General features: G+C 39.2%; 3 protein-coding genes across 8 annotated transcripts; 2 read left to right on the plus strand and 1 right to left on the minus strand.

The window, feature by feature from the left end:
• Positions 1-66,220: 66,220 nt before the first annotated feature.
• Positions 66,221-187,733, plus strand: LOC128744755 (bicaudal D-related protein homolog). 4 transcript variants are annotated; one of them, XM_053841972.1, is made up of 5 exons: positions 66,221-66,529; positions 113,907-114,361; positions 174,458-175,220; positions 175,281-175,591; positions 186,188-187,733. In XM_053841972.1, exons 2-5 carry the CDS (start codon positions 114,131-114,133, stop codon positions 186,629-186,631), a joined length of 1,749 nt encoding a protein of 582 aa, XP_053697947.1. In that variant the 5' UTR covers positions 66,221-66,529; positions 113,907-114,130; the 3' UTR covers positions 186,632-187,733. The 4 variants fall into 4 exon arrangements, with proteins under 4 accessions (XP_053697947.1, XP_053697949.1, XP_053697946.1 ...); XM_053841974.1 differs by having other exon boundaries at positions 114,145-114,361; XM_053841971.1 differs by having other exon boundaries at positions 66,221-66,523.
• A 27,429-nt stretch (positions 187,734-215,162) lies between these two features.
• Positions 215,163-216,554, plus strand: LOC128743061 (ubiquitin fusion degradation protein 1 homolog). 2 transcript variants are annotated; one of them, XM_053839578.1, is made up of 4 exons: positions 215,163-215,402; positions 215,477-215,603; positions 215,668-215,822; positions 215,884-216,554. In XM_053839578.1, the coding sequence occupies exons 1-4, from the start codon at positions 215,400-215,402 to the stop codon at positions 216,508-216,510; spliced, it is 912 nt and encodes a 303-aa protein (XP_053695553.1). In that variant the 5' UTR covers positions 215,163-215,399; the 3' UTR covers positions 216,511-216,554. The 2 variants fall into 2 exon arrangements, with proteins under 2 accessions (XP_053695553.1, XP_053695554.1); XM_053839579.1 differs by having other exon boundaries at positions 215,483-215,603.
• Positions 216,555-230,438: 13,884 nt separating this feature from the next.
• LOC128742169 (actin-related protein 2/3 complex subunit 4) lies at positions 230,439-231,449 on the minus strand. 2 transcript variants are annotated; one of them, XM_053838418.1, is made up of 3 exons: positions 231,358-231,449; positions 230,721-231,290; positions 230,439-230,655 (listed from the first exon to the last, which is right to left on the minus strand). In XM_053838418.1, exon 2 carries the CDS (start codon positions 231,276-231,278, stop codon positions 230,772-230,774), a length of 507 nt encoding a protein of 168 aa, XP_053694393.1. In that variant the 5' UTR covers positions 231,279-231,290; positions 231,358-231,449; the 3' UTR covers positions 230,439-230,655; positions 230,721-230,771. The 2 variants fall into 2 exon arrangements, with proteins under 2 accessions (XP_053694393.1, XP_053694395.1); XM_053838420.1 differs by having other exon boundaries at positions 230,439-230,662.
• Between the last annotated feature and the right edge of the window lie 45,449 nt (positions 231,450-276,898).

A 276,898-nucleotide genomic window follows, 5' to 3' on the forward strand; every position in this document is an offset into this window, starting at 1 on the left:
TTGTTTTGAATTGAGAAGTGCCATATTTGCTTCAGACCTTAAGGATTCAGGTTGGCAATCCACTCCATCATCCAGCCTTCCACATTTATGATATCAATAATAATACTGTTAATAATATGATATTAAGATGAAATGTGGTATATATAGGTAATAATAGAACAATCTCACCAGCAGTCCTTCGTATGGAAAAGAGTAGCGTCCTTTGAGGTTCCATAAGTGCTTCTGATAGTTAATTTAATTTTTCATTCTGGTATCCATGTGCAGTAATAAGACTCGTTTTGGCCAAAGTTTTTACTATATAGTAGGAGATGCTTAATAAGCTAAAACGAAAAAAATAATTAAAATAACTTTTTAGGCTTACCTATTAGCTAGGCCGTATGGCTCCGTCGTCTGCCCAAAACCGCGGTTTTGAGACCAGGCAGCCGGGAACCGCCCAGCATCGCACCTCTTAGCTTGGCTACTCAATAGGGCATTGCCAGGTATGGCCACGTGGATGCGCTAGGTAGGGGCTTGGGATGGCTATATTGGACGCTCCTCATTTGCCTTTTTCATTTCATACCCAGAATTGAAAGAAGGTAAAAATAAAAGGTAAAAGGTAAAAATACGGTGACATGAAAACGGAGAAATAAAAATAGAAAAAGAGGATGATCGAAGAAGAAAAAGAAAAGAAATGGATAATAAAATGAACACGAAAAAAAGGCATAAAAAGGACGAAAAAACAACGTAACAGAGATGGAGGAATAGCAGGACAAAATAAGACGTGAACGGATCAGATGAAAACGAAAAACAACTGGTCAAAAGTGAAAAACAACGGAACCGAAGAAAAGAATAAATGGCAAGCGGGAAAAAGGAAAAAAGGAGGGAAAATGAATCAACAAAAGGAATATGGACAGGAAACAAGAGAAAACAGGAAAAGTAGGTCAAACGAGATACAAAAGGATAATGGTGGAACGAAAAACGGGAAAAGGAAAAAAAGAAACGGGGACAAGAGGAACCGAAAAGAGGAAAGTGGAGAAAAAAATAAAAACGGATAGACTAATCTCAAGTTTTTAGTCTTGACCTTGAAATGCGGTCATACATATATATTAATATTTTTTGAAACGATGGTTCTACAATTGATGAAGGGACGGTAGGGAAAGAAATGAAAACTTTTTTGGTGAAGGTGGGGAAGAGCGGAAAGGAAGGGGGGGGGGGGGTATTGGTAGCTATGCTTGACAAGTACAAGCAGTATTGGACAAAAGGTAGGAGTCAAAATGACTACTTGTCAAGCATAGCTACCAATACCCCCCCCCCCCCCCCTTCCTTTCCGCTCTTCCCCACCTTCACCAAAAAAGTTTTCATTTCTTTCCCTACCGTCCCTTCATCAATTGTAGAACCATCGTTTCAAAAAATATTAAAAACGGATGGCAAATGCGATAAAACGAAAACAGACCGAAGACGAAAAAGAGGACAAGCGGACAACGAACGGAACAGACGAAAACGAAAAAATAGAAACAGGGAGAAAAACGGGACGGAAAAGGAGTTCAACAGCGAATGAAAGAAACCGAAAAAATAGGATAATGAGGGAGGAAAGGAGAGAGAGGAGGAAAAACGAGACAAATAGAGAGAAGACGGACAGAATGAGAGAAGAGGTCAGAAAACGATAGGGAAAAAGAATGGGAAAACGGAACACAAGAGAAACCAAAAGAAGAAAAGGAGAATAGCGAAAGCAAAAAATAGTTCTCATGGGAACAAGAGGTCAAAAAACGGGAGATAAAAGAGGAAAATCGAAGGAACTGGCTAAGACGAAAAACGAGAAAGAAGGGAGATGAAAAAGGTAAAGAAATACGTTAATTGGAAATGGAAAAAGGAAAAGGGGAATAGAAAAGACTGGGACCGGGAAAATTCCAAAAAAACTGAGTGGAAAGAAGAAGAAAGAGATTAAAAACGGGCTGGTACCGAATGACCGAAACACAAATGACCGAATTCCAACAACAGTCACAGACGGCCGAATCGCGAAAGGCTGAACTTTCCCGGAATACCTAAATAACTATCTAAAAAAAACATGAAATGGCAAACAGTAAACAAATATCTTTAATCAAACAAAAAATAAAATAAGCAACACAACTATTTACTACATAACAAAAAATCTTACTTCGAGAACACCCTTTGTTTAGCACTTTATAAAAGTGCAACTGAGTCAACAAAATTATTACTCATTTTCTGAGACCTTACACATTTTGAATAAATTTTTTCATCTGTTTCTCTCCATGAATTTGAAACATGCCCCTGAAAAACCCCTCCATTGCCTTTTGTTCCACTCGCAGTTCTGCGATGATCTGCGTCATTGATAGGTGAAGGAAAAAAGCATCTCGTAAAATTTTTATTTTGGTAGTTATAGAGCATAGATGATTCGATAGTTATTTCTTCTTCTAAGCGCAAATGATTTACGTTTATTATAGGGTGCGAGACCTATTGATCGAGATGTCAGTAGCAAATGTTGCCTAGATGATTCAGAGCAAGACGGCCGCAGGCCACGAATGTGCGCCGGTGACAAAAAAAGCCGTTGGAAGCGCCGATCACTGCGGGTGGGCAGCCCCCCTGCTTTAACCACTACTATTTAGGGCCTACTGAAGGCCGTGATTGTTTTTGGCCAAACATGACGTTCGGCCATTCGTGTTTCAGCCTTTTATGATTCGGCCATTCGTGATTCGGTCATTTGCGTTTCGGCCATTTGTAGGTAATCTTTAAAAACAACGAAAAATGGGTCAGCGGGAAACGAAGAAAACCGGAACAATAAAACAGAAAACAAGGAAAGGAAATAAAAACGTGAGAAATAGAGAAAAAACGGAAGGAAAAAGACGAAGAGTAATAGCAAAAAGCCAGAAAACGACACAGAAATGAAGAAATGACAAAAAATGAATAAAACGAGACTGTAAACGAGAAAAAAAAGCAGAAAAGAAGTAAAACGTGTGGGAGAGTAAGACGAAATATGTTAATTTTAATTTCAAGTAAATTGTCGTACCTAATTTTACCGAATTTTAAGTCTAATTCAACTACAAATTTAGCTTCAATTTTAAATCAAATTAATACTCTGATTTCAAATAATTTGAGTTCAAATTTCAAGTCTAATTTGGAATGTAATTCCAAGTCTTATCTCAAGTTCCAGTTAAAACTACTCTAAATTTTCAAGTTCAATTTCTAATTTCCAGGTCAGTTCTAAGTCCAGTTTCTAGTTCAATTAAAATTCTTTAAACTTTTTAAAAAAGGCGATAAACGAAGTGTCAGTAACTATAGGGGCATCACATCACTGTGTGCAGGCTCCAAGCTAATGGAAATTATCGTGAGTGAAGTAATTCTTTTCTTCTGTAAGAATTATATTTCTCCGGCCCGGCATGGTTTCGTACCAAGACGATCAGTTGATACAAATTTGCTAGATTTTACTACGTTTTGTATTAAGACGATTGGCTCAGGTTGCCAAGTCGATGACATTTACACAGATCTTAAGGCAGCATTCGATCGGATTGATCATGATATTACTCTGAACAAGTTTGCTAAACTTGGGTTTTCTCAACGCTTTTGTCGTTGGTTGAAGTCATACTTGAAAAACAGAAAGCTACAAGTCAAAATCGGATCATCGCTGTCTGTTATTTTCGTTAATGAGACTGGAGTTCCCCAAGGTAGCAACCTTGGCCCGTTGTTATTTAAATAATTAATGTCTCGTAATTTCATTCCATCGTAAACAGTAACAGAGCCGTGAAGTTTTCGAATTTGACTATCGTATTAATGATCAGATACCTGAACGTGTGCAGTGCATCAAAGATCTTGGAGTTTTGATTGACACAAGGTTAACTTTTCGGAACTATCTCTCAGCAATCATCGATAAATCAAATAGACAACTGGGATTCATGTTCAAAATCGCCAAAGAGTTCGACGACCCACACTGTCTTCGCTCATTATACTGTGCACATGTCCGATCTCAACTGGAAAATTCGGCAGTAGTTTGTATGTTTGGTATGCCCTTAGGCATTTACGGTGGAATAACCCACGGAATCTTTCGCCATATGAAGCTCGCTGTCAGTTGCTGGGATTGACAAGAGAAGACTTAATAAAAATAAATAAAAAATAAATAAACTCTGATTTTAAACCAAATTGTACTTGAAAAACTGCTGACTTCTGGGTTACAGAAATTATTTTTTCTATATTAAATTTTTTAAGAGAAGTTGCAGTCTGAAGAGAAGTCTGGGCACACCAGTGTGAATCAACAACGTTTCTGCTCGAAAAACGTTACAACCGGAAAGAATTTGGGCGCTGTATATTTAATCGGCGTGAACTATGGTGATATTGCAGCAGGTGCTAGTAAATAGGTGAGTAGTACCTATACGGAGCGGTGGTGGATGCGTCTATAAAGCGTAAAATAGAAAGTGTTTGATGTTACAAACTGGAGCCACGTACCTACATATAAACGATTCCGACTACGCAATCGGATTAGGTGTAACTGTGGCAGAAAATCCCCTTTCACTTGTTTTTATAATATGAATGTGAAATTGGTAGAACATAAAATATAATGCGTTTCTAGTTTACACAATCACAAAAATGCATAAAACGCATTCCGGAATTGTTTTCATTCAACAGTCAATTGGATAATGTCAAATAGGAATACAAGTTCAGCGATTTGTGACTCAAACTGACCACTATTCACTGTTCAAAGTCAATTAGGAATCTGAAAACGATAAACTGTGAATGCTTCTATCAGAAGAACAAGAGCCAATTCTATTAGTAAAACAGTCAATGAATGAAAATTTTTATGGGACTATATTTTTTGTATTCAGCACAAAACTGGCACTGAGTTTAGAGTTATAACTCTACAAGTTGAACAGTAGACTATTTAGCGTAGCATTCATAAAAACGGTTCAAAACAAAAAACTTGTACTAAACCTGAGCAGTATGTTTCATGCAGATAGAAGTTATGAGAATAATGCAGCACATTAATAAACTAACTAAAAAAGTAGGGCGAATCTGTTGGTCATTTACACATACACATCAAGGTGCGTTTCTAAATTCCTATTCGTCAATAAATATGGAAGAAACTTTTACTGGGTTTTCTGCGATATGCCATTGGAAACTATACATTTACTTTAAAATGTACTTATCCTTTGTCAATCAGCTTGGTCACTATTTCACAGGAAGGCAGCAGCACCAACCCGTACACGGGCATGAAATCAAACTCGAAATGGAATTTAAAATAAGTATTGAAATTGGATGTATAGGTAACTAGCTAACCCGACAAACTTCGTATTACCACAAATTTAACTGCGTTGTACATAAGTCGTGAATCTCGGATGACCTTTGTCACAATCTTGAGTTTTGAGCAAGTTTCTGGGGAGTTCATGGGTGCTTTAATATATAAATTTTCCTCACAGTAAAGTAGAAAACAACTCCCCCCATTGCTTAGCCTGATAAAATAAAGCGGATAGCATTTAAATATTCGCCATCATTGCAAACCATTTCGCCGAATACCATTTTGTGGAACACAATTCTCGGTTGACCATAACGCGGAATACAGAGTTTCGCAGAATACCGTTTCGCGAAAAACCTTACCCCCCCCCCCCCCCCGCAGTGCCCGGCGCTTCCGACGGCAGGTCGCCGGTAACACTCGCGGCCTGTGGCCGTCTCGCGCTGAATTATCTAATGTTACTATTGATAGTTTTTGGTGGTCTTGTTATTGATTAATGTTTTATGAAAGAGTCTAAAATTTCTTGAGTTCGATTAGTTTTTGAGTTACGCAAAAATTTCTGTTTTATTTGTATGATTGTCCTTATCCCCCTGTCACAGGGGTGAGGGGTCTCAAACCATCATTAAAAAAATCCTGCCTCCAAAACCCCCCACATGCCAAATTTGGTTCGATTTGGTTGTATTTCATTGGTATAGGAACCCCCCCTCCTGAAGCGGGGAGAGGTTTCAATTCACCATAGAAAAAATTCTTGTCTCCAAAAACACCCACATGTACAATTTTGTTCCATTTGCTTGATTAGTTGTCAAGTTATGCAGAAATTTATGTTTTATTTGTATAGGAGCCCCCCTCTTAGTGGGGAGAGGGGTCTCTAACCATCATAAGAACCTTCCCTGGCTCCGAAAACCCCTATATGCAAATTTTCACGCCGATCGGTTTAGTAGTTTTCGATTCTAAAAGGAACATAGGGACAGACAGACAGACAGACAGACAGACAGACAGACAGACAGACAGACAGACAGACAGACAGACAGACAGACAGACAGACAGACAGACAGACAGACAGACAGACAGACAGACAGACAGACAGACAGACAGACAGACAGACAGACAGACAGACAGACAGACAGACAGACAGACAGACAGACAGACAGACAGACAGACAGACAGACAGACAGACAGACAGACAGACAGACAGACAGACAGACAGACAGACAGACAGACAGACAGACAGACAGACAGACAGACAGACAGACAGACAGACAGACAGACAGACAGACAGACAGACAGACAGACAGACAGACAGACAGACAGACAGACAGACAGACAGACAGACAGACAGACAGACAGACAGACAGACAGACAGACAGACAGACAGACAGACAGACAGACAGACAGACAGACAGACAGACAGACAGACAGACAGACAGACAGACAGACAGACAGACAGACAGACAGACAGACAGACAGACAGACAGACAGACAGACAGACAGACAGACAGACAGACAGACAGACAGACAGACAGACAGACAGACAGACAGACAGACAGACAGACAGACAGACAGACAGACAGACAGACAGACAGACAGACAGACAGACAGACAGACAGACAGACAGACAGACAGACAGACAGACAGACAGACAGACAGACAGACAGACAGACAGACAGACAGACAGACAGACAGACAGACAGACAGACAGACAGACAGACAGACAGACAGACAGACAGACAGACAGACAGACAGACAGACAGACAGACAGACAGACAGACAGACAGACAGACAGACAGACAGACAGACAGACAGACAGACAGACAGACAGACAGACAGACAGACAGACAGACAGACAGACAGACAGACAGACAGACAGACAGACAGACAGACAGACAGACAGACAGACAGACAGACAGACAGACAGACAGACAGACAGACAGACAGACAGACAGACAGACAGACAGACAGACAGACAGACAGACAGACAGACAGACAGACAGACAGACAGACAGACAGACAGACAGACAGACAGACAGACAGACAGACAGACAGACAGACAGACAGACAGACAGACAGACAGACAGACAGACAGACAGACAGACAGACAGACAGACAGACAGACAGACAGACAGACAGACAGACAGACAGACAGACAGACAGACAGACAGACAGACAGACAGACAGACAGACAGACAGACAGACAGACAGACAGACAGACAGACAGACAGACAGACAGACAGACAGACAGACAGACAGACAGACAGACAGACAGACAGACAGACAGACAGACAGACAGACAGACAGACAGACAGACAGACAGACAGACAGACAGACAGACAGACAGACAGACAGACAGACAGACAGACAGACAGACAGACAGACAGACAGACAGACAGACAGACAGACAGACAGACAGACAGACAGACAGACAGACAGACAGACAGACAGACAGACAGACAGACAGACAGACAGACAGACAGACAGACAGACAGACAGACAGACAGACAGACAGACAGACAGACAGACAGACAGACAGACAGACAGACAGACAGACAGACAGACAGACAGACAGACAGACAGACAGACAGACAGACAGACAGACAGACAGACAGACAGACAGACAGACAGACAGACAGACAGACAGACAGACAGACAGACAGACAGACAGACAGACAGACAGACAGACAGACAGACAGACAGACAGACAGACAGACAGACAGACAGACAGACAGACAGACAGACAGACAGACAGACAGACAGACAGACAGACAGACAGACAGACAGACAGACAGACAGACAGACAGACAGACAGACAGACAGACAGACAGACAGACAGACAGACAGACAGACAGACAGACAGACAGACAGACAGACAGACAGACAGACAGACAGACAGACAGACAGACAGACAGACAGACAGACAGACAGACAGACAGACAGACAGACAGACAGACAGACAGACAGACAGACAGACAGACAGACAGACAGACAGACAGACAGACAGACAGACAGACAGACAGACAGACAGACAGACAGACAGACAGACAGACAGACAGACAGACAGACAGACAGACAGACAGACAGACAGACAGACAGACAGACAGACAGACAGACAGACAGACAGACAGACAGACAGACAGACAGACAGACAGACAGACAGACAGATAGAAATCTTTTTTTATAGGTATAGATTTGGATTTAAAATGCACTTGAAATTGCGTTTCGAATTGGACTTAAAACTAGACTTAAAATAAATTAAATATTTTCACGAAGTTAAATTACTTAACGCAAAGATAGTGGCCGATTAAACTAAAAACTGCGGACTTCTGAGTTACAGAAATTATTTTGTTTTACATAATTTTTTTCACAGAGAAGATGGGACACGTGTTCTATTGCTTGTTGTGGGTCTTCAATCCAATTTGATTGTGCCATACTCCTCTACTACAAGTAGGTCTACGGTCTTACAACCACTGCGAATGGCGTTTCGTTCAAAATAAATTATCAAATAATAACCCAAATTCAGAACTTAGTTATTCAATTTCAAATCACGAATCCACGAAACTATTCAGTTCACTGTTCAGAATCGATTCTTGAGAAATCATTGACCGTCCGCAGCAGTGTGTACCGTGTGTATAACCTTGCCGATTGTAAACACGTATCGGTAATTTCTCAAGTCGATGTGTACGATTTCGTAATTGTTTGGATATATATTTAACATGACAGCAGTACAATACCGGCGGCACTTGAACGAGCGTATAATCGATATCGCTTATCGACTTATGTTTGTTTACTGTGCGGGATTACCCCCCCGGCTCAGCGAATAGCGTATCGTGTGTATTACGCTAAATAACGTACGCTAAGCTGTGGCTTAAGCCGCGTATTTTTGCACGTGCAAGGCCCTCCACTTGCTTATGCTTTCTCTGCCGTCAATCAAAACCAGCAAACTTATTTACACCAAATTGTTGCTAATTGTTAGCACTGTTGCTTGAACGCTTTTCAGATTTCGGTAATAATAAGCATAAGGCTAATTGCAGCAACGTAAAATAATACTCAATGCTGATGGATGCAGGTGCAACTGCTAAGCCGGTGAAAGGAAGCGACTATTTTTTTTTCTCTCTAAACTTCGAGAAATGTTTCAAGAGTTGCTGCTGTTGCTACCTTGGGCGGACAAGCACAAATTCTATACACGAATCACTGCAACTACATCGCGCCCTGCCACCGCCAGTCGGTGGCCGGAGTCTTTCAGCAGCCTTCATTTTAACCGACTCTTTACGCATAAGGCCCGAAGGTAAGGAGGAAAGAAAATAATTAAGTTTTAAAGCCACTAATTTAAAACTTATTATACATATGTGTGTAAGCCCCAAACAGACTCTGTTGACTCAATCTTGCGGCGTGTGGCGCTAAACAGCAACCTTCCAGATGGTTGTTCGCGCATTCAAGTTGCTTTAGCCGTGGGCTTAATGTGTTATTTTATTGTTTCTGGCTTTACCGCTGTGCACACAGTTGCATTTTATGTAAAGAAAAAATACACGCAATAACTGTGTTTCGAATAGAATCCATAACCGTTGTCGGTTTGAAAAAAATGTTGGCTGCATTTTCTAGAAATCAATACAAGCGAAATTTGAATAGTTTATTGATGTAAATCAGCAACATTTAAATCGAATTCCATTTTCAACCTGTTTTCATTTGAGTATGTACGAAATGCCGCAGCAGAATGGGCGAAACTAGATGAACAAAACTATTGCAGCAAGTGCTCTAGCTAGGTAGCATTGTAATAATAAAAAAGTTAACCTCCACAGTCCATTAACTTAATGTTTTAGCTTTTTTTAAGCCTAACAGTGCGTACAAAGAGTCGATAATTGATTTGAATCGTATTTTTGGAACCCGGTCAAACACCTTTCACGTGTAGCATTGTGCCTATAGACTGTTCTATAATGGTCCGCTAATGTAAGCGGTTGGACAAAAGTCTACTTTCAAGTTAATGGATCCGAAACAGCATCCATCGAAAATCATTTCCGAAGGCTGATTTGTGCTTCACTATATTTGATTCCACACTATTTTCCCGCAGTATGTTTTAAGACGTTACAAAACTTTTATAAAACCGCTAATAAAGCTATGAGCTTCGACAGAACTTTCCGATGACCGCCATAAAACTACGTTCCGACCAAGGAGCCCACTCTTCGGAAGGCTTTTATAGCCTCTATAAGCAGCAGTTTATAAGCTCAAGTAGTCTTATCACGCTTTACTGAAAAGTAAAATTTTTACTGTTAGATCATCCTGATTGATTTGGTTTGATTTGGCAACCATAATAAAATATCCCATAGAATAAATAACAAATTTTCAGCAGTCTTCCTAGTTGTGCAGCATATGCGCATTAAATTTTATGGTATGATAAGCGGATAAAATCAACGCGCCATCGGCATTTTGCATTTTTTGAAAACTAGTTTCAACAAAATAAGTAGAATTCAATTAAGCTGCTTTTAGTAAACCAATATCAATTCTGAATATATTTTGTTCCTATAGGTTGGCTTTTATAATTGATCGTATTACAAATGACAATAGACAGAAAGCCAGAAAAAGTGCAATTTCAAGCCTAGTTTTATTTCCATTGCCAAGTCTAACTTTAACTTTGATTTTAAGTCCAGCTTTAAGTCTAGTTTCAAGTCCATTTTAAAACCAATTCATTTCTATTCCAAGTCCAAATTAAAGTGAAATGATGGTGGGAAGAAAAGTCGGAAAATTATGTCCTGTCGTTCGCTAATTGCACGAATAAGGCGATGCGATTAGCGAATTTCGTTTTTTAATTGCACGATGGTTGCCAATATTTATTGTAAAACGTGATGCGTTATCACTGTATAGAACTCTTCACATGCATTCACACGTACGCTAAATTTTGGGAAAAACATTTAAATTTTTACAAACGAACTAAAAGCTTAATAAAAATATGTTCAATTAGTCAAAGTTTAGCCAAATTTGCATGAATTTGTTTGTAATGTATCTACGTAATGCAGAGATAGAGAGTTTGCATTCGGCAACGCTGCATTTTTGTTTATAGCAACCGCCTGGGAAACCACGTGTAGTTTGACAGATAACTGCTTTTTAGTTGCACGATCGTGCAGTTAGCGGACGTGCAATTAAAAGACGGTGTGATTAGAGGACGTGCAATTAGCGCACGAGTGCTGTATCGATTTAGACGATCGAACGTATGGGATGGTTGCGCACATTTACGAAAATATTTTTCTTTCAGGACATAACATTGATTTAGGTTCATGACCAGTAAAATGTGACAAATGGCATCGAGCGGTATAATTGCACTATTATTGCAGAAATCGGGAACAATTCGTTTTTCATCTAAAGTGTACGGTTTAAACAACGGTTTTTGCGATTATGTGCATCAAATATGTTGCTCTGCACTGCAGGCACTGGAGTTTATCCTCTCTAGGTTTATCCATATAAAAGTTCTTATTATTTACTTATTCTCAGAATGTTTTGGAATGCGGCTTATCTTTATGATTGATGAACACTTTGACACTAGAATGTTTACCCGAAAATCAATCTGTAATGTGTTTGAAGGTATTTTTTTTCGAAAACAACCAATAATATTGCATTCACGCGCACGCAAGGCTTGCTGCGATTCTGCTCTGGTCATACAGTGACGGCTGCGATTCTTAATGACTGTCCGGTTGTTCCAATTCAATACGGCTTTTGTCGTTGCACAGATGCAGAATTTCATTGGCGAATTACTTCTTTGTATTACCAATATGATTGCAACATCAAGGAAGATTACAGCAGCAGCAACTGGTACTAACTGAAAAATAAAAACGCGAAAGAGTTTCAGAAACGGATTTTATTGTCAATCAATAAAACACGCCTATGTTCAACATCTATACAAGTTAGTTAACTTTCATTGATGTGATTTCAAAACCCTTAATGGCGTTCCGATTTCATAACGTTAGAGCACAATCTGAATAATATGTATCTTTTCTCCATTTTCGTTTTCATGTCATACTATGTTGCAAAATGCATTAAATCTGGCTGATCCGGTTTTCAGGTTGTTCATATTACGAGAAAAAATTTTTTTGACTCAGCAAAAGAGATATTTGCGGTAAGGTTTATATAAACTTGTCCATTTTAATCTCTAATTCTAACAGCAGAACTACAAAATTGCCAGAACTTTTATTCTCGGTAGTATAGCAGTCGATATCATCAATCATACAAACTTTCTCTGCTATGCAAAATCTTTTAAAATTTATTTACAATAGCTGGAGGAAATAGTGGAAGAAAGTAATGAAATTAAAGGTACGTCTTTTAAATAGGGAAGAGATGGAAAGGGAAATAGCGGAAACTTTCATAATGAAAATAACCAAGCGATGGTTTCATTTTCATACGCATCTGACAACTATCACAAGTGAAGCATCCATCTGTAATCGTTTAACTTTAATTGTACATTTTAATAGTCAATTATGGAACTCCGGTTGCATAATTACTCCAATGTCACTGACGTGCCCAGGTTGGGAAAATTTTTTTATTACCAACTAAGAAAGAAGCAAAATCTAATCAAATTTTAAATCAAATTTTTGATTGAAATTAAAGTTAAACCGACATTTCTGCTTCATTTGAGTGTTTGTTAGTTTTGCTGAAAAGAGTAAATTAATTACGATGTGTACGATGTGTTGCTGCAAACAATTAATTGTTTCATCTAGATAATGCCAATGCACAACTAATTTTATAAATGTTTCTTGTAGCATTTTGCTCAGTTTTCCAATGATTGTCTTGAAATAAAAAACGGGTAGGGGCTCATGCCGAAAAGGGCGATCAAATGATTTGATAAAATGCAATATGGCGACCAACTCCAAAGCAAAGCCATGGGTTTATACCGTCTTTAGACATTACCCTTCTTTATCGACAGACTTCGCAGCCGGCTGTTAGAATACAGGAAAATTACGGGGCTAGTGCAACAATCCTACTGACTCTAACTAGCAAGCACCGCCTAGCCGAGATTCGAACATAAGACGACTGGCTTGTTAGACCAGCGTCGTACCTCGAAGCTAACTGGGCGACCAACTCCAAGATGGCCCAAATTTTTACTTCATTTGAAAGCCATGTTCTTCTTCTTTACAGAACCGTGCCATTTGTTAGTTGTTTCATTGCAAATTTAGGGAATATCACATCATATAGATCTCAAGGTTTGCTAAAAATTCAACTTATTTTGAAACTTGCGGGCCCCTTGTTGTTTGCCAAGGTGTTGGTGTCCACTGTTTTGTGATATTAAAAATGCAATTCTTATTTTTTAACCATTTTCAACCAATTCTAGTGCAAAAGTTCCAATATTTGAAGACCTCGTGTCAGTAGTGGCTCCGTTTCAGCGAGAATTACTCATTGCAATTTCAAGTCTGATTTCAACTGTGATGTTACATCATAAACGGTTGAGATAAAAACGAAAAACTGGAAAGAAAAGGAGTTAAAAAGTGAAAAACGACGGAAACCGAGACTGGATATGAGAAAAAATGAAAAAAGGACAGAAAAAAAGCAGGCAGAGAATGGGAAAAATGGGAAAAATCAGAAAAAAACACCGAAGAAAAAGGTAAAAGGCTAAACAAAAGGAATATGGCACAGAAAATAAGAGAAACCGAAAGTGATAAGTGAGAAAAGAAACCGAGCGCAACGACGAAAACGGGAAAATGAGGTCCAACGGGATATAAAAGGAGAAAAGTGGAACAAAAAACGGCATAATGAGATTGGAAAAAAAGAAACAGAAGAAAGAGGTCCAAAGAAAATGGTAGAATTGAAGAGAAAAAGACGAAAATACGGAAGAAAAAAAGGGAAAACGAGACAAAAACGATGAGGCTAGACTGAAAAAGAATGGAAGATGAAAATTGATAGAAAAGAAGGAAAAACTATAAAGAAAGAAAGGTGAAACTAAAACTCAAAGAAATGGAAGAAAAAGAATGAAAACGGAAAAAAGAAAATACGGGAGTAGGAGGAACAGAAAAGAGGAAAATGGAAAGAAAAAAATGAAACCAGACTGCAAATGCTATAATACAGAAAAGAAAAACAGAATGTGACCCAAAAGAAGGAAAAGCAGAACATAGTTAGAGGTAGAACGAAACAGTCGAAAACGAAAAAAATGGAAATAGAAACGGAAAAACCAAAAGAACTAAAAGAACTAAACTAATTTCAATGACCTCAAACAGAACAAAAACGAGGAGACAGGAGAGAAAAAGAAAAAAACGGAAGACAAAAGAAGAAAAATAAGAGAAAAGCAGGAAAAACAAAAAATGAAGAAAATGAAGAAAAACTAGAAAGGAAAAGATCAAAAACGGTCAAAAAATTTGTTCGGACCGTAATAGGAAAGGAAGAAAATAAAAGAGGCGAATCTAGAAGCAAAACCATGGAGAAATAAAAACGGACAAAAAAGGATAAACGGGATAAAAGGAATAAAAAGGAAGTAAATGGGAACGGATAAGGAAAGAGCAGGACAAAATGAGACATAAAAGAATCAGATGAAAACGAAAAACAGCATAGGAAAGCGAAAAACGATCAAAACCGTCACCAAAGAAAAAGAAAACAAATGGAAAACGGGACAAAAAATGGCACAAAACCAAGGGAAGAATAGGGGAAAAGTGGGAAAACCAGAAAAAACAGTACAGGAAAGGAAAAGAATCAGAGAAAGTGGAAATATTGCAAAAGTAGATAGAAGGAGAGAGAAAAAGAGGGACAAGAGAAGCGAAAATAGAGAACAAACCGCGCAAAAACTGGTCAAACGGGATATAAAAAGGGCAAAGATAGAACAAAAAAGGGAGGAGAAAACTTGACAACAAAGAGGAGGCTAAATAGAAAAAGAATGGAAGATTTAAAACCACTCTAAAAAAAAAAGAATGGAAGATAAAAATTGACAGAAAGTAGGAAAAACTGTAGAGAAGTGAGGTGAAACTGAACTTAAACTGAAGTGAGATAAAACTGGACTCAAAGAAGGAGAAGAGCGGAACAAAAAGGCAGAAAAAGGTCATAGAAAAGAAAGAAAAGGAAAGAATAACTACGAAAACAGGAGAAAAAATGTAAACGGACGTCAAAAAATAGAAAGAAAGAGAGAGAGAAAACGGGTATAAAAAGGAAAAAGGATTGTTGAAAGAAAGGAAGGAAGTTGAAAGGATGGAAAATTACTGGAGACGGGAAGCCGGAGACAAAAAGGAAAAACGTCACAGAAATGGTTGGTAAAAGGAGAAAGCCAAGAATACAAGAATACAACAAAACGGGATATAAAAGGAGTTAAAAAGCGAACTGGGTACTGGGTTGGGAGAAAAAAGGGAAAACGCAGGAGGAAAATGGGAGAAAACTAGGCTCGAACAGACAAATAGGAAAAATAACACACACACACACACATACACACACACGTACAGAGAGAGAGAGAGAGAGAGAGAGAGAGAGAGAGAGAGAGGAATAGATAGATAGATAGATAGATAGATAGATAGATAGATAGATAGATAGATAGATAGATAGATAGATAGATAGATAGATAGATAGATAGATAGATAGATAGATAGATAGATAGATAGATAGATAGATAGATAGATAGATAGATAGATAGATAGATAGATAGATAGATAGATAGATAGATAGATAGATAGATAGATAGATAGATAGATAGATAGATAGATAGATAGATAGATAGATAGATAGATAGATAGATAGATAGATAGATAGATAGATAGATAGATAGATAGATAGATAGATAGATAGATAGATAGATAGATAGATAGATAGATAGATAGATAGATAGATAGATAGATAGATAGATAGATAGATAGATAGATAGATAGATAGATAGATAGATAGATAGATAGATAGATAGATAGATAGATAGATAGATAGATAGATAGATAGATAGATAGATAGATAGATAGATAGATAGATAGATAGATAGATAGATAGATAGATAGATAGATAGATAGATAGATAGATAGATAGATAGATAGATAGATAGATAGATAGATAGATAGATAGATAGATAGATAGATAGATAGATAGATAGATAGATAGATAGATAGATAGATAGATAGATAGATAGATAGATAGATAGATAGATAGATAGATAGATAGATAGATAGATAGATAGATAGATAGATAGATAGATAGATAGATAGATAGATAGATAGATAGATAGATAGATAGATAGATAGATAGATAGATAGATAGATAGATAGATAGATAGATAGATAGATAACGAGACGACACAGAAAAAGGTGGGCGGTAACAAAAACGAGTGAAAACGATACAAGAATGGGAAAACGAAACAGAAAACAAGAGAGGAAAAAAAGGAGGAAAAGGAAAAAGAAGAATAGCGAAATAAAAGCTATTCCCCGTTTCGAAAACAGTGAAAACAGGTCAAACGGGAAAAAGAGGTAAACAATGGGAGATAAAACAGATAAATCGGAATAGAATAAAAGTGGACGAAAAAGAAAAACGAGGAACGTAAACGAAGAAAACAGGAACAGTCGAAGACGAAAAACGAGAAGGAAAGGAGATGAAAAAAGTTAAAAAAATACGATACTTGGGAAAAAGGCAAGAGAAAAGACTGGAAACGGCAAAGAAAATTACAAAAAATGAGTGGAAAAACAGGATTGAATATAAGGAAAATGGAACAGAAAAAAGGAATAATGTGTGAAAGGGAAAAAGAAGAAAAGAGATAGTAAAACGCAAGAAAATCGTACAGAAACGTAGAAAGAACGTAATAAAAATGCAAAAAAAATCGAGACGAGGCCGGGTCTAATCTCAAGTTCCAGTTAAAACTACTCTAAATTTATGTCAAATTTGAAATCCAATTGTAAGTTTAATTTGCAGTCCAATTCAACTCTAATTTCTAAGGCAGTTTCAAGTCGAGTTTCTAACCGCTCCTAATTCTGCGCAGCTCCTAATTCTGCGCATTTTTCTTTATATAAGTATTTTTTAATATTGTGCATAACTATGATCATTGCGTTATTTTTTTATAAATGTCTGTTGAATATTACGCCATTATTCACAAACGGGCCTTAATATTTGAGAGCGAAATAATTTAACGTGACACTGAAAGTATTTTATATGACAGAAAACATCGTCGTTAGCACCAATGCTAAGATTGTCCTTCTAGAAAATTAACAAATTTATGATCTAAATTCTTTGCAATGATCAAATTACCCAGCATAATTAGAAAGAATAATTAGTTTTAGTCATGTTTTAGACAAAAAGAGAGATTGTATGCATTGCTTTCCTTAGAAAAATGCGATGCAATAATGCGCAACTTTAGGCACAGATTTTTTTATTCATGTTCCAAATTCTGCGCAGTAATGTATCCTACGAAGAAATTGCAAAAGAATACGCAACCTCACCCAAATGGCTGAGGTAGAGAGGCATGAAAATTCAAGTAGGATCTTTAACGTGCATTGATTGGCATCCTGTGCTGAGTCTCGGGGTCCGAACCTACGAGCGCCAATTCATGAAACAATGTCTTCTATGTTTTTTTAGTCCAACCTCATGGGGAAGTAGTTTCTACATGAAAACACAATTTTTAGTATTAGTTTACAGTGTAATGTTCAGTATGCAGAAAACCCGAATCAATTCGCCCTTCACATTATCGAGAATTAAATATTTAAAATGAGGCAATCAAAATGATAACAATATTCCTTTGCCACCCGGACAGCACAAGAAGGCCGGATCATGGATTTAATTATGGTAATGGCTAATGTCGGATGTGCTTTGGTGTGCTTTCAGCCTATAAAGACATAAACAGTAAGGCAGGAGTATTTATTTTCACTTTTTGGATGCGCAGAATTAGAAGCAAACATGCGCAGAATTAGGAACATGGGCAAGAAAGTGCGCAGAATTAGGCACCGTGGATGAGTTTACAAAACGAAAAATATACTCAATTGTTGGTCGACTTATAATTCCCATATTTTTTACCAGATATTATAGACTGTAGCACTACACATTGAGGCTATCCACGTTGTTAATTTAAATCTAGAATACTTAGAACAATTTTTTGTTTTTTCAGGGCAAAACATTCCTCTGAAAGGTCGGGTGCCCTACCATTTGCTTATATCTGGGTACGCTAGCGTCCGTGCGTTGTCATCACTGCTCCGAGGTTCAACTTTGAACTTCAAGCTTTATCAGTTGAGTTTCGGCTTCTGACGCTACGAGTAGACATTTTACTTTACGATTTTGGCTTTCAGCATTTGTCTATTAAAATTTGACTCTAAGCTTTTGACTTAGAATTTTCGATTTTTGATTTATAATTTTCTACTTTCTACTTTTTGACTACTTTTTAACTTTCTACTGAGTAAAACTTTGACTAGACTTTTGACTCTCTTTTGACATTTGATTGTTGATTGTTTACTTTTAATTTTTTTTTATAGTTTTGGATCTTAGTTTTCAACTTTTGACTTTCGTCTTTCGACTTTCGTCTTTTTGACTTTCGACTTTCGATGTTACTTTTACTTTTTGGCAGTTTACAGAAGTAGTAGTAAAATCAGAAGATTTTGCCTTCACACTTTTAATTTGTGACTTCTAAATTTTGACTCTGACTGTCGATTTATTAACTCATATCCTACAAATTATTTTTTTGCCCCCGATTTTTCAAGCCATTTCCAAGGGGAGGTGACAAAAATTTTAAAAATAATTTGCAATGGCCTTATTGACTTTTGACTCGTTTTCGATGTTTGTTTGTTTATAATTTTTGTCTTTTGAACATTGACAATTAATTTTTGTCTTTTGAATTTTGCTGTTTAATTTTCGTCATTCGATTTTTAATTTCGGTTTTTGATTTGACGTAAGTTTTTTTATTCTTCCTTCTGAATTTTAACTTTCCATTTCGGGTGTTTGATTTTAGAGTTACAACATTTTATTCATATCTTTATATTTTTGACTTTTGGTTTTGATTTTCGATTTTTAACGTTTTACTTTTATCTTTCAACTAAAATTGAAATTTTGAATTTTCGACTTGAGACTTTATAGTCCAGTTTTAGCATCGATTTTAAGTTCAGCAATAATTTTAATTTTATTTCAATTTTAAGATCTATATCAAGTCCAACTACATATCCCATTAGAGGTACATTTTATACCTAATTCAATAAGTTTAATTCGTAGTTAAATTTTAAATCTAATTTAATGTCCAATTCCAAATAAAATTTCAAATCCCGATTCTGATCTAATGTCAAGTCCAAGTTTATGTCCAATTTCAAATCAACTGATGAGCCCAGACTGGCCCAGGTATTCCAAAATCACTACAATATTTAATGCAAAAACTCTTCTGAGTTACATCAGACGTTCGAAGTTTTTTAAACCCCAATCCGTCGGTAAATTTGCGATGGGTAATTTAATTGCGTAAAAATAGAACCGACAGTCTACAATATCTTGATTTTTCCAGGCCGAAACATTCTTCTGAACGGTCGGGTCCCCCACCTTTGGTTTATGCCTGAGCATAAACTAGTGTTAAATCTACTTTTCAAAAAGGCAATGAGGCAGCATAAACGAGGACTTTAATTTCCACATCTACCTGATAGGGAAGAAAATACTCGATACTCGAAAACCAAATGCAAACAATTTTCACAGTAAAAATTCGCAACACTTATTACAGCATAACATTCTTCTTTAATATTGCATTAAAATCTTTTTTCTTTACAGAATATCGTAACACGTCAAATTTAAATTTTTGTTTGGTTGTCAACCATCCGTCGTTCATCCTAGCCGCTATCAAATCGTATCCTTTCGGCCCGCGATAGCAGCAGAAACCGGTCTGTCATGAACCGTGCCACCGGTTCACTGACGGGCACCAACCGTGGTCCTGGTGCAGAACGTACCGTCAGCTGAATTCCGCATGCAGCCAGAGCCTTGACGGGTTCCGGGTCAGTTGGCTCTTTATCTACAATGACCCGTTCGAGGAAGGGACAATTCTCGTTGAACAACGTTAGCCAATACGGTATGTAGGCCTTCGAGCTGCGGAAGATTAAGGAAATCTGCTTCAGTGTGGCTAGCCACGTTGGATCGTGCACAAGTTCCGTATAGAGAATCCTTTTCGGGGACCGTTCGCCGAAATCCAGTACCAGCGATTGGATGCGGTTCGGTTCCGTAACGGTTACCAACTGCAGGGCGACGTACGATGTCGTAAATTTTTCCAGCTGCGGCGCGTGGAGCTCCAAATGAAAATTGAACGGCTCGCGTCTTATTACCACGAATGCGTGGCTGGTGATTAGCAATGATAGTCGTTTCAGTTTGGGCAAACTGAGCGTACCTCGTTCGCGCGGCGCAATGAATCCTTCGTCCGGCAGAATGTATGCTTGTTCAATTGTCAGCTCTTCGAGCTTTGGGAAGTTTAAAACTTTATTCAAATGTGCGCTGAGGGCGTATCTAATCAAACGTAGCTTGGACAAATTCTTGCAGTATCTTTGTGCCGAATAGAGCACTCTGTCGTGGCCGTACCATATAGTAAGTGACGTAATTTGCTGGAAATATTTAAATGCGGCAGACCAGAGGGTGCAATCAAAGGCGTAAAAACTGATATTTATACTCAAACTTTGTACGTGAGGAAGGCAATAACCGATGAAGAAACTAGAAAACCCGAACCGTTCTATCTGTACCGACTGAAAGTGAAATCGTTCATCCAGTTGACGTACTGCAACTCGTAAGACCTCTGTGTCCAGTTCGTCAGTGCTTTCCGGAAAACTTATGCAGGTGTAAGTCCGCTGGCTGTTGCTGATGATTGCTTCGTCCATCATCCGCAGTTGCTGCCTGTCGTCGTACTGGTACACTTTTAGGGACAAACCGCGCAGAAGTTCCGGCGAATTGGAAAAGTCCGCTGCCCAGTTCTTGCACACCAACGAACCGTTCAGCCGATCCCGAACGTTCAGATGTTGGAAAACGTTCTCGAAGATGTGCTGCGGCATGTTGTCGAACGGTCCGCTCCGGTATTCTGACTGCATCTCAAATAATATCACTTGCCACTGCAATGACTGAAATCTTTACCACTGAAAGCCACTGAAAGGACACCCGACCGGGCTAGCTTCTATAACATTCTCAAATGCTTTCAATAGGCAAACAGTTGTCGCTTTACCTAGTTTGTTCTTGAATAGGCAGCTTATTGTACTAATGACAACAATGACGTACACATACACATTAGATTCTGATTCGATTTCGCCCAATCGATGTAATGAATATTATTTTTAGAGCAAGTTAATAGGGTGCGTATACCAGTAACGGACCCTCTACCTATGATGGATCCTCGGGTACCGTAATCCGGAGGCAAATTGATCAACGTAAAGTAATCAGTTGTGAATTATTTCTTGTAACAATATCATTTCATAAGACAGGTTTAAAAACAAAAATTCAAGATAAACATTGTCATGTAGAATATTGGATATATTTCTGAATTTTGTTAGCATGCCAGATAAGAAACATGTCTTACTAATTAGCGTTTAAAATAATTTTATTGCTATATCATGCTGTACATAGCTAATGACATTCATCTATGCACTATTTGTCAACATTTTCAAACAAAATAATAAATTATTTATAGTGTTTAAAGAATTAAAATTTCACTGTTTAATCATTGGACAATAAGGCAACGATTATTGTCCTAAGCTTGCACGAGAGCTGCTGACACTCGATGAAAAAATCGCATTGCTTCTCATTATGCGTGCGGAAATATTTAACATTTGACTTGTGGCACTGTTTACAAATGACACATTCCGCGGGCCGGTATACCAATCAAACATTTTATAAAAATTGCTTTTAGCATAGTTGAATATTTTTTCATGATTGGGCAATGTTTGAACCTTTAAAAACTGCCTTAAAAAGTTATATAGAACGTGCATCGAAAATAAATGAAATTTACAAGAAATAAATGATTGTTCGTGATATTTTTAAAAATGTTGCTACAGTGCGCTAAAACATTTAATAATATCACTTGTTTTCGACCAACATACAAAGAAATATATGCTGAATCCATTCCAAAAATAGTTTGGATGTAATTTTGCAGTTATTTTGTATTTCAAGTGGATTAATAGGGCCATTTTTTGCGTTGTAACGTCACGAAAAAGGTGTACTTTTTCGCTTTCGCAGAAAAGTACAAATTCGAACAATCTAATAATCCGCATTCTCTTTGTACTCAAAATTACCTTTAAAACGGTGCCTAAAGAATGAAGATAAGTTAAATAGAACCTAAATTACAACTGATTGAAGCTCGCGTTGTAACATCACGGCGGACAGCCGGACGTATTTAAAACAAGTGAGACATAAGTAATAGCATCGAAACCTTAAGATATAGCATAATAGTTGCTTTAGAAAAGTTTCTTCATTTAAAAAGCACTTTCTAGTGATGAAAAAACATTTGGACATTAGGGTGTCCCTAAGCAGATACAAAAATTATTTTCTCTATTTCAAGTCAGAAATGATTGCTGTCTACAGAAAACTTGTAGAGAAACTAATTTCAAGAAATTTCGTTGAATGTTGAAGGTTTCTATTTCTTACATGAAAAAAGTTATAGAGCCAAACTCTAAGGGACACCCTTAAAACTAGGTTTTTTTGATCTATCTCTTTAATAATACTTCGTACGCCTTTTAGATGTTCTAAGAAATTGGTAATCGAATCAAATTGCACATTTTCGTCGAAAATAGTAGAGATCTATCTTTTTCCCTTTAGGAGCTATCCCTTGTTTCTTTTATTTCTACATGTTCACCTACGGTTGCCTTCATAATAACTTTTTTTTAGATTTTCGACAGAGTTCTACTCTAAGTTGTACATGGTGGAATACAGCACAAATTGACTCACAAAAAACAAGTGAGTTTAGCTGCTCATAGCTGCTCTCCCCCGAGATACATCCCCTTGAAGAGTACATGTAAAAATAAAAAAAAACAGTGTTAGCTTCTAAAGGGAAAAAGATAGAGGTCTACTATTTTCGACAAAAATGGGTAATTTAATTAGGTCACCAATTTCTTAGAACATTTGCAAGGCATACGAAGCGTTATTAAAGCGCTATAAAAAAACTATTTTTGAGGGTGTCCCTAAGAGTTTTTTTCTATAACTTTTTTCATGTAAGAAATAGAAACCTTCAGTATTCAACAAAGTTTCTTAAAATTAGTTTTACTACAAATTTTCTGTAGACAGCAATCATTTCTGACTTAAAATAAAGAAAATATGTTTTGTATCTGCTTGAGGACACCCTAATGTCCGAATATTTTTTCACCACTAGAAAGTGCATTTTAAATGAAGAAACTTTACAGAAGCAACTATTATGCTATGTCTTAAGGTTTCGATGATATTACTTATGTCTCACTTTCTTAGAATTACTCCCACTGCACTATGGTCCAGAAAGCGATTTTAGACGGATAAAAATGATTGCGCCTAAGCGAGATATTCTAGCTTAACGAAGTCTTCGGCAATTTTTTGAATGAAAACATGATGCATCTTTTGAAGGTGTCGTCCAATGTTCAGATAATACTGTAACAGCAATTCAAGTAATAATTTTTCAAATAAGTTTGTTTTCGATTTTTTATTTTCAAAACATTAAAGATGAATTAATTTCACATAACTTTTCTGAACATGTCAAATTTCTAACTCTTACGTATTTTCAGCAGTGGACCTTTGTTTACGGACGACCCGTCAAATCATATTTCCTCTTATAACTCATTTATCTCACCAGGTAGCTCAATATGATGTTTTACAAAATTTATTATACGTTAGAGAGGAATATTTTTGCAGAAGACTTTTGTGCTTTATCTTTATGAGTTAATAAGATATAGCCGATTTCAGGTTAAAAACAGGCTAATTTTACTTAATCATAACTCGGAAAGTAGCAAACGAATCTTGATGAAACTTTGGAGATTTAATATACACATATTCATAAGGTTTTTAGCAAAAAATGGTGAGGGTGTTATTTTTTAAAAAAAAGATAAAATTCTTTGAATTTTATGATTGATTATAGCTAAAATTGTCGTTTTCTCCATAGATTCACATTCAAGTAATCAAGTATGCGAGCACGGAATACTATACTCAACAAATATACTGGCAATGACCGTGGTTGATACTAAAATAGTGAATACATTGAAAATGTTACATTCGCAATCTTGTTTTTCATGCGAAAAAGCTAAAAGAATGTTTAATAATAAACTTGAATTAAACGATGTTTACGATCGCTTCAGATACTAACACAGACCTTTACTGTTATACGCGTATATTCGCAATATGAAGATGTTTTTGAAAATATTTTATAGACTAAAACTAACTGCGATGTGAAAAACGAGGAAGATGAAGCAGGACTGCGGAAAACTTATGATTTGCGCGTAATCGAACTACGTAGGAAGGAAACTTAACTAATTGTTATACTTTTTCGGTAATTTCAACATTGAAATTCAAGTAGAATTCCAATATGATTTTTAATTTTAAACTATAGAATTAACAATGGAAATTCATCGGGATTTTTTTTTCTTTATCTTCAATCTTCGTATTCCATTCCAAAAAAACTTCAGTCAACTTTAACATTTATCAAATATTACTAGACACGACGTTGATTTGTTTGAGCGAATGCACGTGATGCGAATAATTATTAGCAAACATATAATCAACCCTTCAACGGGTAGACTTCTGTAGATAGTTTTTGCTTTGAGAGTCTCAGAGCCACATATGAAATTTATTCTAACTGGATAGCATAATATCTGTGTTGAGAATAGATTGACATTTTGGTATCATTCTGACTATGCGTTCAAGAGTTCTTAACTTTTAAAATCAAAAATTCAGGAAAATTGTGACGAAAATAGTTCCACGAATTTTGTCAATTTTTACTTTTGAAAACATAGGACGTCTAGAACAAAATGTTCGACCTCAAAAATATTCGGTGATGAACTACTCACTGAGTTTTGTAATATTTGAAAAAAAAAAAAAACATGGATTGGAAATGAAAAACCAAATAAAATTTTTATAATATTTCTTACCTGTTATGTATAGCTTTATGGCTGGTATCCTTTGCCTCCAACAGTGCAAATGGTATTTAGATTTCTTAATTATGTAATTCATCAGCGTATATATCATAGCTTTTCTCACAATTAATACTAAACGTACCAAATGAATATTCATGAATATTTTTCGTTAACTGATGGAAAAGACCGCGATAGTCGTCAGATAAGCGTTTGTATTTGTTTCGATAAGAAATAAATAATAGAGCAACAAGCTTTGTATTATGTTTTAAAGATATTTTCTAAAAAAAATAGTTAAGCGAAATTGTGTTATAACGCTGTGAAACTGAGCCAGAAACTGTGCCTGGACAGTTAGGGATGGATAAAACTACAACTTTAGCTACAGTAAATCATAAAATTCAAAGAATTTTATCTTTTTTTAAAAAAATAACACCCTCACCTTTTTTTGCTAAAAACTTTGTGCATATGTGTATATTGAATCGCCAAAGTTTCATCAAGATCCGTTTGCAACTTTACGAGTTATGCTTTAGTAAAATTAGCCTGTTTTTAATCTGAAATCGGCTATATCTTATTACCTCATGAAGATAAAGCTAAATAGTATTCTGGAAAAATATCACTCTCTAACGTATAATAAATTTTGTAGAACATCATATTAAGTTACCTGTTGAGATAAATGAGTTATAAGAGGAAATATGATTTGACGGGTCGTCCATAAACAAAGGTCCACTGCTGAAAATACATACGAGTTAGAAATTTGATATGTTCAGAAAAGTTATGTGAAATTAATTCATCTTTAATGTTTTGAAAATAAAAAATCGAAAACAAACTTATTTAAAAAATTATTACTTGAATTATTGTTACGGTATAATCTAAACATTGGACGACCCCTTCAAAAGATGCATCATATTTTTATTCAAAAAGTTGCCGAAGACTTCATTGAGCTAAATTACCCCGTTTAGGCGCAATCATTTTTGTCCGTCTAAAATCGCTTTCTGGGTCATAGTGCACTGCGCGACGTAATTTGTGAACAACCCCAAAATTACGTAGTCAAAATAGTGAAAGACACATTAACAACACGTCTTTGGATTATCTGTTATATACAGAAGGCAGCAACAGTGATAATTGACGAATATTAATTGAACAGATTTTTCGTGACGTTACAACGGAGCTACGACCCTCTCTGTGTAAAGCAGAGTGTTGTAACGTCACGAAAAGTAAAAGCTCGTTAAAAATTAACTTCACTGATTATCGGAATTCTGTACATGGCAGGTTGTTCAGTATTCATCTCTTATCAAATCATAGAAGAAAGTTTTTAGATAAAATTTGAAAGAGAGCAGAATTTTCATGTTTTTGAACAGAAGAACCAACAGACGAATTTCTGGCGCATTGTAACGTCACGTTACATATTTGCTTTCCAAAACAATCTAGGTAAAGCAAATGCTATTAATTTGTTCACTTTTAATAGGAAATTTTTTGCTCTTTCCAAATATATAATAATATTTGGGGGTCTCTCAACGATTTTTCCGGCTGAAGCACAAATACTGTGCAAAGAAGAGTCAAAATGTTGTAACGTCACGGCGGAATGTGTCAAATGGTTTTCATTTCATTTCATTTGTACGAAAATTTATGTAATGGTATTAATTTTCTATTTTATTTTAATTAAAAAATCAGAGGAGTTGTGCACAAGACACGACCGCATAGGTGACGTAGGACTACGTAAGTCTCTTTAACGCGATAGTAGGATGTATCCTATATGGATGTATGTAATAATACGATTCTTTATGTATACAAGCTACATACGTAACGTTTATCAAAGTAGTAACATTGTATACGTTCAATCCTCAACCGATTTTGGGGTTATATCCATGAATTGATTGAATCTATTTTATTTAAACGAATCGAAGTCACACTAAACCAAACAGTAAATAAGTTTTCATGATCTGTTTCTACGTTGAATAGTCTCATTTCCGTCATTTGTTGGTCATACGCAACGGCGAAAAATTCAACTTTTCCCTCGTTGCCTATGTTATTATGGTATTAACTGGGCAAGAAAATATAATAAACTCTTCAATCTTTGTGTGGCCCTTAAAAGGACCGATTGTTTGATAATCATAGCTCCAGCTTGCAATAAACTGGCACTAACGCACCTAACGTAATTCTCTGTTCGGTAAATTGGAATACCGATAACCGCAAACCAGGCGCGGCTTGTTGCAACGGACCAGCTAAAAAGCCTCAGCAGCTATGCGTTCGACGAAGCCGTTCGTGTATGGTCCTGAATCACGTTAAAATATCACTCCAAGTGACCAGCTGCAAGTTACTTGAGATGATTCTGGTCGTTTTGTTGTCGCGTGCAGCATATTTCCTGCCAATTCCAGAACTTCAGCAGCCAGATATTTCATCACGGCAGCGAAACGAGTGCTCCAGCTCCAACACGCTCAGTATAGTTTTTTTTCGTCAGCAACCGATGGACACGACCGACCGGGAACTGCAGACGTGCACGAGTCGAGCGTGACTTTCGTTTGTCCCTGATGCTTCTTCCTTTGTCGCGTCCAGACAATAACATGCCAATAAGATGTTGGCAGTAGCTCAGCTAGTGTTTGAATAATGTTGTTCGCTTTTTTTTTTTTTACTTTAAATTTATTGTATTCAGTTGTTTAACATTACTGTTTGATTTACATTTTAAGTGATGTAGCGTGTAGCTTTTCATCTTTTGATTTCACTTTCATATATTGGTAAATGCTTACAGAAAAGTATCTAGGAATTTTTGAACAAGTAGTGCACATAGTTTTCAACCTAAACCTAACTTAAATACTAACTAAATAACTGACTAACTAAATAACTAATAAGATTAACGAAACAGATTTTGTATAAGTTCATTATCAGAATTTTGGCAGCTTGTTTTGAATTTTTCTTCGATTGCAGAAAAATTTTCATTTAATGTTTTGAAATTTGCTAATCTGTGTACTTTTGCTGTACTTGTGTCAGGCGGTAAGTCCAGTATCATTTTTAGCAATCTATTTTGCGTGACTTGAAGCTTTTTGCGGTGTGACATCGCACATTTTTTCCAGACAGGTGCCGCGTATGCAATACATGGATATATAATACATTTATATATAGTAAGTTTGTTTTTAAGTTGTAACTTTGAGCGTCGCTTAATGAGTGGGTATAACCGTTTGGTTAGGATGCTGCATTTGTTTTTAATTTTATCTGTGTGTTTTTTGTATAGCAATTTCCTGTCGATCGTGAGACCCAGATAGAGTACGTCTTCGGACCACTCAATGTCGCAGTTATTGGATTTTATTTTGCAATCAGCTGGTGGGTTCAGGCGGGGCGATTTACTATATGGAAAAAGGATCGCTTGTGTTTTAGAGGGGTTAATCTTAATTTTCCAAGAAAGAAAATATTGTTGCAGAGTGTCCAAGCATGCCTGGAGTTTTCGAGTGATACCTCTTGTGTTTCTGCCTTTGCAGAGGATCGCAGTATCATCTGCATAGAAAGACATAACACAGTCTGGTAATTGAGGAACATCCGATGTGTAGATGTTGTACAGAACCGGACCCAGTAAAGAGCCCTGAGGTACTCCAGCAGGGACAGCAAAGCTGTCCGACATACAGGAATGCAAGTGAACGTTAAATGTTCTATTTTTAAGGTAATCTTGGATAATTTTAATGAGATAAATCGGGAAAAGATACATGTATAGCTTATGTATTAATCCAGCGTGCCAGACATTGTCGAATGCCTTTTCGACATCCAACAATGCCATGGCCGTGGACTTTGCAACAGATTTGTTTCGTGCTATAGTGTTTGTCACACGAAGCAGCTGGTGTGTTGTGGAGTGTCCCTGCCTGAACCCAAATTGCTGGAGTGGTATAATATTGTTTGATTGTAAGTGGTTCAATAAACGAGTTAATATGAGACGTTCAAAAATTTTGCTTAAGGCGGATAACAGACTTATGGGTCTATAGCTCGTGGCACTATCTGGGGGTTTCCCTGGTTTGTGAATCGGGATGACTTTCGCTACTTTCCATTTGCTAGGGAAGTAATGCAGTTCTAGACATTTGTTAAAGATTGTAGATAATATTGTGTACATATTGTCACTAAGTTTCTTTAGAACTAGATTGAACAGCCCGTCAAGGCCAGGGGCTTTCATATTCTTTGTACGTCTTATTGCAGACTTAACCTCTTCTGGTTTAATCTTTCTATTTTCAGGTACGTAACAGTGAGTATTATTTAGAGCTATAGTTGTATCGTTTACCATCTGTTCAAAGGGACTGATTAAGCTATGGAAATGGGAAATGGTCCGAACTTAACTCACCAATTGTAGAGGGTACAATGTTGTTGATGTTGGTAAGGAACACGTCCAATGTAGACGTGATCCCTGCTGGTGACAGGAAGGTTGGTTCATCAGGGGCTTCCACCGTGTAGTATCCAATTTCAGCATCATCGAAGAGGAGATGTCCATTCTTATTGCTACGATGATTCCTCCAAGCTGCATGTCTAGCATTCAGATCGCATCCGATTAAGAACTTCGAGTGTCGTCTAGTCAATTTGGCCAAATCATTTTTAAACTTTTGAGCTCTACCGTTTCCGTCATAGCATTGATTAGGGCAGTAGGCAGCTATCTCGAGCAGATTTCCTGTATGAGCCTCAATTTCCACACCGAGGGCCTCCACAACGGTTGTGTCGAAGTGAGGTTGTGCTTTACACTTTATTGATGACTTGACTGCGATAGCGACACCGCCCCCATTGGACTCAGTCCGGTCCAATCTTGTAATCAGGAATCCTGGCAAGTTGAAATTCACGTCGGGTTTCAGATGCGTTTCTGTGAGTATTAATATATCAGCGTTATGGCGTTCCAAAAAGTTGATCAGTTCAATTTTCTTCCGCAAGACACCACGGGCGTTCCAAAGTATAACTTTTAGAGAGTTACCGTCCATAGTTAATAACAAATTCACTAGCCACGCGGAGCTGTTCTTCGGCTGTTTGGCAGCGTAAGAGTTTTTCAATTAGATCACCGATCATGTAGAATAGTTGCGCAATTGACAACAGTGGGGCTGATCCGTCCTGGGGGAGACGTTGCTGAACTGCGTTTTGGTGACCATTTGACACTGATGCAGCATAATTTGGGCGATGATTATTCCATGTCTGAGACGGTTGTTGCTGCTGATCTTCATTTCGTGAAGGTAGCGCAGGGAAGTTTAGCTGGTTTAGGATTGGGTGACCCTTTGGTCTGCGTCCTGGTTGATTACTAGACGAACCAATTTTTCGTATATGCTTGAATTCTTCGCGTTTCGGGCAGCGTCTATCCGTGGACATGTGAGCGCCATCACAGTGGGCGCATTTGGGAGTGGTTTCCTTCTTCTGGCAACTTTCCGATATGTGTGGTTCCATACAGTGAATACACTTAGGGTTGAGTCTGCAATTTCTGGTACAGTAGGATTTCGAATTTGGCAGCAAATGCGTGTCGCCTATGTTGCCAAAATCGAAACCGTGCCAAAATCGAGACCCTTTTTCGACATGAAAAAATTTCATGTAAATGCTTTAGATGTTGACTAAATATCATTAATCAACGATTGCAACCATTTTATGTTTAAAAAGTCCGACAAGAGCTATCCGTCCGGTGCAAATAAGTTATTGACACCCTGCGGTAAGACGTAGTCCTACGGCAATAAAAAAATTATTGTTCGAAACCACATAACTTTTTTTCATGAATATACTCTGGGCATCATTTTTTCGTCATTTAACGGGAAATTAGCAGTCATTAACTTTTTGTCGGAGAGCCCAATTTCGGAAGCAGTTTTTGGGCTCAAAAGCGGGGTTCTGTTTATAAAAATGTAAATATTGCATTCTTCTTGCCAATCTGAACACATCGAATATATTTTCATGAACAGAATTTTGGTTTCAAACAAAAAAACTGCTTTTGAAATTGGCAGAATCGATGATGACTAATTTCAGCTTAAAGCATGTATGTGGAAATTGATTGATATTTAAGCATATTTTTGGAAGTGAAATATCTTGTGTTGCCAAAAACGAATACTTTTGTTGCCAAAATCGAGGCATGCCAAAATCGAGCCATGCCAAAATCGAACCATGCCAAATTCGAAATCCAACTGTACCATGTCCAAAGTTCAGGCATCTCATGCATTGTGTGACATTTCGGTTGCCTCCCCTGTAGGGTTCCCATTTTATTATTACTCTATTTATGGTGCGAATGGCCCTTAGTGCGCCCAGTGATACTGTTCCTTTCGGAAAATGGATCAAGTAAAGGCAATCGCGGTAGGCCTTGGTTGGATCATGCCGCCCCATGGGAAAAATTGCCAATGGTTGAAGTATTGTATTTTTGGACCAGTTCAGTTTTTAGATCCTCTATTATCATGACCGGCAAGCCCCGAATCACGACTTTGAACGGTTTCTCATTGGCCATGTCATGGGTGAAGTACTGTGCTCTGGTTCTATCCAGGTACGTTCTGGCCTTGTTGTATTCGTCCTTGAGGTTGGTAGTGATCTTTACTCCAATTCGAGTTAATTGGAATTCGGCATGAACCCCAATAGCGTCCATAGTTTTGATCAGTTTGTCTAGAGGTACTGACTTGACTACCAGCGGAGGTAGCTTTTGCTGCTTCGGCGGGATGGCAGTGGATGACTGGGTTGGCATCGCTGAGCTGGGCGCGCGATGGGTTGTGGCTGAGTGAACGGAGGTTCGATGGCTACTAGGATTAAACGTTGAGCTTGACTGGATAGATGAGCGATCGTCCTGACAATCTTCACCTTGACCTGAGTAATCAGCATTAGAGATGGCATCCAGGTTTGGTGGTGCTGAGGTACTGCCACGCTTCCCTTTCTTCTCTAGTGGGCTTTGCATTGACTTGTTGAGAGAGGAATTGCTTCTCCTCTTTTTTCTCTTACCACCCCTAGTGGTGAGTGGCAACTTAACTACTTTAACTTTGATTTACGAACAGTTAGCTTTACAAGAGACGTGTTAGCTACGCGAGAGTTCGCACGCGAATGATGAATATAATGCTGTTCGCCGGCTTACCTCGTGTTATGTACCAGAGCAAGCGACCAAAATCGGTCCCGCCTATTTTTCATGGTCCTTCATTCTATCGTCTACGTTAAATAAAATGGAGCATTTCTATTTCAGTCTAAACAAAAGAGCAAAGTTACCAGTGAGCCGTTTGCCTTTTGCTGCCAAAGAAAAATTACATTACGTATTATTACTCTAGCATTGGTGATGAATAAATTTGTGTTGCAAAAGAAAACCGAGTGAAAAGCCCTAAGTTCCAAGTTGCCTAGGTTTCATCAATTATCGAAAACCGTTCTTTGAAGAACGGACAAATTGTTATATGAAGATGCAAAAGATGTTACTAAAACTATTTCATTTTATTAAACCCATGGTTTTATGCATTTTGACGCTTGACCGAACCGAAGCTTTCCGAGACGGCCAACTCAACCAGCAGCAATAAGCGAACAGAAGCGCGAGAGGTGATCGGTTAAAATTATTTGATAAGAAGCGAACAATTAGAATCAATCGAGTTAGATAGAAATAAAATCAATGCGCGAAAATTCCTCAAATCTTCATGAACATTATGTTTCGTCCTTAAAAGAACATTTTGTCGACGTGATATGTTGGAAATTTAAGTCTTCTTTTCCATCTTCTTGGGCAGCAACAAAACAGCTTGGATGTTCGAAAAGACACTTCTCTGAGCAGTGGTGACACCGGATAGCAATTTGTTCAACTCTTCGTTGTTGTGGATGGCCAGCTGCAAGTGATGATAATTCTGGTCGTTTCGTTGTCGCGAGTAGCATATTTCCTGCCAATTCCAGAACTTCGCCAGCCAGATATTCCATCACGGCAGCGAAACGAGTGCTCCAGCTAAAACGGGTCTAGGATCGTGAAATGCACTCGTACGGAAAATAAACAGCGAATTTAAGAAACGTGGTTTATTGTACGAGAATAACTTTCAGAGTAAACAAAGTGATACAATGTAATGTATGCAAAGGTATATGAGATCGTAACTACATATATAGGTAGCATTCGCAAATGCTGGAACATCAAGTAGCGAGGGGTTGTCTACCCTAACACCAGCTCCATCCAACACACGCTCAGCATACTTTTCTTTCCTCAGCAGCCGATGAATACGACCGACCGGGTACTGCAGACGTGCACGACTGCGTGGCGCTCGTGTTGCCGTTGGTGGTACATCTCAATAAGGAATTTTCAAGCCAATTAGCAATCAACGAGAAAGGGTAGGATTACATTTAATTCTCTTGTAACTTTGTTATAGTAGAATTAAATGGAACTTTCCATCAACTTTTTCGTTGATTCCTGAATTGTACCAAGACTTATAGTCTCGATAATAATTGGAAATTATTCCAATGACGCGCATTGAAAATCAATAGTTTTCTATATTTTCAATATTTTCCAAATCGATTTTCCGATCGATTTGTGTAAATATCTTAGAAATCTATTGAAAATTAACTGAATTAGAAGTCGAAGCGTGAAAACGCGTTTCTACTTTGATGCCGTTACTTCCAACAACCAATCGCGAAGCGAGAATTCTGGTAAAACATAGGTTCATTATTTTCAATTTTTCAATAGTTCAGCATCGAGAATCCATACTTTTCTTCATTTGGGTCAATTCTTAGAAGATTTTCCGATCGATTGGTGCAAAAATATTGAAAATTGATCGGAAAAACGTCAAAACTGCCGTTTATTAATTAACCTCGGATATTCATACTCATCATACCCAAACCCTTAATTCTAGTATAGTGGTAACCCGATTTTGTCACGCTTTTGTTTTGTCCAAATGAATTGCTTTTCTGCTCAGATATCATATGTTATTGCTTTCATGATGCATAGTGTGCAGTAGCGTGGGAGTAATTGGACTCTTGAGAGAAAAAGGAGGGATGGTCTGTATATTTTGGTACCAGTACTACGGGAGGAAGTGTGTTGGATAATGCATAATAAAAATACTCCAGGTTAATCAACTTTTTGAGCACAGTTCTTTCCACAGTGTTTTTACACATTTGATATGTTTGACAATAACGTCAACATTGGATGACGCGATTTAGGGGTCGCACATTTGAGTTTTACGAAAAAATGGCGTAGCATTTGTCTTCTATTATTTCAATTTAATTTTTTGTCAGATGAAGAACACTCTATTTCAACCAAAATAACTTTTAACTGAAATCCCCATTCCTTCTCACCAACTTCTTCATAACGAAACGGTTAGGCTATGTGAGATTTCTTCTTGTAAACCCCCCCAAGAAACTTTTCCGGCTACGCCCGTGGGTAACACTATTTCAAAGAACAATCCAGCTTTCCACGAGCGATAATAGCGGCTGATGGAAATTTGTGTGCTTTCTTAGCTCTCATTTTGTAAAATATTCTTTGCATAGGGTCAATGTGACAATATTTCAGCAAAGAATAGCCTTAAAACTGCGCTACCGTATAACTAAATTCCTCTTTGGCTGGTCTGCGAAAACTAAACAATTCACATTTTTCCACCAAACTTGCAAACAACCATAGTTGCTTCCATAGTAACCGCAGAAATGCTTATGCATTGAATGTCAAAACCGAACTGTGCCCTTCAGAAAGTTGTACCCGTCAGTCGCCATTAACGCTCGTGGATAGCTGGATAGATTCAGTTTGCCTGAAAATATCACATTAAATATTTGAGCTTTGCGCATTAATGCAATAGCATTGGGCTGGGCTGATTTTGCTGATCTAGCTCTGGTCTGATTTGGGTCCATGCTCGAAGTCCATTTTCCATGAAATTGTACTCAAGTCGCTTTTTACGGGAAAGATACGTTGCGCATGAAAAAATTACGTTATTTCGAAAATTCGCGTTATTTCTCAAATTCGCGTAAATTTCGAAATTCGCATAAAAACCACGTGAATTTCGAAATTTGCTTAAAAACCCGCGTAAATTCTGAATTTGCGTTACACAAAACTGCAGAAATTCTGAAATTTGAGCAAAAAATCGTGTGATTTATGAAATTAGTGTATAAGTAATCCCGTAAAAAGCGACTTCAGTGTATTCCAGTTGCGCAAATTGGTTATTTAAAAACACACAAAAGCCTCTATTAAGCTACATTACAGCTTCAAAGCAGCTATTAGCAATCCCGAAGCTTGACTTAGATGCTTAAGAGCTGAAAAAAGGTTTTTATTTCTAATACTAAACCATAGTTCAGCCACAGGTTGAATAAATTAAACTAAAAAACGTTTGATCAGCCTGGAATTATTGCTTGGGTAGCTGCTTTCAAAGCTGCAATGGAGCTTAATAGAGGCTTTTGCGTGTTTTTAAATAATCAATTTGCGCAGTGCAGTCAATTCTATTTTTAGAACGAGAAATAGTTTTGCAATGCTTTTTCAGTCGCTTAATCAACGTCTTATCAACCTTTATGCAGCCAAAAAATATATTTTAAAATTTAAAAAAGAATAGAACGCGTCATATTTATTTTGTTATGGCGTCATATGCTATGTTTTAAATTTTGAATAACTTGAATTCGTATATGCAAGCTAATTAAAATTGCATGTCGTCATCTTTCGGGAATTGAACCGTCATCTTCTGATGCATAAGCACTCATCGTATGATCCGCCCCATCTGCATCTGCAGAACAGAACTGACATATATTTTTGCTGCCAGTCTAATCGCGAAACTCTATGATCTGACAGCATGTGTGCTGTAAACCGAATGAAAGCTTGGTATTAGCACAGAGAACAGACATCCAAGCTAGAACAAATTTTTCGTAATTTTCTGTGTAAAAATTCAAATGAAAAACCGTTAAAATTACAACAGTTATCCAACGCCGCCTAGCCTACGAATTGCCAAACTAAATTGACTGTCAATCACCGTCAAGTATTTCCATCAATTGACGATGAGAGATAACACTTGAAATAACTATCGATATTACGGGGCTATTTATCGATGATTTGACGGATACTATTTCGAACAAAACTAGTCAAACATCAACAGTAATAATAATGATAATTAGCATAACAACACGATAACATCAAAAGAAGACCGAATTTTGCCACGTGTGTGTCACAAATCGCAAATCATTTCTAACAATGAAGTTTGACGATACTATCGATACCACACTAGTTTCGATAGTATCAATAAACCTTTGTACCATTCCCTTCGTTCGGTTTGTTTACTGATGAGCTTTTGTTGTTTTTTTGGTTTTTGCATAAGTAAAAAAGGGAAAGAAATATATTGGATTTCAGTTTTGACAGATGCTTGCGGGTGGCGCTGCCATCAAATGAATCGCCAAACTAACAAATGCGAGGGGTAACTTCGGGTAACTTTAACGTGAACGAGGGGTTATTTCGAAATGGCCGTTACAAAAATCTACACAGGTTGGGTATGCCAGCCTGGATGTCTGTTCTCTGTGGTATTAGTTTGTAAAGCCACTTTAACACCCTTAAGCAGCTTTAAAGTAGTTTGAGAGCTATGAGCCTAATGAAAGCGTCTACTGGTTTATAAAGCCACTTTAACACCTTTAAGCAACCATTGAGCATTGATTTTTAAACCTGAAAAAATAAACACTGATTTTTTTTTTGAAAATGAGTAAAACATGTACAAAATGATCGACTTGCAAAAATTTGAATTTCTCAACCTACAGAATAGTCAAGCCATTTTAACATAACAATTTTTTGATGTCATCAAAATACATATATATGTAAGCAGTCACCCTTATTCTGCGAGTCACGTGACTCAATACGACAATTGTCACTCACCGTGACTCGCCATGGCGCGTTGAGTCACCTAGGTGACCGTGTCACCTATAAGAAATCCCTGTCATCTAAGTGACAAACCGTGTCACCTAGGTGACAATTGTCACCTGATTCGCGGCGACTCCAAAATAGTCACGTCACTCGTCTCGCAGAATAAGGGTGAGTGTTGGATGTTGAAGTAAGATTTGAGGTGCTATTAACATATATTTAAAACCAATCGAAATTTCTCAACCTGCAGTTAGTCTCAACAAATGCTGCATAAAGCATTATGTACATGAAGAATTGTATTATTACATGCGTGGATACATGCTACAATCACTACAAAGAGACTTATGTAGTCCTGCGCCACCTATGCGGTCGTGTCTTATACACAACCCCTCTGATTTTTTTAAAGGATATAGCGCCTTATTTCGCTCTCTGAAAATAGATTAGTCTACCAAAAATATTAGTTTAAATCATATGACACTTGAAAATAAAGTCGTGTGACCACGTGGAGGTGCTAAATAGGGGCTTGGGGTGGCTAGAGCTATGTTGGGCGCACTTTTTCCTAGTTCTGGCTTTCCCATTTCATACCCCTGGTTGCAGACCAATACGGCTTCATGAAAAAACGCTCGACCACTACAAATTTGTTAAACTATGTGTTAACTCTTGTCGATAAGATGAAAAAACGACAACAAATCGACGCTTTATATGTTGACTTGGCTAAAGCTTTCGACAAGGTACCACACATTCAAGCGAGTGATAAGTTCAAACGAATAGGACTTCCGGACTGGCTGACTCAATGGATTCAGTCTTATCTCATGGGACCCAGCGGGTCAGTGAAAGTTGGCGGAACTTATTCTATTCCGCTCCCTATTCTGTTCTGTTCTGTCTGTGTGTGTGACCTCACACAGTATAAATAAGGCGCTTTGAGCTTTCTCCAAGCGAAATTTCAATTAATTTTGTCGAACGGGTTAAAAGTTAGGGCAATTTGAATTTAAATTTGAATTTGAATGTGTGAATTTTACCGTGGACACCCTTTATTGGCTAGCCAAACAATTTGCTAAACTTTTCGTTAGATAGTTGATAAAGGCAGAGCCGTAGCGTGACATTGTGGCGCCCTTGGTGAAAATCTGATTTAGCATTCCATCGTCTCTTAAATCAGTGTTCCTTCCACGTTTATTATTTTCGATTAAATTGTAAACCATAAACCAGATTCTGAACCTGGACTTAATTCTGAACCACATTTTTTAACAGATTATGTTCCAAATTTTTGACCAGTTTCGGACCGGCTTTTGGACCACATTCTGGACCAAAACCAGATTTTGAACCTAAATCAAATTCTGGACCTGGACCGCATTTTTTATCAGATTTCGGACCAGATTTTGGATCAAATTTTGAACCACATTTTTGGTCCGATAAAACCAAATTTTTAATTAGATTTTGGACCCAGATTCTGGACTTGGCGTGGACCACATTGCACCAGATTCTGAACCAGATTTTTGGACATTTTGGACTACATTTTTAATCAGTTTTTAAAGGAGCAACCAAGTTTTGGATCAAATTTTGAACCATGAACCCGATCTTTGACCTGGGCCAGATTTTGGAGGGGACGGCAGAAGAGAGTAAACAAAGGTGTTGATAGTGTCGAAATAGAATGGGACAAGGCGTGAAGTGAAAAGAGCAGAAAATTTGCTAAGGGACGGTCATTAAAGTAATGTTTAAGAAGTTGTGTGAAAAAAGTGATCTTAGAGCGACATCGGCCGTTTGATGCTTGAATTTGGTCATGTGTACGTACTGAATTTGTTATTTGAAAAGCTTTCAATTTGTTTAAATGATAGGTAAAATATCAAACAGCGAAAATAATTTTTGGCTGGCAAATGAGTGAACATGTGCAAATATATCACCTCTGTTTTCTAACTCCTATCTCTACCTCCACGAGGTGCCGGCTGGGGTACGGTAGCCAAAGTTGCGCACCTGGTGGTACGCAACTTTGGTTGTCGTATGCAGACAGAGAAGGTGGAACACTCGCCGTGTGGTTTCCGGCTACCTAATCATGCAGTTCGGCGCAGGATTTTCGAAGGGCGCGGCTGCGGGGTGTGAGCACACCGGGAGAGAGTTATTTTCTCAGCTGGCTTAGCACAGAGAGAGAGAGACTCTTAATCGGTCTGTTTTACACAATCTGCACTTACGCCCTTTGGCGGTTGGTGCCGAATTGTACGTTTGGGCAAAAATTGAGCCACGGGACCTGATCCTGCCGGGAGTCGGCAAATCAGGTGCCCCTAAGTCAAGGTCTATCTCCGTGCCGATGACTGAATGGCTGGAGGGGTGAAAACATGCCAGTCGCGAACGGAGTGTTTTGGGCATCTTGCCCCTACTGTGCCATGCGGGGCTCTGGTACGGTCGATCTTTGTTGTCCCTTGCGTTTCGTGGGAACAGCATAGTAGTCCTGCCCAATTTCCCTTATGGGTTTTACGCCAAGTGCGTTTTGGCCAACATAATTGGCTTCGCTTACAATTTGCTGTCTGATCTGTGTTGGAGATTGTTTGTGCATATACTCCGCTAGTCAAATAGTTAGAGTCGCACAAATAAATCTTCAACACAAACGGGCAGCAAATTTGTATTTATGCGAAAAACTTTTTAATGGCTCTGTCACCATCGCATTGGTCCAGGAGCCATATTTTCGCAAGGGGTACTTTCATTCGACGGATATTGGAAACCAGAACTTTGCTGTTTTCAGCAAAACTGGTATGACAAATCCTCGTTTGATGCCCAGGGCATGCATATTGTTGCATAGGTCAATAAGTGCATGCCTTATCTCTGAGTTGACTACTCGAGATATTTGTGCAGTCACAGTAGAACTCGTCGTGGATGATGTCCATAGGCGCTATGTCTACTGTTCTGCATACTTACCACACGATGAACCGTCTCCCAGCGACGATTTCAGAAATGTGGTGAGATACTGCCAATCTAGTGGGCTTCCGCTCATTGTAGGCAGTGATGCCAATGTCCATCACACCAAATGATGTAGCTCGGATATCAATCTGAGAGGCCCTGATTTGATGGAATATTTGAGTGGTACCAACCTTGGAATACTCAACATTGGCAATTGTCCAACTTTCATACCAGCTGGTAGAGAGGAAGTGTTAGATATAACACTCTGCTCTAACAGGATCAGTCATGAGTTGGCACAATGGCATGTTTCAAATGAGACACCAATATCTGATCATTGCTTTATATATTTTGATCATTTGGGTGTCTCCTTGAACGCTGCAACATTTCGCAATCCGAGATTTTCTGACTGGGAACTCTTTGAGGAGGAACTGGCGACGAAATTTCAAGGATTCGAACCGACGATTGAGTCATCGATCGACTTGGATGTGGCTGTAGATGTCACAACATCTTTTATTGCGGAAGCTTTTGAAGTAGCTTGCCCGCTAAAAACTATTAAAACGACTAGAGGAACACCATGGTGGAACTCTCATCTCGCGGAACTAAAAAAACGATGCAGGAGAGCCTGGAATAGACGTCGGAGGGATGGCGTGGAGCCTTTCAAGCAGGCCCGGAAAGCCTATGCAAAGGCTTTACGATCTTCAGCACGCACGAGCTGGCACAGGTTCTGTAGCAACGTTTCCAGTTTCGGCGAGGCAAGTCGACTTAATAAAATACTGTCAAAATCGAAAGATTATCAGGTTAATAACATTCGAAGTTCGAACGGTGAATACTGTTCGAATGACAATGAAATCCTGGAATGTCTCTTTTATAGTCACTTTCCGGGCTGTGTGGAACCTGAAGTTCGAAACGATCCAGAAATCGTTTTAGGTGGCTTAGACTCATGGGCTTTTGCTCGGAGACTTGTCACAACTGAAGCGATTGAGTGGGCCGTGAACAGCTTCTCTCCATACAAATCTCCTGGAACAGATGGAATATACCCTATTCTACTGCAAAAAGGATTCAAGTACTTCAAACACATTCTGAGAAGGATGTTTGTGTGTAGTATTGCTATTGGGTACATCCCAACTCAATGGCGTGAAATAACCATTAAGTTTATTCCTAAAGGTGGACGCGCGACATACGAGCAAGCCAAAAGTTTTAGACCAATCAGTCTAACGTCTTTCTTGCTTAAATCACTTGAGCGGATTGTTGATCACCACATCCGCGAAACAAGCTTAGTAGACGTTCCTCTTCATTCAGCACAGCATGCTTATCAAAGTGGCAAGTCTACAACCACTTTATTACATGATGTGGTGGATAAAATTGAGGTTGCTTTTTCACAAAAGGAATCTTGCTTAGGAACTTTTTTGGATATTGAAGGCGCGTTTGATAACGTATCTTTCGCTTCCATTTTGGAGGCTGCTCGTTATCACAATGTGCCTTCAATAATCATAAAGTGGATAGAACAAATGCTTAGTAACCGATTGCTTTTTTCGTCCTTACGGCAAGCAAGCATTTGGAAGCAAAGTGTTTGTGGATGTCCACAAGGTGGCGTTCTCTCGCCTCTTTTATGGAACCTTGTGGCGGACGGCCTATTGAGGAAACTCAATGGTCTAGGCTATCCGTCATATGGTTTTGCGGATGACTATCTCATCCTAGTAGTTGGAAAGTGCATAAGCACATTATTTGACTTAATGCAGCAGGCACGGTGGTGCCGAGAAACTGCACTTTCGGTAAATCCGAGCAAAACATCTATCGTCTTATTTTCAAGACGTAGAAATACCAATGGAGCTCGCGCTCTGCGCTTTTACGATTCGGATGTTGATGTTGTGAACGAAGTGAAGTACGTGGGGTTGATTCTCAACTCCAAGCTTGACTGGTCCACAAATATTGATTTCCGAATTAAAAAAGCGTGCATGGCCTTTGGGCAATGTAGACGAGCAATTGGCAACTCTTGGGGGCTTAAACCCAAATACATACACTGGTTATACACGGTCGTTGTCAGACCAATACTGGCGTATGGTTGTCTTGTATGGTGGCAGAGAGGGGAAGTTGTGACTGTCCAGACAAAGCTAAACCATCTTCAAAGGATGTGTTTAATGGCAATGTCTGGTGCATTTACTACAACTCCTACTGCCGCCCTAGAAGCTATTTTCAATATTAAACCTCTACACTTCCACCTGAAGCAAGAGGCACTAATATGTGCTTATCGACTACACGCGATTGGCCTTTGGCAGTCTGTGGACGGTTCCACTGGTCATACTCGATTGTGGTCGCAAATTGTTGCTGAGGACAAGTTTGCCCTTGCTCCTAGCGATGTAACGCTCATGCGTACTTTCCCGTATAGGACTTTCTCAAGTGACTTTCCTCGTAGAGAGGATTGGATGTCAGGCTACATGGAAAGGAAAATTTCCGACTATGTGGTCTGTTATACCGATGGTTCCTTGTACGAAGGTCGCGCGGGTGCTGGTGTTTACTGCCGTGAGCTGGAATTGGAGGGGTTCCTATTCGTTGGGTAGTTACTGCACCGTTTTTCAAGCTGAAATCTTTGCAATTATGTGCGGAGCTCAGTTTGCACTTCAGAAAGAACTGATAGGCAAGATTATCTACTTCTGTTCTGACAGTCAAGCCGCTATAAAAGCCCTTTGTGCGGCTAATTCTAAATCTAAAACAGTCATCGCCTGCCACACCCAATTAGAAGAACTAAGCATTCTAAATGCCGTTCATCTGGTTTGGGTTCCTGGCCATTCTGGTATAACCGGAAATGAATGGGCTGATGAACTAGCAAGATCTGGAGCAGAAAAGTCGGTTTTCGGACCGGAACCTGCTTTACCAATTGCGGCATGTTGGATAAAACAAAAGATTCGATCTTGGTTTTCATCTGAACATGTACGTTATTGGGAAAATCTTGAAACTTGTCGTCAAACGAAAAGTTTCATTGTTAAGCCTTGTGAGAAGGTTGCGAAATTTCTTTTGCAACACTCAAAGGTAAATTGCAGTATTCTTGTCAGATCACTGACTGGTCACTGCAGACTAAATTATCATATGACTACGATTCAGCGAGCTGAATCGTTTCATTGTATTTTATGTGAATCCGACTACGGTACACCATATCACGTAATTTGCAACTGTCCTGCAGTAGCACAATTGCGTCATAGGATCTTTGGATCCTACGTCTTAAATGAATCGGATTTTAGGAAACTAAAATTACGAGACATTTTGATGTTCCTTACCGAAAGCGGTATTGAGCTATAAGCTCTTATTTATCATGAGTATACCCCCCAGGGGGTGTACTTTTGATAAGTTAACTACCAAGGATTGCAGTATCCCCTCGGGGGTACAAAAATCTCTCGGTATATATATGTTTGTGTCTGTCCAAATTCCTCATCCACCCCTTCCTATTCCTCCTGTTTTCCTTCCCGTCCTCATCAGGTAAATGATGACACGGGCAAGATGGGCAAGGCACAAATCTTCCACATGATTGTGAGGAACGTGCTGCTCGAGCCAACGATGCTGATAACTGATACCTGATACCTGGTCATGTGTACGTACTGAATTTGTTATTTGAAAAGCTTTCAATTTGTTTAAATGATAGGTAAAATATCAAACAGCGAAAATAATCGTTTTTTATACCTCATGAATGGGCGGTTCTGTGAGTGAAATTTACCACAAAACCTTTGTTCATTGCAAAATCAAAGCTAGGTAGCGTAGTAAGTTATTTAATGGATTTAAATCGCTATTTTTCTACTCAACGGCAGTCAGCCTGAGGCACCCAATTCTACGATACCGCTGCAAGGCACATAAGTCACAAATCTAATGCCCAACGTGTCTGACGTTGGCAGGCTGGCGAAATCCGGCCGTTTCCTTCTGCTGCAGCAGGCTGCCCTCGTTTAGTTTCCATTGTATATTGTTATGGTGGTGATCTATTTATCCGCTGCGATTCCAGCTCAATCGTAACAATAAAAAAAAACACAAAACAAGGTTGACGAAAGTGCTAAGCTATGAACATTGCAACCTTGCAGTTGTGCTGTGATGCTACTTGAGTAGTTTGCATAGACAAATGCTGCGCACGGTGCACGGTACGGTACGGACGGGTTTGTCTGAATTTCATCACGTTAGGGACGTTTTGCATAAACAACCACGGCACAACAATGTCGAACGGTGTTAAATTATATCTAAATGACTGTGGAGCCGATGGATGTGTCAATGCATCACACTGTATTGTGTTGATGATGTTAGAAATACGACGATAGATGGCAACTGTAGCATATCTAGCCGGTAATGACATAATCCAACATTTGGGATGGTTGGGAAATCAATCTAAAATTATTCGCCAACGTAGCCTGACAAACATGTTGGAAAAGGGTGTCTAACTGACAGTAACTTCGTACAATCGATCAGTGTTTCCAGTGCAGCGGACTGAATTGTCAATGGACACGAGCAACTTCTGTGTGAATGTACAAATGTGATGCAATAGAGCCTACATACAACATAACGAAAGCGAAAATTGCCATCAGCTTCGACATGAATGCCCGAATAACGATGAAACAACCGCATAATTCTACATAAACGGTGGTACACGTTACGCTCTTGTTTTCATCTCCGCTTCTCCGGTGATCTTCGAGCGGTCGCGCAGATTTTGCAAACTCTTTCCAATCTTTATCTATACAACCACCTACTTGTAATCGTTTGTTTGCTCGTTTGTTTATCGAAATTTTCGAACTTATTTAGTTTGAGGCCCCATCATTACATATCACCTCACAACAATGGTGAATAATTGGAACGTTAGTTTGCTTTCACCACCACGGAGGTGTGATAGGCAATGCAACAATATTATCAAAGACGGCTTTGACCTGTACTGGCGTGTCTACACTCTTAAATGATTCTACCTGTAAATAAGACGGATTTAGCTAAAACTGGTTGAAACTGCTCAAAATGGGCTTAAAGTGTCCAATTCAAATTTTGGATAAAAAATTCAGCTTTCTCAAAATTATGGTACAGTTTGGGTTCAAGCGTTTGTTAGTAGGAAAAGTGCCATCTTCTTCAATCTACGGATTCTACAAAACGCCACAAAATAACATCATATAATACAAAATTAACACCACAATAGCCATCACCCAATTGTTGCCCACTTCTCGGTTTTTGAATAATATCTGAGAATATCTATATTATCGCCGCACTCCAAACAATCAAAATACAAATACATGTGTAAACATGACTGTTAGCAAACAAATATTTGGAATAGAAAAATTACCTCATAGAATCCAACTCTTAGTTGAGCCAAAATACGTCAAAAGCTTACAGTTTGGATTAAGAAATCACTCGTCAAATTTATGCTTTTAGATCTAAACAAAAAGCAAATTTTCCCCAAATTACTTTCTATGCCTTTCAAAATTTCGGTGTTCTAATGCATAGTAGTTAATAAATTGGAAAAAAGTGAAGATTTTGTCCATTTCTTGCACACTATCCGCAAATAGTTTCTATGTGTCCCACATATAGATTTTTGCAATGTGCCCAGTAAATGATCTTTATGTGCCAAATAGTTTATGTGCAAGCGAAAAATTTGCACATACTATTCATATGCGTATAATTTTCATGTGTATTTCTGGGAGGATTGTGTTTATATGCGGCACATGATAATCATATGGAATTTCATATGGAAATTTACTATTAGTTATGTGCAGAATATTTTGAGTTTACTTTACCAACTCTTATTTTCTCAAGCTGTCAAAAAAAGACAAAAATGCATGAAGAAAATGTGATTTACCGAAATTAAAGATACATTATCCATTGTTTAAAAAAATTAGTGTACATTTGAAAACGGTCCGTAATGGGCGCACTGAGACAGATTTTTCGGGTCGTGGTTTATGGGTAAAAATGGAATCGAATGGGTATTCAGGAACGATTGTGTTTTTTTTTGCGTAATGCGATGATGCTCTATCCGGCCAAAACACGTATTGTCCATCTGCATGATGTTTTTGTAGAAACGGGATCCAAATTTTCGTCAAACATTCGTCTGATGCATCTTAATTGATAGCCAAACCAGAGGGCTTGTTGTTGAAGAAACGTGAAAGAGAACGATGTTCTTCTGCTTCTATAATTTTGGCTGGTCTTCCACTACTTTGCTTGCGAATAGTTGTTGGGCATCTTAGGATATGGTAAACGGTCGAAGCCGCAACATATTCGCTTTTTAAATGTTGTACCGTATACTTTTTGCCGAGTTTTCTGTGGAAGTTCGTAGAAGTGTACAACGCGCTCGCGGAATGCTTCTTGTTTCGGCCCCATTTTTAGCAAAACTGGGCAAGCATAAACAAAACAAAAAATAAACACTCTCATTTCTCTCTGAGCTTGTTTGTTGTTGAGCATAAGGGCCGCGAAAAAATTCCAAAATTTCAGTTGCCACCCGTTAGGGTTTAGAATTGTGTATGATGTGTGTCAAAATGATTTAAATTTTTTAGAGTAAGTAATTTTTATGGCTAAAAATGGCACATTGATAACACAAAATTAATGTTTCTTTTAGACCGCTTTCAGATTTCGTTTAGAGCTCTTTTACTCGTCTTTTAGATTCCCTCCAGACTTCTTCATGGCCTATTTTTAGAATTCTTTTAGGTCTCTTGTAGTAATTCTTTCCGACTTGCTTTAGAGTTCCGCAAGATTTTTGTTGGGATATTTTTTAGATTTCTTTTAGATTTTTATCATTTACGCCTTCTACACTCATTTCAAACGTTTTTTTAGACTTTTTGAGGCTTCGTGAGCCTCCCAGTTGGCTTCGAGGTATGACGCTGGCCTAATAAGCCAGTCGTCGTATGTTCGAATCTCGGCTGGGAGAGGCTGTTGGAGTCAATAGGATCGGAGCAACTGGCCCTACAATTGTCCTGTACTCTAACAGCTGGCTGCGAAGTCTGTCGTATTTTATACGACAGAAGGTCAAGTTTCGATAACGGAATGTAGCACCTAGGCTTTGCTTTGCTTTTTTAAGGCTTCGTGAAAGGGTTCTGTTTCAGCCTTCGTTTAGATTTCTTTTTGTTTTTTTTTTTTGTAACTTTCTCTTAGAGTGTGCTTTTAGATATCTTTAAGACTTCTTTCAGACTCTCTTTTGGGTTCATATAGACTTCTTTTAAACTTCTTTTATATTACTTTCATACTTATGTTTCGACTTCTTTTATACTTTTTAGACTGCTTTTAGACTTGAGACTTTAGTTTAGACTTGATTTAGCACTTTTTCAGCCTTCATTCAGATTATTGTCAGACTTCTGTGAAATTATTTTAAGAGTTCTTCAAGACTTCTTTAAAATTTCTTTGGGACTTCTTTTAGACTTCTTTAAAACAACTAATAGAATTCTCTTAGACTACTTCTAGATTTACTTAAGATTTAATTTAGAACTTTTTTAGACTTGTTCTAGAAATCTTTTAGCCTTCCTTCAGACTTCTGCGAGACTTTTTTGAGGTTATTTTTAGAGTTTTAGGGTTAAGGTGAGGGTCTTCAGAGTCCAGTTGCTTTTTTTACTGCATTTTTGCGTCCCGCTGCCACGATTTTTTTGTTTATGCTATGGTACTTTTTCCAGGAGAATAGAGTTACTAGTAGTAGGTATTGATCTGTTATGAACAATTATGAAACGTAGGATCGCGTATCTATTTTTGTTGTTGAACGAGATCCGACCGTAATTCTGTCACATGAAATGTTGTTTCCGGTGAATTTTATTATCAGTGAATTCTATCAGACGCTCTACGACCGTTAATTTAAAATCGAAAATAATTGATCCACTTCATGCTCAAACCTTTATATTGGCATCACTCCATATATAAGCCCGTTCCGTTAAGATTTTTTTTTAGACGAGTTTTAGGATTTCATTTAAAATTCTGTCAAATTTCTTGTAGACTTCGTTTAGCATTCTTTTAGGCTTGATTTCTTTTTCTCTTTATTTTCGAGATTTTCAGCGGTGGGCTGGTTCATCTCCAGGGCTTGATTTAAAACTCTTATAGTCTTCTTTTAGAATTCTGCCGGACTTCGTCAGGACAATTTTTAAGGTTCTTTTAGTTTTCGCTTAGATTTGTTTAAGACTTCTATAATTTCTTTAGACTACAGTCATACTTCTTTCAAACTTATTTTAGTTTTCATTAGGATTTTTTAGACATCTTTTAAACTTCTTTTAGATTTTCTAACTTTATTTAGAACTCTTTTAAACTTCGTTTAGACCTATTTTTGACTTCCTTCAGACTGTTTTTAGACTGCTTATATACTTCATTCGGAACTCTTTTTGCTTTCTTTTAATTTCTTTCAGGGAATGGCTATTTTTACAGAATTTAGATTTCTTTTAGACTACTATCAGACCTTTCCTAAACTTGTTTTAGATGTCTTTTAAACTTCTACAAAACTTCTTTTAGATTTCGTTAAGGCACCTTTTAGATTTGCTTTAGACTTAATTCAGACTTCTTTTAAACTACTTTTAGATTTCTTTTAGGTTTCGTTTTGTCTTCTTAGACTTCTTGTTGGTTTCCTTTAAATTTCTGCCATATTTCTTCAAGACTATTTGCAGAGTTCTTTCATATTTTTTGGGACCTCGTTTAGAGCTCTTTTTGCTTTGGATGGATACCTTCAGAGTTCTTTTAGACCCATTTTAGAATTTTTAGAATCTCTTCTTTCAGACTTCTTTCAAACTTTTTACGCTGCTTTAAGATTTCTTTTAGACTATTTTTAGGCTTCTTTATGATTTAGTTTTAGACTTTTATGGTTTTGATCTCTTTCCGATTTCTTTTAGACTCCTTTCAAATTCCTTTAAGACTGCTTACAGACTTATTTTCGGCATTTGTTGCTCCTAGACTTATTTTGATTTAATTTAGAATTTTTTCAGCCCTTGCTTAGATTTAATTGGACTTATTTTAGAAATTTTTACCTTCTTCCAGACTTTTTTTAGATTTCTTGAAGACATTTTTGAAACTCCCTCTAGATTTCATTTAGAATTCTTTCAATCTCTTTTAGTTTTCATTTGGTCTCTTTTAGATTTTTTTTAACTTCTTTTAGACTTCTTTTAGATTTTCGTTAGACTTTATTTAGAACTCCTTCAATCTGCCTTTAGACATCTTTGGTCTAAAAAATCTTTTGTTTTGGTCGAAAAAAAAACAAAGAGATTTTATTTTGCCGATTTTGCCGGATATTACATTATTTCTACTTCCATTTTTGATTCGTGCTAGAAGCGTTAACACTCCGTACACTCTTTTCTCGAGTATTTTAGGCTGTAAACCCCATAGATAATTGATTTTATAGAAAAAAATTTACTCAAGTTTAACAAGTTTTTTCTGCCCCCCGATTTTTAAATTCAATTTTGAGGGGCGGATGGACAAAAACTTTAAAAATAATTTGCAGCGGCCTAATTTACGTTCATTACAGGGTGCGAGACCTATTTACCGTGTCAGTAGCAAATGTTTCCTAGATGAACCAGGGCGAGACGGCCACAGGATGCGAGAGTGCGCCGATGATCCGCCATCGGAAGCGCCGGCCACTACTATTTAGGTGCATGCATTTTCCTAGGTTTACTGACTAGCAGGGATTATTCCTTAGTTAAGTCCGAACGAGCGGCAGCGAGTAAGGACAGCATGTACCCAACGTTTGCGCAGGTTGAAGGCCGTGAGTATTTTCGGCCGGATATGACGTTCGGCCTTTCGCGTTTCGGCCTTTCATGATTCGGTCATTCGTGATTCGGTCATTCATGATTCGGTCTTTCGTGATTCGGTCATTCGTGATTCGGCCATTCGTGATTCGGCCATGTTGTGTTTTAGCCATTCGTAGGTAAGCCTAAATTTCATTTAGAATTCCTTTTGCCTTCTTTTAGATTTTTTTCAGGAAATGGCTATTTTTAGAGTTCTTTTAAACCTTATTAAGAGTTCCTTCAGACTAGTATTAGACTTTTTCCAAACTTATTTTTGACGTTTTTTAGACTTCTTTGAAATTTCTTTTAGATTTCGTTAGGACACCTTTTAGTCTATTTTAGACTTCCTTTAGACCTGAGTAATTCTCGCACGAGGACACGAGGTCTTCAAATATTGGAAATTTTGAGCTTAATTGGTGTAAAATGATTAAAAATAAGAATTACACTTTTGATACCTCGAAATAGTGTAGCCCTCGTTTGCCAAGGGGCCTAGTTTCAAAAAAGTGAATTTTGAACAAACCTTGAGATCTATATAATGTGATATTTCATAAATTTGCCATGAAACAAATAGCAAATGACCCGGTTCTGTAAAGAAGAAGAACAGGGCCTTCAAATGGAGTAAATTTTTTTGGCGGCCATCTTTGGATTTGGTCGCCATATTTGATTTTATCAAATAATGCCCGTTTTCACCATGAACCCCCCCACCCATTTTCATTTTAAGACCATCATTGGAAAGCTGAGAAAAAATGCTAAGAGAAACATTCATGAAATTGAGTGTGCAATAGCATTAACTGAATAAAACAATTAGTTATTTGTAGCAAGGTTCACAATTTTCATGTAATTATTGTGATATTTCCAAAATTTTCTATGAAACAAACTACAAACGACACGGTTTTGTAAAGATAAGAGATAAGGCTTATAAACGAAGTGAAAAAAAATTGGCGGCCATCTTGGATTTAGCCGCCATGTTGGATTGTATCAAAAAATCGCCGTCTTCGTCATGATCCCCACAATCGATTTTCATTTTTAGAACAGCATCGGAAAGCTGAGAAAAAATACTATCGCCCAGATAGGACCATTTGTTAGTTGATTCATAGCAAATTTATGAAATATCACATGATATAGATCTCAGGGTTTGCTCAAAATTAAACTTTTTTTGAAACTGTTAGGCCCCTTGCCGAATGAGGGGTCCACTATTTCGAGGTATCAAAAGTGTAATTCTTATTTTTTAACCATTTTCTACCAAGGTAGCGCAAAAGTTCCATATTTGAAGACCTCGTGTCAGTAGTGGCCCCGTTTCAGCGAGAATTACTCACCTGATTTAGACTTCTTTTAAGCTTCTTTTAGATTTATTTTAGATTTCGTTTTGTCTTCTTTTGAGCTTCTTAGACTTCCTTTTGCTTTTGTTTGGTTTCTTTCAGATTTGATTTTGAACTTTTTTAGCCTTCGTTTCCTGATTCCTGCCAGACTTATTCAAGACTATTTTTAGAGTTCTTTCAGATTTCTTTTAAACTCCTTCTAGGCTTCTCGAAGATTAGATTCAGTGCTCTTTTGTTTTTTCAGCTTTCTTTCAGACTACTCTTAGACTTGTTTTAGTACCGTTTCAGAGATATTTCTGTACTTCTTTTAGAATACTTTCAGACTTATTTAGACTTAATTTAGAACTCTTTTTTATATTTCTTTGCTTTTTTCTTTTACGAGTCTAGACCAATTTTAGAAAATCTGTGTATGCAAAATTGTTTATTTACATGAAACTTCATTAAATTCTGAGAGGGTCATGCCAACCTCTGGTCGAGTTGGCGTGAAATCCGTCTTTTGAGTTACATTACACATATTAGTGATTACATCATACGTCTTTTCAGCCCGTGTTGATTAAGTTAATTCACAGATCGGTGGATTTCCACTAATTTATCACGATAAAATCATCAAGATGTTCCTAAAACATGGTTTCCATCGAGCATGAATATGCAAAAATCGTATCGCCAGTTCCATTGCACACTAAACCTTCCCATAGCAAGGCAGACAGAATTGGTGGTAAGAGCATAATATGTTAACCAACCTGCGCTGTCGTGACGATGTACCGTTTCGTTTTAGAGTCAAACATAAATTAGTGCTTTACAACATGTTCCTTCTTTCGATTGCAAACTGAAGCGCTGCTGCCGCAGTGTCGGTTTCGGCGTCGCTGTCGGTCCCGGTCGGTGCCACCCAAAGCCGTCCGGCGGTGGCGTCGGAAAACTGTGCGCACATCTTCACCGTACACGGCGGCGCGGCGGCTCGTCTCTCTATTTTCACAGCAAAACATTGAGATTTACTACGGCCCTGAGCAATAAACATCAACAATGGTTAAAGCAACGAACTCGCCGAGATTGCCGAGAACCATCGAACGAGGACCGTCAAGATTAGAAAAGCCGTACGCGAATAATGTACCGAGAAGATCATACAAATCAACGGACAAGTGGCGTGCATGCATCATCATCATCATCATCATTTCGGGCAACCGAAAACACCCCGAGCATCGAGGTTTCGACGGACGGACCGTTTGCAATTCGAGAAAATCGAAACAATTTACGTTTCCATCCGCTGCTGATGAGTGGATGCTGTGCTGTTGCTGTTGCTATTGCTAATAGATGCTAAGAGGGTAGTGGCTTAACCATGAGCAACAGCACCTGCCATGTTGCTGTATGTGAGAGATCATCATTCCGTGTCGAATTCACGCAATTAAACAATCAACCAATAAATTTAGACATGATCTCACCCTTTCTGCTAGCTAGCACTACCTGGGGATGCTAACGATTCTTCGCACCGCAAGAAGGAACCGACTGCGGCCAAGTCGGTGGAAAAACGTGATTGGTGATGGGCTAATGTTTTCTAACTGCCACTAATCACGCCAAATTTCGATAGCTTTTTCCATCTCATCAATGCGCAGCAACACGCCGCGGCCAAAGGGGGCATAAATTTTCCGTCTCATTGCACTGTGATAATAATTCAGCCCGAAATCCGAAATCCGTCGATCGATTTCGGCAAGAAGGCAAATTACGGCATCCTGATGCGAACCAGCAAACGAGCGCGATCGCAATTGCTGCTGCCACAATAATGCAGCAATGAATGACCAATGAATGGGTTCCATGACCAAAAATGGTCGTTCAATCGGTGCCAACGGACCCGGGCGGGTTCTTTGGAAAGACCTGCCCGGCCGACGGTAAGATCGCTGCTGCTGCGATCGATGGCAATCAGATGCACGTGTGGTTGAACTCACCGTTCGAACAACGCACAATTTGATAGGAGATTTTCATCTCCTACCGTGCCAGCCCAATGCTGGCTGAAGTATGGGCCGAATTCATTTTGTTTAAAGTGCGGGGTCAGCGAACCAGCGTAACACCAGTCTTTATTATCATGACGCGAGCCGGCATGAAATCTGCGGTAGGTACCTACTATTTTTAAAATTATACATTCACTAGAATCATTGTTCCGTGACATGACACCGTGTCGTCCGCAAACGGTCAGTACACACTTCTAGTCACGTCGAAAGTTTTGTATCGTTTAAATGCTAGAACCTAGCGGAGGTTGTTTTTTCCGGTTCTGCTTCGTGAAGTTAAGTTCTTGCGAACATAAAAAAAACCTCAACTAAAATAGAAAACCAAATGGAGCGCGTGTTGTTTGTTAGAACCTGTTTCTTTCTTTTATTTGCAAAATTATCCAGAGCCTTGCCGGTCGTGCTGAATTTTCTATCGCGCAAAATGTTTACAGTTTACCTTGGTCGGTTGAGTCAACACGGTGCGAGCGGGCGAGCAATCGACTGCTCTCGAATCTCTTAATTTGATCTTTGTGGTTGAACGATTACCCTCCCGCCTCAAAGGAACTCAAGTTCTACGAGGCAACTTGGTTCGAATTCTTTCGGGTCAGGTAATGTAAAATATGGGAAGGTGTTCTAATAGTTTGCATACCGAAGAAAAAAGGCCGCCTTGGAGTAGATTTGCAGACCGGTTGTCGTCGTTCCAGTTTGATACAATAAAAATGATCCGAATAATATCATTGTAAAGTTCGTTTTCGGTTTTGCGTTCATCTGACTTTGAATTTAATATTCCAAAATTTTCGATTAATTTAGAATTCTAGAACGATCAGTTACGTCTGGATATAAGATTGCAAAACTGCTGACATTTTCCGCTCACGGAAAGACTTCAGATTCCGTTTGAAAAGATTCACCACTTTCGAATGAGTCTTTCGATCAGCTGCCACTGTTTTGTGATTGCTTTTTTGCAACTGCCGGATTTTCTTTCGTATGGGTTGAATCCCCCTGATACAGAACATCGCTTATCCCAGCATCAGAACATGGCTCGCGCAATACACCATCTCGGCAGTGTTACGTTGCACTACCGTCGCGATAAACGGTGCGAACCGTTCGGTGTATCATCGTATCGGTAATCATCAGTATCGTTTAGATTTCGACGGCGTTCAACGAGCTGACTGCTGATCACAGTCAGTCATCTGCAGTTGGTTAACAAGTAAGACTTGGGCGATTCTTTGGGTTTGTAAAATAGCTTTCGCACACTTGTCGATAGTCAGACATTCTCCGAATTGATTTACATCGTAAATTTGGAATAGTTCGGCAGTTCAGAGAACTAACTTACTAGCGGACTAGCAGGTCCGAAGGAGGAGCCCTGTAACCACAAGCTTACCTAGGCTGTCTTGGCAAGAGAATGATCGGTGATAGTATCAGGTCATTCGATATGAAGTAACTTTAGCTTCGGTTTATTCTTAGGCCCCTCTACTTGTTTCCTTCCTATTAAATTCTGCATTTTAACAACAATGAATCCTCTTGCCAGGCAAGTTTTACCAATGTTATATGGTCAAGGTGCTAATGAAGCTTATTTAACCAGTATATAAAATTAATCTATATAATAAAACCAAGTTGGTAATGGTGTATGTAAGGGATAAACTCAAGAACGGCTTGACAGAATTGCATGATTCTTTTTTCGGCCGTTGTGTTTTGGTCTGCGTCTGCACTAGGTACCAAATTATGTACTACAAATGTCTCGGCTCATTGTACTTTACCTTTTAAGCAAACAACAATCAAAATACAGTTTTTAGAATGTTTTGCAGGAAACGTGTTCAAAAAACATGCCGGAAAAAGTCTTTTTTAGAATGTTTTGGGATTGATTTTTTTGTGTACCAAATAGAATAGAAAAAAGCAGTAAAATGTTACATACACCTTAGTTTTAGACCTCTATTTCATCACCCAGACAAATTTTAAGTGAAATAATTTGCTCAGAAAATCTATATAGGGTACGGGAGGGTATTTCCAGCTCATTAAGCGGTAGCCTGAACAATATTCAGGCATTACGTTGAAACTATATTTATTCGAAACAAAATTTTATTCCAGTTTGTAGAATAATATTTACTGAATATCGGCGTGTATTTTGGTCTTAATAAAACGCTACTGAATTTGAGTTATAGTCGCGAGAAATGATGAAGTCGTTGCGGCTAAATTGAACCCATTTTATATTGTGGTGTCTGTGTTTTTTAAATCCGACAGGCCAAAATAGCTAGCACAGCGATTAAATGCTTTTCCAAAAACAGATCAAAACAGAGACCGAAGGGTACCTTGTCGCTATTGCCTACATTCCGGGCTCATTGAAGATAATTAGTTTTGCAGTGACAACAGCTTGCTGCTGGCGCTAGTGTATCATTGAATCGTTCATATACATTAGCGCCGGTTGTCACTCAAATACTAGCTATGTCAACATGATAGAAGCATTTCAGGCGTTTCAGGCCTCATATATTGGTAGTAGTGTAAGTGACGCACCATACGCTGGAATTAAAAACAAAATGCTGCTAACGGCTAGTGAATGAAAATTGATTTATATTTACATATCAGAGGGGAATTTTTGTGTTCTACCGGAATAAAAAGAAGTAGAATTGTTCTGTGATAGCATATTCACAGCTGTTTAGTTTCTAGAATAAGTAAACGTGATCATAATTGTGTGTTTTCCAAACCATCATCAAGAGCGGATGCGCGTAAGCAATTGCTGCTGGTTTTTTCAGCCTGGTTACGTGCTAGTGGAAAAATAGTGGTTTTGATGTTTATTGAATAAAATTTAGCAAATTACTTATTTATGAAAATAGTTATAACACATGAAAGCCTATTAAGAGGGGGGCTTCCATACAAATAAAACAAAAATTTCCTCATAACTTAACTATTAATCAAGCAAATGGAACCATATTTGCAATGTGAAGGTTTTTGGAGGTAGAATTTTTTTTCTATGGTAGATTGAGAAACCTCCTTCTTCTAAGAGGGGGGGCCCAGACAAATAAAATTCAAATTTCCCCATAACTCGACTATTAATCTAGCAAATGAATTTGGGGGCTACTGGTGGCAAGTTTTTTCTATGACGTATCGAGATTCCTCTCCCCTCTGGAAGGGGGGAAGGCTCTCATACAAATTACACAGAATTTTTTGCAATATTCAAAAAGTAATCGAACTCGCGAGTTGCCGTCCATTATAACATATAAGATAAATTTGGAACAAAATTGTTAAGAATAAATCGGTGAAGCCTAGATAATGGGTCAAATTAAATCAAAGTAAGATAATATAATATTTATTTCAAAAACAAAATTGAAGAGAAAATACATTGTTGAAATGAAAATATGAAGAAAATAATGTTTCGATTACACTAAGTTTATGGTTTCTGATCAGTTTTCAACTGATTTCAATCGAACTGCACTGATATTTTATTACGATTTTGCCAACATTACCATTTTAAGGGTTGGTAATATAACCCTAATCGTTACGTTGGACTTGCTGTTCGAGTCACAAATGCTGCTGCGTTGGATTAGAAATTTGCGGCATGATTTAGGAATATCATGATTTTGGATGTCAAAAAGAAAGCTCTTGGTTGCAAGATTACAATTAATCAAATCTTCAGGATTATGCATGTACTCCCTTTTTAGAATGGTGTAGCAACGCGCGCCAGGTCCTCTAGTATTATATAAATTGTTACAAACTCGTGTTCGCCCCGGTTGTGAAACAGTTAAGTACTCCGGTTATGAAAAGTTCATAAAAACGGTTATTCAATACTTTAATGATCACAAACACTTTCAACACGCTTTTCAGGCACATGAGAGCAAGACCCGCATATTTGAGATCTCGAACTTCCTGTTTTTACATGCAATGATTACAATTTAGTTTTAGACGATTAAATTAAGAAACTGATAAATTACTTTGCATTTAAGGTGTTTTACGTTAATAAATGAATGTAATATTTTTTTCCATTTTATATTACTTTATTTTCTTCTTTATTTTTCTACTCTTTTATGGATTTTCCGAAATGTTTCACAACCGGGGACACTTTTTTTGGTCACTAAATTCTATGTCTTCCAATTTCGCTATAACTTTGTTTCAAGCAAAAAATATATGCTATCTTTAGCAAAAACATACGTTAGTATTCAATGACTATGACTATGACCAAAAACAACACCTGTTTCATAACCGGGGACACTCCCCTACTTTTCTGGACGCATTATTGTATTTTTTGTTTTATAAACGTTATTTGTTAACTGCTTGCCAATTCATGTTTCTTATTGAATAGTTATCTAGACATTCCGAAAAAATTCAGCCATTCGTGATTCGACCTTCTGTAACTGTCGTTGAAATTCATTTGGATTTCGGCCATTCGCGATTCGGCCAATTGCGTTTCGGCCATTTGGTACTAGCCCATCCTAAAAGAAGTTAAGTAAAAAGTTGCGCTATATTTTTTTTAACTTCTCCAAAGACACACCATCTGGAAAACTACGCATTTTTACGCTAGAGCAAATGATCGTGTTTTTGAGCTTTGGTCTCACTGTGCACGCTTACTTACTTTAGTGGCAACGGTCCGTTACCGATCCTGCGCCGAACGAATTATAGTCCTCCAGTACCGTCGGTCCTGGGCTGCCGTTCTCCAATCCCCACGAACACCAGCTGAACGTGCATCGTCTTCGACAGCACACACCCACCGGGTGCGGGGTCTGCCTCGGAGTCTACGGCCTCTTCCTGGTTCTCTGCTGAAAATAGTTTTGGCTACTCTTTCATCGGGCATTCTGGCCACGTGTCCAGCCCACCGCAGCCTGCCACATTGCACTACCTTCACTATATCAGCATATTTGTATACTTGGTACAGCTCGTGATTCATGCGTCTGCGCCACACTCCATTTTCCATTTTGCCACCAAGTATAGATCGCAGAATTTTACGCTCAAAAACCCCAAGCACTCGCCGATCAGCTTCCTTTAGCGTCCATGATTCGTGTCCGTAAAGGGCCACCGGGAGGATTAGTGTTCTGTAGAGCGCCAGTTTTGTGCGAATTTGCAAACTACGGGACTTCAGCTGGCTACGTAATCCGTAGAAAGCCCGATTCGCGGCTGCAACTCGTCGTTTCACTTCGCGGCTTACATCGTTGTCACATGTCACGAGTGTACCAAGGTATATAAATTCCTCCACTACTTCATATCGTTCCCCATCTAACTCCACCTCGGCACCAACACCACTTGAGCTCCCACGTTCCCTACCAGCAACCATGTACTTCGTTTTGGCGGTATTAATGGTAAGTCCCAATCTCGCTGCTTCCCTTTTAAAGGGCCTAAAGGCCTCTTCTACTGCTCTACGGTTGATTCCGATGATATCGACGTCATCCGCAAAACCAAGAAGCATGTGAGATTTCGTGATGATAGTTCCATTCCTTTCCACGTTTGCTCTTCGTAATGCACCTTCCAAGGCAATGTTGAATAGCAGGTTAGAGAGTGCGTCCCCTTGCTTCAGTCCATCCAACGTCACGAAAGCAGCTGAGGTCTCACCCGCTATTCTAACGCATGATTTGGATCCATCCAGCGTCGCACGAATCAGCGTAACTAGTTTCGTCGGAAAACCATGTTCTAGCATTATCTGCCACAGCTCATTTCGTTTAACTGAATCGTACGCCGCTTTAAAATCCACAAACAGATGGTGTGTCTGCAAGTTGTACTCCCGGAACTTGTCTAGCAACTGGCGCAGGGTAAACATCTGATCCGTCGTGGAGCGACCCTCACGAAAACCCGCTTGGTACTCGCCGACGAAGGACTCCGCTAACGGTCTCAGTCTGCAGAACAGGATACGGGAAAGCACCTTGTAGGCAGAATTGAGCAATGTAATTCCTCGATAGTTTTTACACTCCATTCGATGTCCCTTTTTGAAAATTGGGCAAATGAGGCCATCCAACCACTCCTCCGGCATTTGTTCTTCCTCCCAGATCCTGACAATGATCCGGTGGATTGCTTCGTACAGCCGCTCGCTCCCCGCTTTTAGAAGTTCAGCCGGGATACCGTCCTTCCCAGCAGCCTTACCGTTTTTCAGCTCACTGATTGCCTTCTTAACCTCTTCCTGTGTTGGTGGCTCCACAGCTTGACCATCGCTTACAATTTCTATCCTGTCCCTGCTGATCTCCTCATTTACCTCTCCATTCAATAGTGTCTGGAAGTGCTCCTTCCACCTGGCTGCTACCGCCGTTTTGTCGGTAAGCAGGTTGCCAGCACTATCATTGCACATCACAGGCATGGCAAAATTCCTGCTTCTCACCGTTTTATAGAAACTCCGTGTGTCGTTGCTGGCGTATCGCTCCTCTGCGCCGGCAAGCACGTGCTCCTCGTACTCGCGTTTCTTTAGACGATGGATTCTTTTTTCCGCAGCTCTAGTCTCTCTGTATCTCTCTCTGTTTTGACGCGTTGCCGCAGTGAGCATGCGACTCCTGGCCTGGTTCTTTTCGTCTGTCACTCTCTGGCATTCGGCATCAAACCAGCTGTTACGCTGTCTTCCACGCGTCGTGCCTACCACCTCTCTCGCTGTTGTTTGGATGGCACCATGGATGTTCCTCCACAGCCCATTTATATCTTCTTCTTCTACCTGCTGTTCTGCGATTCGCTGGTCAAGCTTCCTGGCGTACTCCACTGCAACGCCGTCTGCCGTTAACCGCTGGATGTTGAAACGCAGCGTCCTTTCAGTGCGAGCTTTCGCCGTGTTCGACAGCCTTGCGCGAATCTTACTCACTACGAGATAGTGGTCAGAGTCGATATTTGGTCCACGAAAAGACCGTACATCGATAACATCCGAAAAGTGTCGACCGTCAATCAAGACATGATCGATCTGAGAGCTAGAGTCTCCATTTGGATGCCTCCAGGTTTGTTTCCGAATATTCAAACGTGGAAAGTAGGTGCTACAGATGGCCATCCCTCTGGCCGCGGCAAAATTTATGAGCCTCAGACCGTTATCATTGGTCGACAGATGCAGGCTATGTCTTCCAATAACTGGACGGAAGAATTCCTCCCTCCCGATCTGCGCGTTTGCATCTCCGATGATGATTTTCACGTCGTGTTTTGGGCACTCTCCATAGGTCCTCTCAAGCTTGTCGTAAAACTCGTCTTTAGCATCATCGGATTTATCATTTGTCGGTGCGTATAAGTTGATTAGGCTATAGTTGAAGAATTTGCCCTTAATCCTCAACACGCATATACGGTCATCTACGGGCCTCCACCGGATAACTCGTTGCTTTTGTTTTCCCAGCACTACGAAACCGACTCCATGTTCAGCTTTCTTACCGCCACTGTAGTAGATGTGGTACTTAAAAGAAGTGCCTGCAATAGGGTCTACTGCACGGAACTCCCTTTCTCCGGAATTTGGCCACCGAACTTCCTGAATAGCAGCGATCTCCACTCCGAGTTGATGCAGCTCTCGAGCAAGCAAGCCAGCCCGTGCCGGTTCATGGAGAGTTCGGACATTCCAGGTACCAAGTTTCCAACTGTGCACGCTTTGTGATTCATATCAGTAAGGTCAGAGGTGGGCACCGCTAACCGAAATTTTAGCTTCGCTAACAGCTAAACCGCTAATCCAAAACGTTAGCTTCGATAACCGCTAACCGCTAAATGAACCAAAAATTTAGCGGAAGCTAACGCTAACCGCTAATCGCTAAATTTGTTAGCAGCACAAATTTAGCAATACTTTTTAAAAAACCAATTTTGAAAAAAAGAAAATCTTCGTTGCAAAGGTATAAGAAAAAATATATACTGGAAAAACATGAAATAATTTCGTGAAAAAATTGCAGGCATTCACAAAAAAATGTTTTGAAGAACATTACCACATTTAAAATGGATGAAATGAAATTACGAGGGCAATTTCCATGAGGCATAACTGATTTTAACATAGTTTTTTTCTGTGAAAATTTTTTTAAAAGATTTTTCCAAACAATATTTTTTCTGGATTGCCAAAAAATTTACTTACATTTTCATTTAAAAATGTTTGCTCTACCACACATTTGGTTCCTGAGATATGAATTGTCAGTGGTACAGGAATTCTCCGAATAAGGCGATGCGTGATGCTGTTCGTCCATCAGCTATCTATCGATCAACAAAACTGATTCTGGGTATATTATTAGAGCCCGTTATGAGCTTGTTAACTACCAAAAACCAAATAAATTGACTAACAGGAAACTAAGAAAATGCAGTGGGCATGTAGCACCACTCACCGCCTAATTTAAGGGACTGCTGTCTATGAATATCTTAGGAATTCGACCTTTTTGGTCATCACTCAGAAATAAAAAATAACACTATCGTGAAATTTTAATCCCTTACAAGCACATATTGGCCAATTTGTAAAACAAGAATAAGAAACAAAAAAATATTTTGGAAATTTATGTTTGCTATGGAGTTTTTCGCTTCCACGGAAAATTTTGTGAAAAACTGTTTTCCAGATAATAATTTTGCTGGATTGTTGTGTAAACTTGGTTACATTTTCTTGTGTGGTGAATGACACACTAGTTAAAACCACATTACAAAAAATCAAATGGTTTCATTTTCATAATATTTTTGAAATGATGCTTCAATACTTATGAATTTTTAAAATAATGTATGCGATATTAATTAAGTAAATAAATCGGAAAGTTTCTTTTGAGGTTTTCTAAGAATATATCTTTTTTAATTATTAATTTATTTCATGAGTCCATCAACCGTGCTCGCATACAAAAGTTTATAAGGTTTGCGATCTTTCGTTCCAGATCTATGCGATAATATTGATAGATAATAGCTAAACACTTAAATTAAAAGAAAAATTTCATATTTCATAACAATTTTCTTCTTGCTAAAAAATAGTTAGCGGTTTATTTAGCGGCACATAAATTTAGCGGAAGCTAACAAAAACGCTAACGGTTTTAAAAATTAGCGAAAACGCTAACCGCTAACCAAAATGTTAGCTGAGCTAATTAGCTGTTAGCGGATTAGCGGAATTGTGCCCACCTCTGAGTAAGGTTTTCTTAAACAATTTCATCAATGTTTTATTGAATAACTTTTGACCGGTAAGGCCAGTTCTAATCAAATTTAGCAGATATGTTCAGAGCCATAAGGCCTTTCGTTTGATATTAAAATAATTGCAATCCGATGAATTATTTGGCTAGAATCGTTATAAATAAAATTGTAATTTTTAAGAATTTGACTATTTCCTGGAAGGAATCTAAATAAAGGTAAAACCATTCCAAATAAAGCCTATACAAATTCTAAAGGCAGATTTAAAAAATCTAAAGTAAATCTAAAAGAAGTTTAAGAGAAATCCAAAAAAGTCACAAAGGAATCTAAAAGAAGTCCTAAAGAAATTTTAAAAAAGTCTAGAAGAAGTCCAAAAGCAGTCTTGAAAAAATCTAAAATAAATCGAAATCCTAAAGAGCTCTAAAAATTGACGGATTTTACGCTACCTCGTCTATGGGGTTGGCAGCATCCTCTTAGAATTCAATGAAATTTTGTATGTGCAAAGAGTTCACGTAAATAAGCAACTTTTCATACTTAGTTTTTCCAAAATTGGTCTAGACTAACTTTTATAAAGGGCTTAATTTTTTCTCTTTTTTTAATAAAATTAATAGCTCGACAACTATAGGACATCAAAAAAAAAAAGATCTATGGGGGATATTTAGAAATAATTTGAATTTATGATTATTGTGCGATGTATGAAAGACTTGTAAGCAGGCTTCTGCCATGCTCTGCAAAAAATCTCAATCCTCGGCGTTTTACTGGCAAAGCGCAGAAGTCGAATCGATTTGCTCTCTCTCAGTCGGATGTTGCCTTCTCCGACGCGACGAGTTTTGTTTTGCTTTTGAAGTGCTTTGCATTGCCGGCGAGTGAGCATCAGTTTGGTTTCATCTTTCTTTTTCTGCCGGAGCGCTACCGAATGCATGCTCTCAAGGTCACGGAGCAAATCGTTCCAGTCCATATAATTGCCTATCACATATTCTCCTAGGGTCTCGCGTCTGCAGTGTACGAAGAAAATATTAGTAATGGAAAACAGTATTCAGGTATCGTTCGAAGGGAGAGGAAATAGTTGAGCAGAAAATAAAAGCACTTGATCGTTGTGAGAAGCAGATTGCTCTGACTCTGTATGCATAAGATGAGCAAAATGAAGCCTGCTTGTAGGCCATATAATTATCTATCTTCTGAAAAAAATAGACGAATGGCGTGAAATTGGTCAATTGTCTTAAAGAAGTCTCGCATGAATCTAAAGGAAAGCTAAAAAGTTCAAAATCAAGTCTAAAAGAAGTCAAAAAAGCAAAAAAAAAGCTAAAAATCTAAGCAACCTGAAAGAAGACTAAATCTAAAAAAGTCTTAATCAAGTCTAAACGAAGTCTTAACGAAATCTAAAAGAAGTTTTGAAAAAGTTTAAAAGGCGTCTAAAATAAGTCTTGAAAAAGTCTGCTAGTAGTCTGAAAGAATTCTAAATGAGGTCTAAAAAACTCTAAAAACAGCCATTTCCTGTAAGAAATCTAAAAGTAAAGCAAAGCCTAGGTGCTACATTTCGTTTTCGCAACTTGATCTTCGCGGTCAGGTGTTAGAGCACAGGAAAATTGTAGGGTTAGTGTTACGATCCTATTGGCTCCAATAGCCTCTTCCAGCTGAGTTTCGAACATACTACGCCTGGCTTGTCAGACTAGCGTCGTACCTTCAGGCCAACTATAAGAAGCATAAATCAAGTTTGAAAGAAGTTTTAAAGTAGCCTAAAAAAAGTTTAAAAGAGGTCTAAAGGAAGCTCAATAAAGTTCTAAAACAAGTTTAAAAATTTTTTGGTTGGCTTTCGGTCACGGGTTACGTGCGAAAATATTTATTTTCCGTTTACAGTCGACGTTTCGAGGGATATCATCTTCAGGACAGAAATTTTTATACAAAACAAACGGTCGTTTTTTCATTATAATCAAGTTCTAAAAGAAGTACAAAAAAGTCTTAATGAAATCTAAAAGAAGTTTGAAAGCAGTAAAAATTACATCTAATGGGATTCTAGAAGAAATCTTGAAGAAATCTAAACAAAGACTAAAAGAACTTTGAAAATAGTCTTGAAGAAGTTTGGCAGAATTCTTAAGTAAGGCTTACATCCCAAGTAACAATTCTAAAGCCAATTAGTTATACTTAAATTTCATAAAAGTTTTATTGCGGTATTAATCATTACCCCTGGTTTTATTGTGGTATTGCGCAATACCAATACGCAATACGAGTCCAAACACACTTATAACTAGTTAGAAAACCATAATAAAACTGTTAATAAAGCAAATAATCTATGGTTGCTTATATTACCGCGTTAAAACTTGATGGCTGACGTCATGCATACACTTACCATACGTGTGGCGAATCCTTACAAAATGGCGCACCAATCGAAAATGATCTGATTACGGTTGCTTGTCAAACCGTAATAAATCTGTTAGTTATATAGAGCTATTAAAACGGTAACACCATGACCAATCAGGTTCATTGCTGCTATTATGAAGAATATTAGAGTTCAACACCGTCACCATTTTTTTATGTGAGGTCATATTGCCATATTCTAGTATTCTGCTCTAAGTCGCAAAGAAAAATTTATCAAAACAAAGTGTTTTGCAAGAAGAATGTTATTATCACTTGGTTTTTCTGTCACAGGAAGCACTAAATTGATTTTGCTAGAAATTGACATTGATTGACTGAATATATTTATTTTGTTAAAACAACCAATTTTCGAAAATTGCATAATTTCGATGGCACGTTGATTCTATCCACCTATCACGTCAAAATGCATGATAAAATTTTAAGCGCATGTGCTGCAAATCAATATAAATTGCTAAAATTTATTAAATGATCTATGGGATATTTTATTATGGCCGCTGCAAAACAAATCAATCAGGATGATCTGACAGTAAAACGTTAACTTTTCTGCTCACTGACATATGTTCAAGTTAACAAAGTTGGCGGACGGAGTTAGCTTTTCAGCAAGCTGTATGCTTTATAGCTTGGTAGCGAAAAGCTTTTAATAAATTATGGCGGTAGCTGTCAACAGGCTTCATTTTCAGTTTTTTGCTCAGCAGATGCTCATTTTACTGCAGCGCCTCAACGAAACAGAATACGTAAAAGTAGTGTAAAGGGCAATTGTAGAGCTAAGTATTAACTACAATATTGTTGAAGAAAGTATAGTTCTATCTTTTGTATTTACGGCGCTATGGAGCTGCTACCCCATTGGTAGCAAAAAGAGCGCTCAGTTGGCTACCAACGGGGTAGCAATCGCATAGCGCCGTAAATACAAAAAATTGAACTATACTTTCTTCAACAATAATGTAGATTGTATACAATTGCCGAAAACACTAGTTTTTCGAATTTTGTTTAGTTAAGGCACTGCAGTCAAATGAGCATCTACTGTGCAAAAAACCGAGAATGAAGCCTGGCTGTCAAGCAGTGAAAAGCATAATCGGTTTTATTGCTGCTTTCAGCAGAGCGCGATAAGAATACTTCAGCTTATGACCTGATTCGTATAGAGGTTATGAAAACCTTCTGAAGAGTTGGACACTTGGTTGGAAGGCAGTTTTATAGCGGTCATCAGAAAGTTCTCGTGGAGTACATAGTTTTATTAGCGGTTTTATGGAATTGGTCATGAAAACGACTATTGGAACGCAATAAAACTTAAAATTGTTACTTGGGATCGTTTCTATAATGATTTCCAAATTGAATCTAAAAGAAGTCAGAACAGAAATCTAAAAGAAGTTCTAAAGATCTAAAAAAACGTCAGAAATAAGTCTAAAAGCAATCTAAACGAAGTATAAGAATAGTCTAAAATAAATCTAGAACAAGTCTAAAAAGTTTAAAAGAAATCTAAACTAAGTCTAAAAGTAATCCAAAACAAGCTTAAAAGGTGTCTAAATGAAACATAAGAAGTGTCTAAAAGAACTCTAAATGAAGCCTTGAAGAAATTTTCAAGAAACCTAAAAAAACAACAAAAAAATGTCTAAAAGAAGTCTAAAAGAATTCTTAAAGTAATCTCAAAGAAGTTTAAAAGAAGTTAATTTGTTTTAACCTTACAACAAAGAATTTCATTCAGTTGATTTATTCACAGTTGCAGTCCTCTTTTTTGCCTGCATTAATTGCAATAAGTGGAAAAACTTCAGATTATTGAACTCGTTAGTGATTGTTTAATATTTCAACAAAGATCAGTTTGGCTCAGCGCTCTACCCCGTGTACCGTAATTGGCAGTTGATTTGTAAACTGAAGTGTTTTTGCTCGCCAAAAACCAACACAGTCCTACTGTTATTCCATATCGATTTTCTCGTCGTTGAGACTGGACCGCGTTCGTTGCCGACACGTACGGCAAACAGCTGAGCTCGGTCGGTTCAGCCGTGGCGGAGAGCGAGAGCGTAGTTGGCGCCTCTAGTTGGTGAGCGAACCAGGTATGCTGCTGCCTGCTGGTGCACCTTCGCGGCCACCGTCTTCGGCAGCGCACTTTTAGTGCGGTTTTAGTTGTTCTCTAGTGTTGAAGTGGTTTCGCGAGTGCTGTAAAACAACTATTTTTTTTTCGTTTTCGGTCCTACCTTTCCGAGAGCATTTGACTGCCACGGCGAAGCGTGAATCGCGTGCCAGCGCGTGTGTGCTGCTTCTGGCTCTGGGGTGGTTAGTTCTTTGTTTGGTTCCGTTCGCGTTTGTCGCGGTTGCTAAGGAACGTGGAAATTACTTTGAAAATCCTCGGGATAAAGTTTAGTGGTGCCTGTGCCGTGTTAACGTCAGTGGATCCGAGAAACAACCTCAGCAGCCACCAAGGTGAAGGTCCATAGCCTACTTTTATTGTCATTCTGTCATTCATTCTCCTTCGAAAATTACTACAAACTATCATCGAATCGATCTGCTGCTGTTCGGATGGTGTGCATTGGTATTTCGGTTGCCCTCGATTTTTTTTCTGTCGTACTTTCTGTCACCGTGCGTGATCGATTTCACCCAGTTTCGAAGTGTGTGCTGGCGGACTGCGAAAGCAGACTGTGTCCTCGACGGTGTGCAGCAAATTCTCTCCGATATTGTGAAGCTGGAGAAAAATTGACGTAATTTGCCGACGTCTCGCGGTGTAATTAAAAGAAAAAACTACACCGCGGTGCTGTGCGGGGTGCGGTGCGTTGGTGTGAAGGTGTAGTAACAAGCCACCAAATAGACGAGAAGAAACATCAAAACCCGTATCGATAGTGAAACTCGACTCTAGCTGTCTGTGAAACAATCCAAGGATACTGGCTATAGTTGTGTAGTGGAGACAGAAAAATTTGATCGATAAAATTTGTAGTTCGTTTCCGCGTCGTACCGTCGTTGAGGGGTGTGAAGAAAAGGGGATTGGGAAATTGAATTTGCTCGAAAACTATAGTCAATTCGTTCACCGGAGAATACGTGAAAAAAAAAACGGTCAAGAAGTAATAAACAAAGGGAGCTGCTGTTTTTATTCGCTGCTTCGTGGAAAGTGGAGTGTGACATATGCACACGGATTTGTGCTAATGAGTTGGTTGTTTCCATCTGCCTGCCACTGCTGCTGCCGTCGTCGCTGCAAAAATTGTTTTTTACTTTGCTAGGTTTATGTTTACTGATTGACGACGGAGACTGCGGTCAAGCTGCAGTCAGCCAGTCAGACAGTGGACAGCGGAGCCGGGGCACTGCACGCTGCTGGTAATTATCAGTTGATGGAGCATAGCGATGAGCGTGGTCTGTACGTACCTACTATGTATGTATATTACTATTACACCTATCGGGGTGACAGTTAGTTATGAAATCGCACTTTTCAGTCTCAGAGAGAATGAGAGATTTCACGCGATGATACCGTTCGGTTTTGTCATCGTAATTGCAAATTAGGTCGAGCCGAGGTGGACATGTTTTTAAATGCAAATGGATTTTTTTAGAATTAAGACATCGCGATGATGGGCATAATTTGAAGCTTACGACACGTAAATTAACGTAAAATTTACGCTCTTGTATGTTGGGGTTATGTTTGAATGTTTATTCTGGGCGAAGCAGCTGGTACACACATTTCCCGTCAAAGTTTGTATCGTGTTAGTCACATGTTACCATGCCAACTAGTGAAGTTTTAACAGTGCTGCTAGCTGAACTAAACAGTAGCGGTGAGCGCTTCTATAGTTTGTCAATGACAGCAAAGCACTGGGGCCAAAGTCCTTGGATTACCAAAATTGATTTTGTGTTCATTTCAGTTTTTTTTCACGTAACACGGTACCTAGTTCCAAACTTTACGTCAATCAACCAATGACAATGATGAACGGCTTTGGTCAGGGGTTCTATGGACGGCCAGTCCGTAGTTGTCGTTCCAATCATCAATTTTGAAACCGTTTTCCAGCAAGCTGCCGCCCGGCTAGACTAGAAACGTTCCACCTGTGGTGGTGCATTAACCACCGGCTTGGCCAATAACGATTGATTGGTAATTGGTAGCTCAGCAGACAATAATTGTTTGGGGACTTCTTGGAATTGAAGTGGTTGATGAAGTGTGAAACCTTCACATTTTAAATGGGTATAGATTTAATTTATTGGGCAATTTTGAGCTCGCGCTGCTCTACTAATGATCGAAAAAACGTTTTCGGTTGATTGATGTTGTTACGAATGGACACAACATTGGAAATTCGAATGATTAGTTTATTACTTGAACGAACAATTTAAAAAAAGTCAATGATGTGCACTCAGAAGTTAAATGAAAAAGTAGTTTTTTGGCAAACTGACATACGGAAAATTCGCATTTTCATAAAAAAATACTTGTTCAACAACCATTGATTTGACAAATTTTGGAAATAACCCTTGTGTATGTCAACGAAAGTCTTACCAGTGAGTTCCGTAAGGCGAAAGTGACAGCAATACGTTTAAAGAAGAATGGCAAGCTGACGTCGGTGTATACTCGGTTGGGAGCCGTTCATGTAAAGCATACTGTTTGTGGACCTTCATTCGCAATACAGACTGAGGGAGAGCTGAATGAATTTTTGTAACTATATTTTTCTGTATATTTTTGAAGTTATGTGTAGTGTGATGGACTGGAGAATATCGAGAGCAGTGTTAAACGCGGCTCTGGTTACTGGTAAGCTAAACATATGCCACGGTAGTACACAAAGTTTACTGAGTCATAGCTTACTACGAAAATCAGTAATCTAGTATTGGTATCATTGGTTATACAATTGTGCGTACGTAATGACAGTGTTTGTAACGGTGCTAACTGCCGAATCGATCGATCTGACCGAGTGCTTGGCGTTAGAGTTCCGTTAATCCGGTCGAGAGATTCTGCTGATGATCATTTACGATATACCAGATAATGATTGCTCGTCTTTATTGACTGAAAACTGACCGAATTTGCTGTAGGCTACGATAATATTTTCATCGCAGGAAATCTGAACACGGACATGCTTCGCCCAAATACTAAACGTGCAATGTTTGAATCCCTGTTCAGTAGTTTTTCGTTGACGTCTGTTAGTGAAGGGCAAGCCTTTTTTTATAATGAACAATAACGACAATTACACAATTAGACCTAACCCTCTCATCCCAACAGGTTGAAGATACTTTACGCGGTTTAAACCTTTACCGATTTGATATTTGAGCTTGGCAAGCACACCAGAAAAAGTTATGAAGTCTTCTCGTCCCAGCAAACTGATGTCTGTGTTGGAAAAGTGCATCAGAAAAGCGACAAAATCTCCTTAAGCACACGTCGAAGTTTCTTTACAACGATTAAACCTAGGCCAATTTGATATCTGTGTTGGGAAAGTGCGCTACAGCTGTACCGTTCGGTTGAATATGATTTTTATGTTCACTAGCTGACCCGACAAACTTCATGACATGAATCTCGGATGATCTTTGTCACAATCTCGAGTTTTGCAAGCTTCTGAGGAGTTCAACCTTAGATCATTCATTTTGGCAGTTACGTAACTATAAAAGCATACCAGGTAACCAATAAGCATCATCAATGCTATTTAAATGCAGGCCAATAAGCCTTTAAGTCGCCTTAAATGCTACTTAAATGCTATTTTGGCAAAATATATAGCTACTTTACTGATAACCTTCTTATAGAGCTGACAGTGCTGATTTAAAGCTAATTATCGACACGAAGAATTTGAATACAATTTTGGATGCCAATTTGCAACACATATGCAGTTAAATAGCTAATATACAACAACGTGCAGTATAAAATGTAAAGTAAAGTAGAAAACAACTCCCCTGTCCCCTCATTGCATAACCAGAAAGCGGATAGTAATATTCGCCATGATTGCGCAACATTTCGCCGAATATCATTTTGCGAAAAACCTTAAGCGGAATGTACCATTTCACGGAAAACTTTTACGTGGAAAGTACCATTTCGCGATCCTTTCCTTACTCGCTGTCGCTCGTTCCAGGAAACCCAGGTAGACCTAGGAAAACAAATAAACCTAGACAGTAGTGATTTTTGCGGGAAGTTGCCTGCCCCCAGTGGGCGGCGCTTCCGACGGCGAGTCACCGGCAATACTCGCGGCCGTCTCGCCCTGAATGATCTAGTGTTACTATAGATAGTTTTTGTGGTCTTGTTATTGACCAATGTTTTATGGAAGAGTCTCGAATTTCTCGAGTTCGATCAGTTTTTGAGTTTCGCAAAAATTACTGTTTTATTTTTATGAGAGTCCATATCCCCGTACCACAGGGGTGAGAGGTCTCTAACTACCATAAAATAAATTCAAGCCTCCAAATTCTCCCACATGCCAAATTTGGTTCCATTTGCTTGATTAATTCTCAAGTTATAGGGAAATTTGAATTTCATTTGTATGGGAGCCCCCCCTCTTAAAAGGGGGAGGGGTCGTAATTCATCATAGAAAAAAATTCTGCCATCTAAAACTCCCACATGCCAAATTTGGTTCCATTTGCTTGATTAGTTCTCGAATTATGAGGAAATTTGTATTTCATTTGTGTAGAAGCACCCCCTCCTAAAGTGGGGAGGGGTCCTAATTCACCATAGAAAATATTCTTGCCTACAAAAACACCCACATGCTAAATTTGGTTCCATTTGCTTGAGTAGTTCTCGAGTTATGAGGAAATTCGTATTTCATTTGTACAGGAGCCCCCCCTCTTAAAGTGGGGAGGGGTCCTAATTTACCAAAGAAAATATTCTTGCCCTCGAAAACCGTCACATGCAATATTTGGTTGAATTTGCTTGATTATTTCTCGAGTTATGAGGAAATTTGTATTTCATTTGTATGGAAGCCCCCCCTCCTAAAGTAGGGAGGGGTCCCAATTCATCATATAAAAAATTCTTGCCTCCAAAAACACTCACATGCCAAATTTGGTTCCATTTGCTTGAGTAGTTCTCGAGTTATGAGGAAATTTGTATTTCATTTGTATAGGAGCCCCCCTCCTAAAGTGGGGAGGGGTCCCAATTCGTCATAGAAAAAAATTTGGCTCCAAAAACACCCACATGCCAAATTTGGTTCCATTTGCTTGAGTAGTTCTCGAGTTATGAGGAAATTCGTATTTCATTTGTACAGGAGCCCCCCCTCTTAAAGTGGGGAGGGGTCCTAATTTACCAAAGAAAATATTCTTGCCCTCGAAAACCGTCACATGCAATATTTGGTTCCATTTGCTTGATTAGTTCTCGAGTTATGAGGAAATTCGTATTTCATTTGTACAGGAGCCCCCCCTCTTAAAGTGGAGAGGGGTCCTAATTCACCATAGAAAATATTCTTGCCCTCGAAAACCGTCACATGCCAAAGTTGGTTCTATTTGCTTGATTAGTTCTCGAGTTATGCAGAAATTTGTATTTCATTTGAATGGGTGCCACCCCTCTTAGTGGGGGGAGGGGTCTCTAACCATCATTAAAACCTTCCCTGGCCCCAAAAACCTCAACATGCAAATTTTCACGCCGGTCGGTTCAGTAGTTTTTGATTCTATAAGGAACATCCCGATAGACAGACAGACAGACAGAAATCCATTTTTATAAATAAGATATCTATGTATGAGCGTGTTATTCATTTGATTGGAAGAGTTGTGAAAATAGAATGTATTCTGTTATGGCAGGGATGTGTCATGATTGAGAAAAAGGGATCGAATTGGTAAAATGTCATCAACGTGGGGGAACGGAAAGGGTTAGGAATGAAAATAATCTTTGATTGTTATAAGCTAATAAGACAGCAGTAGTTCTGTTCTTGATTGTTTTTTAAATTGTTTCCAAATGCACATTGACGTCAGAGCAACTGACGAAAAAAATACATGCTTTAACTCTTTAACTTTTGTGCTGTTAAAAGCACTGCGATTTATAAAACTTTTCAGCCTGCTTGAAACTATTCTGATTCTCTGGGGAGAGTTTTTGAATAAAATGATGCCTTCTTGCGAGTTATTCGGGATCAAAATTAAGGTATTTTTATAGTAAAAGGTCTATAGTTCCTAAATAAGCAAAGATAGAGGTATACTATATTCAAGAATGTTGTGTATTTTTACTATTTGTACAACTTTGTAAAACAGGAAAAGTCATACAACAACTAAAAAACAGCTAAAATAGAAAAAAACTGATTTTTACGATTTTTCATTTATGAGAAATAGGATTTTTCTATATTTGCTGAAGAGATAGAAGGTTACTGTCTTTAGTAAAATTTCTTGTAATAATATGCTGTAAAACTTTGCAGAACACATCAATGTGTTATATCGAAACTGAAGAAAAATAATTTTTTTTGCACTTTTAGGGGCATTAATCAAAATTTGAATCACGGTGGGCGATATAAATTTTAATATTAAGAAACTCTTCCAAACGTTCCGTAAACCTAAAACCAAGTTTTTAAGCTCAAAGCTAATGCGCACCAAAAAAGGTTCTGGACCAGTGTGCTGTGCCCGGTTCATTGAGCTTTCGATTGACCAATTGAGGGTTAAAATTTAATTTTTAGTAGAAACCTTCGATATTGCAAGGTCTAAGGTGAAGGTCGTCAGAGACCAGCTGTTTTTTTTTACTGATATCAGTACTTGTTTCCACTATCGTTTTGTTTATGCTAAGTTTATGCTGAGTTGCTAGTAGTAGGTAATAATCTGTTATGAACAATTATGAAACGTAGAATCACGTATCCATTTTTGCTGTTGAACTAGATCCGACACTAATTCTATCACAAAAAATGTTGTTTACGTTGAATTTTATTAGCAGAGAATTTTATAAGTATATTTTCGACACTTTACGATCGTTAATTTAATAGCGAAAATTATTGGCCGATTTCATGCTCAACGTAAATATGGCATCACTCCCGTTTCCTTGGTAACGTATCAACAACGACGGTCGCGGATTCGGAATTGCAATCGAAACAAAATAAAGTTTTTCATATCAATTCAAGTGAACAGTTTGGGCAAAATCATTATAATATCTTACCAGATAACTGTTCGGGTGGTAAATTCAAATTTTCTGTGTTTCAAGTTAAGTTTCGCGAGTGATGTGATGAATGGAACGGCCGAAAAAAATTAAAGAAAAATCGACGGCGAAAAAGTGAAACTATAGTGATGAATTTTAATTGGGCAGAAATCTCAGTATTTAGTGTAAGTTATGCCCCAAAAAGTAATAGAACCTATAGAATACAATGTTAAGTGCTTCGAGTTGCAAGATCTTATTACGGCTAGCAGGTTAGTTGAACTAATTTTATTTTTTTGTGATGGTTTCCCGAGTCTATGGGAACATGTTGACACAGTGAAGAAGGGAAGGGAAGGGTGATATTCGGTGCCATACTGACTGCCATAAATGGACTTTGACGACCTTGTCCTTAAGTCTTGAATTTTGAAAAAAAAATTTCGATTTTGTCAGTTTCCCCATTTTGTCAGCCCAAAATTCAACATGGGGCTGACAAAATCTGAACATTACTGTATCAGTTTTGAATAATTTTTTTGTTCCGTTGTTTTTGGTGACATTTTTGTATCTTTTCTATACCACGGGAAGGTGCTCCCTAACATGGGGGGAGGTCCAAATAAGTAAAATGGGTTGCGTTGCGGATGGGCAAATGGCTGAGAGACAAGAAAGCAGATCGATATGGAAGCGGGGTGTTGCATAATTGGCTACGTTGGCAAAACGTTGAGGTAGACTCTTACAAGGGGGGAGGAAAATTCAAATGGGTAAGGGCGTGCGCTTCTCTTGTATTTGGACCGCAGTTGTACAAGTGGTTGAATGACAAGAGGGGATTTTTGAAAGGGGACCCTTTGGGCTGTATACCTTGTAGTTTTTTGTTTCATTGAAGCTTTATTTTTGCATGTAGATAATTTGTAATGAGCTTAGTCAAGTGTGCCAGATTGATATCTATTTCGTCGCAATTTGATACCTTTTCACACCTCTAGTGTACTACTTGAACACGTGAATGTACTAGAACTGCAATGATATTATCATTGCTACAACTGAAGTGTACAAAACCGATGATACGATTCAATAACATCGACCCAAACAAACACTTTCAGCAGTTTATAGCAAAGTAGAAAAAAGAAAACTTTAGACCTTAGACATAAAGGCGAAGGCTTCTCGTGCGCCGGCAAGTTCTCAATTACCCTGAACCGTAATCCGATGCGCAGGTATCCTATTACCTATTATAACAGCATGTAGTGCCAATTGAGAACAATCTATCTAGATTGTAAATTTATTCCGGGTTGGCATCACATTTCCCGACTTACTTTTCAGGGTACTTTCCGACAGCCTAATCAGCGGCTGATACACCCGCCTTCTAATGAGAAACGATTGTTTCAGTGGGACGGGCCGCAGGCCCGCTGGTGCTCGCACTCAATTGACAGCGAATAAAATAATTCGCATTCTGTGAAGCAATTTGAAATCGGCACCGCTTTCAAGTTTATTTATCACTACGCCATCCGACTCGTGGCGGTATTTGGTCGAGAAGTTTCACCTGTTGTCAATGGGCACTTGGATCCGTGGCGACGGCGGGTAACTTTATCCATTGTGGTGATGCTTGTTATTGTTTGTTACTATAGCACCCACCAAGCAGCGTCTCGCGTCATGTGTACTTCTATTCCGTCAGCACAGCAGATTGAAAAGCGACGCATCACTCTCGCCTTCACGGAGGTTTTTTTTTGCTCCGCAGCACTCTGGTACCCTAGAGGAGCTAGGCAGTGGCGCCGGCGGGCGCCGGCAGGTGTGAGAAATAATTCCCTTCGGCTAGCTCACCTCAGCTTTCGCGCCACACCGCGGTGCTGCGCGGCGCGGCGTGGTCTTCATTGTTCAGCCGCCCCGGAACTGGTGCATAATTATTCGGCTTTTAGAGGCCTCTTCCTCCCGGTCGGTCGGCCGATCGTTCGTGGTACTGTTGCGTTGAATGCATTGCTGTTGCTGGTGCTGCGCGAAACTTTCGCCAATTGCATTTTGCTTCGGTGCGAAAATATTTGTGAAAAAAAAGAAAACTGCTCTATTAGGTTGTGATGTTTCGCTAAAATTCCTCCCTTTGATGGGAGGATTTGATGATTTGTGAAACAGTTTAATGTTCGAAAAAAATTTTCCGCTGAACCTCCAGATGTACTGTGGTGACATCAGAGGAAGCTGTGATGAGATCATTTTTTTTTTTTGGAGAAACCAGTAGAAGTAGGCGTAGCCTTCAGTTATTTTCGTTTGCGAGTCATTCCTTAGTTGGGTAATTATGTAAGAGACAACTTTGTATTACATACATCACAATGATGACTAATGTTGTGGATGTTTTTGTTGTCGATCAATCGATTCGACCCCGATAGTGCTAGGACAGGTGCCAAATTGCTTAAACAAGTGCAAACTTTCCTGCGGAAATTGCTTTCTAGGGTTGAATCATACAACTCGTTGAGTGATAAGACTGATAAGACGATAACAACTAATACCTGTTCCCGTTCGCCGTGTGTGCGTGTGTAATGATAAACGATCACATTGTAATCGCTTATCTTATCGCGCAGCGACTAGCATATGGAGGAAAAAATACAGCTGCATCTTTTTGAAAAATTACACCAAGTTTGTCGATAACACGTCCGGTGCGATGTGACGAACGACGTAATCGTAACGGTAGTGCGGCATCTGTCCGATGCCAAGTGAAAGCAATGAATTACGGGACTTTTATCGGTACCCTAAATGTTTGCGCAGTTGCAGCCTGCTTGTCCTTTGTTGTTGTTAAACGTCAATTAAAAAATTGTTTTGTCTCTCCAGAACCGAAGGAGCATGTCCGTTTGGCGAAAGTTGTCAAGGCAATCAACTTCGAACGAATTTCCAGCCATAACAACAACAAAAAATGAGTCGAAAAGTTCGCTACCATGAAAAGTTATGTCAATGTTTGCCCTCACCTGGGCATTAGATTTGAGGAGGTTAGCGATTGAGTGAATCACGTTCGTACTGTTGGCGGAACCACGTCGCGTGAGTTAACCCTCTAACGGGTAAGACCGTCTGTAGACGGCCTTCGGTTTTGGAGCTCCAGAGCCGCATACGAAATTTGTTTTTAATTGGCAACATCGAAAATGTGTTCTGAACAGATTTCTTGACATTTTGATACTAATATCATAACATTCTGACCATGCATTCAAAAGTTATCATCTTTCAAAAACAAAAATTCCGAAAATAATTAAAGCGCGAATTTTCCCTTTTTTACTTTTGTAGAAAAAGGACATCTAGAACAAAATGATTAACCTAAAAAGTTTTTCAATGAGTAAATTTCATGCATTATTTTAATTTTGTAATATATCTGTATTGAAAAAATATCTGGGCAGAGCGTTAGACATGAAAAAGGAAAAAGAGAAATTAGACTTTTTCTTACCTGGCGCACCTCCAGATAATTATTTTTGCATGAAAATCAGAACTTAAGGTTTTTTCGTGTGTACTTTCATGATAAAATAGTCATTAGCTTGGTCGCATCGTTTTTACGGTGTTGCCCGTTAGAGGGTTAAGTTTTTGTATCGTCAAAAAGTTGTTCAACTGCTTATTTACCGTACGCTAGAGTGCGTTTGTTTACAGAGCCGCTGCACCGTTTGATTATAGTGGTTCTCTTTATTGAGTTTCTTTTTTGTCTTATCATGAATGGTGCAATTTGCGAACGTGTCTTTTATTTCAGTACAAAAAAAAAAACGTGGCACTTAGCCAAAACAGACTTTAATTGAAGAGGGTAAACACTGTGAGAAGTGCAGTGTAATTTAATATTCAATAAAGTCGTTCTGACGCGGTCTTTTATTAAACAATGTTTTTCGATTGCTCAGAATTGTGACAATTTATCGACTTGATTTAAATCACATTTTCCGATACTAGTAACAGCCGAAGTGACAAATTAAGTTTTACTGCACTCTTATTGTAATTTTGATGACCAATTTTGGTCATAAAGCCATCATAAGACTATGATAAAACCGAAATTGTTACTCAGGAGGCAGGTAAACTTTCCATGCAAATCACAGTACAAGTCTCATAAGTCAGCATAAAATAAATAAAATCAATAAGTAACCTCCGCTGTTTTTGCACTCCGACCCTAACCCTTTATTGTTCTATACACGTTCATAACTATGGACGCAACAATCATCCCTATTGTGATGAATGAATCTTTAGTACAATACTTTATAGCTCATTAGAGTGTGCACCTTAATCAAGGTCGACGTCATAAATTTGGCTTGGACCCCTTTTTCTAAATGAGGCGTGATTTGAAATCGCAATTTATATTAAAATCTAGACGCTTTAAAAGTGCACAATCGCTAAAGAAAAGTGCATTGGTTATTAAGGTTTACGGATTGTTCAAACCAAGACTATTTAAAGAGAAATCGCCTTTTCACAGTACCGATTGTGCACTTTTGATGAGTTTTCAGATTAGAGTTATGTCCCATTTGGACCAGCAAAATTTTGTACATGACCCAGTTTATGTACTTATAAAAACGAAAATTATTACGGTCGAACTATCAAACTACTAAAGGCTAACATCAAATAGCATCACGGAAAAGACGCTGTGGAAAATTACCTAGTTGACCGCTTCTTTTCAAACTTTCAAACAATGAAATATAGCCCATTAGTAAGTTATTGGCATATTTATTTCATTCAAATTCAATACTATAACTGTATGCTCACACCGTACGCTTAACTCCACTAATAAGGTTTTGTACATCTCGCTGCAGTGTCTTCTATACGGAAACCCACTTTTTTCATGTGTTCCTCAGGTTTGATCTCCTTGGGATACTTCCCAGTCTGCTTGTTTGGTCTCCTTGGGACGCTTCCGAAGTGCCTGCTTCATAATAGCCCAGTATTTTTCGATGAGCCTTAGTTCGGCTGCGTGCGTGTATCAGGTTTATAATGGTTTTTCTCAACTGTATTTTGTCTTATTTGCCTAACAATTCTGAAGTATGATTGAAAAAGACTTGAAGAATTTACCTTTAAGCGGTTTTACTTTCCCGTTTACCGTTAGAACTCTATCTTATAACCCTTTAATTTAATCTAATTCAAAATGTGCACCAAAACCAGAGGAAATGAGATAAGTGGATTTTTTTTAATGAAAAAGAAAAGCAAAAGTCTGTCAAATATTTTGAACACTCCTTTGTCTGAACAGTCAGCAAAGTCACAAAATCACGAAGATATATAGGATAGTGATGTCCAGTGGCATACGTATGAATTCCAAACAAACTACATTTCCTCCGACGTCCCGAAAGAATAGGGTCCTATTTTGGACAAACGTTACGCCTCCTCTATTTTGGACATTTTCCATTTGATTTTGCCGTAAAAGTCCAAAACAGAGCACGCGTAACGCTTGTCCAAAATATATAAAGCACCCTAAGCGACGGAACGGAATGACATGTTATGGCATCTACCCAAGTAACAATGTGAGTTTTATTGTACTCTTACGGTGGTCTTCAAGACTAATTTTGGTCTTGAATGCCATCATAAGAGTGGAATAAAACCCAAAATGTTACTTGGGTAGTCTATTCTACGACAAACGATCATATTCTTTAGGTCATGATATCAATGTGCTATATGACCTACTACGATTATTCCTATGGATTTGGCACTTCGTTGACGTTTTCGAACGAACGAGTCATACTAGGAGGACAGAGTGTAACTACCTTGCAAAAAAATCAGAGGGGTTGTGCACAAGACACGAGGTGACGTAGGACTACGTAAGTTTCTTTGTAGCGATAGTAGGATGTATCCATGTATCTAATAATACGATTCTTCATGTATACAAGCTACACACGTAACGTTTATCAAAGTAGTAACATTGTATAGGTTCAATCCTCAACCAATCCTTTGGAGTTATATCCATGAATTGATTGAACCTATATTATTAAAACGAAACCAAGTCACACTAAACCAAACAGTAAATAAATTTTTATGATCTGTTTCTACATTGAATAGTGCTTTTCCTCTGGTAAACGGAAGACGGTACGCGCGAGTTTTCAAAAAGCTGAAAATTTTGCGCAACTTTTCTGCGGCTTACAAACGAACACTGATAATAAAGCATTTACAACCTGCAGACGTTTTGGAAGTCGCAGAGAATGTCGCCCGTAACCAGAAAACTTACTTACTTTCCGTCATTTGTTGGTCGTCCGCAATGGCGAAAAATTCAACTTTTCCCTCGTTGCCTGTGTTATTATGGTATTAACTGGGCAAGAAAATATAATAAACTCTTCAATCGTTCCGCGGCCCTTAAAAGGATCGATTGTTTGATTATCATAACTCCAGCTTGCAATAAACTTGCACTAACGCACTTAACATAATTCTCTGTTCGGTAAATTGGAATACCGATAACCGCAAACCAGGCACGGCTTGTTGCAACGGACCAACCGGAAAGCCTCAGCAGCTATGCGATCGACGAAGCCGTTCGTGTATGGTCCTGAGTCACGATGAAATACCACTCCAAGAATCATCATTCTGGTCGTCGTTGTCGCGAGCAGCATATTTCCTGCCAATTCCAGAACTTCAGCAGCCAGATATTCCATCATGGCAGCGAAACGAGTGCTCCAGCTCCAACACACGCTCAGCATACTTTCCTTTCCTCAGCAGCCGATGAACACGACCGACCGGGAACTGCAGACGTGCACGAGTCGAGCGTGACTCGTTTGCCCTTGGTGTTTCTTCCTTTGTCGCGTCCATCCAGACAATGAGATCAGCTCAGCTAGCGTTTGAATAATGCTGTTCGCCGGCTTATCTCGTGTTATGTACCAGAGCAAGCGACAAGAATCGGCCACACCTATTTTTCATGGTCCTTCATTCTACACCAGGCTTCACCAGTGAGCCGTTCGCCTTTTGCTGGCAAAGAAAAATTACGCTACGTATTATTACTGTAGCATTGGTGATGAATAAATTTGTGTTGCTAAAGAAAACCGAGTGAAAAGCCCGAAGTTACAAGTTTCCTAGGTTTCATCAATTACCGAAAACCGTTCTTTGAAGAACGAACAAATTCTTATATGAAGATGCAAAAGATGTTACTAAAACTATTTCATTTTATTAAACCCATGATTTTATGCATTTTGACGCTTGACCGAACACATTTACTTGGAGCTGGTATATTTCTTGTGGCTGTGAACAGAAGCGCGAAAGGTGATCGGTTAAAATTATTTCATAAAAAGCGAACAATTAGAATCAATCGAATTAAATAGAATTAAAATCAGTGAGCGAAAATTTCTCTTCATGAACATTATGTTTCGTCCTTGAGAGAACATTTTGTCGACGTGATATGTTGGAAATTTAGGCCTTCTTTTCCATCTTCCTGGGCAACAACAAAACAGCTGATGTTCGGAAAAACACTTCTCTGAGCAGTGGTGACACCGGAAAGCAATTTGTTGAACTCTTCGTTGTTACGGATGGCCAGCTGCAAGTAACGATTATTCTGATCGTTTCGTTGTCGCGAGCAGCATATTTCCTGCCAATTCCAGAACTTCAGCAGCCAGATATTCCTTCACGGCAGCGAAACGAGTGCTCCAACTCCAACACTTACTTTCAGCTCAGCATACTTTCCTTTCCTCAGCAGCCGATGAATACGACCGACCGGAAACTGCAGACGTGCACGCTCACCGCTCGTGTTGCCGTTGGTGGCACATCTCAATAAGGAATTTTCAAGCCAATTAGCAATCAACGAGAAAGGGTAGGATTCCATTTAATTCTCTTGTAACTTTGTTATAGTAGATTAAATGGAACTTTCTCGGTGCATTCTGAATTGTACCAAGACTTGTTCGATAATAATTGGAAATTATTCCAACCAATCACAAAGCGACAATTTCTAGTACGATCGAGTTGGAGTATTTTCAATTTTCCAATGACGCGCATTGAAAATCAATAGTTTTCTATATTTTCAACATTTTCCAAATCGATTTTCCGATCAATTGGTGTAAATATCTTGGAAATCTATTGAAAATTGATTGAATTATAAGCCGAAGTATGAAAACGCATTTCTACTTTGATGACGTCATTTCTAACAACCAATCACGAAGCGAGAATTCTGGTAAAACATAGGTTCCTTATTTTCAATTTTTCAATAGTTCAACATCAAGAATCCATACTTTTCTTTATTTGGGTTAATTCTTAGAAAATTTTCCGATCGATTGGTGTAAGAATATTGAAAATCGATCGGAAAACCGCTGAACTATTAGCGCTTAAAACCTACCATTTTTCGTGACGCTCGCATTTTTCGATTTTTTGGAGTGACATTCTGTCTCAAAACTTGCCGTAAGACGTAGTCCTACGTCAAAACTTGGTTACCTTAAGTAATTCAAACAAGTTTTATTCAAGCGCAGTTTGTCTCCTTCCAAAATAAGTTTAGATGAATTTACCGCGCTCTTGGAAAAATCTAATCTGCTTTGTCCTGTGCATGAAATATTAGTTTTATTATCGGTTTATGCTAGTGGATAATTTGTTTTCAATTTGGCAGCTATCAGCAAAAACGATATTTTCGAGTTTTATTTGTATTCATTTTAATAAACCAAGGTCTGCAGATACTTTTCTCTCTCTTATAGCTATTGGGACCGGTTTAGAACATAACGTCTTTGAAATATTTGCCATATCTTGCTTGTTTTATTTTTTAAGAAGCGAACCATTTATAATAGTTTTAAAGGATTCTTGGAAGTCACTATAAATAGATATCGAGGAAAATTACAAGTTTTAAGTGTACTTTTGGTAATATTCTTGAGAACATTCTTTAGTGTGGGCCTCTCTTCATTAGGAGTTTCATAAGAGTTTTATCGTTGTTTGCAGGTTGCAGTTTTGTAGAATTAGAAAGAAGGTTTACTACCGGTTTAAAGTCGCAAGTGCTGAAAACTTCCTCAAGTGCAAGCTAAGCTGCATTTGATACTTAGGAAAACAACAAAATTGGACTAAAATGGCGCTAAAATCCAACAGATTTAATGCCACAGAAACCGCTTGTTTTGATACTAATTTTGGGATTACCTACGAACGGCCGAAACACAAATGGCCGAAATAACGAATGGCATAATATATCAAATGGCCGAATCACGAATGGCCGAATCACAAAAGGCCGAATCACGAATGGCCGAATCACAAATGGCCGAAACACGAATGGCCGAATGTCATATTCGACCGAAAATATTCATAGCCTTCAACATGCGCAAACGTTGGGTACATGCTGTCCTTACTCGCTGCCGCTCGTTCGGACTTAACTAAGGGATAATCCCTAATAGACAGTAAACCTAGGAAAATGCATGCACCTAAATAGTAGTGGTTTCTGCGGGGGGGCTGCCCCCCCGCAGTGGCCGGCACTTCCGACGGCGGGTCACCGGCGTACACTCGCGGCCTACGGCCGTCTCGCCCTGAATCATCTAGGAAACATTTGCTACTAACACGGTAAATACGACTCGCACCTTATAATGTAGGTGTATTTATAATCAAGAAATATGAGGTAAAAACCAGTGTAAAAATTATCTTTCGTAGATATATGCTTATATTATAATTGTAATCTTATTCTTACTGTCATGGATTTTCATAAAGAAGTAAATGCAGTAAACTACAAGTTTATTACCAAATTACTAAAGCGGCCGAAATATTTCATTAAATATCCCGCCGTGTCCATCTTTGTTGACCGCACATAGCAAAGCCAACAGTTGTGTCCATTGTTGTTGAACACGGTTTGCTTTCCGCACGTTAGTTGGTAGTTGTCCTGTGAAAAATGAATGCATCCGGCGATTCATCCGATGTTGCTGGTTTCAACGACGAAGAAAGTGCACCTGTCGTTAAAATTGTGTTGTCGCAGAGAGGAAAACCGATGGGATACTATTCAATAAAAACAAGCAGAAGCGGAATGCTTCTTATGCTTTTTCATTTCACACAAAATATAATAAAACAAATATACACGGCCCAAGCAGCACACTTTCCTCATTTCTGGTTACAGCAACTTATTTATGACTGAAATTAGTCGTTAATCGGTTACCATAACTAGTTTATAAAAACTGTGCTAGTAGGGAGACTAAAACAACATTACTCGACCAATACAGACATATTCATGGCGGTAAAACGGCTGCAGGTTTGTTGATAAAGTACTTTTATTTGGTGTTTTTAATGTAATAAAAATTCTAGGCTTTGTCTTTTCTGCCGCAAAATCGGATACAGGAGGCGTACGACGCGATAGAAGGAACGATGCCTGAAGAATTGGAGAATTTCCTTACATATTTTTGGAATACTTACATAAGTGGGAGGAACCGGAACAACAGGCCATTGTTTCACCCCGCTCTGTGGTCAAATTTTAAGCCTGCCATTGACAAGCTACCGCGGATCACAAACAGCTTGGAAGCATGGCACCAACGATGAACAACCATTGTTGGTTCCCATCACCTGTCAATGACCAGGATCATCACAGAGCTGCGGGTGGAGCAAAAGTCGATAGAGGGGAACATCCTTAGAATTCTTCAGGGGGATGTTCCGAATTCGCGCCGAGAAATAGACGAAAAAATCTACTCGAAATGTGTTAATGCTCACAAAATGAGCAGCAAAAATTTCGTTGACGCGGTTGCGCTTTTATTAAGCGCTAAACAAAGGCGTTCGTAAAGCATGTTTTGTTTGTTTAATAGTAGTAGTTTGTTTTTTGTTTGATTAAAGTTATTTGTTAACTACTTGCCAATTCATGGTTTTTTATTAAGTATTTAGGCATTTCGAAAAATTTCGGCCTTTCGTGATTCGGCCATTCGTGATTCGGCCTTTCGTGATTCGGCCTTCTGTGACTGTTATTGAAATTCGGCCATTTGTGTTTCGGCCATTCGGTACCAGCCCTAATTTTGTAATGATCCGACCACGGGGAAAAAGGCCGAAAAACACATAAGCATTCCAGTGCGGTGTGGAACAACCTCGAAAGAATAAAACGCCGCTCCTGTAAAAACACGATTTTTAAACTTTATGTAGCTATTTCTCAGAAACTACGTAACGTATTGGAACTAACTTTTTTTTTGTTTTGTTGGTAGTAGCGTGGCAAAGACTTTTATAATTTTTGAGCTTTGTAGCAGAAAACAACCAGAGAAAAACTACAAGGTACACAGCCCTAAGGGTTGTATGAATGGGTGACGTAGGACTATATAAGATCATTAGATCAAAGACTACCCAAGTAACAATTTGGGTTTTATAACACTCTTATAGTGGCATTTAAGACGCTTGTTACATAGCAGAAAATATGGCACATACGCAAAAATTTCTATTTTATTTATATGAGAGTCCTTATCCTCCTACCACTAGGGTGAGGGGTCTCAAAACATCATAAAATAAATTCATGGCTCCATAAACCACCACATGCCAAATTTGATTCCATTTGCTTTAGTTTGCCATTTGATTAGTTCTCGAGCTATGAGAATATTTGTATATTATTTGTATGGGAGCCCCCCCCCCTCCTAAAGAGGGGAGGGGTCTCAATTCACCATAGAAAAATTCTTGGCTTCTGAAACCTACACATGCCAAATTTGGTTCCATTTGCTTGATTACTTCTAGATTGATGAGGAAATTTTTATTTCTTTTGTATGGGAGCCCCCCCCCCCCTTCTTAGAAGGGAAAGGGCACTCAGTACACCGTAGAAAAAAATCCTACCTTCTAAAACCCCCACATGCTAAATTTGGTTCCATTTGCTTGATTAGTTCTAGAGTTATGAATCAATTTATATTTCATTTGTATGGAAGCCCCCCCTCTTAGAAGGGGAAGAGGTCTCAGTACACCATAGAAAAAATTCTCACCTTCAAAAACCCCCACGTGCCAAATTTGGTTTCTTTTGATTGATTAGTTCTCGAATTATGAGGAAATTTGTATATTATTTGTATGGGAGCTCCCCCCCCCTCCTAAGGAGGGGAGGAGTCTCAATTGACCATAGACAAAATTCTTGGCTTCTGAAACCCCCACATACCAAATTTGGTTCCATTTGCTTAATTAGTTCTAGATTTATGAAGAAATTTGTTTTTCATTTGTATGGGAGCCCCTCCTCTTAGAAAAGGAAGGGGTCTCAGTACACCATCAAAAAAAATCCTACCTTCTAAAATCCCCACATGCCAAATTTGGTTCCATTTGCTTGATTAGTTCCCGAGTTTTGAGGAAATTTGTGTTTCATTTGTATAGGAGCCCCCCCCCCTCTTACCCCGTCCATAAAATTGCTCTCTCGACACTCCTAAAATTGCTGGTCATTTTATCTTTCCAACGACATATAAATTGTTCAGTTTCGTTCAGTAGTTTAGTAGTTATTAGCATTTGAATTCTTTCATTCCAACGTTACACTTCTATTTTCGTTTTCACAAAGTGCTACCCAATCCCATATAGTAAACAAAGACGTAGTCCTACGTCAAAAAGAGAAAGAAGATTAAATTTTATTTTAACCGCCACCTTTTTTCCTCTTTTTCTTTTTTCTCTGACTGTATTTTGTTTACAAAGCGGGATCTGCCTCGCAGTTGTCGGTCTCTGTCGGGTTTTCTGATAAATATTGTTTTCGTTAGTCTCTCATTCGGTATCCTTGCTACGTGGTCAGCCCATTGCAGCCTGTTGTGTGCTGGTCGTTTCCTAATGTCCGCATCTTTGTAGACTTGGTATATTACATGATTCGTACGCCTGTGTCACACTCCTTCGTTTAATATGCCGCCAAGAATTGATCGCAGGATCTTACGCTCCACAACGCCAAGAGCTCGTTGGTCGCCGCGTGCCCTGTTGGCAGCCAAATTCGATAGTCCGTCACCTTGCTTCAAACCATCCAGGGTCACAAACGAATTCAATATTTCTCGTTATATTGACGCTTGATTTTGAACCATGAAGAGTAGCACATATCAGTCCAATATGTTTTGTTTAAAAACTATGTTCAAGCATAATCCGCCACAGCTCATTTCGTTCAACCTAATCGTACACCGTCTTAAAGGCTGTAAACAAATGAACATTTATTCCGTCATGGAGCGTCCCTTTCGAAAACAGCACTGGTATTCGCCAACACAGGTTGATCTGCTATGCGGGAGAGCATTGTCTTGTTCACTATTAAACAGTACACCGAAATGTTGTTTCCAACTCCTAGCCACCTCCGATCTTTCGGTAATGAGGTTGCTCTCCTTATCGTTGCACTTAACAGGAGTTGGCGGTTCGGTACGGTACGGTACGGTTCCTGATTCCGCTGGCCGTTAAAATGTTTAAATGTTAAAAAAAACCTTAAATACCAGGAAACTAAATAAAATCACACATAAAAAATTAACTTATCGGCAAAAAGGCTGGGCGAGATCTCGCGTAATTTCGTCTTACCGATATCGAACGAAATTTGGCGAAATTTACCATACCCTGAACTGTATTTTAGTTGTGATCTACCATAAGATCTAAGGTAAATTTCTTCTGACAATTTCGTTAAATTTCGATAAACATGATATTTCGTGAAAGGCATGGCAAGTTTGGACATGCCAGTGTTAGTAATATAAATCGTGATATTTTTTTGATTTGGAGCTCTGCTGTATGCGGTATTGATCAAGAGGTTAATTGAATTCTCCATGACTTCTTCGAAACATAACTAATTAATTTTAAAATTATGATTGCCTTTCTGCGTGGAGCCTAGAATCGGAATTTATTGAGCCAAATATCCTATTAGTAGTAGGTATACTACTTTTTGATCTAGTTAAGATCCAGTTGAAAATACTTATGTCGCAAATTATGTCTGAATTATACTAATCATTTAACATATATTTCTACACATCAGTCCTTCTAAATGGACAATTGTGAAGTGAATCGCGAGATAATGATACCGACTCAGTATCATTTCAATCTATCCGTGCCTTCAAGAAAATGGTCGTTGAGCTGTTTTTAATTGATTTAGGTCTCATAATACCGGGGGCTGAACCAGGCTGCTGCAACCTAATAGTTTGCCTCAGTTTGCCTGTAAAAATGCGTGAACGTCAGTTTAGTACGCCATTAACCCTTTACGAGATCGTGTTTATTGCACAATCTATTACGAAAGCCGTTCATTTTTGTTTTCGCAAGTTATCCTATAAACGGGTGGAGCAATTTCGCCGAACAGGCACCCGAACCTACTTAAACCGATCGTCGAACTGTGCTGGTTGGTTTATCATCGAGGTTTAACAAAAATAAACCTAGAACGACCTGCCAGTTTTTGTGCGCGAATGGATATCACCCGATTATTTTCTACTCTTATGGGAAATAAAGTGGTTAAATGACTATAACGACTATAGCTGCAGTTGGTAATTCTTTTCAACAAGGACACTTGCAGTCGAATTAGCTATACTTTAAATGTAATAACATGACCTTCTGAGTAGAATTGAGTCATTATTTTCTTGCATAAAAAGTGGTAACATAAAAGTAGTTAAGCAACACTATTATAACAGTCATCAAAATCCCATCTTATGATCAGAGCAGATGCTTTAAGGGGCATCGAACCGTTAAAAAAGTAAATTAATTGGAATTGAAGTACTTGAGGACGTTAATTAACATAACTGGTCCAAATCGCATTTAGCAAAGCGGCACTTTTTCTAGCGCTTCACTATAGATAAAAACTGTATCCAACGGTTTTATAAAAGCCAAGAATGCAGCGAACCCATCATCAAGTCTACTTATCCTATACCTACGATTAGGAAGCATTTTTTTCTTATTTGCTTTCCTGATCTCATCATGCTAGCCATTTACCAGCCACTCCAGGCCAGGCCTAGCTAGCTAGCTGTAACGGGTCATCGGAATAAATTTATAAAGTTGATTTAAGCTTTACCCGTTCCACCAGTTTCGTTCGGATTGGTCAGCTAGCGAGTCATACCGTGCCGCGAAATTTGCGTAATCCACCAACCACACACCGTCACTACATTTCCCCTTCCCTTTTCAACCTTTTCAGTCGATGTGATCTTGAATCTTGAATCCATCCATCCCATCGAGAGGCCAGATGGCGACCGGCCGTGAATGTTCGATCAGCGAACCTTTTGACGAACTTTTGCGCGGCTCCGCTCTCCTGTGGCTTTGGCTGTGACGGTGGCTGTGAGTGAATCATCGTATCGCGCACCGATCCAACACGTATGACGAGGACTGCCCGGGACGATTTGCGATTTAACTCTGCCTGCCAATGTCAATAGCTCAGCAATTCGGTTCGTCATACTAGCCGTGCGTGGCAACTGCCCGGTAGTTCCGTGGAACAGAAGCGGCTCTCGCAGTTCAGTAAAAAAAAACAGATAATCAAGCTTTTTAAACTTGCATATTAGCTTGGCTGTGGAACGTTATTAGGTTCATAATTTTTTTTGCATCAAACAGCGCGGTAGTTTAGTTTCCGCGGAACCAAACCGACCGACCGGCGCCGGCGGGCGGCGCGATAAGATCGAAAGTATTTCTTACAGCGAGCGCGATTCAAAGCGAAAACTTTCCGTTTCGTCAGTCGGGTTCGTTTTCTCTCCTTTAACACGCCGATGCCGGCGGGTAATTAAATCTAATCATCTTCATATGCACTCGATTCGTTTTGGGGTAAACTTACGCAATGTGCCTTAGATTCGTGTGCGCATTTTCGTATAGGCGCGGGTTGCTTCCTTGCGTTTAATTGATCATGACGTATGATCAAGTTTCCTCAATGTTAGATCACGACGCCTCGCATAAACTATTCAGCACACAAGCCCACAAGTGGATTTAGTTTTTCACAGGCCGAACCGGCCAAACAGACAACAGGTGATGATCGTGATCATGATCGTAATCGTCCTCACTTCAGTTGCGTTTTGTTTTTGCTCGATTCGTTTTATGACTCATTCTCGAGTCGAGATTATAGTGGCGTGGATTAGCGTGGAACGAATTTCGCTTGGTTCTGCATGCGACACGGGACGACGCGACGGCGGGGATCATTACCAGGTCAGTGACTCCCAAAAAGAGGCACCACACACATGATCGATGAACTGGCGGATTGAGCTTTGAATTCGAGTGAAACAATTTCCGCAATTTAGATTCCGAATGGTGGATGTGATCTGCCTCCAATCGAAGCATGGGAAATTGTCCAAACGAGATATTTGTACCATACGATGAAAGTACAGTTTCATAATAATCGCTGATAGTTAAGTTTTATGTTCGTGAACCAAACGGAAAATAACCTTTCTTTGGGGAAGCAACAGAACTGCAATTATTTATGACAAAACCATAACTTGTAGGTTTTTCCTTCCATCCGTTGACTTCATTTTTATTGTATGCCTCTTACTTTATATTTCAACATTCATGGATGCGATGGAATTAAAGTGTCTGACATTTGATTCGTTAGAAATATGCTCTGAACTAAAGGACGAAGCCAAAAGCTTCCAACCGTTGAATAATTATTTTTTCATCCACACATTAGCGATCGTTTGCCGTTGATTCTGAACCAAAAATAACTCTTGTTTTATTGTTGAGTGTTTTGGGTTGAGCATTTTGATAAAATTCTCTGCCCCGAAGAAAAACTTTAACAGTGCATGAAATAAAAGATTCTGATTTTGGGGGATAATTTCTATAAACAAATCAATGGAGAACCCATGGGAAATTCCGTTTTACTGACAAGCCTAAACTGTGCTCATTTACATGGCAAAAATATATAAAATACAGCAAAATACTAAAATTTGTCAATGAAGAATGAACACGAAATTATGGTAAGATTTACGGCTTTTCTTTCCGAAGTGCATTGTTTATATAATGCTTGTAATAAGGGCTGCGATCCGCACCAAGAACTGAAATGGTTCAACTACTACGATCCTTTTCCCAAGCTCCATTTATGTGCATGTCAACAGACGTAAATTTATAAGATTTTCTTGAAGTGCGCATAACTGAAGTCCCTGTTACTTGCTGTACAGAAGTTTACATGATGATTTGCGGATGCAGCGTGTTTTGGTATCCTCAGATTTCTGAAATGTTTGCTGCGATTTAATCGTCGTTTTTTCTACAAAAATCATTTTTTATTTCTGATTTCCATTCTGTAAACTTTACTGCTTACACTGATACTTATTTTGAAACAAATTTTAAACGATCTGACCTGCGTAAATCAATGGAATTGAATCATACACCGAAGTATTCCAGTGTCGCGCGAAATAAGCTTGACGCAAAAAGATTCCGCTTGGTTTTACAATCATGTTTTACAGACTTCATGTACCATTCCGTCGTAAACTAAACAACCCATTGGACCAAACTTTTTATGTTTTATTGATTGACATTTCGAAAATATTCTTCTAGCATTTAAACGTCATGACCAAATCTCAATCCCAGTAATAAAACACGGAAACAACTTTATTTTATCACTTGTTTTTTTCTATGTTTCTTCACTTCTACTCTACTCTACTCTACTCTACTCTACTCTACTCTACTCTACTCTACTCTACTCTACTCTACTCTACTCTACTCTACTCTACTCTACTCTACTCTACTCTACTCTACTCTACTCTACTCTACTCTACTCTACTCTACTCTACTCTACTCTACTCTACTCTACTCTACTCTACTCTACTCTACTCTACTCTACTCTACTCTACTCTACTCTACTCTACTCTACTCTACTCTACTCTACTCTACTCTACTCTACTCTACTCTACTCTACTCTACTCTACTCTACTCTACTCTACTCTACTCTACTCTACTCTACTCTACTCTACTCTACTCTACTCTACTCTACTCTACTCTACTCTACTCTACTCTACTCTACTCTACTCTACTCTACTCTACTCTACTCTACTCTACTCTACTCTACTCTACTCTACTCTACTCTACTCTACTCTACTCTACTCTACTCTACTCTACTCTACTCTACTCTACTCTACTCTACTCTACTCTACTCTACTCTACTCTACTCTACTCTACTCTACTCTACTCTACTCTACTCTACTCTACTCTACTCTACTCTATTCTAGTCTACACTACTTTTATGAGATTTTGGAAATTTTGAAAGCAGCTTGACGCCCATTCCTAACTTTTGTTTTTCAGTTAAGGTCTTAGTATTTCATGAAATTTTGTACATTAGCGTATTTATTTATTTTTAACTAGCTGACCCGACAAACTTCGTATTGCGACAAATTAACCTGTGTTGTACATAAATCATGAATCTCGGATGATCTTTGTCACTATCTCGAGTTTTGCAAGCCCCCCAGTGGGCGGCGCCTCCGACGGCGGGTTGCCGGCAACACTCGCGGCCGTCTCGTCCTGAATGATCTAGTGTTACTATAGATAGTTTTTATGGTCTTGTATTGACTACTGTTTTATGGAAGAGTCTCGAATTTCTCGAGTTCGATTAGTTTTTGAGTTTCGCAAAAATTTCTGTTTTATTTGTATGAGAGTCCATATCCCCCTACCACAGGGGTGAGAGGTCTCTAACTATCGTAAAATAAATTCAAGACTCCAAATTCTCCCACATGCCAAATTTGGTTCCATTTGCTTGATTAGTTCTCAAGTTATAAGGAAAAAGGAAGTTATAAGGAATTTCATTTGTATGGGAGCTCCCCTCTTAACAGGGGAAGGGGTCGTAATTCACCATAGAAAAAATTTCTGCCATCTAAAACTCCCACATGCCAAATTTGGTTCCATTTGATTGATTAGTTCTCGAGTTATGAGGAAATTTGTTTTTCATTTGTATAGGAGCCCCCCCCCCTCTTAAAGTGGGGAAATCCATAGAAAATATACCATAGAAAATATTGTTGCCTACAAAAACACCCACATGATAAATTTGGTTCCGTTTGCTTGATTAGTTCTCGAGTTATGAGGAAATTTGAATTTCATTTGTGTAGAAGCACCCCCTCTTAAAGTTAGGAGGGGTCCTAATTCACCATAGAAAATATTTTTGCCTCCAGAAACCTCCACATGCCAAATTTGGTTCTGTTTGCTTGATTAGTTCTCGAGTTATGAGGAAATTTGAATTTCATTTGTATAGGAGCCCCCCCTCCTAAAGTGGGTAGGGGTCCCAATTCATCATAGAAAAAAATTTTGTCTCCAAAACACCCACGTGCCGAATTTGGTTCCATTTGATTGATTAGTTCTCGAGTTATGAGGAAATTTGTATTTCATTTGTATAGGAGCCCCCCCTCCTAAAGTGAGGAGGGGTCCCAGTTCATCATAGAAAAAAAATTTGTCTCCAAAAACACCCACGTGTCAAATTTGGTTCCATTTGCTTGATTAGTTCTCGAGTTATGAGGAAATTTGTATTTCGTTTGTATAGGAGCCCCCCCTCTTAAAGTGGGGAGGGGTTCTAATTCACTATAGAAAATATTCATGCCCTAGAAAACTTTCACATGCCAAATTTGGTTCCATTTGCTTGATTAATTCTCGAGTTATGAGGAAACTTGCATTTCATTTGTATAGGAGCCCCCCTTCCTAAAGTGGAGAGGGGTCCCAATTCATCATAGAAAAAAATTTTGTCTCCAAAACCACCCACGTGCCAAATTTTGTTCCATTTGCTTGATTAGTTCTCGAGTTATGAGGAAATTTGTATTTCGTTTGTATAGGAGCCCCCCCTCTTAAAGTGGGGAGGGGTCCTTATTCACCATAGAAAATATTCTTGCCCTCGAAAACTTTCACATGCCAAATTTTGTTCCATTTGCTTGATTAATTCTCGAGTTATGAGGAAACTTGCATTTCATGTGTATAGGATCCCCTCTCCTAAAACGGGGAGGGGTCCCAATTCATCATAGAAAAAATTTTTGTCTCCAAAAACACCCACATGCCAAATTTGGTTCCATTTGCTTAATTACTTCTCGAGTTATGAGGAAAATTGTGTTTCTTTGGTACAGGAGCCCCCCCTCTTAAAGTGGGGAAGGGTCCTAATTTACCATAGAAAATATTCTTGCCCTCGAAAACCTTCACATGCCAAATTTGGTTCCATTTGCTTGATTAGTTCTCGAGTTATGAAGAAATTTGTATGGAAGCCCCCCCTTTTAAAGAGGAGAGGAGTTATAATTCCCCTTATAAAGAGGGGAGGGGTCTCAATTTACCATAGAATAAATTCTTGTCACCGAAAACACCCACATGCCAAATTTTGTTCTATTTGCTTGATTAGTTGTCGAGTTATGCAGAAATTTGTGTTTCATTTGTATGGGAGCCCCCCTCTTAGTGGGGGGAGGGGTTTCTAACCATCACTAAAACCTTTCCTGGCCCCAAAAAACCTCTACATGCATATTTTCGTGCTGATTGGTTCAGTAGTTTTCGATTCTATAAGGAACATACGGACAGACAGACAGACAGACAGACAGACAGACAGACAGACAGACAGACAGACAGACAGACAGACAGAAATCCTTCTTTATAGGTATAGATTTTTTATTTTTCTTCCTTTTTCAAACCCTTGTTCGTTTTTTCCAATCTCATTTACTGTTTACTGTCCAGTTAACCCCTTTTCTTTCTTTTATTTTCGTCTGTTCCGTTCTTCCCCTTATTATATCCTGCTTTTTCTGTCACGTTCTGTTGTTCAGTTTATCTCGTTTGTTTTCCGTTTTTATTTTTTTCTCCATTTGCCTCTTTTCTGTTCCCGTTTCTCAATTTTCCTACACTCGTATTTTCTCCCTTTCTTTCCCATTTTTTCTCCTTTTCTGTCCAGTTCGTCCTCATTTTCATTCAAGTTTTCCTTGTTTTTATTATCGTTTTTCCTCGTTCTCTCTTTTTTTATTTTCACTTCCATTTTTCCACTTTTTCTGTCTCCACTTCTTTGCCTCGTTCTTTGCCTTTTGCTCACGCGTTTTCGACTGTTCCAATTTTTCTCTTTTTACGTTCCGTTTTTCCTTCCATCGTATCACGATTTTTCTTTCATTTTTGTTCTGACGTGGGACTACGTCTTACCGCAGGGTGTCATTCCATAATTTCGATTCTAGCAACCGTTTAAAAACTATGAAAGATTTTGAACGGCAATTATTAATGGATTTTCATGGTTTGAACACCGATCGATTCGTAATAGATGTACCAATTACGCGATTTCTATTATAGGTTTCTTTTTCAATCACTAATTAGTGAAAATTAAGAAAAAGTTTCAAGGTCAAATTTTCCAGAGACGGACGGATCAGGGACGAAAGGCCTCCCCGTCCCAACAGGCTGAAGTTTCTTTACGCCGATTAAACCTAGACCAATTTAATATCTTTGCTTGAGAAGTATGGCGGAAAGAGTGACAATCTCCTCGTGCCAACGAAGTTGCTTGCGACTGCGATGAAATCTAGATCAATTTGATATCTGTGTTAGGGAAGTGTGCCAGAAAAAAAACGACAAACGTCCTCTATTCCAACAGATCGCAAATGCGTTACGACGAGACGATTAAACCTAGACGAATTTAATGTCTGTGTTGGAAAAGTGCACTACAGCTGTAGTGTTCGATTGTAATAGAGTAAGGAGGGGCAAAAGTGCGATGGGGGTAAAAATACGATTCAATGATTTATCAGTGCAAATTCCGAGTAAATTGGCTACATTGGCATGGATGGGTGACTACTTTGCTTACGAAGCATAGTTGCTGAGTTATGTGCAAATGTTCTTTCAGGGCAGTTATGATGTAATTTTTCGTTATACGGCAAATTCAATATCAACAGGAGGATATTACTTGTTGAAAATTTGTAGCAGCGTTTTACATCACTCACATATCTCTTTTGAAAATGCGGTGAGAAGAATTTACAAAATGTTTTTCGCTTTTCCATAATTTGATCAAACCCCGTCAAGCGCCTAGCGGGGTAAAAGTGCGATTCACGGACGGGGCAAAAGTGCGAGTCATGGACGATGCTAAAATCATTGATAATTATATACAGTTTTAGGCACTACATTACATATACTAGAAATAGGCGATCTACAAAAAACTGTGTGCTCTACAGATGCTGGATGAAGGAAAACACTGTCTATCCGCTGATGTAACAAGAAATAAACGTTTGGTAAAGTTTCGGTCTGACGGAGGCTGCAGCACGCCAGCGGAAAATAGGAAAGGTGCAAATATAGAATATTCCTTACCGCAACATATCGCAGATTGAAGATATTATGGTTTTGTAAGCTACTGCTGTGCTAATTTCATGGATTCGAGCTTCGTACTTTTGCCCCGCGGTATTCGCACTTTTGCCCCGCTAGTGAGGTAAAAGTGCGATTCGACAGCTTATCAGGAAAATAAAGAATTTGTTTTGCATAACACTATTATCCCAGATAATTTATAGTTGAATGCGAAGATTTTGTTTTACTGCATCAATATAAAATATATTTTATAGTTGTGCTTCTTTATATCTCATGAAAATTGATGACAACTTCAAACATCGCACTTATGCCCCGCCCTACTCTATAGTTAAATCGCATGTCTGTCATTTCGTTGAAAGCGTAGTGAAAGGAGAATGTATGGCAACGATCCCATTGATAAAATGTTTTCAACGTGGGGAAAGGGTTGATAATAAAATAAAACCTTGATTTCTGTAAGATAACGGGACAACAGTGGCTTTGTTCTTGATTTTGTTAAACTGTTTCCAAATGCACATTTTTCATGATGCACTATGATGTTTGCTAATGGTTTGGTTTAAATAACTTTCTACATTAAGGCTCAAAAGCGCGCGATTTAAATTTACAAATCCAATACATGCTATGATCTTTATGAGCAACAATTCGAAAAACATCAACTGAAGGCTGTTTTCCTGCTATTACTGGGCTGTAAACAGTGAGTTTGAAAGACGCAAATAAATACATTGTACGAATCATAAGTGCTGTGTCTTGTTTGTCCGTATTCTAGTTGTTCTTACGTTAAGCAGAGAAGTTAATTTATAAGTAAATACATAGTGATTGATATCTTTTCTTCTCCGATGGGTTTACGATAAAACGTTTATGTTTTGCTGCTTTGTGGAAAGGCAGAAGGAGAAGTTCGTTTATTTATGTAACCTAAATACTCCGAAATTTCTCCTCGGTTATAGCATCACAACATGCAGTTGGATGCGTTTTTAAAAGGTCTCCCACATCAAATTGCACCACAGAAGAAACGCTGTAGAAAATTACCTAATTGACCGATCCTTTTCAAACTATCAGGCAACAAAATATAATCGACTAATCTCAAGTTTTTAGTCTTGACATTGAAATGCGGTCATACATATAGGGTATTGTCGTTATCGTCGGGCCACTGTTATGGTCGGGCCATCACGATATTACAGTTTTAGTAACTCATGATATCTATGATACAATCATTGTAAAACTTCTTACTGTGATAGCTAACTTTTCAATCGTGTATTCAAAATACTCGTACTGAATTCAGCAACTAAATCTTACAAAAAAAGTTTTCCAGGTGCAATGAACTTTTCTTCATGAAAAGATTCATGAAATGCAATTATCGAGATAAATTTCAAAAATGTGTGAAATGTGTTGTGCTGCACACGAAGATTATAGAAATATCCTCTCGAGTAAGGTGTTTGGGAAGGCTAAGGTGAAATACTAGAAAAGCGCTCGTTGTAAAGGTCGGCCACTTGAGTAGTCATGGTTGGGCCACCATAATTTTAAGCGCAGAAGCGTAATAATCGCTAGAGAATGTCAGTCACGTAAAATGTGATGAAATAAAACAAAATTAATACGATAAAAACCTATATTTTTGTTGTTTTTTTTCATTGTAGTTGTACACTTCGGAACAGGCAATTGTAGCCATATTGATTTTACAAGATTGCCAAAATTTCGCAAAAATGCAATTAAAAATAGGGTATTTGTACCTATATGAGCCGTTGTTGACGGAATTCATTCTTTTCATGTCTCTATATGGAATGTCAATACGTACACACAGCCGAAGTCGGCTAAATTTTGCCGAGATTTGGACAGCCGAAGGCATAGTTTATTGATCTTATTCCGAAAACGAAATTTAAAAAATGTAGAGAGGTCTGCTACCGCGGCACTAGGTATTGAGCCTCGATGTACAAAAAATGAAATGGTTTGATGGGGAATGCCAACAAGCGGTGGAGGGGAAAAAACTGCTTGGAAAAATTATCTAAGTACTGCCACTAGAGAGAACCTGGCCAAATACCGACGAGCTAGGAACCGGTTGACCACGATCCTGAGGTGGAAAAAGCGCCAAAAGGAGGACAGAGATCGTGAAGAATTAGAGCAACGATTCCGAGCTAATGCTATGCGCAAGTTTTATGAGAAGGTGAACCAAACTCGGAAGGGCTACTCACCGAAACCTGACATGTGTAGGGACGAGGGAGGGAATCTGATCACAAACGAGCGCGAGGTGGTCGACAGATGGAAGCAGTTCTTCGATGAACACCTCAATGGCGAAACCGCAGAAGGAGGTGGAACGGAAATTAACCTAGGAGCGCCCATGGAAGATAGTAATGTCGTAGCACCTGATCTCCAAAAAGTCAAACGAGACATCGGGCTGCTGAAACCAATAAAGCCGCTGGGAAGGACCGCCTACCGACAGAGCTTTATAAACATGGCGGAGAAACGCTAGCAAAGGCTCTACACTGTGTTATTTCGAGGATTTGGGAGGAGGAAAAGCTACTGGTGGAATGGATGGAAGGAGTGGTTTGTCCCATCTACAAAAATGGTGATCGGCTAGACTGCTGCAACTATCGCGATATTACGTTTCGTAGGGTATTATCAGGCGCCCAGGTTTCATGGGGGCTCGCGCAACTACGGACCAAATTTTTACTATCCGGCAGATCTTGCAGAAATGTCGGGAGTACAACCTGTCCGCGCATCACATCTTTATTGATTTCAAAGCAGCATACTATACAGTCGATCGAGACAAGCTATGGCAGATAATGCATGAACACGGCTTTCCGGACAAACTGACGCGACTGATTAGAGTTACATTGGATCGAGTGATGTGTTTCGTACGCATCTCTGGGACACTCTCGAGTCCCTTCGAGACGCGGCGAGGGTTGAGACAAGGTGATGGTTTGTCCTGCATGCTGTTCAACATCGCTCTTGAGGGGATGATCCGACGAGCGGGCATCGAAACGAGAGGCACGATTTTTACCAAGGGTAGCCAACTTCTAGGCTTTGCAGATGACTTTGATATCATAGCCAGGAACTTTGCGACGGTGGAGGCAATCTACGCCAGACTGAAAGCGGAGTCTAGGAGAATTTAGCTAAAAATAAATGCGTCAAAGACCAAATACATGAAAGGAACAGGCTCAAAGGAAACAAACGCGCGCCTCCCACGGGCGGTAACCGTTGACGGCGACGAACTAGAAGTGGTAGAGGAGTTCGTGTATTTGGGATCGCTGGTGTCCGCCGTCACAACACTAGTAAGGAGACCCAGCGGCGCATCCAAGCGGGAAATCGGGCCTACTTTGCCCTTCGTAAAACGCTACGATCAGGAAGCGTACGCCGCCACACGAAGCTAACAATGTACAAAACTCTTATTAGACCGGCAGTTCTTTATGGACTTGAAGCCGTGACGCCGCTCATGGAGGACATATGCGCCCTTGCCGTGCTCGAGCGGAAAATGCTGCGAACGATATTTGGCGACTTCTGAGTTCTTTTCTTTAAGTATTTTAAATGATTGAACGAAATTTTCCCTGCATCAAATCTGGGTTCGTGGCTCAAGACGGGCTAACTTGTGGTTTTTTAATTGCTACTTAATGCAAGCTCTGTTTCGATATATTGTCTATCAAGCTTTAAAGTTAAACCAAGCTGTAGCCACGCAATCTCACTAACTAGTCTTGAATAGCGGTATAGATCTGCGTGGCTTCCAACGCTTTGCACAGTCAACATTCAACAAAAAACGCAGAGCTACAGGTTAATTAACGACCAAAATTCGCGCTACTGGTTGTTGTGATCCTAAAACCTAGAAGAAATTTCGGAGTATTTAGGGTACATAAACAAACTAACTTCCAAACTCCCTGTTTACAGCCCAGTAATAGCAGAAAAACAGCCTTCACTTGTTGTTTTTCTAATCATTGCTTGTAAAGGCAGCATGCATTGGATTTGTAGTTTTAATTTGCGCATTGTTTGAGCCTTAATTCAAAAAGATATTTAAACCAAACTACGTGAACCCATCATAGTGTTGTTTCCAAATATGCATTTGGAAACAATGTAACAAAATCAAGAACATAACTTCTGCTGTCCGTTGCAACGTTGAAGTCATTTTACAATTCGAATCTATTTCAACAGTGGCACATCGTTACCACGTCATAGAACATTCTCTTTTCACTACTCTTCCAATGAAATGGCAAATGTGCGCATAAATACATACGTAGAATCATATTACAACCAAACATTACAGCTGTAGAGCATTTCTCCAATACGTATATCAAATTGGCCCGGGATTAATTGTTATATGTAAAAAATCTTCGTCCTGTTGGGACGAGGGGGCTTTGTCACTTTTTCCGGCGTACTTCCCGAGCAGAGAATTCTAATTGGTCTAGATTTGATCGTCGTATAAAATGTTCGATCAGTTGGGACGAGCCAGTTTTGTTACTTTTTATGCCGCACTTGCCTAACACAGACATCAAATTGGTCTAGGTTTAATCGACGTAAAGAATCTTCAACCTGTTGGGACGGGGTGGCCTATCACTTTTATTTTCTAAAACGAAAGTAATCGAAAACACGGTAAAAAGATAATGTATTTTACAATCGTTCCTGCATGTGAAGCAAGGCGATCACAAAGAAAATGTATGCGGAAATTTGAAACTTTTCGATAATTTTCACTACCTAAGGCCATTGCAAATTATTTTTAAAGTTTTTGTCACTCCATCTTGGAAATTGGCTTGAAAAATCGGGGGCCAAAAAGATAATTTGTATGATATTCGTCAATTTTTTTTATAAAATCAATTGCCGGTGTTCTCTGCAGCCTAAAAAACTGAGTGTACGAGTGGAGTTGACGCTTTTTACACGAAACAGAAGTGGAAATTCGAACAATGGAATTTCCGAAAATCGGCAGAAGTATTTTTCTATCATCTTTGTCTTCCTTTTTGTACGATTTTGCATGAAAAATTATAACGTGTATGTGAAAAGAAAGAATTGATTTGGTTTGCACGATTAAAGTTAAGGCAAATATGTTTAAAACGCATTTTTTGCTTGGTTAAAAAAATCTATGTTTTTTTTTCGCCCGCCTAATTAGTGACAGAAAAAGAAAATTCTAATAGAAAGCTGAGAATCGTTATGTGCTTCATAAATGATTAGAACAAAATTAAATTATGAACATGGATTATTGCGGAACGATTTTTATGAAGATGAAAATAATTACACATTGCTAATTGGTGCTCACAATACCTGACATCAAAAACCAGTGGAACAGTGAAATCAAAAAAACATTCCTAGAAGCAAATAGTCCCTAAGTTGATAAGCATTTCCTGCTACCAACGCAACGGGAAAGAAAAGGAGAAAATACGGGTGTATGAAAATTGAGAAACGGGAACAGAGAAGAGGCAAATGGAGAGAAAAAATTAAAACGGAAGCCAAACGAAATGAATTGAAAAACAGAACGTGACAGAAAATGAGAAAAAGCAGGATATTATAAGGGGAAGAACGGAATAGACGAACATAAAAGAAAGAAAAGGGGTTAACTGGACAGTAAACAATAAATGAGACTGGGAAAAACGAACAAGGGTCTGAAAATGAAAAAAAAGGAAAAATAAAAATAGTTGAAAAACGAGACAGAAAAAGAAGAGAACAATGAAATAGCGGGTAGAAAAAGAAAAAACGAGAGAGAACAAGGGACAACTAGAGGGTAGCCGGAAAGAGAAACCATAAGGAAACGAGAATGACGGGAAAAGTGTTGAAACGAGCTATTAAAGGAGTAAGGTGGGACAAACGGGAAATGGGAATGGGATTGGAAAATGGGAGAGAAATAGAAAAACAGGAAAAGCGGACCAATGGAAAAGGTCAAACCGGAAAGAAAATGGCGAAAAAGGGATTCAAAAACAGTATAAATATGGCAGAAAAAGCGATAAAATGGGGTCGCTAAAAGAGTAAAAAGAGAACAGATGTAGACGAAAAACAAGAAACAGAAAGAGGTAGATAAAGGGGGGAGAAATGATGAAAAACGGGAATGAAAATTGACGCGGGAAAAACGGGAAAGAGGTTTATATCAAATTTCTCCTAAAAACGTGTAATAAGACTGATTGCTTTTATTTACCAATTTGAAGCTCTGGTACCATTCTACAATTCGTTCTTCGACGTGAAACGCTTATCTCTTTTAGTTTCGTTGCAATTTTATTTCAAACGTATGGTTTTGGGTGTTGAATTAGTATCTGAAAACTGACAACTGCACGAACTAATACATCAAGCATAGCACACTAGAGCACCGCGTGCGACGGACACGGTCAGACGCATATGGAAAACAATAACGAAACAGACTTCTCGGGTGTCTCTGTGGGACGTTTCTGAAAACGATTGCATTATTAAAATGTATTCTTCGGAAGAACTCGCGAACATTTACCTTTGTTATGGCTTCGATAATTACGTAGCCGACGCGAGAGCCCAGCAGGAGGCTTCGAGCAAGTGGCGTCAGCAATTGACCATAAAATTTTGCTGAGAGTGGGAAATGATCTCAAGACAAGGAAATTGCGGTATAGTCCCATCTCACCCTAGAGGTGTGGAGCGTGCTGAACCAGGTAAAAGTACATCCTTCCCGCGCTACAGGTTTAAGACTTGTCGTCTGCGAATAAACCTAAGTGGCTTGAGTTTTGCAGAATTCGGCAAGCAAAAGTAGTGGCGAACCATAAATTTTTTAAACAAAATTGTTGTTGCTGTTATTGCTTTTCATACGTGTCAGATTGTGTTCGTCGCACGCGGTAATCTATTGTGCTATGCGTGATGAATGCATTCGTGCAGTTTTCAGATACTAATTCAATACCCAATACTTCGACACGAATGCACTAGCAATTGTAAAGTGTCGTTAACAAAAAACAACAATTACAATACCCTACACGATGCGTTTAAAATGAAATTGCAACGAAACTAAAAAAGTACGGTACCAGAGCTTCAATTTGGTAAATAAAAGCAATCAGTTTTATTACACCTTTTTAGGAGAAATTTAATAAAAACGCTTTGAGAAACACTCATTTCAAAATTTTTGCTTCTAAAGAGTTACTAAATTTCATGAAGTACTAGGTTTAGAAGGATTTTTTTCATCAAATATGGTCCTCTATCACCTCCTGAAATAACTGCACTAAGCTACCTAACACTCTGTATAGCACCCTTAATTGTGACAGGTTGATTTGAATTATAATTGCCTTTCGACTAACATTGAATTGAAGCAACATAATAAACACTCAAACCTTATATTACCTTATACTTGGCTTATAAATTATAAATTCAGCTCGTTTGATTCAATATTCTTCTAGCATGTATATTTCAACTCAACTTTCCAACTAAATGGAAGCCTCGCTTGACCTAATTGGGACAAATTTACGGCGTCATTTTAAACCATTTTAGATAAACTTGACGAAGCGACGGGTAAACCTAGCTAATTTATTGTAAAAGTCTCTATCAAACTCTTGCTGGGGAGCTTAACGACGCGATGCGACGGGTCGAGATTTGTCGACTTCGTCAGGCCACTCAACAATAAAATTTGTACCTACAATTAGTGAACCTAACAACAGAGGAAAAAACCAACAGCCCTTACGGGGAGCGAGGAGGCAAAACAATTGGAGCGCGAAAAGCGCATAAATAACAACATCGCATTTTGGTAGTTACACTCATCACTTCCCGACTTCACGCAATGCAACCATCATCGTTTGGCGCTTGCGTTGCGCTTGTTAGCGGTTCGTTTGGTATGCGATGGGGGGCGGGCGGGTTTTCTACGTTTTAGATAAAAAGCATCGTTTAATTTGAGGCAACTTTCGCTGGAACCGGAGATGTTTAGCAAAACCTACGCCCGGGGAGGCAACCGAGGTGGTGTGCTGCAACACATGTATCTTCCTCGGCCGAGCATCGCGCGCATACGTTCGATGCACATAGTTTTGGGGGGTGGGTGAAATTTCACCCGGCGCATCGAAACACGAAAAAATACGGTGTAGAGACGTGTGCCGTAGAAGGTTTAACAATATGTAGGTACGTCGTACCTACCTACTGCTTTGTAATTGTGTTGCACTCGCCGTTGTTGCGCGAGTTCGCAACTGCGAATTGGAAGATGGATTCGGTAATTGGTTTTCTTCAACCTGTGCTCGCTTGTTGCTGACAGGCAATCCGGGGTGTCTGTAATAGGCTATTGCTTACTACTACCTCACGGGCGTGCCCAGACTGAGGTATGCTGGGGCACGTCCCTCACGTTCTTTTTAAAAGTCGTGTTCATTGTCAAGTCTAATTTTGACTTTGATTGTTAGAGCAAACAGCTTTCTCATGAAAATAGAAGTAAATTTTCTTAGCATATTCGCGGATGCATAACCGATGGATCTAGAGGTAGTCCGTCTCTTGCTGCTTCCGAAGAAAATAAAACGAGAAATGGGAAAAATCGTGACAAAAACTAGATAAGCGGGATAGTAACAGATGAAAGAGCAAAAAAAAAGGAAAACTGATATAAGAAAATAAAAAAATGAAAAAAAAAACAAAACTTTAGTCAAACTGGACAGAAAAGAAGAAAAAACGAAACATAAAGGAATAATTGGAAGAACGGAAGTGACAAAAATAAAAGAAAAAGGAGTTAACGGGCCTGAAAGAGAAGAAAAACGGAGTAGAAAAGAAAAAAACAAGAGGAAAACGGTGCAATAAAGGCAGCAAAAATGGAATAAACAGGGCATATAAAAGAGAAAAAACTAAACGTATGAAGACGAGAAACGAGAAGGTGGAGAGATAGGAAAAGATGAAAACTGGAAACGAAAAAAAGAAAAAGGAAAAAGAAAAGACGGACTACGAGAAAAAGTAGAATACAAAAAAAAAACGAGTGAAAAACAAGAGGGAAACAGGACTGAAAATAAGAAAAATGGGACAGGAAAAGAAGGGAAGTGGAAAAACGAATGTGGAAGAGTAATACCTAGATAGATTCCTTTCAAAAAATTTATTTATACCTCTTTTAGAACTCTTACAGACTTCTTTTAGACTGAGGGAGTAAATGTGTTTTTTTTTTGTGAAGAACGAACATTGGAAGAACTGGGAAAAATGACATGCAGACTGTGAAAAATAATTGACCAGGTGGGATATGAGTTCACAACCCTCGCTTCTTTTGGATTTATTTTTCAGGCTCCTTTTAAACTTTTTTAGAGTTCTTTTAAAATTTATTAACGAGATTAGATTAGAGATATTTGCACCAATCGATCTGAAATTCTGCTATGAATTGACTAATATACAGTGTGTAATATTTATTTATTTATTTATTTTTGATGGGGCTTTCAACCGGTGCTTGGTTCGCCCCAACACAGAATGCAATAAAAATTTATCGAGTTACAATTAAAATAACCCTAATTTTTAGACACTGTTAAGAATCAACAAAACAACCAATCACCTGTAATCGCGCTTTTGTTTCTCAAGCCCGGAATGATAATTTTAAACACCTGCGATTAGTTTACTTCGATTTTAGAAAAAAGGGACCGAATCTCCTTCCTAACAGGTCAGAAATCCCTTATTAACGATACAACCTTGACCAAGTTGATGTCCTGAAGGTAAACTAATTTGTAGAAGTGCAATACTACGCCTTCCCTTCGATCGATTCTATCAAAGTTAAGAACCAAGACGAACTTTATGTCCTGAAGGGAAAAGAAAAGAGCTTAACCATTCATTCCCCTTAACCGATTGTATCGATAAACCGTAAGAATTTATTAGAAACTGAAGACTTGTATGAACACTTTTCCAGTCCCATTTCTCCACTTTTTGTTTCGTTTTTTCTCCTTTTTTCTATCGATTACCCTTTTGCTGGCCCGCGTTTCCTGTTTCATTGCTCCATTTTAGTTCGTTTTGTGTCCTTTTTTTTCTTAATATTAATTCTGTTTTTGCTTTTGTATTTCGCTTGTGTTTTTGCTATTTTCTGCTCACTTTTCTCGTGTTGTTTCCAGTTTTCGTTTTTCTGTCTCTTTTTAACTCCTTTCTTCGTCTTTTCCGTTTTTCAGGTGTTCAGTTTTTGACTTCCTGTTTTTTTTCACTTTCCGGTTTTCCTCTTTTATCTCCTGTTTTTCTTCCTCATTTTCCCGTTTTTGTCCAATATTTTTTAATTTTTATTTCGTTTAATCTCTTTTTTCGGGTTTCCCCGTTTTCTCTTTGGTTTTTTTCTCTCTCGCTATTGTTTTCTCTTGTTTTCACTTGTTTTCTGTTTGGTTTTCTTTCTTTTTCTTTCCCGTTTTCCCGCCTTTTCTGTCACGTTTTTTGCGTGCCGTCTTTTCCTCTTCCTCTTATTTTTCTAATTTTGCTATGATTTTCCTTTTTTTCTCGTTTTTCTTTTTACTTTTTCGTTTTTTGTGATTTTCAGAAGGTGGAACACGTGCCCCAGCGTGTGATCGCCAGTGGGCACGAACACGAAATTAAACACGTAATTTTACTTAAAATCAGAATTGCCATTTTAAGTCTCGCTCTGCTACGACGTGCTGACACCTACTGTCTCGCACGTTTTTCTTCTGTCCCTTTTTCCAATTTTTTGTCCCATATTTCTTATATCTTTCTAGTTTTCCCATTTTCTTCCTTTGCTCTATCGGTTTTCTTTTTACTCAATCGCTATCTATTCGCTTCTATTCCTTTTCTTGTCTCGTTTGGCCCACCTTTTCTGTCCCGCCTTACCTCCATTGGACTCGTTTTTTTCCCCTTTTCTTTTGTTTTGACTTTTATTCTGCAGGTCGTTTTCTCTTTCACAGTTTTACTTCTTTTCCTTGCATGATTTCCATCTCAATTTGTTGTTATTTTCTATCCCTTTTTGTCTTTTTTGTTATTCTTTTTGATCCCGTTTCTCGCTGTTATTTTCTTTTTCTATTCTTTTGATTTCGTCTGTTTCCTTCCTCCTTTGTCATTTTTCCTTACTTTTCTATTTTTTTTTTGTCCTCGTTTCTCCTGCTTTTGATTTTTTGTCTGTTATTTCTTTCATAGTCCGTTTTTTCTTCTTTTCTGTCCATTTTTCCTCATTTTCTTTGTTTTCTTTATCGTTTTCCTTCCTTTCTCTAATTTTTCTTCTTTCTTCCGTTTTCAATCTTTTTCTGTCTACTCATTTTTGCCACCCCCCCCCCCCTTTTTTTTTCTTCTATTTCCTTCATTCCCACCCTTCTTTTTATGTCTCGGTCCCATTCTGTTCCGATTTTACTTCTCTTATTTTCTTTTTTATGCCAGTTTTTCTTCTTTCTCTCTCGCGTTTTCACGTTTTTCGGCCGTTCAGGAACATCAAAAATGTTTCACTTGGATATTTTATCATCATTACTTCTTGACATTCTAATCGAATCGAGGTTTTTATACCAAATTTAGGTTGGAAATCGCCAAAAAAAAACAATCTTTGGAAACATTCTCATGTGACAAAACATAATTTTCCAACTTTGAAAATTTTTCGGTCAACTAGTAGGTCATTTGATTGTTTGAAAGTCCACGTCTGTTCTGTGCTAGAAGCTTTAACACTCCGTACGTCCAATTTCAAATCGAATTTTAAGTCCAATTTCCAGTTTGTACTAAAGTCACTTTTTACGCGACTATTTTTACGCGAATTTCGGAAAATGGGAGAAAATATGGAAAAACATAAAGAAAACGAGAAAATATTTAGACAAAGTAGACAGAAAATGAGAAAAAAGAAACATAAAGGAATAACGGGAGCATTAAATTATGAGACCAGAAAAAGAGGAAAAAGGGTAAAAAATGAAAACAGCTAACAAACGGGAGAAAACAAAAAGCAGAACGTAACAAAACAAACACAGAAAAAGAGGAAAATGAAAAGAAAAAGTTGAAATAAGAAGTTGGGGGAGAATAAACTCTTAATGCGACAAATGTAGATTCAGACAAACTGCAAAATTCTTGATGTTAGGCCAAAAATATAGACTTAGCGAAGGTGAGAGTCGAACTCACAGCTCTCAATCTCCAGTCGAGTGTGTTGTTTAACCAATATTTTTGACCTAATATCAAGAATTTTTCAGTTTGCCTGAATCTACATTTTTCGCATTAGGCGTTTATGCTTCTTCAACAAAAAAGTATGCCGACTGCTATACGTAGTTGGAACGGGATAAAATAAAAACAAAACGTGACTGAAAGAGAGAAAATGCAGGGTATAATAAGGGGAAGAACGAAACAGGCAGAAAGAAAAAACTGAAAAGGTGTTAACGGGCTGGAAATAAAGAATGAGACTGGACAAAGGAAAAAACTCCAGCTGAAAAGAGTAAAACCAAGGAAAAAACGGGATATAGAAAAGGCTATAAAAATCTTTAGAAGAGTGGACCTCTTGTAGGAAGTTTTATAGCAGTCGTTAAAAGGTTCTAGTGGAGCGCACAGTTTTATGAGCGATTTTATGAATTTGGTCATGAAGACTACTGGAGAAACGAAATAAAACTTAAATTGCTGCTTGAGATGACAAAAACTGGACAAACAAGATAGAAATCGATGCAAAACGCGAAAAAAAATAAGGAGAACTGACATGCGAAAATGACAAACGAAAGAAAAATTGTTGCACAATGGAAGGGCAAAAGAACAAAAAAGGCAAAGGATGAAACACGAGAAAAAAAAGGCAAAAACGACGAGGCTAGCCATAAAATGAGAGAAAATGGAAGGAACAACAATAAAAATGAGCGAAAGAAGGAAAAATGATTAAAAAACGAGAAAAATATTTTGACAAACTGAACTGAAAATGAGAAAAAATGAAATAAAAAGGAAAAACAGGATAGAAAAGGAGAATGACGAGAACAGAAAAAGGAAAATAGGTAACAGTAAACAGGCGGAATAAAACGAAAAGCAGAGCATGACAACAAAGGAGGAGAAACAACACAGAAAAAGAGGAAAATGAAAAGAAAAAGGTGAAATTAGAAGATAACGTGATAAAACAAAAAACAGAAGGTGACTGAAAAGGAGGGAATGCTGGACATAATAAAGGAAAAAAACGACGAAACACTAAGCAGAAACGAGAAGAACAATAGGAAAATCAGGATAAGAAAAATCAAAGGAATGGGCGTAAACGGACGGAGCTGGAAAAGAAGAAAGTGAGGAAACGCTGGCAGAAAAAACTGTGTCAATTGTAGAAAAAACTGCAAATAGAAAAGGTTAAAAAAATCTTGAGAAGAGTGGATCTCTTGTTCGGTAGGAAGTCTTATGGCGGTCGTCAGAAGGTTCTGGTGGAGCTCACAGTTTTATTAGCGGGTTTATGAAATTGGTCATGAAAACCAGTAGAGAAACGTAATAAAACTTAAACTGCTGCTTGGGTTGACAAAATCTAAATAAACAGGATAGAAATAGATGAAAAACGCGAGAAAAAATAAGGAAAACTGATATAAGAAAATGAAAAACGAAAGAAAAATCGTTACACAATGGGAGGAAAAAAGAACCAAAAAGAGGAAGGAGGAAATGTAAGAAAAAAAGAACAATGAGGCAAAAAAGACGAGACTGGGCATAAACGAGGGTGAACGAAAGGAACAAGAATAAAAATGATAGAAAAGATAAAGAAAACGAGGAAAACATTTGGTCAAACAGGACAGAAAAATAAAAAGAAAAAGTGAAACAGAAAGGAAAAAACGGGACAGAAAAGGAGAAAACGGAAGCAGGAGCAGGAGAATAGAAAAATGGAGAGAAAAAGATTAAATAAAAGGAAGAATGAAAAAGAATGAGCGAAAATGGTCGGGGCTGGAAAAGAAGAGAAAGAGGAAACAGCTGACAAAGAAAGGTATAACTGTAGACAAAAAATGGGAGATAGAAAAAGGTTAAAAAGTGGGTGTCTGGTAGGAGGTTTAATAGCGGTCATTAAAAGGTTCTAGTGGAGCGTACAGTTTTATTAACGATTTTATGAAATTGGTTATGAAAATCACTTGAGAAACGTAATAAAACTAAAATTGCTGCTTGAAGTGACAAAAACTGGATAAACGGAATAGAAATAGATGAAAAACGCGAGAAAAAATAAGGAAAACTGACATGAAAAAATGAAAAATGAAAGAAAAATTGTTACACAGTGGGCGCGGGGGGGATGGTGAGGAGGGGTGTAAGGAGGGAACGGGAGAAAAAGAGGAAAACGAGACAAAAACGAAACTGGACAAAAAAGACGGAAAACGGAAGGGACAAAAAGAAAAATAAAAGAAAAGGAGAAAATACGGGAGTATTGATTGACGAAAACAGAAAAAGAGGAAAAAGGAGAAAAAAATGAAAACAGCAAACAAACGGGATAAACCAAAAACCAGAACGTGACATGATAAGGAAAAGAATGGAGCAGACTAAAACAAAAAATATAGAAAAGGAATTAACGGGGTTGGAAACACAAAACGAGACTGAAAAAAACGGAAAAACTGGCCTGAAAATGGAAGAATAAAGATCCAAAAACGGAGCTACACAGAGAAAAGCACGGTGAAAAAATCAGATTAGGATCAGGAAAATTAAAATAATGCGCGAAAAATAGGGTACGAAAAGAAGAGAAAGAGGAAACAGCGGCCAGAAAAAGGTAAAGCTGCAGAAAAAACGGAAGATAGAAAAGGTTATGAAAATCTTCAGAAGAGTGGGCTCAGAAGGCACAGTTTATTAGCGGTTTTATGAAATTGGTCATGAAAACCACTTGAGAAACGTAATAAAAAGCAGCAGATTATACTTGAGGTGACAAAAACCGGGACAAACGACATGGAAATAGATGACAAACGCCAGAGAATAAAAAGAAAATTGACGTGAGAAAATGAAAAACACCGGAAAGATCGTTACCCTCCCGGGCAAGAAGAAAAATGCGAGAAAAGAAGCAAAAACGAGAAAGAAAATTTAGACAAACTAGGCAGAAAAGGGGAAAAGAATAAACATATACGAAAAATAACGGGATTGAAAAGGAGAAAATACGAGCAAGAGAATAGAATGGAAGAAAAAGCAAAACACTGAGCAGAAAGGAGAAAAACAATAGGAAAATTAAAGGCATGAGCGCAAAATTGGGTATGAAAAGAAGAGAAAGAGGAAACAGCAGACAGAAAAAGGTAAAACTGTAAAAGAAAACGGGAGATAAAAAAGGAAGAACGGACACTGAAAATAGGGAACAAAAAAGGGAAAACCAAGAGACAAATCAATTCATACAAGGGCGAAAAACGGAGCAGGAAAAGAAGTGAGAGAATACGGCGGGCAGAGAAAAGAAAAAACGAGAGAGAAAGTGCTGCAATTGAGACAAACAAGAGAAGACGGGGGAAGGTGGGGCAGAAAAGATGGGAAAACGGGTCAGAAAAAGTAGGAAAACAGAGCAGAAATCATAGGAAACTAAAAGGAACACGAACCCGATCGAGGAAATGAAGAAAATGGGAAAAAGAGGTCAAATGAGATAAAAAAGGAAAAGCAAAGCCAAAACCTTGGGGTTAAACGTCTTTCGAAGACTTGACCCATCTTTATCGACAGACTTCACGGCGGGCTGTTAGAGTACAGGACAGCTACGGTGCTAGTGCAAAAATCCTACTGACTCTATCAAGCCGCACCGCCTGGCCGAGAATCGAACATACGACGACTGGCTTGTTAGACAGGATCGTACCTCGAAGCTAACTGGGTGGTTGAGAAAAAAAGGAGGAATAAGCGACAAAAACGAAATGGGAAATGGGAGACAAAACGAAAGATATTAAAACAGGCAAAACGGACCAAAGAAAAGAGCTAAAATTAAAGAGAAAACGATGAAAAACGGCAGACAGAAAAACACAGAGAGCAAAAAGAAAAGGTAGCCAAAAGAGTACACTCGACAGAAAAGAAGAACAACGGGAATGCTAAGATAGGATAAAAGGAACAGATGAAGACGACAAATGAGAATGATGAGAATTAGGAAAAGACGAAAACTGGAAACAATAAAAAGGAAAGCGAAAAGACGGAACATGAATGGGAAAGAAAATTACAAAAAAACGTGTGAAAAACAAGACGCAAAAACAGGACTGTAAATAATAAAAAATGAGATAGAAAACGCAGAAAAATGGAACGTAAAGTGGAAAAACTGGCCTGGAAAAGAGTAAAACGGAAGAGAGTAAGACGAAATATATCAAACCTAATTTCAAGTATACTCTCGTGTCTTATTGTGTGTCTATGCCCAAATTCAAGTCTAATTTAACGTCCAATGTTAAGTTCAGTTTCAAGTCCAATTGAATGTCCGATTTTAAGTTCAATTTCAAATCTAATTTGATTTCAATTGTAGGTCAAATATAAACTCTGAATACAAGTCCAATTTTTAGTGAAATTTCAATTCCAATTTTTAGTAACGTAATTCTTAGTCTAATCTCGAGTGCAATTTAAATCCCATTACAATTTATATTCAGTTTCGAGCGTATTCTGAAATAAAATTTCAACTTTAATTTCAATTCTAAGAGTAATTCAAATCCAATTTAAAGCACAATTAAAAAAAAACTTCAAATTCTCTGTTAGGTTTGATTCAATAGCTAATTTCAAAAACATCGTTTAGTCCAAATTTCACTGAAGTCGCTTTTTACGCGTTTTTTTACGCGATTTTCGGAATTTACGCGTTTTTTACGCGATTTTCGGAATTTACGCTTTTCGGTTTTATTTTACACGATTTACGCGGTTTTTTACGCGAATTTCGGAATTTACGCGGTTTTTATACGCGATTTTCGGAGATTTTATTTTACACGATTTTCGGAATTTACGCGGTTTTTTACGCGATTTTCGGAATTTACGGTTTTCGGTTTTATTTTACACGCTTTACGCGGTTTTTTTACGCGATTTTCGGAATTTACGGTTTTCGGTTTTATTTTACACGATTTACGCGTTTTTTTACGCGAATTTCTGAATTTACGCGGTTTGTTTACGCGATGTTCGCAATTTACGCGGTTTTCGGAATTTACGCGGTTTTATTTTACACGAATTTCGGAATTTATGCGGTTTTTTTCACGCGGTTTTGATTTACACGGGACGTATCCTTCGCGTAAAAGCAACTTGAGTGTACTCCAAATTTAAGTCCGATTTTAAATTGAATTTTAAATCCAATTTCCAGTTTAATTTTAAATAAAGCTTCAAACCCAAATTAGTGCTAATTCGAGTATAAGTCAGTACTCTGTGTCAAGTTCGATTTCAAGTCCAAATTTCTACTCTTATTTTTAGTCTTAGGTCAGATCTAATTTTTTATCCTTTTTTCTCGACAGTAGAAACCAAGAACATTCATACAAAAATAATATCGTCGCATGGAAAGTGCGTGCACAGTGCTCGAAAAAATTTACAGCCCTGCGTATGCAGATTTACATGATTACATGACTACTGAACTACTGACAGTGTTTGTCTTGCTCAGTTTTCTACCCTTCAGAACAATTAACTTGTGAATTACAGTGCTGAATGATTGCTCGACTAACCCGTCAGTAATTACTCTTGCTCTTGGTCAATACTTTAGATCTCAAAACTTAGTTTTCCTTAGCTAAAGGAAATTAATTAAAACCTCGGAGCAATGCTTACGTTAATCGCAGTTTCGTTTGCCGTTGTCGGCAGTTCAAAATCAATAAATGATTCACATTTGATTTCAATCACTATTGCCGACATGGAATGAATGTAAAGAGCAACACGCACTTGAGCGCAAATGTTTTGCTTGAATCGTTGGTTTTAGGTTGGCAATGCCAAGTTTCTTTTCATCTGTACTAGAAACAGCAAAGGATGGGCAGCATATTGGATCAATTCGGGCGTATTGAATAAATAGAATGAGAAATTGGCGCATGTATGTGGATGTAGAAGTGGGAGAATAAAACAAAATTAGCTATTCGACTACCTAATACAACGGGCGGCAGTAGTTTAGTGAGTAAAACATTCGGGTATCAACCGAAAGAGTGATTATCACAACGCAATATATTTTTGGTTTCAACTTCAACTTCGATTTTAAATCCAATTGCACAGGAAAGTCCGAAGTTTTTAACCTAATCGGCCGGTACTGTTGTGTTATGATAATAGATTTTCCAGGCTAAAATATTCTTCTGAAAAGTCGAGTACCCCACCTTTTGTTAATGTCTGGGCACGCTAGTGCTACTACTTAAGTCAGGGCAATTTTCCTCTACGAACCACGGACAACCAAACACGGCAAGTGATTGAATCGACGAAGTACAGACGGCAGCGGTGAAAAACAACGACGTTTCCTTTGGCTTTGGTTCGAAAAAAGAGCGAAAAAAGAAAACATGTTTGTTATCCACATAGCCAAAGGTTAAACCTCGCTGCGAGGGAAAATTGATGATGATGAAGTTTAGACAGATTAAAATTGTTGGCTATAAATTATTCGTAGAAAAAGTGTGCATATTTTTTTTTGCAGTTAGTCTGGGGGGATGCACGGTTCGAGGTTTTTCAGCATAAATTATGAAGCATTTTTAGCGGAGGGATTTCTTTTCGGTGGGTTTGAAACTAGCAGCAGCAGAAGCAGCAGTGGCAGCTTTGGAGTTCGGAAAATAATTCAAATTCAATGCAGCAGGCAGCAGTGATAATTTAGCATTAATAACTTATGTGAAGGCAGAAAGCGTTTGAAGAAAGCCTCGAATCTTAAGTATCCGGAAATAACCATAAAGTTTGCTATGTTGTTTCGCGTACTGTATTTCTAATTAGCTTTCAGTTTCAATGTGGTGTCAAAAAACATACCGGCTCGTTCAAACTGAAAACTACGAAAAAAAATCGAGTGTAAGTGCGGGCAACAGAAAGAGATGTGATCATAAAAATATTGGCAACAGCAATTTCGAAAATTGAGCCGGCTCAAAGGCGATGACATAAGAAACAAACCGAAGCAAAAATCGAGAGCGTAAAAATGAAATCCAAGAAAAACCCATCCATCACACCATCCGAACGAACAGACGGTCAACAGACCGTGTTAAGAAATAAGATCCTAATTTGAAGCGACTAATATTCCCTTTTTCAACCTTCATTTCCATTTAACCCTTGCAGTTCCAATTCGGCGAACGAGTGCAAGCCGCCATTTTTGTGTTTGTGTGTGCCTCCCAGTGTACTACTCTACTCAATACTACCATTGGCCTAGCCTAGCCTACTAAGACAGCCCACCCTCCTCGCTACCACCATTCCCGTCGCCACCACCATCATCACCACCATCACAGTAGCATTGGCTCAAACATTGGTTTCCTATCCTCCCTAAACAACCGTGCTTCATTCGCATGGATAAGCACAGCAGGTCCAAGCCGACACTCGAAGACTACATCATCGACATGGAGACGCGGCCGCCCGACAGTGGCCAGGTCTCCGACAAGGACGTCTGGGCCCAGCTGCACCAGAAGGAGGCCGACCTGCTGCTGGCGGCCGAACTCGGCAAGGCGCTGCTGGAGAAGAACGAGGAGCTGAAGAAGCAGCAGGAAAAGCTGATCGATGAGTACTCGATCAAGCTGGAGGTGAGTGAACTGCGACTGATTTGCTTATTTGTATATATTTTCCTCAGTTTCTTTTCGGTGGTTCGAAATCGGTTCAATGACGTAGGGGATTGGTTTGGGTGCCCCCAAGCGGCGGCAGCGGGCAGGTAATCGACACACAAAGTAAGAAACATCCGTTGCTTTCCAAACACTCCCCAAATCGAGAGCAGTTTCGCAAGGAAACGTCAACCTTGGGCCGTCGAGCAACGAGCAAAACCTCGACTCGACTCGACTCGACTCGAGTCAGGCGCGAATCAGTGCTGCACGTTTGCGGTGGTTGCGGCTTTTTCGCGGGACGCGAAAGCACGTTTCGCCTAATGTGGCTGGCACTCGCTGGATAGAAAATAGAAACAATTGGCGTCAGCGACGAGCAAAACGTTGACCAACCAATCGTTTTGTGTGCGCATCGTGACCACCGGTTAAAATCGCGCAAACGAAAGACAGATAATGTGCGATAATTTAATTATAATCCACATTTTATCAACGTTTTGTTCAGCCCCCGGACGGTCGATCGGTCGTCGGGTGCTGTGAAGCCCCGGGTTGCGCGGGGGTGTCGGTCAAAGCGTTCTGACATTGGGGTTTAAGCGGTTTATGGCACCCCTCACGTTCGAAACATTGTTGCTTGAACGTTTTGTCCGTTTATCCTCGGGGAACTTTTTGACATTCTAATCGAATCGTGGTGGCTTCCTACCTTCGTTAGTTTAATCCGGCTTCCGGCAGTGCGTCAAGGTTTTGGCCAAAGTCATTGAAAAGAGTTTTCCGCTGGATGACGCTTTTAACACCGGTCGGTCATACCAGTCTTGCAGTTTACCATTCAACTGGAAACACAAACTCGGAACACGGCGGCGGTTGTGATTGTGAAACAACCACGACTGACTTGGCACTTCATTAATCTTTGATGCCACGTTACGAAACGTGGAAATTGTTTGATTCGATGTCATATCAATCTGATCTCCAGCAGACCGAGGAACAATGGAGGTACCTACCTATTAGTACAGCTTTGCTTTGGGCCACTAAACAAGAACCGATCACTTGAAACGCTCCGCTTCGTTGAGGTTGCCTGATTCTGCGTTCAAAACTTGAAAACTGTTTTTGTGCTTTGCAATTTTTAACACAACTCTAAATAATGCACAGAAAACAGCACAGAGCAGATATGTAAACATCGACTGTTCCTAAAAACTGTAACTTAGCTAAATAACATTATTCCAAAACGAAATTTCTTCACCAAATGCCTCCTTAGTGCGCATTTTGATGAAGAACATTTAAAGACATCCAACGAGACAACGAAATATTCTGTTCCCTTCTGCTTAGTAAGAGCTGCTTTCGCCAGGATTTACAACAAATTCGGTTTTTAATCCTTAAACTCCTCAGTTTCATTCTCATTCTAATTCTCTCATTCTCATTATCAGTTTTTTTTCTGTTTTCTTTTTCTTGTTTTTCTGCTTTGCTGTTTTCCTGTTCTTCCATTTTTATCTTTCTGTTTTGCTCTTTTCGTTTTGTTCTGTTTTCTTGTCTTTCTGCCTTTCTATTTTTTTTTCTAGTTTTCTGTGTCTCTGTTAACTAGTTTTCCTCTTTTTCGGTTTTTCTTAGTTTCTGTTTTCCGTTTGCTAGAAAAACAGAATAAAAAGAGCAAAACAGCAAAAACAGGTTTATGGACCCTTTGGAAGAGTTCCTTCAAATTAAAAGTTCTATCGTCCAACGGAATTCAAATTTTGATTATTCTCCCTAAAAGTGTAATAAAAAATTTACTTTTCTTCAGTTTCAATATAACCCATTGATGTGTTCTACAAAGTTTTACAGAATATTATTACAAAAAAATTTGCTGAAGACAGTAAGTTTCTATTTCTTCAGCAAAGATAGAAAAATCCTATTTTTCATAAATGAAAAATCGTTAAAATCAGTTTTTCGATTTTAGCTGTTTTTGTAGTTGTTGTATGACTTTTTCTTGTTTTACAAAGTTGTATAAATAGCAAGAATACACAAAATTGCTGAATATAGTATACCTCTATGTTTGCTTCCTTAGGAACTATAAAACTTTTACTATAACAATACCCTAACTCTGACTCCGAATAACTGGCAAGAAGACATCATTTTATCCAAAAACTCTCCCCAGAGAATCAGAATAGTTTCAAGCAGGCTGAAAAGTATTATGAAAATCATGTTTAAAAGGCTGACAAAATCGGGATAAAAAGCTGATAAAATCGGGGGTAGAGGTAGACCAAATCGGGAGCTGACAAAATCGGAACATTACTGTATTAGAAAAACGGAAAAACAGCGAAACCGAAAATTAGAAAACCAAAAAAACAGAAAAATAGAACAGAAAAATGGAACAACAAAGCAACAGAAAATCAGAATGCCAGAAAAACTGAAATTAGAAAGAAAAATACAGAGATTTAGAAAAATAGAAAAAGAAAAATAGGAAAAACAAAAAATCAGAAGAATAGAAGAACAAAAGAACAGAAGAACAGAAGAACAAAAAAACAGATGAACAGAAGAACAGAAGAACAGAAGAACAGAAGAACAGAAGAACAGAAGAACAGAAGAACAGAAGAACAGAAGAACAGAAGAACAGAAGAACAGAAGAACACAAGAACAGAAGAACAGAAGAACAGAAGAACAGAATAACAGAAGAACAGAAGAACAGAAGAACAGAAGAACAGAAGAACAGAAGAACAGAAAACAGAAAAGAGAAAAGAGAAAACAGAAAACAGAACAACAGAAAAACAGAAAAACAAAAAAACAGAAAAACAGAAAAACAGAAAAACAGAAAAACAGAAAAACAGAAAAATAGAAAAATAGAAAAACAGAAAAACAGAAGAACAGAAAAACAGAAAAACAGAAAAACAGAAAAACAGAAAAACAGAAAAACAGAAAAACAGAAAAACAGAAAACAGCAAACAGAAAACAGAAAACAGAAAACAGAAAACAGAAAACAGAAAACAGAAAACAGAAAACAGAAAACAGAAAACAGAAAACAGAAAACAGAAAACAGAAAACAGAAAACAGAAAACAGAAAACAGAAAACAGAAAACAGAAAACAGAAAACAGAAAACAGAAAACAGAAAACAGAAAACAGAAAACAGAAAACAGAAAACAGAAAACAGAAAACAGAAAACAGAAAACAGAAAACAGAAAACAGAAAACAGAAAACAGAAAACAGAAAACAGAAAACAGAAAACAGAAAACAGAAAACAGAAAACAGAAAACAGAAAACAGAAAACAGAAAACAGAAAACAGAAAACAGAAAACAGAAAACAGAAAACAAAAAACAGAAAACAGAAAACAGAAAACAGAAAACAGAAAACAGAAAACAGAAAACAGAAAACAGAAAACAGAAAACAGAAAACAGAAAACAGAAAACAGAAAACAGAAAACAGAAAACAGAAAACAGAAAACAGAAAACAGAAAACAGAAAACAGAAAACAGAAAACAGAAAACAGGAAACAGAAAACAGAAAACAGAAAACAGAAAACAGAAAACAGAAAACAGAAAACAGAAAACAGAAAACAGAAAACAGAAAACAGAAAACAGAAAATAGAAAACAGAATACAGAAAACAGAAAACAGAAAACAGAACTGAAAAACAAAAAAATCTTTTGAAAAGCTGAAAACCGAAAAATTGAAAACTGAAAAACAGACAAACTGAACAACTGAAAAACTGCAGAACGGAAAAACTTGCAAACTGAAGAGCTGAAAAACTCATAAACTGAAAATGTAAAAAACAGAAAACCAGAAAATCAGAAAAGGATAAAACAGAAAAACAACGAAACAGAACCACAGAACACGCTAAAACAGTAAACTATAAAAACAAAATAAGGCCATTACAAATATTTTATAAAGTTTTTGTCCCTCCGGTGTTCGGCCACTGAAGGGGCGGGCGAAAAAAAAAACAAAGTAAATTTTTTAATCGAGCAAAAAAAACTTGGGTTTAAGCATTTTTATTTAAAGTTTAAAGGTGAAAACCGAATCTATTCTTGCTTATTTGTTTATTTGTTTATTTATTTATAATCCATCTGACAATTTGTCTTAATGAAGTGTATGATGTACTTATATAATATTTAATCTTTTCACTCGGTTAACAAATTGGGATGCAGACATTCCAAACTCGAACACAGATTCCACCGAAGTAAACAGACGTACCATCGCAGCGATAGGCTGGTTGTAACCATAGCGTGTTCGATAAAATCCTGGCTGCATTAATGATCGCTGTCGCAAGGATCTTCCTGATGCCCGGAAATCAAGCAGGGATAAAAGATGTGGGCAATCGATGTCACCAGCGAGCAATTTAACAACGAAAGCGGCGTTATTATTTTCTATGCAAAAATCTACGAAAAAAAAGAAAAACGAAGAAAAATTTTTTTGGACGATTTTCGGAAATTCTATTGTTCGAATTTCCATTTTTGTTTCGTGCTAGAAGCGTTAACTCAACTCGTACACTCATTTTTCGAGTTTTTCAGACTGTAGAGCCCACAGACAATTGATTTTATAAAAAAAAATTTTGACTCATATCCCACGAATTATTTTTCTGCCCCTCGATTTTTCAAATCAATTTCCAAGGCTGACAAAAACTTTGAAAATGATTTGCAATGGCCTTAGGAAACATAAAAATAGAAAAACAAAAAAAAGAGAAATAGAAAAAACAGAAAAGACACGGAAGTTAGAGAAAGCAAACGTCCCAAAGACAGAGTAGACAGAGAACACAGAGAAGCCGAAGAAACTAGACAAGAAAGAAAAGACTAGACAAGACAGAGAAACAAAAAAACAGAAAACAGAAAAATAGAAAAACAGAATAAAAGTAAAACAGACAGTCAATCAGAATCATAAATTGGGATATCAGAAAATCAGAAAAAAACAGAAAAACAAAAAACGGAAAATCTGAAAATGAAAAATCGGAAAATCATGAAAACAGAAGAACAGAAAAGCTTAACAACCAAATGAATGGCGATTGGGACTAGCATCGCATTCGCATTGTGCCACATAAAAATAGAAAAGCAAAAAGAAATCAGAAAAATAGAAAAACTAGACATTAAGATAGAAAAGCAAAGAAAAAGAAAAACACAAAAACAAAACAAAAACTAGTAAAAAAGCAAAAAACCTAGAACAAAAAAAGAAAAAGAAAACGGAAGAATAGAAAAACGAAAAAACAAAAAAATAGAAAAAAATCAGAAGAACGGAAAAACATAAATAGCCAAAGATAAAACAGAAAAAGAAAAAAAGCAGAACAACCGAAAAATAGAAAACAGAAAAACGAAAACTGCAAAACATAAAACAGAAAGACAGAAAAAACGAAAAACTGGAAAATAAAAAATTCAGAAAAACAGAAAATCAGAGAAGCAGAAAAAGAGAAAGACAGATGAACAGAGCAACAGAAGAACAAATAAACAAGAGAATAGAAACAGAAAAATAGTAAAACTGAAAACAGGAAACAGAAAAACAGAAAATTGTAAAAGTAGCAAACGGAAAAACGGAAACAGTAAACCGAGAAACAGAAAAGCAGAAAAATAGAAATTTAGAAAAACATAAAAAGCAATAAAAATGCAGAAAAACAGAAAAACAGATAAGCACAGGAACAAAAGAAGGGAGAAACCGAAAGTCAGAGAAACATAAAAGCAGAAATTCAAAAAGACAGAAAAACAAAAACAGGAAAATAGAAATACGGAAAGCACAAAAAAAGATCAGAGAAACGGAAAAACAACAAACAGAGAAGCCACAAGACAGCAAGACAAAGAATGCAGACAACAAAGAGCAGAAAAGAGACAGAGAAGACGGAAAACACAAAAGACAGAGAAGATTTAAGACAGAGGAGGCAAACAAGACTGAGAATATACTGAAATCGCTTTTTACGCGGTTTGTTTTTTACGCAAATTTCGGAATTTACGCGATTTTTTTTTATTAATTTCGAAATTTTCGCGGTTTTTCTACGCGAAATGTTTACTTCGCGTAAAAAGCGACTTTAGTGCACAAAGAAAATAGAGAAAATAGCGACAATACAAAATACAAACGAGAAAGGATAGAGGACAAAGGACACACAAGACAAAGGCCACAGAACACAGTTGACAAAGGCCAAAGAGCAAAGAACACGAATGACGAAGGACAAAGGACAAAGGACAAAGGACAAAGGACAAAGGACAAAGGACAAAGGACAAAGGACAAAGGACAAAGGACAAAGGACAAAGGACAAAGGACAAAGGACAAAGGACAAAGGACAAAGGACAAAGGACAAAGGACAAAGGACAAAGGACAAAGGACAAAGGACAAAGGACAAAGGACAAAGGACAAAGGACAAAGGACAAAGGACAAAGGACAAAGGACAAAGGACAAAGGACAAAGGACAAAGGACAAAGGACAAAGGACAAAGGACAAAGGACAAAGGACAAAGGACAAAGGACAAAGGACAAAGGACAAAGGACAAAGGACAAAGGACAAAGGACAAAGGACAAAGGACAAAGGACAAAGGACAAAGGACAAAGGACAAAGGACAAAGGACAAAGGACAAAGGACAAAGGACAAAGGACAAAGGACAAAGGACAAAGGACAAGGGACAAAGGACAAAGGACAAATCGAAAGACGAAAGACGAAAGACGAAAGACGAAAGACGAAAGACGAAAGACGAAAGACGAAAGACGAAAGACGAAAGACGAAAGACGAAAGACGAAAGACGAAAGACGAAAGACGAAAGACGAAAGACGAAAGACGAAAGACGAAAGACGAAAGACGAAAGACGAAAGACGAAAGACGAAAGACGAAAGACGAAAGACGAAAGACGAAAGACGAAAGACGAAAGACGAAAGACGAAAGACGAAAGACGAAAGACGAAAGACAAAAGACGAACGACGAAAGACGAAAGACGAAAGACGAAAGACGAAAGACGAAAGACGAAAGACGAAAGACGAAAGACGAAAGACGAAAGACGAAAGACGAAAGACGAAAGACGAAAGACGAAGACAAAAGATAAGAAAGACTAGACCGGAGAAAGTACTAGATAGAAATATTAAAAATTGATAATTGAAAATTGAAAATTGAAAATTGAAAATTGAAAATTGAAAATTGAAAATTGAAAATTGAAAATTGAAAATTGAAAATTGAAAATTGAAAATTGAAAATTGAAAATTGAAAATTGAAAATTGAAAATTGAAAATTGAAAATTGAAAATTGAAAATTGAAAATTGAAAATTGAAAATTGAAAATTGAAAATTGAAAATTGAAAATTGAAAATTGAAAATTGAAAATTGAAAATTGAAAATTGAAAATTGAAAATTGAAAATTGAAAATTGAAAATTGAAAATTGAAAATTGAAAATTGAAAATTGAAAATTGAAAATTGAAAATTGAAAATTGAAAATTGAAAATTGAAAATTGAAAATTGAAAATTGAAAATTGAAAATTGAAAATTGAAAATTGAAAATTGAAAATTGAAATTAAACATTGAAAATTAGACATCCAAAATTTTTGATCAAACAGCAAGAAAGTTGAGTAGTTGTAAAATTTGCAAGTTTCGCTATTGTAAAAAGCCATTAATATTTGAAATCAAAACAGGCCAATTGATTAAGTCCCTTACTCGAGCCAGGCAGTTGAGAAATGCCACAATCGGTTGGACTGAAATGAAATTCCTTCAACTTGCAATGCTCGCACTTAGCTATATGACTTAACCAGAGCGTGTTATTGCTGACTAAGTTCTCTTGTTTTACTGCACCACAGAAACGTAGAAAACAAAACAATGAAAATTAATTGTTATTGGAAGTTTTGCTCTGTGTTGTCCCTCCTATGCTATGGCACGGTCTTTTCTAGGTCATGCGAACTCGCAAATAAATAAAAACAATTTCTTTTTTATTTTTAAAGGTAATTTTACCAATTTAACTTTTACGACCGTTATAAAAATGAGTGATTTTCACAACAATTTGCGTCGTGTGTTACAAAAAAAATATCTTAAACATAACTAAATAGTAGACTAGCAGTGTGACTTTTGCTAACATTCAGCATATCAGATAGTGTGCTGCGATATGTCCTTTTTATTTTTATGACAATAAAAACAACAGTCTACTGAGACTGACAGACCAACCAACTGGTTACTTAGCAGTGCTCTATGTGTGGTACCGTGTTTCCCGCGGTCCCTGCTCGACACGTTTTTTTGCCCACCCGTCAAAACATACCGATTATTATTGGTCCGATAATAGTGGTCTGAAGGCATTCAGCTCACATCTAATAAAGAGCGAGAGCATCGATGAAATTAACGAGCATGCATAACCGACATAACCCCGTCGTCGCCACGCCGCCTGGCCGGGGCACCGGCGATGGCATCGGCCCGTTATGCAACTAGGAAAGAGTTCCCTCGCGTTTGTTCGCATTTCGCTCAGTTTCGATTGCACGACGAGCGACGACGACGTGGTAATAATCGTAATTTGAGAGCTCATTATTTATAACCACCACGTGTGAGTGGTTTCGTTTCTCTTTTTTTCTGTTGTTGTTGTGCGTATAGTATCAGAGCGCGTTAATGCATCACCCTATCGATTGATAGGGTGGCAATCATCATGGGCCATTATGCCATCCACGTGGGGTCGATCCATCAAATCGTGATTAGGTTTGTATCGCAGCAGACTCAATCGAAAAGTGAAGCTTATTTTCGATTTCCTTCTCCTCCTTGGGCAAACAGGTGGTAGTGGACTTCCGCTCTGAACAAGCTAAAATCGACCACATCAAGGTTTTCTTTATTGTCTTACCGTCCGGTCATACCAAGTGGTTCCAAGTAAAAACAATGGAATTAATTACGGTACTAATTTGTCTTCCTCGTTGAATGGTACAAAACAAACGATTTTATATCACGGTAAAGATCTGTTGTGTAAATGCTAACTATCGACTACTTTTTTCTCCAGAAGCTCCAGGGTTAAGGCAATTATTTGCATAATAATTCCAATAGAGGACAGTATGCTAACCTTGTTGGTTGTACGGTTGCAAGTGTCATTAGAGATGCTTTTGCCTCAAACTGCAACTTAATATTTACCCTCATTGGCATGGCATTGTCAACATTCCAGTATTTTTACTGTAACTCTCTTGAATTGCAATTGCAAGTTTCGAATTTTGTAGCCGTTAAACTCTGAAAGAGCATAAGACCATGTAAAATAATTATCCATTGCGTTTGAGTCTGAAGAAGATGGAACCCAATTATCTTTGGTTATAAACTTAAACAAACTTTACTGTCTGGGCAGGAGCACTCTTTTGTTGAGAACAATACTGTTTATCACTCAACAGTTCCTCTGCGGAAACAGGTATGCACATATTATTATAAAACTCTGTCGAGGAAATAAATTGGTATTGTGCATTGATTTGCACCAGAGATAACTTTCTTCTATTGCATTGTAAATGCAAAGACTGCTCTAAAACAAATGACTTCCTACTTCCAACGTCCGAGCAGATTGAACGGGATTCCGATGAAGTCAATTGCATACGACCTTTTACGACTTTGGTGGTCTGACCTTACTACTTCTAGTCCATACAAAGCTATTGGACTACTAATTATTACTAACTTTTGGAAAAAGTTATGTGCATGATTGTTTTCGCTTGCTCGTTATCCAAATATCCAAGGTGTTTTCTGGTAGAAAAACTGTGTTGGAGCTCTCGAGTTTGGCAATGAAATATTGCGGGAGCCACCTGCCATCTTCTAAATAGGTTCACGGCAGTAATTGCTAAGCAGAGGGTTGATGATGTAAAACGGAATTCTGCGATGCGAGATACATTTAGCAATCGGTGAGGACCCTTCTTGAATCATTGCTATGTTTCTTTGAACAGTTTTGCCCAAACATTTTTAAAGCAATCCGGTCTGTCTCCGACAATTGTACTTGTACTTGATAAATTTTGCACTTATTTTGTAATAGATGAGGTCAAATTAAACCAGCATTTACGAAAAGGTAAAAAAATGAGCATTAAAAACGCACTATTTTATAATTCCCACGCATGTGAATTGGTTGCATGAGAATTTTTGTACAATCCATCCGAAATTGTAGAGGAAGAGGTTCTGCTAGACATTCTGAAGAGAAAGATGAGAGCTGTTCCGATGGAAATTCAGCTGGAACAGGGACAGGGATAAGGACACAGAACTAAGACATTGGGATAGGGATTAATCGAATGCACAATGACACTAAGGCATTTTGACTGGGACAATTGGACTGGAATGTTGGGACTGGAACGCTTGATCTGGTACACTGAAACTGGGACACTGGATCTTGGACACTGAAACTGGGACACTGGGACTGAGACGAATAGAATTTTAACTAACAATGTGAACATGGATAGGAACAGGGACAGGAACTGAATTACTGGGACAGGGACAAATGAAATAAATGATGATACTGGGACAGTGGGACTGGGACACTTTGACTGGGACAATGGGACTGGAAGACTGGTACACTGGGATTGGGACGAATAGAATTTTTACTGACAATGTGGACAGGCATTGGGACAGTGACAGGAACTGAGTTATTGGAACTAAGATACTGAAACAGGGACAAATTGAATGGACACTGGTACTGGGACATTGGGACACTAAGACTGAGACACTTTGACTAGTACAATGGGACTGCAACCCTGGAACTAAAACGCTGTATCTGGGACACTGGGACTGGTACACTGGATCTGGGACACTGAACCTGGGACACTGGTTCTAAGCCGGATAAAATTTCCCCCAACAATGTGGACAGGGATAGGGACAGTGACAGGAACTGGGTTACTGGGACTAAGATACTGGGTCAGGGACAAATGGAATGAACACTGATACTGAGACATTTTGACTCGAACAATGAGACTGGGACTGAAACACTGGATCTGGGACACAAGAACTGGTACACTGGGACTGGGACGGATAGAATTTTCACTAATGATGTAGACGGAAAGCAACAGAGACAGGGACAAGGACAGGAACTGAATTACTGGAACTAAGATACTGAAACAGGGACAAATGGAATGGACAATGGTACTGGGACATTGGGACACTGGGACTGAGACACTTTGACTGGAGCAATGAGGCTGGAACGCTTGTACTAGAAAGCTGGACCACTGGGACACTGAGATTGGGACACTGGGAATAGGACGGATAGAATTTCCGCTAACAACATAGACAGCTTTGACCCTGTCCATTCCATGTCCATTCTATGTCCATTCCACAGGGACAAGAACAAGGACAGGGACAGAAACTGGGTTACTGGGACTAAGCCGTTGGGACAGGGACAAATGGAATGAATACTGATACTGGGACATTGGGACACAGGGACTGAGACGCTTTGACTGGGACAATGAGATTGACACACTTTGACTGGGACAATGGGACTGGAACACTGGATCTGGAACGGATAGAATTTCCACTAACAATGCGGCAGAATCAGGAACAGGGACAGGAACTGGGTTACTGGCTGTAAGACACTGGGACAGGGATAAATGGAAGGGACACTGGTGCTGGGACATTGGGGCACTGAGACTAAGACACTTTGACTGGTACAATGGGACTGGAACACTGGATCTCAGACACTGGTTCTGAGGCGGATAGAATTTCCACTAACAATATGGACAGGGACATGGACAGGAACTAGGTTACTGGCAGTAAGATGATGGGACACTGGGAAAAATAGAATGGACACTGGTATTGGGACACTGGGACACTTTGACTGGAACAATGGTTCTGGTATCCTAGGACTAGAATGCTGAGACACTGGGAATGGGACAGATAGAATTTTCACTAACAATTTGGACATGGTCAGGGACAAGAACTGGGTCACTTGGTCTAAGACACTGAAACAGAGACAAATGGAATGGACGCTGGATCACTGGGACTTGAACCCTGGAACTGGCACATTTAAACCGAGACTGGTGCACTGGGATTGGAAGACTGGGACTGGGACACTAGGACAGGGACTGAACCATTCTTACAATTTCTTATAGATTTTCATGAGAAAAAGAAACGAACAAAATAGTAAAGGGTTTGAACGAATGTTTGAATGTAGGGAATTAAAAAGGGAAGATAGCTGTCATGCTGTGAATATAAACTTGCATTTTTCTCTTTAACGGCAGATAGAACACTTCACAAAATGCGTTGATGGCATCGCTCTCTGATCGTAGTATATTTACATTAACCCATCTAAGGTCTGCGTCATTTTGGCACCGCAAAATACGATAAACTGACCATAATTTTGTTTTCAATATGTTTTCATCAAATTTGGAAGTTTTTCCGGAGTATTTTGCTTTTATAATTTCTACAGATAGTGTCAATATGTCATAACACGGTCCCGGAGTTATATCTGTGGTCCCTGGGGAACCGCTCAATGGCATTTCCAGATAATTTTGTCAAATTTTATAACTTTGTTTGAAACATATTGATTTGGTAGGTCAAAAAATGATGGATCGAAACCGAAAATACAATGAAAAGAAGCCAAAAAACTATGAAAAAATGACAAAAATACGATAAAGTCCAGTGTTCAAATATCCCAGTCCCAGCGTCTCAGTTCTAGTGTACCAGAGATAACAGAAAATACTAATACGAAGGAGAGACAAAATGAATACAAAAGAAGGCGAAAAGATGACAAAAGAACAACGAAGAACAGCAAACAGATGACAAAATCGACCAGGTGGCGACAAAAATACCGCGAAAACTCGATGAAAAGATTACGGGACTGTTATGAGAGCAGGTCTTTAGCACTTTTGTTCGTATGAATATCCCCCTTAATCTAAAACTGTCAAAAGTTCATCATCGCTTACTATAATGAAAACAAAAAAATAACTTTTTTGTGTTAGAAAATATAGACATAGTTTCTTTGGCAAAGTTGTAAATATTATAAAAACAAGCAACTTTGCTGAAGAAAAAAAATTTCTATCTTTAGCGAGTGCTGAACTATAGGGCATAGTCTTTAAAACTTCTTTAAAAATTGGTTTTTCATACTTAGCTGCAGTTAGTTGCATTTTACTTGTATACAATGTTCTGGGCAATTAACGAATCTCTCAAAATACACGTTTTTGCAGAAGACCGCAAATCTCTTGGACCTTTACTTGCTGAGTTATCGCAAATTCAAGCTTTAAATTTCCAATGCTTCACGAACTCATGAGGTAAAATGAGGCAAGCGGATTTATGAAACCAGCGCTTCATCTTAAAGCTTAAGTCGAGTACTCTAAACTTGTATTGGTTCCGCTTGTCCCCAACCACCCAAATGAAAGTACGGCAAGCATACGCTTTGTGTGTTTCGCGTTCATGAAAAGTTCGATACACGTTCATTTTTTTTGTGTTAGTCGATGGACACATGCTTACTTCGGCAAAGTTATGGAAAATATAAAAGTAAACAACTTTGCTAAAGAAATGGCATTTCTATTCCTATCGAGTGCAGAGCTATTCATTAAAAATAAGTTTTTCATATTTAGCTTATGTTGGTTGCATTTTACAGGAATATATGGTTCTAGGCGATTATTGAAGGACTCAAAATACACGTTTTTGCAGAAGATTGCAAATCTCTAGGACCTTTCCTTACAAAGTTATCTCTATTACCTAATACAAACAAGTTATTTTTTTATGTTCATTATAGTAAGCGATGACGAACTTTTGATAGTTTTAGATTAAGGGGGATATTCATTCGAATAAAAGTGCTGAAGACCATAAATGATAAAATGAAAACAAGAGACACAAGGAAAAAAGTTCCACTTTTCTCCCTTTTGGACTACTGTGCGATGGGGGACGGTAAACAGACGGTAAAACAGCGACAAGATATGGAAAAAGGATTACAAATTAGTAAAAAAAAAGACGATGACGATTAAGAAAAAATGACAACAAACCACCGAAAACAGACAAAAAAATTATGTAGAGATGCCAGAAAGGCAAATATATAAAAAGAACACCAAAGAGAATCTCTCAATATTACTGATGTCATTTCGAAAAAAAAAAATAACAGGAATGCCAATATATTCTACTTGTGGACACATCTTCTGCGCAGTTAATACATTTTTATGATTCTTCTGTTATTATAAGTATTCTAGATGCGTATTAACAACGTGGATAGCAGCAACGTGTAGTGTTACGGTCTATAAGATCTGGTAAAAAATATGAGTATTAAAAGTCGACCAACAATTGAGTATATTTTTCGTTTTGTGAACTTATCCACGGTGCCTAATTCTGCGCACTTTCTTGCCCATGTTCCTAATTTTGCGCATGTTTGTTCCTAATTTTGCGCACCTAAAGAGTAACAATGAATACTTATGTCATCTTGTTTACGTCTTTATACGTTGAAAGCACACCAAAAATCCGGCATTGACCATTACCAGAATTAAATCCGTGATCCGCCTTCTTGTGCTGTTCAGCTGGCATAGGAATTTTGTTTTGTTATCATTTTGATTGGCTCATTTTAAATATTTTCTTCTCAACAACGTGCAGGGCGAATTGATTCGGGTTTTCTGCATACTGAACATCACACTTTAGACTAATATTAAAAATTGTGTTTTCATAAAGAAACCACTTCCCTACTCCCTAACAGTTCCATGCAGTTGGACATACAAAATAAATCAGAAGACATGGTTGCACGAATTGGCGGTCATAATTTTGGACCGCGAGATGCAGCACAGGAATTCAATCAAACAATGCAAGTTAAAGGTTCTACTCGAATTTTGATGCCTTAAACCCTCACAGCCATTTGGGCGTGGTTGCGTATTTATTCGGGTTTTCATCGCCGGATACGCTACTGCGCATAATTTGGAACACGAATAAAAAATCTGTCCCTAAATCGGCGCAATACTGCATCGCCTTTTTCTATGGGAAGCACTGCATGCTCTGCACTCTTTCTATCTAAAACATGACTGAAACTAATTATAATGTCTAATTATGCTGGGTAATTTGATCATTGCAAAGAATTTCGATCATAAATTTGTTAATTTTGTAGGACAGTCTTAGCGTTGGTGCTAACGACGATGTTTTCAGATATACTAAATACTTTCAATTTCACTTAAAATTATTTCGCTGTCAAATGTTAGTGCCCTTTTGCGAATAATGGCGTAATATTCTACAGACATTTATAAAAAATAGCACAATGATCATAGTTAAGCACAATGTTAAAAAGTACAACTATAATGAAAAATTCGCAGAACTAGGAGCGGTCACGGAACTAATCGTAACCTGGCTAGATGCAGCAGAAGTTTCGTTGAACGAACTCGTAGTTTGTTAAGCGAAGAGGAAGCATTTCTCTGGTGCGAAGCTGGCAGTTCGTGCGTCAAGCAGAATTGAAAACGACAGTCTAACTGCTTTTTGTTCCTGCTGTGTTTCTTTCATTTGATTTGTAATTTGTGCGGATAGAAATTCCGTGTTAGTCTCACTAATCCTCGTACATTTTGATAGTATAACCGCATGGTTACGCTTGTTCGACAGTCCTAACGTGTGTTTTGGGGTTTAGGATCGTATTGGATATTTTCTGCAGGTGAAATTTATTGGTGTTTGACATTCTATGGAGGTCAAAACCGGCCGCCGTTCGCGTTCATGGAAAACTCGTCGCGCTCATATTTTGATGGCCACAACTTGCTGCTTTTCAGTAAAATTGGCGTTCAGTTTATTGACAAACCTAATTAAATTAATTTTCATTAGTTACGTTTCTACCGCTGCACTGGTTTGCAATTTACAACAAAACAGAACCAATTTGTTTCTGTTTTGCCAAATCTATCCATTGAGGTCCGTTACTTAGCGTACGCTCCGCTAAACCCACGGCGGACAGCTGCATAATAACTGTGTTAGCTATCGGTACAAGGCAGAGATAATCGCATTAGCTAATTCAAGGCACTACCGAAGCTGTTGTCTGCAGTTAAGTACTGTCACTCAATTACATAAGTGTGAGCCCATTTTTATGTGGGTTAGCCTTAGTCCACATTAAAATAATGGCTTTGAAAGCAACAAATTCGTCCTTTAACAAACACCACAAACAGAGCTTGGCCATGTAGCGCGAGGTGCTATGTACAACGAATGTGATCCACGATGATTGACTAACCGACAACCAGTAATTAGCCAATACAGTTCGACTTCGACGTTTCGCACCTTACACTTGGTACAAACAGCAACAACAATTAATTCCAGCGCAAATTATCGCCCGTGTTCTTCACGCGTTCCGTGCAGGAATGAGTGTGCATCCACACTCTACGCTGCGTCATGTTGTTTATTTAATCAAGATTCTTACCCGCACTTCGATCGAGTACCTTCGAGTACTGGCTGAGGGCCAGCCCGTCCACGGTAATCTGCACCGAGCGGAACGGCAAAATTTACTAGCTATGAGTTACGCAAAACCGGCGCACTTCAGCCGAACGAACGAACAAACGAACAAACAGATGGTTGCCAATTTACGGGGAAATTTAAACGAACGAGTTGCTGTTGTTGTTGTTCGTAATGTTTTGCGTGCTAGATCCAAAATCGAGCCCAATTTATCAACCAGTGCATCGGCGTCGGATCCGTGCTGGCTGATCCTCTTGTCTTGTCTGGTGTTGTTGCTGATGCTTGTGCAATCCGATTTGATGTGATGTAAAATGAAAGCAACAGAGAAAACTCTCTCGCGAAAGGTACAGATTTTAGTTACCTTCACTTGCATAAGTGTGTTACAATTGTGATGATGATTGCTCAAGGAAAAAAAAACACAGTTTAATAACTATTTGGAAAAATGAACTGCTTCCAATTATTAACGTGTCCTTGCCGAATGTTAATCTACTCTCCTCAGGCGATTATTCGGAAACCGAGTCTAATTATTTCCACCCGCCGCACTTATAGTACAATTACTTTTCTACCACACTTAATGGTAGACCATCATCTTTTCCGATAATTATATTTGAGGATGAAGACGGCATTTTTGATGAGACTTTAAGGGGGGAGGGGCGTAGTAGTAAACAGCCTCACAGCCTTAGCCTCCCCCCATGCCGACTGCGACCGACGGTGGGTGGTAAATTATGGATGCTACCAACATAGCAACCATCATTTTCTCCGGGGTTGCGGTTCATAATTTTGTGCTGTGTACAGAAACAGACACAGACACAGACTGGTGCTGCTGGAGGAAAATTATGAAACAAAGGCAGCAACAGTCGGATTGCCACATGATGCCATCGACTGCCGCATCGGAATGGATGCGGAATGCTCGATTGTTTGATTTACCGCCGCCGGCTGTCGGTCGGTCGGTTGGTTGGTCGGTGGATAGAACAATCGTGACAGATTAGCGATCTGCGATCCGCAATCTATGAATCGCGGGCTTTAACGGTGCGGTGGTTAGCAGCTCTGCTGCTGCTGCTGGCGGTGGAATAGAGAACAGGAAATTCGGTTTCTCGCACATACCGCAGGGACAATCCGGTCGTAAATTGTTGTCACAATAGATCAAGGGTTCGTTCGTGCATGGTTTGAATCGGTGATCGCGAATTGTTTGGATAGTTCGTTATGTTTTATGTCATCTGACTAATGTAGCTTTCAAAACACTTCCAAGTGATTACAAAGAGTAAAGTGTATTATCAAGGTTTGAAAGCGTATTCTTTGGCTTTATTTAAAAGGTGCATTGAGTCGCAAGTTAACAAAAAAACTAATCAATGTTATGTCTACTCAGCCAATTGGTTGTCTAAAATAACATAAAACTGACACGAAAGTAACATTAAGGAAATCCAGGTGATATACAGATGAGTAATTCTCGCTGAAACGGGGGAAACGGGGCCACTACTGACACGAGCTCTTCAAAAATTGGAACTTTGAGCGCAAAAGTTGGTTGAAAATGGTTAAAAAATAAGAATTACACTTTTGATACCTCGAAATAGTGGACCCCTCGTGCACCAAGGGGTCTAACAGGTTAAAAAAAGTTGAATTTTGAGCAAACCTTGATATCTATATCATGTGATATTTCATAAATTTGCCATGAAACAACTAATAAATGGCCCGGATCTGTAAAGAAGAAGAACATGGCTTTCGAATGGAGTAAAAAAATACTGGCGGCCATCTTGGATGTGGTCGCCATATTGGATTTTATCAAAAAATCTCCGTTTTCACCGTGAGTCGCCTAACCGATTTTCATTTTAAGACCACCAAAGCTGAAAAAAATGCTGCAAGAAACACCCATAAAATTAAGTGTGCAATGGCATTAACTGAATAAAACAACTAGTTATTTGTAGCATGGTACACAATTTTCATATAATTATTGTGATATTCCCAAAATTTGTTATGAAACAAACTACAAACGACACGATTATGTAAAGAGGAGAGATATTGCTTATAAACAAAGTGCAAAAAAAATTGGCGGCCATCTTGGATTTGGCCGCCATGTTGGGTTTTATTGAAAAATCACCGTTTTCGCCATGATCCCCCCAACTGATATTAGTTTCAAGACCACCATCGGAAAGCTGAGGAAAAATGCTATAAGAAACATTCATCAAGGAAGGTGCGCAATGGCATTAACTAAATAAAACAATTAATTTTCTGTAGCAAGATATTCCATTATATGAGAGTTGTAAACCTTGATACAGATAATAAATTGTTTCGTTTATTTATTGCCACTACACATGTGATTTGAAGAATGTTCCTTATAGAATTTTTTCTCAGCTTTCCGATGGTGGTTTTAAAATCAAAATCGGTTGGGGAGATCATGGCGAAAACGGCGATGTTTTGATAAATTCCAAGATGGCCGCCAATATTTTTTTACTCCATTTGAAGGCCTTGTTCTTCTTTGCAGAACCGGGCTATTTGTTAGTTATTTCATGGCAAATTTATGAAATATTACATGATGTAGAGATCAAGGTTTGCTCAAAATTCAACTTTTTTTGAACCTGTTAGGGCCCCTTGGCGAACGAGGGGTCAATTATTTCGAGATATCAAAAGCGTAATTCTTATTTTTTAACCATTTTCAACCAATTAAGCGCAAAAGTTCCAATATTTGAAGACCTCGTGTCAGTAGTGGCCCCGTTTCAGCGAGAATTACTGAAATGCTAGATTAGAAACATGACACAAAATCTTAGCTTTCCGCATAACTCGCATTTCCATATAACTTGTACTACAATTTAAATTTTAAGCCTTAAATAGTAACCTTCCGGTTCACTTTGAGGACCAGGTTTGCCATAGTCAGTGACTTCCTTCACCTATTCCGTCGCCGGATTTTACCATCTCTGAGCACAGATCGGCTATCTACTGGCACCGTAGAAAGGATCTTGATCAGCTGCCTAAAGTGGTATGAAAGTGCTTCAAGAAAACCACTTTACAAACGTTGCCTCCTTGACTTTGACCGACCGAACGAGACGCTTCCATGCTCCGCCCATGTGGGGCGCAGCACACGGGGTAAATTTTCAATTGGTCCCAGCTCCTGGAGAATGTTTGGGATGGTAGGGTTTAATTTCCTCGATCATTTTCTTTCTTGAGCTCCCATCCTACGCCTTGGAAACACCTAACTGACGCTGTCGGTGTAGAATTCTCTCTGGAGGACTTCCGGGGACACGAAGTGGCTCCCATGGAACACTTGAATCAATGCCAAGAAAGTGCGATTGTCGAATCGTGAGGTAGGTCAATAGTGCAACCCACTGTTTGCCGATCCTAGCTCCTAGCCGGTCTAAAATAGTCAAGTCAGACATATATGAACGCTTGAATGAAGGCAGAGAGGTGCATCTCGGGCAGCGCAGTATGCTCGTGGCTGTGGGCCGCCGATCGTGCCATTTTAGACCAACTAGGGATTTCAAACTTCTGGCGCATCTCGTTGACGATGAACTTTCGCTTGGCATAGCGGAATCGGTGATGGAAACAATCAGTAGCGAGAAAACTAAGCTTCGGTCGGAGCGTAGGGTCTTACGTTACGCGAAAGGCTTATGGCTAATCCACAGTAGATTTGGAACTGCGTGCAATTGGTAGTCTGGGATAGCCGAAAAAAGCATTTGGGCATGCGTATTTGATTTAGATTCAGGAAAAGGCTAGTACACTGCCGTCGCCGTTCGTGTAGGTCCCGGGATATAGCGGCTTACTAGTCTGTAGCTCTGGATCAAATATCCTGGAACAGCATTTTGCAATGAACGAGAAAAAAACGGAACCAATTCTCGTGGATCAAATAGTGTCAAGACCACTTGGACGACCTCAGGCTACGTTGTAATGTGATCATATTCCTAAGTCAGCCGGAGCTCATCCATCATGACGAAAGAATAAGCAAACACGGCTTCTCCGTGCAGCCATTTCATTTCCAGCACCGATTCGTTTTCTTTCCTCTCTGAGGACAAATGTTTGCTTGCTTTTCTTACAACGTCTCCAATTGCATGCAGAACTTCCATTCTGATGGACAGGAACTGTCGCAGTGTAAAATTGTTCTTCGTTTCCAGCGTCTTGTCTACTAACTCGTCAACTGTCCCGAAACTGCCCAAATAATCGTCCTCGTAGTATTTGCCAACTATGTACTGACACTGAGGCTCGCGGAAATTCCGCAGAGAATTCGTCGGTGTTCCAATACTTCACGCATTGGACCAAGGCTGAGGAACAAAGCAACTCAAACATGGTCACTACCAAGGAGGAGGAACGGCAGTAAACCTAGGAATACCCGTGTAGGATATTAATGACCCAGTACCCGACCCCCAAGTGGTCAAACGATAAATCGGATTGCTGAAGACCAGCAAAGCCGCTGGTAAGGACCGCCTACCAGCAGTGATTTTTAATCATAACCGAGAAATGCTAGCAACAGAGTTGCAATCCCATCTACAAAAATGGTGATCGGGGCCTTCTGACACCAATAGCACAAAGTTTCGTGGGGAATTATCAGGCGTGCTTCATGGTAGCTCACTCCACTACGGATCAAATTTTCAACATCCGACCGATCCTGCAAAAATTCATTGACTTCAAAGCAGCGTACGATACAGTCGACCGAGAACAGCTAAGGCAGCTAATGCATGATTTTCCGGACAAACTGACGCGACTGATAAGAGCTACCTTCGAGAGTCCCTTCGAGACGCGGTGAGGAATGAGACAAGGTGACGGCTTATCTTATAACATGCTCTAAGGAGACAAAAGCGCGCATCCCATGGACAGTAACCGTTCACGACGACGAACTAGAAGTGGTAGATGAGTTCGTGTATTTGGGATCGCTGGTGGTCGCAGACAACTGCATTAGTATGCAAATCCAGCGGCACATTCAAGTGAGAATTAGACATATTTTGTCTTTCACAAAACGCTGCGATCAAGAAACATACGCCGCTATACGAAGCAGATAATGCACAAAACCCTCATTAGACCGGTAGCACTTTATGTACATTGCCGTGCACGAGCGGAAGGTGCGGAGGCAGCGGTCGGCCCCGGACACGTCGTAAGCATGCCGGACGACAGTGCGATGAAAACGGTTCTCTTCAACAGGCCCCACCGGCACTGTGTGTGACGTCTGGGAAAATGGCGATGACTACTTCAATGAGTTATTGGACTAAAAATAGGACTATAGGGAAACATTACTATATACATTAGCATAGTTTGATCGCCCATGAGTTGCCCTCGATTGATCCAGATCAGCTGAAATTGCACAAAGAAGGATTAGAATGATGCTTGGGAGTAGCAGCTTATTCTCAGTGTGCATTTTCTGGTGATCCGATTCTTTGTGGTGATCAGCTGCAAAGCTGGCTACGTCCGGTGCAGGTCAATTTAGGAGGCAAAGGATTGTTAGTCAGACACTTGCTGCTACTAGAGACCGAAGAATCCTCTGCATCATTCACAAGTCTCACAGGAAGGAAGTTGTTAGTGGAAAGGAATTGATTTGGATCTACTAAGGCAGGAGGTACGACCACTGTTATTCGAGCTCGCGCACGATTTAAAGACGTCGTTTTTTGGTAACGTGGAAATTGCGAAAAAGGTAGTAGAAATCCGAAATATCGATATGAGAGAAGGTCATGGGTAGTTAGTTTACCGACACCGAATGACCCTATAACCTAATTGATCGGTTTGAAGTCTCGCGCGAGCACTTATTGGATACCTATAGACATTTGTTGTTATGTTTTGATAATTATCTCGAAAATCTTAGCTACGCGAGATACCTTTGGCATCCTTTGATCATAAAACATACTTAGAAACCCTAACTATTTTATCACGGAGCTGTACAAAAGCTATCAAGCTTTTGATATTCGATAATCATACAATGGAAATTACACGCGCTATGCGCGTTAAGTATGCTTCGAAATTAGATGAATTCAAAATGACCTTCTAAAGCAACCGCAGTCAGAAAAATGCAACGAGCGAGGCACGAAAGCAAACGATGCCAAATGGTCATACGAAACGACTGGTTATATGAGATTAGCCTAGATATTCGAAAAATTTTGAAAAACCCACAGTTAAGATAAAAATTTACCTTATTTATCAATTTAATATAATGGTAATGGTACTTAAATAGCCATAATTTGTTATCTCAACATGCATCACAAATTTTACATTCACAACGTCTTTTTAACATATTTGGTCTTAATTTGATATTCTGAAAACGTAGCAAAAATGTCTCTGTTTAATGTAGGCCAAACATTGTTATTCGATATAGAGCTATAAGGAAATGAATCTCGGGTTTCTTGTCTGCTGTCTGAAAAATTCTTACAATTCTTAATGTTAAATTCAATCACTCACCTCCAAATTTTTTTTGAGTTAGCTGAGAAAATATAAGAAATGCACAATTATTGTATGTGTGTATGAGAGAGAGAGAGAGAGAGAGAGAGAGAGAGAGAGAGAGAGAGAGAGAGAGAGAGAAAGAGAGAGCTATTTGTTACATGTGGACAAGTAAGAGGGTGTAAATACGCAAACAGTACTGTTTCAGTAAAAGGGTCATAACTTCTGCAATTTTCTACCGATTGTTATCATTAACCCTCTGATTTCTTTGTTTTTTATCGGCCTTCAAGATTCACATTGAATGAAATTTTTAAAATGCGTTAATCTAGTCTAAAATCTTTGATAAAGTTGAAATTATTCCAAAAAAAGCGTTCTTTTTTGTTTTGTTGTGAACAAATTCTCAAATATCTATAGTACTATTATTCTTACAGAAAAGTAAAGTTCAACTAATCGATAGCAAATTTTCTCTTCTTTAATATGAAAAAAAAGAGATTTGAAATTGGTGCATCGTAACCGGAGAAATTTGTATTTATGTACTTTCTTTCTGTAAGCAAAATTTCAACTTCAATGCATACCTCAAAAACTATACTACTTTAATTTTTTCTGACCTCATTTTCGGCCAATTTTACATGAAAAATTACCTTCAGCTTACTAAGTTCATAAATGCTGTTAACTAGTATTATTTAACAAACATTTATTTAAAAAATAAGTTTTCTGTTTGCCTCGGTTAGCGCAGTAAAAAGCTAGTTTACTTCAAGTTGTCCTTTTATTACGTACTGCATAGGAAACATGCAAACATATTATTAATGGTGACAAAAAGAAAACACATTCAAATGCTAATCACTGCACACGGAATGGTCAAACTGGCCAGTAGTCCAACCTTCGCTAGGTCGTTTGCCTTTTATTGTTTCGACTATTAGCATAGCTTTTCCTCGTGTTGTGTCGTGAAACGACCTATCATATCCTAAACATTTTGACCAACTTTTTTGCTTTAAGTGGCTGCTACTATTTGCCAACCGGAACTACACCGTGTCTGACACAGTACCCGACTTGAACGGGCAAGAGAAAAAAAGGGACAATGCAAAAAGCAAACAAGCAGGCAACAAAAAAAGTAATTCGCCAACATAACCGATCAACGAACCGGGCGGCTTGTGATAGTTTTTCTTTCTTTATTTTTATCGCATAATTTGCCGACCAACTGAAGCTGACGCTGACGCTGAAGGAAAGAGGTGAGTGAATGTGCAACTTGCAAGGAATGATACCGGACGTTTCTGCCGTACTCCATTGCACCGTGACCGCACTGCCGATGCCGGCGCGGTGCGCCTTCATTGTCAGTGATGCCTTTTCCGTTTTGACCGAGAAATGCCACTACTGCCGGGTGCCGGTAAAATCTAGTCAACCGGCACCGGGTTGCTTGGATGGAAAAATGTTAATTTGACGGATTTCTATTAAATAGCAACCAATGAGCTTATGTGGCACCTTCGAGAAATACCGACCAATTTAGTGCATAGTTGAAAGTCAGCCTCCCCCCGCATGTTCTAGATTGTTTCTCGGCATTAAACTCGCTTCCAATGCAATCTAATCAATGATATGGTACGTTTAAAGTTCAGTAAGGTCTAGCCCAACGAAGGGCAGAGTGCTACCTACCTACTAGTAAGTGTACGGCTGTCAGCCAGTGATGCCAGAACCATCGATTTACCTGTAGTTCATAACCTTTACGGACAAGGTTGAAAATTTCCTTCAGTTGCAGAAATCACGAGTGCGCTACACGAATTGTATCCCTAAAAGCATGACTTGATTTATTCTTTTCAGCGATTTGTTGTCATTTTTGTCGTCTTTTGCGGCGTTTTAAATTACTGTTGATGGCGTATTTTTGTTGTTATTTATAAATTACCATTTTCAACATTCATTCATTCATTGTTTTGCTGTGTTTTCATCGTATCTTCAGCGCCATTTAATCTATTTTATTATGTATTTATAGTGTTTTCGTTGTTTTTTTTCCTTATTTTGTATTTTCGTCGCTTCTTTGGTGTGTTTTCGGCGAATTTTCTTTATATTTTTGTTGTCTTTTCGACTTGTGACCACTTTTTCTTTTTGATGTCCTTTCGATGCTTCTTCTTCATCTTTCTGTCGACGATTTGCTGTCTTTTTGTCGTTCTTTGTCAATTTATTAGAGTCTTTTCACTGTCTTTGTCGTCTTGTCTTCGTAATTTGTGTCATCTTCTGGTTCGTTTTTTCATAGTCTTTTTTATCATCTTTTCATTGTATTTTCATCGCCCGTTCGTCGTTTTTGACGTCCACTTTTGACATTTTCTGTCCGCAGCTTTTAACCATTTTTGTCGTCGCTTTTGTTGCTGCCGCCTGTTCTTCATTTTTTGTAATTTTTTCATCAGTTTATTGTTGTCGTTACACCTGTTTCGGTATCATCCTGTTTGTTGTCAAGACAACAAAACTATAGTATTTTACTGCCTTTTGTCGTTTTTTTTTGTTTGCCACTTTAACAGTTTAAATAATTCGTGACTTCGGGGGGGTTGAGATTGAATCTGGGTTCTCATCTTTTCGCCGTCTTTTTTTCAATATGGCTCCTTTTTAATGGTTTTCAAAAGTTTTTTTTTGCAGTGTTTTTAGTTTTTTTGTTGCTGTTTTAGTGACTTTTTGTCGCATTTTTATATTTCTTCCATCACATTTTTTGTGCTTCTATCGTCAACTTGTTATTGCATTTTTAGTAACTTTTTATTACATTTTTTTGTTTTGAAAAATTGAAGCCTCTAATCAAATTAGGCCATTACAAAAATTTTATAAACTTTTTGTCCTTCCGGTGTTGGATGGCGAACCGACGGCGTAAAGCGGACGAAAAGGCAAAGGGAATGTTACAAAAAAGTGATGAAAAACTGGCGAAAATAAGATAAAAAATTGTCAAAAATACGACAGAAATAACAGGAATATTCGAGAAAAAGACGACGGAAAGACGCCAAAACAGTTACAAAGAAAAAAAGAATGCAAAAGTGCAAAATATATGACAAAAATGGCAACAAAATAACATTTTTTGAAAGAACAACAAAACATACAAAAATGATGGTTAAAAGAAGACGTATATACGACAGAACGGCGAAAATCAGATTAAAAGGTAGTAAAAAGACTGCATTTTTGTTGTTCGGACGATGAAAAGATAGGAAAAAAAGTTACGAAAAGACAACGAAAAAACGACGTTAAAACTCCAATGAAGGAAACGACAGAGACGGCGCCGAAAAAGTGACAAAAATTCCCAAAAAAAACAGGTCAAAATCGACGAAAATGCGATGAATGGATGGCAAAAAGACAATAAAAGAATGACCAAAATATGACGAGAGGCAACGAATAGGAAGAAAAAATGGCAAAGATATGACAAAAGATGGTAACAAAAGCGACATAAAGACAACAATGACGGCAACGAAAAGACGACAAAAGAAAAGACAGCAAAAAGACGATTGTGATAAAAAACGTGATGAAAAGATGACGAAAATCAGATAAAAGGTAAACAAAAAGACGACAAAAATACGACGGAAATAAAATGAAAATACGACGAAAAGACGCAGGAAAAACGCCAAACAGCTACAAAGAAGAAAAAACGGAAAAACAAAAAATACGGCAAAAAGGCATTAAAATAACACTTTTTCAACACAACATGTAAAAATTACGATAAAAAAGAAAACGAATATACCTCAGAAAGGCGACGAAAGAAACCATGAAAAGGCAGTAAAAAGACAACTTTTGTTGTTGTTCTGACCAGGGCTTGAAAAGGGATCGCATCGCAAGTTGAATGTGACTGCTTGAATGCGTACGCTTTCCGCGTTCAACTTGCGCTTTTTGAACGATCACTCGACTGTTTTTTTGAATCCATTCAATCTGCCGCTTGCGCTGCTGCCGTCTCATAATTCATGCGGCCTCTCCAGAGAAGCCAACAGTCGTTCTCCTCGTCGCTTGGCGTCACATCGAAGAATTCTAAGCTGAAAACTGACTGGAAGCCTAAGATGGTGTATTTTTTCGATTCACTTTTTGTCTCCAAATCGGTTGCTCACAGTAATAGCAAGCGAAACGTTCATTTTTTTTTGTATGCCAGAAGGGCATCGTTTGTATTGATCGAAACGAGAATGTTAAAAAGGTTTAAAATGCATTCGTTCAAAATAGAGACATGACTGAACAAGCTGCCAGTTGCGTTATGAATAGCGTTCGCATTCCACCACTAAACAGATGGTGGGAATTTGAATGCGCGGTGGTGTGAATGCGGTAGAAAACCAAGGATCGGTTGAAGGCCTGGTTCTGACAACAAAGAGAATGATGAAAAGTTAACAAAAAAGTGCCAAAAAAAAGCAACGAAAAAAATGAAGAAATGAATACAAAATGACAGCGATAAGAGCAAAAAGGCACCGAAAAAGAGACAAAAATGCCAATAACAAAGGTTGAAAATGATGAAACTTCGATGAATAGATGGGAAAAAGACAAGTAAAGGACGACTAAAATACGAAGCGGAATGACGAAAACAAGCAAAGGACAAGAAAAGAGATGACAAAAGACGATGAAAAGGCGCCGTAAAGACAACAATAAGATGACGAAAAGACGGTGGAAGAAAAGACAGCGAAAGGATGGACGAGTACTATGTAGGATGACGAAAAAGGGATGTCAAGTGGGCGACAAAACCATGAAAAAAAAACGAAAGACAACAGCAATTTGATGCAATGACGGCGAAAAAACGCGAAAGAACCGCCGAGATGTCAAAAAAGCACTAAACGATAAGAAAAGGCTGTATGCAAAATGCAAACAAGGCTATGAAGAGAATAAAAAAGACAGCAATACAGCAATGAAAAAGGCTATAAAAAGATGCCGTTAAGAGCAACCAAAAATGCCACGCAAGACGCTAAAAAATAACAGTAAATCATTGAAAAGAGACAAAAAGATGATCTAAAGATGCCAGTATGGTAAATATTCAAAAGAAACGCTAAAAATAAATATTAAAAGAAAAACGCTAAAAAGGCGACAAAAAGACGGCAAGAAGGTGATACCAAAACGTGACATAATACACATCACAAGATAACAGACAAAAACTACAGACAAGAAAACCAAAAAAACTCAACGACGCAAAAGAAAAAGGCGAAGGACGGAAAACAAAGACGAAAGATCCAGAACGAATATCAAGAGCAAATCTCCTAGAATAATTTAGGTCAAATCTTAAATGCATCATGAACTGGACTGATTTCAAAAAGTATTGATTTTTTCACGTAGGACTACGTCTATGTTTACTATCTGGGATTGGGTAGCACTTTGTGAAAACGAAAATAGAAGTGTAATGTTGGAATGAAAGATTTCAAATGCTAATAACTACTAAACTACTGAACGAAACTGAACAGTTTATATGTCGTTGGAAAGATAAAATGATCAGCAATTTTATAAGACGAGGGCGAGAGAGCAATTTTATGGACGGCGTAAGAGGGGGGGCTCCTATACAAATGAAACACAAATTTCCTCAAAACTCGAGAACTAATTAAGCAAATGGAACCAAATTTGGCATGTGGGGTTTCTTTTTTAATTTTAATATGTTTATTCATCTTCGATATAATAAAAAAACATCGCACAGACATGTTACTTAGTACTAATAACCGCTAATTCTTAATCTAAACACATTTTTTGACATGCCAAAATCAAACAAATAATAAACTTCGTTGAAACGACTACAACAAACTTCCAGCGGGTTGTTATTTCCGTAGGCCGTGCGATGAGTCGATCGTCGAAAGAACTCCGATTGGCGCATTACTCGTGACGGTGTGTTGAATCGTAGTTTTTCAAGAATAGCTGGACAGTCAATGCGATCTGCTAACACGTCAAATATTATCATACGTTGGAGAAGTATTCGTCTACTTTCCAGCGTCAGTAGGTTGATCAGCATACACCGGTTTACATATCGTGGCAGGTTTGTTCGGTCTCTCCAATTAAGATTCCGCAAAGCGTATCGGATGAACTGCTTTTGTACTCGTTCGAGTCTGTTGACGAGAACAGTGTGATATGGTGCCTAAACTTGCACTCTATATTCGAGAACACTGCCTACGAGCGAGCAGTAAAGTGTTCTGAGGCTACAAACATCAACAAAAAAATTGGTGTTCCTTCTCAGAATACCTAACATTGCATATGCCTTAGCCGTAATGGCAGAGATATGTTCACAAAATTCAGTTTGCTGTCGATGAGAATCCCCAAATCCTTCACAACGCCTTTACGTTCTAAGCTTGTTGGCTCCATGATGTAATCAAAAACCATCGGCGCACGTACCCTCGTGAATGAGATTATGCAACATTTGTTGACGTTAGCTTTCATCCCATTCACTCTACACCATTCAATGAGCGCGTCAATGTCCATTTGGAGCGCACAGCAGTCTGTTAGTGTTGTGATTACACGGTAAAATTTGAGGTCATCAGCGTATAACAGTATTAAAGATCGTTGATGAAAAGAACGAACAGCAAAAGTCCCAAGACACTGCCTTGAGGAACTCCGGACTGAATCTGGAACGGAGTAGAGCACACGACGCCCACTCTCACCGTTGAGCTACGCCCCGTCAGATACGACAGAATCCATTCTGTCAGCCACCCAGGTAGTCCCATCCTCCTAAACTTCTCAACCGCCAGAGTATGTGGAACCTTGTCAAACGCCTTGGCAAAATCAATATACACAGCGTCGATTTGTTGTCGTTTTTCGATTTTATCCACAATAGTCGATACATAGCTTAGCAAGTTTGTAGTGGTCGAACGGTTTTTCATGAAGCCGTGTTGTTCTGCAGATATTATGGACTTGACAGATTGGTAGAGCGAATCATGTACCATACTTTCAAGGACCTTTGGCAGATAGCTAAGAATGGAGATCCCACGGTAGTTCTCTACTTCGTTAAACGAACCCGATTTATAAATCGGTGTGATTGAAGCAGATTTCCAAATAGCTGGGAAGTGCCTCTCGCCAACTGAACGGTTGAACAGTATACTTACAGGATAAGCGAGAGCATTAGCACACTGTTTCACAAAGAGGGGACGTAGCTGATCGGGGCCGGGTCCTTTTGATCCATCGATGTATTGCAACTTCAAAAGGACTTCGTGGGGCGAAAAATTCATCGGAAGCACGTTCACGTCGTAATGCGAAACCGCTGCTCAGGTACGTTTCAGACAAAGGTGGTGAGTTATTACTTGACACACTTTTAAAGAAAACCGAGAACATATTCGCTGATTCCTGCGGCGATGTGGCATTTAATCCCTGGTAGCGCATGTTTCGAGGTACCCCTTTCACTGCTTGTTGGTCCTTAACGTAGGTCCAGAATGATTTGAAATCCGCTCTTACATTACCTTCTATACGATGAATGTAATCATGAAAATTTGAAGCGTTTAAAGAGTTGAATTGAGCTTCAATTTCACGGATTTCAATTTTTCGCGATTCACTCCTGCACTTGAAGTAACGTTTCCTGGCTTTTCGAAGACGGTTACGAAGATTCCGAAGCTGCACGTTCCACCACGGTTGGTTGTTGTGAAATTTCCTTGTCCCTTTTCTGAGTGGTACATTTGCTCGAAATATTCGATAGAGTTCATTGTAGAGGCATGTAACTGCATCATCAACTGAACCAATCGCCAATAATTGGTCCCAATCTATTTGCTGAATAAGCCCATTCATCAAAGACATATCACAACGGCGAAAATCGAACTGTTCAACTTCTCCTTCCTCATAAATGTGCTCAGCATTCAGTTTTTAAACAATCGGTAGGAGGATAAGGACTCTCATACAAATAAAACAGAAATTTTTGCGTAAGCTGTAAGCTGTGAAAGTAAACTAGTAACACCTTCTCGTAGCAAAAGACAGTGAAACGACGCCGCTAACTTACTTGCCTGTTGCCATTCATGTCAAAAGAGAAGCACATTCGAATGGCACGTCATATTTGCGATGAACGTGCTTTGGTTATAATGTTATTTGTAACCAATGGCCCTTTTAAAGGCCACAAACGAGTAAAAGTAAGATTATTGATACATGTCAAGCTACGCATAATCATATTTAATACAATAATCTGGTTGCTGGTCATTCATTACTATTTCAACCTTTATGATGCATACAAGTGATTTTTAAAGGAATTCTCTATGTCTCAATTGTTGCAGGCGTTGTACTTATGAACCTACGTCCACATATTTTCGAAGCCACCATTGCATTCAAAGAAGAATTGAATCTGAATATTTCTTCTCTTTTAAACATTCACTTAAACAATGGCAATGGCACTCACAGATTCTTATAAACATACATATGCCAGAAATGCAGTTTACATTAGTGTTTGGTCTAATGATCTGATATAGTCCTACGGCACCCGGTCATACAACCCTTAGGGCTGTATACCTTGTAGTTTTTCAAAATACCTTCAATTGAAGTATAATTGTCGGTTAAACTTTTATTTAAACAAAATTTTGTTTAAACTAATAACGGTAAAACTACGGATTTTGCTTCAGCAAAATCTGGCAACGCTGGCCCACTCAACGCTAAAGCAGTAGGTATGGAAAGGAGAACAATTTACAGTGCGGTTAAACTGGTTTTCGCAGAATTCAATCTAGGTAGGTACCTACATGCAAAGGAACAAAGCACGAAAACAAGATCAATTCCAATCGGTACGGGTCTAGGTTTTTGTGCAGAGTAAGAGTAGGCGACGGCAGTCAAATGAACTTATGGCTGAGGAGTGTGACGGCAACGGGGCTGATTATAATGAGGTCATCATAGCCTATCATAGCTAGTTAAATTGGTTACCACCACCGTTACCAAGGGAACAAAAGGACCGCAAGTAAATAAACGCCATCGCCATCGGTTGGACAACCTAAACACACAGGTGTTCTCGGATTTGTTTTGACTTTTAGCTATGTGTATAGTTTGTGTACGAATGCGTCGACATTGTTGTTCATTTCTCGTGACATTCAACAACTCGGACGGACAGCCTTTAGGTGGGATTTGAATTACCGCGCTGCTAGGTCGAACATGTGGTGAAAGGAAATTCAGTTCGAATGCAATTGAACACCATCCGTCCGTCGTTTGTGTTGGTGGCCAGTGTCCAGTACAATCACTTTTCGAACTTAGAACGAACGAAGGCTTCCTGTGTCCTGTGTTTGTGCCAGCGTCCAAAGTCGAACTTTCAAAAATGACTTTAAATCCGCTTGATGGGTGGTTGACAGAACCTCGAATCAAAAGTCACGACTTTTTCCCGTATTCTGCAGTTCGAAATTGGTATCATTGTTTGCGGAAAGTGTCGGTTCGTGGCCTGCAGTAGCACTGCTGTCGGACCGGACTTGCGCGAACAACGCGCGCATCGTGCGCAACCAACAACAGCCTGGCGGGTGAGTCACCTTCGCCCAGTAGCTCCGGTTTACTTGCGCCACTGCTCCCTCCTTGCTCTCATGGACGACGGATGATATCATGGCCGCAGCAACGGGGAAGGCGAATCCATGCATGAGTCACCACCGACCAATCACGGACCTCCCCAGTCGAGGATGGTTTCGAACGGCGCAGCGCGGAAGAGACTCTGGCTGTCGAGTTCGGCTGACATCAGCTGTTTGAGCAAGCACAAGGCACACACCAATCATCATTCCGGTTGTACGGTTGAATGGATGATGTTATTTTATTGGTTATACATTTACTTCACAGCGCTTTAATTACAGACGTAGAGCAACAATCCTGCCGACAGGCTATTATGTACTGCCGTGGCGAGAGCGTATGTATCTAAGTATTTCGACCTGTCAAGTATATAAACGAGACTGGTTGGAGCAACTTGAAGTATGAACACACAACCGAGCTCCCCAATGCAATGGGTGAGGCTGGCTACGTGAATAATTTAGCTAATGACTCAAAATCACGTCACGCGTAAGCTTACCGCTACTGTTTGCTGCCGCCTGGTAATATAATCATACACGCAAACGAGAGTAGGATAGTCGCATGAATGTGAACGTGCTTGGAAATCCGGCCGCCACCCACCCACCAGCCACCGACCGACCCACATTCATGCAACATTGCAGCAGCGCAATGCGCTGACCATCGCATCGATATGCTGTTGTTGTCGGTTGGCTTTGGCACAAAGCAAAGGATTTTGGCTTACCTCGGTCACCTGTTGATGATTCCCCGCTGGAATGCCACGAGACCGGTCACGAGGTTGTCGATTGGTTGGTTTGCGCTATTTCAGGACTTTGATATAGAATCGTTTCTTAAGCGGCGCTCAATTGGATTAGAGAAATTATAGAAATCACATTTTCCTGCTATTTTTACTAAATTTAAACTGCGCTAATGTGCCCTCCGGTGCATGTGAAGAATAAATCAATGTTCTTCGCTATGTATCATTAAACACATGCCATTATTTTCAGTACGGTAACAGCTGCGGCGGTATAATTTAGCAGTAAAATATGCACACAATTATTTATATTAGATAAGCAGCCGTTAAACAAGACAACGATGATTAATGCATGCATAAAAGTAAAAAAAATCACTTAATTAATATTCGGACACCGTGCAACGTGGTATATATTTCACAGGGCAATTGAAATGCTATCAACTATATCCATTACATATTAGCAGATTGAGACCTCCATAGGTCTCCATCGTAAAACTATGCGCGGCCAAAGTCTAGCTAGAAAAAAATTTACTGCACTAATTTAGAGCTGTACTTGATTTTTAATGTAATAACTACACAGATTATCTCATCTGACTTGGCTAGCAAGCTAATTTTCTCTATTTGATCAACTAATTCAGCCTAACTACCCCGACACGGAACATTAGCATCCGTTAAGTCGATACCTTGCTAATAGAATAAATCTTTAGCTTCAAAATAGGTTTCAGTTGCTGCATATAAACCACATCTACATTAGTTTGTGATGTGTGAAACTAACTTTTATCGGTAATTTTATATAACCGGACTTGTAGATAGGGTTAGATCGGTGGTGGATCTTTTACCTGAGTCGAACACTAACATTTTCTGCTCATAATTGAACCCAATTGAGAGCGGTTTCAACTCAATCGACTGGCGCCAGTATAAATAATTGGGAAAATTTGAAAAAGAAGGATCAAAGGACCAAACACAATGCCTTGCGGTACGCAACCGAGAATTTGGATGGCATCTGATTGTGGATCTGGACGAAGCCCCTCTCGAACTCTGTTGGAAAACTAGTAAAACAGCCCTTAACTGAACACAACTGGACTTTGAACACTATCGTACAACCATCGACCCTTACACGCCGACAAACTTCGCAGCCAGTTATTAGAGTACAGGACAATTAAGGAGCTAGTGCAACGATCTTACTGACTCTAGCAGCACCGCCCAGCCGAGATTCCAGCATACGAGCATCGCACCTCGAAGCTAACTGGACGGTTGCACAGGGTACTATCCCTAATCACTTTCCGCTGACGCGAGATTTGTGAGAATCAATCAAGTCGGCTTCGCTGAAGGACGTTCAACGCCAGATCAAATATTTTCGCTGGATATGCACAAATTTCTCACGCACCTTTTGTTTGTTAACTTCAAAGCTGCATATGATATCATCCACCTAAAAAAGCTAGGAGTTGGGTGGCTCTATAAGCAATGTCGCTTATATGATCCACGGGAATATAAGACACTCCTTCCAGCATAGACTTCCGATTTTCTAGATACATAACTTCGCCGTGCAAACTTATCTTGCTAGAAGGGCGCGTCAAAATCCTTTCCGACCTTATATGACTTGTGCCGGTTACCACATCCCTCATCCAGTCTTCGATTCATTCGATACCCTGATGCTCCTTCTCCTTTACGATAATTTTGGTATATGGCAGTGTAATAAGATATGAGTTATATGAATATACATTATATGAAGATATATGGACAAAAATAGAACAATCTCACCAGCAGTCCTTCGAATGGAATAGAGTTGCATCATTTGAGTTTACATGAATGTTTCCATTATTAATTTAATTTTTCTTCTGGTATCCATGAGCATTATTTAAAGTTTCTTTGCGGCCCGAGCTTGCTCCATGAGCTAAAATGAAACAAATAATTAAAATAACCTATGCTAAGCTTACCTACTAACCAGGTCGTGTGGCTCAGCCGTCATCCAAACCCGCAGTTTTGAGATCAGGCAGCCGGGAACCACCCATCAGCGCACCTCCTAGCTTGGCTACTCAATAGAGCATTACCGTGTTAGGCCACGTGGAGGCGCTAGGTAGGGGCTTGTGATGGCTGAAGCTATGTTGGACGCTTCCTCATTTGCCCTCCCCATTTCATACCCATGAACGAGACGCGACCAAATGGTCGTAAATTCGAATCGTAGTAGAATTTGCCCATTCGATGTCAACATCCGTTTAAGGGATTTTCATAGAGCAAACAGATGCATAAGGGGAAGCTGACTAGTAGTAGTAGTAGTAGTAGTAGTAGTAGTAGTAGTAGTAGTAGTAGTAGTAGTAGTAGTAGTAGTAGTAGTAGTAGTAGTAGTAGTAGTAGTAGTAGTAGTAGTAGTAGTAGTAGTAGTAGTAGTAGTAGTAGTAGTAGTAGTAGTAGTAGTAGTAGTAGTAGTAGTAGTAGTAGTAGTAGTAGTAGTAGTAGTAGTAGTAGTAGTAGTAGTAGTAGTAGTAGTAGTAGTAGTAGTAGTAGTAGTAGTCCAGCCTTCCACATTTATGATATCAATAATAATACTATTAATAATATGATATTAAGATGAAATATGGTATATATGTGCAAAAATAGAACAATCTCACCAGCAGTCCTTCGTATGGAATAGAGTAACGTCCTTTGAGGTTCCAAAAGTGCTTCTAATAATTAATTTAACTTTTTCATTCTGGTATCCATGTGCAGTTAAAACTCGTTTTGACCAAAGTTTTTACTATATAGCAGGAGATACTTCATGAGCTAAAACGAAAAAAAATAATTAAAATAACTTATATTAGGCTTTCCTATTAGCAAGGCCGTGTGGCTCGCCGTCTGCCCAAAACCGCGGTTTTGAGATCAGGCAGGCGGGAACCACCCAGCATCGCACCTCCTAGCTTGGATACTCAATATAGCATTACACCACGTGGTATGGCCACGTGGAGGCGCTAGGTAGGGGCTTGGGATGGCTAGAGCTATATTGGACGCTCCTCATTTGCCTTCCCCATTTCATACCCAGATGCATAAGGGGAAGCTGATTGGGAAGAAACCAAAAAGGGGGGGGGGGGAGAAACGTGAACGAATGACACAGTTTTTACAAGTGACTGCACGACAAAAGGAGATTTCTGAAAGGGAGCAATATGGTGGTCATTGACAAGAGGGAAAGTTCCAAAACGTTGAACGAGTTTAAAAGAACACCGATTTACAATGGCTGGGGGATAAGAGAAGGGTGAGCTGACAAATTGTAGACACATTCAAATGAACAAAAAGGGTTATGTTGCATTATGAGAATTCTTGTAACAATAACAGTTGTACAAGTGGGAGAGAGACAAAGGGGTCCTGAGTAAGATCGGGCAATCAGCTAGTATTTAGTAACGAAGACTGTATGGACAAAAGAACTAACTTCGAAACGAAAAAACGAAAAAAAAGAGAAAAGAAGGAAAACAATAGAGAAAACGAAGAAAATGAATACGAAAATGAGGATCAACTAGACAGAAAAGGAGAAAAAAGGGAACAAATCAGCAGGAAAAACGGGATAGAAAAGGAGCAAAAAGAAAATTCAGGAGCTGGAGAATTGAGAAACAAGAACAGTAAAAATGAAAAATGGAGGAAACACTGAAGACAAATGTGATGAAGCGAAAAACAGAACGTGGCAGACAAGAAGGATATGGTAAGAGGAAGAAAGTAACAGATGAAAACAAAAAAATAGAAAAGGTGTTAACGGGACAGAAAACAAAAAAAAAAACAAACTAGAAAAGAGGACAAACAGGCGTGAAAGTAAAGAAAAACGAAGAGAAAGTACGAAAAACGGAACATATAAGACAGAAAATAAGAGGCAAAACTGAAGACCGAAAAAGGCGAAAAATAGAACAGCAAAAGAAGCGAGCAGCAAAAAGGAAAAACGAGGGGGAAAGTTAGACAGGGAAGGCGCGACAGGAAAGAAAAAATCGGACAGAAAGAGTGGGAAAACAGAAAAGAAACCCGCAAAAAAAAATTATATTAAATTTTGTAGTAGAAACAATGCATCTACAACAGTTCTTTTTTTTAAGTAGTGAATGACCCTTTGGGTTAAAACACTCTAAAAAACAGTTTTTATTGTAAACTTTGAAACTTATGGTAAATTTATTGTAAAAGTGCCTCAAATTCAAATTTTATTAATATTTTTGTTTTTTATTTTACGCTATAGAAATAATATTTTATCGTGAATTTACTACCTCTTTTAATTATATTTTGTTATTTCGCCCAAAAAATTACCATAAAAGGACGATAACTTTTACTGTAAATGAAAATTTTTGTTCGCGAAAAACTAGATTTTTTTTATTGTTAAGATACTTAAACAACAACCCGTCATTTTCGTGGTAGAATCTCTGAAAACTCTGAACTTATGGTCTTATGGTTATGGAAAACTCTGAAAGTTATGCTCGACAACAATGAGTTTGATAGTTTGGTTATCTTTTCGGACGATAAATTTGATTGTTTTTTTTTTGTATTTTGTATCCTACTGTTACCATATTTTTTATCGTGTTATGGTTATTTTACTCCGGGGAACGATTGGAAATAAAGCAAGAAAAAGAATAGAACTAGAAATAGAAAATAGAAAACAAGAGAAACCAAAAAGGAAAAGAAGAGGCAGAAAAAAAACCGATAGAGGAAAAGAGAATACAGTGAAAAAGGTCAAGCCGGATATAAAAGCAATAAAAAAAGATGGGACAACGTAGGAATAGGATGGCAAAATGGCACATAAAAAGACAATAAAAATGGACCGGTATAAAAAGGTATAAAGAAACTAGACGAACAACAGGAGATAGAAGAGGAAAACCGGAGAGCAAAGCGAAAAAAGGGAACCAAAATAGCATAAACGTAACAGAAAATAAGAAAAAACGGGGCATCTGAAAGGGGAAAAACGCAACAGACGAAGACGAAAACAAGAAGGAAGATTCAAAGAGTTGGAATAAGACGAAAACCCTAGAAATTTTCGCTCCTGATAGACCGTCTCCTGCTACCTGTCCGGAAAAAGAAGCAAAAATAGGAATAAGTAAGAAGGAAAAAAAGCGAAGAGTGCACGGGGAAAACGTGACAAAAACTGCACAAACGAGGTAGTTTTTTTTTCTGAAAAATAAGAACTGACACAAAAAATATAAGCGAAAGAAAACCCGTGGAGAATGGGAAAGAAAATATAAAAAGAAAAAAACGTAGAGGTAGAAAATGGGAAGGAAAACGAGGCAAAAAACGAAGAAAAAGATGGAGATCAAGAAAAAAACCAAGCAAGAAAAACTGGCAGAAAAGAGGGAAAATAGCAAAAAGGAGAAAATATGGCAGTAGCAAAATGGAGAAACGAGAATAGAAAAAGAGGAACCAGAACAGAAAAAAAACGAAAACGAGACAGAAAATGACAAAAAACTAGATAGGGAACGAGGAAAAAGGGAACTGAAAACGATGAAGAACAGAAGAAAAATGGGGTGAAAAATGGGACATAAAAAGTAGAAAAAAGAAACAGAGGAAGGATAGAAAAAAAGAAAAAATGAGAGTAAAAAAGAAAAACCGGGACAGATAAGAATAAAAAAACGGAAGACATAACGCACAAGTAAAACAGAAAAGTAAAACAGAATGTGACAGAAAAGGGGAAAGATAACCGTCGAGAACAAAAAAAAACAAAAACCTGATTTAATCCACCTAGTGGTGAAAGGAAAAGGTGGAGAGGTTTAAAATGGAAGCGAAAGCGAGGCAAAAAACATAGAAAAACCATTATAAGAATACGAAGCAAACAGGATAAACTGACAGAAAAGAGAGAAAACAAGAAAACGGAAAAACTACAGCAGAAGCAAAATGATAAAACGAGAATAGAAAAATAGGAAAATCTGGACAGGAAAAAAGCGAAAACGGACCGTGACAGAAAAGAAGCAAATCAGAGGAAGTGTGGAACAGTTGAAAACAAAAAAATGAAAACATTCAAAATGAGACAGAAAATGACAAAAAACGACGGTTGAGGGCGCACCTGGAAACGAGAGAAAACGGAAGAAAAAAGGCGAAAAAACAATCAGGACTCCTAAAAAGGTCGGAAAACGGGACAGGAAAAGAAAAAAAGGAACAGAGGAAGACGTAACAATGGTCAGAAAAAAAGGAAAAACCAGAGAAAAAGAGGGACGGGACAGAACACGAATAAAAAGAAAACGGAAGACAAAAAGTCGGAAAAGAAAAACAGAATGTCTCAGAAAAGGTGGAAAAGCAGGACATAATAACAACATAACCAATAAAATGGAAAATCGAAAAGACACAAATTGACGAAAATTTGCAAAAAACAAAAAAACGAGGGAACAAGGAGAAGAACCTAAAGAAGAACCTAAGAACCTAAAAACGAGAAAATACAGAAGAAAAAAGACTAAAAACGGAAAGAAGAATTATTATTCAGGCGAAGAGGGCGAAAAATGGACAGGAAAAGATTAAAAACAGAGAAAGACAAAACTACGGACAGCTAACAAAAATCAGACAAAAAATCGGAAAATATGTCAGAAAAACCAAGAAGAGAACAACAAACTACAGAAAAAGGTAAAACGGAAGACGTAAAAAGACGTAAAACGGGATATAAAAATGGAAAACCGGAGCCAAAAACGGAATAAACGTGACAGAAAGGACGGGAGGATAGAAAAAAACTAAAAACTGTACAAAAACGAAAAAGGAGATATAGAGAGTTAGAAAAAGAACGAAGACTTAAAAAAACAAGGGAAAAGTAGAAGAAAAAGACGGAAAACGAGAACAAATATAAAAAACGATACAGGAAATGAGAAAAATCGCAACAAAAAGTGGAAAAATGGGACTGGAAAAGAGAGAAAATGGAACAGAAAAGAGGAAAAACGACAGACGAAGAATTTCAATCCTAGTTTCAGGTAATGTTTCGTGTTCATATCCGGTTTGAAGTAAAAGTTAATTTTAATGTCCAATATTAAGCTCAATTTCAAGTTTAATTTAATGCCCGATTTAAAGTTCGATTTCGAATCTAATTTCGTTCCAATTTCAGGTTCAATTTTAAGTCAACTCTGATTTTAAGTCCAATTTAAACTGTAATTTTAAGTTCAATTTCGAGCTTAATTTCAAATTTAATGCGAAGTCTAATTCAATTCAAATTTCAAATAAAGACTTCAAATTTTGTTTTAGGTCCGATTCCAAGTCTACTTCCAAGTAAAACTTCCAGTCCGAATTACTCTAAATTTCAACCAATTTCAGCTCTGGTTGTTAGACCAGTTTGAAGTCTAATTGCTAGTTGAATTTCAACTTTGATTTTAAATCCAGTTGCACTCGAAATTTCATGTTTTTCAACCTAATCGGCCGATATTTTGGCGCAAGTAATAAATAGATTCACCTTCCTACGATTACTCGGGTTTTCAGGCCAAAACATTCATGTGAAAGATCGGATGCCCCATCTTTTGTTTATGTGAGGGCAAGCAATGAATCATTTACACGTTTTAAAGGGCCAGAACATGAAAAACATAAACGGACTATGACGGAATAATAAACAGGTTTATAGAACCTAACACTGGATTAATGACCCCGAGCACTGCCCGGGCAAATATCATCTCATGAAGATAGCCAACCTCATTGAGCCCTCCCCTCTCAATGTGAGGTGGGTGAGAACTACAACCAAGGTATTCAAAGTCATTGGGTAGCATCCAAGCAATAATGGAGCGTTAAAAATCGGAATGCTTTGAGATATTTAACTATCGAGGCTATAAAACGAGAATGTAAAAAAGATGTAAAAATAGAAGACCTGTTCACAAGGTTATCGAGGGGCCTTTGAATCTTGAATTCATCCTCGCATTCACATCGCGTGATTCGTGAAAGCTCGTACCCGCAAGTTGTGGGGCTTAGCCCGTCGACCCTATCGGCACAAGCAATGGCATGTGAACCAGAACCGTTGCGACGGTCTTCGGGACCAAGAATGCCTACGAAAAAAAAGAACCAAAATACCAAAATTCTTCAAGTTGATAATGTCCCAAACAGCTTAGCTAGCTGTTTTTCCTATCTGGCGAACTATAAGATAACTCAGCTGAATAGGTACAATAAAATAGATATCATTGTCTACGGTAGTCGCGAACTTTTCGCGCAAAAAAAAACATTTTTTATTCAAACTGTCTAGTCTGATAGGAATTGTTTTGCGTCAAAGGCCACGCTCGCCGAGCCGCCACGCCGGAGTGCGTAGGAGGAACACGATTGTTATTCTACTCCATGGGAATTGAACACGGACATCAATCGATACGGCTCTAGAATTTTGATTGTCCATCATATATAAGTATTAGAATTTTCCGCTTCGTGGTCGGTTGGGGTTTGTTCGCCTGAGCCGGGCCCATAACCGTTTCGAGTGTCCACCAACAAACCGCGAGGCAATATAGATAATTGCTCCGGCGGCGGCGGTAGAAATTCCGCAAAGTGCAGACCACCATTGTGGGTGTTGTTTTATGAATTCAGAGACGTGCGACACAAATAAATAAATATTTTGTGCTATTAGTTTTTTTCCGCTGCTGACCTGCTCGGTCCGGCTCGACCGCCACTAATTCAGTTGGTATAGTGGGAAGAAATGGCTTGCGTGACACTTCCTGAACCATATCGCATCATCGTGACAGCCACAGCACAGCGGTGGTTCTATTGATGTTATTATTATCACGCTAATCGCACGGTTTTAGCTGTGTAATTTGATTAGTATTTAGCACGGAATGGACCATGTTAGAGCTTCGTAATGATACCATACATAGAAGCGGGATACTTTAGCCGACTGCGCGGATTGATAAGAATGGTGGGTCGGTACCTAACCTACACGGTTGGTGGGTTACTCACCTGGGAAGGTCGGAACAAGACAATTTTGAGCCATTGTAGTAATTACTGTGCACTATCGGGAGACCATGAACTTGGTTCGACACAAATATGGAAATTATTCACCCGTGCGTCAAGTTTGACGTTTGACAGTCAGCGCTTGCTGCCATTCAGCAGCTGCCGTCAGTACAAAATCTTCTACCATATGAATAAACATGCATACGGGCAGGAATGAATCATTATGGGAATGCAGTGTTGAGCACTTTTTTCCATACTTTGGGCCGTGGGGAAAAACCGATGGCATAACCCGTCAGTCGGTTAGCAGTCTAGATAAGCAAAGTAGCTCGCCTAAGCTTCGCCGAGCTTAGGGAGAGGCTTAGCGGGTGGAAACGACGTGAGCACGTTAATGCCATAATAAAAGTGGAACTTTTTCTTGTTCTTGCGATGAGCTCATATCAGGCGCTCCCAGTCCCAGGCTGCTGTTGTTAGTCCGCCGCAGTCAGGCAATGCAGCAGTTTGGTGGATTTGTGTACTCGTTCAATGTCAAGGGAAAATCGATACAATGAACCTGCGATGATGGGTGTGCTTCGTAATTGAGTGCGGGCGATGGTTGTTTATTACGCCGTCGTCGTCGTCGTCGTCACGTCGGAGGGAACCTTGCGGGAAAGTTCCATCGATCGATTACAATGAAACTATTCACGTTTTTTGCGCTATTCAAAACTGCTCTGTTAAAACAAAGCCCTGCAATTCTATTTTCCGCAACTTTTCCGGAGCCAATAACCTAGAAACACGACCCGCTCGATTCATGCCTAATTGATATAATTTTGCTCGAAATCATGCTACGGTTTCGGTCACACTCGGGTTCCTCTGCCTGCTTGCCGCGTTCAGTGTTCAGCGGAGATAAAGCCACAAGACACAACATGACAATTCAGTTCTCAATTCACCCTTTTTCGTGCTGCGCTGTGCACTATGAGCACGTTCGATTCGCAACATCACGTGAACGATGATGGTGCGGTTGCTCCGGTAACCTAAATCTCTGCGTGCCGTACCGCCAACGGGTAGATATATTTCCTGGATGCAATACGAAGTTGAATCGAAAATTTTCCTTTTGGCTAAAGCTTTGTTTTGAATTAAACAATTAGTTAAAATTCACTGCCTACTGTGTAGGCATTAAAAGTTAAGAAAGCGGAACAAAAATTACACATTCCTTCCCCCTGGGTAATGTTTTCCGTATACACTGGAGCCGGGGAGGCACTCAGTCAAATGGCTTCTGTAATGTCACTTTCGCACATTCCGTTCATTACCCCCGGTGAATAATGACACAGATAGACGCCCCGGAGCGGTCGAGTGTGGGCTAATCCGCACCCGTGGTACTTGCTGCTGGCACCCATGTTACGCGAAATTACGCCGAGGACGCCGAATTGGATGGCTGACTGGCCGACCCGCGCGACCATTGAAGCGACCAGTGGCAGTGCAGTGCAGAGATTACGACGAAACGAAAACTTTGGAAGAAGCGAAATCAGCAGAAGAAAAGTGGTCTCTGGTCGATTTGTAACAATTGCTGCCGCTGTTGTTGTTGTTTTTCGTATGATATAATTACCGAGACGCAGTCATTGAAACAGAGAGTCGGCCTCGACGCAGTCGGCGAAACATCGAGGAAACAAACCGAACCACCGAACCACCGTCTGATGCAGTAATCAGCAGTCATATTGAGTCCATGTTTACATTGTTGGTACCCTCTTGTAAGGTACCGACACCGGCCGACATGAGCATGTGTGTGGCAGTGAAAGCCTAAATAATAGATAAGTCTTTACCCAGGTTGTAAAGCTTGATTGGATTTGGTTTTGCATATTAATAACTACTTCCTGAAAGAGAGCCGTGTGCGAAGTGCGAAGTCTGTTTCGTGGTGGCCAATCGAATTTTTTTACTGTTTAACTTATAGTGTTTTGCTGAGGAAAACCAGGATAAGTTTTTTTGGTTTCATAAAAAACTTGCAGACTCAATGTTAAACCTTAGTGACCGGCAAAAAATAATACCAAAACAACTAAACTGCTCCACAGGCAGCTTTTGCTGGAAGATTTTGCTACTAAAAGCACTAAATATTACGTTTTTTGCGGCTTTGGATAATTCTATCAAAGTTTCAATTTGATCAATCTTACAATATGTTTGATTTGTGTTGCCATGGTAAACGCGATTTGAAAATAAAACCCCTATGCAACCCTGATGAAAGTTCATAGTCACGGTGCACAGTGGTTCGAAATAAAAAAAAATCTGACAAAAATATCAAAATTATCCTCTAAAAAAATTTACATTTTTATTCCGCGTCTTAAGAGCTTCTTCGGAAGTTACACGAATTGATAACTCCAATGAGGAAATTATATCTGCTCCATGTATTACGATGTACTGAACGGAAAAAGAGGCATATAATACCAGCCATTTTTCTCGTCAAATAAATAAGCCATCTCCAAGCAGTAATGTCGAAACTTATCAACATCTACTGCATATCTACACGCAAGTACAGTCAAAATAGTACCGAAGTATTATCCGAATATACCGAAATATACCGAAGAGTACCGAGTATTATCGAAACTTTATCTACTCCTATTATAGCTGAAGCCGAAGATGCATTTTCAAAAAACTTACGGGTGGAATTTTCGTCGTTTGTGTTTCCTGATCTTTGTTCTATCATATCCACTAAAATTCCTAGTTCCTTCCTTAGTTCATTCTAAATATGTACGTTTCGTTTCCCATCAATCTACAGTCCGACGTCGTTTGTCTTAAAACATTCATCCTTATTCTGCGAGTCGCGTGACTCAATACGACAATTGTCACTCGCCGTGACTCGCCACGACGAATCGAGTCACCTAGGTGACAACCGTGTCACCTAGGTAACAAACCCCTGTCACCTAAGTGACAAACCCCTGTCACCTAGGTGACAAAGCGAGTCGCCTAGAGGTGACAATTGTCACCTGATTCGCGGCGAATCCAAAATAGTCACGTCACTCGCCTGTCGCCTCGCAGAATAAGGGACCATTTAGGTAAACAATTTTGTAAAAATGTAAAACTATCCCTTCTCCTCGATCAATTTTATCATTTGAACATTGGACCCGGACCAAATTGATGTCCTGAACGTAAATTGTTCTTATAAACTACTAATTGAACGCGAATCTTACGATCCGGAAAATATAAATGTCTGTCAAGAAAACTGTGGATACATTCTATTTACCAGTGTTTGCGAAGATGTTTAATCTTTGTATTAGTTCTTTGAACTTTATATTTGCATCACGGCATGCAAAGATCTTACGATTACAATAATATAGCTCTAAGATGTCGCATAAAAGAGCCTGAAACTGAAACTAATAGTTTTTATGCACGCATTGGGTTTTGTTTAATTGAATAAAACATCTTTCAACAACTCCTTGGCATCTCCCCTGTGCTGATCCTATAGTTGGACAAAATGGCTCTGAACCAAGTTGCTCTGAGCCGTCTATTTTCTGTCGCGAACCGATTCAAATGAGCGGCACGTTCATATCGCGAGTTGAGCAGTTGAGTCAAGCAGTCAAATCGAGTCGAACATTCGAGTCGAGCAGTTGAATCAAGCTGTTCAATCAAGCAATCCAGTCGAGCAGTCGCGTCGAGTAGTAAGTCGAGCAGCCGATTCGGACAGTTCAGTCGATCAGTTGAGTTGAGTGGTTCAGTCGAGCAATTGAATCGAGCAGTCGAATCGAACAGTACACAGTCGAGCAGTTCAGTTGACTAGTTGAGTTGAGCATTCGGGTTGAGTGATTAAGTACAGCAGTCGAGTGAAATCGAGCAGTTGAATCAAGCTGTCTAGTCGAGCTGTTGAGTTGAGCTGTTCAGTCGGACAGTTCAATTAGACAGACCGGGTCGAGTAATAAGTCCAGCAGTCGGGCCGAGTAGCTAAGTCGAACAGTTGAATCGAGCAGCCGATTTGAGCAGTTGAGTCAAGTAGTCCAGTCGAGCAGTCGTGTCTAACAGTGTCAATCGAATCGAGCAGTTGGGTCGAGTAGTCCAGTCGAGCAGTTCATTCGAGCTGTCAAGTCTAGCAGGTGAATCGTCCGGTCGGGTCGAGAAGTTAGTCCAGCAGTCGGATCGAGTAGTTAAGTCGTGCAGCCGATTCAATCAGCCGAATCGAGTAGTTAAGTCGAGTAATCCAATCGAGCACTTAAATCGAGCTGTTCAGTCAAGCAGTCAAGTCAACTTGTCCAATAGAGCAGTTGAGTCGAGTAGTCGAGCAGTCTAGTCGACCAGTTGAGCAGTCGGGCAGTCCAGCAGTCGACCAGTGAGGTGCCTGAGAATAGAACTCATTGCTACGAAATCATGACGTCATGTCAGGGGCCTGATTGTGCTACTGGTAAGCCTCTTATGACACCCTGTCAGTGACCTGGCTACAGACAAGCCTCTAATATTTATATAGATGTTTCACTATGTGATTTCACTGACTCGCTTTTTTGAAAACTGTCTTCGACATGTCGAAGTCGAAAATGTCTCACACATCGTTGAAGGCTTGATGACATGAGTTTGATGCGTTGTTCTGGTCAAAGTGCGTCCGGTGGAAAGGTGTTGCATGTAACTGCGTATCGCGAAACCACCAAGGAGGTACATTGATTGTAAGGCTGTGTTCAACGGTAGTTTAATGGTGATCTACCATAAGATCTAGGGTAAATTTCGCACGATTTCCGTTTAATTTCGGTAAACACGAAATTTCGCGAAATATCGGACAGTCTTAATTGATTGCTGGGCAGTCAATGTTTCCCTGCATTAGGTCAAATACGAGCATTCTTTGTTGATTGGTACGCCAATCGGACAGTTGATCGAATTGATCAGCTGACACCGAGCTTGATAATGAGGAAGATTGATTGGATCGTTCCTGGATTGTGCACAGTAAAACGTAAAAACTGATTCTGTGCCCGCTCGATTACAACGGTTTACGTTACCTGACGCGGACACCAAACGAGAGCAGCGTACTCCATTATCCAGAGCATTATTGCTTCGAGTAAAAGTTACTGTTTAACTTTTCTGTTGACACGAATGTCAGTTTTGACACACGTAGATTGTTAAAATCCTTTCACTATAGTGCCATGCAGTCTGAAACTGACAGTATTGCTCGCAAAAATTGCAAATCCTCGGCGAACGAAAGTCCCGGAGATTACATAAATGCACCCAGGTCGTTTAGGAAAATGTAGAATAGCAATGGTCCGAGCACACTTCCTTGCGGTACGCCGGAAGGAATAAATATATATGTTAGTTGATACATATGTCTCAAATCAATCTATTAAAAGGTGAAATAAAAGGTACTTTCAGCTCAGTAAGTAACAAATTTGCGAAATAAACGATTTCTCAGCAACTCCGCGTTCGTGCCCCTAGCACAGACTATCATACTTTTTATGATATTCGGCCATTTTCCATCATTGTTCTATTTGACGCTTTTTTCGAAGGATAAAGATGGTCGTCCAGAACTACGAGCTGGATTTTCTCGTTTTTCTTCTCCAGAACAGTCCTCTTTTGCGAGCTACAAAGCATTTTTTGATTAAAAATAATTTAAACAACGATGACAGAAATCCCATAGGGAAAATAGTTGTTGACCAGAAGAAAAATTAGTATTTTTCTGAGTAAAAAATTCATATTTTGTACTCAACCAAATTTGGGTTCAATCGTTTCTTTATCGTTAATCTACATTACTATGCTGAAATTAATTACAAAGCGAAATTCAACGAAAGTACTTTTTCCAATTTTTGCGCAATCAAGACCATTAGAGTAAGGAGGGGTAAATGTGCGATTCAATGATTTATCGGTGCATATTCCAAGTAAATTTTCTACATTGGCATGGATGGGTGACTACTATGACAGCTTGAATCTAACGTAAACTTTGGTTGCTTACGACGCATAGTTGCTGAGTTATGTGCAAATGTTATTTTAGGGCGGTTTTGGTGTAATTTTTCGTTATACGGGAAATATGATATCAACAGGAGGATACTACTTGTTGAAAATTTGTAGCAGCGTTTTACATCACTCACATATCTGTTTTGAAAATACGGCGAAAATAATTTACAAAATAAATTTCGCTTTTCCGTAATTTAATCTAATCCCGTCAAGCGCTTAGCGGGGTAAAAGTGCGATTCATGGACGAGGCAAAAATGTATAGCTAATTATATACAACTTTAGGCACTATATAACAGATACTAGAAATGGAAAATCTGCAGAAAACTGCGTGCTCTACAGATGTTGGCCGAAGGAAAACAATGTTTTTCCGCTGATGAAACAAAAACGTATTCGAGCTTCGCACTTCTGCCCCGCGGTATTGGCACTTTTGCCCCGCTTGTGGGGTAAAACTGCGAATCGGCACTGGATCAGAAGAAAGAAGAATTTATTTTGCAGAACACTATTACCGCAGATGATTTATAGTTGAATGTGAAGACATTGAGTTACTGCATCACTATAAAATATATTATGTTGCTGTCCTTCTTTTTATCTCACGAAAATTGATGACAACTTCTAACATCGCACTTATGCCCCATCCTACTCTATATCTTATCTCACACTAACGCAGCCAATACTTGAAGGCATCCTGGAAAATGCCGATTGCTTAAATCGGTCATTTTTCTTGTCAACGGCCAGGCCAACTGCGCAGCATGTACCGCAGAGAGAATTCCAAAGAATTAAGTGGAATTAAAAATGATACTTAATTCCATTCAACTCATTGAAATCAAGGGGAAGGAAGAAAGCGTGGACCTCCCGTACCAAACGCTTCCCTTGAAGATATTGATTAATTTACAGATTACAAATTGTAGTCGTTGGGAGTATCTTTGCTAATAAAGGATAAGTGATACTCCGGACCCTCGGGGATGAACTTATGGCATTAACCATAGTCTGGCTGCAATAGGCCAAGGTTATAGCGCCTTTTTTTTCTCTCTGGAAATTGAAAAATTCCGTCTACCTGGCATCATTTTCGTTACTTAGTAAAAGAATAAAATTTAGAAATAATAAAATATATGAATGTAGGAAAATCAAATAGATAAACGAGTGAAGTTATGAAACGACCTCACCGGCATTTGTTTCTTCGTCCATTCCATTAAATCCCGCCACTGAACAGCATTTTCTATTAAACTTGAAACAGTTTAAAGTCCTATTCGAAAGCTAGTTTTTGGGTGCCTCCGGGGCAGAACTTCATAAACCGCAAAAGTCACTACCGTATGCACAAGCGTAAATTCGGACCGCTTCCAGTAACAGTTGCCTCCAGTAATTCCGTCTGCATCCAAACATGTAACTTGTTTGTCACTATCTTCAAGGCACATGCTAATTCTATATCTGCTGCTGCTGGCCGAAAAACTAATCTGTTTGATTATTTTAACAACTAATCTGCTTGATTATTTCCAACTTCCCAATTCGTACGGAACCGATAATTCGTTTTATTAAATATTGTTTTACGAACTGTAAGAAAAATTTTGACAGCGAAAAATTTTGCTGCCGTCCACACGCGCTGTTTACTGCGATCTCCTTATGCCCCACCCTACTCTATAAGCAAAAAATTCAAAGTAACAAAATTTGCGCTGCAAGGTTAATTTTGAAAGTAGATAGTATTTTGTGTACAAATTAGCTCAAATCGAAAACTGTCCTCTATGCTTGGACATGCTAAACTGATTTATTAAAACCAGCATCAATAGAATCCTAGAACAATTGAAAACTTTAATTTAAAATAAAATTTAAAACTTAAACAGACCTTGTTACTCCAGTCCTGGCAAGTTTGCTGTATAAAAGTAGAATAAAATTCTATTCACAAAAGTTTTTTATTGAGTGTGTTGGTAATGCGGAATGCACGTGAAAATGTACGGGGTAATTCCATTTACAAGGCACATTGATAGGTTGACATCAAACTAATATTTTGCTGCAATTTTTTTTTCGGAATTTTTTAATAAAAAAAATGGATTTTAGACATTTTTACTCAAAGTTTAAACGTGATAACCAAACCTATTCTTGCTTTCAATATACTACGTTACTAGTTGAGCTCGAATCTTACGATCCGGAAAATATAAATGTTTGTTCAGAATTCCGAGAACTGCGAATACATTCCATTAGCCAGTGTTTGCGAAGATGTTTAATCTTTGTATTAGTTCTTTGAGTTCTTATATTGCATAATATAGCTCTAAGATGTTGTACATAAAAGAGTCATGCCGGAAACTGAAACAAATAGTTTTTATGATCGATTTTATTTAACTAAATAAAAACTTCTGGCTGTTTGCAACATTTATGTAGTCTGATTAGAGTAAAATGTTGTTTAGAAAATTCTTGATCGTTTGCTATCATTAACTCATTTTTTTTAAATTTTGCGACTTGGTCCGGTCTGATTTAACACCGAGCATACGATATCGCGACAAGCAATCGTGTAGAGCAGGCGAGTCGAGCAGTCGAATCAAGCAATTGAGTCAAGCAGTTGGATCGAGCAGTCGAGTCGAACAGTCAAGTCGAGCAGTTAAGTCGAGTTGTTGAATCAAGCTGTCTGTTGAGTCGAGCAATCAAATCGAGTAGTCTAGTCGAGCAGTCGGGTTGAGCAGTTGAGCTAAGCAGCCGATTCGAATAGTCCAATCGAGTAGTTGAGTCGAGCAGTTCATACGTGCAGTCAAGTCAAGCAGTAGAGTTGAGCAGTTGAGTCGAGTAGTCCAGTCGAGCAGTTGAGTCCAGTAGTCCAGTCGAGCAGTTGAATCGAGCAGTTAAGTCGAACTGTTGAATCAAACAGAAGTCAAGCAGTCTAGTCGAGCACTTAAATCAAGCTATTCAGTCAAGCAGTCCAGCCGAGTAGTTGAGTCGAGCAGTCGAGTTGGGCAGTTGAACCGAGCAGTCGAGTCGAGCATTTTAATCGAGCAGTTAAGTCGAGTCTGATCGAATCGAGCAGTGTAGTCGAGCAGTTGAATCGAGCAGTGTAGTCGAGCAGTCGGATCAAGCGGTTCAGTCGAGCAGTTAAGTCGAACAGTTGAGCTGAGCAGTTCAGTCGGGTAGTTCAGTCGAGCAGTTAAGTCGAGTTGTTCAATCAAGCTGTCAGTTGAGTCGAGCAATCAAGTTTAGTCGAGCAGTTGAATCGAGCAATCGGGTTGAGCAGTTGAGTCGAGCAGCCGATTCGAATAGTCCAATCGAGTAGTTGAGTCACGCAGTTCATTCGAGCAGTCGAGTCAAGCTGTTAAGTCGAGTAGTCCAGTCGAGCAGTTGAGTCGAGCGTCGAATCGAACAGTTGAGTCGAGCAGTCTAGTCGAGCAGATGAATCATACTGTCCAGTCAAGCAGTCGAATCGAACAGTCCACTCGAGCAGTTCAATTGTGCAGTTAAGTCGAGCAGTCGGGTTGAGTAGTAAGTCAAGTAAATGTGTCAAGCAGTCGAATCGAGTAGTTAAGTCGAGTAGTCCACTCGAGCAAATAAATCGAGCTGTTCAGTAAGGCAGTCAAGGTAATCTGTTCAATCAAGCAGTTGAGTCGAGCAGTCGAATCGAACAGTTCAGTCGAGCAGTTCAGTCAAACAGTCCAGTCGAGCAATAAATCGAGCAGTCTAATCGACCATTTCAGTCGAGCAGTCTAGTCAACCAGTTGAGCAATCGAGCAGTCCAGCAGTCGACCAGTGAGGTGACTGAGAATACAACCCATTGCTACGAAAGCATGACGTCCTGTCAGGGACCTGTTTTTAGTTACCGATAAGCCTCTTATGACGTCCTGTCAGAGACCTGGTTTTCGGTACAGACATAAGCCTCTTATATTTATGATTTTCTAGGTAAAAATCTTTGAAAAGAAAGACAAAAACGAAAGAAAATTGTTTTCGCTGATTTTCGGAGATCCCACTGTTTGAATTTCCATTTCTATTTCGTGCTAGGAGCGTCAACTCAACTCGTACACTCATTTTTCGAATTTTTCAGGCTGTAGAGTCCACAGACAACTGATTTTATAAAAAAATTAAATTATATCCTACAAATTATTTTTTTGCCCCGCGATTTCTCAAGCCAATTTCCAAGGGGAGGTGCCAACAACTTTAAAAATGACTTGCAATGGCCTTAGGTATTTTTTCAAATTCAGATAAATTGCAAAATTGAAATCAAGTATGAGTTCACTTTAAAACTTTGAGGCCAATCATTTGGTGCTAGATATTCTTGTCCTTCAAAAGTGCAAAGGAAATAGTCGCACAATAATTTTTGTTCGTAATTTTTCTGAATTCTTGTTTTGAAAGATGCTAACGCTTGAACGCATGGTATTAAAATCAATAAAACTGTTATGAATACATATCTCATATTGTAAATTCAAAACAAACTCCGCACGTGGCTTCTAAGCCTAAGAGTTAAGGCCGTCTGTAAACCCATTAGAGGGTTAATTTCTATAAATCAATACAATAAATCACGTAAATATTATAATACTAAATAAGGTCTTGATAAAGTCAATTAAATGACGCTTACAAATATTTATGCACTCTAGGAAAGAAGAGGTAATTATTACACGCAGTATATTCTTGTGAATTTTACTGGTTAATAAGGATTTTGAGGAATAACGAACGAATATTTTAAAATATGGTCATGTTACTTATAGATGTTCCTGAGAAATTAAAAAATGCATATTGTGGTAGTGGAAACGCTAGGTCACACCACTAAGTGGATTAATTCGGGTTTTTCATTTTAATGTGCCCCTCATGTTGTCCCCGAGCCACTTCTAAATCTGACTTCTTCCCGGTAATTCCTATAAATCGGAAAAACCCGTTTTTGAAGAAATCGTGCGTGCGCAAGGGGTTTCCAGTAAGGTGTATAAGTACGTAGTAATCAAAGATTACTTTTGTAATCATTTACGTCTCAAATACGCAACTAGCGGTAATCAATACAATTATCAATGATAATCTGAATGAATTAATTGTTAGTAATCACAAGAGCAAGCAATTAATTCGACGGACTCCATAAGTTATAGCTAGCAAACTGACGATATTGAAGTATTTTTTCATATTTTGGGCAATCAATCCTAGCTTTCAAGTTAATTATTGTCCAAGATCGAGCAAACGTCTTGAATGATACTTTCGGTGATATTTTCCAGTAACAATCGCGCATTTTTTAAATGATTCTGCAGTTCTAAACTTTGTCTGTTTCAGCCTAATAACCACCAAATTTCTACAATAACTTTGCATAGAGTAACTAAAATTGATATTTTAGCTCATATTTCTGTAGACGAAAGTTGTGAAGTCATTTTAAAATAGTTAAAAAATTGGGTTTCTGTCTGGTTTTTTTTATTTCCGTACCTCTGTAGGCAAACTTTAAACTGATCAATTAGAAAACTAAACTCATTTCGGTTATTGTTATAATTTTCAACTTACGTTACACGACAAATTGTTGCATTTTCCAACTACCTCGCAAATGACCTTTTCAACCTACAAGCAAATGACATCATCGCGATGTCTGCCAGGTTGTCACACTCATCAACACAGTCCAATTGGCATTAAAAGGTGCCCGCCTCAAACCAGCTGCCCATTGAGTGCTGAATTGCCACCACACCACACTGTTTCAACCCAACATGGGGGTGGGGGTGGACCCACAACGTGATCATTTTAATCACACAAATGGACTGTTTATACAACAGGTAGCATTTCCCACCGATACCATGTTTAAACACGTTCCTATTTACTTGGTTTCCAATTTCTCATCTGTGCCAATAGTACAGTGTTTATTCGAGCTTCCAACTTTAGCTTTAGTCCGATCGCCCCGTATTGGGTCGAGCTTAATTGACGTCACAACCGACAGGCAGGCTAATCCTCCTCCGATCGAATCTAATTAGTTGGATGTGTGTCATTGCGCCGGATTGTCCCAGGATACTCTATAGTCTTCTTTTATAGTACCGTCACTAATCGGCAACCTTTTGTGACCCACATTGCACACTGTGTAGTGTACAGACACAACCGGCACAATCATTTCCCTCACAACCAGACAACCAAAACCGCTAATCCAATTTGATCAATCTTTGCGAATTACCTTCTAGTCTGTACAAACAAAAAATTGGTTTCAAATTAATTTTCAATCTTTAATTTGGAGGACGGTTGTGCTACTTGTGACCATCATCGGGCAACAGACACAATCTGTTCTTCGTCCGCCCGGTAGCCATTTAAAACTTGCTGTCACCGTTCCGTGTCCACTGGAAAAATCGCAACGGTTCGGTGTGTGTGGGGCGTCAAAAAATGGCATCCGCCCTGTGCCGGCCGTCCAAATGCTGACGTGCTCGACAATCGGTTGGAGCATTTTTCGTTGTTGAAAAAAACAACTCAATGGGTTCATTAGTCGAGCCTAGCCCGAGTGATTGGTTTCCAACCATCGCATCGGAGGAAGATGGACTGAACTCGGTTAAGCGAATTATTAATGGTCGGTGCTCGAGGAATTGGTTTTTGCTCGTCTAATAATAAATTTACTTTCAGTGATCTGTTTTTTTGTGAAGAAAGAATGACTGGTAGAAGATCTGTTAATGGCTCTATCGTTGTTACCTACGATCGAACTATTTGATATAGGAAATACCATTTGCAATTTCCTTTTGAACTTCCTATTCAGAAGGTTTTATTCGATAACATTAGTCAGAGAGTCGGTAAAAATCTTGATCTGTGTTAAAACTATTGGTTCAGGTTGAATCAACATCAGGACACCTTCCAGAACTACCAGTATTTTGAACGTTCCCATCCTCTTCGTCACAGCTTAAATACGGTGTATACGGGGAGTCATTCAGAACGGTACAGTGCTTCAGTGGGATGGGTGAGTATTCCAACTTCGGACAAGCCGTCTCCGTTCAGTTTACTACCAGAACGTGAGAGGCTTTTGCATATAAAATCGAATTGCTGTGCATATTGTACGACTAACTCTACGAACAGCGACCTGGTCTCAAGAAAGGCAATAACAAATTCAATTTTAAGGTGCGTTTAAACACGTTTTTAGCACTTACTTATTATAATGGATCACAAAACTTGCAATTCCTCAAAACTGCGCTGCGATAACACGGGCATAAAACTCTTATAAAAGTAGAGGGCCGACAGTAAGAAAGGTTCTCAAGAATACTTCCAAAGGTCCTATTTAAACTTGTAATTTTTATTGATATCTATTTATAGCGACTTCCAAGAATCCTTCATATTTGCCATCAAAGGCGCAACTTTGGGTAAAACTGTAAACACTGACGTGTCCAGACATAAACAAAAGGAGATTTTGGCCTGGAAAATGGAGAAATCGTAGGATGGCGAATCTATTTTTACTTATCACAAAAAAAAACCGTCCGATTATGTTGAAAACGCTGGACTTTCCGGTGCAATTGGATTTAAAATCAAAGTTGAAATTGGACCAGACACACTAGACATAGGGCATTAAATTAGACTTAAATTTGAACTAATTAAGGCTTGATGCTTTATTTCAAATTGACCTTGAAATTGGACTTAAAACTGGATTTGAAATTGGACTGACTAATTTTACCTGGAAGTTGCATTTGGTGTTGGACATGAAATCGGACTTAAAAGAGTGAAGTTTCTATTTCAGTTTTAATTGAATATGGGCAGGAATTTAGACACGAAGTTTTACTAAAAATTAAGATTGACATCCCAAGTAACAATGCTAGTTTTATTAAGCACTTATGACGGTTCTGGTGACCAAAATTAGTCATAAAAACCATAATAAAAGTGCAATAAAACGCAAATTCTAACTTGGGATATTTCGTCTTATTCTCTCACACGGTTTGCCTCTTTTCTGTTCTCTTTTCCGTTTCGGTTTTCCACTTTTTTTATTTTTTTTTATTTTTATCAGGAGCGTTCTTGGTTTTTGCTCTCACTTTTCTTCTTTTTTCTTCCGTTTTTTGTCTTTTTCTCGATTTTCTTGTTTTCTGTCCCTTGTTTGCTGTTTCTTTGTTCTATTTTTTTCACTTCCTGACCCATGTTTTTTACTTACAGTCCTGGTTATTTCCTTGTTCCTCATTTTTTGTAATTTTCATTTCCTTTTCCCAGCTTCTCTGTTCCCTTTTTCCTTTTTTCGTTTCCAGTGTTCGTCTTTTTGGAACGCTCTTCCTTGTCGTTTTTCATCTTCTTCTGTTCCGTTTGTCCTCTTTTCGATGCCCTTTTTTGCCTCTTTTAGATGTTTGCTTTTCTCTCCGATTTCCCGTTGCTTGTCTTTTTCCTACGAGGAAAAACGTAAGAAAAAAGGCAAAAAAACGGAAAAAAAAACAATCAGGATTCAGGAAAAGGCGAAAACGACGTAAAACGGGAGATAAAAATAGAAAACCGGAGGAAAAAGACAAAAAAGGGAGCCAAAACCAGGAAAAAAACGTCACATAAATGACGGCAGAACGGCAGCAAAACGTGCTAAAAATGGTGAAAAACGAAAAACGGGAAGGAAAGGAAGTAAAAAGAGCTTGAAAAAGACTCTAAACGTAAGCAAGGGAAAAAGAGAAGAGAAAGGAAGAAAATCGCGAAAAAATATGACAAAAAACTGCGCTGTGAAACAGAAAGCACTGGACTATGGAAGAAAAAGAATAAAAGGAAAAACGAAAGAAAGTCCGTGCATATTGGGAAGAAAAATGGAAAAAAATAATAGGATAAAAGGAAAAAATAGAAAGATGGAAAACGGGAGGAATCGAGGCAAAAAACGACCTCTACCTTGTCGTTTTTCATCTTTTTCTGTTCCGTTTTTGTTCTCTTTTCGATGCCCTTTTTTCCTCTTTCAAATGTTTGCTTTTCTCTCCAATTTCCCGCTTTTTATCTTTTTCCTACACCTTCAACATTTTTTATTGTTTTTCATTTCTGAGTTTTCTGTTCTATTTTACCATCCCATTTCCATTTCTCATTCCTGTATTGTCCCATCTTTTCTTTTTTTCTATACTTCTTTTCCTGCTATTATTCCGTTTCCCTTTTGGTTTCTCTTACTTTCTTTGGTGTTACTTTTTTCCCCTTTCTTGTAATTTTTCCACCCTTTATGTTACGTTTTTTTCTTTTTCTGTCCCGCTTTGTTTCGTTTTGTTTTGGTTTCTCTCTCGTTTTTCCGTTTTTCTAGTCGCTCGCACTACTCTTTCTGTCCCGTTTTTCACTCTTTTCAGTTCTAATTTTTTTCTTGTTTTTTTTCTGTTCCTGTTTACGTTTTTCTTCAATTTTAGGCCCATTTTTCTTCTTTTTTAGTCTCACTTTTGTCTCTTTTTCTTTGTTCTCTTTTTCTGTTTCTTTTCTATCTAGTTTGTCCTCATTTTCTCGTTCGGTTTTCTTGTTTTCTTCATTTTGCTTAAAATCAAAAATGCAGTTGTGCTTGAAATTGAACTTGACATTAGACATTAAATTAGATTTGAATTTGAACATGGACAGGAAATACGACACGAAGTTAGGATTCATATTTCGCTTTGTTATCTCACAAGTTCTTCCTTTTTTCTATTCCTTTATCTGTCTCCATTTTTTTGTCCAGTTTTTTTCTTTTCTGGAGCGTTTTTACTTTCATTTTTCTGCTTCCGTTTTCCGTCTTTTTCTCGATTTTCTTGTTTTCTGTACCGTGTTTTATGTTTCATTGTACCGTTTTTTTTACATTTGCTGACCCATTTCTTTTTTTTAATCCTTGTCAGGGATGACATGATCACTTTGACTCAATTCACATTCCTTAGACAGTACCGTCCCAGCCAAGACAAAGTTATGTATGGGACATTTGAGCTACTAGCATTGTAGCACCGTAAATACAAAACATACAGCCTAACTTTATTCAGAAAAGTTGTAGATAATAACTAGTTCTTCAATCATTCTATACATAACTTTTTCAAATTCTACTTGGCTGAGATGGTACCGTCTAAGGAATGTGAATTGAGTCAAAGTGATCTTGCCATCCCTGGTCCTAGTTATTCTCTTGCTTTTCATTCTTTATTTTTGGCACGTCGATTTTCCTTTTGTATTTCCTGTTTTTAATCCTTCTGTTACGTTTTTAAATATTTTTAGTTTTTTTCTGATTTTATTAGTCCTACTTTCTCATCCCATGCCCATTTTTAATTCACGTTTTGTCGCTTTCGCTTTCGCTTCCCCTATCGGGTCTCTCTCTCTCTCTCTCTCTCTCTCTCTTGGTTTCCCTTATATTGGTTATCCATTTTCCCTTCCTTGTCGTGTTTATTGTGTCCTCATTTATATGCAGCTGGCATTGAAACAGGACTTCTGAAGTTAAAAACCAGTTTTAGCGTGGGTCCTACTGGAATCCCATCTTGTTGTACCTAAAAAATGTACTGAAGCATTACGAACGCCATTGCAAAAGCGGTGCAACATGTCGCTTGAACTGCGCAAGTTTCCGCAGGCTTCGCAAACTGAGTCATCTGGGCGCATCTGATGGCTTCGTGCACGTACTTCAGGCTTCATCAGGCATATCTCAGAGCTCGTCAGCTTTCAGTAAAGTTAAACCCCGTTCAATCGTACGGTTTCTGTGAACCAGTCAGGAGTTTCACAAGGAAGCATCTTAGGACCGTTATTATTCCATATAGTTTTTAATGACGTCTGTTTTTTCATACCACCTGGCAGCAAGTTGTTATACGCTGACGATCTTAAAATATTTATCGCTGTGCGATCAGTTAAAGACTGCAAACGACTACAAGATCTTGTCGACAAATTTGCAGAATGATGTCGCCTAACCAACCATCTTCATCAGTGTTTTTAATTGTTCAATTATCACCTTCACTTGATGCAAAACTCCGATCGTGTATACTTACCAAATTGAAGGGGCAATTCTGGACCGCGTTAGTGTTGTTAAGGACCTTGGAATTGAACCATTTAGATGCAAATTCCTTCCACAAGCTTCCAAAACCATTACTCGAACATCATTGCTGAAGCAAATCGCCTATATTGCCTGCGTGCTCTTTACTTCTCGATTGTATGATCTATCCGTATAAAAATATTTGGTTTGCTAGAATCGAAACAGTGCAACCGAAGTTCATTAGACACGCGCTGAGATTAATCTAAAACTTAATCTAAAACTGTCAAAAGTTAGTCATCGCTTACTATAATGAAAATAAAAAAATAACTTTTTTGTGTTAGGAAATATAGATATAGTTTCTTCGGCAAAGTTGTAAATATTGTAAAAACAAGCAACTTTGCTGAAGAAATAAAACTCCTATCTTTATCGAGTGCTGAACTATAGGGCTTATTATTTGAAACTTCTTTAAAAATTGGTTTTTCATACTTAGCTTTTCTTAGTTGCATTTTACAAGAATTCATTGTTCTAGGCAATTATCGAAACTCTCAAAATACACAGTTTAGCAGAGGACCACAAATCTCTTGGACCTTTACTTGCTGAGTTATCGCATATTTGGGCAAGCGGATTTATGAAATCAGCACTACATCTTAAAGCTTAAGTCGAGTCCTATAAACTTGTATGGGTTCCGCTTGTCTCTAACCACCCAAATGAGAGTACGGCAAGCATATGTTCTTTGTGTTTTGCGTTCGCTAAAGACTCGATGCACGTCCATTGTGTTCGTAGATAGACACATAGTTTCTTCGGCAAAGTTACGGAATATATAAAGGTAAACAAATTTGCTAAAGAAATGACATTTCTATCTCTATTGAGTGCAGAGATATAGAGCACTTTCTTCGAAAATTTTTTACAAATAAGTTTTTCATATTCAGCGTATGTTGGTTGCATTTTACAAGAGTATCTAGTTCAAGGCAATTATTGAAAGACTCGAACAACATGTTTTTGCAGAAGGTTGCAAATCTCTAGAACCTTTCCTTACATAGTTATCACTTTTGGATCGTAAAGTTAAGGAAAAATAAAGCTTAAATAAGCGATTCAAATTTTTCTTTCCTGTTTCCCTACTTTTTCTTTAATTTTTACAGTGCTGATTTTCCCCTTGTTTTTTTTCTTTTCTGTTCCGTTTTTCGTTTCGTTTCGTTCCTCACTTTTAGATCAGTTTTTCCCTTTTTCTAGTTTCACTGTCCACAAAAGAAAGCAAGAATAAAAACTCCGTCAAAAGCGTGCACAAACCTGGTGGAGCAAAAGGTGGTACTGGGCATCGTTTGACTCCCACTGACACGACGCCATTCTCATCAGTAGTGCAAGAAACAAGTCTGCCACAGCGAAGAAAAAAAAACCTTTTCTAATTGCCCCACTTCATTCCATAAAGCAGGTTGAACAAATTAAGATTAGCCACTATGGTATGGAGCGTCTCATATAGCCAGCCAAGAAGAAACGAAAATGTCCTCTTTTCCGTGTGCCTTCAACCAAGGCAACCAAAAACGGTGATGGAAACAGTGATGGCGACGGCTGTCTTGACTCCTTTTTCGTTGTCCCCGCCAGCCAGCCAGCGTCATCGTTGCTGGCGAAACCAATGAGAATGTCCAACGCCTTCTGCGCCGTGTGGATTTGGATTTCGAAATACAAATGAACAACAACAAAAAATTGAAAACAACGTACCAATCTCTATAGCTCCAGCACAGTAGGCGAACGTTTTATGTCTTTCCACAAGCGCGTAGGTGAACGCTTGGTCATTGAACCGATTTTGGCGACCGATGACGACGACGGCGAAATCGATTTTGTTTTTAGCTCTGTTTATTGGACCGTTATTCACGACTTTTTTTTGCTTTCCTTCTTTTTACTCCAACCAGAAATTGGAACAGGAGAAGTACATTCTCAAGCGACAGCTGGAGATTACGTCGAGCGAGAATGATGCCGTTATCCTGGAACTGCAAGCGGACATCAAGCAGTTCAAGCAGAAGCTTGACGCACAGGAGCAGATTATGCGCCAGATGGAGCGGGAGAAAAATCTCCTGATCGAGGAGCTGACCGCTCAGAATACCCGGCTCTCGAACGAGCTGAAGAAATCGAATGCCACCGAGATGCAGCTGTCGGCGCAGCTGCAGGAAATCAAGGAGCAGTGCAATCGGCGAACTTTAAGCATCCAGGATCACGTCAGCAGTTTGGAAAGTCTGAAGAACGAGCTGCGTATGATTTTGGAGAAGAAGAACGAGCTGGAGAATCGGTTGCACATGACTGCGAACGAGAAGGAGAATCTTTCGATCGCGTTGAATGAAGCCTCCGAGAGGATACACATTCTGGAGCGGAGTACCAAGGAGCAGGACACCAAGTACCAGATGACCGTGCAGACGCTCGATCGGCTAGAGCGAGAGAATGGAACGCTTTCGGAGCGGCTGGAGTCGTTCGATTCACAGCGATCGCTTCACAGCGATCCTAACCATTCCTCACTGCTGCAGGAGATGACCGGCGAAGACGAAACGATGATGGACGATGGTAGTGCATCGAACAAGGACGAGGCAACCATGTTGCTGTTCAAGGAAGCCCAATCAGTGTACAAGCAGCTCAAGACGCTGTGTCAGACGCTGCGGAGCACCTATCACGATGATGATTCGGGTGAGTAGTTTCAAAGTTTTACACAAATTTCCCAAATAAGTTTTTGCTTTGCCCTTGAAGGTCTCCACTCGGATATATCGTTTAGTTCGCTGGACAACACACTGTCTTCGGCACCACAATCGGTGGACGTCGGTATCGGAAGTTCGGCCGGTCCGTCGCCAAACCAGAGCGGAACCATGGGTATGAGAAGCTCGAACGACAAGTTCACCCGCGGTATGCTGTCCTCGGCGGCGGACGAACTGGTTCACATCATCATGAACATGGACGCGATGCAGTTCAAAACGATGTTCGAGCAAACGCGCGGTATGCTGATCGAGCAGGAGGAGGAAATGAAGAAAAAGAACGATCGTGTCATGCAACTGGAGAGCAAGGTAATTACGCGTTACAGTACTACTAGCGTGCCCAGACCTAAATGAACGGTGGGGCAACCCGATCTTTCACATGAATGTTTTGGCCTGGAAAATCGAGTAATCGTAAGATGGCGAATCTATTTATTACTCATCACAATAATACCGGCCAATTAGGTTGAAAATCCCGGACTTTCGGGTGCAATTGGATTTAAAATCAAAGCTGAAATTGGACTAGCAACTGGACTAGAAACTAGAGCTGAAATTGGATTGGAATTTGAAGTAGTTCGGACTGAAAGTTTAACTTGAAAGTAGACATGAAATCGGGCAGAATTTATAGACCTGAACAGAATGGAAAGTTACATTGGACATTAAATTATGGAACTTGAATTTAGACTATAATTTGAACTCGAAGTTTTACTTCAAACCGAATATACAGCACACGAAATCAGCCACGACGTTTTACTTGAAATAAGGATTGACATTTTTCGTCTGTAATGTTCCATTTTTTCTCATTTCCAGTCCCGTGTTTCCACTTTTGGTTTCGGTTTTCTTCTTTTCTGTATTGTATTTTTTTGGTTTTCGCCTTTACTTTTCTTTCATTTTACCTTTCACTGTTCCCACTGTTTCACTGTTCCATTGGTTTTCACTCGTTTTTTGTTATATTCTTTTCTCTTCTAACTCTTTTTTCCTCGTTTTTTGTTATATTCTTTTGTCCTCTAATTCTTTTTTCCTTCGCGTTTTTTATTTTTGCACCGTTTTTACTCTTTTTGCTGCCCTTCTCCCGTCCCTTCTTTCACGTTTATTTCGTTTTTGGCTCCCTTTTCTGTTTTTCTCTTCCGGTTTTCCATTTTTACGTATCCCATTTTACTTCTTTTTATTTTTCGTTTTGCCTTTTTCTTTAGTCTATATTTCCTATTATTATTTTCACATTTTTGTGTCCCATTTTACGATTTATTGTCCGATCATTCTTTTCTGTCCGTTATTTTTCTTCCCCTGATCCTTTTTCCTTCTTTTGCAGAGTCTTGACTATTTTTTCCGTTTTTTGCCTATTTTCTTCTGTGTTTATTCTCTCTTTTTTACGTTAATCTTACCTCTTGTCCCCTCATTTTTTGTCATTTTCTGTCTCGTTTCGACTTTTTTCTTTATTTTTGGTCTTGATTTGCGTCTTTTCTCGCTTCTCCGTTTTACGTTTTCGACTGTTATGTTCTTCCTGTTATGTCATGTTTTTCCACCTTTTCTGTCACACTCTGTTTTTCTTCTCCGATCGCTTTTTGTCTTCCATTTTATTTTTATTCTTTTTCTGTCCCTGTTTTCATCTTTTTTCGTCTTTTTCTCTGTTTTTTCCTTTTTACTGTCGGTTGTTTCATCTCTGTTTCTTTTTTCCTTCCTTCTTTCTTTCCTTCTTTTTTGCTTTTTTGCTTCCGTTTTTTTTCATTTCCAGGTCCATTTTCCCTCGTTCGCTATCTCGATTTGTGTCGTTTTCTGTTCCATAACGTCTTTTCCCTTTTTTCGTCTGTTCTGTCACGTTCTCTTTTTCTTTCCTGATCACTTTCTATCTTCCGTTTTCACCTTCTTCAGTCCGGATTTTCCTCTTTTTCTTCACTGTCTTTATTTTTTCTTACTTTTTTTTCGTTCTTCTTTTTTCTTCTTTTTCGTTCTCCACATTTTTCTGTCCGTTTTCACAGTTTTTGCCTCGATCTCCCCCGTTTTCACTCCATTTTTTCCTTTTTTGTCCCGTTTTTTCTACATGTTTTATTTTTTCGTTTTTCTATTTTGCATACCAGTTTTCATTATTTTCCTTCCATTGTCTCGTATTTTCTTTTTCACTGTTCTGTTGGTTTTCACTCATTTTTTTGTTATATTTTTTTCTCGTTTCCGGTCGTTTCCCTTCTCTTTGTCCCTGTTACGCTTGTTCGCTTGGAATCTTTTTCTACCTCTTTTATTTCTTTTCATTCTCGTTTTTCTTTTTTTTACCCCATTTTTCACTTTTTGCAGCCGTTCTACCTTCCTTTCTATCGCGTTTATACCGGTGTTGGCTCCCTTTATTGTATTTCTCCTCTGGTTTTCTATTTTTATCTCTCGTTTTATGTCTTTTTCGCTGTCGTGTTACTTTTTTATTTAGTCTATTTTTACTGCTTTTCTCTTCTTGTCTTTCTGTTCCATTTTCCGATTTTTAGTTCGATCTTTCTTTTCTGTTAATTGTTTCCTCTTCCTCTGGTTCTTTTTTTTTTTCATTCCCTGTGTCATTGTTCCTTTCAATTTTTTGCCTTTTTTCTTACGTTTTTTCTCGTTTCGAAGTCCCTTTTTTCTCGTTCTCTATACCGTTTTCTGTAATTTTTTGTCCGGATTCGACTGTTTCCTTTTTCTCATTTTCGATTTTTGTCTCTTTTGTCGTTTGTCGTTTTCTGGACTTTTTTTGTTTTTTTTCGGTCTTGATTTTAATTTTTTATCGCTTTTCCGTTCTTCGTTTTCGTCTGTTCCGTTCCTTTTTTGTATTCCGATCGATTTTGTCTTCCGTTTCCTTTTTTCACTCTAAATTTTCCTCTTTTTCTGTTCTCGTTTCTCCATTTTGCTACTGCCGTATGTTCTCCTTTTATATGCCCTCTTTTTTGCCCAGACTATCCTGTTTTTTCTGCGTTTTCTCTATGGTTTTTCTTACTTTTCTTATTTTTCTCTTTTCTCATTGCCTCTTTAGTTATCTATCTTTTTCTGTTTGTTTCCTCGTTCTTTGCTTCGATTCCTTCCGGTTTCTTCCGTTTTTACATTTTATCGTATTAACTTTTTTCCGTTTTTCTTCCCATTATGCACGGATTTTCTTTCGTTTTTCCATTTTGCATACCAGTTTTTATTCTTTTTCTTCCATTGTCCAGTGTCTTCTGTTTCACTATTCCGTTAGTTTTCATTTGTGTTTTTTTGTTATATTTTTTTCGTTTTCCGTCATTTCTCTTCTCTTTTTCCTTGTTTTCGTTTGAAATCTTTTTCAAGCTCTTTTATTCCTTTCCTTCTCGTTTTTCGTTTTTATGCAGGATTTCCAATCTTTGCTGCCGCTCTAACGTCTTGTCACGTTTATTCCGATTTTGGCTGTTTCTTCTTCGGTTTTCTATTTTTATCTCCCGTTTTACGTCTTTATCGCTTTCGTTTTACTTTTTTCTAGTCTATTTTTGCTGTTGTTTCTTTTCTTGTTTTTCTGTCCCATTTTTTGATTTTTGGCCCTTTTTCTGTCCTTTGTTTTTTCTTCCTTTCTTTCTTTTTTCTTCTTTTCCTGTTCCATTTTTTGTCCTTTTCCTAAATCCTGATTGTTCTTTTTCGTTTTATGCCATTTTTCTTACGTTTTTCCTCGTTTCCAGGTCCATTTTTCCTCGTTCTCTATCCAGTTTTTTGGCATTTTCTGTCCTGATTCAGCTGTTTTCTTTTGTTCGGTTTTGATTGTTGTCTTTTTTCGCTTTTCCGTTTTTGTTATGTTCTTCCTGTTGTTATGTATTACTTTTCCACCTTTTCTGTCGCTTTTTGTTTTTCCGCTTTTTGTCTTCCGTTTTCGTTTTAGTTTTTATACTTTTTCTTTCCCGTTTTTCATCTTTTTTTCTGTTTTTTCCTTTCCGTGGTTTCCTCTTCCTCTATTTTTTTTCTATACCGTTTTTCCTCCTTTTACTACCATTCTCCAGTCTTTTCTGTCACGTTTATTGCGTTTTTGCATTTTTATTCTCCTGTTATTTCCTTTTTATTGTTACCTTTTTCTTTAGTCTATTTTTCCTGTTTTTCTTTTTTGGTTTTTCTGTTTTATTTTTTCTATTACACTATTCCTTTTTTTCCTGTCCCATCACCCTATTGTGAAATCCTGATTGTTCTTTTCTGTTTTTTCCTGTTTTATTACGTTTTTTCTCGTTTCCTGGTTCATTTCTTTCTCGTTCTCTATCTCGTTTTGTTTATTTTCTGTCCCGTTTCGACTTTTGTTTTTTTCGGTTTCGATTTTTGTCTTTTTTTTGCTTTTCCGTTATTCGTTTTCGTCTGTTATGTTCTTACTGTTATTATGTCCAGCTGTTTTTCTTTTCAGATTTGTATTCATTTTTTGTGTACCGTTTTCTTTTTATTCTTGTGTGTCCCGTTTTTCCCTTTTTACTCTGATTTTTCATTTCTGTTTCCTTTTCCTCTATTCCTATTTTCTTATTTTGCAGTGCCGTTTTCACCCATTTGCTGTTCTTTTACCTTCTTTCTTCCGCATTCTTCTTTGTCTTTTTGCTTTCTTTCTTCCGTTTTGTTTGTTCCCTGTTTCATATTTGCTCGTTTCCTCCAGTTTTCTACCATTCCATTTTTGTTCGATCTTTCGTTTCTGTTTGTTGTCCTCTTTCTTCATTTCCTGTCCCATTTTTCGCCCTTTTCCTGAATCCTGATTGTTCTTTTCTGTTGTTTATCTCCTTTTCTATTCCATTTTTCTGCTTTTTTCCTGTTTTCCCCTGTTCTGTCCAGTTTATGATATTTTTCATCTGTTATGTTATGTTATGTTCTTTTTTTTATTATCTCTCTCTCTCTCTCTCTCTCTCTCTCGATATTCTTCTTTTCTCGTTTGATTTCGCTTGTTTTCTGTTTCTTTTTTTACCCTGTTTGCTATGTTTTTCTTTCCCGTTTTCCAACCCTTTTTGCTACCTTTTTTTCTTTTTCTGTCTTACGTTTTCTCTATTTCTGTCTCGTTTTTTCTTGTTTTCTGCACACTGTTTCCTCTTTCGCTTCTTTTTCTGTCCCGTTTTTCGCCTTTTTCCGCCTTTGCAAGAGTCATGACACCTTCAGGCCCATTTTTCCTCTTTTGAAAAGAATTCGTTTTTTTTGTTTTCTGTCCCGTGGACACCTTTTCTATGTTTTGCTTTCATCTGTTACTTTCTTCCACCTTTTCTGTCACGTTCTGTATTGCGATTCATCACATTTGTCTCAAGTTTTTATTGTCTATTTTACTGTTTTTGTTTCTCAATTCTTCAGCTTCTGAATTTTTTTCTTTTCTGTTCCTCCTTTTCTATCCCGTTTTTCCTTCATATTTGTACCGTTTTTTCTGTCCAGTTTACCCTCATTGTTTTTTGTTTTATCTTTAAGCGTGCAGGGCGCTATATCTCTGCATATTAGCGTTTGGTAAGAGGAAATGCTTATCAATTTAGAAACTATATTGACTCGTTTCATTATCCCTGACTTTTATTTTCGGATATAATAAGTTCAAGTTGTCACGTAGTTTTCGAACCGTAAATCTCGCAGGTACTAGTATCTTTCGATATTAATTAAATTATGGTTGTATATGAGCACCATTGGCATTATATTAAATTTGTTAAAAAGTTATTTTTTATGTCTTAATTTTCATAATTACTGGCTTTACAAGAAAATTTTCGAATAACCAGGTTAGTCTCATATAACTGGTACTTACATACTTACATTATCCATCTAGCTCCCCCCATCTACTAACAACCATTCCTTTCCCGAAATACTTGTGAAGATGCAGAGGATTCCCTGATCTTTAGTAGCCACAAGTATTGGACTAACATTCCTTCCCATCCCATCAGGACCCGCACTCGGACGTGGCTTGCGTCGGTATTGATTTGCATGCAGGGACCTGATAAGGTTGCACAATGAGGAATAGCGTGCTGTCCCAAGTATGCTTTTTCCAGCCATCATTTTGCAATTTTCATTGGTCCTGGTCAATAACGGAGTAGCACGGGCACACGGGCGGTATACTATGCTTATGCTTATGCTTTATACCGTTTTTCCACATTTTGCTCTGTCACGTTTATTCCGGTTTTGGCTCCCTTTTTCTTTCTCCTCCGGTTTTTTATTTTTATCTCCCGTTTTACGTCTTTTTCGCTTTTGGTGAACCTTTTTCTTCAGTCTATTTTGACTGCTTTTTTTCTTGTTTTTCTGTCCCATTTTCCGGTTTTTTGTCCGATCTTTCCTTTCTGACCGTTGTTGTTTCTTTGTTCCTTTTCTCGTCCTTTTCCTGTATCCTGTTTATTCTTTTTCGTTTTTTGCCTTTTTACTTACGGTTTTTCTCGTTTCCAGCTCGATTTTTCCTCCTTCTCTATCCCGTTAAGTTTTTCCTGTTATTATGTTTTGCTTTTCCACCTTTTCTGTCACAATCTGTTTTTCTTTCCAGATCGCATTTTGTCTTCTGTTTTCGATTTTCTGTCCAGATTTTCCTCTTTTCTGTTCTCGTTTCTTCATTTTACTACTGTCGTATTGTCTCCTTTTCTATCCTTTTATATACCGTTTGTCCAATTTTTATTACATTTTCTCCCGTAATATTCCCTGTTTTTTCTCCTTTTGTCTTATTTTTTCTTCTTTTTGTGGACCTAACCCTAATTAAATCCTTAAGGTTTCTAAAGTTTTCGTTATTTCTTACTCTTTTTATCTTCTTTCCTTTTGGCTTATTTTTGTACCGTTTTTCCTCATCTTACTGCCGTTCTCCTGTCCTTTCTGTTTGTTCCGTTTTTGACCACCTTTTTTGTTTTTCTCCTTCGGTTTTTTATTTTTGCTTTATTTTATTTTTGCTTGACATCTATTTCGTTTTACCTTTTTCTTTAGTCTATTTTCCTGTCTTTTTGGTCTTAGTTTTCTGTCTCATTTCGCGATTTCGATTTTCGTATTTTTTCCGTTTTTCGTTTTCGTCTCTTTTTCCGATCACGTTTGGTCTTGCGTTTTTTTGCTGTTCAGATTTTACTCGTTTTCGGTTCTTATTTCTTCTTTTTGCTGCCGTATTATCTCCTTTTCTGTCCCGTTTTCCTGTCCTTTTCCTGTCTGAAAATCTGGCCCGTTTTCCCATTTTTCTTCTGCCTATTATGTTCTTTCTGTTATTATGTCTTGCTTTTTCACCTATCACCTTGTCACATTCAGTTGTTCTTTTCCGCTCGCTTTTTGTCTTCCGTTTTCTTTTTATTTTATCAAACAATCCTCCGGCTTTGATGATATTTGCACTCCTTAAGCGTTGCTTCATATGACCCTCACTTATCCTGACCCCCTCATCTTCCGCTCTTTCCCCTTCACGTCAACAGATTGGTGTCAATCTGTTAGAACCAATCGACTTTTTACTTTACTTTCTTCTACTGTTCCCTCCGTAAATTGTAACATTTACCGTTTTTTCCTGTCCCGTTTTTCGCCCTTCTTAGATCTCAGATCGTTCATCCAAAGACACCTAATCTACTTAACCTTAACAGTTGTGCAAGATTGTAATGAAATATATTCTCAAGATTAAACTCTATTTCTTTAAAGTACATTGCTTGAGTTGTGTGATATTTATTACTGTGACTGGGCTAAAGGGCCACCGTGCCAAGTGATATTTCCGCGGTTTCAGTACCGTCTTCTAACGCTATCGAAGGCGTTCTAAGTTCTCGCCCAATCAGTTGTTTTCTTCCGTTTTTCCTCATTTCCAGGTCCTTTTGTCGCCTTCCTCTCTCTTTCTGATCACTTTCACGGTCTCGATTTTCGTCTGTTTTCCGTTTTTCGTTTTCGTTTGTTCTGTTCTTCCTGTTATTGTGTCTTGCTTTTTTGCCTTTTTCGTCAAATTCTGTTTTTCTTTTCCGTTCGTTTGTTTCTGTCTCGTTTTTCCTCTTCTTTCTGATTCTTCCTTTTTCTGTCCGTCGTTTCCTCTTCCTCTGTTCTGTTTTTCTTCTTTTCCTGTCCCGTTTTGCACCTTTTTAATAATCCTGATTGTTTTCCGTTTTTTGCCTATTTCCGTTTCCTATTTTCAGGTCCATTATCTTGATTTGTGTCATTTTCTCTTTTGTTTTCTTCTGTTCTATCACGTTCTCTTTTTCTTTTCTGATCGCTTTCTGTCTTCCGTTTCATTTTTATTTTTTTCTGTTCCGTTTTTCCTCTTTTTCTCTTGTTTTTCCTTTCAGTTGTTTTCCTGTATTCTTCTATTCATATTTTATTCTTTTCCAGTCTCGTTTTTCACCCTTTTGCTGTTCTCTTCCGTTTTCTTTTCGTTTCAGTTTTTTCGACATTTCCTGTTCCGTTTTCATTTTTACCCACCCTTGACACTTTACCCACCCTTCCTGTTTTCCTTTTCCGATCGTTTCCGATCCGATATCTTCCGTTTTTTATTCCTTTTCTGTTCATATTACTCTTTTGCTCTGTTTTTTCCTTTTCTATCCGTTGTTTCTCTTTGGTTAGTCCGTTTTCCCACTTTTTCTTCCGTTTTTCCTCATTTACAGGTCTATTTTTCTACGTTCTTTGCCTCGTTTTGTGCCATTTTCCGTCCCGTCGACTTCGGTTTTCGGTCGGTTGTTCTTTCGGTCCCGATTTTCGTTTTTTTCGCATTTCCGTTTTCCGTTTGTTTCGTTCTCTCGTTTTTTTAATCGCTTTCTGCCTTCTGTTTTTTCATCCACATTCTCCTGTTCTGTTCTCGTTTCTCCATTTTCCTACTGCCGTACGTTCCGTCCTTTCACATGCCGTTTTGTTCCTTTTGTCCGTTTCATCGTTTTTTGCCTTTTCCCATTTTCTACCTTTTCATAATTTTCTTTTTATGTCCCGTTTTTCTTCCCATTATGCGCGGGTTTCTCTCTCTCTATGAGGTTTGTCCAGTTTTTGTTACATTTTCCCTGTGCACTATTCCGTTTTTGCCCCTTCTGTCTTATTTTTCTTTTTGTTTTCCCTTAAAACGTTTTTCGTCTTTCAGATGACCCGTCTTCTTTTCAATCACGTTTATGCTATTTTGATTCCCTTTTTTTTATGCTCTCTGGTTTTCCGTTTTCATCGCTCTTTTCCTTCGTCTTTTACTTTTATACCTTTTATGGTCCGTTTGTCTTGTTTTTCTGTTTATGTGCCATTTTCTCAACCCATTCATACTTTGTCCCATCTTTTTAAATTCCTTTTATATCCGGTTTGACCTTTTACTCCTCGTTTCTTCTATCGGATTTTTTCTCTGCTCCGGTTTCTTTTTCTTGTCCTGTTTTCTATCTTTTTCTTTTCTGTTTTCCCACCCTTTCTGTCATGCCTCCCTTATCGTACTTTTTCTCCTTTTTTATCTGGTTTTTCCTTTTTTCTGCTTACTTTTTCACTTTCATTTTTTTCCTGTCTCGTTTACCGCCTTTTTCAGTGATTTTCCTCTTAAGTTTTTGTCCTATCTGTTCCATATTTCGTTTTTTCTTCATTTTCAGGCCCGCTCTTCCTCGTTTTTGGTTTTGTTTTTTTTTTGTTTTCTTTTCACGCTTTGGTTTTCGTTACACCATTCACTATTTTTCACTTTTACTGTTCTTGTTTCTCAATTCTCTAGCTTCTGAATATAGTCTTCTTATCTGTTCTTTTTTTCTTCCTTATTTGTTTCGTTTTTTCCCACCTAATTTTAAATTTCCTTATGGTTTTTCTTACTTTTCCTTTCCCTTTTACATTGCCTCGTTTTTTGGCTCGTTTTCCCTTCCGTTTTCTACCTTTCTATTTTTTTATGTCCCGTTTGTCTTCACATTGCGCATGAGGTTTCATTCGTTTTTCTTTTTTATCTCTCGCTTTTTTCTATCCCGTTGGTCTGTTACGTTTGAGCCGTGCAGTTTTCCTTTTTTTCTCCTTCTGTCTTATTTTTTCTTCTTTTTTGCATCTGTTTCTGGACGAACCACAGGAGACGGACTATCTCTAAATCCTAAAGTTTTTAAAGTTTTCGCCTTCACCTTCCACACTTTTTATCTCCTTTCCTTCTGCTTTTTGTCCTCGTCTGTTGCATTTTACTTCTTTCAGATCTCACGTGTTTTCTTTTTTTCTGTCACGATGATGCTATTTTAGTTCGCTTTGCTCTCCGATTTACCGTTTTTCTCCTTTTTCAATATTTTTTTGTATTTCTTGTTTTTCTTTTAATGTCTTTTATATGAATATATTGTATATTGTCTTTTTCCTCTTCTTTCCAGTTTCTTCTATTGGCTTTTTCACTCTCGCTATTTTTCTTTTCCTTTTCTTTTTTCTCTTGTTTTTTCGTTTTCCTGCCACATCTGTCACATTTTTTTGTTTTTTTTTTTCGTTACGCTTGCTTTGTCTTACTTTTCGTTTTTTCTTTTTTCTGCTCACTGTTTTCTTTTTCATATGTTTTCCTGCCCCATTTTTCGTCCTTTTCTTTTATTTTTCTTCATTTTCAGTACTTTTTTCCCTTTTTTCTGGTGTTACTTTTCCTATTAGTTATTTTCATCTGTTCCTTTCTTTCACTTACCATATACTCCATTTCTGTCACGTTCAGTGTTTCGTTATCACATTTGTCTTTAGTTTTTTTCTCCATTTTTCGCTTTTACTGTTTTCGTTTCTCAAATCGCCTGCTCCTGAATTTTCTTCTTTTCTGTTCCTTCTCTCCCGTTCTATTACGATATTCTTTCATGTCATTATTTCTTATTTTTCTCTCTCGTGATTTTTCCCTTTTACTATTCCGCTTGTTCAGTTTGTTTCCACGATTCCTCCCTGCGCTCTTTCTGTATTTTTCTGTAATGGCTCTAACTTGGATTAAAATTCTTTTTGAAATTGAACTTGAAACTAGATTCAAACTTGGACTTGAAAGCAATGTTGAAGTTGGGCGTGCAAATTGAATTTGCATTTGAATTTAAGCCACGCCAGTGCGTTACAAATCTGCTAAGAATTTCCTACTAATAAACTTGTTTTTTTCTGTTGTTCCGACAGCTCTCAGTGCAGGAGGTCGAGCTACAAAGTGCAATCGACGAGCGCAACCAGGCGCGGGATGATGCGTCACACTCGAGCCTGGCGCAGGACGAAACGGTAGTTCAGGCCCGCAAGGATCGCGATGCGGCCGTCGAGCGACGAACGAAGGCCGAAGTCGAACTGGCCAAGAATCGGGTGGAACTGATGCAGGCCAACAGCCAACTGCTGGAGGCCATCCAGCAGAAGGTGGAACTGCTGCAACAACTCGAGCAGTGGCAGATCGACATGCACGAGCTGATCGAGGAGCAGATGAAGAATAAGCTAAACAATGAAACTAGTACAAAACCACAAACGCCTCAGCGTGGAGCGTCGTCGTCGTCGCAGCAGGCCGGTGGTTCCTCGTCAGCCGGTTCGACGGCCGGTAATCGGAAAAGTAGGCTGTTAGATTTGTTCTATCACCGATGAGATGAGAGTCCATGATCGCACCAAATTGACAGCAAGCTAATTACGAACACTCACAACACATAGGCTACCGCTCGCTGCTGTGGGACGTTCGTCTCTCGGCAGGCAGCATCCTGTGAACGGTTCACATTGCATTTATGTTCGAAACCTCTAAACTATACATTGTGACTGTTCTGGATCGTTCACAAAGACACCGCCCGTCCGTCGGGGTCCGATGCGAAACCTCAAAGCCTACTACTACTACCCGCTAGCTTGGACCATGTGATAGTAAATCTAATTGACAGTTCAATTGACGATTGTCAGTTCATTTTTTTACGGTCAAAGTGCTGGTGGGACTTTGTGACAACAGTATTTTTTGTATAAAAGAAGAAAAAAACCTATTCAAATATCAACCTGTTTTTAACAAATGCTCCATAATTACGTGCATATCCACAACAACAACAAAAAAAAAAACAAGATTAAATCAGCCGACCATATCTTATCCGAACGAAAAACTATAGCTTAAAACGTATAATTTATGTAACTGCTCTTACCTTCTTCTTTTGTTTTTACTACCGATGTAACCAAAAATGTATAATTGTGAGAGAAAACAAGGAATCCTAATATCAAAGCGTACTTAAGTAATCAAATGGTTAATTTAATTTTAGTGGCAGTGATTGGGCGCCGGCAAGAGTTGCGCTCGCATGCGTTGTTCTGTGTGTTCTTTTGGGATCAATCAAATCGGAAATGTAGGTATACTACGAGCTAAAGTGATAACGCAATGCCTTCTAGTGACAAGAGCAAAATAATCAAAGAAAGACATTTTGAGAATGGACTACCGACTGTAAGAGAAGAGAAGTGTAAATATTAAAAGTGAATTGAATGAAAAATAAAACTAAAATTAACCCAAGCTTATGAGTAACCGTACTTTTGTTGAACAGCAACAGCTAAACTAAGCGCGCAGAAAGAATGTTAATTTATCGACTAACAGCAACTTATACAGATTATACCGATAGCGAAATTGAGCACGTTGACACGTTAACAGCAGCCGATCCGCGATTGTCTACCCTCTGATAACTGTTGTAAACTAAAACAAATGTGAAAAATGATAGAATAAAGTAATACGATGAGATTAAAACTGTTGTCCATTGAGTGATGCATTGCAATGTTTCAGTATGTTTGCTCACCTTTGCTCTAGTTAGGCACATTAATTTAAAGTTCATAGGCTTCGTTTACGCATTTCTTTAGCGTTTGCACCCGGATTGAACTTGAAGCACCTCAATATCTTCCACCTCAACTTTCGGTCCCTGATTGTGGTTTCCTTAAGGTCGTCAGAGTCCAGTTGTTTCTTTACTGATTTCAGTACTTGTTGTCACTATCGTTTTGTTGAGAATAGAGTTGCTAGTAGTAGGTAATAATCTGTTATGAACAATTATGAAACTTAGAATCGCGTATCTATTTTTGCTGTTGAACTAAATCCGACAGTAATTCTATCACATAAAATGTTCTTTGCCGTGAATTTCATTATCAGTGAATTTTAAAAGTATATTATCGACACTCTACGACCTTTAATTTAGTAGCGAAAATAACTTTTTCCCTTGGCAACGTCCAACAATGACGGTCGCGGATTCAGAATTGCAATCGAAACGAGGTAAAATTTTTCCTATCAATTCAAGTAAACAATTTGGGCGAAATGATTATAATATCTCTCTAAATAACTGTTCGAGTGGTAAATTAAAGTTTTTGGTGCCTGAAGTTTAGAAGACTGAAACGGCTGAAAAAAATTAGTGAAAAACCGACGGCGGAAAAGTGAAAATATAGTGATGAATGAATATTAATTGGTCACTAATCTCAGTATTTAGTGTAATTAATGACCGGAAAAGTAATAGAACTTGTAGAATGCAATGTTTAGTGCTTCGAGTTGCATGATCTTATTATGGCTTGCAGGTTAGTTGAACTAATTTTATATTTTTGTGATGGTTTCCCGAGTCTGTGGGAGTATGTTGGTACCAGGGCCCGGCATCGTCGAAACAAATAAATGAAACTGAATTTCTCTTACCTTCGCGTCATACATAGGGTGACCATATCGATCCAACTAAAAATCAGGACACTTTTTGCCCAGATTTACTTACCTACTTAAGTATCTTGCCGTCCTAAAACAACCTAGCACCCTGATCGGCGACGCCAACCAGATCTCCCCTTTTTGAGATACTGCAGTCTACGTACTATTTGTACTGCGCGATTGCAGAGCAAGTGTTCCGAGGTTAAATATCATCTTGTACGAAACCGAGATTCCGAAAATGATATTTGCTCGGACAATCTCCTGTCGCAAGACCGGTAAGCTTGCTCGTTTGTCGACTCACAACGAGTCGGCGCGTTGAGGATAGACGAGGATCAGGACTGAACCTCTGCTAGCGCATCATTCAAGTCCTGCTCCTCTCTTACTCTCCTCTCCACGTTATTCGTTTGTTTTTTTTTCGGCAGAGAAAACATGCACGGTAAGAAATCGTCCACTGCATCAGTGACCGGCTGGATGCAGCAATGGCAAATTACTGTGGAGGGCGCCCTGGTACTCCACAGGCTCCGTTGCGGCGAGAGAATTTATAGAACCCCCTCCACCATTCATCCGTTTGCGGTCAGGTTGATGACTTTTGGCACGAAGCTTGATGGCCTACTCCCGGTGTTCCGGCTGCGGGCGCGCTTGGGGTTCTGAATAAGCGCGATGGCGTCATTGGCAGGGACGTTTCTTCAACTTCAGGATTGACGTTGCTAACCGTCAGGTGAACGCAGAAAACTCAGGAAACTCAGGGGTTCTAAGAGCAAGATGGTTTGTTTAGCGTTGAGTTTTGGAGCGGTCATGGTCGACAATATGCCGTAAGAATTCTCTGATAGCCATACCTGTTGTTTGCTTCTTTTCGCACGTCTTTTTAGTTTACCTTTAAAACTTTGTATATTTGTAGTGGTCTTTTACTAAGAATTTCTGATACGTACCTTCATACACTCAGCTCAGACTTTAATTTAGGGTAAGGAACGAGTTAAGCAGTGTCACCTATTTTAATCAGTTGAAAATAAATGAGCCGAAAATGCACTTTTTTATTCATATTTTCAAAATCTTTTGATAGGATCATCTTCACAAATCACTTAACCAGATATTTGATTCACACAAACACAATTTACTGGGTTTCCGACAAGAAATATGATGAATTAAAAATTGTTGTCCAAAAACGTACATTTTTCAGCCTTCAGCAGCAATCGCCACCTCGCTACTAACGAATCCACCACATTTTTCAGCACTGATTTCAACCACTCTAAAAGTCAAGCACTCAATTGTCACATACCATACTATTCACTCTCTTTTTTTCTATTATCTAAGGCTATGTCACTAGCCGAAAGTTTTATCATTTTCTAACAAAACTGAAAACAAATTCTGAATTGACGGAACCTGTTCACCAGTAGCAGCAGCTGCAGCAAAACTGATAAACTATCGTGTTGCCAAGACACTGTTTCGGTTCTCGAAATAAGAATTATAGGTTTGAAATTAACTGAAACCTCCAATGGTGAAAACGTGGTTCAATACTTTCAAGAGAAATGTATGTTCATAATTAATTTTTCTTTATTAAAAACAACAGAAAAGATAGCTTTTTCAATAATTTTCGAAAATTTTCTTAGTGATTTAATGAAGCAACGATGTGTTTCAATGTTATTTGCTTTGACAACACTGTTCTGAGTCGGACCATATGTACTGCTATGTTTACCTCTTTTGTTCTCCCACCATCCTTATGAACAGCGAGTGAGACGTCAAACTCGCAGTTTCCCATAAGAACACTACGGAATAAAAGAGACGACGAATACCGTTTGCCGAACGGTGCGGTGACTGTATGCCCCGATAAACAATTTAGACAGATGGTATTTCACGCTTCTATGCCGATACGCTACGCCGATTACGCATCAGATGCCGATTAGTAGGTCGCGGATAGGAACGCGACCTTACTGAATAGGGGGAAAAGTTCGTGGGATTTCGTGGGAAGTTCGTGGGACACCACCCCTGGTGGTGGGTGGGTGGAAGCCGTTGACGTATGGCTGCGTACACGTCATCTGGGAAAGCTGTTCGGAATAGGGTGTTTCAACTATACTCTCTTGACAAATTGTTGCGGGACATTCATCAAATATTTTGCACTCCTAAATCTTGGGCAGAGACCAAGCCGAGGGTTACAGAGTACTCGCAGGTCCTCCCCGAACATTGTGCATGTAGTCCATTGTAGAAAACAACCGGTGTAGTAAGCGTCTTGCGACATTCGCAAATCAGCTGCAATCTGGTCGAGCTACGCGGCACGTAAGGCCCCTCTTTTTCTAGAGTCGCTGGTACATTTTTGCGACATGGCCGACCCACCGAAGCATCCCGATTTTCCCCACGTGTACGATGGGAATCTCTTCAAGTATTGCACACAGGTCATGGCTCATATGCCTGCGCCATTCTCTGCTTTCTGCTCTGCCCTGCCTACTCTGCCAAAAACAGTCCGCAATACCTTTCGTTCAAATACACGTCTATCACTGACGAACTGACATGACACATAGAAGAAATTCCCTTAAAAACCATCGTCCAACACATTTTGCTTGCACACTAGCACCCTCTGTTATGCATGTTGCGGAGTAGCTTGCATTTGCAGGGTTTTATGCTGTAGGGTTTTACATTTGTATGGTTTTATACTGAAAACGACTCGCGCGCCGCGGTGTGGTCATGTTGCGAAACATGCTTTTTCGAAAAATGAGTGGTTTTTGATTGGACGATGGAATTAACGCGAGTGTCTCGTCTGATTATCTGTGCGTCTATCTTCCATAAGCAAGACTGCAGAAGTCTTGTGAAGTGAAAAGAAGGTCCGAATTTCAGCTTAAATGCATCGTTGCATCTCCTTAGCTGTATTATTAGCGGTTCCTTTATATATTTGGTTTGCGACGCATTGATTTTTCACCCAATCCTCTTAACCTCCGTTTTCCGTCGTCTACAAAGACAATATTTGCTCAAGGGCAACCTCGATAAGCTTGTTGACTTAATAAAATCGGCTACAATTTTTTCCATTGTTTCCTTTAATAGAACAGAGGATAGACTGATAGGTCTAAAGGCTTTAGGAGTTGTTTTATCTCTTTTTCCCGCTTTTGGAATGAAAACAACTCTAACCTTTCTCCAAGCTTTTGGTATGTAACTCAAAGTAACGCTGGCTCTTTTCCCTGTTGGAGCTATACTGGGAAAATTTGATCTTTCCCAACGGATTTGAAAGGTAGAAAATAACCCAATGCCCATTCAACTCTGGAAGGTGTGAAGATTTCACAAGCTTTACGATAGGCATCTGTTGACCATAAGTGTCCTGTCTCATCCAAGTCATGTGCTTCAGCAAATACAGGTCCTGAGAAGTGCAAACCCTGGGAAGTGAGTTCTCATCGTTAGTTCCAATGTTTCACAGGAATCGGCAGTAAAATTGCCAGTCTTTTTTTCAAGACTACCTAAACCATTTGAACGGTCTTTTGAAAGAACTTTGTGCAACCACCGTGCAGCTGTTGGAGCGTTATTGATCTCTTCACAGACCAGTCCCAGTCGTCCCAGTTCGAAGTAACTTTTGCTCGATTGAACAACTGCCTAGATTTTTTCACAGAATACAGATTGTTCGACCGCAAGATTACTTCAAAACTATTAGACGGCTGGATGAAGCTCTGAAGTAACCTTAGTTGCTAACAAGTTCTGCATGTATGCTTCTGGCAACGAAATGAGCATTGAGGAACCTCAAAGCATTATTATTTGGTGTACCTGGATTACGCGTCAAAGATGGACATCAACAAAACGAAAATGATTTATTCCTCTCGGCACTGGCACTGGGAGTTCGGAAATCATTTTTGTTTCAAAAAAGTTATCTAAGTTTTTTTGGGTTATTAATTTTTATTTCTTAATTTAAATATTTCATACCTTATAAATTTTCTAAATTGTAATGTACAAAATTGATACAACTTACTTACTATTCTTAGCGTCTACTTGTTCGAATACAAAATTAATTATGTGGCAACATTAACTAAGCTTGTTGGGCTCCCCGAGGTCGATTAGCTGCATCGCAAAACAAGATATATCTAATCTTTCTAGTTGAGGTGCACGGATTTTTATAAGGAAGCTGTCAGGTGGATTTGTTAAGCTTCTAAACGTTGATGCATTAATTAATATAGCCAAACGCTTTAATTTCTGCAAATGAAGCTCTTGCGGTGCATCCGTTAGAGGTGACATACCGTACGGGAAGAAGAGTGCTTCCTCGATAGAAAGATCTACAAGCTCTGGCAAGTTTAGGACTGCCTGTACATGCTCGCTAATGTTGTAGGATTGCAGATGTAGCTTGGTTAGCTTGCGGCAATTCTTCTGGACCGAATAGAGGACCTTATCGTGACAATGACGCATCGTTAGGCTGGTAAGGTTGGAGAAATTTTCGAATGCATTCGTCCACGAGTCACTACTGTATGTAAGTATGTTGATGTCAATATCGAGAGTTTGCAGATGCGGTAAGCAACGACTGATCCAGGTGTCCGTGGGGTTAAACTCTACTATTTTAGCCGTCTGCAAGTAAATCCTACGGCTGAACTGTTCGACTGCGTCAAAAAGCACTTTAAATTTACGCTCTCTCCGAAGGACTGGAAGACCAATATGCTGATACCGTCGTTTGCTGTTCATGAGTACTTTTTCGCTCATTAGCTGGATGTTGTAATTTTCGTCGAAACGATACACTGTCAATGATATGTCACAAAGGAGCTTTCGTGACTCGGATATGGCCGTATCCCAATTTTGGCACACCAACGATGCATTCAACCGATCCCTGACGGACAGGTATTGGAAAATATTCTCGTAGATGTGATACGGCATATCGCCGAATTGACCGATCCAAGATGACTGCATGGTGATTGAATAACTGAACTGGTTAACTGAACCGGATAGCTCACAGCTGGCTGAAATAATGAAGGCAATACAGAATCATTCCCGTACTTAAAGCACTCTTCAGGTACCCCCGAGAATAGGTAAGTATTTCTTGGTTCTGATACGATAGGTAGTACTTGCTTCTCGGGGTGTATGGTTTAGGTAAAAATTTTGTATTGTAATTGTATTGTATTGTTAATTTGTCACTTTCAGATTTTTAAAGTCAGCATTAGTGAAGTCGAGTGTTTGGTCTTAAAACGGTTCGCTAAATCGTATTGGAGCCGAGCATCGGAATAAGCGATTTAAAAGAGGTATCAAGTATTCGGTTCATACAGTTTCTCCTCAAATTCAACTGCTTCATGTTGAGTAACGCCATATTGTCAATTGAAGTAATTAATGCTGGCAGAAGTTGAATCCGTGGGCTCTAACTCGGCAAAACTTACAGCAGTCGCGCGCCAACGCAGGTCCGGAAGATTGAAATCTCCGGAAAGCAGATGGACGTCATGCACGTTCAGCGATTCCGCAACAGAGGAAATAGAACTGTTGAGCTTCTCGACGACAGAATGGTTTCTCGACATATCCGGAGGAATGTAAACTACACCGAAGCAAACCCCCCGCCCGATGCAATCAATGTTAATCCACAAATATTCCAAGACACTGTCAATAGGAGCCAGGCAGGAAAAGGAGTGAAATGAATTCCTAACAGCAATAAGAATGAATGAGTAACAAAAAAGTCGTCAATTTTCGTTCGTAATCCTCTAATACTCTGGTACCTAGTATATGTTGAGGAATACGGGGCATGTCGGGAGGGCTTTGGTGTTTGTACTCGAGCTTGGGGCAGCGGGACTGAGGTATCGGGTAGGTTATTGTAATCTTCTAATCTGGTAGACAATCGATCGGTAACCTGAGTGTAGGATGAAGGCTCACACTTACCTGCGATATTTTTAACGGTAGTTTCTTTACAATAGTTGGAGGGGACGGTAGAAGAAAGTAATGAAACAAACGTGTTTATATTGTCTCCAGGACGAAAAAACAGGTAAGGGATGGCCCTTGAAGCAACGCTTACGGGTCCATGGAACAAAACAAGCTATAATGGGAGTCAGTTATAACAGAATTCGAACCCAACTTTTCCCCAGGCCCTGCGGATCGTTGATATTGGTGAACCGTTGGACCACAGAAAGTATTGCTCTATATTGCAAGACAAAAAACTTAAAAATTTTATAACGAGTAAAAGTGAACCACCCTAATGACTAATTATACCAAAAGGTAGGTCCTTTTTTTCTAAACAAAATCTTCTGAAAACATGAAATATGTAGAGCCAATGGTTTTCGAGATATTGATTTTTGTCTGGAATTTTGGCTTTTTCGACCATAGTGCAGCGGCATTAGGATTTCAGCGTCGAATTCTGTCCCTCAGTATATTCCGACGCTCTAGTCTTCTTTCGGCACTTCATTCTGACTCTTTTCAATGTTTTGCAGATGTACTGGTGGGAACAGTAGTACTTTTTTGCGGCATCCCGTTGGCTCACGGAGTTCTTGTTGTCGAAGACACGACAAAGAGAACGAAGTTCTTCTCCGTCCATAATTTCGGCTGGTCTTCAACTACCTTGCTTGCGTGTAGTTGTTGGGGATCTTTGGATATAGTAAATAGTCGAAGCTGCAACATTTTCGCTGTTAAATTGTTGCACCGTATACTTTTTGCCGAGATCTTTGTGCAATTCATAGAAGTGTACAACGCGCTCACGAAATGCTTCTTGCTTGAACGCCATTTTGAGCAAAACTTACAAGCATAAACAAAACAACAAACAACTTACTTACTTACTTAGGTGGCTTGCCGTCCTAAGACAAAGCCTGTTGAACAAAATTTCTCCATGTAACTCGGTTGAGGGCTACCGCTCTCCAATTCCTCGGACACCGAGTACTCTCCGCCAGATCTCGCTCCACCTGGTCTAACCATCTTGCTCGCTGCGCTCCTGGTCGTCTTATTCCTACCGGATTTGAGGCGAACACCATCTTTGCAGGGCAGTTGTCCGGCATTCTTGCAACATGCCCTGCCCATCGTATCCGTCCAGCTTTAGCCACCTTCTGGATACTGGGTTCGCCGTAGAGCTGTGCGAGTTCATGGTTCATCCTCCGCCTCCATACTCCGTTCTCCTGTACGCCGCCGAAGATCGTTCTTAGCACTCGTCGTTCGAAAACTCGGAGCACTCGCAGGTCCTCCTCGAGCATTGTCCATGTTTCATGCCCGTATAGAACAACCGGTCTAATAAGCGTCTTGTACAGGGTGCACTTTGTACGGGGACTTAGTCTGCTCGACCGCAATTGCTTGTGGAGACCATAGTAAGCACGACTTCCGCTGATAATACGCCTCCGAATCTCACGGCTGGTATCATTGTCCGCCGTTACCAGTGAGCCAAGGTAGACAAATTCATCGACTACCTCAAACTCATCGCCGTCGATCAATATAGTACTGCCCAAGCGGTGTCGTTCGGCCTCGGTTCCGCTGGCCAGCATGTACTTTGTTTTAGACGTATTTACCTTTAACCCAATCTTTTCTGCTTCGCGCTTTAGTCTGGTGTATTGTTCAGCCACCGCCACAGATGTTCTGCCGATAATATCCATGTCATCGGCAAAGCAGACGAATTGACTAGATTTGTTGAATATCGTGCCCCGCGTGTTGATATCCGCTCGGTTCATAACACCTTGTAGCGCTATGTTGAACAGCAGGCATGAAAGACCATCACCTTGACGAAGCCCTCTGTGTGATTCGAATGAACTTGACAATCCACCCGAAATCCGAACACAGCACTGCGTACCATCCATCGTAGATTTAATCAGTTTGATGAGCTTCCTGGGGAAGCTGTTCTCGTACATGATTTTCCATAGCTCTTTCCGGTCGATGGTATCATATGCGGCTTTGAAGTCAACGAATAAATGATGCGTGGGAACTCTGTATTCACGGCCCTTTTGGAGGATTTGCCGCAGTGTAAATATTTGATCCGTTGTAGACCGACCTTCGACGAAGCCGGCTTGATAAGTTCCCACAAATCTATTCGCAATTGGTGATAGACGGCGGAAAATGATTTGGGACAGCACTTTATAAGCGGCATTGAGAACGGTGATCGCTCGATAGTTCTCACAATCCAACTTGTCGCCCTTTTTATAGATCGGGCAGATAACCCCATCTTTCCACTCCTCCGGTAGCTGTTCCGTATCCCAAATTCTAACAATTGCAGACAAACGGCCAGCTTTTCTGGTCCCATTTTAATAAGCTCCGGTCCGATGCCATCTTTTCCAGCTGACTTGTTGTTCTTTAGCTGCATGATGGCCTCCTTAACTTCGCCTATCGTTGGGGCTGGCACCTCTTCCCCGTTTGCTGCACCGTCGAAATCGCTTTCCCCGCCGCCCTGGTTTTCCGCCTGGGCGCTATTCAGGTGTTGGTCGGAGTGCTGCTTCCACCTATCCGTCACCTCACGATCGTCCGTCAGAATACTGCCAGTCACGTGGTTTCACGTGATGTGATTCACCATGGTTTCACGTACTTCAGTAATTATTTTCGAAATGCCGATAATCGTTAATAAAATGTGACGAATATTTCGGTTTTCTTTATTTTACCGGAATCAGCAATAACAAATACCATTTCTCGGTAAAACAGCAACTTGCTTTGCCATAAATCGGTAAATGCACGGGATATTTTTTGTTGCACCAGTTTTTTTTGGCGGCAACATGACAGCGAGAAATGTCAAAAGTTTTTTTTTTTCGTTCGTCAGTTCGTCAGCCAGCGCATTTCAATATTTTTGTTTGGCATTTCGCTAGCAATTTTGTTTTCATCGTGTGAAAGTGCGTAAGAGATTTGGAAATATATTTATTAAGTTTTTTTTACTTATTATAATAGACTTTTTTCAGTATATTTGAAAACCAGCACCGTGCGAATCTGATCTTTCCTGTCTGCGGGAGGCCGCTCACAATATGGTTGTCTTAACACCGCCCGAAATTGTAATCAACTATAAGATTTCACACCCACCCTAATAGGTACCTGTTCTGGCACGCATTCGAATCGGGCGCAACGAAGCACGAACTGTACTCGACGGTGACTCAACCGTTGATTGAAGCGCTGATCCGTATGAAGAATGGGCTACTCTTCACCTATGGAGTAACAGGCAATGGGAAAACGTATACCATGACCGGGGATATTCAGTACCGCGGCATAATGCCGCGCTGTTTCGATACCCTGTTTCGTACCATCTCGGATAATCGGGTGAAGAAGTTCGTTTTCAAGCCGGTCCAGCTGAACGGGTTCGACATCCTGTCGGAAACGGATGCCATGCGGCAGGCCGAGCTGCACTCGCGGATGAATCGAATGAAGCGAGAGGACACCGATCCGGAGCTGGCGTCGAAGACATCGGTCGAACCGTCCGAGGTTAGCGGCTATAAGCGATAATATTTATTCCGTTATTATTACATGCGTTGAGGTGTATAACAATTGCGTGTACCATCTGCTCGAGGAAATGACATTTCCGAAGCGAGGCTGTGGAATCTATTTGGTAGGAGTTTTATGATATTTTATTGCTCCTTTTTAGGACGATGCAAAGTAAAATGGTTCGAGAGGTTGGCAGCCCCAACATGTTTGTGCACGATGTTACGGAGCTGAAGGTTGAAATGATAGAAGACGCACTAGAACGCAGGTCAGAAAAGAAAGCCCGCCGGTCTCACGATTTTGAATGTCGAGTTCAGTCCATTGCATTCAGTGTTTACTATTCGGTTAATCCTACTGTTTATTTATTATTTTGTTCAGTATGATTGAAAGCAGTTTTATTTTTCCTTCTTTGGGGTAATAATTTTTGCTATTTTCGAAAAAGTGGTTTTAGTTTTTTCCGAATATCGCAGTAAATAATACTGATCATTCAGCAAAATTAACTGACAAAATTGGCAAACTTAATTTAAAAATACAACGGATCTCGGTAAAAAGCTACCGAGTATGTCGGCATGTTTTACCTGATCTCGTCAAAAAACTACCGAACGTAGGTAAAGTTTGCCAAATCTCGTTAAAAACCTGCCGAATGAATCAGCATATTTTGCCGAAGTTCTCAGTATATTTTGACAATTCGATATCATTTGCGTTTACCGAGTGATCAGTAAACGTAACTTTTGCCGAGAAGGTTACCGAGAGCTCAGCTGTTGAATTCTCGGCATTTTTTGCCGATTTCGGCGAAAAAAATTAAGTGTGCAGATTTTTTCTGGATGAATGCGGGACATATTGATATTGACTGAAGTTTTTGGAGCGTCTTAGTAGAATACGAAACCGTTCGAAAACAGACACTGAGGAAGCCTGCAAGTCGTAGGCGAAATACGTATCTGTCAAGAATAAATATACATACACTGAGAATATAATTTCGTATTTTGTTCGAAAAAACATTCGTAAAACTATATTCGTAGCTGGTACAAATAATTTCATACCATTTAAAAACTTTCGTAGGCTTATTGTTTACCGCAAATGTTGTTATTACGAATGGTTCGTATGTTTTACGAGAGCACATTCGTAGCTGTCTTGCATCAAGACCCATTTGATGCACGGTTGTTGTCTGGCATCATTATCGACGAAAACGGGATGCGAAGATTGTACGAAGAGAAAATAGACTTGTGCAATTATGTCCTTCTTGGTACGCAGTAGCTGTGGTTCTGTGGTTTGCGGCGTCGTCGGCTGTTCGTAAAGAAGTATGACAGACGAGCTCAGTTCGATTCCCGATAAAATCTGCTTTTTTCGGAGATAAAAAGAATTCGCTATTTTTCGATAGGTGTCGGTAGCATACTGACACCTATCGGAAAATAGTGAAATCTAGTATTATTTTTATCGACAGCCTTTTCGTGCATTCGTAAAATCTACAAACCGTTTTGTAAAATGCAATGGTGGTGGTGGTAGAAAACAACGAAAGAATTCGTAAAGCAAACGCTCGTTTTCGTACTATAAACCAAGTTTTATTATCAGTGTATCGTGTATCCCCACTAATATCTTGTGTGCCATACTAGCAATGATATCTTTCCGCCGTTGTTCAATGCCAATTAAACAACACACATAGGTTTTCGTTAGATGGTAGACTTTCGGGATTCCTCCAAGGCAGCATATGGCAAATGTTCCTGACGAAGCGTATCTGAATTCTTTCAATTCGCGGAGACCAGTACTCATAGTGGGGGTCTCACACCGCGCAGCTTGTTTCTAAAATGGAACGAACCAGCGAGCACAGTATAAAGCGCGCAATGTTCCAGGGTCTTGAAATTCTTTGCCAATCCTTGGTATCATTCCCAGTTGTCGAGTTGTAAGCACCAGTAACGTTGAACGTTTTAGCAATAATCTGAAATTATAACCGGATTCGAACCCACAAGACCCGCCAGGGCATGAGGCTCGCTGGTATCCATGTACCTATGAACCACCGAGGCGCTGGACAAAAGGAGTCTGCACAACCCCCCTTATTTTATTATACCTGCTGTAGAAAGCACCGACCGAGAAGTTTGATCTAACTTTGTGTTTACTGGCGGGACGACGATGCTATGCAGGCCTTTGCGACTTACAAGGTACTGTGTGTGAACGCTGTTCGTCTGCCAGCCTGTTAGCCGCGGTTCTCAGCGCGGGGTTTCGGGGAGAGGCCCCGTTCCTGTGAAAATTTGACCAAACCTCGAGATTTTAGTCATGACCTTGAAATGCGGTCTGCCCCCTTCCTTTCCATTCTTTCCCCTCTATTTCCAAAAAATCCTTCATTGCTTTCCCTTACCGTCCCTTCATCAATTGTAGAACCATCGTTTCAAAAAACAAAATATTAAAATATGCCTGACCGCATTTCAAGGTCATGACTAAAATCACGAGGTTTGGGCAAAAAAAATCATTCTAAAATAATTGAACATTCTCAACCTCACAAATTACACCATATTTCTCAAATCAAATCGCATAATGTGATTCATCAATCAAACAACGAAAACACAAATACAAAATTTTTACCTAAACCAGGCACCCCGAGAAGCATGTGCTACCTATCGTACCACAACCAAGAAATACCTACCCTAATTTCCCTTCCCCTACTCAATTAAAGAGTGCTTTAAATACGGGAATGATTCTCCATAGCGTTCATTATTTCAGCCAGCTGTGAGCTATCCGGTTCAGTTAACCAGTTCAGTTATTCAATCACCATGCAGTCATCTTGGATCGGTCAATTCGGCGATATGCCGTATCACATCTACGAGAATATTTTCCAATACCTGTCCGTTAGGGATCGGTTGAACGCGTCGTTGGTGTGCCAAAATTGGGATACGGCCATATCCGAGTCACGAAAGCTCCTTCGTGACATATCATTGACAGTGTATCGTTTCGACGAAAATTACAACATCCAGCTAATGAGCGAAAAAGTACTCATGAACAGCAAACGACGGTATCAGCATATTGGTCTTCCAGTCCTTCGGAGAGAGCGTAAATTTAAAGTGCTTTTTGACGCAGTCGAACAGTTCAGCCGTAGGATTTACTTGCAGACGGCTAAAATAGTAGAGTTTAACCCCACGGACACCTGGATCAGTCGTTGCTTACCGCATCTGCAAACTCTCGATATTGACATCAACATACTTACATACAGTAGTGTCTCGTGGACGAATGCATTCGAAAATTTCTCCAACCTTACCAGCCTAACGATGCGTCATTGTCACGATAAGGTCCTCTATTCGGTCCAGAAGAATTGCCGCAAGCTAACCAAGCTACATCTGCAATCCTACAACATTAGCGAGCATGCACAGGCAGTCCTAAACTTGCCAGAACTTGTAGATCTTTCTATCGAGGAAGCACTCTTCTTCCCGTATGGTATGTCACCTCTAACGGATGCACCACAAGAGCTTCATTTGCAGAAATTAAAGCGACTGACTATATTAATTAATGCATCGACGTTTAGAAGTTTAACAAATCCACCTGACAGCTTCCTTATAAAAATCCGTGCACCTCAACTAGAAAGATTAGATATATCTTGTTTTGCGATGCAGCTAATCGACCTCGGGGAGCCCAACAAGCTCAGTTAATGTTGCCACATAATTAATTTTGTATTTGAACAAGTAGACGCTAAGAATAGTAAGTAAGTTGCAGTTGTAAACCTGCCAAATTTCCGATATGCAAACGTATCAATTTTGTAAATTACAATTTAAAAAATTTATAAGGTATGAAATATTTAAAATAAGAAATAAAAATTAATAACCCAAAAAACTTAGATGACGCGTAATCCAGGTACAACAAATAATTATGCTTGGAGGTTTTGTTTCCTCAATGCTCATTTCGTTGGCAGAAGCATACATGCAGAACTTATTAGCAACTAAGGTATTAATATATGCCTGACCGCATTTCAAGGTCATGACTAAAGTCACGAGTTTGGTTAATTTTCATAGGAACGGAGCCTTTCTCCGAAGAACCGCGCTGAGAAACGCGGACTAACACACTTTCGGACGAACAGCGTCACACGCAGTACCTTGCAAGTCGTAAGGGCCTGCATAGTGTCGTCGTCCTGAAAGTAAAATGACGTTAGATTAAAACTTCTCGGTCGGTGGTTTCTACAGTAGGTGAAGGAAGAGGCACAATTTGTGTGTCTAAAAATAGATCAACCCATGTCGCGCTATGGTTAATAAGGGGGGTTGTGCAGACTTCTTTTGTCCAGCGCCTCTGTGGTTCAAAGGTACACGGGTACCAGTGAGCGACACGCCCTGGCAGGTATTGTGGGTTCAAATCCGATTATAATCTCTGATTGCAGCTTGGTTCGACCCATGCACCTTCCAGCATTGGACAAAAGATAGGAGTCACAACGACAACTTGTTAAGCATAGCTACATATTACCCCCCCCCTTCCTTTCCACCCTTTCCCTTCATTCCCGAAAAAAATCCTTCTTCATTACTTTCCCTTACCGTCCCTTCATCAATTGTAGAATCATCGTTTCAAAAAAAAATCAGAGGGGTTGTGTACAAGACACGACCGCATATATAGGTGACGCAGGACTACGTAAGTCTCTTTGTAGTGATAGTAGCATGTATTCATGCTTGTAATCATTCGATTCTTCATGTATACATGCTATATGCAACATATATACATGTTACATGCGTTGTATGTAACATTTATCAAAGTAGTAACATTGCATACGTTCAATTCTCAAAAGATTGTGCAGTTGAAAACCACTTAACAAAATCAAGAACACAAACTATTACTTTCCTGCTACCTTACTGAAATTAAAGATTGTTTTTATTACCCATGGTTCCCCACGTTGAAGGGATTTTACCAATTCAATCCTATTTTATCAACAGCACATCTTTTCACTACACTTCTAATGAAACGGCAAGCATGCGTATTCATACAGAGTCGTATTGTAACCGAACACTACAGCTGTAGCACATTTTTCCAACACAGATATCAAATTCGCCTAGATTTAATCGTCTCGCAGTAAAGAATTTGCGTTCTGTTGGGACAACGAACTTGCGTCATTTTTTCTGGCACACTTCCCTAACACAGACATCAAATTGGACTAGGTTTAATCGCGTTCGTAAGAAATCTATTGGCACGAGGGGCTTTGTCACTCTTTCTGGCGTACTTCCCAAGCAAGGACATCAAAATGGTCTAGGTTTAACCGCAGTGTTAAGAAATCTTGTTGAAACGAGGAAACTTGGTCACTTGTTTTGGTTTACTTCCCAAGCACAGATATCAAATTGGTATAGGTTTAGATCATCGTAAAAAATCTTCCAACCAATCACGAAGCGAGAATTCTGGTAAAACATAGGTTCATTGTTTTCAATTTTTTAATAGTTCAACATCAAGAATCCATACTTTTCTTCATTTAGGTCAATTCTTAGAAGTTTTTCCGATCGATTGGTGTAAGAATATTGAAAATCGATCGGAAAACCGCTGAGCTATTAGCGCTCAAAACCTTTCATTTTTCGTGACGCTCGCATTTATCGATTTTTTGGAATGACACCCTATCTCGAAACTTGCCGTAAGACGTAGTCCTACGTCAAAAACACCAGAGAATAAAAGAGACGACGAATACCGTTTGCCGAACGGTGCGGTAAGTGTATGCCCCGATAAACAATTCAGACAGATGGCATTTTACGTATCTATGCCGATACGCTATGCCGATTACGCATCAGATGCCGATTAGTAGGTCGCGGATAGGAACGCGAACTTACTGAATAGGGGGAAAAGTTCGAAGGAATTTATAAGGGGACGTAAAAAAATTCAGATTTCAGGATTGCTTAAAAAAGCACCTTGCGGGTGAAAATAGGTTCGGTCTGTTCAAAATTAGTTCCGTCGCTCCAACTGTTAAAGCGAAAAATCAAAGGTTTAGCTCAACAATAGTGTCTTCCAATGGTAACAGCTTGAAGAACTAAAGATAGCAAGAAGATTGGTATGCTGATATCCCCCACTTAGTCAACCCATCGCTTGTAATAAGGTAAAACAATCAGTGACCCGCTTAGACTGCTTAAAACTAGTTCTTTGCCCTAGTTTGTGGTTCTATCAATGTGACTGTGTGCATAAAAGATGCTGGGTTTTTGCGCCGCTTTGAAAACAGCATTTTCAAGGTGGCTTTTCCCAGCCATATTCCATATTCTTTATTCATTAAGACAATGATAAGTCGGATGAAATCTATACCTATAAAGAAGAATTTCTGTCTGTCTGTCTGTCTGTCCGTATGTTCCTTATAGAATCGTAAACTACTGAACCAATCGGCATGAAAATATGCATGTAGAGGTTTTTTGGGGCCGGGAAAGGTTTTAGTGATGGTTAGAAACCCCTCCCCCCACTAAGAGGGGGGGCTCCCATACAAATGAAACACAAATTTCTGCATAACTCGACAACTAATCAAGCAAATAGTACAAAATTTGGCATGTGGGTGTTTTCGGTGACAAGAATTTATTCTATGGTAAATTGAGACCCCTCCCCTCTTTATAAGGGGAATTATAACTCCTCTCCTCTTTAAAAGGGGGGGCTTCCATACAAATTTCCTCATAACTCGAGAACTAATCAAGCAAATGGAACCAAATTTGGCATGTGAAGGTTTTCGAGGGCAAGAATATTTTCTATAGTAAATTAGGACCCCTCCCCATTTTAAGAGGGGGGGCTCCTGTACCAAAGAAACACAATTTTCCTCATAACTCGAGAAGTAATCAAGCAAATGGAACCAAATTTGGCATGTGGGTGTTTTTGGAGACAAAATTTTTTTCTATGATGAACTGGGACCCCTCCTCACTTTAGGAGGGGGGGCTCCTACACAAATGAAATTCAAATTTCCTCATAACTCGAGAACTAATCAAGCAAATATAACCAAATTTGGCATGTGGAGGTTTCTGGAGGCAAAAATATTTTCTATGGTGAATTAGGACCCCTCCCAACTTTAAGAGGGGGTGCTTCTACACAAATGAAATACAAATTTCATCACAACTCTAGAACTAATCAGGCAAATGGAACCAAATTTATCATGTGGGTGTTTTTGTAGGCAAGAATATTTTCTATGGTATATTTTCTATGGATTTCCCCACTTTAAGAGGGGGGGGGGGCTCCTATACAAATGAAAAACAAATTTCCTCATAACTCGAGAACTAATCAAGCAAATGGAACCAAATTTGACATGTAAGTGGTTTTGGACGCAAGATTTTTTTCTATGGTAAATTGAGACCCCTCGCTTCTTTAGAAAGCGAGTTATGACCCATCTCCCCTTTAAGAGGGTGGGCTTCCATACAAATGAAATTCAAATTTCCTTATAACTTGAGAACTAATCAAGCAAATGGAACCAAATTTGGCATGTGGGAGATTTTGGAGTCTTGAATTTATTTTACGATAGTTAGAGACCTCTCACCCCTGTGGTAGGGGGATATGGACTCTCATACAAATAAAACAGAAATTTTTGCGAAACTCAAAAACTAATCAAACTCGAGAAATTCGAGACTCTTCCATAAAACATTAGTCAATACAAGACCACAAAAACTATCTATAGTAACACTAGATCATTCAGGACGAGATGGTCGCGAGTGTTGCCGGTGACCCGCCGTCGGAAGCGCCGCCCACTGGGGGCTTGCAAAACTTGAGATTGTGACAAAGATCATCCGAGATTCATGATTTATGTACAACACAGATTAATTTGTGGCAATACGAAGTTTGTCGGGTCAGCTAGTATATTTATATAGTAGAAAGGCAAAAATCGTGGATTTTTGCATGAAAAATAACAACGTATTTATTAAAAGCAAGATAGATTTGGTTTTCACGTTGAAACTTTAAGTAAAAATGCCTAAAAACCATATTTTTTTGCTCGATTAAAAAATTCTCTTTGTTTTTTTCTGGCACCCCCCCCCCCCCCCCCCCCCTTATTTAACTTATTTGTCCTTCATTCGCCAGCAATGAAACTTTCAGAAAATGAATATTGTATATTGTTACTTTTAACATGTCAAAAAATAAAATTTTTAAAAAATGCGCTTTTTTAGACATTTAACTTTCAAAGCAGCACTTAGTTTTATTTTCTTTTGTTTTTGGCAACAAAGAAAACAGAGCACATATTTTGTTTAGAAAAGCAATTTTATTATCTACAACTTTGCTGAAGACACTATTTCGATCAAATAAACCATTTTTCCAATATAAAATATTTAATGGATTAGCACCCTTTTTGGTTAAACCCTTTTGAAAAAGCAGTCGACATCTTAAAAAAATACCTGATATATGATAAAATGACACCATTTTTTTAGGAGAACAGCTATGCAAAGTTTCAGCTAAATCAAATGTGATAAATTAAAAAATATGTTATTCGTCACTTGGCGTGGAATCCCTCATCTGTCGTTATTGGTCGATGTGCAGCTGTACTGGCCGATCACCTGCGGTATATATTCAACAAATCGTTTAAGCAAGGCATATTTCCTGCAATCTGGAAGGAGTCTTTTATGTTTCCTGTATACAAAAGTGGTGATCGTCGGAATGTAAGGAATTATCGTGACATAAGCAGCCTTTCTGCTGCCTCGAAGTTTTTCGAAATAATTGTAAACACTTTCGTTTTATCCCGAACAAAAAAAACTATATCTCGCCTGATCAACACGGATTTATGCCTGGTCGACAACCAAGACAGTGTGGGTTGGAGTCCCACTTACCAATTGAACTACCCGATATATGTTTTGATCTCATATCGGAATTTTTCCACTTTCATCCGGTCTACCACAAAATGGTTTAAGATGCACTGTGAACACTTCACTTGGATACTTCAAAGCTATTAGACGGCTAGATGAAGCTCTGAAGTATCAGGTATCAGTATCAGGCGTAATTATTTGGTGTACCTGAGCACGCGTCAAAGATGGACATCAAGAAAAAGAAAATGGTTTATTCCTCTTGGCACTGGGAGTTCGGATTTTTTTGTTTGTTTGTCTGTTTTCAATAAAGTTATCTGTGTTTTTTAGATTATTAATTTTTATTTCTTATTTCAACCTTATACATTTTTTCACAAAATTTCTTTTTTAGCATTACAGCATTGGTTCAAGGCTGTAATGGGCAAAATTGGTACGTCTGTGCATCGGAAATGTGACAGTTTTTCCCTGCAATCTATCTGTAACGCAAACGGAACAGTTCACTACATCTTGATTGACTTACTTTACTTATCTACTATTCTTAACGTCTACTTGTCCAAATACAAAATTATTTATTTAGTTATTTTGATTTGCAACGAACGGTTATCGAACGGTTATTTGCTGTAATAGGCTTCTAACCCGACCACAACAGCCATGGCATGGTCTTTCCTTGACGCCACACCATATTTCCACCCGCGTTAGCTTAGTTAGTTTCGCCAGCTGCCTGTAGATATTATCTGATGCGCGTGACAATAGTAAACATGTAGCGACATGCAATATTAACCATCGGGGCTTGTCGGGCTCGGCTAGGGGGATTAGCTGCAACGCAAAACAGGATGTGTATAATCTTTCCAGTTGAGGTGCACGAACCTTTATAAGGAAGCTGGCAGGTGGATTCGCCATACTGCTAAACGTTAATGGGTTGATTAATACGGCCAGTCGCTTCAATTTTGGCAAATGAAGCTCTTGTGGTGCATCCGCTGGAGGTGACATACCGTACGGGAAGAAGAGTGCTTCCTCGATAAAAAGATCTTCGAGCTCTGGCAAGTTTAGAGCTCCCAGGATGTGCTCGCTGATGTAGTAGTATTTCAGATGCAGTTTGGTTAACTTGCGGCAGTTCTTCTGTACCGAATAGAGAACTCTATCGTGACAGTGGCGTATCGTTAGGCCAGTGAGATTAGGGAAATTTTTGAATGCCTCCGTCCAGGATTCGCAGTTGTATGTAAATACGTTGATGTCAATATCCAGAGTTTGCACATGCGGTAAGCAACGACTGATCCAGGTGTCCGTGGGGTTAAACTCTGCTATTTTAGCCGACTGGAAGTGACATCGTCGGCTAAACTGTTCGACTGCGTCGAATAGTTTTTTAAATTTGCGCTCTCTCCGAAGGACTGGAAGACCAATATGCTGATACCGTCGATTGCTGCTCACGATTACTTTTTCGCACATTAAGTGCATATTATAATTTTTGTCGAAACGATACACTGTCAAAGATACGTCACGAAGGAGTTTTCTTGACTGGGATACGGCCGCATCCCAATTTTTGCACACCAACGACGCGTTTAGCCGATCCCGAACAGGCAGATATTGGAAAATATTCTCGTAGATGTGAACCGGCAAATCGCCGAACTGATCGATCCAAGATGCTAGCATGGTTATTGGATAAATAAACACTCACAAACAACTGAACTGAAACTGAGATGATGAAGGCTCTGCAGAACTATTCCCGTTTTAAGGCACTTTTTTGAATTGAGTATGCGTACCGAGAATAGGTAAGCGTTTTTCGGTTCTAGTGTAGTAGGTAGCAAAATACTTTTCGGGTGCATGGTTTAGGTAAAAAAATGTATTTGTGTTTTTTCGTTGTTTTCTTGAATCGGCACTTCTGTAATGGTGAGAGGTAACTTTAGGTAAATCAGCGCTGACCGCCCAGTAAGAATTAGTCGCACGAAAAACAAAACTTTATTAAATAAAAAGAAAACTTATCCAATTTAATTCTACTATGTATATTTTATTCGCGACTGATACGTATTTCGGCTACGACTTGCAGGCTTCATCAGTGTCTGTTTTCGAACTAAATTTACGCGGTTATAATCCCTTATTTTAAAGCGGAAAAAGTCATAATTTTATTCAAAACCTCTAACTCTCCCCTCGGATTCAGAATAGTGTCATGTAAACTGAAAAATTTAAATAATCATGATTAAAAGTAGTTTCAAGAACATCCCGACTGTGATCGCTCAAAAAAATTGTAGTTTTAACCATATTTATGGTAGTTTCACGCATAAACAGGAAAATATGAAAATATGGGTCATTTCACGCGAGGTGTCCGCGCCCCGTGTAATCGACCTTCATGAATTTGAACAAAATTTCGCCAGATTGTTCGTTTTCGGTCAGAAAGAAAAATCGGAAATTTGGTGCCAATAGGACATTCCCTCGATTAGTGGGAAGTTTGTAGCACCTGTGTAGCACAACATTTTTAAGAAAAATACCCTTTTATGTTATGTTTTTTTAAGCAGCAGTGTTGCCAAATATTTTTAAACTCAATTTTAAAATTAAATTTTTATTTTTCTCTCAATGAAGACAATTTGATCTCTTCCAACTTGATCGTGTTTTGCAGATTTTTTTTACATAAGAATCACTTATCGCCTTGAGGTATTCTTAGCCAATCCCGAGATACAGCGTTTTAAAGCAAGCAGTATCCCATTTTTTATGTAAAACTATAAGGTACCCCGGGGCAAGTGGGACCTAAAAATTGCATAGTTAGAATTTATTCGACTGTGTAATCTTCACCTCAGATAATTTTAAAATTTTTGCGGCACAGAAACTCTTCAGTGGTATCACTCCGAAGATTTACGTTTAATTACAAAGAAGGACTATCGATTTACGTAAATTGAATCTGAAGAGAAGTTTTTAAAATCATGACGATAGGTCCCACTTGCCCCATTTCCCGAGGCAAGTGGGACCTATATTCAAATTTAATTAAAATGCTTAATAAAACAGAAAAATGCAGATGTTAATTTACAGCAACGTGAAGGCATTAAAAAAAGGCAATGTTTCCACAAATGGTTCATCCAAAAATGCCGTAACAAAATCAGATCACTATCAAAGCACAACGGGCGACATTATAACCAATATAAAACACAGATCGTGGGAATTACGCTGTAATGCAGTATTGTAATGAAATGTAGTTGAATCAAATTCTTACGAGACGTAATTTATGAATAACAATTCTTCAATTGTTCGAAAATACGATTATAATCTGTTTGTTCTACCAAGCCCAATACGATAGAGCATCATGTCAAACTGTTACTTAAGTAAGTAAGTAAGTATCCTGTCAAACAATCATAGGAAATAGTTACGTTATAACAACCATAACGCTTTATTGTTTCACAATTAGTTGCAGGTTAGCTGAATTATATCTACTCTGCCTTTTCAGAGTCAACTGACATCGTTTGTGAATCTCGAGAATGTGACCAAACTGTTTGCTCCCTCATAAGCCATGTTAATGGACTTTCTTTTCGGGTCCTCTTGGTTTAGTCCTGTTCGGTTTTATTTCAAAGCTTTACCGGTATAAATATTACGTAATTGAACTGTAAATGTTTTGTAGCACATCTAAAAAATGTATTAAGGTAGGAAATTTTTGTTCTGAAACACTTTATTTCCATTAGGTCACACTTGCCCTGGGTGCTCTGAGGTGCCGACCTTATTTCGATCCATTTATTTAAAGCCGTTTGACAAATTAAAGAAATAGCACAGAGAACAGATTAACAGGCTCGAAGGAAGTAATCGATTTTTTGTGTGTAAAATCTGTCGGTAGCGCCCTCCAGAAATAGTTTGCCAAACGCATCAAAAAATATGCATGTACCTTTATCAATATTTCTTTGTGCTGGAGTTATTTACATAGCAGCGAAGGCAGCGACATCAAGATTTAGTTTGCCACTTACTGCTCGAGGGGTGACCTATTGAAGGATTACTCGTAGATTACATAAAAACCTTTTACACACTTTTTGTCAATTACCTGGTAGTCTGTTCTCTGTGATTAAACTATAATTTTAATATATGCGTTGGAGTTGCATCTTTCATTTCTAGAAAGGTTCAGTCACAGAGAACAGATTAACAGGCTCGAAGGAAGTAATCGATTTTTGACGTAGGACTACGTCTTACGGCAAGTTTTGAGATAGGGTGTCATTCCAAAAAATCGAAAAATGCGAGCGTCACGAAAAATGAAAGGTTTTGAGCGCTAATAACTCAGCGGTTTTCCGATCAATTTTATATATTCTTACACCAATCGATCGGAAAATCTTCTAAGAATTGACCCAAATGAAGAAAAGTATGGATTCTTGATGTTAAACTATTGAAAAATTAAAAATAATGAACCTATTTTACCAGAATTCTCGCTTCGTGATTGGTTGCAAGATTCTTTATGATGATCTAAACCTATACCAATTTGATATCTGTGCTTGGGAAGTAAGCCAAAACAAGTGACAAAGTCTCCTCATTTCAACAAGATTTCTTAACACCGCGATTAAACCTAGACAATTTTGATGTCCTTGCTTGGGAAGTACGCCAGAAAGAGTGACAAAGCCTTCACGTACCAACAGATTTCTTACGAACGCGATTAAACCTAGTCCAATTTGATGTCTGTGTTAGGGAAATGTGCCAGAAAAAATGACACAAGTTCGTTGTCCCAATAGATCGCAAATTCTTTACTGCGAGACGATTAAACCTAGGCGAATTTGATATCTATGTTGGAAAAATGTGCTACAGCTGTAGTGTTCGGTTATAATACGACTCTGTATGAATACGCATGCTTGCCGTTTCATTAGAAGTGTAGTGAAAAGATGTGCTGTTGATAAAATAGGATTGAATTGGTAAAATTCCTTCAACGTGGGAAACCATGGACAATAAAAACAATCTTTAATTTCAGTAAGGTAGCAGGAAAGCAATAGTTAGTGTTCTTCATTTTGTTAAATTGTTTTCAAATGCACAATCTTTTGAGAATTGAACGTATGCAATGTTACTACTTTGATAAATGTTACATACAACGCATGTAGCATGTATATATGTTGCATATAGCATGTATACATGAAGAATCGAATGATTACAAGCATGAATACATGCTACTATCACTACAAAGAAACTCCTGCGTCACCTATATATGCGGTCGTGTCATGTATACAACCCCTCTGATTTTTTGTGTGTAAAATCTGTCGGTAGCGCCCTCCAGAAATAGTTTGCCAAACGCATTAAAAAATATCCATGTACCTTTATCAATATTTCTTTGTGCTGGAGTTACATTGCAGCGACGGCAGCGCCATCAAGATTTAGTTTGCCACTTACTGCTCGAGGGGTGCTCTATTGAAGGATTTCTCGTAGATTACATAAAAACCTTTTACACACTTTTTGTCAATTACCTGGTAGTCTGTTCTCTGTGGTTCAGTTGGTGAAAATCAGATTGAAGTAAGTTATGAGCTCCGTTCCCACTTACCCCGTATTCCCACTTGCCCCGGGGTACCTTAAGCAAAATAACTTCTTTTGAAGCAATGATTCTCTACGCAACGTAAAGCTACTTTACCATATCGGGAAAGCATTTATCTATACCTATAAAAATGGATTTCTGTCTGTCTGTCTGTCCGTATGTCCCTTATAGAATCGAAAACTACTGAACCGATCGGAGTGAAAAAGGGGTTTTTGGGGCCAGGGAAGGTTCTTATGATGGTTAAAGACCCCTACCCCCACTAAGAGGGGAACTCCCATACAAATGAAACACAAATTTCCTCATAACTCGAGAACTAATCAAGCAAATGGAACCAAATTTAGCATGTGGGTGTTTTTGCAGGCATTTTTTTTCTATGGTGAATTGAGACCCATCCTTTCTTTAGGAGGGGAATAATGACCCCTCTCCCTTTTAAGAGGGGGGGGGGTTCATGCAAATGAAATACAAATTTCCTCATAACTCGAGAACTAATTAATCTAATGGAATCATATTTGTCATGTAGGTGTTTTTGGAGGCATCAATTTTTTCTATGATGAATTAGAACCCCTGTCCCTTTTTAGGAGGGGGGGCTCCCATAGAAATGAAATACAAATTTCTTCATAACTTGAGAAGTAAACAAGCAAATAGAACCAAATTTGGCATGCGGGGGGTTTTGGAGGTACGAATTTTTTTAATGATGGTTTGAGACCCGTTACCCCTGTGGTAGGGGGATAAGTACTTACTTACTTAATTGGCCTAACGTCTTATGACAAGGCCTGCGCAGTATAATTTCTCCATCTGTTTCGGTCCATGGCAACTGATCTCCAGTTCCGCGGGCACCCAGTGCTCGCCAGATCTCGCTCCACCTGGTCTTGCCACCTCGCTCGCTGTGCCCCTCTTCGTCTTGTTCCTACCGGATTTGATGCGAAAACCATTTTTGCAGGATAGTTGTCCGGCATTCTAGCAACATGTCCTGCCCAACGTATCCGTCCAGCTTTAACCACTTTCTGAATACTTGGTTCGCCGTAGAGACGCGCGAGCTCGTGGTTTATTCTTCGCCTCCATACACCGTTCTCTTGCACTCCGCCAAAGATGGTTCTTAGCACCCGCCGTTCGAAAACTCCGAGTGCTCGTAGGTCCTCTTCTAGCAATGTCCACGTTTCGTGCCCGTAGAGGACAACCGGTCTAATTAGCGTTTTGTACAATGTGCACTTTGTACGGGGGCTCAGATTGTTCGACCGCAAGTGTTTGTGGAGTCCGTAGTAGGCCCGACTTCCGCTGATAATACGTCTTTTAATCTCACGGCTGGTATTGTTGTCCTCTGTTGCCAGCGAGCCAAGGTATACGAACTCGTCGACTACCTCGAACTCATCCCCGTCGATTACCACGGTGCTGCCCAAGCGAGCCCTGTCGCGCTCGGTCCCGCCCGCCAGCATATACTTCGTTTTAGACGTATTTATCTGCAATCCAATCTTCTCTGCTTCGCGTTTCAGTCTGGTGTACTGATCTTCCACCGCCTCAAATGTTCTGCCGACAGCATCCACGTCATCAGCAAAGCAGATAAATTGACTGGATTTATTGAAAATCGTGCCCCGCATTTCGATCGCCGCTCGCCTTATAGCACCTTCAAGCGCAATGTTGAATAGCAGGCAGGAAAGACCATCTCCTTGTCGAAGTCCCCTGCGAGATTCGAATGGGTCCGACAATCCACCCGAGATTCTCACACAGCACTGGATCCCATCCATCGTAGCCATGATAAGTCTAGTAAGCTTACCCGGAAAGCCGTTTTCGTCCAAAATTTTCCATAGCTCTTGTCGGTTTACGCTATCATATGCGGCTTTGAAATCGATGAACAGATGGTGCGTGGGGACTCGGAATTCGCGGCACTTCTGGAGGATCTGCCGCAGGGTGAAGATTTGGTCTGTTGTAGACCGACCTTCCATGAAGCCGGCCTGGTAACTTCCCACAAATCTATTAGCTATTGGCGATAGTCGATGAAAGAGGACTTGAAGAGGGGGATAAGTACTTTCATACAAATAAAAAAGAAATTTTTGCGTCACTCAAAAACTAATCGAACTCGAGAAATTTTAGACTCTTTCATAAAACATTGATCAATAACAAGACCACCAAAAACTATCAATAGTAACATTAGAAAATTTAGCGCGTGACGGCCACAGGCCACGAGTGTTGCCGGCGACCTGCCGTCGGAAGCGCTGGCCACTGCGGGGGGCAGCCTCCCGTAGAGATCACCTCTATCTAGGTTTATTTATTTTCCTAGATCTACTGACCTCTATTACTTTCCTTCAGTTGAGTCACCCTTGCGAAATGGTACTTTCTACGAAAAGATTTTCCGTGAAATGGTACATCCCGCGTAAGGTTTTTCGCGAAATGGTATTCTGGGAAACTCTATATTCCGCGTTATGGCCAACCGAGAATTGATGTTCTGCAAAATGGTATTCGGCGAAATGGTTTGTAATGATGGCGAATATTTAAATGCTAGCCGCTTTATTTTAACAGGCTAAGCAATGGGAGGAGTTGTTTTCTACTTTACTGTGAGGAAAATTTGTATATTAAAACACCCATGAACTCCCCAGAAACTTGCAAAACTCAAGATTGTGAGAAAGGTCATCCGAGATTCACGATTTATGAACAACACAGCTTAATTTGTGGCAATACGAAGTTTGTCGGGTCAGCTAGTTAACTTATAAATAAACTGTAAATTATTTAAATCTGTGTTTCTACCAATAATTTTGTAGCATCATCATGCTTAACTGGCCCATAATACTGGGCTGACTGTACATCAGGTGGCTTACCAAATCATAAACTTACGAACGAATTTATCTGCGTGAAGATAAATTTGATCCAGGTTGATTCTGAGCCATCCTACATTTTGGCAGCGTCCGTATAAAACAGTACGCAGCGTTTCTGAAGGGGCTGAATGTATTTGTCAAACACGTCTCTCTCAGCTCAGCTGATTAGGTGTGTGAAAATGGAAGTGTCAAATTTACCTACGACGGACGGCTGGTAGTATTTATTTACATCGTCATTCATTCGCGGATTCATAAAGCTTCGAGAAGGCAAAGGCATTATAATAACCTCTGTGTGATAAACCAAACAGGAAAATCATTCCCCCTTGTTGAAAACAAAAAATTTCGTAACCATTCGGTAGTTTGGTCGCATTTCGGTTAGTGCGACCCGAAGAATCCTGTTTTAACTTTTCGGTCTGTTCTCAGGGAAAAAAGTAGCCTGCTACGTGCGTTGAGTTGACTTGCAGCAATGGTAAGTGTTTGAAATTCTTTGTTCTGTGAAAGTTGCTTGCTCGGAGGTTGCATTTTTTTCTATAACTGTTTCAGTTTCAGTTCAACGGGTTCAATATGATGTTTCCGGACCATTCGCGTCCATTCAATACGACCTACAAGTGCTATTCGGTATCGATGCTACCCGGAAACGAACGCCAGGACGTGGAAAATGGAGGAAAAAGTGAGTTCTTCTTTATAACAAAAAAGTCATAACTAGGTAATTAATGTTTGAACATTGTTCACAGTTATTATGCCCCCATCCGCCTTGGACCAGCTGACGAGACTGAATGTGGAATATCCGATGCTGTTCAAATTGACCAACAGCAAAATAAACCGCAGTACACACGCTGGTGTGTTGGAGTTTGTTGCTGACGAGGGAAAAATCTACATTCCTTATTGGGTAAGCTACGAAGCAGAGAAAATTTTGCTTGATTTTTAAACATAATTCTCTCTAATTTTAGATGATGCATAATTTGCTGCTCGAGGAAGGCGATATTGTTCAGATCGAAAGCGTCAGCATCCCGGTAGCGACGTACAGCAAATTTCAACCGCAGAATGTGGAATTTCTGGACATCACAAACCCGAAGGCCGTTCTGGAAAACTGCCTGCGAAACTTTGCCTGTCTCACAACCGGGGATCTGATTGCGATCAAGTATAACAACTGCACGTACGAGCTGTCGGTTCTGGAAACAAAGCCCGGCCCAGCGGTAACGATCATCGAATGTGACATGAACGTTGAGTTCGCTCCGCCCGTGGGCTACACGGAGCCTAACAAACGTTCCAAGGAGGACGAACCGATGGCGGTGGATCCGGCCGAACTGATGCCGGAACCTGCCGGGTTCGTCGCGTTCAAAGGGGCCGGCACTCGGTTGGATGGCAAAAAGAAGAAAGACGGTGGCCCTTGCGATGCGTCTCCGGCACAGCGGGGCAACTATGTGCGCGGTATTCCGGACTACGATCACCCATTCGGGCTGCTACGGTTCGATCGAACCGTACGGAAGGTCGAAACGCCGGACAGCAAAACGGAGGAAGACAACTTTAAAGCCTTCCAGGGAGAAGGATTCAGTCTGAAAAAGAGCCGAAAATGAGTTGCTGTGTTTTCTTATATGACTTGGAATAAATTATCTTTTGCGTGATATATACTAAATGTGTGGTTCTTCTTCTGGTTTAGAAGCTTGGAGCCGTGGCGGCTCGTTCCGTATTAAGAACTCGCCTTTACTTCTCTCGGTCATTGGCTTCTTACCGCCAATTCGTTGAGGGCCTCGACAATCGCATGTCAACATCATTCGTCCGAATACGGCAAGTGCACGTATACCTATGTCTTCCATAGATGTGTTACCGACTCATAAATGACTGCCTGTCTGATCAGCATTTTGTACATCATCAGCTTTGTGCGGCGGCGTATGCTTCTTAGAATCTCTTGCAGAGGGGAAACGAAGTTTTAATTTGCGGCTTGAGTGCGTCGTTGAATCCTTAATCGTACTGTCGACGACGGTGACCGGAGATTCCAAATATATAAACAACTTATGAATCACTTCGAGTTCTTTGCTAATAGTCACTGTTCTTCGGCTAAGTCTTGCTCTACTCTGGCATACGAGGTAAACATGCTACTCAAGAAAGAGGATTTATACATTCTCATTGGGCCCAGGGGCACATGCGGCCCTGATGAAATGGGAATCGATAAACGCAAGAATAATCGTTGCCAGATTTAGAACACGGGTTAGAAACCTTACAGCAATCCAGTGCCATGCGCAACAGATGCTGCTACTGACTGACCGTACAGAACAGCTTAAGCGATGGACTGAACATTTTGAACAACTCTTCCGAGTTTCAAATGTCAGAGACCAACAAAACCAGCAGCGTATGACGCCTACAGTTCGTCGAATTAATCGCGTCAACACGGAGGTGCCACCGCTGGATGAAATTGTAGCAGCCATCAAGAGTATGAAATCCAATAGAGCGCCAGGGATAGACTGTATTTCAGCCGAAATGCTCAAAGCTAACCCATCTTCGTCAGCCCAGTTGATGCATCAGCTTTTCAGCAGTATATGGGAAACCGCAACTTTTCCGGTGGACTGGATGAAGGGCATTGTGGAGCAACTCAACGAATTCCAGGACTCCTCCTGCTGGTGTTCGTTGACTTCGAAGCTGTGTTTGACCAACTCAACCACGAAAACCTCTGGAGCGTACTTCCAAATAAGCTAGTCCATCTCATCGGGACTCAGTACGAGGTGTCCGACTCCATAAGGGTTATTGCTGGCGTGAGACAGGGCTGCGTTTTATCACCGCTTCTGTTTCTCATCGTTATGGTTGAGATATTAGTTGGAGCAATTGACAGTAACCCAAATCGAGGATTGTGTTGGAATCCACTAAACGATGGAGCAGCTAAATGACGACATTGTCTTGCTCGCACAACACTGAAACGATATGCAGAGCTAGTTAGATGAGCTCCCCGAGAGCTCAGGTCTCACAGTCAATGTAGCAAAAACTAAGTCTATGGTAGTGAACATTGACAATCCCACCAACTTCACCTACTTATGAAACATTTGGCGTTCAATCCAGATCATGAAAACGTGATGCGTCACAGTCTGCAATTAATAAACATCGTGTCAGGTGCCCTATCAACTGGATATCTGACGGGTAACTGCATCGACGATGTCATCAACATCGATAGCAGCAGAAGATCGACAACGGAGTTGAAAGTGGATCGGATATACCTAGAGGAAAGGAGCAACTGAGATCTACGGAGAAGTGATAGACCGAGGGGCCTATGGCGACGCACCTCAGCCAATGACATCCGGGTTGTTCAAGAGAACCTGTCCTAGCGAAAGCCACGGCGAGCAACCGTCGGTAGTAGATATTTCTGTTTTCATCCCTGTTCTGCTGGACCGGCGGACATAGATCAATAAGCCAGAGCCGGAGCTTAATAGAGGCTTTTGCGCGTTTTTAAATAACCAAATTGCGCTGGAAACAAGGCACACAGAGGTTATATATACACACTTAAAAAATTTTACCGAACACCGTAATTTTTTGACGAAATTAGAACTGCTGAACGTTCGGTGGTCAGTTCGGTAATTTATTTGCTTGACGAACACGGCAATGAAAATATTTTTATGAAATGTCAAAACTTGCAGACTGTTCAGTATAAGTTAACAAATCTCTCAGCAAAAATCATTGCTGAAAGCCGTAATTATAGTGCTGATACTTCGGTAATGTGTACTGAATTGTCGTCATAAATTAAAAAAATATTTTTATTGAAATCATGTCTTAAAAATAAATACAATTAATTATATAGGATCTATGATGCACAGATATGGTTCTAACTTGGTCCCGAGGTATGGCTCTGCCAGCCGCCGCATGTTCGAATCTGGACTAAAAGAGGTTGTTCCGAGTTAACCTATCTGTAGCACCAGCCCCGCAATCGTCATCTAGTTCTGCAGCTACCTGCGAAGTCTGCACCGAAGCACTAAGTAGCATTTGCTGCTTTGTTTTATGATGACAAAATTTTGAATGAGAAGGAAAATGAAGATTTACAATTTAAATCAATATTAACTGAATGAGAGATGGAGGGATATATATTTAAAACACAAATTACAAAATAAATTGGCATACCTTATATAAAGAAGGTTAAATAACGTAGCGAAGCTCTGCTATGCGCCATTCATATCTTAAGAAGAACTATAATTGTTCATATTTTGAACAATTTCCACACATTTCAAACACGCAATAAAGTATTTTCTTGATTGCGCTTCATTTTGACAGCTAATAAATGCTTGATGACAACTTCCGCAATTTTTTCTGATCTCAGCATAGCTTTTGCGGGCTATCCCGTAATAAATACTGATAGTTCGTTAAACAATTGCTGAACTATTGACAGTTACGAAATGGAATCGCTTTGCGAAAAAATACAGCGAAAAATATTAACGAACTCGCCACCGGTTGATGAAGATCTGTATTAAGAAATGTCAAGTAGTGACGATACTCAGCATTCCTTGAAAAAAGTGTGTACACACTTAGTTTTTATTCAGATCTTCGGTAATTTATTTTGCGGATTAAATCAGCACATTTGGAAAAATGCTGAGCAATTCGGTAATTTTTCAAGGAATGCTGAGTATCGTCACTACTTGACATTTCTTAATACAGATCTTCATCAACCGGTGGCGAGTTCGTTAATATTTTTCGCTGTATTTTTTCGCAAAGCGATTCCATTTCGTAACTGTCAATAGTTCAGCAATTGTTTAACGAACTATCAGTATTTATTACGGGATAGCCCGCAAAAGCTATGCTGAGATCAGAAAAAATTGCGGAAGTTGTCATCAAGCATTTATTAGCTGTCAAAATGAAGCGCAATCAAGAAAATACTTTATTGCGTGTTTGAAGTGTGTGGAAATTGTTCAAAATATGAACAATTATAGTTCTTCTTAAGATATGAATGGCGCATAGCAGAGCTTCGCTACGTTATTTAACCTTCTTTATATAAGGTATGCCAATTTATTTTGTAATTTGTGTTTTAAATATATATCCCTCCATCTCTCATTCAGTTAATATTGATTTAAATTGTAAATCTTCATTTTCCTTCTCATTCAAAATTTTGTCATCATAAAACAAAGCAGCAAATGCTACTTAGTGCTTCGGTGCAGACTTCGCAGGTAGCTGCAGAACTAGATGACGATTGCGGGGCTGGTGCTACAGATAGGTTAACTCGGAACAACCTCTTTTAGTCCAGATTCGAACATGCGGCGGCTGGCAGAGCCATACCTCGGGACCAAGTTAGAACCATATCTGTGCATCATAGATCCTATATAATTAATTGTATTTACCGTGGACCCCCGTTCGTTTGACCGTTTTTAATCTGAACACTTTTTAATTTGAACCCCGTTGGTTTGCACGACGTGCAAATTAAAAATGGTTCAAACGTCATTCTCAATATGACAACATTTGCTTATCCAGAAAATGCACATAAACACGATTTGTTTGTGCTGATCTACCGTGTTTAAACTGTTTCACATTGCGTTTTCCCAACGATTATGGTAAAAATCCGATCGGAGAATGAAATATACGCTGCTTGCAACTGCCAACTGAATCAAACCACCAAAACAATAACAAAGAGCAGGGCAGCCAGTTCACACAAGTTCCAGCATACTTAGGGTTACCAGTTGTTCAAATTAAAAACTAACCCCGTTAGTTTGCATGAGGAATCGTTCAAACGAACGGGGGTCCACTGTATTTTTAAGACATGATTTCAATAAAAATATTTTTTTAATTTATGACGACAATTCAGTACACATTACCGAAGTATCAGCACTATAATTACGGCTTTCAGCAATGATTTTTGCTGAGAGATTTGTTAACTTATACTGAACAGTCTGCAAGTTTTGACATTTCATAAAAATATTTTCATTGCCGTGTTCGTCAAGCAAATAAATTACCGAACTGACCACCGAACGTTCAGCAGTTCTAATTTCGTCAAAAAATTACGGTGTTCGGTAAAAATTTTTAAGTGTGTAGGGCGATATAATTTATTCGATGCATATTCAGCTATGGCTGAATAATACTGGCTGCTAAAATATTTAATCAGCGCATAAATGTTTCGTGGGAGGTTTGTTTATTAAGATGAATCGTTTATTCAGCTAGTATAGCACAATTATTGAGAACATTGACGGGTTGCGGAGAGGTTGAAGATGCGCCTAATCTGCTTGTGACACTATTATGTGAAGCAGCTGATTTACAGCACGTTCGTTGGCGGCTTAATCACTTATAGAATACAGAGGCCTTTGCTTAAATTTATTCAGCGTGTACCACCTGTTTTCAGAGGTTGATCAGCTGTGACCAAATCAGTAGCATTTTAATTCAGCTTCGGTGTTTGTTGGGAGGCTCTCTCACCCTTACTTTGGTCACTGGTGGCCGACGCATTCCTTCACAAGCAGCACATCTTGGTTACGAGACTACTACTTATGCCACGGACGTAGTACTTATCATGAGAGAAAAGTTTAGACTAAATAGATTATGCTGTTAAGAAAGCATCTCGTTGGAATCAATCCTGCGGCGAAAGCAGGAGGTGTTTCCTTTAACGACAGGCTGTTGATAGGTCTGGATCTCCTCGTTTCACTTGTAGAAGTTCTGTTGCGGTTTAGAGAAGGCAAATACGCAGTATGTTCCGATATTCGGGAAATGTTCCTGAGAATTCTCATTCGTGAGGCGGATAAGTGGTCGCAGTGCTTTCTATGACGCGCCAATTCAGAGGATGAGGTTCAGGTCTACGTGGTCAACGTCGCAATGTTTGGGGCAACATGCTCTCCGTGCACGGCGCAGTACGTAAAAAACAGAAACGCTTTAGACTATGCAGATCTATATCCCAGGGCAGTAAACGCAATAATCAAAGACCACTACGTGGATGATTTTCTCAGCAGTGTCGACTCGGTAGAAGAAGCCGTACAGCTTGTCCAACAAGTAAAACTGATTCATGCCGCAGCAGAGTTTGAGTTCGGGAAAGTTTTGTCCAACTCGCAGGATGTACTCGATCTTTTAGGAGAGACTGAATCACCAGACAGTAAATCACTGGCCTTCGAAAAGGAAAAGCTACACGAACGCGTTCTAGGTGTGGTGTGGGTACCTGCAGCGGATCAGCCCACTTTCGATCAGCCAGAGTTAGAAGAAGCGTTAAGCAATGAAGCAGTCCCAACAAAACGGCAAGTTCTACGAACCGTGATGAAGTTGTACGGATCGTAGCGGATCGCTGGGATTTGTCGCGCACTTTGTAGTACAAGGCAAAGTTTTGATGCAGGAGATCTGGTGAACAGGTACTGGCTGGGACGAGCCCATAGCAGAGCATCTGTGTAATCTATGGAGTAGATGGATTGCACTGTACGTTGCGATTGGCGAAGTAAAGGTGCCCCGTTGTTTTTTCGGACCTCTTCGACCAGAGGAAGTGAATGAAATTGAATTACATGTGTTCACGGATGCAAGCATAGCCGCTTGTTCTTGTGTAGCTTACTTAAGGATGTCGGGTAATGAAGGTGCCTGGTCCTCATTGGTCGCGGCAAAAACAAAAGTAGCGCCACCGCGGACGCTTTCAATTCCTCGATTGGAGCTGCAGGCTGCCATGATGGGAGCGCGCTTGATACAAAATATTCGTTTGGCGCTCACCATCAATATTCAGAAGCGGTATTTGTGGACAGACTCAGCTACAGTCTTGGCGTGGCTTCGTTCGGATAACCGCCGTTATCATCAGTTCGTTTCATTTCGAGTCGGCGAAATTCTCTCGCTTACCAGCGTGGACGAATGGCATTATGTACCATCGAAGCTCAACGTGGCTGATGATGCCACAAAATGGAACACCGGACCGTCGTTCGACCCGGAAAATCGTTGGTTTCAACCGACCGACGTTTCTACGAGAATCGAAAGAGCAGTGGCCTAAACAATCAGTAGCGGTTGATGAAGAAAATGCTGCATGCGAAGAACTTCGCATGGTGGCCGTACACCAGCCGGTAGAACCAATAGTTAACGTCAAACGTTTCTCGAACTGGAATCGTCTAGTGCGTGCGATGGCTGACGTGCACCGAGCAATCAGAGTCTGGAAGCGAGCTTTGGGCGGAGATTGTCGGCGGCAGAATCTGGATCAGTACGACGTCATGAAAGCGGAGGTAACTTTATGGCGCCAAGCTCAAAGGTAGATGTATTCGGCAGAGGTTGATGAGTTGAAACAAGGTCGCAGTGCTGGGAGAAGCAATTCGCTGCATTCGCTAGTACCATTCCTCGACGAATGTGGTGTCGTTCGGGTAGGAAGTAGAGATGGTCGGGTAGCGGAAAATTTGCCCGAAACTCGCACCCGTACCCGTACCCGCCGGGTTCGGGTCGGATTCGGGTATTGAAAAAAAATAATTTGCGGGTTCGGGTTCCCCAGCAAACCAAATATCGTATATTCATGTCGAGATTTAATCTTATATAAATGGATATCACATCGGACTCGTATAAATGTACATATGTTGTAAGCACATTGTGTAAATTTCATCGTATGTAATGCACACGATGATTGATATACGAATTAATAGTAAAAATCGTAAATAGGTCGAAAGATAATCGGGTTATGCTTAGCGAATATCGCACATGACGATTTCTTAGAATTAGTTACCAACAATGGCTATCATGAAGATGTAATCGTATTTAATTACAGTTTTCATCGGATTATGTTTTGCAAAATGTCTTATATGACATCGTTTTAGATTTATATACAAGCAGTGATAATCATGAGATTTTAGGTGCATTAAACTTGTGTGTAAGGGTGCATTGAACTTATTTTTATTGTGGCGAAATATTCAAAAAACTATTATCTGGTTTGAAAAACTTTTACAATTACCTTTTTAACTATTTTAAAATGTTAATAATTCAAATAAGCCCGCCTAAATATTAAGCAGCAAGCATATAATAAGCATATATATATGATTAAGTCATACTGACAAGACAATAAAAGATCTTTTTGAAAAAGCACTCTTTGAGGAGTTTGATTGTTTTTTGGCGTATTAAAATCACGTAACGTAACGTTTTAAAAATTAAAAATGTTAAAAATAGAAACTCATAATTTTTTAGATATTTCTCTGATAGGTAAGTGAACGAACGGAAATCTTAAAATTTACTAAGGAGAGTATTTCTCAGAACTGGGCAAGTCTAGATTATGATCCATTCCGCTAATCTAAATGCCTTAATATCAGTGCATCTTATGGCTTTTCAGAAGAAATGCAAATGTTAAGTGGAATTGGAAAAAGACATTCAGCATTAAACTGGTACAGTAAAAAATAATGTTTGGTGCTTATTGTTTGATGCTTATCAAAAAGAAATTTTGAGCTGTCCTATAGCATCTAAATGTTCAGCATTCTATTTTAAATAACTTTTAATTTCTTTTTAAGAGCTTCTGAAATAACAGACAACATACAAAAATGTTTGAACTTTAATAATATTATTTCTATGTAATCAAATATGAATATGCATATAACGTATTCTAATGTATATTTAGAACAATCTGTACCACGGAATGCTAACAAAGGTAGTGCATATCATTCCATGAAGTCAGCATTATCATTAAAATTAACGATCAAATGCAAACTTATTTACGACACTTTAATTCAGTCACAATTGACACAAACTCGTATGTCGGATGAGAATAAATCAAATCCGTACTTACATGTTCAATGCATCAGATAGGATCTCATTGCTTACATGTACGATTACTTCGGATTAAGATGTGCAAAAATATCATTGAGGTACTGATGTACCAGTAGCTTAAAGGTAATGAACAAATACTGCGGTACGGGTGGTTCTTGGTTCTAAACCAGGTGAGTTAAATGATATAGACAAAATAGTTAAATATTGTGACAGGTCGATAATATCTGGAAGCTTATGAAAAAAAGCTTTCAGTAAAGCTTTTACTTTTTGTCTCATTGACTTTCAGGGCGAATATTTAGCTATAAATAGCCTGCTCTGTATGCAATTTTTGACACTTGCCATTTACCACATGGGGGAAGGCGAAGGGTAGAGTAGAAATATTATCGTAACTGTGTCGAAATGCAATCCAGTCAATCGGCTCAGTCGTATAAACCGTTTTGTTTTGTCGGCATTTCAATTATTCTGAAGAACTAAATCATGTATATCGCCTCCACTTTTGCATGTATATGCCGTTTCTGCGCATGATATATGATTTGATAAACCTTATATGCTGACGTTTATCTCATTTAGAATTAAGTTATACAGACCAAAATGTTTGCTGGGTCTTAATTTTTTCTTTTGAAACCGGGAACGGGTCGGGTCGGGTATCTCTATTGATCACATTTAACACTAAAGATGGTCGGGTACCCGGGCCCGTCCCGTACCCGTCGGGTTACGGTCGGGTTCGGGTACCAAAAAATAATAAACCTGCGGGTTCGGGTCGGGTACGGGCTTTAATTCTTTCTTGATCGGGTACGGGTCGGGTTCAGGTATTTAAATTTTCATACCCGACCATCTCTAGTAGGAAGTCGGATTGGAAGTGCACAGCACATTCCATATGCAACGAAATATCCTGTAGTTCTTCCCAGGGATCATAGCATCACGTTTCTGATAGTGCAGTCGTTCCACCGACGGTTCTTGCACGCCAACGGCGAAGCTGTCTGCAATGAGCTACGACAGGAATTTTACATACCCAAACTTCTGGTACTCGTGCGGAAAGTGGGAAGGAGTTGTCAGTATTGTAAGATCAAGAAAGCAGCTCCTGCCCCACCATTGATGGGATCTTTACCGAGAGTTCGCTTAACACCGTTTATTCGACCGTTCACGAACGTCGGAGTAGATTACATGGGACCCATCGAAGTAAAAGTCAGGCGCAGCGTGACGAAGAGGTGGATTTGTCTATTCACATGTCTAACGATACGGGCCATACAGCTCGAGCTGGCTCAGTCTTTCGTCGAAAGCTTGCGTCATGGCATTCAGAAGATTTGTTGCCAGACGGGAGGCGCCGTTGCAAGTATTCTCAGACAATGGCACAAACTTTGTGGGCGCCAACCGCCAATTGTCAGAAGAAAAGCAGAAAATCCAGCGAATAATCGAGGACTGTGCAGCTACATTTACCAATGCATATATTCAGTGGCATTTCAACGTTCCGGCAGCTCCGCATATGGGAGGACCATGGGAGCGAATGGTTAAGTCCGTGAAGGTGATACGGTACTGAATCCCAACATGGCCGGAAAAATGGCGTCTATGAGAGCAAATGGGTGCTATCGATTCGGCCATGTTGGCTTCCGTACCGTTTCACCTGAAGGCGGCGATGAAGGCTGTGTCGGAGAGCCCGCGACTTCTCAGCGATGAGGTGCTAGAAACGATCATGTTGGAGGCTGAAGCGATTGTAAACTTGCGACCACTGACTTACGTTCCTCTGGAGCCAGCAGACGATGAAGCTCTCACGCCGAATCACTTCCTGCTGTACGGATCGATCGGTATCAAGCAACCAGTGACTGGTATGACTAGCGGAAACGTCCTACGAGACAGCTGGAAGCTATCGCAGCAGATCGTGGATAATTTGTGGCGCAGATGGGTGCGGGAATATCTTCCGACGGTAACGAGGCGCACAAAGTGGTTCGAAGCAGTAAAACCGCTAAACCGGGTGATCTATAGTCATAATCGTCGACGAACATGCTAGGAATCAATGAGAACGAGGGCGTATACTCCAAATCTTTCAGGATATGTTGGGTCGTGTGATACGTGCTACACTTAATAAAAAGCACCGAATTCGGTAAAATTTTACCGAAATCTAAACAGCTGAACGTTCGGTAAAAATTTTGATGGTGCCAATCGACGTTTACAGATCATTAGTAATGTTTGGTGCAATAAAAAATTTTACCGAACGTTCAGCTGTTTAGATTTCGGTAAATTTTACCGAATCGTTTAAGTGTGTATGGTGCAGACAAGTAGAGGAGTGTTGGCTAGGCCTGCCGTAAAGCTGGAGCTGTTAGATGTGTCGGCCGGTGAAAATACGGAGGCAGTCGCTTCGGAAAGGGAAGTGGTTCACGGGTCGTAGGATGTCGACGAACTGCTCGTCACGGCGAAGAAGTGAACAATTAACTAACCTTTCATCACGACCAAGTACATTGACGGATTGACGGGTTAGTTTGTTTACAAAAGTACATAGTTCATTAGTCAGCAAAATTGATCGTCGTTTGTAAGTGAGCCGTACGAAAATATAATTAAACTTATTAAAGCAATCTTATTGATTTAGTCATAGGTAATTTATCAAGATGTCGAATAAAGTGAGCTGTAAATAGCTAGTGAGCAGAAAACATCTGGTACGTTAAGTGATTGTAATACTGCATAAAGTTGCATTGAGTTTATAACCTAAAACGATACTTACCATACTGACCTGTAGAAAATCCTCGGTGAATCCGTTGGCCGCAGACATAGAACCTGGAAAATTACGGAAAGAACACTGAATATGTAATTGATTATACTTACCTATCGTACTATATTAATAACTAAAATATTAAATAAAATTACAGCTTTAAAGCTGTCAAGTAAGCAACTAAAAGACGGTGTCATTCGCAACACGTGAAATTCTAAATTTCGAAACTCTGTGAATTGTTTACTAGTGATGGGCAAAACGGATCATTAGACTGAACGGATCAGAGCCGGTTCATTTAGTCAAGGATCCGGATCTTCGGAACGGTTCATCGGATCTTTAGTTACCTAAATATATATTTGGGGTTTTCCCTATTTTTTGTGCAAAATTTGAGAAAAGAGCCAATGTTACTTCATGGAGAGAAAGAAAAACTCTAAAGAAGATTCTACGGAGAATATCGTCACGCATGCTTTACGTGTTTCTCGTAAAAACTAGTACTTTAAAACGGGTTTCCCTCATTTTGTTAAAATGCGTTATGGCTACGAAGATATTTCCATTCAAACCCAAATTTGAAATTATTGTTAAGGCGTACGAAGGAGAGGACCATTAGGTCGTATGAATTAAACAGTTTGCTTTACTTTTCCCGTGTAAATCTTATGGGAGAGTTTGCTCTAACTCTTTTATTCATACGGCCTATTGTCTATGATCTCATGTTATCCTATACCTCGTTATTAGTCTACCTTCATGACAACAACCTGAAATAGAGTAAAGAGAACGAAGAGCTAGGTACTAGATAAGACATCAAATGAAATTCTAGATAGAACTGTCAGTGGCGATATAAAACCTAATGAAATTCGCAGCAGACTAAAAGTCGCACGGGCAAAGATCCGTGTCTTAAAAGAAAAGATCCGCGGATCAGTCATTCTTTTTACAGAACCGGATCTTTTCAATGGATCAGGAGCGGATTGCCCATCTCTATTGTTTACACAACAGACTGGTTGCACGTGAGTAAAAATAACTTGCCATCTTCTATTTCATTTGGGCACACGCGAAAGCGTTGAATAAAAATGTACCTGCTACTTGAAATGAATGTTATTCTTGCGAAGCCATAGCTTTTCTAACATATTTTCTTCCCGTGCTAAAAATCCCTAACTACAAATGAAATTCCCTGACCTTTCCAGGTTTTCCCTGATTTTCCAGGCAATCGACACCCAGCGTGGTGAAATAAGGAGAGTAACTAGGAAGAAATCTTCCACGATTGTTAGGAACGTGCTACCTGCTACTCGAGCCAAAGATGCTTATACCTGCTGATGCCTGAACTAGGAAGAAACGTCAAATATAGCTGTGCTGCGACCCTCTCAAGTCCCTGCCTAGCATCTCCTCGAATATCTAAGTCAAACGGTGACGATCGATGGCCATACCTGGAAATTCTTCATGTGCTAAGCTGGGAGGAGTAAGGTCGAGCGCCTGCTCCGCAGGTGAGGGGTGACACAAACAGCGTATGTCGGCTGTATATAAAATTCTATATCCCGAAAGCTATACCTAAGATGGCAGACCCAACTGCGGGATGTAGGTATAGCGATCCCGGTAAGGTAGAACACCGCAACCTTCATTTGCCACGACAAATGAAAATAGAAATGCGGAACAGATCGATCGGCATAGGACGCGGAAAAGAATAAGGAAACAATTGAAACGATTGAATTTTTTTTTACCTGGAATGTCAGAAGTCTTCATGAACCGACACACGCGCACTGGATTGCTTGCTACGAGAGCTACATCGATTCGAAGTGGAAATTCAAGATGTTTGATAATCAAATTCCGAAGAAAAGTTTCGCGCAGACACTTCTTTTAAGTACCACATCTGCTACAGTGGCGGTAGAAAGGTAGAACATGGAGTCTGCAACGAGTTATCCGGCGGATTGCTGTAGATTACCGTATTATTATCATGGGAGATGCAAATGCACAGATCGAGAGAAAGAGAGAAATTCTACCGTCCTGTCATTGGAAGACATAGCCTTTATCTATCGACCAATGATAAAGGTCTGAGGCTCATACACTTTGCCGCGGCTAGAGGAATGGCCATCTGTAGCACCTACTTTCCACGTATGAATATTTGGAAACACACTTGGAGGCATCCAAATAGAGACCCTAGCTTGCAGATCGATCATGTCTTGAATGACGGTCGACACTTTTCGGATGTCACCGATGTACGGTCTTTTCGGGGACCAAATAATGACTCTGACCACTATCTTATCGTGTGTAAGATCCACGCAAGGTTGTCGAAAGCAGCGAAGGCTTGCGTTTAAAGAACGTTACGTTTCTACATCCAGTTGTTGACGGCAGATGCTGCGGAATCACCAACACAAAAGGAGGTTCATAAGGCAATCAGTAAGATCGAAAACGGTAAGGATGCTGGGACGGACAGAGCGAGCGGCTGTACGAAGCAATCCACATTGACATTGGCTCGAGTGTAAACACCATTGAGGTAATAACTTCTTCGATTCTGCCTATAGGGTGCTCTACCGTATTCTGATCTGTAGACTGAGATCGTTAGCGCAGTCCTCCGTCGGCGAGTACCAAGCTGGTTTTCGCGGGGGTCGCTCCACGACGAATCCGATGTTTGCCCTGCGTTGGTTACTAGACAAGTTCCGGGAGTACAACTTTTAGACTCTTCATCTGTTTGTGGACTTTACGGCGGTGTACGATTCAGTCAAACAAAATGAGCTGTGGCAGACAATGGCAGAACGTGGTTTTCCGACGAAACTAGTTACAAACGTGGAAACGAATGTGACTATCATCACGAAATCTCATATGCTTCTTGGTTTTGTGGATGACGTCGATATCATCGGAATCAACCGTACAGCAGTGGAAGAGTTCTTTTAAAAGGGAAGCAGTGAGATTGGGACTTACCATTAACACCGCCATAACGAAGTACATGGGATTGTGGAAAAACGCAACGCAAAAAGCAAAACGACGAATTGCAGCCACAAGTCAGGATTCTACGGATTACGTAGCCAGCTGAAGCCCCGTAATTTGCAAATTCGCATCAACTCCGTTATCTACTGAGCCACGATTTTAATTTTGATCGTCCATGCCCACTCAATAAGATTCCAAAAACACAATCTGCTTTTAAAATGCAAGCAATAAGATTATTCCTATTGGAAAATTTATATTCAATTTGCTTTGGTGTTTCACATAAAACAAGCTAAACTAGTTTCCCGTTTGTTTTCAACTCTGGTCTTGATTAACGAAAGTTTCTACATCCTTTTATAATACTTGAATCAGTTTAGTATGCCTATTCGTGGCTTATTTAAATCAACTTTGTTATAGAGACTTACTAGGGCAGTGCTTTCCAACCGCACCGTGACATGACTTCCTGCAAACTAGAAAGTTAGTTATAGAACTTTTAAACCATATTCAAAATATTCAAGCAGAACTCACCTGCTAGAATAAAAATGCATTGATTTGGAATCGAAAAATTTTGCCCTTGCCTTAGAACCGCTTCAGAAACTCCTCCGAACAGATACGAGCCCGTGCATTGACGGCCAGTTTCATCTCACTGATTTCCTTATCGATTTCCTCCATAAAGTGAATTACGAAATCAACCAGCTTGTGCTTGTACATCTGTTCGGTGTGGAAGTTGGTGATCAGAAAGCTTATGTCGTAACCCTCGATTGGCTTCCGCCGTAAAACAATAAAATTCTCCGCTCGCATCATCATAAAGCGGGTAAACTTGTGGCACAGGATTTTTTCGATCTCATCCGCCTGCTTGACGGCGATGCTGATCCGAACGGAGTTGACGCTCGTTTCGATCAGCACCCGTTCCTTCTCGTTACGCGAGATAACGACCGGCGTTAGCAGGAGCTCCTTGCTGGAGCGAACCTCCACCTCCGGTTTGTTGTGCCGCTCCACCACCTGGGAGGAGAAATTAGTCAGACACATCGCCGCAGTCAGGGTGTGACGGACTGCAGTCAGATAAGGTTTGAGCGTTGCGGCCATAACGGTTTGCAGCTGGAAAGTAACGCAAGGTTTAGCGAATCAGTACCACATATATCGTTCGTTTGGTAGTTTGCAATACTTGGAAAAGCACTAAAATTACACAAAAATTCGGAAAAACACTTCCACTGATAGCGATAATCTATTTTTTCTCTGATTACCTTTTGTGAACGGCGAGTGACAGAGAGACAGACAGCTCATCAATTTTGACAGTTTTGGTGGCAGAAGGGACAAATTTGAAACTGGAATGCCCTTTAGGAAGTCAGCTAAATGGCTGCGGTTTGCAGTTATATGCACTGAAACTAAAATGCATGTTCTATTAAAGTGTTTCTGGGCCGAATTTTTAAATTACATTGCACCACATGATTCCAAGAACGTTTCATAGGGTATGTTGCTACATCGTCGTAATTGCCTATTCCCGTCCTATCCAACACAAATTATTAAAAATATCAGCATTTTTATGACACACAATGCAAAACTAGTTATTCCCTAATATTTTAGTTAGTTGTCTATCATACGCGATCAATCAAAGTGAGCTGAGATCCATTTAAATGCTTTTTATCATTAAAGAAGTCCTACCAGCCAAATTTCCTACGTTTTTTCGTGCGACGAAGAAGACAATGTCGACTAATCGTTCTAATTTCCGTCATTCATAAATGAAAATAACTCACGCAAGGCATTGTCGTTATTTTACAGCCAGGAAAACTTGCCTGACCTGCAGAAATTTTGCAGAATAACCTTTTGTCATGCCGTCCTACACAAATACATGCGCGTTAGCTTCGCAAACGTTGTTGTGATTTTTAGTTCGGACGATGAAAAATTTTGATGGACGGATTTTAAAACGGTACGACGAATTTTAGAAATGAAGTCAGTTGCGTAATTTCAATAATATGCTTTAATAGTCGCTTTTCAGTGATTTCAAACTTCACGGATCGGAAGGTAAGTGTGTTTTAGTCAAATCAGCACAAGAACTTTTGGAGTATTTTTTAAATCCATCCAACGAATGATGAAAATTAGAATGGCTTTACTTAGTACGACGGGAATTAGAAAAAAACCCTACGTTATTATTCTGAAATCATAAATGAATCACTTTGAAATGAAATGTTTGATTCCAGCTAAATTTCAAGTGCGGAATACACTTGAATGTTAGCTAATGCTCCAATACGGCAATACACTTGAGAGTATGAAACGCTTTCGATTCATTTGTTTTGTATTATAATAAATATCAAGTGACTTTTATCTTGAATAATATAAGTGGCAAGATCATATGTTACCTGATCACTGTTGTTTGAAAAACAATGTTGCGATATTTGTAGAGATTCCTTTCTTCTTCATGATGTGCTGCATTTAAAGATGATCGTCCAATATGCTCAATTGATTATCAAAGAGCGCTTTTGCATCGTAGCATCAAATACATATGATTCATTGCGATATGTAATACCATTTTGCGTGCGTGAACGCGACGGCGGAAGTTCAACATGGTGATTGGAATTGTTCCAAGTGTGCTGCGGCCAGTTACAAGCAAGTGGCTACCCCGTAGACCTAGGGTTTTTCACTCCTATTGTGTATTTTGAACGAATCTTTATTTCCTTCGATTTGTTTCGAACGAGATGTTTTGCCCATGCTGGCGGAAATTTCGTTCGAAACAACTTTCGTTCGAAATATAGAATAGCGGTGTTTATGTCAACCGGGTCCACCCCGATCCCTGCGAAATAAAGACAGTACACGGAGTACACGAAGCGAAGCGAAGAGAAGGTTAAAAATGTACTTAGCAGAAGTATTTGGAGAAGAAGTCTGAAGTGCTGCTTGAGTGTGGAAGTGCAACTTTGCCGTCATATGTTACTCCGAAGCGAGTAAAGCGTCGACGATCGAACAAAGGGTAGCGAATACTGAACGTTGTGGGGTTGCCGGTTTAGAGCCTGAAGAGAGGGAAAGTTTTGTAATAAGAAAGTTATTGGAACCTGCAGAGCATGCTGCTCCAAGTCTCAGACGGGATCTGCATGTTACCGGATACAACGGTGTTGTCCCTCGTATCGTGGGTTATCATTCAACGTTGAGTGCTCACCGTATGTTTGCCCCAGGACAGAAGTCAACATCGATACGCTTGAGTCACCGAGTTCCAATGCTTCCGCCCGCGCCACCAATTGCCGATGGAACGGTATGCATCCTAAACAGGAGTCAGCTTGCTGCAAGACAGGAAGTGTCTAAAGATCTTCCCGACTTCAGCGAAACCCCTGAAGATCTTCTCCGCTCCCCCGCTCTTTCTTTCGCAAATTTGTGATGTACACGACCTAAAGTATGTAAACCTAGAGAAACTAAAATAAGACTTCACCTGGATAACAATGTTCCGCCAACAAACTCGGTCCAAGGCTGTCCGTCTCCAATTTCTCGAATGTCCCACACTTTCCAGGACTTGCTCCACCTGGTCTAACCGTCGAGCACGCTGCGCACCTCTGCGTCTGGTAATAACCGAATTCGAGGCAAATATCATTTTTGCGGGATTGTTTTTTGGCATTCTCACAACATGTCCCGCCCATTGTACCCTTCCAGCTTCAGCAACTCTCTGAATACTGGGTTCGCCGAAGAGCTGCGGTAGCTTGTGGTTCATGCTTTTCCTCCATACAGCGTACTCACATACACCGCCAAAGATGGTCCTAAGCACACGACGTCCAAAAGTGGCCAGCGCTTTCAAGTCTTCGTAGAGCATTGTCCATGTTTCGTGCCCGTAGACTATCGGTCTTATTAGCTCTTTGTACATGGTACATTTAGTATGGGGGTAAAGCTTACCAGACTTTAGGGTCTTGTGGAATCCGTAGTAAGCACGACTTCCGGCAAGAATACCTCTGCGTATTTCTCTGCTGCAGTTGTTATCCGGCGTCATCAATGACTGTACAAAATCGTTCACCACCTCGAACTCGTCCCCAACGAACCGCTGAAAACCTCTCAAATATAGAATAATAATAATAATAATATCTTGCATTTGGACCGTTAGAAGTTCTACAAGTGGCTGGGAGATAAGATGAAGAGCGTGTGAAAAGATGGGAGGGTCACAACTATGGGAGTTGAACAATGTAAGGAAGGGTTTGTTTCTCTTTCATTATCTTCGGAGAGACGTACAAGTTGTTGTAGACAAAAGGGTCGCTGCCCGAGGAGAGCTAATCAGGGGGAGGAACAGACATGTCTAAATGAGGAAAAATGCTTTGTTTTTTGTATTATGAGAATTTGCGAACTGAAACGTATTATTGTGAAGCCCGTATTCGTGTGGTCCAATTTTCTCTCACGATTATCTTCTAACGAACACACATGCATGAGCATTTCTTTCGAATTTCTTTTCTGATATTCTCATGCACTGCGACAAGTTTTTGCCATAGTGTATTTAGTTATCACCTCCCAGTTGGCCTCGAGGTATGATGCTGGTCTAATAAGCCAGTCATCATATGTTCGAATCCCGACTGGGAGAGGCTCTTAGAGTCAATAGGATCGTAGCAACTGGCCCTGCAATATCAAGAGCAACATGTGAGAAGGGCCTATGTGCAAATGAGGGATTCTCTTCGTGTCTCCTCTCTTGCGTTTACCACGGCGACATGAATGCATTCCAATGCAATTTTTCTTTACCAACAGCTAGTAAATAACGTCAGCAACCGTTTCATGCAGAATTAATCCGTTCAAGTGAATTTGTATCGCCGTGATAAGCGGAAGAGAGGAGACACGAAGAGAATATCTCATTTGCACGTAGACCCTTTTCACATGTTGCTCTTGTTACAATTATTGTCCTGCACTCTAACAGCTGGCTGCGAAGTCTGTCGTATAAAAAAACAGACGGTCAAGTTTCGATAACGGAATGTAGCACCTAGGCTTTGCTATGCTTTGCTATTTAGTTATCAGCCACGGTCGTTGCTTACGCTCATCATTGCAACCCAGCAGTTGATACCTATCATCGCTCGCAATGGCCCGCACACTTACCCGCGTGTGCAAGCGAGGGTGTAAAATTAAGAAGAAAAGAAGTAAGGGGCCATCTATAAAGTACGTCACGCTTATAGGGGTAGGGAGGATTGACCTAATCGTGATGATTTGTGACGCAGGGGGAGGGGTGGTATAAAGTTATGTGACGTTACACGAAAAAAAATTCAAATGGAAACATACTTATACCGAAGTTCGACGGCACAAAATCCGTCAGAAAAGTTTTTCCAAGGCATTGCTGCAAGACGTCAGCAAAAAGTCCTGATTCTTTCAGCTAGATCAGCCGAATTTGAATGGATGGATGTAAAGGACGTGGATATGCGCGAAACATTAACCGATAACACATCAGCGACTTCTGAAGCGTATCCGATCGCAGCAATTGGAAATCATCTTCAAAATCCGTGAATCGATGACTTATAAGTTCGAAAATTTTCCTTTTTTATTTGCTGAAGTTCATTTTTGTTATTTGATTAATTGATTGAAGTGAATTATATTGATTGCTTGAAATAAAAAGGTAGGAATGTATATTTAATTTTGTTGTTAAGTGGAGTGGAGGGGGGGCGTTGCCGTGACGTGACGTACTTTCTCAGGAGGAGGTGTCATGAATGTGTGACAAAATGTGACAAGGGGGGGAGCGGGGTTTGATTTTGGTCAAAATTTGCGTGACGTACTAAATGGATGTCGCCTAAAGTAAAATCCATATCCATACAACCTAGTGTGCCGCTCGTGCTCCCGACCTATGGATAGCTTTGGATTCGCGGGCGGGATGTGCAGAAAGTTGTTGAGGCTGTACACTCGCGAGTGTGTAGGTAGCAGAATGTATGTACACAGTACCAGCAGTTGTTTGTCGTAGGCTTGCGTCGTCAGTGGACTAAGCTTTGGATGCTTTCACACTCGCTCGCCTGAGATTTTCAACCTTATCGAAAACAGATGTACAAGTGGCTGAAAGACAAAAGGATGGTGGCCACTGATGAAAGGGGAGGTGCGAATCACGGAAATCCCCGTCGAGGGTAGAAAACTATTTAAATTTCTCATTCGGAAGTTCCACTGCATGATACTATGAAACACATATGATTTCATTACTTTGTCTACCATTCCCTCAGTTTATTGGAAAGTCCACCGTTTTTAATGTCTAGCCTTATTATAAAGTTCAAGCCAACAAACGTGAGGTTAAATTTATACATTTTTTTTTAGATTTGGACCACTCACACAACTTTTAACGGTCTAAATACAAGATAATTACAGCCACTTTTACTTATTTGTACCACCCCCTCCCCTTTTTAACTACCATTCCGCTTTTGTCAACCCCCTGCGCTGATTTACTTATGTCAAGAAACATGTACGCCAAGTTTAATCAAGAACAGTTAAGGCCTTTCGGAGTTATGGCGCAACTGGTTTACTTTTATATACTTAAATCTGTTAAAACTCCACATATTCAAAGTTGATTTATTTGAGATAAACAAAAATCCACTCCCCAATTTTTTGATATTATGCACAAAAAATCACGATCTTTCGAACGCAATCAACCGATTTTAATTCTGCTTGCATCTTTCTAAGATACTAACATTTGAAAACGGCCTATTTTTATCACAAAATTTAATATAAGTGTAGAAGTAAAGTAGATAGCCAATTGCTTTTGTCACCAAAAGTTGCGTCTTATTGAGCCTCAAAAGTCATCTGAAGAAGTGTTTTGCGAGAAATGCAAAATAAAAAAGTTATGGAGAAAAATCGAAAAAGGCAGGGTCACCCTAACTTGACACAGGAAAATCGCCCTAATATGGAAACGGTTTAAGATGGAGGGATTTTGTCTTCTGCAATATTACTCAAAATACTTCAAGCTATAAGATTGGTATAAGAATGGAACATGATACGGTGCTGGCAAAGGCATTATGAGAAAAGATCGAAGATCATGTGCACGTGCTAAAAGAGTACATTTGAAAGCTGAATGAAGAGGACATCCAAGCCGAATATCATCGTGTGTGGTATTTTCCTGTATTCCCGGTAGTTAACCCAAACAAACCGGAGAAAACAAGTCGTTTCACTTAATTCTGCATTTCTTGATGATTTTGAAGACACTAGTTCCGGAGCTCTTGTGAGCTTCCATCGTTCGGGAGGATCTGATCGTAAATTCACACTTCGTAAAGTGGAGCTCAGCACTTCCAAAGATACCTCCCCTTTAAAATTCTTTTCTACTATCGAGGGCTGAGTTTCGGTGATTCGGTGATGCAGACGAAACTGACTACGCTGCCGCGGAAGGAAACACCGTCGAGTGTGTGCTAGTAGGCTCCAGGACACCAAAGTTTCGTTACTCAGGTTCCTCTTCAACCCTGCTTGCGAGCTTCAAGCTGCAACTACCGGTGTCGGACTTGCTAACACAATGTGCCATTCTACTGTCTTTTCAACTTAAAATAAAAACAAACGTTCTGGACGGAGAATCAGCGAGATCCTGGAAGGATCTGATATACGAAAATGGAACTGGGTTTAGCCACTTCTAATCGCTGGTTTCGGAGATTAGAATTTCTGTGAAAATCCCCTGCGTATTGGGTCGTCAGGAGAGGTCAAGAGAACACCACCAAAGAGATTCGTCCTCAATTTCTGTACCATACCAGGATCGAAGAGATGGTAATCAACCTGAATCATTTTACTCGTGTTCTCCGTTACATGCGCAATCTCAAACTTTACACGCGAAGATACACAACGACGGTCCTCTAGGAAAAGTTAAACTTGCCGATGTCGAGTGCTATTTGTTCCATACAGCACAGGCGGTCTATCCATACAAACTCAAGTCCAAACCAAAACCCATAGAAGACTCTACCTAATACCAGCCCGCTTTACCACCAGTGCGTCTTCTTTGACAACAACAGTCTACTCAGCATACGAGGTCGAACACATGACTGTCCTTTCATCACCAGGGCCGCCGCTCGACCAATAGTTCTCCCTCGCGAACACACAATCACCCGATTGCTACTGCTCGAGTTTCACAAACGGTTCAGCCACCAGAACCATCAAACCATACTGATCGAAGTACGACAGTAGTTGCATATTCCCGAATTGAAAGCCACTTATAGCAATATCCCCAATATCCACAAAGAGTGTCAAGAAAGTAAAAACAACCACGCGATCCCTCAGCTCCCGGCAATGAGTGATCTGCTAGCGCAAACTCGCTGCGTTCAAACGACCATTAACATACGTACGCTACGGGTTGACTATTTCGGTCCTATGACAGTATCCAGCTAGCACCAACTCGTATATCAATGTACGAAAACTATCGTAAATATCTCCTAACAAACTCGAAATCGTATCTAAAGCTGGATAAAGTGGGAACAAGTTGATTTTTTGTCGTATATAATGATAATGTATATAATGATCGTATGTATGTCAGCATACGATTTTCAGCACAAAATCGTAGAGTAGTACGGAGCGACTCGCGCCTAATCGGATATTATCGTATATAAATACTTATATAGTCGTAACGCTCAAAATTATTCGTAATCACGTATCCTCCAAAATAGTACGGATATGCCAATTTTGCGCATGAAATACGACTTATTTAGCATGTATATCTGCACGTAATGCTGATTTTTACCTTTTTTACCTTTGTTATACTATAACAAAGGTTTAAAAATTGGTCGAAAAACACGAAATAAATCCGAGGCCCGGAGGGCCAAGTCACATATACCAATCGATAGGGTTCGACGATTTGAGCAATGTCTGTGTGTGTGTGTGTGTGTGTGTATGTATGTAATGATTTTTTCTATCGCCTGTTTCTCAGAGATGGCTGAGCCGAATCGTTCGCTATTACTTTTGTTTGAAAGGTATTATTGTCTAGTAGATCGCTATTGAGTTGTTTCGTGACACGACGTTTCGTTTAAAAGTTATAGACAAAAATGTGAAAAATACGTGACACGGGTTTCTCCAGAACTACACGACCGATTACAACGATCTTAGCATCAAATGAAAGCCCTTATTAAAGCTAAATTATTCAGGATTTTTTAATTGAAAACAAACAAGTAGTTTAAAAGTTATGCTTAAAAAACCTGTTTTGACAAGGTAATAATTATCGCCTGTTTCTCAGAGATGGCCAAACCGATTTACACGCTACTAGTTTCATTTGGCAGGTAATATAGCCGGATAGATCACTATTGAATGGTTTTTTGATTAGATGTTTAATTTGAAAGTTATGAGTATTTGAATACACCACACCAAAATTAACAATAATTTATAATGATTTTAACCAAGATAATTTACCTAATTTCAATTATTTTAATATCAAACGAGAGGTTTTGACACTACGAATATATATGCAAAATTTCATAAGAATTGGTGGTACCGGTCAAAAGATATTAACCCTCGAACACTCGCGCCAACTTTTGTAACACAGTTACTCGCGCGCACAATAGCCTCAAACCAAAGAAAACGTGCGTACTAGAGTTTTGACTGGGAAAACTTGGTTTTAGGTTTATCCAACCTTTAGAAGAGTTTCTTGAAATCAAAAGCTCTATCGTCTGGTGGAATCTAAATTTTGATTAATCCCCCTAAAAGTGAAATAAATAAATTTATTTTTCTTCACTGTCAATATAACACATTGATGTGTTCTGCAAAGTTATAGAGCATATTATTACAAGAAATTTTACTAAAGACTGTAACCTTCTATCTCTGCAGTGAAGATAGAAAAATCTTATTTATTGTATATGAATATGTAAAATCAGTTTTTATATTTTTGCTCTTTTTGTAATTGTTGTATGACTTTTTCATGTATTACAAAGTTGTACAAATGATAAAAATAAACAACTTTGCTGAATATAGTATACCTCTATGTTTGCTTGTTTAGGAACTGTAGAACTTTGATTATAAAAAATACCTTAATTTTGACTCCGAATTACTCGACTACCAGCAGACGGATACATTTTAAACATTTTACATTGGCTAGTTTTGCTGCATACAGACACCATTTTTCCGTATGAAGAAACGAGAGAAAATTCCAGTTGGAGTCAATTGCGGTACACCTCGCATGCTGATTCTGCTTTGATTCTGTGATGTCGGTTTATGCTGATCTATTTTCCCAACAATTTAAATTATTAATGCATTGAATAATTATGATATTTTGCTCAGAATAAGTTTATTGAACAATATACGTTAGTTAAACAACGATTTGTAATCTTATAGCAATATGGCGTTGGAAAACCTACACGTGTTGTACAAAATACAACAGCGTGAGTAACCGAAGGTTAATAAAAATTGACGAAAATTATTCAAGAAAACTCTATTGATGTGAATCAAATAGAATGGCATTACAGGAAATTATTTATAGTTCAAAAACCTATACACTAGACCTTTACAAGGCAATGTATATGTTAAAGAATAAGATTTCCTCTTACAACTTACTTTTATTTTCACTTCTCAGATAAATAACAACTTACTTATCCTTACTCAGCAATTTCATGAAAAAAGGATCTATCAAAATTTAAAAGTGTTTCTATTTTGTTCAAATTTTGTAAACGTATTCAATTTTCAAAAATTTTATGTAAACCAACGCATTACGCAACGTTAACCAATAGATGAATTATGTTCCGAAAACGTGTCGATTTCTATCTCAAATAGCAAGTAAGACCGTATAACAAAGGTTCCTTTCACCACTAGGTGGATTAAATCGGGTTTTTATACATATGAAAATGCTAGCTGGGTAACCATAGGAAGACGGTCCGAAAACGGTGGAGAATCTTAGCAACATACCTCACAACACGCGCTATCCACATAGATTTAGTTTACATACTGACGACCGATTCGTGCGTTCTAGCAATCCGTAAAATCACGGTTAGAAAAGGCCATCCGTCATCTTCAGCGATCGAGGCACCAACTTTCAAAGCTATAGCAAAGCAAAGTGCTTCGGGAGGCTTTGAAGAGCGTCAATTAACCCATTATGACCCGGGTATACCTAAATTTGGACCAAATGAAGTGAAACTCTGTAATCTATTATATTATGGCTCGAATGTGTCGGGAAACGCAAAATCGTCATTTGGATTGCTTTCAAGGCCAAAATATCGCAGGTTAAATATTTTATAGGCTCAGTTTCAAACAAACAAATTACAAAGTTTTTTACAGATTTGTTATCGAATTTGGTGATAGACTTCACATATAAATACTAATTTACATGTCAGGTAATGTTTCGTCACTAAATGTAGCTTTTTCATGCGTTTTGGAGACAAAAATTTTTTCGTCATTTTTTCAACTTTTTTTCCGCCATTAGTCACAGCTTTGCACTATTGAAAATACAGATGAAATGACAAAAACTGACAAATTATATCACACACACATCAGATTGATGTCTTATCTCTCTTGTAGTGATATAGTAACAATGCTAACTATTGAAATTAAGCAGTAAACGGGTTTTGAAGACGAGGTATGATATATCATACGCTGGGTCATAATGGGTTAAGAACACCTCATCAAAGAGTTCACGACACCCGATATGGAATGGACTTTCAAACTTGCCGGTTTCCCCGCACATGGGCGGCACTTGGGTACACCTGATACAGAGTGTTAAGCCTATAAGTCTTCTATATATTGCAAAAAGCGCTTATTTGAGGGAAAAAAGTTTTTCGAACAAAAATATTTTCATGTTCCTACTATAAATAGGGTATTTATCTACCTTCATAAACAATTTCATCAATTTATGGATGGCTTATTTAAAAAAAATAGTTTTTATAATGCTTTTTTTCAGTGTAGAAATCAATTTTCATTTTGTCAGAACTTTTTTTCAAAATCAGAATATTTTCTAAAAATTACGCATAGATTTATAGAATTCTGAGAAGGTGCTGCCAAATCCATAGACGAGTTGGCGTGAAATTCGTCAAAAGGCAAAGTAGGGCCAACTTCCCAATAGCATGCGCCGCTGGATCTCCTTACCAGTGGTGTTGTCCGCTATCACTAGCGATCCGACATACACGAATACATCTACCACTTCCAGTTTCGTCGCCGTCAACGTTTGTGGGCAACGTGCGTCGTCAACAGTTCCCGTCCGTGGGAGGCGCGCGTTTGTTTTCTTTGAGCCTCTTCTCTTCGTGTCCGTTACCTTGACTCATCCTTCGCTGTGTCTCAAAGATATTCGCGAGCGTGCCCGAAACACGTCACTCGATCCAATGAGCTCTGATCAGTCTCGTCAGTTTATCCGAAAGACTGTGTTCGTGCATTACCTCCTATAGCTGGTCTTGATCGACTGTATCGTATGCTGCTTTGAAATCAATAATAGTGTAATGCGTGGACACGTTGTACTCTAGATATTTACGCAATATCTGTCGTATGGTAAAAATTTGGTTCGTAGTGGCGCGAGCCCCATGAAGCCCGCCTTATAATTCCGTGCGAAATTGTGAGCTATCGGTGACAGCCTCTGTTTACCAGCGTTATGCCACGAAAGTGGCAGCAGTCGCTTCACTGTAAAAATCAAGGTTCTTCGGCGTCAATTGGTTTATGCTGTGAATGCTTCCGAGTTCACAGGTTTAACCGTTAAGAATTACACCCATGCTATAGGAGACCAACCACGTGAAGTGAATTCCCTTCAATCATTAACCATTGTTTACCATCCCATAGGAGCGTTCGCCAGAAAGGACAACAACAACGGCTTCCTTCCAGTGGCATGAATCCCTCGATAAGCGGGGCGAAATTCATCCGAGCTTCGGACGTTCGTCTTCTGGTGGCTGGTTCCGGAGCGCATGAGCAGCAGCCGAGCATCGGAAAGCCGAGAAAAGCATACTGTGATGATGATGACAGCTGGTCGTCGTGCCTGCTAGCACAGGCAGAATCCAGACTGCTGGACGCCAGCGGTCGTGCGAATCAGTTTTCCAGCATCCGTCTACCGTTTCGAACGGAATTCGGCAGTCGTGCGCGCCGGTTCTGATGTGGAAGAAATTTTATCAGCAACGATCGGCAGCTAGCTGTGCATCTTACACAGCAGTTAACAGTGTGCAATAGGCCGTTTTTCGCAGTCGGTTACGAACCGTGAACCGTATTTAGTGTCATGGCATGCTACGGTTGAGTTCCGCCGGTAGGAACTGTGAACCACGAACCGCGAGACGTTGTTGTTGTTGTTTCCGTTGCCGTTGCCATTGCCATTGCGTTGGCAGCAGCAGGCATTAGACGAAAGGATGGCTTGCTGCGACTGGCGACCGGAAAGGCTGTAGGTGAATTCGATCAGCGTTGATACGGATGCCTGCCGTCGGATGATTCTGTTCTCATTTCGTTCCGTTCCGTTGATGATGCTGATGGTGATGAATAAAAAGAAATGAAGCGTAAAACGATAGCGTAAAAAAAGCATCGGTGCACTTCAACTGTCGGAAAGTGGCCAATCGAATGCCGATGGAAGGCTGATGGCGCCCGGTGTGTGGAGGGGCTCTCGATGTTAATCACTGTTCGGGTCGCTTTTTTTTCCGCTTCTTCTGAGTCGTGAGTGTGACGCTGGCATATGTTCGAAGCGGGGGAGAAGTTTGGCCAATTTCATTTAATTTTTTCGTACATTCTGCTGAACCATGAAAATAAGAACTTGATTGAAGTGCTGAATGCCCACGGGATTCAAAGTTAAACGACGCAAAAAGTGCAATGCTCGGAAAATATGGTTCGTACCATCCGGAACAAAAATTGAATAGGAACCGCTCGCTATAGAGCAGACCATTTTTCACCCGGTCCCCGGTGGGTTGTGTGCGGTTTTTCGATAATAAAAGTGCATAAATGTCGTACGGTTACAAAGTGTGCTTCGCGTATTTCATGCCACATTCGGATATCCGGTCTAGTCGCGATAGTGGCATTTTGGGGAAGACTAGTGCTGCACAATTAATGAACATCGTCAACTGCTGCCGATTCTGGTACACCATCCTGTGCCGTTCGTGGCGGTTGGGCGCTGCTGGTAAGGCGCAAGGGTAAGGGGTAGAACGTGAAACAGTAGATGTGGCAAACGGCCCCGCGGGCCGAAGTGAGTGTTGCGCCATAGTGTTTGGGAGAAAGTGTGAACGGGAAAAAACATTTTTAATTAAAAAATTGTACCATGCTGGAATCGTGAAAGGATATTTCATTGGATGGTATTGTGTGCGACCGGCTGATGGGTGTAGAGAACTGGTGTCACTGTGCTGTGGGATGACTGTGTATGTGGTGAGTATCCTTATAAAACCGTGTAAAGCGAATGGCTCTAGTTGGCCTTGACTTAACGAGAGCGCAGTATGTTTATGTGGGGATGAATTATCAGCTCTCGTTTCCTAGCGATAGAAACCATGATTGATGGGCAGTGGTTACTACTTCCATTGTTGTCGTTTGAATGTTGTGCCATAAAAACTTTTTGTTGTAATTTAAATTGTTTTTCAGGACAGCAGAGAAAGCGTATGTGCCTCTATTCAGTTTCAGGTTTCTTACTTTGTTGGAAAAAGAACTTTAAATCAATTTTAATTTAAATTACAAAATTCAACAACTAAATCTATGGTTATGTACCGAATTGTCTCTAACAAGTAAACACAACGGTGTCAGGTATTAATATTTGTAGCTCCAATGGCACAGTTTTCACATTTAAAATAAGAAAATTTATAATTTGTTTGAAGAGTAGTGGAAAGTAGTGAACAGGGAGACAGCAGGAACAAGGAGTCCACGAGAATTACTCCGTTATAAAAGATTCAAGATCCATGATATTTTCCTGGAAAGTAAAGTATGTGAATCGGTATCGTATAATGTCGTTTGTGAAAAATTTGCTAAACCATACTCAACAATAATGTATTCATAGATACAATAAACAGCAGAACCATTAAACTAATTTTTTATAACCAAAAATATGGTTTAAATTGAATTCAAACAGGCGTCCCAGTACGTGAAACTCGTTATCTCACTCTTCCCATTTATTGGGGAACAGTGAGACAAAATAGCACCTTCACATTTGTGGTTATAACTAATTTCTACTGATAACCAAAACCGCTGAACTTAAATGATATACCTTTCAAAAGAATTAAAGAGCTAATTGATAGCTACCAGCAAATTTTTTTTAAATTTTTGGAAATAAGTGTCTTACTGTAGACGTTTTCCCTCTACCTATGCACTATGGGCCAGAAATTAAAATTGCGGGACAAATATATTTGCGGTTAAACGGCATGTCTCAGCTCAATGTGGTCTTCGGCAATTTTTTGAATGAAAAAATGATGCGTCTTTTGAAGGGGTCGTCCAATATTTAAGCGTTACTTACACAACAATTTAAGTAATAACTTTTTGAGTAAATTTTTGGCTAAAAATCGTCTGATAAAAAATGTGTATTTTTTCAAGGATGGTGTCTTCGGAGAAGTAAAATAATAAAATATAGCGCATCTTCCTGCACTATTAGGGTCACCATGAATTCACCTATTAGGGCGATACAAACTTTTGTTTTCTTAAATAATTAAAAAAAAAGTTTTTTTTCTCTAAAAGTTGCAGAACATACTAAAATAAGTAACTCTGCTGAATAAAGTAACTATCTATCTCTTACCGGTTGCGAAATATGATGATGTGTTAAAAAAGAACGCTTAAAAATCAATTACATTCAATAACTTTGCACACAATTATTTTATTGTTTTCAAATGTTCTACAAAGTTATTCAGTATGTTGAAATACATATTTTCTGTGAAAACTGTTTGACGCTAGGACGCATATTTATTAGGTTATAAAATGTATGAAAAAAAAATCCGCACTATTCCCAGGTATTCCCAGCCATGGTATTCCCAGGTATTCTCTGAAATACACATTTGAGCAGATAGCTTTAATAATTTCCTACAAATTGGTATGCAAACTAATTGCAGATACTTGCAGATGGCTAAGATATTCGGATTTTTCATCAGACGGTTTTTAACCTAAAATCAGTTATATCTTATTAATTAATGCATATAAAGCAAAGCAGTTTTCAGCAAAAATATTTCTCTTTTATGTGCGAAATATTTTCTAGAACATCACATTAAGCTGTCTGTTGAACTAAACATGTTACAAGAAGAAATGTGATTTGAGGGGTCGTTTATAAGCAAAGGTCTATTGCTGAAAATGGGTAAAAGGTAGAAATTTCATATCTTTAGAAAAACTATTTGAAATTGGTTTATCTTTAATATTTTGGAACCAAAGAGGTGAAAAAAAGTTTACTCAAAAAGTTATTACTTAAATTGTTGTTTAAGTAACGCTTAAATATTGGACGATCCCTTCAAAAGATGCATCATTTTTTCATTCAAAAAGTTGCCGAAGACCACATTGAGTTGGGACATGCTGTTAAGCCGCAAATATATTTCTCCTGAAATTATAATTTCTGGCCCATAGTGCTATGTTATACGAAAATGCAAGTTAGGAAATCGTTATGGCATATTAGATTTGACAAGGCTCAAAGAATATTCCAATACAGTCAAATAAGAGTCACCAAGCAGAGATTTAGAATTGCACTTCCCATCATATTTCCTCATTTCTACTACATACTACTACTAAAGTGAATTGCATCTAGGACAGGACAGCTGTCAAGTCATATGGCAAACGAGCCAGTTTTCCTCAAGAGTTTGCGACTGTGCCAGTTAACTTTCATCAAGTGTGGACGGATGTGTTGCTGAAAAATGTACAATTTCAAGCTTTTACGGTCACTTATCATAAATTGTGAATGGCATTTTTCATTGTCGTAAGAGAAGTACAAAAGTAAGATTGAGTACAATAAGCAGCTAGCTGACATGGCCTGTCCTAGATAAGTACTTGCTGCATTCTGTATATTTAAGCAAAATGTCAAAACGTGAGTTGATTCAGCAAATTACACTTTAGAATTCAACAAACAGAATTTTCTGATGAATATGTCCTTTTACTTATATATAAGTTTTTGATTATCTTACATGCTTAGGCCTCCCAGTTGGCTTCGAGGTATGACGCTGGCCTAATAAGCCAGTCGTGGTGGTTCTAACCTCGGCAGGGAGAGGCTGTTAGAGTCAATAGGATCGTAGCAACTGGCCCTGCAATTGTCCTGTACTCTAACAGCTGACTGCGAAGTCTGTCGTATACAGATACAGATGGTCAAGATGGTCAAGTTTCGATAACGGAATGTAGCACCTAGGCTTTGCTTTGCTTTTACACGCTTAGTTGTCCGGCATTCTTGCAACATGTCCTGCTGGACGTATTTGTCCAACTTTACCCTCCTTTTGAATACTGGGTGCGCTATCGAGTTGTGTGAGCTCATGGTTAATCCTTCGCCTCCATACTCCGTTCTCCTGTACGCCGCCGTAGATCGTTCTGAGCACTCGTCTTTCGAAAACTCCGAGCAATCTTAGGTCCTCCTTGTGGAGAACAACCGGTCTAATAAGCGTCTTGTACAGGGGCTAAGTTTGTTTGACCACAAATGCTTATGGCGTCCATCATAGTAAGTACGACTTCCGCTGATAACGCGCCTCCGGATCTCACGGCTAGTGTCATTGTCCGCCATTATCAGTGAGTCAAGGTAGCGCGGTGTGCGCTGGCGGGTTACACATTTTGCCGGAGATTATATATTTTGACGATCACTAGTTTTTTGCGAAAAAAAACAATTGACTAAAGCATTGACAGGCTTTGTATCCGGTCACCAGATTACCGTTACAAAATTTGTTGATTTAATTCAGAGAACATGCGAAAGCGGTACACAACTATGATTTCCATAGTTTTCAGCTTTAAAAACGGTTGCCTTCATGGTAACTTTCCTTCGATGTTCCACAGTGTTCCGCCCTAAGTTGTACATGTTGGGATACAGCTAGGATTGGGATACCGGGAGTACCGGAACCGGGAAAACCGGTACTACCGGCTGATTTTCCAGTACCGAAATACCGGTACTGGCAGAAGAGAATACCGGTACTTTCGGTACTGATCAATTATGCAGTTTTTCAAACATTCGCGCAAAAAATCGAAGCTGAGTAACAATTTTAAAATAATTTCCAAAACTGCGCACAATATTTTGATGAATTTGACGATTTAACGCTAGCGACGAGCTCCAGAAAAATGTTGAGCGTTCGTTATGGGAATGAAGATGGCTAGAAGATCATGAAGGAAAAATTTGAACGGACTTCAGGGGCTTATGGCAGTTCCAGCATTAAGGAGTTCGGTTAGACCTGTACAGTAAAACACTCTGCGAGATGAATTCGCTCCAATGTAACTCAAGGATTGAAGAGCAAGTATGGGAGTATGTTTTGCGGTGCCTTGAGTACAGTATTTCCTTCAACGATAGTGTCTGAGAAAGCATTTCAGCATGGCAGTCGAAACGAAACGAATGTTAGCGTTTCCGCATGGTGGATAGTACATTGATTATAAAAAAAATATTCTGTGCATCTTAAAGTTGAATCTCCCCAAGCTTCAATTCATTGAGCGTCTCGACACATGCAAGTCGGCTTCAATCTCGTTGGGTCCCTCTATTCCTGGTGTCGGTGGGGTTTTCGAAGAGAACAGATTTCAGTGCACAGTTATTCGTCATCCCTGCTAAGTGATAGGCCCATAGTAGCCTCCTGACTTTCGCCAGGTACATGGGGTGTACATCTCCAAAGACTTAGAATTTACATTTTTACAAGGGACCTATTCTCATAGTCACCTCACATAAATTTTTTAGACGAGAACACATTAGCGATTCTGAAAGTCACCTCCACCTGGATTACTCCGGTTACCTGAGTGACAGTACAAATGAAATAGCATTAGTATCAGTACAAATAAATAAGTATTACTAGTTTTTTCTAAGAACAAGGATTTTCCTTTTGAAAACTTTGGGTACCGGTACTGATGCTTTCGGTACCGAAATACCGGTTCTCAAATATGCTGTCGGTACTCCCAACCCTAGATACAGCATAAATTGATTCGCAAAAAATAAGTGAGATTAGCTGCTCTCCCCTGAGTTACACCCCCTTAAAGATTACATGTAAAAATTAAAAAAACTAGTGATAGCTTCTAAAGGGAAAAAGATAAAGCTCTACTATCTTCGACAAAAATGTGCAATTTAATGTGAATAATAATTTCTTAGGACATTTGAAAAGCATACGAAGCGTTATTAAAGAGCTAGATCGAAAAAAACGATTTTTAAGGGTGTCCCTAAGAATTTGGGTCTATAACTTCTTTCATGTAAGAGATAGAAATATTCAGTTTTCAACAAAGTTTTTTGAAAATAGTTTAGCTACAACTTTTCTGTAGGTAGCAATCATTTCTGACTTAAAATAGAGAAAATATTTTTTGTGTCTGATTGGGGACACCCTAATGCCCGAATATTTTTTCACCACTAGAAATTGTTTTTTGAATGAAGAAGCTTTTCTGAAGCAATTATTATGCTATGTGGTTTCGATTATTATGGTTTCGATGCTATTACTTATGTCTCACTATTTTTGAAACCGTCCCACTGTGCGTCGGTCGATCTCGGTTCCGCCGGTTAGCATGTACAGGAATCCCCCGAATAAGACGAAGGGTGGTGTGCTACGTCAATCGCGATATCTCAGCTGTTCATTAACCAACAAAGTCTATTTTTGGTAGTCGACTAGGTTGTAGCAGTTACTCACAATGCACTAAAATGTACTTTATTGGTTAATGGGCAACTAAGAAATCGTCATGGGCGTACAGCACCATCCATCGCCTTATCCGGGGGACTGCTGTACTTTGTTTTAGACGTATTTACCTTTAGCCCAATCTTTTCTGCTAGGTACTTTAGTCTGATGTTCCAGCCACCGCCGTAAATGTGCTGCCGATAATATCCATATCATCGGCAAAGCAGACGAACTGATTAGATTCGTTGAAGATCGTTCCCGCGTGTTGATATCCGCCCGCTATGCTGAACAGGCATGAGAGACGAGCACCTTGGCGAAGCCCTCTGTGGGATTCGAATGAACCTGACAATCCACCCGAAATCCGAACACAGCACTATGTACCATCTTTCATAGATTGAATCAGTTTGATGAGCTTCCTAGCAAAGCTTTTCTTGTTCATGATTTTCCATAGCTCTTGTCGGGCGATGGTCGGTCATATGCGGAGGAACGGCACAAATGTTTTATCAGCGTTGCTTCAATGACCTTTCCTTCCCTAACAATAGTTTATGATGGCAGCCCAGTTCTGGTTTAGATCCAGAGTTATTCCGAAGTAGGGTAAGGAACGAGTTAAGCAGTGTCACCTATTTTAATCAGTTGAACATAAATGAGCCGAAAATGCACTTTTTTATTCGTATTTTCAAAATCTTTTGATAGGATCATCTTCACAAATCACTTAACCATACATTTGATTCACACAAACACAATTTATTGGGGTTCCGACAAGAAATATGATGAATTCAAAATTGTGGTCCAAAAACGTACATTTTTCAGCTGCTGAAGGCAATCACCACCTCGCTACTAATGAATCCATCACATATTTCAGCACTGATTACAACCACTCTAAAAGTCAAGCACTCAATTGTAACATACCATATTATTCACTATCTTTTTTTTCTATTATCTAAGGCTTTGTCACTAGCCGAAAGTTTTATTATTTTCTAACAAAACTGAAAACAAATTCTGAATTGACGGAACCTGTTCACCAGTAGCAGCAGCTGCAGCATAATTGATGAACTATCGTGTTGCCAAGACACTGTTTCGGTTCTGGAAATAAGAATTAATGGGTTGAAATTAACTGAAACCTCCAATGGTGAAAACGTGGTTCAATACTTTCAAGAGAAATGTATGTTCATAATTAATTTTTCTTTATTAAAAACAACAGAAAAGACAGCTTTTTCAATAATTTTCGAAGATTTTCTCAGTGATTTAATAAAGTAACGATGTGTTTCAATGTTATTTACTTTGACAACACTGTTCTGAGTCGGACTGTGTGTACTGCTATGTTTACCTCCTTTGTTCTCCCACCATCCTTATGAACAGCGAGTGAGACGTCAAACTCGCAGTTTGCCATAAGAACACTAGAGAATAAAAGAGACGACGAATACCGTTTGCCGAACGGTGCGGGGAGTGTATGCCCCGATAAACAATTTAGACAGATGGTATTTTACGCATCTATGCCGATACGCTATGCCGATTACGCATCAGATGCCGATTAGTTGGTCGCGGATAGGAACACGAACTTACTGAATAGGGGGAAAAGTTCGAGGGATTTTTTATGGGGACGTAAAAAAATTCAGATTTCAGGATTGCTTAAAAAGCACCTTGCGGGTGAAAATATGTTCGGTCTGTTCAAAATTAATTCCACCGCTCAAACTTTTAAAACGAAAAATCAAAAATTTGAGCTCAACAATAGTGTTTTCCAATGGTAACAGCTTGAAGAACTAAAGATAGCAAGACGATTGGTATGCTGATATCCCCCACTTAGTCAACCCATCGCTTGTAATATGGTAAAACAATCAGTGACCCGCTTAGACTGCTTAAAACCGGTTCTTTACCCTATTTGGTTTCATTACTAAAGCTCAGTTTGATACCATTCAGTATAAGGGCAAATAATAGTATGTTTTCTTCGTGTAGTGAGTGGTATAACGACTGTTTTGGTGAGGTTTATATTATTGGTAATCACTATAACATGGTGGTATTTAGAGCTTGCAATAAATAGTTTCAGACGATAAGTACCACATCGTCAACGTTAGCAATGATCTCAAAAGCAAGCTGCTGAAGGAGAGCATAGGCTACAAGTGCAACTTGTGGACATCTTATGATCACCGAAATCGTGACCGACGTATCTCCCACTGATGCTGTATTGTCTCTGCTCGAAAGCATTGCTTCCATCCAGCTCATTGCAGTGTAGTCGATTTCATTTTGAAAGAGAGCCGTAAAAATTGAAGCAAACGATGTGTTATCGACAGCGCCTTCAATATCAAGAAAAGCACGAAGTGCAGTCTCTACCATATCCTTAGATGCCCAACAACTATTCGCAAGCAAGGTAGTGGAAGACCAGCCAAAATTATGGACGCAGAAGGACATCGTTCTCTTTCTCGTTTCTTCAGCAACAAGCTCTTTGGTTTGGCTATCAATTAAGATGCACCAGACGAATGTTTGAAGAAAATTTTGATCCCGTTTCTACAAAAACATCATGCAGATGGACAATACGTGTTTTGGCGGGATAGAGCATCATCGCATTATACCAAAAAACACAATCGTTTCTGAATACCCATCCGATCCCATTTTTACCCAAAAACCACGACCCGAAAAATCTGTCTCAGTGTGCCAAATCGAAGATTTCTTCGGAATTTTGAGTTCCTTGGTGTACAAAAATAACTGGAGAGCCACGAATTGCAAACAGTTGATTGGTAGAATCAAGAGATGCATTCGCAAAGTTGACATGACGGCCGTACACAGCTCCTGTTTCAACGTCAAACGAAAGCTTCGCCGAACAGCCGATTACGGACCGTTTTCAAATGTACACTAATTTTTTTTCAAAAACGGATAATGTATCTTTAATTTCGGTAAATTAGATCTTCTTCATGTATCTTTGTCTTTTTTTGACAGCTTGAGAAACAAATTCCAAAATTTTAGTTGCCACCCGTTATGGATATAAACAAAGGACGAAAAAGTTGATGAGCTCAGAAATTAGTGCACCGTCCGTGTAAGAAAATAGATGAAATACCAACCGGAACTCCGGAGATTTAATTGGTTTAAAAGTGCAGGCATCGATAAGCCTCCGTAAACAATCGGCATGCCAGCAGAACCGAGTTGTTTGGCACATTATTTCACGACCCATTCCGTTGCTGCCCGCTGGTGGGTTTGTCCTATCCGTACTTAACAGCGGAATAAGCCCACTATTGTTTGGTTGCCATCGATGAATTTTCGCGACGCCCCTTAGTCTTCGCAAGTATGTAGAATTCAATGCGATTTCTAATAATTTCTCGCGTAACTTTTCAAAAGGACTTAAGTAAAATTGAGCGACTCTCTTTGGCGTCCCTATCTTCCGATTATTACGGAGACATAAATGCATTTCCACGAAAATATTCTTCACGTTTAGCTAAATAGTAACGCTAATGTAGAAGAAAACTTAACTATACTTGATTTGTATTGACATGTAAATTAATGGAGACACATGGTACATGGTAATGGTGCTGATTAGTACAGCAAAAAGACTAGGACTCCGATTTTATCACGCAACAATCAGGTACTATAATCTCCCTTTTTAACTACTTACAGTCAACCAAAAAACTATTCGGACAGAAACACATAATTTTTTTCTTTTAATGGCACCGAATATCACCCTTCCCTTCCCTTCTTCAGTGTACCAACATGCTCCCATAGACTCGGGAAACCTTCACAAAAAAAAATCAGTCCAATTAACTTGCTATCCGTAATAAGATCTTGCAACTCAAAGCACTAAACATTGCATTCTATAGGTTCTATTACTTTTTGGGCCATAAATTACACTAAATATTGAGATTTCTGCCCAATTAAAATTCATCACTATATTTTCACTTTTTCGCCGTCGATTTTTCATTAGTTTTTTTCGGCCGTTCCCTTCGTCACATCACTCGCAAAACTTAACTTGAGGCACACAAAACTTCAATTTACCACCCGAGTAGTTATTTAGTAAAATATTGTAATGATTTTGCCCAAACTGTTCACTTGTATTGATAGGAAAAACTTCACTTCGTTTCGATTGCAATTCCGAATCCGCGACCGTCGTTGTTGTACGTTGCCAAGGGAACGGACGTTTATATGGAGTGATGCTAACGTAAACATTTGCACGGTGCTCCAAATAGCGTTATTATCAAAAAAAATTCTCCATAAAATCTGAGTATACCAGTCGATTTGTATTACTTTTCACCATCTTCAGTCAAAATTTTAAAAAAATCGTAGGCACAGTTTTGGAGAAGCGGCCATTTAAAGTTAAAAAGGCATAAATCTCGTAGAAAAAGACAAAATACATATAGAATTGTGCTTACACGGTGCTCCCCAGACCGTTATTATCAAAAAAAGTCTCCATGAAATATGAGTACACCAGCCGATTTGTAGCACTTACCACTATATATGGATGAAATTTTAAAAAAAGCGCAGGCACGGTTTTGGAGATATGCCCTTTTAACATGAAAAGAGAAAAAATCATAAGAAAATTGACGCAATAGCTATACAAATACGCTTGTTTAGTGCGCACAAGAGTAGGAAATATCGGTAGAAGTATTTTAATATTTTTGAGATATGCTGCATGCAACATAACGGAAATATGAATGACTTAATGAGTTTTGTATAATAATAATAAATTATTATGTAAAGTCGCTTGACACTCACTAAAGAAGGCTTCAAACCATTTTGGCTAGGACTTGTAGCCTTCTTTAGTGAGTGGCAAGCTTTAGACATAAAATATTGTAGTATTAAAAGGAGTTTTCCAATTTGTTCTCGTATATTAATGAATTTTGCTTTAATTAACTGCATATTTGTGAATATGTGTAGAGTAAAGAGGGGCGAAAGGGTGATTCAATTTATCAGTGCAGATTGCACGTAATTTGACAACATTGGTATGAATGGTCGAATACTGAGATATCTTGAATTTATCGTAAAAATTTGTTGTTTATGAAGCATAATTGCTGAATTAAGTGTAAATGTTACTTTGGAGCGGATTTGATTTAATATTTCGTTATATGGCAAATACGGCTCCTGTTGATATGGAGGCTATTGCTTGTTGCAGCAGCGTTTTGCATCACTCAAACACCTACTTTAAAAATGCGGTGAGAGAAATTCTCAAAATATATTTCTATTTCCATAATTTGATCAAACCCCTTAAAAAGTCTTGTAGGGCAAAAATGCGATTCACGGGCGGAGCAAAAGTGCGATACATGGACAAGTAAATAATGCGTTGTAATTATGAATTGGATTCAAACGAACTTTGCCACGCTAATGGGCATTTTAATTTTTCGTTAAATTTTCCTACGATTTTCTTCGTGAATATCCATTAGAGTAAGGTGGGGCATAAGTGCGACATTTGACGTTGTCTTCAATTTTCATGAAATTCTATATTTAATATTGATGCAACAACTCAACATCTTCACAATCAGCTATAAATCATCTGGAGTAATAGTATTAAAATTCATCATTTTTCTGATCAGGTGCCGAATCGCACTTTTGCCAAATTAGCACGGAAAAAGTGCGTTGACCGCGAGGCAAAAGTTCGAACATTGAATTTATGAAATTAGTGCACTTGCTAATACACTAATTGAATTGCACTTTTGTCCCATTTGGTGCTTGGCAGGATTTGATTAAATTATGTAAAATAGAAATATATTTTGTAAATTTTTCTCACCGCATTTTCAAAAGAGATGCTTGAATAATGTGAAATGCTGCTTCAACTATGTTTATATTGCGTTTCCTGTATTGCGAAATAAAACATCCAAACCGCACTAATTGAACATTTACATTTAACTCAGCAATTATGATTCGTAAATAGTAAATGTATACGATGGACTTTAAGCTGTCAAAGTATGTCAAGTCCATATCAATGTTGTCAACTGATAAATCATTGAATCGGACTTTTGCCCCCCCTTACTCTATCTCAAAAAAATAAATCTTACATTAACTTTTGTTGTAGTGCAGAACAAGGCCTACTATGTTCTTTTTATGATAATGACAGCAGTATGATTATTGCAAATCATTGTGTGATAAAATAAGCACAATTGTATATGTATTTTGTCTTTTTCTAGGCGAGTTATGCCTTTTTGACATTAAATGGCCGTTTCTCCAAAACTGTGCCTACGATTTTTTTAAAATTTTGACTGAAGATGGTGGAAAGTAATACAAATCGACTGGTATACTCGGATTTTATGGAGAATTTTTTTTGATAATAACGCTATTTGGAGCATCGTGATTTGAGCATGAAATTGACCAATTATTTTCGCTACTAAATTACAGGTTGTAGAGTGTACTTATAAAATTCACTGATAATAAAATTCACCGTAAACAATATTTTATGTGATAGAATTACTGCAGGATTTTGTTCAACAGCAAAAATAGATACGCGATTCTACGTTTCATAATTGTTCATAACAGATTATTACTCTATTCTCAACAAAACGATAGTGGCAACAAGTACTGAAATCAGTTAAAAAGCAACTGAAATCTGACGACCTTCACCTTAATAATCTTGCACAGTTTGATTGCACGTCCGCTAGTTCCACGATCGTTAAGGCCCAAACACAATGCATACGAATTTTACTATGTTGCGGCAATTTGACAGCTTTTCCATGGGTATTGAACAACAATGCAGCGTTGCCGTAGATTGCCGTAGATTGCCGTAGATATGAAACTATCTCAACAGATGGTCCATGGGGTTCAAATCCCTTGACTGAGTGATAATTAAATAGAGGAGTTTTAATATGCCAATTAGTTCAGTGTGCGAAATTTTCATACAGCCCGCAATCGGGCCTGAAGCAAAAACAAAACGCAATCATTTACGAGCTCCATGGTTACGCTGCAAATAAACAAAAAACATCTTTGATTCATTTTCCCGCAAAAGGTAAGCTTTTATTCCTAACATCAAAAGAAACCTGAATACGGTCAGCATCTTGTTTTATGCTTTTCCCGCAAAGGGTCACTTACACCGCGCCGGTTCCAGGTGTGCAGGTGCAGTAAAATCATCGTTTAAAGCCGTGAGATAGAAGATTCATCCGTTTTATTTAGATTTTATGATTTTTTTATCCTCTTTCGGAAAGAATCTTTCCCTTCAGATTGTAAACATCAAAGTAAATCAGTTGTACGTGCAATGCAATGCATGTTACAAATTCGTTTAAAATGGTATTTACTTTGCCAACAAACTTGCAAATAATGTTCGATCGTGACGACGGTACCCAATCTATTTTTTTTTTGTGAAATACTTAAAAACCCTAAACCCACTTAACCGAATCCTATAATTCAATCACTATCGGACAGTCTGTTGATTTTTTTTCGTTAACCTTCCTACCCTCCTCAACGGAATGGTGTGGCACCTCTACTGCCAGATCGAAACACTTGATGATGAAAAAGTTCATTGGTTTGAAAGTCAAAATCCGTTTGCCGGCCACATCATTGGCTGATGGCTACCACCGTGCAGGAACGGGGTAGAAACTTTCCATCGATGGCAAAGTTTTTTACATATTGCCACTCCCTACCACGGTCCACGGGGGTGCGACGGGAACGGATGGGGGAAAACAAAATCCAAAATGTTTGCTCGCCACAATTCGATTAGGCTGCTGCCCCAAAAGCAAAAAAGAAAAACGAAACGAAAACCAAAAGCTCTCCTACCCGGAACCCCGGACCGAGAGCGGCCGGAATCGTTTAGATAACAAGTTTTCACTTGACTGACCGGCACCGGGAACGTTCGGAAGTTTGCTCTAATAGTTTCGGACATACGGATTTTGGGTTGGCTTTTCTGGGTGAAAGTTTGTTCTGGGAAATGAAGCTTTGCCTAAGCTGACGTGAATCGTTTTTGGCTGGTTCGCTGCGATTGGGTTGGCACCTATGTAGTGTAGAACCACAGACTACACGGTAGAATCGTGCGATGTTTTACAGCTAAATATAAAATACAAGAGCTTAGAATTAATATATGTAAAAGTAAATTTGATTGCGAGCAGAATATTCAATTATTTCTTTCCGATGGTGACAGAAATGCTATTTTAAGTGATTCTCGTATTTTACAGAAAAGTTCAAGAGCTTGCTGAAATTCAATCGAAAATATTTCAATGCTTTAAATCATCGAAAAAAGTTGTAGCAATTGACATCATTATTTCAATTCCAATAAATAATAATTAATCGTAGCAAGATATCTGTTAAATTTGAAATTGATAGTAACTTTAGGTGTCGTATTCTACTAAGACGTTCCAAAAAACTTCAGTAGTAATTCATTTCTTTTTCCACCGTGCACCATCGCTAGATGAAGACATCAATAATCTAACGTACCTAATTGCACTTATCCCAGTCATTCCGAGAACCCAGAGTTGAGATGTCATCTCAACACGTTCAAAAGTAGATCGTATTTCCGATTCGCTTTTGAGTGGATATTTTCTTTCATGCTTGCAGGAAGTGTGTGGAATTGTGGATGTTTGGCACTTAGCGAGCAGCAAGTGAGCAGGGTGCTTTCTGAAACTGTCTGAACGAAAAAAGATGTCTTCATTCAAACGGCATGATTACTGCGAAATATGAGCAGCAACGTCACTTTCAGTTTGACATGTGAATCAATAGTCAACGAATTCGAATTGCTAGTGCGCAAATGCAACTAGTGCTAAGTTAGGGTTAGCTCTGTGATTATTGTTGTTTAAAAACCCTTTTCCACACTTGACATTGAATTTGATTTACAATCGGGTTGAGGATATCTTTAGACTGGAAATTGCCTCGATTATCGTTGAAGCCTTAGTGTATAGTTGTACTTATCCCACGACATGCGAAATATATCATAGACAAGAAGCAAATTTCTCAAAATCGTAATCATTAGTTAATTTAAATCTGGAACGCGTGCTAGACGTTCTCTTACAGAAACTTAACCAATTTCACCCAAGTAAGAATCCGATTTCGCCGTGTGCCCCTAGTCAGAAATATGGGACCTTTTGTTGGTCGATTCGACTAGCAATAAATTTAGGTTACAAAGGGAATCAAAACAATAAACCACACGAAAACTTCAAACCAGAGTTGAGGTTAGGCACCGTGCTATGGTTTATGGTGTGAATAGCAGATGTAAAAAGTTGTTAAACGGATAATAATGACCTGCACTCTGAAATGTGTTTACCTGTAAATAAATTGGATATTATTTAAAATGTGATTAAAACTACTTGAAATACGCTTAAGTAAAAATGAGTCGTAATTAATTCTATGAATTTGCAAAGCTGTTTTTTATTAAAATAAAAGTTCTGTTTGAAAATCTGTGATCAAATTGGCAAGAAAATTAAAACGAGTGCATTTTCAAACACGAAGTTTTAATTTTGACCTCAAAATCCGAAAATTTAATGATAACTTGTTCGCCCCTATAGCGTACAAAATCAGATTCTGTGCAGCTTTCCGGCCAAAAGATTGGTAATTAGGAGTAATCTACAAGTAAATTGATTGTCACAGTGAATAAGGTTATTATAAATATTTCATAAAGTTACTGTCGTTCTGATGTTGGGCAACTGAACAAAAATACTGAATTAATCTACCTAGCGGTGTGACCTGGTTGCAACAATCATTATTTTTCCAATATCTCAGGAACATCTATAATTAAGGTGATTATAGTTTTAAATATCAGTAATCGAAACTAGCGAATCGAAACGTTCGTGACTACCGGGACTGTAAACGGGCAGATCTACCTCAAGGAGTGTCTATAGATACGTCTATTTCCTCTATTGAAGCAACAAGATCCTCTAGCCGGATCTAGCTTGCTGCCACTATTCAAAGGATGTCCTGGAATGGTACGAAGCCACCGGAATCACTTTCGTAATGCTTATAGAGTGGGCAGCCGTCAACTCAACCTCTCTGATAGCATCACCGTAGATTTCCAAGGTGATGTCGTTCGCAAAGCCGGCAATCACCACCCCTACCGGGAACTCTAGCTTCAACACCTCGTCATACATGACGTTTCACAACACCGGGCTCAGTATGGGAGCTTGCGGAGCCTCTGAATAGCACACTTTTGTGGAAATAATTCTCCAGTATCCTGTACAGCGACACCGACACTTGGACGTTCCAAAGCGAGTTGGCTATGGAGTCCCAACTAGCGCTGTTAAACGCATTTCTCACGTCGAGCGTGACAACTGCGCTATAGCGGATACCTGTCTTCTTGCGTTGGATGTCACCTCGGCTGTCTTAGTGACAGCAAGATGGCATCCACCGTAGATTTGCCTTTTCGTAAGCCGAATTGGTTCTTTGTCAGACCGTTTGTGCCGCCAGTGTCCTGTACGAGTCTGTTAAGGATAACCCTCTCCAGCACCTTGCCGGCTGTGTCGAGCAGACAGATCGCCCTACATGACGAAGAGACACCCGGAGGTTTTTCCGGCTTCGGCAATAGGACCAGGTTCTGTCGCTTCCATCTGTCCGGGAAGTGACCATCTTCTAGGCATCTACTCATTACTGCCCCGAATAATTCGGAAGCCTCCAAAATAGCCGCTTTAATGGCCAAATTCGGGATTCCGTCTGGTCCCGGTGCCTTGCTCACCTTTAGGGATTTAGCGATCTCAATGAGTTCCTCGTTCGTAACCGTCGCTTCTTCCCTGACCTCTAAACGCCTGCGTTATCTTGGATGTTCGGCAGGGAGGCCGACTATCTTATCAGCATCTGAGATACTGGAACGTCGGTCGTGGGACGGCTCAGCAGCCTGAGGCCACGGCCTTGGCTCGTGGCACGGGAAGAGGCCCTCAATGATCCACTACAGCATCTCTGACGATCGCTGCTGCGCATGCAGCAACAAGTGTTACTCGTCATTCAACCCTACCTTCGTCCAAACGAGCTCTTTGCATAATTCTCCTCGCACGAAAGCACGCTCTGCGGAGTTTTGCAATTTCATCTGTCCACCAGTAAACAGGTGACCTCCCATACCTAGGTCGGACTTTCCTAGATATGGTAGCGGCACACGCTCGTGGCAGTACCTCAACCAAATGATCAGCATTTGGATCGGGCGCACTCTCTTCGGATCGCTTCCACAAGTATGAAGTATGATGTCCTCCATCCACAGGTGGTTGGAGTGTCGGCTCTACCCTCAGCCTGCCGCCTCGTTATCTGACCGACACCATAGCAGTTCGTCTGATGGTCACTGTGAGTGTGGCCATTGTCTACCCTCCAGTCTCCTATCAGACCAGAACTGCCGAATGTCACGTCGATGATAGACTCCGCACCATTCCTACTCAAGGTACTTATGGTGCCGACGTTGGCCAGATCTACGTTGAGCTTTGCCAGAGCTTCAAGCAGAATCCGACCCCTACGGTTCGTGCGAGGACTTCCCCACTCTACCGCCCAAGCGTTATAATTGTCCGCCGCAACCACCGGCCTTAGACCTTAGACCAGCACGACTGATACTCGGTCTACCATCCGCGTAAACTGCTAGACCAACACGGCGGAGCTTAACAGCGGCAGTCCGGCAGTAGATCACTCCACACACTTTGGCAAACCGCAAATCCGTCTTCTGCGGTTGACATAACTTCTTAAATCGGGAACCTGCTTGCCGTCCATATAGTCGCCGTCTCGGACCTATCCGACACCCGTTACCGTTTCCGGCAGGGACACGATATGGGTACGAAATGATGGCAAACATACATTCATACATACGTATTCATAAAAAAAAACCTTTGGGCTTAAACGTCTTTCTATGACTTGACCCTTCTTTATCGACAGGCTTTACGGCCGGCTGTTAGAGTACAGGACAATTACGGGGCTAGTGCAAAAATCCTACTGACTTTATCTAGCAGTAGCGCCTAAACGAGATTCGAACATTCGACGACTGGTTTGTTAGACCAATATAGTATCTCGAAACTAACTGGGCGGCATACGTATTCATATTTTTGTATTTAACTTATGAACTGAAAATCCGATCAATATGAAATTAAATAGCGACCTATGAAGGTTATGAGGCAACCAGCCCACAGTGCACGGTGGTCCCATAGGTATCAAAACACGCGTTTTTTTAATTGCGCCGAAATGGTTGATTATACTGGTTAAAAATGTTCAGAGAAATATCCAGCGTTAAAAGCTCTTTTATGTGGCATGAACTATTATTTGATTAATCCCCCTAAAAAAATTCTATTTTTTTCAACAGTAAGAGATACAGCAAACCAAAGTTCTACAAAATTTTTGAAAAGATTATTAAAAAGAACTTTGCCAAAGAAAGTAACCTTTAGCTATTATAGTTTTCGAGATAAGGAACAAAAGAAAATTAAAGTTTTCTTTTAAAAATCAAACAATTTTCGATAGCTATAACTCCTAAACATGCAAATATATTCAAGCCATTTATTACTCATGTAAAAGTACAAGAAAAATACTACAAAATGCAAAACAAATTAGCTTAGCCCTGGCTATTCCTCTACCAAAACACTCGCATTGAAAATTGTTATTCGGTTGAAGTCAATATGGCGTTTTGCTTTTCGATTAATTTGTTGCCAATTTGTAACCGATTATGTTATGAATATCATAAAGTGTTATAAAACTGATATAACCTTGTTATGCCCTCCTGATGAGGTAGTGGTTACGAGCACAATGATGGACAAGGACATAAAACCGTTCCGAACTCATCACACAAGAAAGATCTTCAGAATGACTACAAATACAGATCTTCTGCCGTCTCTTAGAATGTTCTGATCCGATAATTTCTGGCATGAGAGAACTACCAAATAACAAAACCGCCATGTCCTCCGAAGATGTACTGCAACTGTTGGTCAGTACATATGATATGCACAGTAATAGCGATAGTGAGGATTAAGAATCTTCAAATAGACTTCGAAATGTGTACACCTCGAACTGCAGTAATTAAATTTCAGCCGAAAACGAATTTTGAAAATCTTACACTACACATCTTACATCTACATCTACATAGGTCTTAATCTACACTACGCCATATTAACTTCAACCGAGTAACAATTTTCACTGCGAGTGTTTTGGTAGAGGAATAGTCAGGGCTAAGCTAATTTGTTTTGCATTTTGTAGTATTTTTCTTGTACTTTTACATGAGTAATAATATATTTGAATATATTTGCATGTTTAGGAGTTATAGCTATCGAAAATTGTTTGATTTTTAAAAGAAAACTTTAATTTTCTCCGCAAAAATTGACGATAGCAAGTTACTATATTCTAGAAAAGTATGTAATTTGACTGTTTGAAAATCTTTGCCGAACATGTCAAATGTGTATAAATACTGTAGAAGGAACTGTGGTCAAAAACTAGATTTTCGTAAAGTCTCCACAAAAATTGTTCCTTATCTCGAAAACTATAATAGCTGAAGGTAACTTTCTTTGGCAAAGTTCTTTTTAATAATCTTTTCAAAAATTTTGTAGAACATTGATTTGCTGTATCTCTTACTGTTCAAAAAATAAAATTTTGGTCTTACTTTTAGGGGAATGAATCAAATAATCGTTCATGACACATGAAAGAGCTTTTAACGCTGAGAAATTTCTCTGAACATACTTAACCAATATAATCAACCATTTCGGCGCAATTGAAAAACGCGTGTTTTGATACCTATGGGACCACTATGCAGTGGCCAAATTTTGAAAAAAAGCGGACATTAGCAATTGGGTAAAAAATGCGTAATTTTTCAAGGATGGTGTCTTCGGAGAGGTTTAATAATAAAATATAGCGCATCTTTTTGCACTATCAGGGTTACCGTGAATTCACCCATTAGGATAATACGAACGTTTGTTTTTTTAAATAATTTCGAAAAAAAAATTTTTCTTCAAAAAGTTGCAGAACATACTAAAATAAGCAGCTTTGCTGAATATATTAACTATCTGTCTCTTACCGGTTGCAAAATATAATGGTGTGTTGAAAAGGAGCGCTTAAAAAGCAATTATGCTCAATAACGTTGCACACGATTTTTTATTGCTTTCGAGTGTTCTACAAAGTTATTCAGTATGCTAAAATACTCATTTTCATCGAAGAATGGTTGTCGCTAGGGCGCATATTTAATCTATACCTATAAAAAAGGATTTCTGTCTGTCTGTCTGTCTGTCTGTCCCTATGTTCCTTTTAGAATCGAAAACTACTGAACCGATCGGCGTGAAAATTTGCATGTAGGGGTTTTTGGGGCTACGGAAGGTTCTCTCGATGACAAAAGACCCCTCCCCCCACTAAAAGGGGGGGCTCCCATACAAATCTACGCCTATAAAAATGGATTTCTGTCTGCTCTATGTTCTTTATAGAATCGACAACTACTGAAGCGATCGGCGTGAAAATTTGCATATAGGGGTTTTTGGGGCCAGGGAAGGTTCTTATGATGGTTAGAGACCCCTCTTCCCACTAAAAGGGGGGGCTCCCATACAAATGAAACACAAATTTCTGCATAACTCGAGAATTAATTAAGCAAATGGAACAAAATTTTACATGTGGGTGTTTTTGTTGGCAATTTTTTTTTATGGTGAATTGAAACCCCTCCCCTCTTTAGGAGGGATATAATGACCCCTCTCCCTTTTAAGAATTTCCTCATAACTCGAGAACTAATTAAACAAATGGAACCATATTTGGCATGTGGGTGTTTTGGAGGCATGAATTTTTTGTATGATAAATTAGGAGCCCTCTTCCTTTTTAGGAGGGGGGGCTCCCATACAAATGAAATACACGTTTCCTCATAAGTCGAAAATCAAGCAAATGGAACCAAATTTGGCATGTGGGGGGTTTTGGTGGCAGGAATTTTTTTAATGATGGTTTGAGACCCCTCACCCCTGTGGTAGGGGGACTATCCTACAAATAAAACAGAAATTTTTGCGTAACTCAAAAACTAATCGAACTCGAGAAATTTTAGACTTTTTCATAAAACATTAATCAATAACAAGACCACCAAAAATTATCAATAGATAATTCAGCGCGAGACGGCCACAAGTCGCGAGTGTTACCGGCGACCTGCCGTCAGAAGCGCCGGCCACTGCGGGGGGCAGCCCCCCGTAGAGATCACCTCTATCTAGGTTTATTTATTTTTCTATATTTCCTGAACTCTATTACTTTCCTTCAGTTGGGTCACCCCTGCGAGATGGTACTTTCTACGATAAGATTTTCCGTGAAATGGTGCATCCCACGTAAGGTTTTTCGCGAAATGGTATTCTGCGAAACTCTATATCCCGCGTTATGCTCAACCGAGAATTGGTGTTCCGCAAAATGGTATTCGGCGAAATGGTTTGTAATGATGGCGAATATTTAAATACTATCTGCTTTATTTTATCAAGCTAAGCAATGGGGGGAGTTGTTTTCTACTTTACTGTGAGGAAAATTTGTATATTGAGACACCCATGAACTCCCCAGAAACTTGCAAAACTCGAGATTGTGACAAAGGTCATCCGAGATACCCGATTTATGTACAACACAGTTTAATTTGTGGCAATACGAAGTTTGTCGGGTCAGCTAGTAAGTTATAAAATAAAATAAAATTTGCAATATTCAAATTTTTTTTTCAATTTCGGGCCGCTTCACACAAACCAGACAACCATTAGGTTTAAGTATTATATTTTATCTATGAAAAAAAAAAATATGTCCATCAGGAGATCTCCAAAAGAATCTGATTTATTTTAATATGTTTTCAAATGAAGCACAAATGGCGGATGAACTTTCAAGCACAGTTGGTAGCGAATTACTACGAAGATACTTAGGTTCTTTTTCAGCAAAGTCTGGCATCGCTGGTCAGGAAGAGCCATCTTCACAAGATTTCGTTCGCTTGGGAGATATCCAGTGAATGTATGACAAGGTCGGCTTCTATCCCCAAACAAATATATTAAATGACAAATACGACAATAAAAATAGTTTTGAAGCGTGTAAGTTAGACATCTTCACTATGTATATTAAGTAGATTTTTTAAATCATATTTTATCTTGTAAGAAGAAGAGAGACGGTGAATGTCTTTTAGTTAAATGTGTTGTTCAGTCTCGACTCGACAGGAATGGCTGTAATTAGAGACAGTTCTCGCATTAGGATGCAAGGTGGATAAAGTAGAGCTAGCATTGAAGGAACGGTAAATCCAATACACACAACCATCCATAAAAATTTATAAGCTTATCGTTCACTCAATAGCGATTATAACAAACAGAAATGCAGTGCAGGTTACAGGAAACACCTGAGTGATATTGCAATAGACCAACAGTACTGGTCGCAGTGATGGGTCCACTAAAAAACAATGTCCAAATTTAAGTCTAATTGAATGTCCAATGTCAAGTTCAATTTCAAGTCCAATCGCATGTCCGATTTTAAACCCAATTTCAAATCTATTTTAATTCCAATTTTAGATCAAATTTAAACCCTGAACACGCCATTATTTAAACTCTGACTCTGACATTATTCTAAAGCATTGTACGGTAATATGGATTCCAAACAGTAACAATCATCAAGTCACAAAATTAAAGGTTTCATAAATTACTATCGAGTCAACTCCAATTGGCTCACAATAATCATCCAAATGAATTATGGCGATTAATAATGTATTAGATGCTTCCCAAATTCATGCAACCGGAAATGGCAACCGACAAAAGCGAGTTATAAAACAAAACAGCGAACGATTGTCCTTGTCAAAGCTTCCAGAAATAATCCTACCGCGCGTTATGAGACCCATTATCATCAACGCTGGCAACGTTCGGCGGATTTTCGGACATGCGAGAGAATGAATGTGACCACACATAGTCGACCGTCCGTCCATCCGTCCGGACGGCATAAATGTGCGAAAATAACCGTAAAAACTTACTATCCGCCAACTAAAAACGTCTGCACACTGACAAAGCGCGTGCCAAGTAGGTCAATTCCGTGCCGAGTCAATTCCCGAAAACCAAAGCCCGGTTGGCAGTCAAGCGTGTAATAAGCATCGAACCCTAACAACGGAAGAGCTAAGGAAAAGTATTTTTACCAGGCCTGGGGAAAAAGGTCTGCACGATATAAATAACAGAAAGTAAAGACAGCTGAAGCCTTCTTTTGACCAACAACCAACGACGGGGAGGGCGTCCGCCCGGCCGTCGGCAGAGAGTGCAAACAATAATCGTATTCAATCGAACCGCCAACGAACGGACGCAGGAAACACGTAGGTTTACGGGATTTTCGGAAAGTTTCCGTTCGAACAAAGGAAAACGCACTACCGCAAGATATGAGAAGAAAAAAAACGAAGGAAAAACAATATTAGGCTACGATTTCCATGATTGGAATAATGTAAGTGAAATAATAATTTGATTTGGGTGGCACGAGAATTTTTCCTAATAGCAAGAAGCTAAACGATTGGTACTTATACTTGGACGCACATTGCTGCTTTGGTCCGCATTGTATTGGGGGGCGGCTTAGCATAAAAAAAAATCTCTCGTGGAACGTGAACCGGACGCACAGTAGTCCAAAAGGGCGAAAAGCGGAACTTTTTTCCTAGTGTCTCTTGTTTTCATTTTATCATTTATGGTCTTCAGCACTTTTGTTAGTATGAATATCCCCCTTAATCTAAAACCGTCAAAAGTTAGTCATCGCTTACTATAATAAAAATAAAAAAATTACTTTTTTGTGTTAGAAAATATAGACATAGTTTCTTCGGTAAAGTTGTAAATATTATAAAAACAAGCAACTTTGCTGAAGAAATAAAATTTCTGTCTTAATCGAGTACTGAACTATAGGGCATATTCTTTAAAACTTTTTTAAAAATTGGTTTTTCATACTTAGCTTTTGTTAGTTGCATTTTACAAGAATACAATGTTCCAGGCAATTATCGAAGCTCTCAAAATACACGTTTTTGTAGAACACCGCAAATCTCTTAGACCTTTAGTTGCTGACTTATCGCATATTCAAGCTTTAAATTTCCATAGCTTCACGAGCCCATGGGGTAAAATGGGGCAAGCGAATTTATGAAATCAGCACTACATCTTAAAGCTTAAGTCGAGTACTATAAACTTGCATGGGTTCCGCTTATCCCCACCCAAACCTCAAACCACCCAAATGAGAGCACGGCAAGCATATGTTTTATGCGTTTCGCGTTCGCGAAAGGCTCGATACACGTCCATTTTTGTGTGTTCGTAGATAGACACATGATTTCTTCGGCAAAGTTACAGAAAATATAAACATAATCAACTTTGCTAAGGAAATGACATTTCTATCTCCATCGAGTGCAGAGCTGTAGAGCATTTTCTTTGGAAATTCTTTAAAAATAAGTTGCGATAACTCAGCAAGTAAAGGTCCAAGGGATTTGCGGTCTTCTGCAATAACGTGTATTTTGAGAGCTTCGATAATTGCCTAGAACATTGTATTCTTGTAAAGTGCCACTAACAAAAGCTAAGTATGAACAACCAATTTTTAAAGAAGTTGTAAAGAATATGCCCTATAGTGCAGCACTCGATAAAGATAGAAATTTTATTTCTTCGGCAAAGTTGCATGTTTTTACAATATTTACAACATTGCCGAAGAAACTATGTCTATATTTCCTAGCACAAAAAAGTTATTTTTTTATTTTCATTATAGTAAGCAATGACGAACTTCTGACAATTTTATATTAAGGGGGATATTCATACGAACAAAAAAGCTGAAGATCATAAATGATAAAATTAAAGCAAAAGACACTAGGAAAAAAGCTCCGCTTTTCGCCCTTTTGGACCACTGTGGGACGGTCCGGTTCGGTTCCCGTTCGCTGCGCGGGCGACTGGAAAATGTGACGACGACGAATCAGAGAGTACGTGACCATAAATCCGGCCTGAGTTTATTTTATACGGGGAGTTATTAGGAGATCTAATCCTTTTAACAAATTCTTTCGCCGACGTTTCCGGCGACCCCGGCAGCGAACCCCCACAAATTCGGTCGGTCCCGAACTTTGCTCCAATTGTGGTGGCGTGGCGCGGCGGAAGGAAATGCCTTGTCCAAGCGGACTTACGATGATTGCAGCCAGCAGCGGTTGGTCGAGAGGAGTCGAACGAAGAAACCGTCCCCGAAGCGGGCCGGTGATGGAATTTGACTGTGTTTGACCGTGGGAATTTATTGTGCACAAGAATGTTAGGTCAATTTGGGGAATATGCTAACGATGTTCTAGAATTGCGGGAGCGAGTCGATAGGATGAAAGTGGAATATCAAATGAATCGTTTTGGGTGAAGTTAACTGCATGACTTATTTTATATTACACATTTTGGTTGCCCACGCACGTTTGAATGTTAAATTTTGTCTATTGACTTTTAACTTTACCCTTTGATTGAGAGTTGAAAACTTAAAGTTTGCTTTATAAAAGACAAAGCGTTCCGCTACCTACACGGGCATTCGATGTTAGATTACGTAAGACTATTTTCGAGTTATGAAAGAAAGCTATTATTAGCCGAACACATCTGAGGAAAACTTACGAAGATCCTAATCGTTGACCGGAACGATAAATATTTACCAGTTATTGAAAGAGTGCAGCTTCTGGAACAATACGTTTCATCATCCTTGCTCGTTCGCAGTTTCTCCGGGGGCAAAAAGCGAAAATCTGATGAAAACTTCCTATCAACAACACTCGTTGTCGAGCGTGCCTCAAGTTAGATCCGAAGGATGATTCCCCGGAGTATGCAGAGGGAAAAGTTTTGAATTTTCACCGCAAAGTTTGTTATTTACTGCTCGATAATTTCGATTTCAGTTCAGCTCAGCCCAGCCCAACCCCACCCTGCCGTAGGTAGGTATACTATCTATCGGTTACTCTTCTGCTATTGAATAAAAAATGGAACTTACAGCGGTTGGTAGGAGTGCTTTTTTCGCTCCCTGCGGAAAACCTAGCATTAGGAGAAGTGAAATTTTCGGTTCTATGTCGAGATTGTTGTCGACGAAGGAAGAAGAGAAACTTTCTCGACTTTTATTTATTGCTTCGCTGAAAATATTCCCCCGCCTCCGCACTCAACCAGAACTCGCAACGTGTGTGAAAAATGTTCCTTTATTCTCGAAGTTTAGCTTGATCCGAAGATATTATGCTGGAATTGGTATTTTTGTTGCCTCTGTGAAGTGCCTTCAAATGAGAAAATTTGATGGAAAGCATATGGGTGAAATTAGGAATTTGCAATCAAGCATTTTTATTAAAAAATCCAACTTCAAATGTTTACCATTCTTTCCCATCTGCCAGTACATTGAACATCAAATACCTACATACATTAATTGACAATCAGAACGCGGAGATCAAACATTGCGGTCTTCCAGCATTCATCTACAAACATCCAACGAGCAATTCCCCTTTCCTGAAACATTTACATTGAAAGTGCCTTAAAACTTCTTCGCAATGCACACGCTTAGCATTTCAATAAAGTCATCAAGCTGGCATTCTGATTTGGCAGGCAATGAGCAGCTCTTCATTGCTTGCCTAACGGTACCGCACGGGTAAAGAAACACACTGTTTATCTGTGGAGTTTTCCCCAACAAACTTGAACCATTATGGTTCAGTATGTTTCCGTTGGTGCCGCAAGAAAGTTGCTTCCCGTCCCGAGACCCGAAAGCGGCAGAAAACACTGCATTGAAAGAGCGAAAAACACACACCTACCCCTGGTCTGGAAAGTCATGAATCATCGATGACGACAACTTTGTGCTACATGACTTTCGTGTTTCAGTGTATTTTACATGTTTGCTCCCAAACGGCACGTGACAAGGCTTTTGCGAGCGCACTGAGGCAAACCAAACAAAAAGATGTCAATTGAAATCTTGCCTGAAAAAGACTGGTGTCACGTTTTCTTTCCTATTGTTATTGTTTTAGAAAAGTTTTGTATAAAAATCAACTTATCGATAGGGAACCTAGGATGGGGAACACTGGGACACGTGTCCCATTCCCCGCTTAAAGTACTTTATGCTTCAATAAATCACAGTTGTCTGGTCATAGGTTAAGTTTCTTGTTAAATATTTCTCAAAATTAGTAGCCTTTATATTAACACTTATTTCCAAAATTCATAACTCTTGAAACATTTATCAGAACGTGTGCAAAGCCTAAATTACAGCCACAAAAAATCACCCAAGTCTTGCTTGTAAACCAACTGCAGGCGACCGACTGTGATCTGCAGGCAGGTCGTTGAGCGTGGTCGGAATCGAGACGATACCGATGATTGCCGACACGATGGCACATCGAACTGTTCATACCGTTCGTCGCGACGGTAGCACAACGTAACTCTGCCGAGATGGTGTATTGCGCGAGACATGCAGTGTTGACAAACCCACACTCGTGTGGTCTAATTTTCTCACACACGCGTATTCATCCTAACGAATGCGCCGGCATAAGCGTCTCTTTCGCACTCTCGACTCTCGTAGTTCGTCATGCAGTGCGACGTGTTTTTGCGAATGTGCGTTTAGCTAACAGCTACGGTCGTCGCTCTCGTTCTTCGTTGCTGCCCGAGCTGCTGGTGCCGATTACTCGCGGGCGCTCGTACTCCCGCCCGTTAGTAAAATCGGGGGCGAAGATGAAGAAGAAAAGGAAAAGTAATGCAAAACCTATATCCCAGTGCACCTCTATGCCTTACGGGCAGCTGGTTGCTCAGGAGTTATTTGACTCGGGAATAAGCTATGCAGGAAGACGATGTGAGGATGTGCGCGCGCGAGTGTGTAGGTAGCAGAATATCTGCCCACAGCAACGGTGACTGTTTGTTTCATGCTTGCGTGTGCATCATAAGCGTTGATTGCTGTGTTTCTCATGATCATTCGCGTGTGAGCAGGCAACGTTGACTTTTCGCTCGATTGGTAACATTGTAGACATGTTCTGATGCTGGAATAAGCAATATTCTGTATCGGGGGTAATCAACCTCCACAAGTTTCTTGTTTTCAAAAGATAAAATATGATTTATGATGATGATATATGATGATTTTTGTTTCAAACAAAAAAATGCTTTTGAAATTTTGCAGAATCGATGACGACTAATTTCACCTTAAAGAAATGTACTTAATAAGAAAACATAGAAAAGATGTGTAATTTACACGCTTCAAAACAGTTTTTATTGGCGAATTTGCAAAAAAAAAGTTTTTGTAGTGAAATTTGCCATTTACACTAGAATCTCGTTTTACGTCCGTTCATTTTACGTGATTTCGTTTTACGTCACTTTTTTTACGTCCAAAATTTGAATTAACGTCCACTTTTTTTACGTCCAAAATTTGAATTAACGTCCTCTCGTTTTACGTCCAAAATTTGAATTAACGTCTTCGGGAAGGGTACTTAAATGACTGCCGCCTTCAAGATGGTATGGAAAATGGCGCAGAATTGACTCACTACGTGGCGCTAGCGTATATGTAGCATTCTTATACAAGCTGTATCTTGCGCTGCTGACTATCTAGAAAGTTGTGGTCTTCGGGAAGGTTACTTAAATGACTGACGCCTTCAAGATGGTATGGAAAATGGCGCAGAATTGTCTCACTTGGTGGCGCTAGTATATAGCGCTGCTGACTATCTAGAAAGTTGTGGTCTTCGGAAAAGTTGTTCAAATGACTGTCACCTCGGAGATGACATGGAAAATAGTTTAGTTTATTCGCAATATGCGGCGCTAGTATATACGCGACGTCTTTTTATTCGCTATATTTCATGATCCGTATTACCTAAGATATTACTTTCTTCGGGAATGTTGTTTGAGTCATAGCAGCTTTCCAGATATTATAGAAAATAGTAAAGAATCGTATAGCCACGTGGTACTACCGTATATGTAACGTTTTTGTACTTGTATAAGTTTATTCAAATGACTGTCAAATTCAAGATAGTATAGAAAATAGTTCACAATCTTCTCATCGGTCGGCGCTAGTGATACGTTTTGTACGTCATATATCATATACGTCATATACGGGTAACCTATGATATTACTTTTTTCGGAAAAGTTGTTTGAATAGTAGCAGGATCCCAGATACTAACATATACTAGGACATGATCTTCGTGATGCGCCAATAATTATTATATATTGTTTATAAATTAAATAACGGATTTTAACCATTTGTCATTCATCGTAATCTATGCCTATAACGTTGAATTTCTGTCTGTCTGTCTGTATGTTCCTCATGGACTTAGAAACTACTGAATCAATTGGCGTAAAAATTTGGGCGTTTTTGGGGCCGGGGTCTTATGATGGTTAGTAACCCGTCCCCCTCTAATAGGGAAGCTCCTATACAAATGAAACAGAAATTTCTGTATAACTTGAGAACTAAGGCCATTGCAAATTATTTTTAAAGTTTTTGTAGCGCCCCCCCCCCTTTCTTTGAAATCGGCTTGAAACATCGGGGTTTTTAAACTTTGTATCTCGGATAAATTCAACGGTTTCTTCCGCGGAGAGGGGGGGGACTAATGAAGTATCTCATCGCGAAATGCAAATCACTGCTTTTCCCAGTGTTGTCGAATGTTCTGTTTTGTAGTTTGCAGTGCATCGGTAACTGGAATCGGGTGGTCTTCTGGGGGTAGGTTTCTTGTATCGTTTGCGAGTCGATTCCTCGTTGATTTGATATTTGTTAAAAGTTCATGTAAATAAACCAGCCAAATTTGTCATTCAGTAGCTAAATGACATCATCGTGATTTCAAGATTTCAGTCCAAAAACGCATGATATCATGAGTAAGATTCCACTTAGCAGAAAATATATTGATAATTCTAAGCTGAAAGATTCTTGATTCCACTATTTCACGAGCAAGACAAGGCGGCCTGGCGAAGGGTTAACATGTACATTCCAGAACCTTTGTTCACCAACTTCTATCCCTACCTCCACGTGGTGCCGGCTGACGTACGCAACCTTGGTTGTCGTACGCTAGCAGGGAAGGGGGTACAGTGGCTCCCACTGCTACATATACACTAGCGCCACAAAGTGAGGCAATTCTGCGCTATTTTCCATACCATTTTGAAGGCGGCAGTCATTTAAGTAACCTTCCCGAAGACCACAACTTTCTAGATAGTCAGCAGCGCAAGATACAGATTGTATAAGAATGCTACATACACACTAGCGCCACCAAGTGAGACAATTCTGCGCCATTTTCCATACCATTTTGAAGGCGGCAGTCATTTAAGTAACCTTCCCGAAGACCACAACTTTCTAGATAGTCAGCAGCGCAAGATACAGATTGTATAAGAATGCTACATACACACTAGCGCCACCAAGTGAGACAATTCTGCGCCATTTTCCATACCATCTTGAAGGCGTCAGTCATTTAAGTAACCTTCCCGAAGACCACAACTTTCTAGATAGTCAGCAGCGCAAGATACAGCTTGTATAAGAATGCTACATATACGCTAGCGCCACGTAGTGAGTCAATTCTGCGCTATTTTCCATACCATTTTGAAGGCGGCAGTCATTTAAGTAACCTTCCCGAAGACCACAACTTTCTAGATAGTCAGCAGCGCAAGATACAGCTTGTATAAGAATGCTATATATACGCTAGCGCCACGTAGTGAGGCAATTCCATAATACATACAATCCGACGAAAAGCCCTTGATCTACTAAACAACTATGTCGAAGACACCAACGTTCTATACGGTCAGGAGCACGAGTTATTCCAATTATTGACGTCCTCTTTTTTTACGTCCAAAACTTGAATTAACGTCCTCTCGTTTTACGTCCGAAATTTGAATTAACGTCCACTTTTTTTACGACCGATTTGATTTACGTCCCCCCAATAGTGGACGTAAAACGAGATTTGAGTGTATTATATTTATTTGGGAATAAAAGCCGACCTTGTCGTACACTCAACTGATATTTATTTACTTACTTTTTATGGGGCTTTCAATCAATAGTTGGTTCGCCCCAAATCAACTGAATCAACAGCGTTACCACACTTTGCTGAAAAAAATCCTAATTATCTCCGTAGTAATCCACTACCACCTGTATTTGAAAGTTCAACCGACATTTGTGCTTCATTTGAAAGCTTAGTAATATAAAGCATTTGTTAGTTGTGTCAAAAAATGTAAATTAATTTCCATATCTACTGATTTGTAATATACTAGAGTTTATTTTTACACAGATAAATCCCGCTTCATTTCGCCTAGACGTGTGATCACTCTGTATCGTATTTGTTTTTTATTGTATTTAAAGGAATTAAATTAGTTCATGATACATTTGAGATTGGACCAAAATTATTCAAGGACACTTACGCTCGACTTTCGTTCTTATCATTCGACATTCGTCTTTGTTTTTCCGTCTATGATTTTCCATTTTTTGTCTTTTTGTCTTCAGTTATTCTCGTCGTTTTAACAACTGGTGTTTCGTTTTTTTAACATCTGGCATTCTGACACCTTTACTGCAACTTTTCAGCAATTTGTTGTTATTTTTTATAGTCTTTTGTGTCGCATTTTTGGTTGCTCTTATTGGCGTCTTTCTATCGTCATTAGTATTCTTTTTTTGACAGTTCTTGTCGTTTTGTCGACTTTCAGTCGTCTCTTTACCGCTTTTTAGCATCTATATATAATGTTTACCTCATTTTTTTGTTGATTTTTTTTGTCATTTTTTCGGTGGTTTTTCATCGTGTTTTTGTCACCTTCCGTCTTATTTTACCGTTGATCGTCGTCTCTTCGTCACCTTTTTGTCATTTAATTGGATCTGTATATTCATTTGAGGTCTTTTCTTGTTTTTTTACTGTCTTTTTCGGCATGATTGTCGCTTCTTTGGCGTTTTTTCGGCGGATTTTCATCATGTGTTTGTTGTCGTCTGTCTTTTTTCATTGTCTTTGCACCTATTGCTGATTATTTTTGTTCATCTTTCAGTTGTCTTTTCGCTGCCTCTTCGTCGTCCTTTTGTGGTTTATTGACTATCTATTCGTTAGTATATTGGTATCTTTTTGCAGCTCTTTTGCCGTCTTTTTCTTCACTTTGTTGTCTTTTGCGTCATTTCGCCATTTTTCTGGATTTTGTCTGGATGTCATTTTTTGCTATGGTCGTTATACAGCCATTTTTTGATTTTTCGTAACTTTTTCACCATTTTTTATAATACTATTTGTTGCTGTCAAACATGCTGTTTTTCAGTACTCTTGTCGTTCTTTCGTCGTGTTTCTATCGTATATCTCTTCGTCATTTCGTCAACTTTTCATCGTATTTTCGCTACCTTTTTGATGTTTTAAATGTCATTGTGCCATTTTTATCGTGATTTTGTCCTTACGTTGTCTTGTTTGTTGTATTCTCGTGTTATTTCCATTGTATTGTCATCATCTCTCGTAGTCGTTTCGTCAACTCTCCATTGTATTTTCGACATCTCTTTAACACTTTTTCGTCATCTTACTGTATCACTTTTTTGTAATCTTTTTTGTTTTGTGTTCTCTGTCGCCTTGTGCTGTCGCCTTTTCTTTTTTTTGTTGTCTTTTTTACTATGGTCAGTCATTTTTCGTTTTATGCATTCTTTTTAACTTCCGGTTCTATAACATTTTTACATCATACACATTTTTAGCGATTTGAGACGGACGGACTACGGTCTTGAGATAGTAACTTTGCTTACGGAGGACATACGTGCTCTAGCCGTTTTTTTATAATACAATTTGTATTATATTTCGTTTTACTAATAAATTGATTTGCATTAATCATCTATATCGGTATAAAAATTTAATTCTGTCAGGTCCACTATTTCGCTACAGCGCTAACGATGGTCATACCGAACAATACACTTCATTCAATAATGATCGCAACGGATTAAGTCACTTACAAATGGGCATTTCGAATCGATATAATAACCTATGGTCGTACCGAACGATATACTTCATTGAACAATGATCGTACCAAATCATTTAATTTATCTTTGGTCGCACCGAACTATAGAGTTCATTCAACAATGATCGTACCTAATCATTTATATTTATTTTTTTAACTTCAACTAAGTACCTCTCATTGATGCCAATATATGAGAAGAGCCAATCTGAGTATACAAAGCAATTAGAGTTACAATATCATACTTAATCTAACCGAACTTAACTTAACCTAAGCATAAACAGATATGAATTCTATCTTAAAATTTGTCAGTTGAAAGTGTGAAGTCGAAGAAATGGGGAATACGATTAAATGTACGGTACATTACTTGAACTGGTTCGTTGTTTCCTTATATGGTGCGATTAAATGCGAGTCGGAAAAAGTCTCGGGCTCTGAGATTTCGAGGCACCGTGTTAATGTTTAGTAAAGCGAGAATATCTGGAGTAAGGATTTCCCTGGTCTACACGCATTTCTTCTTTTAACCAGAGTGTGAACGTTTAGCAGTTTACATCTAGCT

This window comes from Sabethes cyaneus, chromosome 3 (assembly GCF_943734655.1).
Source record: "Sabethes cyaneus chromosome 3, idSabCyanKW18_F2, whole genome shotgun sequence".
Classification (NCBI taxonomy): domain Eukaryota; kingdom Metazoa; phylum Arthropoda; class Insecta; order Diptera; family Culicidae; genus Sabethes; species Sabethes cyaneus.

Coding starts and splice junctions, on each gene's coding strand:
- LOC128744755 (XM_053841972.1), top strand. CDS start 114,131: ATGGATAAGCACAGCAGGTCCAAGCCGACACTCGAAGACTACATCATC. Junction 114,362..174,457: donor AGTACTCGATCAAGCTGGAG/GTGAGTGAACTG, acceptor TACTCCAACCAG/AAATTGGAACAGGAGAAGTA. Junction 175,221..175,280: donor CTATCACGATGATGATTCGG/GTGAGTAGTTTC, acceptor TTGCCCTTGAAG/GTCTCCACTCGGATATATCG.
- LOC128743061 (XM_053839578.1), top strand. Junction 215,604..215,667: donor CGTGGAAAATGGAGGAAAAA/GTGAGTTCTTCT, acceptor CATTGTTCACAG/TTATTATGCCCCCATCCGCC. Junction 215,823..215,883: donor AAATCTACATTCCTTATTGG/GTAAGCTACGAA, acceptor CTCTAATTTTAG/ATGATGCATAATTTGCTGCT.
- LOC128742169 (XM_053838418.1), bottom strand. CDS start 231,278: ATGGCCGCAACGCTCAAACCTTATCTGACTGCAGTCCGTCACACCCTG.